At 35.0% G+C, this 216,926-nt stretch overlaps 36 protein-coding genes and 3 long non-coding RNA genes across 52 annotated transcripts; 24 read left to right on the top strand and 15 right to left on the bottom strand.

Moving 5' to 3' along the window:
• Positions 1–12,905: 12,905 nt before the first annotated feature.
• On the top strand, positions 12,906–16,954 carry LOC104756617 (sucrose transport protein SUC2). Its single transcript, XM_010479231.3, has 4 exons — positions 12,906–15,870; positions 16,034–16,097; positions 16,386–16,429; positions 16,526–16,954. The coding sequence occupies exons 1-4, from the start codon at positions 14,614–14,616 to the stop codon at positions 16,697–16,699; spliced, it is 1,539 nt and encodes a 512-aa protein (XP_010477533.2). The 5' UTR covers positions 12,906–14,613; the 3' UTR covers positions 16,700–16,954.
• An 863-nt stretch (positions 16,955–17,817) lies between these two features.
• Positions 17,818–19,968, top strand: LOC104756616 (tetratricopeptide repeat domain-containing protein PYG7, chloroplastic). Of its 2 annotated transcripts, none has more exons than XM_010479230.3 (5): positions 17,818–18,158; positions 18,444–18,484; positions 18,761–19,059; positions 19,290–19,436; positions 19,519–19,968. In XM_010479230.3, exons 3-5 carry the CDS (start codon positions 18,802–18,804, stop codon positions 19,801–19,803), a joined length of 690 nt encoding a protein of 229 aa, XP_010477532.2. In that variant the 5' UTR covers positions 17,818–18,158; positions 18,444–18,484; positions 18,761–18,801; the 3' UTR covers positions 19,804–19,968. The 2 variants fall into 2 exon arrangements, with proteins under 2 accessions (XP_010477532.2, XP_010477531.2); XM_010479229.2 differs by having other exon boundaries at positions 17,839–18,158; positions 18,448–18,484.
• A 38-nt stretch (positions 19,969–20,006) lies between these two features.
• On the bottom strand, positions 20,007–20,855 carry LOC104756615 (Gibberellin-regulated family protein). 2 transcript variants are annotated; one of them, XM_010479226.2, is made up of 4 exons: positions 20,742–20,855; positions 20,588–20,647; positions 20,455–20,518; positions 20,007–20,362 (listed from the first exon to the last, which is right to left on the bottom strand). In XM_010479226.2, the coding sequence occupies exons 1-4, from the start codon at positions 20,799–20,801 to the stop codon at positions 20,181–20,183; spliced, it is 366 nt and encodes a 121-aa protein (XP_010477528.1). In that variant the 5' UTR covers positions 20,802–20,855; the 3' UTR covers positions 20,007–20,180. The 2 variants fall into 2 exon arrangements, with proteins under 2 accessions (XP_010477528.1, XP_010477530.1); XM_010479228.2 differs by having other exon boundaries at positions 20,455–20,512.
• Positions 20,856–27,011: 6,156 nt separating this feature from the next.
• Positions 27,012–35,820, top strand: LOC147923467 (uncharacterized). Of its 3 annotated transcripts, none has more exons than XR_015586888.1 (3): positions 27,012–27,538; positions 27,653–27,734; positions 28,042–28,249. It is a non-coding gene; the product is annotated as an uncharacterized LOC147923467 (long non-coding RNA). The 3 variants fall into 3 exon arrangements; XR_015586890.1 differs by lacking the exon at positions 28,042–28,249 and adding an exon at positions 35,505–35,820 and having other exon boundaries at positions 27,195–27,538; XR_015586889.1 differs by lacking the exon at positions 28,042–28,249 and adding an exon at positions 29,336–29,785 and having other exon boundaries at positions 27,202–27,538.
• On the top strand, positions 28,399–29,064 carry LOC104759359 (uncharacterized; the record flags this gene model as incomplete). Its single annotated transcript, XM_010482299.2, is given in 2 exon segments — positions 28,399–28,523; positions 28,525–29,064. Coding segments are annotated over 2 exon segments (555 nt in total), but the record flags the coding sequence as incomplete, so codon positions are not given.
• Positions 35,821–37,000: 1,180 nt separating the features above from the next.
• LOC104756614 (receptor homology region, transmembrane domain- and RING domain-containing protein 3-like) lies at positions 37,001–39,164 on the top strand. The gene is made up of 4 exons (XM_010479225.2): positions 37,001–37,374; positions 37,573–37,800; positions 37,897–38,295; positions 38,378–39,164. The coding sequence occupies exons 1-4, from the start codon at positions 37,248–37,250 to the stop codon at positions 38,908–38,910; spliced, it is 1,287 nt and encodes a 428-aa protein (XP_010477527.1). The 5' UTR covers positions 37,001–37,247; the 3' UTR covers positions 38,911–39,164.
• LOC104756613 (tRNA nucleotidyltransferase cca2) lies at positions 39,014–43,387 on the bottom strand. The gene is made up of 15 exons (XM_010479224.2): positions 42,921–43,387; positions 42,635–42,765; positions 42,402–42,519; positions 42,169–42,221; positions 42,018–42,067; positions 41,847–41,945; positions 41,609–41,718; positions 41,381–41,508; positions 41,221–41,287; positions 41,026–41,109; positions 40,867–40,929; positions 40,430–40,607; positions 40,119–40,280; positions 39,699–39,793; positions 39,014–39,277 (listed from the first exon to the last, which is right to left on the bottom strand). The coding sequence occupies exons 1-15, from the start codon at positions 43,275–43,277 to the stop codon at positions 39,173–39,175; spliced, it is 1,800 nt and encodes a 599-aa protein (XP_010477526.1). The 5' UTR covers positions 43,278–43,387; the 3' UTR covers positions 39,014–39,172.
• Positions 43,388–43,478: 91 nt separating this feature from the next.
• Positions 43,479–47,222, bottom strand: LOC147923466 (uncharacterized). Of its 2 annotated transcripts, XM_087493884.1 has the most exons (13): positions 47,127–47,222; positions 46,708–46,961; positions 46,427–46,615; positions 46,195–46,328; positions 46,008–46,082; positions 45,577–45,841; positions 45,307–45,486; positions 45,078–45,211; positions 44,466–44,943; positions 44,233–44,372; positions 44,068–44,145; positions 43,923–43,984; positions 43,479–43,827 (listed from the first exon to the last, which is right to left on the bottom strand). In XM_087493884.1, the coding sequence occupies exons 2-12, from the start codon at positions 46,952–46,954 to the stop codon at positions 43,958–43,960; spliced, it is 1,947 nt and encodes a 648-aa protein (XP_087350010.1). In that variant the 5' UTR covers positions 46,955–46,961; positions 47,127–47,222; the 3' UTR covers positions 43,479–43,827; positions 43,923–43,957. The 2 variants fall into 2 exon arrangements, with proteins under 2 accessions (XP_087350010.1, XP_087350011.1); XM_087493885.1 differs by having other exon boundaries at positions 46,708–47,128.
• A 7,396-nt stretch (positions 47,223–54,618) lies between these two features.
• On the top strand, positions 54,619–57,366 carry LOC104756612 (putative alkaline/neutral invertase D). Of its 2 annotated transcripts, none has more exons than XM_010479223.3 (5): positions 54,619–54,871; positions 55,105–55,453; positions 55,555–55,986; positions 56,062–56,620; positions 56,910–57,366. In XM_010479223.3, the coding sequence occupies exons 2-5, from the start codon at positions 55,121–55,123 to the stop codon at positions 57,203–57,205; spliced, it is 1,620 nt and encodes a 539-aa protein (XP_010477525.1). In that variant the 5' UTR covers positions 54,619–54,871; positions 55,105–55,120; the 3' UTR covers positions 57,206–57,366. The 2 variants fall into 2 exon arrangements, with proteins under 2 accessions (XP_010477525.1, XP_010477524.1); XM_010479222.3 differs by having other exon boundaries at positions 54,699–54,932.
• Positions 57,367–57,531: 165 nt separating this feature from the next.
• Positions 57,532–60,032, bottom strand: LOC104756611 (uncharacterized). The gene is made up of 4 exons (XM_010479221.2): positions 59,184–60,032; positions 58,270–59,103; positions 58,128–58,195; positions 57,532–58,030 (listed from the first exon to the last, which is right to left on the bottom strand). The coding sequence occupies exons 1-4, from the start codon at positions 59,562–59,564 to the stop codon at positions 57,808–57,810; spliced, it is 1,506 nt and encodes a 501-aa protein (XP_010477523.1). The 5' UTR covers positions 59,565–60,032; the 3' UTR covers positions 57,532–57,807.
• Positions 60,033–69,926: 9,894 nt separating this feature from the next.
• LOC104756609 (transcription factor MYB3) lies at positions 69,927–71,809 on the bottom strand. Its single transcript, XM_010479220.3, has 3 exons — positions 70,864–71,809; positions 70,625–70,754; positions 69,927–70,518 (listed from the first exon to the last, which is right to left on the bottom strand). The coding sequence occupies exons 1-3, from the start codon at positions 70,994–70,996 to the stop codon at positions 69,948–69,950; spliced, it is 834 nt and encodes a 277-aa protein (XP_010477522.1). The 5' UTR covers positions 70,997–71,809; the 3' UTR covers positions 69,927–69,947.
• A 1,195-nt stretch (positions 71,810–73,004) lies between these two features.
• LOC104756608 (SSUH2-like protein) lies at positions 73,005–74,078 on the bottom strand. The gene is made up of 4 exons (XM_010479219.3): positions 73,708–74,078; positions 73,559–73,618; positions 73,306–73,352; positions 73,005–73,199 (listed from the first exon to the last, which is right to left on the bottom strand). The coding sequence occupies exons 1-4, from the start codon at positions 73,843–73,845 to the stop codon at positions 73,112–73,114; spliced, it is 333 nt and encodes a 110-aa protein (XP_010477521.1). The 5' UTR covers positions 73,846–74,078; the 3' UTR covers positions 73,005–73,111.
• On the top strand, positions 74,042–80,010 carry LOC104756606 (phosphatidylinositol-3-phosphatase SAC1). 4 transcript variants are annotated; one of them, XM_010479217.3, is made up of 16 exons: positions 74,042–74,736; positions 75,192–75,396; positions 75,487–75,652; positions 75,742–75,964; positions 76,067–76,143; positions 76,380–76,567; positions 76,695–76,792; positions 76,875–77,008; positions 77,079–77,213; positions 77,331–77,715; positions 77,808–77,929; positions 78,207–78,317; positions 78,515–78,727; positions 78,913–79,098; positions 79,326–79,437; positions 79,542–80,010. In XM_010479217.3, exons 1-16 carry the CDS (start codon positions 74,608–74,610, stop codon positions 79,791–79,793), a joined length of 2,736 nt encoding a protein of 911 aa, XP_010477519.2. In that variant the 5' UTR covers positions 74,042–74,607; the 3' UTR covers positions 79,794–80,010. The 4 variants fall into 4 exon arrangements, with proteins under 4 accessions (XP_010477519.2, XP_087349994.1, XP_087349993.1 ...); XM_087493868.1 differs by having other exon boundaries at positions 74,422–74,736; positions 76,380–76,580; positions 76,700–76,792; XM_087493867.1 differs by having other exon boundaries at positions 74,424–74,736; positions 76,700–76,792.
• On the bottom strand, positions 79,933–83,607 carry LOC104756607 (multiple C2 domain and transmembrane region protein 6). Its single transcript, XM_010479218.3, has one exon. It carries the CDS (start codon positions 83,203–83,205, stop codon positions 80,101–80,103), a length of 3,105 nt encoding a protein of 1,034 aa, XP_010477520.1. The 5' UTR covers positions 83,206–83,607; the 3' UTR covers positions 79,933–80,100.
• Positions 83,608–89,178: 5,571 nt separating this feature from the next.
• Positions 89,179–90,809, top strand: LOC104756605 (uncharacterized). Its single transcript, XM_010479216.3, has 2 exons — positions 89,179–90,142; positions 90,408–90,809. The coding sequence occupies exons 1-2, from the start codon at positions 89,267–89,269 to the stop codon at positions 90,555–90,557; spliced, it is 1,026 nt and encodes a 341-aa protein (XP_010477518.1). The 5' UTR covers positions 89,179–89,266; the 3' UTR covers positions 90,558–90,809.
• Positions 90,810–91,909: 1,100 nt separating this feature from the next.
• Positions 91,910–95,919, bottom strand: LOC104756604 (uncharacterized). Of its 2 annotated transcripts, none has more exons than XM_010479214.3 (3): positions 95,769–95,919; positions 95,556–95,624; positions 91,910–92,341 (listed from the first exon to the last, which is right to left on the bottom strand). In XM_010479214.3, exons 1-3 carry the CDS (start codon positions 95,786–95,788, stop codon positions 92,059–92,061), a joined length of 372 nt encoding a protein of 123 aa, XP_010477516.1. In that variant the 5' UTR covers positions 95,789–95,919; the 3' UTR covers positions 91,910–92,058. The 2 variants fall into 2 exon arrangements, with proteins under 2 accessions (XP_010477516.1, XP_010477517.1); XM_010479215.3 differs by having other exon boundaries at positions 95,556–95,621; positions 95,769–95,881.
• Positions 95,920–98,906: 2,987 nt separating this feature from the next.
• On the top strand, positions 98,907–101,115 carry LOC104759358 (protein NRT1/ PTR FAMILY 5.15). The gene is made up of 4 exons (XM_087495946.1): positions 98,907–99,209; positions 99,287–99,504; positions 99,608–100,122; positions 100,212–101,115. Exons 1-4 carry the CDS (start codon positions 99,086–99,088, stop codon positions 101,005–101,007), a joined length of 1,653 nt encoding a protein of 550 aa, XP_087352072.1. The 5' UTR covers positions 98,907–99,085; the 3' UTR covers positions 101,008–101,115.
• A 1,854-nt stretch (positions 101,116–102,969) lies between these two features.
• LOC104759356 (protein NRT1/ PTR FAMILY 5.16-like) lies at positions 102,970–105,256 on the top strand. Its single transcript, XM_010482297.3, has 4 exons — positions 102,970–103,291; positions 103,393–103,610; positions 103,708–104,249; positions 104,344–105,256. Exons 1-4 carry the CDS (start codon positions 103,168–103,170, stop codon positions 105,158–105,160), a joined length of 1,701 nt encoding a protein of 566 aa, XP_010480599.1. The 5' UTR covers positions 102,970–103,167; the 3' UTR covers positions 105,161–105,256.
• LOC104756603 (protein NRT1/ PTR FAMILY 5.10) lies at positions 104,255–107,804 on the bottom strand. Of its 2 annotated transcripts, none has more exons than XM_010479212.2 (5): positions 107,419–107,804; positions 107,118–107,335; positions 106,377–106,912; positions 105,455–106,267; positions 104,255–105,156 (listed from the first exon to the last, which is right to left on the bottom strand). In XM_010479212.2, exons 1-4 carry the CDS (start codon positions 107,555–107,557, stop codon positions 105,469–105,471), a joined length of 1,692 nt encoding a protein of 563 aa, XP_010477514.1. In that variant the 5' UTR covers positions 107,558–107,804; the 3' UTR covers positions 104,255–105,156; positions 105,455–105,468. The 2 variants fall into 2 exon arrangements, with proteins under 2 accessions (XP_010477514.1, XP_087352071.1); XM_087495945.1 differs by having other exon boundaries at positions 106,377–106,872; positions 107,419–107,802.
• Positions 107,805–110,850: 3,046 nt separating this feature from the next.
• Positions 110,851–113,765, top strand: LOC104756602 (patellin-2). Its single transcript, XM_010479211.3, has 4 exons — positions 110,851–112,719; positions 112,807–112,934; positions 113,046–113,181; positions 113,309–113,765. The coding sequence occupies exons 1-4, from the start codon at positions 111,091–111,093 to the stop codon at positions 113,552–113,554; spliced, it is 2,139 nt and encodes a 712-aa protein (XP_010477513.1). The 5' UTR covers positions 110,851–111,090; the 3' UTR covers positions 113,555–113,765.
• A 1,560-nt stretch (positions 113,766–115,325) lies between these two features.
• Positions 115,326–117,201, top strand: LOC104756601 (MICOS complex subunit MIC10). The gene is made up of 3 exons (XM_010479210.3): positions 115,326–115,810; positions 116,034–116,191; positions 116,868–117,201. The coding sequence occupies exons 1-3, from the start codon at positions 115,681–115,683 to the stop codon at positions 116,880–116,882; spliced, it is 303 nt and encodes a 100-aa protein (XP_010477512.1). The 5' UTR covers positions 115,326–115,680; the 3' UTR covers positions 116,883–117,201.
• A 332-nt stretch (positions 117,202–117,533) lies between these two features.
• On the top strand, positions 117,534–119,494 carry LOC104756599 (uncharacterized). Its single transcript, XM_010479208.3, has 5 exons — positions 117,534–117,711; positions 118,233–118,432; positions 118,766–118,867; positions 119,006–119,057; positions 119,164–119,494. Exons 1-5 carry the CDS (start codon positions 117,621–117,623, stop codon positions 119,274–119,276), a joined length of 558 nt encoding a protein of 185 aa, XP_010477510.1. The 5' UTR covers positions 117,534–117,620; the 3' UTR covers positions 119,277–119,494.
• On the bottom strand, positions 119,406–120,689 carry LOC104756600 (E3 ubiquitin-protein ligase ATL15). The gene has a single exon (XM_010479209.3). It carries the CDS (start codon positions 120,687–120,689, stop codon positions 119,544–119,546), a length of 1,146 nt encoding a protein of 381 aa, XP_010477511.1. The 3' UTR covers positions 119,406–119,543.
• A 10,545-nt stretch (positions 120,690–131,234) lies between these two features.
• On the top strand, positions 131,235–131,849 carry LOC147923465 (L-type lectin-domain containing receptor kinase VIII.1-like). Its single transcript, XM_087496458.1, has 2 exons — positions 131,235–131,633; positions 131,748–131,849. Exons 1-2 carry the CDS (start codon positions 131,235–131,237, stop codon positions 131,847–131,849), a joined length of 501 nt encoding a protein of 166 aa, XP_087352584.1.
• A 3,396-nt stretch (positions 131,850–135,245) lies between these two features.
• LOC104756598 (transcription factor bHLH94) lies at positions 135,246–137,821 on the top strand. Its single transcript, XM_010479206.3, has 3 exons — positions 135,246–136,022; positions 136,583–136,981; positions 137,595–137,821. The coding sequence occupies exons 1-3, from the start codon at positions 135,585–135,587 to the stop codon at positions 137,679–137,681; spliced, it is 924 nt and encodes a 307-aa protein (XP_010477508.1). The 5' UTR covers positions 135,246–135,584; the 3' UTR covers positions 137,682–137,821.
• Positions 137,822–141,515: 3,694 nt separating this feature from the next.
• LOC104756597 (blue copper protein) lies at positions 141,516–142,551 on the top strand. The gene is made up of 2 exons (XM_010479205.3): positions 141,516–141,760; positions 142,072–142,551. Exons 1-2 carry the CDS (start codon positions 141,607–141,609, stop codon positions 142,458–142,460), a joined length of 543 nt encoding a protein of 180 aa, XP_010477507.1. The 5' UTR covers positions 141,516–141,606; the 3' UTR covers positions 142,461–142,551.
• Positions 142,552–143,358: 807 nt separating this feature from the next.
• LOC104756596 (protein SALT UP-REGULATED GENE B) lies at positions 143,359–143,965 on the top strand. Its single transcript, XM_010479204.3, has one exon. It carries the CDS (start codon positions 143,473–143,475, stop codon positions 143,917–143,919), a length of 447 nt encoding a protein of 148 aa, XP_010477506.1. The 5' UTR covers positions 143,359–143,472; the 3' UTR covers positions 143,920–143,965.
• A 2,295-nt stretch (positions 143,966–146,260) lies between these two features.
• Positions 146,261–149,702, top strand: LOC104756595 (O-fucosyltransferase 7). Its single transcript, XM_087495944.1, has 12 exons — positions 146,261–146,666; positions 146,788–146,892; positions 147,016–147,114; positions 147,460–147,559; positions 147,672–147,739; positions 147,837–147,925; positions 148,027–148,336; positions 148,425–148,558; positions 148,644–148,857; positions 148,940–149,124; positions 149,204–149,299; positions 149,370–149,702. Exons 1-12 carry the CDS (start codon positions 146,505–146,507, stop codon positions 149,494–149,496), a joined length of 1,689 nt encoding a protein of 562 aa, XP_087352070.1. The 5' UTR covers positions 146,261–146,504; the 3' UTR covers positions 149,497–149,702.
• Positions 149,703–149,970: 268 nt separating this feature from the next.
• Positions 149,971–151,855, bottom strand: LOC104756594 (cytochrome c oxidase subunit 6b-1). Its single transcript, XM_010479202.2, has 5 exons — positions 151,607–151,855; positions 150,802–151,125; positions 150,622–150,704; positions 150,437–150,518; positions 149,971–150,222 (listed from the first exon to the last, which is right to left on the bottom strand). Exons 1-5 carry the CDS (start codon positions 151,637–151,639, stop codon positions 150,169–150,171), a joined length of 576 nt encoding a protein of 191 aa, XP_010477504.1. The 5' UTR covers positions 151,640–151,855; the 3' UTR covers positions 149,971–150,168.
• A 100-nt stretch (positions 151,856–151,955) lies between these two features.
• Positions 151,956–154,426, bottom strand: LOC104756593 (alcohol dehydrogenase-like 2). Of its 2 annotated transcripts, none has more exons than XR_015587134.1 (9): positions 154,015–154,359; positions 153,878–153,924; positions 153,461–153,789; positions 153,215–153,297; positions 153,017–153,097; positions 152,804–152,868; positions 152,604–152,699; positions 152,364–152,525; positions 151,956–152,247 (listed from the first exon to the last, which is right to left on the bottom strand). XR_015587134.1 is itself a non-coding variant. In XM_010479201.3 (9 exons), exons 1-9 carry the CDS (start codon positions 154,204–154,206, stop codon positions 152,131–152,133), a joined length of 1,167 nt encoding a protein of 388 aa, XP_010477503.1. In that variant the 5' UTR covers positions 154,207–154,426; the 3' UTR covers positions 151,956–152,130. The 2 variants fall into 2 exon arrangements, 1 of the variants encoding a protein (XP_010477503.1); XM_010479201.3 differs by having other exon boundaries at positions 153,022–153,097; positions 154,015–154,426.
• Positions 154,427–154,823: 397 nt separating this feature from the next.
• LOC104756592 (alcohol dehydrogenase-like 1) lies at positions 154,824–157,634 on the bottom strand. 2 transcript variants are annotated; one of them, XR_015587133.1, is made up of 9 exons: positions 157,249–157,547; positions 157,112–157,158; positions 156,704–157,032; positions 156,443–156,525; positions 156,180–156,255; positions 155,704–155,768; positions 155,510–155,586; positions 155,218–155,379; positions 154,824–155,042 (listed from the first exon to the last, which is right to left on the bottom strand). XR_015587133.1 is itself a non-coding variant. In XM_010479200.3 (9 exons), the coding sequence occupies exons 1-9, from the start codon at positions 157,438–157,440 to the stop codon at positions 154,926–154,928; spliced, it is 1,167 nt and encodes a 388-aa protein (XP_010477502.2). In that variant the 5' UTR covers positions 157,441–157,634; the 3' UTR covers positions 154,824–154,925. The 2 variants fall into 2 exon arrangements, 1 of the variants encoding a protein (XP_010477502.2); XM_010479200.3 differs by having other exon boundaries at positions 155,510–155,605; positions 157,249–157,634.
• Positions 157,635–159,373: 1,739 nt separating this feature from the next.
• Positions 159,374–159,952, top strand: LOC147923464 (uncharacterized). The gene is made up of 2 exons (XR_015586514.1): positions 159,374–159,481; positions 159,622–159,952. It is a non-coding gene; the product is annotated as an uncharacterized LOC147923464 (long non-coding RNA).
• A 25,287-nt stretch (positions 159,953–185,239) lies between these two features.
• LOC104756591 (uncharacterized) lies at positions 185,240–186,867 on the top strand. The gene has a single exon (XM_010479199.2). The coding sequence runs from the start codon at positions 185,404–185,406 to the stop codon at positions 186,706–186,708; it is 1,305 nt and encodes a 434-aa protein (XP_010477501.1). The 5' UTR covers positions 185,240–185,403; the 3' UTR covers positions 186,709–186,867.
• A 296-nt stretch (positions 186,868–187,163) lies between these two features.
• On the bottom strand, positions 187,164–190,123 carry LOC104756590 (phospho-2-dehydro-3-deoxyheptonate aldolase 1, chloroplastic). The gene is made up of 5 exons (XM_010479198.3): positions 189,387–190,123; positions 189,025–189,302; positions 188,305–188,581; positions 187,972–188,217; positions 187,164–187,618 (listed from the first exon to the last, which is right to left on the bottom strand). Exons 1-5 carry the CDS (start codon positions 189,882–189,884, stop codon positions 187,361–187,363), a joined length of 1,557 nt encoding a protein of 518 aa, XP_010477500.1. The 5' UTR covers positions 189,885–190,123; the 3' UTR covers positions 187,164–187,360.
• A 4,664-nt stretch (positions 190,124–194,787) lies between these two features.
• On the top strand, positions 194,788–198,383 carry UGT85A1 (UDP-Glycosyltransferase superfamily protein). The gene is made up of 2 exons (XM_010479197.3): positions 194,788–195,550; positions 197,253–198,383. Exons 1-2 carry the CDS (start codon positions 195,034–195,036, stop codon positions 198,200–198,202), a joined length of 1,467 nt encoding a protein of 488 aa, XP_010477499.3. The 5' UTR covers positions 194,788–195,033; the 3' UTR covers positions 198,203–198,383.
• Positions 198,384–200,737: 2,354 nt separating this feature from the next.
• Positions 200,738–201,741, bottom strand: LOC147923463 (uncharacterized). The gene is made up of 2 exons (XR_015587250.1): positions 201,365–201,741; positions 200,738–201,277 (listed from the first exon to the last, which is right to left on the bottom strand). It is a non-coding gene; the product is annotated as an uncharacterized LOC147923463 (long non-coding RNA).
• A 992-nt stretch (positions 201,742–202,733) lies between these two features.
• Positions 202,734–204,803, top strand: LOC104756588 (UDP-glycosyltransferase 85A3). Its single transcript, XM_010479196.3, has 2 exons — positions 202,734–203,370; positions 203,718–204,803. Exons 1-2 carry the CDS (start codon positions 202,734–202,736, stop codon positions 204,674–204,676), a joined length of 1,596 nt encoding a protein of 531 aa, XP_010477498.3. The 3' UTR covers positions 204,677–204,803.
• Positions 204,794–207,073, top strand: LOC104756587 (UDP-glycosyltransferase 85A5-like). Its single transcript, XM_010479195.3, has 2 exons — positions 204,794–205,685; positions 205,930–207,073. The coding sequence occupies exons 1-2, from the start codon at positions 205,157–205,159 to the stop codon at positions 206,859–206,861; spliced, it is 1,461 nt and encodes a 486-aa protein (XP_010477497.2). The 5' UTR covers positions 204,794–205,156; the 3' UTR covers positions 206,862–207,073.
• Positions 207,074–208,342: 1,269 nt separating this feature from the next.
• On the top strand, positions 208,343–210,430 carry LOC104756586 (UDP-glycosyltransferase 85A5-like). Its single transcript, XM_010479194.3, has 2 exons — positions 208,343–208,969; positions 209,277–210,430. The coding sequence occupies exons 1-2, from the start codon at positions 208,387–208,389 to the stop codon at positions 210,218–210,220; spliced, it is 1,527 nt and encodes a 508-aa protein (XP_010477496.2). The 5' UTR covers positions 208,343–208,386; the 3' UTR covers positions 210,221–210,430.
• The last annotated feature ends 6,496 nt before the right edge of the window (positions 210,431–216,926 follow it).

Raw genomic sequence — 216,926 nt, 5'->3', positions numbered from 1 at the left:
ATTAGAAAATTTGGTAAATGGGTTATTCCTCAGCTACATTCACCCTGCAGGGATTAGTCGGGTGATAAGATAATTAAAAACAATAATCACTAATGATTATGAAAAAACACATGATGAAGTAACTTATTCGAACATGGCTGAATATGAAAAAATAAAGTTAAGAAAGTAGATTAAAAAGCTATTTTGTTTTGTTCTAATGTATGACTATATAATAAATTCGATGCCCATGATGAAAATTCGTTTCTATATAACTTATCTGGATATTTTAGCCATTCCCAGCATCGTCCAAAAGTGAGAAATTATATGTGCATCATGTGCTTAACTAGATTTGATTTATTCCATGAATTATTAATCAAAATAAGACTAGATGAATGATGAATCTCTAAGAAATAAAGAAATATACAAGTGGAAGAAGGGTTATGATTCTTGTGCTCAAGTGACTTTGGAGTCTATTTGAGCATGCCTGTGGCTGAGTGAAAGGATACCGTATTACGAGTAACACCCGGCTCGACCAGTTTTAACATGGACCGTATATTAGCAAGTGGTGGAGACCGCAATCCCACTTGGGCCAATGAACCGGACAGTGATGATCCTCTTTCAAACTTGAATTTGAACTCTTTATATATTCTTCTTGATCGGGATTCGGGAATAATTGGTACCATACTTTATATATATGCCAAACAATACTCAAAAAAATATTCTGGAAGATATGTAATTCAAATTGATCAAATATCAAATTAAAGAAGCTTTTCTTTTTACGTTTTTGGGGCGAATTAAGTTATGCACAAATACCCTCAAGTAAGGAATTATTTTCAACACATTTAATGTTACCAAAATTTGTACTTTAATGATGATTATCCAGTTTGCCAAAAAAAAAAAGAAAAAATTACTGCATTGTATTTCTGCATTCAATAATAGTTTGTATGTATATTTCAGTGCGTTTTTCCAGTATTTCATACTGTAGCTCATATTTTGGTCAATGAATAATATGAATCTTTGCAAGCAATACTTTCTAGTAATCAACTGAATTTCTTGACGACAATAAACTCACCTAGACTGTATTTTACAAGTTTACTACTTTACTGACGTCGGCTTGTGATTGAATCATAAAAAAATGGGTTGGGTGGATATCTTTTAGGAGAAAACAAAAGTGTGGGTAGGTGATCTACATCATCGTCAAATATTTGGGTCAATCTGAAATTATACCTTTTGAGAAAAGAACAAAAGAAAATATTAGGAAAGAGTAAAACATTTTTTTGGAATTTTGACGATTAAGACCCTAGGTGGATGACCTCGTGGCTCTTGGCGTTGAGAAAGTGTGCGTCAACCTCATATGATACATACAACAGTGTTTTGAACAACCTCAAATATATATATAACGTATAAATTAAATAGATAGTGTAAAGTTTAATAAATTATAAGAAATCCAGCTAGGGTTTGCAATACAAGCTTTTGGATGCGAAATCTGTGACCTTCTAGAGAAACCGGACCAAACATTTATATGTGCCATACCCTTTTTCTGGCCATGGTATATTGGGGTAATATCCGATCGTTATTTGTTAGGTTTGAATTGATTTATAAATTCAGGTATATTTTGATTGATGATTTAATAGTGAGTCATTACGTGAAATATCTATCAACATTTAAAACATAAATTAAAACTGCAATTTTTTTTTTTTTTTTGTCAAACCTATGAGACGAACCTAGCTAACAAATGTTCGTGGTAACTTGCGTGCATCACTATTAGGGAATATTATGATAGAATATATGTCTCACATTTCAGGACCATATGCATGTTTGTGGTGTAATATTGGGTCGGATCTTCAAGCTGCTATTATGAGACCGGTTGTAGCATATGCTTTCAGCGGGTAAGAGAACACGCTTACCACAGTTAAACGAGAATTACATGTCTTTCCGTATGAAATATTTTAATATTGCATCATCTCTTAATGGTCATGATTGTGGCTCGCCTACAAAAGCTCTTGTTCAAGTGACATTACGCTAAAGTAGCAATAAGGTTGCATATAATTTGTGTGTGTCGGCCAAAAAAAAAAAAACCAATGTGACCAGAGAGGGTGGAACGGTGAAGAAGAGTAAAATATAATCAATCAAGTAATGACCATCCTAGCCAAATCAACGTTCGAGATTTCTTTGACCGGATTGGATCCGCGTGAAAGGTTAATTAATTGAAATGAAAATGAAGTTTAAGGAACATGGAGTTAGTTAAGGAGTAGTTGTTAATAAATTCAATGGACCCTAGAAGTTGTGGCCTTCTCGGCCGGGCTCGGACCAGACATAAGACAGCCAAGCCGACCCACGTCTAACCCCAAAATCTCTTGGTTGTGTATCTTTCAGTGCGAAACAACTCAATATGGTTTATGTAACACGTGGCCAACCATATATTCCCCAAATTCATAAATAAGGTCATTCTCTTATTTTTCCCTTTTTAAAGTTATTTACATTTCCGATTGAAACTGGTAACTGTCGTAATTATTCTCCATGCCCCATCTCTCACTAGACTAGCCATTTTTGATTTTTCATTACATTTCACTTTTTATTTCTGTTTAATGTTTTTAGAAAGAATTTTCTTTTCACTGTCGAGGAAAACCCTGACTTAAAAGTAATGGTTTAACTTGTAATTCTTATATGGTTTGAGAATTTATCGACAATATGACTGACAATGCTTTTTAATTTGGTCTACTATATATATTCTTAGGATGAATAATTTTTATAATGCATATTCAGGAAATAGTTTATGAAGAGTAATGTGTATTACAATTAGATTCTTTAATATTTTACTAATATTTATTTACTTTTTTCTAAAATTATTCCTTTGAGCTGTGCATGGTGTGATTCTGTCATCTAGAAGACCAAGTTGCCCAACATGATGTAATAAAAAACTCTTTGGATACACAGCCTTAAATACTAATTTGTTTTTTCCCCTTATTGGAATTTTTTTTTGGTGTCGTAATGTCATATTCTCAGTTCCATCAAATTAATACGTTACGTTGAATCTTACAATCATATTAAATATCTGCTGAGGTAAGATAAGATAATAAATAGCCTTACTCTTATTATTTTTAACACAATAACTAAAAAATATAAAAGTTATATGAGTTCTTCATCCAACCCACTCAAATAATCTGAATTTGATTTTTTCGTCAATTTTAATTTTATTGGGTTACATAATTGCATGATTTATAGAGGTTCATTACGGTTCATATATACATATACATAGGTAAAAATAAATATAGTGTTATAAGTCCTTAAATTCGTAATGTTTTAAAGCCAACTAAAAATATCTATTACTTTTTTAAATATATACTGCTTATAAGTGGAATTAGCTGAAAACCATACATTTGACTTATCAATATATATTTCTCATTAATTAAATGTTTAAATAGATAAGATATAGTACAAAAAAATATTTGAATTCATTTAATTTTTACTCTCTTGCAAAACTAGGTTGCCAATCTGTTGATTTCTATGTTGAGTCTGTATCAAAGCCACCCTGGCTTGTGGAATCACTCAGTAATAACTCTGGTTAAATATATAATTTCTTTGCATAAAAAAATAAAAATCATGTAATTTTTACTTAGTCATTGATTAATTAGTGTATAAGATTGATGAACTTACTAAATCTATATTGCTTAATAAAATTCATTTTATTTTGCTAGAAGAAAAAACCTAATTTTTTTTTTGATTTTTTTAAAAAAAATTTGAGTAGGAAAATTTAAATCAGTGTGACATAAGCAAGACAGAGAACTAAATGTTTGGCTAGTCAGAAGAGAATTTGATTTTGCATACGTTTTTATTTTTAGAAAATTTGTCCCAACTTTTTTACTATAATATTTGTAGTGATAATATACTAGGTAGTAACCCGTGCTACAGCACGGGACAAATATTTCAAATAAATTTTAAATTCGTAAAATGACTAATAATTATATTTACTTTAGAATGGGAATGCACGTTCCGTCCCGTCCCATCTCCACATGTTCCAACCCATCTTCTCTCGTCTCGTCTCGTCTCGTCTCATCTCATATCGTCTCGTCTCGTCCCATATCCATCCAATTTTTTTTTGTCTTACGTTCGTTCTCTTTTAAATAATTATCCATTAGACAATGTTTATTAAAAGAGATTGGGTAAAAATTAGATGGGATACCAAATTTCTCGTTGAATATTTTTTTTGTTAGTTAGTTGAAACTATCCAAATAATTATAGTTTTAAAAAAGTATATAATTGTTTTCAAAAATACCAAATTTTCAAAGTGCTCGTTCCAAAGTGGTTAATTAACTGTCGCATAATAAATTCTTATCCAAATTAGTGAAAGCTTGACACTTGAATTTTTCTACCAGTATTTTTTTGATTTTGTACTTTTATCTAAAATTTCTTTCCCTTTTTTTGAAAAAATTGTTCAATATATTGATTTTCACTATTTGAATTACCTGTTTCAGTTTACATATACTATTTCTTATCTTAATACCATAAATATACAGAAAATTTTCTCAAAATTTAATTATTATTTCTTTAAGTATATGTAGTAAATTAAATTAAATTAATTTAATTATTAGTTTTTGGCTAGGTAGTAACCCGTGCTACAGCACGGGACACAATATTCAAGTGTTGACTAAGAATTATATTAATCCAGGTTTTGTAGCAAAGTTGTGTTGTTTTCATGTGATTATTTTTAAAATAAACCTAAACGTATTTACTTTGGAATAGGAAATACGTCCTTTCATGTCCCATCTCCTCACATCCCAACTCATCCCCTCTCGTCTCATCTCATCCCGTCTCGTCTAGTCCCGTCTCGTCCCGTATCAATCATAATTTTTCGTCTTATGTTCGTTCTTTTTTAAATTATTACTCGCTACACAATGTTTACTAAAAGAGATTGGGTAAAAAATAAAAATGGGATACCAGAGTTTTTCTTTGAATATTTTTTTATTTAGTTAGTTGAAATTATCAAAAAAATTATAATTTTCAAAAACTATATATCTGTTTTCAAAAATACCAAAATTTTAAAATTGCCTGTTCCAAAATAATTAGTTACATGTCGCATCCATATCAAAATTAGTGAAAACTTAACATTTGAATTTATATACTTATATTTTTTAATTTCCTATTTTTATCTAAAATTTATGACACTTTTTTTTAAAAAATTGTTCAATATATTGGTTCTCATTATGTGAATTACCCGTTTCAGTTTACATATTATTTCTCGTCTTAATACCATAAATAGAATGGACCTTTTCTCAAAATTTAGTTATTATTTTTTAAAGTATATGCACTTAATTAGTAAATTAAATTACTTAAAAAACACTGGTAAAACATATATTCAGAAAAATAATAAACCCTTTTAGGTTGTAAAATTTTAATTGTATAATATTAGAATTTTCCAAAAAAAATACTTGGCCACTCTTTTACGGTGTTTTGTCAATATTTTAGTGTATACGTAGAATATCGCTACTCATACCAAAAATAAACATGATCTTCATCTTCATCACGTGGAAAATATTAATTTTTTACAATCCATCCATAATAATCAAGCAAAGCCCGCTTTTGTTGAAAATGTTAAAGTAATTTTTTAATGGGGTGTTAAATCTCGTCCAGTCCAGTCTCATCTCATCCCGTCTCGATCCATCCCGTTAAAAATTTTATGTCCAATAAATTTTTTCTTTTAAATAATTACATAGTAGGTAACATAAATTGTAAAGTTTAATGTTTGTTTTTAAATGGTTGAACAGTATAATTTTAATCTTAATAAAAATTCTTTAATAAATTTGGTTTTATACTTTAATTGACATATCTTATTATCATTTTAACATTAATATATTAAAATAAAAGGTTTATATAGTTATTTGTTTAAATAATTGTAAGTTCAGTTTTAACGTATAAAAGTGATAAAATAATTAACCCGTTCTACAACAGTTTTCTATTAATGTTTTTAAAAATAATAATATCATAGAGATAAAACTTATTGTTGTCATATCTACAACTGAATTTTTCTTATTTTTTATTTCATATAATTACGTGATATTTAATGATATACATGTATAATTTTTAAACTAATCAAAATATTTCTCATAGTTTACTTAGGAGTGTTAAATCCAAATATCATATTTCAATTTAATTTTAGTTGGATGATTGCATGTATATAACCTAGACGTATCTATTTTAAAATTGGAAACATGTCTTGTCTTGTCCAGTATCTTCTCGTCTTGTCCCATCCCGTCCCATCCCTTGTTATCTTAATTTTTTGTATCCGGTAATATAATATGGTAATATACGGGTAAGAATTTTTGGTTGTAAATATATTTTAGAAAAATTTTGTTTTAATAAATTTATTAATTTTAAGTTGTAAAACTTATTGATCATGGATTTGCTGGATTATATTTATAGATATATTTATTTGGTATAATATTTATAATACAAAATTTTTGGTGTCACTCTTTTTGACATCTGAAAAATTAGTGATCTGAAAATGAATTGTTAGAGAATCATACTTTTGTTTATTGACTCACTTGGTTGTTAATTTGTTATGCGAATATATATATTTATTTGCTTACGATAGATACATGAACTAAAATTTAATAAGTTAATTTGTTACTACAGAAAAATATTATTAATACCCAAGAGATAATAGGGGACAAATATTATTAGTGTTTATAGAACAAATGCACAGACACACTAAGCAAGAAGAAGATAAATTTATTGATAAATTTGCTTAATACATAGTTGACTAAATTTGATATATGATTGGAATGACCAAATTTTTGGCAGAAGTAACATCAAAGGCATCCGTCGCAATTACTATCGGGTGAACATTTGGTGTGACAAAGGTTGAAATAGTTATTTTCGCTCACGACTCACCTTAAATTTTTGGCTCCTCGACTCACACATCCCTGCTTCCACAGTGACATCATACCTTAAAAATCATATAAACCATAATAATTTAATTTTTTTATATATTATTATAATTAGCAAAAACCTTGTCGACGTTGTTGACGTTTTTTGTTGTTGTGGTCTTCATCTTTATCACCTCTCGGTATATTAGGCTTTTTCATGAATTTTGTCTGCTTATGTTCAAGAGAAATACAAAGAAAAAATAAGAAAGATATAACCTAAACAAAAAAAACTACCAACATAGTTTTAAATAGGAAATGAAACTTAACTACGTTTATGCTTTTTGTTGTCACCTCGTTTGCAATATTTGTTAAAATGTTGGGTTGCTTAGTTAGTTTGTACTTGCCAAATAAAATACTAAAACCACATGCATTCATATAAGATCATTAGAGTTATGTTTCTGTCTAACTATGAAAACATTTGTATATATATGTTTCGATAATTGAAACCGAACCTTTCTAACTCATGGTGTTGGATATTATAATATGGTTGGACCTCGACAGCAACCATTTACCATTTACCAAGTTACCTGCAGACACACAATAACATATTATTAAAGATAATCCGGACAATGTAAAATCATGATTATGTGCTAATGGTTGAATGTCATAACATACAATAAAAAAAAAAAAACTGATCTTACTCACCATTTTTTCACATTCGCATATAAGATCAACATCTGTAAATTGCTAATATGATATACGTGGAGTAGGAAGTAAATTGCGAATGTGAGCCGGTGATGGAAGAGTCAGGAATAGGAGAGTATATATAAATTTTTAAATAAGGAGTAGGTTTTCTAATTTTTTTCAATAATTTGCACACGCATTTAATCCAGTTTATCAAATTTGGAACTACTACCAAGTTAAGCGGGATTATGAAAATATATTTTGATAGGTAATTAATGAATTGATTGGATGCAAAGCTATACTACAACAGATTTTCCGAAATTTTAGAGGCATATGGAATCGAATATATATACCATTATAATTTGAGTAAATAGTCAACGTATATATATTGTTAGTTAAAGAATATCTTACGTATATGGAATGAAATCACTCATACGAATCAATCATGAAAATAGGATACGAATTTAATTTGAATAACAAATAAAAGAAAAATCTTATTTACTTTAAAACGTTAAAATATAGAAATTAAAAATGGGAAAGTAGGGAAATATTAGTAACAGCTTACTCAAAAATGCTTGAATCTGTTATGCCTGAAATTTCAGGAAGATAGCTAAATATGAATGATAAAACAACTAATCACGGAATCAGTTATATTCGGGATTTTGAAATTATATACATTCCTATATTTTTGTAAGAAACTCAGATATCAAGATCAAATTTAAAGGTAATATTATGGGAATATAGTAATTTAAATTATATTTGGAAGCATACATGGAAACTATAATATTCATGTTTTGGAAGCATATATGGCAAGTGCTATATTTGATCCGCGTGTTTATCCGTTTAGGATATGAACAAAATTTCGTTTTTACCCTTAATGAAGATATATTATTTGGTTATAACTCCAATGGCATACTCTTGTAATTTTTTACAAAACAAAGGTTTAGTCCATAAACTGTGTTTCAAAATAATAGTAGGGATAGATGCGAATGGTGTATAAAATTCGTAGAGGATTTTTGGGGAGGAAAATAAAGCGACTCAGATGCTTGATTAGACTATCTTATGTGATGGTTCGATGGATCTAGAAACTGCTCAACTACAAAAAGGGGAGATTCTTTACTTGGTTAGATTTTAACACCTTTTTTGCTGATGATTTGAAAGAGATTTGGTTGGTACCAAAAAATTTATAAAAAATTAGCAACGTTGTAGTATCAAACCGTGGTTAAAGTCTAGCCTAGCCTATAATTGATTATTTTCAGTTTGACAAATTTTACCCCCTAACTTCTTTATATAAAAGATTTCGAATGTTTAATACTAATCCCCAAATATTTTTCCAATGGTAGAATGAATATATAGTGAATTACTTGTCGATTTTATCCAACGATTGATATGAATTAGCTTTTGACACACAAAAAAAAGTATGACATGATTAGAGATCTAACCATCTAGTAATAATCTTGCGTCTATACGTTATGCCTTATGCGTGGACATGTCTAATAATATTAACCCCGTTTACGATATTTTGATGTAAGATTTTACTTATGTTACATACAATCTAAATATTTTGATTTTTAGTTATAAATATCTTGAACCAAATAGATAAAATGGATTATCTATTGGATAAGTTCTAGATATTTTGTCAACTCCTAACAAAAACTGCTACAAACATTTTTGCTATGATGTTTTGAAAACTTTGTTAAAACGGTTTTAATAGTGAAATTACTTTTAGTTTAAGTCATATACAAGTTTTTGTTATTTCCAAATAATTTTTATCATCATATCGTATATTGTTGATATAATTTTTCTGCCTTTTACGTACTAGAAATGCCATATTCGTTTTTCAGCCGCTGCGATTAGATCCAACGACCAAAAAACAGTTGTTTAACACATAAATATATGTGGAGAGTCTGTTGAAAGTTGGGCAGAGAGGAGTCACTCGATGTAATAACGGCAACATATAAGGTATGTACACATGTCGCTAAAATAACAACGATTTTTATCTTCATTAATGATGTTACGGACGATCATATTGAGCAACGGTTTTTCTTTGTCTTTGTTATAATTTTTGTCTGCGCGGGAATCGCTATCGTTATTGTAACGATAGACCAACATGGCCAAACTCATAGACTACCATATCATTTTTATACTCACTAGGACCCAATATTGCGGGGTAAGTATTTTAGAAAAAAATAAATTAAAATTTTAAATTTTAAATTATATATTATAAAATTATTTGAAAGTAATATAATAGTTTAAATACATAAATATATTTTCGAAACTGTTAGTAAAAACACAACCATCAAAATGAAAACTTATAATAATAAAAAAAATATTATGACAAAGAGACACAACTAGAAATATGACAAAAAGAAAAATATTTTTTTTCATAATCACTTTGTCATAATATTTTTTGAAGAAATATAGTAAAGAGATACAATTAAAAAACTATTATGACAAAGTGATTCTAACTGACTAAATGCAATTTTTTAATAAATGATTATAGTTATAAAATATATTTAATAATGAGTGAAAATGTATCAACAAAAAATTAAAATTATAATACACACTTTTAAAAAGAAAAATTAAATATAAAAATAGTTTTTTTTATCAAAAGGTTATGATAAATAGCCGTAATTGTAAATTATATATTAAGTTGTGTTAATTTTTTATATTGCTATAATCATTTTTAATAGATAACGTTGAATATTGAATATTAATATTCAAATTATTTAGATACAATATTAAACAGAAAATTTGTTTCAACGAACAATGATTAATTAGTTATTGATGAAGAGACAAATATATAGAATTCAAAAGACATAACTATTTAAATAAATACACCTATTAAAATAAAAAATTGTGATGAAAAAATATGAATAAAATTTAATGAAAATACACAATTCTACAATACACATATACAACCATATAAAAGAGATGAAAATATACAACGAAAAGTTGTAACAGATATTTATTATATTAGTTGCTAATATACTCTTTTTTAATATGTTGTGGAAAAAAAATTCTAAAATTTTAAAAATGCATATAGAGTAATAAATTAAACTATATGACATTTGTATATGTTTCCGGAAAAAAAATGTAAACGAATCTCAACGCCTCACAAGTCACAACAACCAAAAATGTAAATGAACTCTAAAATTCAACCACTCGATTTAGATATAGCTTCAGCTTATCACTTTTAGATGAAGACCCGAAACGAAACTGAAAACGTAGCATACAGCACCTGTGTGTGTGTGTAAGAAGACTTTGTCCGTTAGCCGTTTACTTAGTTAGGAGTTAGGACACAAACAGTCAACGAAGTCTTCGACGATAACACCGCACTCTTCTCTTTCTTTGACTAAATTGAGTCATTAACGTAACCTTCTCCCGTTGTTCAATACGCGTGATTTCGTGAACTTCACTCTTCCCATTAGCTACGACGTGTCATTGTTTTATTTATTTATTTTTTTCAGAAGTGTATTCGTTTTCTACCGACCATTCCAATCTTTTTTTTTTTCTTTTTTGTTAAAGTTATCATAGATTGTGTTTAGTCTCCCTTTTGACTATCTTTTTTTCTTATATAGCTGTGATCTCCCTTTTGCTATGATTATAGTCGGTTTGGTGTATACTTTTCCTTGTTTACAAAAAAAAAAAAAAAATCATATATACAAACAAATAGTGTATTAATTTTAAACTCAACACAAGTCTTTAAGACTTAAATTCATCTCAAAAGCCTTTTTTTATGGAGAGGGGTGTTTTTCCAAAGCTTGTTGTCACTATAATTAATACTACTAGTACTAGTAGTACGATTTAGAATACTAGTAACATATGTAGAGCATTGGGAGTATCGGACCATGCAAGAGTTGAAAAAAAATAGAGGAGTTTTTGTCATAATAGCTAAAAAACGAAAGTTTTGTCAGCCAAAGAAGTGAGAATATATTGTGAGGTCTTACTAACTCTAACGCATGTGTAAACATATATAATACTGACCTAAACTTAAATTGCAAAACATAAAATGTTGTTGAAACCACATAAATAATATACTCCGTAGTAGTACTAATAGGAGTGGCCGTTACAACGTTTAATGGATAGTTTTACAGGTGGTCGATGAGTTAAAAAAAAAACAAAAAAACTTTCTCAGTCCTTTATTCCTTCAATGCCACGAGATTGTTGATCCCTAGAACTGATCAACACCACGTCATTTGAAATCTCTGAGTTATTATTAATTAATGAGTTATCTAGAACTTTTTTCTTAAAAATATAAAAGAAATATTTGGACTTTTGTCTTTCGGTCCTATTTATTTTCAAGTTAATAATCCTGATGTCTTTTTGGAGTATAATTTATCTTTAAGGAGTTTTTTTTTAAGCATTTTTCTACATTTCAATATGGATGACTGAAACATGTAACTCCTGTTGGTCAGGAAAATCTCATAAATTGTACTAAATCATCTTCAATTTCAAATCTATAAATACAAATGGATGTTTGCATATATCCAAAAATATTTGGATATCTAAAAAAGTTAGAAATTCAGAATTTTACAATGTCATGATTTTCAGATTCTAATCATGCGATTATATTAAAACAATATTCGAGTATCCAAACTGTAGACAATTAGAAATTTATAACTCACCCTAATAATGTTACTATTTTCAGATGATCTACTCTTGGTATATAAGTGAATAACCAATACTTTCAAATTAATTATGATCCACCAAAATATTGGATGCTAGATTCATGTCAGTCCTAATTCCTAGTCACCATTCTCAAGGCTCGGGGTATCCTCTTCGTCTTAGGAGGTAGGTATTGGATGATCAAAGAAAGATTATTTTAGTATGGTCTCGTGATATATATGTTGACCCTTCTCATAGACTAAAGCTAGGAAAAGAAAACTGAAAATTGAGGCAAAACACATATGTTGCCGAGTCATTATCAACTACGGGTGCATAATGATGGAACAAAGCACAAATCTTTTAACGCAAAACTAACTACAACCTTCTTTTGGGGTCCCAATCCCCGACCCTAATGTTTTGGAATTAATAAAACTACAATCACTTACCCCAAACAAAAAGAAAAGTACATGGCCACTAAAATTTCTCATTTGAACCTATTTTTCTTTTTATAAATAAAATACGAGTTCATAATAATTTGACACACACAGTTACTTTGTATTATTATTATAATGGACCATGAAATCATTAGCATATGAACTGCAATGATGCAGAATCCACTTTGTCTCGTGGGAGACATTTACCAGATTTCGTTAAATTGGTTTTCTTCCTTTTATGTGTTGGGTCATTGTTAGTGGGTACAATTTACCTTATCTATTTTGAACTTCCATTTTAAAAAAATTATCGGAAACATATGTTATTCTTTGAAAACGGGCAAACAAATAACAATGTATTTGAAAATAGCTTGTATGTGGACAAAACTATATATGATTTCATCACAAGACTAACTTAAAAAACTAACTGGTTGTTCGTAAAAGGTTTTATATATGTCTTTGACTCTTTTCATATATATATATATATATATACAAGTGTTGAATTTATCTCCATTTCCACTGTGCCATACTAAAACACATTTTTATTTAGCTCCAACCTTCATTTTCTAACCAAAAAAACAAAAAAATTCCGTCTAGTGTACCTCTTTTACTTACAGACATCTGACCTCTGCTTCATTCGCTCTGTTTTCTATATTGTCTTATAATCGTTTTCGTTTGTCTAAAGGCTTTTTATAGTTCTGTAACGTATGGATATGTTTTCTGGATATATATCAATATAAAACCTTGCAAAAAAGCACATACTATTTTTTTACTGATTTGCATCGTTTATTTATTACTAGTGGTCAAGTCCCCAAAGATTGCATGTAGTAGTAGGTTCGAGAGTTCAGAAATAACGGAAGAAATCGACAATTGTGATCTTAAAATTCTTAATAAATCCAAATATGTCTCTGGTTATCTTCATTTAAAATGTGGATCAGAGAAGATAAGTCAAACTGTCTTCATAATTTAGGACAACCTCTTTTATTATTTCCCCAAAACCTCTTTTATGTAACTGCTTTGCTTATGTGTGCCTAATGGTACTTTTATTCTCCTGTCTCTTTATTCTCTTCACACTACATATATTTTTTTTTTGGAATTTTTTAAAATATGTGAAGAGCACAAATTAATTCTTTTCAAAAATAAGGATCATATGCATCATGCAAACTAGCACACCGACTACGTAATTTTTTTTTTTCTTTTTGATTACGTAATTATTATATCAAAGTGTTTAATACATCTCAGAAGTGTGATAGTAATTGACATTTTTATTAAGCAGTATAAATAAACAGTAGAAGAGTTGAAAATAGACATCTAAAAAAAAGTGTAATAAGAAGAATTTCAATTATTTGACATATTATTATCTTACAATTATTAAGCTTTCGTCTGAAAATAAAACAATAATAGTTTATCACAAAATTTATTCTAGTGCCACTCGCTCGGATCGAAATTCGAAAGTTAGATTCTCTTTTTTTTTTTTTCTTTACCTACTTTAAAAATCACAAGAAATATCAATCCGAATATATCTATCAACATAGTATATGCCTTTACCATATTATTTCTGACTTTTCTCTATCCAAATTATCTCCCTTCATCATACCTTTTCTTTTTAAATATTCTCATCTATTTTTCGTTACTATAATATCACAAAGTGGAAATAAAATAATGTGTCAGAGAGAATCGAACGTCCGTATCAGTATATAGTAAAAAGGTGAAGAAGGTAAAATCCAAAATATTTTTAAGTTCCAAAAACAGAAATTAAAATAAATGACGCGAAAAATACAAATCAGAAATATTAATGCAAGAGAGACACGTGTCGTTAAGGTACCCTACACCAAAGAGACAGCTCTGTTTTCTCTTCTCTACGCCTCAAGGTTCTTCTCTCTTTGAACTATCCATCACTGTGTCTTCTTTGGATAATCCTATATCCTTCTCTTCCTATAAATACCTCTCCACCCTTCCTCTTCCTCCACCACTACAACCACCGCAACAAACCCCCCACTCTCAAAGAAATCTCTTTTTCCTTTTCTTGATTTGTCACAAAAAATATGGTCAGCCATCCGATGGAGAAAGCTGCAAACGGTGTAGGAGCGTTGGAAACGCAGATGGGTGAGTTAGATCAGCCGGAGCGCCTTCGTAAGATCATATCGGTGGCTTCGATAGCAGCCGGTGTACAGTTCGGTTGGGCTTTACAGTTATCTCTGCTGACTCCTTACGTGCAGCTACTCGGAATCCCACATAAATGGGCTTCTCTGATTTGGCTCTGTGGACCAATCTCCGGTATGCTTGTTCAGCCTGTCGTTGGTTACCACAGTGACCGTTGCACCTCCAGATTCGGCCGTCGTCGTCCTTTCATCGTCGCTGGAGCCGGTTTAGTCACCGTTGCTGTTTTCCTTATCGGTTACGCTGCCGATATAGGTCACAGCATGGGTGATCAGCTTAACAAACCGCCGAGAACTCGAGCTATCGCGATTTTCGCTCTCGGGTTTTGGATCCTTGACGTGGCTAACAACACCTTGCAAGGACCCTGCAGAGCTTTCTTGGCTGATCTGTCAGCAGGAAACGCAAAGAAAACGCGAACCGCAAACGCGTTTTTCTCATTTTTCATGGCGGTTGGAAACGTTTTGGGTTACGCGGCGGGTTCTTACAGGAACCTCTACAAAGTCGTGCCTTTCACCATGACCGAGTCATGCGATCTCTACTGCGCGAACCTCAAAACGTGTTTTTTCCTATCCATAACGCTTCTCCTCTTGGTCACTTTCGTATCTCTCTGTTACGTGAAGGAAAAGCCATGGACGCCCGAGCCAACAGCCGATGGGAAAGCCTCGAACGTTCCGTTTTTCGGAGAAATCTTCGGAGCTTTCAAGGAACTAAAAAGACCGATGTGGATGCTTCTTATAGTCACTGCACTGAACTGGATCGCTTGGTTCCCTTTCCTCCTCTTCGACACTGATTGGATGGGCCGTGAGGTGTACGGAGGAAACTCAGACGCAACCGCATCCGCAGCATCTAAAAAGCTTTACAACGACGGAGTCAGAACTGGTGCTTTGGGGCTTATGCTTAACGCTATTGTTCTTGGTTTCATGTCTCTTGGTGTTGAATGGATTGGTCGGAAACTGGGAGGAGCCAAAAGGCTTTGGGGAATTGTTAACTTCATCCTCGCCATTTGCTTAGCCATGACGGTTCTTGTTACGAAACAGGCCGAGGATTACCGACGAGATCACGGCGGCGCTCATGAAAAACCACCTGGTAACGTCACAGCTGGTGCTTTAACTCTCTTCGCCGTCCTCGGTATTCCCCAAGCCGTAAGTGTCTCTCTCTCTGTTTTTTTTCTACGGTTAGTTTTATTATTATTCATTTAACTAACTATTCTTTATTACTATATCTGATTTGTCGTTATAGTCTCGGAAAGTAACTATATTAACGTAATCTGACATAAATTTTATAATTATTTTTTATTAATTGCAGATTACGTTCAGTATTCCTTTTGCACTAGCTTCCATATTTTCAACCAATTCCGGTGCCGGCCAAGGTAAATTTTTCTTCTTCTATTTAATCTAAAATTACCCTTTTTGTTTTGGATAATCCTAGTCGACAATCTTCTTAAAGTGTTGGGACCTAAAAAAAGCTAAAAAGCATTTAATACGTGCAGATTCGTGTTTATAACTTATTGAGATGATATAAGTAAACCAATGTTGAGCGTCTCACTGACCATATGGAATATATACAAAATACAATTTTTTTTTACCTACCTACGAAAAATTGTAAAATCTTGAATTAAAATTTTTAAACTAAAGATTTGTGTTTTTTCCTTCCACAGGACTTTCCCTAGGTGTTCTGAATCTGGCCATTGTCGTCCCTCAGGTTAGACCGTTTAAAAACAGTTTTACTTATATATCCATTTAGAAAGAAAAAAATGTTAATGACTAATATAAGTTTTTTGGTTGGTTAAAATATTAGATGGTGGTATCTGTGGGAGGTGGACCATTCGATGAACTATTCGGTGGTGGAAACATTCCGGCGTTTGTGTTAGGAGCCATTGCGGCAGCGGTGAGTGGCATATTGGCGTTAACGGTGTTGCCTTCACCGCCACCTGATGCTCCTGCGTTCAAAGCTACTATGGGTTTTCATTGAATTTTAGCAGTGCTTCATTGGCTCTCTTTCTCTCATAAAACAGTAGTATTGTGCAAATCCTACATAAAGAAGAAAAAAAAAAAAAAAGGAAGTTGAAACTCAATGGGTTGGTTTGTATTTTACCTAAACCCACTATGTTCCTTTTTTTTTTTTTTTTGTAACTGAAGTTTAAGTTTGGAGTATATTTTACTCTTTTTTTTGTTGTTTTGGTTACCTTCAAGGCTTCAATATTACGACTTCAATGTTTCGGTATTACTACCTCATATATAATCTGCAAAAAGAATATGTAAAGATCTCAAACATTTTTTTAACAAAGAAAAACAACGATCTAAAAAACAATTTCATATGTAATTGAGTTGATTACTTATTTCACAAAATTATTTGTTCATAAGAAAGACTTACAAATAATACCTTTACATTTTAGTACATATGTTAAATATATATATAATTAAAAACGATGAAATAAGAGCATTCTCCATTTTGTTTTTAGCATATATATTTGTCTATAGACAATGTATTTGTTTTCAACATTTGTTAACCTCATTTTCCCATTCCCAATGGTTAAACTAGCTAGGGTTATGAGATAACTTGATCAAAATGTACATAGTTGGTAAGCTTATTGGTCAAAAATTAAAAGTCTGATACGCCTTCTTCTCCAAAGTAGGATAATTAAGTTTGGAATTTTTTTTTTAAAGTACAATTAAAAGTACATTCTTTTACGTTTTTAGATGTAATATCAAAAAAACGTATCTAATGAAGTTTGAAGGAGCTTCTAAATTATTTGTTAAGGTTCTTCCTAACTAGTACGAAAAAATTATAAACACATTTTTTTTCCTTTAGATATATACTTTAAAAAAAAAAACCATAAAATGTAAGAGATTGGACAAAAAAAAAAAAACGACCAAAGTGAGAGAGTACCTTAGTTTTATCGTCATAAGCGAATACAAAAGCTTCAAGACTTATAAAGCTAAAGTTTGTGTCTAGGATGAACTAAAGTGGCAACATGTCTTTTTGATGAGTGTAACAAATTAAGCAGCACAAAATGTTACAGTTCTATAGAAAATATCTCATGAATTGTATCTTGATTTGGTCATTATTGGCTTATCCTCTATAAGTAGTGCCTTATCAATAAGATAACCGAATGATGAAATAATGTAGATTTAAACCGGAATGGACTAAACCGGAAAATTGGAAGAGCAAACGTGGGCCTTATCTTCTTCTATCATCTTCTTGAGCAAACACAACACTCTCTCCTCTCACAGTACGATTTTGATTCCCAGGCTTCTGAGATTAATCATCTCATCGAAAGACCAAAAAAAAAGGTTCAGTGACCCTTATGTTCGAATCGAACATGCTTCTCCATACTCTATCTTCTTCGTCTCCTCCAATCCACCGTCTCTATCTTCACCATTCTCAGATTCTCCCTTCTTCTGGATCACCCAAGAAGATTTCTCTTCAGGTAAACACTCCACGTTGCTCTCTTCCCCATCATCAGCCATAGTTTTTAGACTTAGTTTTATTCTAGGGCTTCCTCTGTTTTTGTTTTCCTCATTTGAGGATCTTAATTTGTAATTGTTCTTTAAGACTCTTTTAAAAATCCATTGGTATGTGAAACGGTACTATGTGTTTAGTGGAATCTGAACAAGAACGGATTCAAAAATTTACCCTTTAGTTAGCTTTACATAGTGGTGGGATGATGAGAACTTGCTAATCTTCCTCCATGTTTTTGAACTTGTGGATGAAGGCAGATACATGGAAGGACTTTGGCCATTCGATCTTTTCATGGTACTTCACTTCTCTCTTCTTCTCTCCCTGCTTAAAGTTCCATACTTTTCTTTACATTTACTCTGTAGCAAAACATAGGCCTGTTTTTTGGGGAGGGGGTTTTGCAAAAGTTGAGGACTTTAATCTCTTAAATAGTCTTAAATCCATTGGCACATGAAACTGTTTTCCAAATTCTAGTTTTTGATATGTATACTATTAAATTCTAGTTGTGATTCAACCAGATTTGATGGATTCAGATGTCTTTGTATTCTCACCATATGTGGATCTCTTCTGCAGAAATTTCTGCTAGAGGCTTACCAGCTTTGAACAAAGCTTCCATGAAGAAGCTACCAATCAAAGGATCCAGCTTTCTGCTGGGGCAGAGCATGTTGATGATTTCTGCTCATCCACAGTTGGCAGCAGCAGCAGAAATCATAAAGCCTGAACCGATTTACGAAGTTGGGGAGTTATTTGAACTTAGTATTCAGCTTTCTTACTTGCTGTTACTATTGGGTTTACTTGGAGTTGGTACTTTCTATGTGATTCGTCAAGTACTTGTGCGTAGAGAACTTGACCTCTCTGCTAAAGAATTGCAGGTATTTTGCATTCACAACTATTTACCAGACAATATGTGATCCAAGTAGTAACCTTTGTGGTAGTAAAACAGTAGGATAAGTAACTGAGATGAAAGAGTCTAGAGAGGGAAGAATAGAATTTAAGAAATAATATTGATGTCTCTCATATCATTGGCTGTCTCTATGCTTGCCCTACTTGTTTGTTAAATTGATCAAATTTGAATGTTATGGTTCTAATATATAACCTGAAGGAGCAAGTTAGGAGTGGTGATGCAAGTGCAACAGAGCTCTTCGAGCTCGGTGCAGTGATGCTGAGAAGGAAATTTTACCCTGCAGCCAACAAGTTTTTGCAACAAGCCATCCAGAAATGGGACGGTGATGATCAAGATCTTGCCCAGGTAATGTAGTTCTTAAAACACACATACCATATCCAGCAAGTACGAGAACCAATTGACACTATACATACAATTCTCGAGACAGGTCTATAACGCTCTTGGAGTGAGTTATGTCCGAGAGGATAAACTCGACAAAGGAATCGCTCAGTTTGAAATGGCGGTGAAGCTGCAGCCAGGTTATGTAACGGCTTGGAACAACCTTGGGGATGCGTATGAGAAGAAAAAAGAGTTGCCGTTGGCGTTGAAAGCGTTTGAAGAGGTTTTGTTGTTTGATCCGAACAACAAGGTGGCTCGGCCACGGCGAGATGGGTTAAAAGATCGTGTGAAGCTCTATAAAGGCGTTGTGGCTGTTAAGTCTAAGAAACGGTGACGGCTAAAGCAAGAAGCAAACTCGAACCAAGAGCTGTTGGTCTCTCTCCCTCTTGTCTTTTTTTTTGGTTTGGTAATATGTAACTGTAAGGGAGATTTTATGTTAATATGATAATGAAACTTTGTTGTTTCGTTTTGTGTTAATGGAAATAGAATGCCTAAATTATTTGATCGAGTGTATTTAATACGACGTCTAAAACTTGGTAACCAATAAAATCACTCATTTTATTATTCAGAATCGATACAAACTTTTTAGTTGAATACTATAATAGTATAATGTAAACATAACGGAAATAAAGCTCACTTCACACATGCAATAATAACAATAGAAGTAACATAATTAGAAAATGAACACATATAATTTAGAGTTTTGAAGTCTTAAGGACACTTGAGTTTATTGCCATGAGTACGTAGATTGGCATAGCAAGGACATGCTGCTGTGTTGCCGGAGGTTCCCGGCGGCACACACTGACACTTGGCACAGCAACTTCCACAAGCTCTGTAGCACACTTTCTTCCTCGATGTCTCACTGCATCTCCTTGCGCATGCATGCCCACAATCTATAAAATTGGATCATCAAATGATGAAAACTTGTGGAACATTTTAAGAAAACTGAAAACAGAGGATGGAAGTGTTGAAAGAGCAGACTAACTGAAGCGTGGACGATGGTGTGTTCTCTTAAACGCTGCCGTCTGGTTCTCGTCGTTCGTCTGAAACTATTAATTAGCAACAAGAAGATTACTAAGTTTAACTCTCTGAAAAGTCTGTTTGATATGGTTTATTACCTGAGAAGCAGAGGATGTTTCAGCAGCGTTGCTTGATGATGAAGATAACTCTGCAAGTGCCTGTGAAGACCAGAGAGATTTTTATTTTATATTTTTGTTTGGTTTGTTCGTAAGAGAGAGAAGCTAATCTTGAAAATGGTTTGTAACAGTTTACCTGAGAAAGCAGAAGATAAGAGATGATCATCACAAAAGCCACCACATTCATCTTCTTCATCTTTCTTGGTCAGTGTTTTTAGAGGTTTTGAAGTAGTGTTTGAATATAGGAGGAGCTGTGAATGATTCTTTATATAGATACATTTCAGATATTTTTTTCCTCTCTTTTTTTTTGTTTTGTTTTTTTGTTTTTGTTTTTTTGTTCCATGTTGGATAGAGATCACATGCATGGACTTTCATCGCTGGACAAAACATAATTCACAGGTTTTTGTTTGGATAAATCACAGATTATAGATTGTGTTTTGCTGTAAAGTGTTGGGAGTTTGATGCAAACAGTTTTGATTGGTGCCCCTTTTATGAAGGACTAATTAGTATGCATGGAAGGGAAGAAAATTCAAACCTAGTTCAGTGAATTATAAATCAATTTGTTACGTATAAATGAGATAATTTTTACATTTACAGATATGAGATGGATGTTATATTATAATGTATTTTCAATACGTAATTAATTTGTGTGACTTCACTGATTTGATGACACACTTGTGGATGTGGAGGAGACAAAGGTGCTTCAATCTGTAATCTGTATGAAGAAAGTTAATGTGTCTTAATGATTTGTTTGTCATAGAGTGTTTACAGCTGTCTCGTAGTTCATCAGACATAGAGAGATAGCTGAAGGAAATGCAGACGCCGTACGTGTGTGACGTTTAAATACAAATCGCAATATTATTGTTATTTTTCTGTTTTATACGTATACAAACGTCACTCAACATGTGTGTGGCGTCACGCACATGAAACTTCGGATAACAGTATCGAATAAACTACTTAGAATCTTAGATGATTTATTTGGGTTTGTGTTGGTGTTTTAAAGATTATACAGATTTTACATTTTAGATGTTATAGTATGAGAACAGAAACGCAAACGTAAATCTCGTTTTTGTTTTCTTCCTAACAATATGCTAGGTTAGGTTGTCTTGTCTGTCTCTACGGGGAAAAAATAGTTTTCATGAGGAGAAAAGCTAAAGTTTCATGCAGAAAAAAAAACTAAGACAAGTCAAACTAATGCAAATTGCTATGGAGACATTAATTGTGAGGGAGAAAGGGAAAACGACACGAGAGGAGACATCAAATTAATGATGGTTGTTGATTAAAAAGGGCTTATAAAGAACCAATGACAAATATGTATTATTTTCCTCAAAATGGGTCAGATCCAATAAGTGGCATTCTTCATGAAGCCCATCTAGATTAGATAAATTTTATTATTTTATAATCTACTTTGTCAATTCCAATAAGAAGTTTTGACTATAGGTTATTTTTTTTTTTCACTGAACGGATTATATTGATAAAGTTCAGAAAGATTACAAATTACAAGATAAAAGATGAGAATAAAATTACAGAAACACAATGATCTTTCCATAACCTAGTTGAGGAAATGATTTTACCGATACATTGCTTAAGCCAAAAACATCTTGTCTCGGGACTGAATTAGTCCTCGAAAAACCATAAGGATTTCCGACATACTAACGGGCTTCAACACAAATGGCCATAACAAGAGAATGGAACTTGGCTTTCTCCGCATAAGATGCATCTTTCTCTATAAGTGCTTTGTCAAGGGTCTCCCGGGATGTAACCGTAAGATAATCGAACCCACTTGAACCTTTCAACGCCACAGAGAACAAGTAATTAAGCTAAAACAAGCCTTAATTCTAAATGTTCTAAACCAAGCACAAACCAAAGCTCAATCCCCTAACTAACAAAGATATATAGTCGAGGATGAGAAACTTAGCCTAAACAACAGAGACTACAGCCCATAAAAGAAATCTACAGAACCTGAGCAACTAATGATACCAGATCTTAGGCGGTTACAATCTGATCAGAGTAAACAGGAGACCCAAGAAGGAAGACAATAGGGACTAAAATCTCCTGTGCCCTTTGACCAAAAGTCATATTCGCTGCTACCCTCCTGTATTCTAAGTATCCTTTGACAATTTGTTGACCAATTTGTATCATTTTTGCCCCTGAAAAATAATAAATAAATTAAATAAAAAAGAAAAGAAAAAATATGTGGAGCCCACCAACTCCAATCGGGACCCAATCCCACCAGCATCCTCCCCTCCAATCGGGATTTCTCTTTTTTCATTCTCTACTGGACGTCCTTTTCTATTTTACTGGATTCAATTAGAACTCGGATCCTATCCCAGAGCAGAAGATTAAAGCTGAGGTGATTTCTTATCCTTTTTGTTTTCATTATACCCGTTTATAATATATAAAAGTTGTTGTTGTGTTGTTTGTCCTTAATATAACAATTAGGGGGACGTATATTGTGTGGAGATTTAGGAATAAGATTTAGCTTGAATGCTCATAGGGTTTATTCTCAATTGTAATAATAGTCGATATGGGTTAGATTTTGTTGATACTACGTGAATTTATACAGTTCAATCGAGCTGAATCATAAGGTTTTTTTTCTGAAATTAGTAGTTTCGATGTAGTACAGCTGGTAGATTTGGTACAACTTATAAGGGTACAACTGTTATTACTTGGTATACCTGATACGGGTACAACTAATATGACTGGGTATACTAGATATGGATGCAGCTGGTAATACTTGATATACCTGATACATGTACAACTGGTAATACTTGGTATACCTGATACAAGTACAACTGGTAATACTTGGTATACCTGATACAAGTACAAATGGTATAACTAGGTACAACTTGGTAATACTATTTACATGACAGAGATGATAATGTGATCTTTTATTGTATTTCAGGTAACAATAAATAATAATCATCGATCATCATTATTTATGATTATGGGGGACATTATGCAACAAACGGAAATGAACTAAGATGGAAATCAAGAGGAAAAGTTCATAAAAAAGGATTCTATCAACGGGAGAACATGGATGCAAGAAAAAGAAAAATTCGAATAGGAGTTGGTTTGATAGTGAGGGTTCTCAGGCATAATTGTTTTTTTTAAGTAGTATCTTGTTTGGACAACTAAGTAAACCTTTTTTCTTTATGGTACAACTTGACCAAATTGAATTTGTTTTCTGTTATATTAACATGCGGTTGTCTTACTTAAAAAGAACAACATTTTTAGTTGATTTATCAAAAAAATAAGTACATATAATATAAGTTTTACTTAAAAATAACAACATTTTTAGTTGATTTATCAAAAAAATAAGTATATTTTGCAATAATATACAATTTTGTTTTACAATTATGATACTTGTAGAAAACTATCAACAGAAATAATTTAATAACAATACATACATAAAAATAATTTACTTTAACATTTTCATTATAGAATTCATTGTATTCTAGATTTATCATGAAACACCTTATACTTTAAAGGTTACTTCCTCATTGTAAACTACATATAATTACAAAAACTAGAAAATTTTTGTTTGACAACATATAATTGCATGTACATGTGCCAAATATACATTAATTAACTAAAATTATGTGTGCAACTAAAAATATTTAGATTTAAACATGGTATAACTAAAATTTTTTAAAAAATCAGAAGTGTACAACTTGTCACTATGGGTACAATTTCAAAAATAGGAACAACTTGTGCATTTTGACGGCTACACGTGTACAATTTGGCGGCTGGACAGGAATACATGAGGATCACGTGTTTGTTGTGTGAACCCAAATTTTCAAAATTTAAAATTTTGGTAATTTGAAATTTTGGTTGTGCAATTGGAGGGATAAAGGAATTATGGGCTCCAACGAATTAATAAAAAATCCAAACAACGATTAACAAAGTATAACTTGTTTTTTGTACTAGTACAACTAAGTACATCTAAGTATAACTTGTTCTTTGTACTAGTACAGCTAAGTCAAAACTTGTCTTTGTAATAGTACAACTATGTCAAAACTTGACTTTGTAATAGTACAACTAAGTCAAAACTTGTCTTTGTAATAGTACAACTAAGTCAAAACTTGTCTTTGTAATAGTACAACTAAGTCAAATGATTGCCATTTCTCTGAGAGAATACCGGATGGTTACACCGTTGACCATGAACCAACATTTTTCTTTTCTAAACACGCCATGCGAAGCAAGAACATCCACATACCCATCAACTTATGATTGGAGTCTTTGGGCATATGAAAGAAATGCTTGAACTGTGGGTGCAATAGGAACCAATCCAACTCGTCTTATTGTAGATGACTTCCCAATAAGTTCACCGCCTTCTTAATATAACACTTTCCAGACAACTTGAAAGGCTTCATATACGCGGTGTAATCGAAGTACCTATTAAGAGGTTGCATTACTTCAACATCATCCTCAGATTCCCGCAAACAAACATATCAAGTTATACCAAGTTTTACTAAGTTATGCTTTTAAAAAACGAATTTCATATATCCAGTTTCTACTTAATTGTTCAAAGTTTAGATACATACCGAAGAATCCTTATCATTTGACTCAGTTTTATCTGAATCACCTTCGGAATCATCTCCACAAGTCTCGTCTTCTTTTCTTCTTCTTCCTGAGTCTTCTTCTTGTACAATTGATGGTCCAATGTTTGGGTTCTTTGTACGTGCCATTGCGATTCTTCCACAAACAAAAAAAGAAAACAAATCCGATTAACAATTGCACTCGAATTCTAATCTACTTCCCCAACATTCACAAAATCGACAAATTCAATTTACCCAATATTCAATTGTTTTCAACATAAAATTGAAAAAACACAAACAGAACTCGACTTACCCAGATTCGAGTTATCCCTAGTTGTACTAACACTGGGAACTTGGAGGGAGAAGAAGAATTTTACTTAATGCGATTTTGAAACTGTTTTCGTTCAGAGTAAGGTTCAAAAAAAAAATAAAGCGGAGAAAAAGGGTCCGAATTTTGTGGGTTTGGATGGGTGGGGGACGTGAGATGGGTGGTTATGGTAGGTTGGGTATGTAATTTAGAAAAAATGTTAAGGGTTAATAGTCTTTACCCATTTTTTCTATTTTTTAAAATTATTAAATAAATTTGATTTTGGTCAAAGGAGAAAGTAGAATACAATTTTTGGTCAAAGGGTACTAGAGATAATCGTCCAGACAATAGAGAGGAACAAAGTACCGAGATAATGAAGAGTCGACATCCAATGATGCAAAGATTTGCTGATGAAGGAAGAGGGAAGAGCCGTCACGAGAAGAAAACGGGAGCCTACAAATTTGCGTATACTCAACAAAGAGAATCAGCCATCCTAACTAAGCCCAGCCAATATTCCCCTCTGTGAATCGCGACCCCAAACGGCACCCCGAATAAACCAGCAACCATCAGATCCTATGAATCTGGGACCAAAAGCACAATTTCGCTAGATCTGAAATTCCACATCTACAGATTCATTTCGCCAAAAACGTCTACTCTTCCACAACCGCAGAATACAACAACAATGATTGAAAATTAAGCAAGAAATTAAAGGAGGTGACCGACGCCGGCGCTATATGAGCCGCCACGCGCGGGTCAAAGGCTTGACAGAGAAAAATAACTAGACTAGTAATAAAAAAAAAATTGACTACAGATTTATTTTCTTGTTTTATTTTTCAAAAATGAATTAATGTATAATGCATTTTTTATAAATTATTATTTCAGATTTTTTAATTATTGGAATTCACTAATTAAATTTGGTTCATAACTATGAGAAAGTGTTTACGGTAAAACAAATAATAATAATGCAAGTAGACTCAAATCGTTTATAATAAGTGTTTACAAAAACTAATTAAATTTGGTTCATAACTATGAGAAAGTGTTTACAAAAACTAATCATTTTTGTATGTCAATAACTTTATAATATAGACTCAAATGAGCCAATTTTGAAGAACATCGTTTACATAAAAATGTTAAAATACTAATTATTCTTTTAATATGTGTGAAATACTGAAATTACAAGAATTCATGGGTTGGATTTTGTGATAACAAAAACTAGCGGATTTAGGATTGGAGTCTACAGAACCGCCAAGGCCAAATAAATTAAAATGGAACAAGTTAACCCGTCTGAACACTATTAGAAACTAACAGGAATTTATTAATCATCGTCAGAATCTAAATTAATTAATTTCTTATAGTTCTAACTAAATCAAATTAAATGTAATTAATGTATGAATAAGATCATTATGAGTCCGGGCAGAATTTGCGGAGAACTGTGAGGAAGGACCCATCACCCATGAGCTGAAATGTCATTTTTTCTAGATGTGCTTCAAATGACAATAACTTAACAATACATTTATATATGTATATATATCTTGTAAGTTGTGTAACATAAGGAGATATAAAGGAGATAACAAGAACTCTAGTCCGAAACTAACATTCTTCTGAAATCTGAATGGATACTTAGTATCTTTATCGGGGGTTGTTAGGTAGAGTTCTTAGTTATAATGTGATTAAAATTAAATCAAAATTGGTGAATAGGCTAAGAAAGACTTCTTAACTAAGAGGTTTAAGAGTCTCTTGAAGTCATCGACGTGGTCAAAACTGGTTAGGTGAAACATTTTAGAAAAAAAGAAAACTTGTTTTTTTTTCTCCTCTTCATTCTCTCTCGCGAAGAGTTACATGCAAACAGAGGAGAACGATTTGACTTTTTGGTGACCTCCGATGACAGTGACTCAAGCGTCTCTGGGTCAGTTAATCGGCGACGGTGACTGTCCTATCCAGCGACGGCGGATCTCAAACGGAGTTTATAGTCGCAATTATGGATCTCTGGGTCAGTTAATCGGCGGATCTCTGGGTCAGTTAATCGGCGACGGTGACTGTCCTATTCACCAAATTGAAGATTATCCGACTGTCTTCTTCTCTCCGGTGAGTTTCTTCTTCACCGATTCGATTCAATCTCACTCACTAACCGTGGTTTTATTGATTAAAGACTATTGATTGTTATTGATTGTATTGATGGTGAATTTCACTGGATTACAGGTTGGAAAATCTGGTGGGGATAAGTGATATGTTTGTGGTTGTTTTAGGAGGAAGGTCCAAAGGAGATGAGGAATCTGACAAGGTAATTTTTGTCTTGTTCAAGGATCTTTGTTGAAAACCAAAGCTTTTCAATTACATATTCACTATGTTATTAGGATTATGTATGGATTTGATTTTGAGTGTGAGATTGAATTATGAGGTTTGTCTTGTTCATGAGCTTTGAATACACTCACAATCTAAACTCTAAACAAACACCTGAGGAGCTTGTTCCCGATTGATTCTTAGAGGCACATGTGAAATAGATAGAGTTTTCGTAAAAAGAAAAAGTAAAAAAACATGTCATAGTGATATCTCTATGGTTCGATATCTCTCTTACTTGTCTTTCTTAGCAAGCGGAAGGAAGTTCGTAGTCAGGAAAAACATCAACAATTGAAGGATGATTTGGTTGAGAATATCTGGCAAAAATTTGCCACAAATCAATATTACAACTAAACTTTTTCCCCATATGTAATTTCTACTTCTATTTTAATATATTTTTGTGTTTTGTATGTTTAAAAGTTTATAAAATGCAATAATAATATTTTCATTGTTTAAAAATTTAAACATTAATTTTTTTTTTCAAAACTAAGAACCTCATTTCTAAGAGCTTACCATTGGAGGAGTACAATTTTAATTAACAAACAAAAATTCTTAACTTATAAAAATATACTTTTTAATACTAAAAATTTTAAGAACCCCAAAATTAACAACCTACCAATAATGATGCTCTAAGGACCCAAATAATACCTAGACGATCCCACTCGGTCAAACTCTCCTCCACGGTTAACATTTCTTCCCGGAGATCACTCTCTTCCTCCTCCAGTTCCCTCCTATTCTCCGGCAACTCCTCTCCATCCCCTTGGCGTCCCATTCTCATGGGAAAAGCTTCCCGGCGAACCCAAAGAGTTCCCATATCACCAAAAAAACGAATCATCAAACAACTTCTTGCCTCTCCCTCCTCACCGGATTAACCATAGCCCCAACACCAGGCGTAAGAAGGAGTCGTCCCCTGCATCCATGAGAGACCCCTTCACAGCGGCGCTTGCAGAGTGTTCCAAAGGCGTCACTGCAGGCGGAGAACATACCAGCGGTGAAACAAGGAAGGTTTTAAGGAAGAGTAACAGCATCAAGTTACTGAATCTTTACGCTTCTTGCAGAAGAGCTTGTGCAGTTTCTGAATCCATTGTTTATCTCCCGAAGTCCACCGACCGAGTTGCTTCCTACGATCATCTTCTTCTCAGCACTCGTTGTTATCGCCGGTGATTTATCACCACTTTCGTCGGTCGTTACTATATATAAGATTTTGAATAAAGATAATAATTATACAAACTTACGTAAAAAAAAATGTTGTTTTCTATTTTATTAGTATATATAAATGAATATTTTTGCGTTATATTTTCTTAAAATCTGTTTTTTTTTCATAACTATTAATATATCTATGTATAGTTTGCTCCATGCATGCAAATTATTTTTTTCTGAGCGTGACATATTAATGTAATTATCTATAGTTTTAAGTTTTTAACCATTTGGATTTGTACACCGACGATAAATTCTGAAAGCTACATGTAACCAGTTACTTTATTGTGATACAGCATCATATTATATAGGTGATATCTTTTGGATTTTTTTTTTTTGTTAACTCAGAGTAAATTCCCAGACTTATGGAAGGCCCGAGACTAATCTCTGGAGGAGGTGCAGCCCATGAATAGACCTTCTCTCCGGGTATTCAAATGGGCCGTTAGATAGGCCCATATCCATGTAAAGGTGCCCAGGAAAATGTGACTTGTTTCGCATAGCAGGGAAATCGAACCTGAAACATTATAGCGTCCCAGTCCCGCTCCCTACCACTCGACCACAAGCTCCCAGACATATCTTTCGGATTTTTCCTAATTCTTTTTAAAGAAATTAACGTTATCGAAATATTTGAAGTAAAAACATAAATATCAACTGTTTTTTTGAAGTTTTCTTGATATCATGTGATCAAAACAAACGATACGTATGTATGTGTTTCTGCGTCGTCATCTAGTCATATGTAAGAGCTTAGCAAAGCCAATATATATAACTACGTATTTATAAAAAAAACTTCATTGATCATTTTGTATCCTTAAACCTAACCAGTATAAAATTATATACCAATCGTGTGTTATAGCAAAGCCAATATATTAACTATTAAGAGAGAGAAAAAATGATCAATAGATCTGAAAATAGCTAATTCTTAGACCCAAATGGATTAAGTTGGTTAATACACACACCAACGATTTTTAGTGAGAGTCAATGCACTTTTTAGTTGTAACCATTTATGAAGATAAATATGATCATCTCTGCACATAGAGTTGTAGAGACTATAGAGAGTACTTGGATGTTTCATCAAAATAATATGTATCATAAATAAAAACATTTTGTGTTTTTGACTGTTTAGGAACAATCGACTTTTGTTGTGGGTCATTAATTCATGTCAGTCAATTATACAGTTTTACTCATTTTTATTTAGGGAAGGCAAATGTTATATTTTTTAATCCTTGTATAGTAGTTGTAGGGGGTTCTAATCTCTAAAAGACAATTACAATATAAAGGTTAAAAGGTATATACAGTAAAACCTCTATAAATTAATACTCTATAAATTAATAAACACTATATATTAATAAAATTTGCTAGTCTCAAGTCGAGCCAATGTAAAAAATAACAAAATTCGATAAGATAATAAGATAATAATTTTTCTGAAATCCTAATGTAAAATATGGTCCCAATAATATCATAAATTAATAATCATGAAAATTTACATATATATATATATATATATATATATATATGCTGATATAATAATGTATGTTTTTCCTGCTGTGCTCATATCTATAAAACAATTGTTATGTTTTATTTTCAAACTGTAATGATATAAAATGTTTTGTAACATGTCATAAAGATAGCTACATTTTGTAAAAAACTTTCAATTTCTAGATAACCATCATTTACATTTTGATAGTTTGATTGACTATTAAAATACAACAATTGATATTATTATTCATAAATTTGAATTTATGTATGACATGTGTATAAGTGACTTTATCTATTGTATTTGTAATTTTCTAAATATTACAAATTCAATTCCAATACCATATAATTTAAAACATCTGAAAGTCTATGTTAAAATTGTCTCAATTCATAATTTAAAAAAATTAAAATATTAAAAATATATCTACAAATTAATAATTATTAATTTACACTATAAAATAATAATTATTAATTTATAGATAAATTAATATCACTATAAATTAATAAAATATCTTGGTTCCAACATTATTAATTTATAGAGGTTTTACTGTATTCTCGATTATTATTTCATAACCAAAGTGAACTATACTGAAAATTCTATTTATTTATTTATTTAATATTAAGTCGGTCATATGAAATGATATTTAAATGAATTATGAAAGTGATGGGAGTGTACATAAATGAGAACTTTCATTGTTAACGACAGACAATATTTACAAATGATGGGATTGATCTAATTTATTGATATTCACCCTTCAAATTTCCTCATGTAAATAGTTTATACTTTCATATAAATTTTCAGACGCTTTTTCTCTCCCGTCAAACGAGTTCGCTCTAGCCGTCAACAGTCTCTAAAGCTGCGTTCGCCCTCTCCGGTGGCCAGCGCTCCTCACCACTGCCGTGAGAGGGTTCCTTAGTCTCTCTTTAGCTTCGCCTTTGTTTACCAGTTCTTTTGGCTTTTGATGGAGGTTCCGTAGGTCTCTTTCAAGTTGTGGTTTTGAGTTTGTGTTGAGCGGTCGAGGGGCCAGATTTTGTTTGGGTGGTTCTCGTGTAGAGGATGGAGGTTGGATCTGTTGGATCCTCGGTGTAAGTCAAGTCATATCGCCATTTAGCTCCCCGACCTAGATCTGGTTCCCTGGTGTTTGCAATCGTTTCTATGCCGCGCCGATAGAGGTTGGATTCGGGCTCTAGCCAGTCCAGCCTTTGTCTTTCCGCTCTCCTTTTCCCCTTGAATTAGCCATCGGTTCCTTTTAGGCTCGTTCCCTTTCCAAGAGAAAGGCAATTTGTTCTGTTTTTGGGTATAGTCTCCTTAGTTGCAGGTGGTCTCTCTTCTTAGTGTTGGTTGCGGTGGGTCTTCGTGGGTGTTAGCCGGCTCGTGTTGTCGTTCTCGTCTTTGAGAATGGTGTGAATCGTGGGGTTAGACTTCTTTCCTTGTCTCTGCTTTCGAGTCCTGTTTAGGTCTATCAGCTTTTTGGAAGGCTTCTTATCTAGGCGTTCATTGACGTTGATGACGTCGTCGTCGTATCCGAAAGTCAAGCGTAGTTATTCTCCAATTATGGGTCTTGCTTGTCGGGTTTTGAGGTCTTGGTCTCATTTTGATAGGAAGAGGTAGATGTTATCAGTTGTTTGACCTGGGGCATCTTTGATAAATCTCATTCACTGGTTTCTTGTAAAGAAGAGGTCGCAGCTTTGCTTTCTTGGTATCTATCTCGTTTCAGTTAAAAGTCATTTTGCTTTTGTTCTTGTTGCAAGGTTATGTGCTCTTTCGATTTGAGTTTAAAAGTTCTGAGTTGTATTTCTAGTTTTTATCGTTTCCTTTGTATGGGATTTAGTTTCCGGGGAAATCTCTTCTTCCTTCGGCTGTTGTTTCCGGGGACATTATGTCGTCCGTCGGCTTTAGTTTCCCTCTTTTGGGCGTTTGTATCCTACTTCTTATCAATATATTTTCAGTGAAAAAAAAAATAGTTTATACTTTATACACCGTTCACATGATTTTTTTTGGAGGACCCATAGTATTAAGGGAAAATGACACCCACACCCACTTTGGGTGTGAGTTGTGTCACCCACACCCACTTTCCACTCTCTCTATACTTTTCCAAGTTTTTTGCTTATGTGTCCACACATTTTGGACGATTTTGCCCCTCTCCTCTTTCTCTCCTTCTTTTCTCTCTTTTTCTCTTCTTTTTTGTTGTTAACACTTTAACAAAGTAAAATATATTTATTTGTTATAATAAAACAAATTTTCTATTTATTTATATAAAATATATTATGATTATATATTTTCTACATTTTAAGATATATATTGCTATATTTTTTTATGAATTTTTAGATTATACAGTATCCATCGGTCGTTGAACATTTGTTCAATTATAAGTGGATAATCAATTGCAGTATTGTTAATAGATAGTTACTTGTGTTTATTCATACAAAATATACATACATAAATTTGGTTAGATCTTTATCCATAGCATATTATCCATCACACAACATAGATCAAATAAGTACAAAACCCTTTAATTCTAAATTTTAAATCCTAGAACATAAACCCTTGAACCTAAAACCAAAACTATTCACTTTAAAAAACAAAGTTTAGTGGATAGAAAAACTATGGATATGTCTCCATGAATTTACAAAGCATATCTAGACATTAAGCTGAAGAATAGTAGTTGAATGGTGGCTATGGATGTGATCATGTGGATATTTTTTTGTGGATACCAATGTAGACAGACCAAAGAATCATCATACAACATCCACACAATTAAATCCATAGGCACCATGAGCTCCTTGCTTCATATTTTGTGTTGGTCCAGAAACATATACACTCATAAGAGGTTAATAAACAAAATAAAAATTAACAACATTGATTTATTTAGAACATTGAATATCAATCATGTGGATTAGTAGTTATGGATATTTATCATATAATATCTTGCTCATTCTTTACATGAGCAGAAATTTGTCCAAAATAAATTAGCCACATAGATTTCTTTTAGCTAAATGTTTTTGTACTATTTTTCAGCTAGAAGTAGGTATATTAGAACTTAGAAGTGTCTCTAGAAGCATACTACACAATAAACATGGTCATTATTAATCTCAAAGCCTATCCACCAAATTCTGACCACGTGGACAAGCAATCCAGATGAAATTTATTGACAAGTTTGTTGCATGTTCAAACATCACTATAGTTTAGCCACTTAGATGTCTTTTAGCCAAATGTTTTTGTACTATTTTTAAGCTAGAATTAGAGATATTAGAACTTAGAAGTGTCACTAGACGCATACTACACAACAAACATGGTCATTATTAATCTCTAAGCCTATCCACCAAACTCTGACCACGTGGACAAGCAATCCAGATGAAATTTATTGACAAGTTTGTTGCATGTTCAAACATCACCATAGTTTAGGGTGGTTTAGGATTTAAGATTTAGGGTATAAGGTTGACGTTTTTGGGCTTATATGGATTTAGTGTCTATGTGGTGTTAGGATTTAAGACACTAAATCCATGTTGCATGTTGCATGTTTATCATTTTCATCTGTCTAAACTCTAAACCCTAAACCCTAAACCCTAAACCCTAAACCCTAAACCCTAAATTAGCCACATAGATTTCTTTTAGCTAAATGTTTTTGTACTATTTTTCAGCTAGAAGTAGGTATATTAGAACTTAGAAGTGTCACTAGAAGCATACTACACAATAAACATGGTCATTATTAATCTCAAAGCCTATCCACCAAATTCTGACCACGTGGACAAGCAATCCAGATGAAATTTATTGACAAGTTTGTTGCATGTTCAAACATCACTATAGTTTAGCCACTTAGATGTCTTTTAGCCAAATATTTTTGTACTATTTTTAAGCTAGAATTAGAGATATTAGAACTTAGAAGTGTCACTAGAAGCATACTACACAACAAACATGGTCATTATTAATCTCTAAGCCTATCCACCAAACTCTGACCACGTGGACAAGTAATCCAAATGAAATTTATTGACAAGTTTGTTGCATGTTCAAACATCACCATAGTTTAGGGTGGTTTAGGATTTAAGATTTAGGGTATAAGGTTGACGTTTTTGAGCTTATATGGATTTAGTGTCTATGTGGTGTTAGGATTTAAGACACTAAATCCATGTTGCATGTTGCATGTTTATCATTTTCATCTGTCTAAACCCTAAACCCTAAACCCTAAACCCTAAATCCTAAACCCTAAACCCTAAACCCTAAACACCAAACTCTGACCACGTGGACAAGCAAGATGAAATTTATTGACAAGTTTGTTGCATGTTCAAACATCACTATAGTTTAGCCACTTAGATGTCTTTTAGCCAAATGTTTTTGTACTATTTTTAAGCTAGAATTAGAGATATTAGAACTTAGAAGTGTCACTAGAAGCATACTACACAACAAACATGGTCATTATTAATCTCTAAGCCTATCCACCAAACTCTGACCACGTGGACAAGCAATCCAGATGAAATTTATTGACAAGTTTGTTGCATGTTCAAACATCACCATAGTTTAGGGTGGTTTAGGATTTAAGATTTAGGGTATAAGATTGACGTTTTTGGGCTTATATGGATTTAGTGTCTATGTGGTGTTAGGATTTAAGATTTAGGGTATAAGGTTAACTTTTTTTGTTTGTCAACAACTAAAGTTACTAAACTTAAAATTTAGTATGTTTATCACCAACTAAAGTTACTAAACTTAAAATTTAGTAATGAAAATAAAAAATAAATGTTAAAGAAAAAAAATATTAGAAAAGAAAGAGAAAAGCTAGAGAGAGAGATGAGAAGGAAAAAAAAAGTAGAAAGAGAAGGTTAGTTTAGTTAGAGGGTGTAAGTTGTAATTTGACATAAGAAAAGTATAGGGATAGTAGAAAGTGAGTGTAAGTGTCAATACTTTAGGAAAAAGTGGGTGTGGGTGTCATTTTCCCTAGTATTAAATACCGTGTTTTACAATTCAAACGTTTTGTCATAAGATCATTTCTTTGTATTTTTGTGTTTTTTTTTCATAGAGATCATATTAATGAAGGTAAAAACTTTTCAGATGAATTCGCAACTGATACATTAAGCTTTTGGATCTGAGAATTTTCTAAGGCAAATCCATCCAAACGATAAAGGGGGGACATCTCGTCTGGTCTAGATAAGGAATTTTGTGTACTTTGGTGTCATTTGATCTTAAAGTACAAAACACACTCATTAAACCAAGTGCTAATAGGTGTGTGTTTTTTTTTCTGTATACTATAAACACCGCTTAATATTTTTGTTCTTTTTGTTTGTTTGGTTCATACATATAAGTTGGGTTTAAAGTTAGACATAACATTTCAAGCGAAACTATGTATATATGTGTGTTTTTCCTTGCAGTTTATATACTATTCAAGATAAATGTTAACAACACATTTCAGAATACACTATTATATTAGTGACGGGGGATACAACCTTCTTCCATATTTTTCTTTTCAAAGCTTCCTTTCGGAAGGTGTGTGTATGTCCTTCTCACATACATTGTTGTTGAGATGACCATTAATAGCAATGTATGTGAGAAGGATATACACACGCACCTGCTGGGAAAAACTCATCCAAACGATAAAAAGGGAACATCTCGTCTAGTATAATTAATTATTATAATCAGTGGCAAACTCAGCATTTTAAGGTAAAACAAATTCTCTATAATTTAGATTTTTTTTTTTTTTAAAAAGAAAATAAATTGTAAAATAAAGAAATAAGTTTCACAACATTACCGCGTAGGTTTAAGAGAAACAAGGGAGAAGTGAGCATCACTAGAATTCCTCTCTTGTTAACTCTCATATGAGTTAAGTACCAAGCACTACATATTTGTGCAAAACATGAACATCTCATAACTACGTAGCCAACTAACAAAATCAAGTTATCCACAAAATGTGTCAATATCAAAATGTGCCAATATCCACAAAATTTGCTTGAAGTGTCATATACATATTAACCATAACAAATGTGTCAATACCAAAATCATTCACAAATCATTAACCATAATTATGTCAATTCTAATTTTGAAAATTTAATGTATTTTTTTGTACCCCCATTTTATATATATCAGTATTGGTATCAACCATTATTCTAAATTCGGATTCTTATAATCGTGAATATAAAATCTGAGAATCGAAGTTGAGAATAATGGATGTTAATGATATATATATATATATATATATATATAAAATTATAGTATTGTTATATTTTGATATAAATGAAGGTGGTTTAAATATATTTAAACCATTCATAAATCTGTATAGATTTTAATTATAAAATAACCGTGAATATATAAATCTGAGAATCGAAGTTGAAAATAATGGATGTTACTAATATATAAATAATTATAGTCTTTATTTATATTTCGATATAAATGAAGGTGGTTTAGATTATATATTTTAGACCATCCACAAATCTGTATAGATTTTAATTATAAAATACCTTAAAATTAAATAAAAATATTAAAATGTAAAAAAAAAAGTATACCTATTTTGACTGTCAACAAATAATATATACTTATTCAAACTTGTCTTTTTCACATATCTTTACTATAAAAATCTTGAAAGTTTTCTCACAATCAACATGTGTATCAAAATCATTAATGCATTGCCAAATTTGAGTTTTAATCTAAAAATCATTGGATAACATATGATTTCACTGAAATTTTGAATATTGATTGACGAACATAAGATTATGATTGTATTTAATCACCAAAGTATATATTTAATCCTATCAACCCCTCAAATCGAAGTTGTTATTGTTTGGATTTGTGAACATAGAGACGATGAATCTTGTTGCTCTGCTACTCCTAATATTACACCTTTTCATTGTTTCACGTGTAGAAGCCGGCCAAGTCATTTTGATGGATCCCAACATCACTCGCTCTTTTGTCGACATGGAAGCTAGCTTCTGTGAGTTTCTCTCTCGATCCTTCGTTTATATTTTCTTGCAGTTACGCAGTTCTTGTCCGTTTCCATTACTTTGCTTCAGACACAAGGGTTTGATTATTGAAAACAGAGTGATTTTGAATTTCTTTGTATATGTTTTTAATTGAGTAGGGTAATACTAGTTCAACTGCTGATGATTCTGATGAAAGTTTCATGTTTCAGCTCCATTAGTGAATACGGAGGAAACCGGAGTGGTTTACGTGGCTGAGCCTCTCAACGCTTGCCGAAACTTGAGGAATAAACCGGAGAAGAGTCCTAATGGTACTTCTGCTTTTGTGTTGATCATAAGAGGAGGCTGCACTTTTGAGTACAAAGTCAGAAACGCGCAGAGAAGCGGGTTTAAGGCTGCCATTGTATATGACAATATGGACCGCAACTTCTTATTACCAAGTAAACTAATGCCCCTCCATCTCTATGCTATACAAGTCTCTATAATCTTGAACTGATGCTATAAATCTTGATTTTGGGATTCTTTTCTTTTCTTAGTGGCGGGGGACTCGGACGGTATATATATTCAAGCGGTTTTTGTGATGAAAGAAGCCGGAGAAACTCTCAAGAAGTACGCTGGTTTGGCGGAAACGGAAGTCAGGTTGGTTCCTGATTCAGAGGACTCGGTATGGTCGTTGTACGCTACCATAGCATTGATCTTGTCGCTGGCTACGTTTGGTGTTGTGGTTGCTTGTGTCTTCGTCTATAGATGTTGCACAACACATAGCAACTCTATATCTCAGTTTAATGGGATGAGCAGTAGAAAGGTGAAAGCAATGCCAAGTGTTACATTCAGTACTTGTGCGAAAGAAGATACCACGACTGGTTCCTCTTGCGCTATCTGCCTTGAAGACTACAATGTTGGGGACAAGCTCAGGGTCTTACCTTGCGGACACAGTTGAGTATATATGAGATTTAACCCCTATCTCATTTTAACAACAAAACTTCTGATTCTATGATTCTTTTGTTGTCCTTTCAGAGTTTCATGCCGCTTGCGTAGATTCGTGGCTTATATCATGGAGAACGTTTTGTCCAGTGTGTAAACGGGATGCGAAAAGGAGCGTATATGAGCCACCAGCTTCAGAGAGAACACCGTTTCTCAGCTCTTCAACTGCAACATCATCTGTAGTTTGTATAGAACCTCCTCCTTTGGTGTCCTCAGTTTCTTTCTCTCCAGCGCATGTGCGCTCGTCCAACATTCAACAATATGTCAGGTTGTCCTCTCACCACAACCAGTCTTCCCCAATAAATATCAGCCGTACCACCGAGAATTTCAGGCGACAAGCCTCACCATTGCTGTCATCATCACAGAGATCATACATCTGTATGAAGTCTTTCCATTCACTTGGTTATTCGACCATGTCATCTCTCAACGCTATCGACAGGTCACCTTACCGTCCATTCCCAAGCAATGCACCTCCTGGATTAGCTAGTTCGACAAATCATCTGCTTTGCAATTATACAGCAAAAACATTCTCTCCTTTCGCCTCTACACACTCGCTTCCTGACTGAGCTTTCAACAGACACCATAGAAGAATCTGAATCTCTAGGTGTGGTCCCGTCCGCTTTGGTTCATGTAGGATTCTTCTGCTTTTTGATTTCGAAAATACCATGATTTGATATGTATACATCTTTATTCATGTTTGTTTTCATTCTTTCATCTTTTTTTTGCTTGACATTAGGTAAGAAATTTTTTTTCATAAAGAAGTTGCCAAAATTTCAGAACTGAGTTTTGTCTAATCTACAATGTTAGCGGGTTTTAGCAAGTCTGAGTTCACTCTGTCCTCTGTCGTTTAGCTTTGACTTCTCTCATCCAATCCTTGCATTCCTCTGAGGTGCCGTTGGGGTTAGCTAGCTGCCATGTGAGCAGTTTCTGTTGCTGTAAAATAGAGCAATTGACATTAGTTAAGAGAGATAAGCAAGACACGATCAATGATTCACTAATTAGAGGTTACTTTGATATCATATCTTCCGGATCTAGTTTAACGCTAGTTTAAGGCCTGAGTTTGCCTAGCATTACGACTAACAGTTTCATAAAGCCACATTTGGAAAGCAGAATATAATAGATATTTCAGGAAGGTTTTGCATGGTTTTGCAGAATTAGTCACAGCTAACAGAGGCATACAAGAGTCAAGCGACTAGATCTACAAGTTCGGTTTCTACTGAGCAAAACTTTAGCATATATGGAGAAAGCATTTTTCCTTTTAAGGTTCCGTGACAGAGATCTAGGACGAGAAAAAGTTCTGAATTCTGAGAGATTGAGAATTGGGGAATCAATGAAAAGAGAGAGGAAGCCTTACCCATTCACGGATGAGAGATCCTCCCTTCAGCTCTGCAATTTGCATGATCTCCCTGCCATTCACCAGAGGCTTTACATCCCAAATGTTATCAAGACCTGTTATGTTAATAAAAACACACTGTTACGTATATGGATTGGTTGGCACATTGACAGATGCAGTTCTAATAATAAAATAATGAAGCTTCCTAAAGATGATTTTCTCTTCAACCCTAGTTGTGCATCGCTTTTCAAAGTCAGAAAGATTACCCAAAAACAGGAATTATAAAATCAACTTCTCATGTTCTTAGTTCTACTAGTGTGAGTCTGGTAATCACAAAAGCATGGGGAGCCTTGATAACCCAGTCACAACCTAACTTCTTCTATCTCCTCTTAGGAATATCTAACTTATATGCTACCATTTATCAAACATTCCAAAGCTTACCCAGTTCATGGATGGTTGCCTCAACTGTTAGATAAGTTTCTCGCATCTTTTCCAGTTGGAAGTTCAGGTGCCCGATTTCTTGATCGTCAACCGTAGCAGACAACAACAAAGAAGTTAAGAGAGCAACACGCCAGAAGTCTTTAATATCCCTAAGTAAAAACCCTGAAATAGTTATAAAACAGAACATTTTAGTTACATACAGTACATATGGTCAGGTACATATGTTCATTATGCAGATATAATATGTTCATTATACTCGTCTTTAAAAAATTATCAATGAGAGCAATATTACTAAGGCTATAGAGGAGAACCTGTGAGTACTCTTATTTTCGAAGTTGCTGGGACTTCTGCATCATTGTGGGAGATGGTCTTCCAATGCTCAAGAATAACAGTGGCCCAATCAAGCTTCTCCAGTCCTACGTCGTTCTTCGCTTCAAGGGGACAAACCAACGGTCGGAATCTCTCCGCGGTCTGATGTATATTCATAACCTAGAGAAGATGGAATTCATTATCATGATTAAAATGAATCTAATAATTTGTCTAGCAGTCAAACTTAAAAAGGTATGGTAAAACGAGATAAACTACTATTGAATATCACACCCATAATCTAATGTCACAGATGAAGGCTCTGATTGTACAATGTTAATTAGTTTTTACGTTATTGCCAGAGAAAACAACAAGTACCCTATAGTTAGTTAGTTACTGCAATTAAGGCCTAAGATATTGAACATTAATAATCAGAACTCACGGTTTCAGCGTCACTGGTCTTGCGCTTCATGGAGAATTTGAAGATGTGGTTGACAACAGGAATCTGAAAAAAGGGCTCAACGTTTGTTCGGTTATACAACAAAACTCAGATTTAATTTAACCTAAGAAAAGATGACAAAATAAATAAGGGAGTGCGTACCGATTTGCCCTTGTTGTCTTTGTAAACGGTTTTCCTAAAGGGGAGAAACATAGCAGCATACAGAGCAAGCCGTCTTTGCTCACCCTAAAACAAAATGATAAGACACCAATCAAAATCTAATTGAATATAAAAAGATAGGGGAACTTAATCTTTAGCAGTTAAACAAAAAGCAAATGTGCCACAATAATGACTCACACTGAAGTTTCCTAGCCCAGGTGTTTGAAGCAGTCTCCACATAGCTTCCAAGTAGGCTTGGGAGAGGCTAAAATAGAAAACAAGTGAGTGAGTTTAAAAAAATATGAATAGCAGTGTCACAGGACCAGATTTGCAAAGTTATCGAGTTTTGAGATAGAACCTGCCACAATTCTCTGATGGTGAAGGATCAGCTGAAGAGGGAAGGGCAAACACGAGCCTAAATAGTTTCAGCTCAGAGAGATAGGTAACCGCTGAAACTGGCCCATTCCCAGATATCATCAAATCAATCTGCACCAAAGTATCAAGTTGTGTAACGATAAACCCCAAAAATGGAGGTCGCCAGAGAAATTAGCTATAAATCCAGCAAGCAGGAAGTACAAATACATACTTCATTCCCAATCCGCTCTCTGCTAATTTTCTCTCCAAGAGCTACCCTTACTTCCTCACAAGAAGCAGCTTCTTTTAATTCTTCATCCAGAGTAAAACCAAATCTTGCACCTGTTATGGCAATATATTAGGAAGGACTGACAAAACGACGACCACAGAGCTCAAAATGGAGGATCTGGGATAGGCAATGTAATGACATATAATGAAAGAAAAAAAACAAGAAAAGAAAACACAATTACCAAAGCGAATAGCCCGGAGAACTCGCAAAGGATCATCCAGAAACGTAGCTTTTGCAGGCAAGGGTGTAACAATTTTTCCAGACTTGAGGTCATCGATGCCTGTAATCCCTTGTAAACTATAGTTATGAACATCAAAGGGAATGAATGATGGTAACACAAGGATGTACTAACCTCTTTCAGTAAGGTCTTCTACTAAGCCAGAGTTGAGGTTGTAGAATAAACTGTCAAATTTAAGAAATCATAAAAATGTCCCAATTTACATTCAAGCATAAAGAGAACATAGTTACACTAATTCTCTGGTATAAGGGGAAGATGAGTGTACCTATTTATGGTTAAATCTCTACGATAAGCATCCTCTTTCGCAGTGCCAAATTTCTGTAATAAAACAGACAAATAAAAACCTTTAAGATAAGCAGCATAAGCCCTTATGTCCTTTCCATTGCAACCCCAAACAACTAATACGGTTTCGATATTCAGGATAGGTTGTGTTATTGCATTCACAGCAGATAAAATACATTTAAACTACAAAGACAAATGAATAAGAAAGAGCAGTACCATTGTAGGAATACGACTATTCTCTGTGTATTCCTCACTTCTCAAGTTCACAAAATCAATCCATTGGTCATAAATACGCATCTTCGCTGTCTCCAAGTGTTTGGATTGGTCAGGGTTCCTGAAAACACCAACAAAATAACCCAGTCAACATCAACATACTATAACGTATTAGACTTCAAAAATCAGAAATCAGCAACGGGAGTCACAAAGCCTAGAAGAAAGAGTTTCAAAACCTTTCAATAACAGTGTCGCCCTGCACTTCTTCATCTCTAGAAGATAAATACTCCTTGAACTTATCAAGAAACTCACTTCCGGACATGTTATCAATAGCTATGTCAATATCATCACTCTCTTTCCCTAGAAGCTGATAACAAAGATAAAAGCATGTTTAGTATGTAATCGCAAATCCTCATAGTGCAACCAAACTACTCAATACAATTACATTCCAGAAACTTCAAATCGCAAATAAACATGAAACGCAGCCAATTAAATCGAATCAAACCAAGTGACGAAGAGTACCTTATCACGGACCCAACCACCGGCGACGCGGAGCTGTGTGTCGAGGTTACAATAACGGAGAGTACTAAGAAGCCGATCGAATATTTTACGCTCTTTCTCAGTGAGCTCAATATTCTCCTTCAATTCGACTGAAGAAGGAATCGATTGCTCTCCAACATTCGTCATCATCGCCTCCGTCGAGAACCAGTAACAACAACAACACAGACGAGGCGAGACTACGGGAGCACGACGAAGCGATGAAGCACGAAACGCTAAGGTCGGGGAACGATTAGGGTTAAGGTAACGAGAAGAAGGGGAAATTAGAAATCGAGGTTTTGGGAGATTTATGAGAGTGTTGATGGGAAGAGACAGTCTCATGTTTTTGTTTTTAATATCGTCGGATTTTGTAACTTCCTTTTTTCCTGATGCGGCGGCGATTCACGGCAGCGTTCTGAAACCGGCGGAGTCTAAAAGGCCAGATCAGGTCCGTTTAAAGCAGAACGATTATTAGGCCCAATAATGGCCCAATCTTACATAATGTATTTTTCATATACGTCTCTGGATACTGAAATAAAAAAATGAAAATGTATACGTCTTTTTCATATAGTGCAATTGTGCAAAACTGTGAATATATGTATAGGAAAGAAATTGGGATATATCCTAAGTGGCTATAACACTATTTCATTTTCAACCATTGAAGACTTTCCGTGAAATCTACGGAATTTTAAATAAATTCACACGAATGCATTAGATCGGAACGATTAGGGTTATTATTCTCATGGCGTAGCAACTAGCAAGGACATGCCGCTGTGTTTAATTTCCGGAGGTTCCCGCTTCCCGGCCAAGAACAACACCAAGGGCCTCCTTCTTCTTACTCTTCTTCCTCTGTTTCTGTTCTTATTCACGTCCTCCGTCTCTTGCAATTTCCCTACAATGTTTTAAAAGTTTTCATTAAGAAAACCCTACAATGGTTTCTAGAGATTATTAATCACAACGTTATATATCAGATATCAAAAAACTTGCCTTTGGATTCTTCTTATACTTCATCTTCTTCTTGTTCACGTCCCCCGTCTCTTGCACTTTACCTACAATCTTTTAGTTTTCATTATGAAAACCCCAGATTTCTAGAGATTTGAAATCACAACGTTATCACATATTAAAAGCTTGCCTTTAGATGATTCGCCACCATGGTTGGAAGCATACTCCGGTCCGGACTAGAAGACCGACCCTTATTACACTTCGACATCTGCTTGAAAAACAAGGGGGTCAAAATCTGAGGAAGGGAAACTACTGGTGGATGACAATATCTATGGCTAGTAGGATTATTAGATACCTTCCATTTATGTTCCCTACTAGAGAGATGCGTGGAGAATTTTTCAAAGTCTTTCTCAACAAGACCAGGGCAGCATACCGAGCAAACACAGGCAGATTCACCCTTTTCAGTGCACTTAACCCCCTCAAGAGCCCCTGAAACTTCAAAAAACAAAAAACAGAAAAAAGCTAGACAGTTCAGCAACAGATTTTCTGGTTATTTCAACAACACTGTGAGATAGGACAAACACACACCTTTCGGAAGAAGGCTTTGAAAAGAAAAATATGGAAGAAGGTTGTATTCCCCTGTCACTTGTTGGTCCTCAGAAATAGAAGTGAAGGTTTCGGGATCGCATATGACCATTATATTAGCTGAAGGTGGATTCCCATCTGTATATTCAAACACACTGTTCTCAATGCTTGAGGAAACTGTTTCAGTTTCTGAGCATCCGTAGGTGTTGTTATCCAGAGAGATTCCACTGGAATAGACTCCTCTCAGGATATCGAGAGGAATGTCTGCTAGTACGCCAACGGCAGTGATGGTTAGAGGACCAAAGTAGCCTTTATTCTCCAAAAACCGTTTAATAGTCGGACCCGCAAGAGAAATATCAAGTCCACGGGGAACCGGACACCTATTGATGTCCCAAAAGACAGCCGTTACAGCCTCCTGGTTTCTCTCATGAAACTCACCTGGTGGTGGATGCCCAACATTCCTAGGCAACAGGTCCAACACCTGCTTGATACCCAAAATGCACATCCAGGGGGAAAAAAGACAACATGGGGTCAGAATTCAGTTAAACAAACTAGAAGTGAGAAAGGGGGAACTACACAATAAGCTCGCCCAGTTTGGTTAGGATTATTGATTACCTTCTGTTGATGATGTCCACTATAGAGATGTGTGATAAAATTATCATAGCCTTTGTAAGCAAGACTAGGGTAGCATACTGAGCAAAACCAGTAGGCAGTTTCACGGCACTCATCCTCCTCAAGTGCCACTGAATCTGTGGAAAAAAAAAAAATGTAGCTAGCTCAGTAACAGAACACAGAAACACAGTTGCTCATCTCAACAAAATGTATGTGAGAAGGACAGACACACCTGCCGGACAAAAGATTTCAAGAGAATCACATGGAAACGGCTGAAGAAGGTTGTAATTAGACAACTCTAGGTACTTGATAATAGACGGGAAGATTTCTGTAACGGATATGACCATTATATTAGCTGGAGATGGATAACTATGCCTAAACTCCATAATGAGACGCTCAATGTCTGAGGAACCTGTTTCAGAAAGTAAAGACTTTAGACTCTCTCGATTCATCAAGGGAAATATCCATTAGTGTAGGAAGGCACAAGGATGAGAGAAGATACCGTAGGGGACGTTGGTAAGAAGGATTCCACTGGAGTAGACCCCCCTCAAGAAGTCAATATTGACCTCTGCTAATAAGCCAAAGGCAATGATGATGTGAGGACCCAAGTAGCCTTTCTTCACCAAAAATTGTTTAATGCACGGACCAACCAGACGAGCACCACAAAAAGGGGGAACCGGACACTTATTGATGTCCCAAAAGACCAATGTTACGGCCTTTTGGTTTGGCACAGAGTAATCACTTGGTGAAGGCAACCAATCCCACGTCTGATTGAAAACAAAATGCACACGCGGTGAGAAAAAACGACAAACAAAATCAGAAGGGAGAAAGGGAAACTTGTGATAAGAGGTTTTCAAGCAGATAAAAAAAAAACAAGTTTTAGAAATCTAAACGTTATCAAATATTAAAACATGACTTTGGTTGTGTCCTCACCATGAGAGGACCTTTCTCTAGGGGAGCCATAGGTAGACGCGGAACAGCATTATTGTTAGGCCATAAGTGTGACATCTGCTTGAAAAAACAAAACAATTTACATGGGGTCAAAACTAGAAACTACTTTGGATAATCAAGATACAAAAAAAGACGTGACAAAGTAGATTTGGCTAGGATGCTTGATTACCCTGTGTTTTTTATGCCCTTCACCAGAGAGATGCCTGATGAAATCCTCAATGTCATGGACAGGAGGAGAGCAGCATAATATGCAATCCAAGCAGGCAGATACATCTGTTTGTAACTCAGTATCCTCCAAAGGAACTGGAAAAAAAAAAAAAAAAAAAAAAAAGTAGCCAGTTCAGCAACAGATTTGCTGGTTAGTTGGACGACACTGTGGGAGAGGAGAAGCATACACAAACCTTCCTGAATAAGGCTTTCAAGAGAATCATAGGGACGCGGTTGAACAAGGTGGCATCCCATCGCATGCAAGTATTCAGAAGGAATACCACGAAAGATTTTTGGATCGGATATGACCATGATATTAGCTGGAGCTCGATTTTTTTCGAAAAATGCAAAAATAACATCCATAGTGTCTTCATAACCTGAACCTGTTTCAAAAGAAATCATGAATTTGAGAGGATATATATTAATTTATATACTGCAGCGAAGGAAAGGAGGTACAAGGAGGATGAGAACATACCGTAGGGGACGTTAGTAAGAGAGATTCCACTGGAATAGACTCCTCTAAGGATGTCATTAGGGACGTCTGTTAGTACGCCAAAAGCATTCATGGTGAGAGGACCAGAGTAGCCATGTTTCTCCAAAAACCGTTTAATACACGGACGGACGTAAAGAGGATCAACGCCATGGGGAACCGGACACAGAGTGATGTCCCAAAACACCGATGTTTCAGCAGTTGCCTGCTTCCCCGCAGCCTTCTTCATCATTCAAAACCTAACGAAAAATCAAATTTTTAAATTTGAGAAAGCAAATCGCAGTAAGGACTTTTAATCTAGAGCTAAAACCAAACACATCAGATAAACATCCGGAGAGAGAGAGAGGAGGAACAAGGCCGTAATCGTTCCGAAGAAAGAGTGAAATAAGGAGCGAGAAACTGACCTGAGAGATGGGCAAGCAGGGTTTGGGGCTGGAACTCGATATTGAATAGAGTTTCGAAAAGCACTAATTGTAGCGAACAAAAGTACCAACCCCGCGTTGGCGTCCGTGTCATATATAGGGTTTAGAATGGGCCTCCTGTTAATGTGCCTATCGTTTTGTCTTGTGCACCAATCCTCTTTGGCGGTGCCAAATTTCTGTAATAAAGCAGAGAAATAAAAAAATTTAAGATAACGCAGCACAAAACAACTAATATGGTTTCGATATTCAGGTTGTGTTATTGCATTCACAGCAGATAAATACATTTAAACTACAAAGACAACGAATAAGAAAGAGCAGTACCATTGTAGGAATACGACTATTCTCTGTGTATTCTTCACTTCTCAAGTTCACAAAATCTATCCATTGGTCATAAATAGGCATCTTTGCTGTCTCCAAGTGTTTGGATTGGTCAGGGTTCCTGAAAACACCAACAAAATAAACCAGTTAACATCAACAAACTATAACGTATTAGACTTAATTAAATTCAGTTAACACAAACTAAACTAAACTAAAAGAATAGTGAAACAAGTTATTGAAACGACAAAAGAATAGTCTTTCGTGTGACTTTATTGTCAACAATAATACAAACAAGTTAGAATAGTGTTTGATAGCTAATCAAGTTATTGAAACTAATAAATTTCAAAATACGTAGGGAAAGATACCTTTCACTCATGGCTACAATTGTTTATGAAAAAAATAGTAGCTCATAATTATTTTTCTGAAGATAAATCATGATAAGCAAAATATATATAGGAATCTAATATTAGTTTCAATTTTAATCAATAAAAATATAAATTATTACGAAAGAGTTTTAAATTGAGCTGATTTTGTGTATTTAAATATCTTTTATTCTTAACAAATAATGCAAATTTAGAAAATACAGTTTAGGAGTTTAGTAGATTCTGTAAACTAAATATTGAACATTAATTAGTGTCCAAAATTTGCAAAGGAAAAAATATAACAATTTGTTTGTAAACTCTTCTCCTCCAGTTTGGGCAACCAACTTTGGAGTCATCTTTTAATTTAATTTAATGTTTGGTTGAAAAAAAACAATTTGTTTTTTGCATTTTTTCAAATATATATATATATATATATATAATTAAAAACAAAAATATAGTTGAAAAAACAGATTTTTTTAACTCACAATATTTGATTTTAGATTATCTAAATAATAATTTTTATTTCTACGATTGCTTTGTTAAATAAATATACTTATATTTTAAAGCCAAAAATATTAATTCAAACATGCAAATTAAATAAATATAATTAAATTTTTTTTAAAAACAAATTTTGTTTGGGTCTGGGTTTCGCTCGGCCAACCACTAGAATAAATTTGATTCTCTCATAAAGGTTGAGGCTCTGAAGGTAACTGAAACAACCCGACCCCTTTTTTTTTTCTTTTTAATAATTAAATACAAGATATAATTAAGTATCCCATACTACTTAATTAAACAAACCAACCCACACACGGTAACCAACCAATAATAAACCAACATCCAATTACATGCACAGCGGAAACATATCAATAATACAAAACCAATACAATAACACTTCTATCCATTCTATCCAGCAACCTAACATATCTCTATCCAAGGTTCCATCCTAAACAATATAACAAAGACCAACAACACACAAACGAGACCCTAGTTCATCCTCCTCCTCATCGCCATGATTCCACGTCACATACCTGCACACCACAAACAACAATTGAGATGCGTAAGTATTATCATAAATACTTAGTGAGGCCGTCCTCCCATCTACTGGGTTATACACACAAGCATATGAGACCCTCAAGTTTAAGCAAAACAAACAACACACAACAATACATCAAACCAGGGAATCAAGTCTCGACTGAGACCAGTGTCGACCGATGCCTCACGGTGTCGATCGATGCTACAAACAATGGTGTCGACCGATGCTAAACAGTGTCGACCGATGCCACTCCAAATGGTGTCGACCGATGCTTCCTAGTGTCGATCGATGCCTCCTCTGCAGACACGATCTGCGCGAAACCGAACATCGAACTCTCCTTCCCAATCATCTCGAATCCGTCTCAAACTCACCCAATTACCTCAGAAATCACTGAGAATCACAAAAACAACGAACCCAAGCAACAAAACAACACAAACAGCAAAGAAAACACACAAACAAGAGAGATCTCATGCTTAGATCAACCATGGTCACGCACTCACCTCAAGAACAGGAAGATTGGATTGAGAAACGTGGAAAACAACACCTCCAGAAGCTCCCCCTTCGTTTCCAGCAACAGCTAACCCTCCTACAGCCTCAGATCTCTCCAAAAACCCCAAGAACAAACCCAGAAAGTCACAGAAACGTTTTCTCTCTTTTCTCTCTTTCTCTTTCTCTCAAAAGCGGCGACTACCAACAAAATAACACGACCTAGGGTCGTTTTCCCCTTTTACACACGATTTAGGGATTTTAATTGAATCAAACCGAACCAATCGACAATTAAATCAAACCCGACCAAACCGGAAAAACATGGTGTCGATCGATGCCACCAAGGGTGTCGATCGACACCCACACCAAATTTACAAAAATTGGTTTGCGGATGTTACAATTCTCCCCCACCAATAAGGATTCGTCCTCGAATCCCGCAAAACCGTCCAACTGTCAAAGACCTCCGTGCCACCGTCAACACGGCCCGCACGTCCCCGACCGGACTAAATACCGTCAGCCAAGGTTTCCCGTGCACTGTTGCAACAGCCCGCACACCTCCGACTGAACCACGAGGTCTCCCTCTAGTCAATATACTCACATCAAAGACACTATTTGCTCACAACTCAGTGCTTCCCCCGTCCGTGGTCGCAACCAACGAATCATGCCGGCTCGCTATCAGGCCAACCGCCTTAAGCTACGGCATCCAGGAAGTCACTCACACACACACTCCCCCCGCTCTCAGGTCGCAACCTTCGAGTCATACCGGCTCACTGCCAGGCCACAGCCTACAGCTACGGTATCCAGGGAGTCTCACACGCCCACTCCCCCCGCTCTCGGGTCGCAACCCTCGAGATATACCGGCTCACTGCCGAGCCACGGCTCACAGCTACGGTATCCAGGGAGTCTCACACGCCCACTCCCCCCGCTCTCGGGTCGCAACTCTCGAGACATACCGGCTCACTGCCGAGCCACGGCTCACAGCTACGGTATCCAGGGAGTCTCAAAATCCTGCTCTAAGGTCGTCACCCTAAAGCACGCTCACGGATCGTCATCCGAAGCAAACATACCACTCCCACTCTCTGGCCACAAAGTCCATTGAGCTATCGGTATCACATGAGTTGGGCTCACACTATCCTGAGCAAATAAGTCCGATGTCAACGAGTATCTCCCGACTAGATCTACCTCAACACTTTCCATTTCTGGAAACTTCTATTTTTAGAAACTTTCCATTTATAGCAATCTTCTATTTATGGAAACTTTCCATTTATAGACTCCCATGCTATTTCCTTTCCAGTGATTTTTCACAAATCCCAAAACCAAAGAACTCCAACTTTTATTAGAACCTCAAATGCAATAATCGTTTACAACTCCAAATGAAAATACATAATGAAAGAAAGAATACATAAGCTAAAACTAAGCGCCGGAATGGACACCCGGTCCTCCCTTCGGCTGCGCTGCAACCTCCATCATCTGCCTCCTCTTAGGACAGAAAGGCCTGATATGCCCTTCCTCCCCGCAATGATAACACACTCGACGGTACTCCTGCGAATCACCTCCCCTGGCCCCGCTTGCCGACACGTGATCCATGCTCCCGCTCCCATAACCTCTCTGGCCACCTTGGTTCGCCACTATCGTCTCTTCCCGCTTCCTTTTACGCCTTCGCTCCAACTGCCTATCCTTGTTTGGAATGCTCTGCTCCAATGTCTCCTCTGAACGAACCGCTGGACTGACCACCACTAACTGTGACCTCAAGTCATCCTCTATCCCAGCTGCAACCTCAACCAGCTCCGCCCTCGTGGCATAGCTCCTCACTCTGCACCGTGTCCTCAAATCATCTCGCAAAGCCAGCAAGAACCTCCGCACCTGAGCCGACTCTGGCTCCCAAGCCCGTCCTGCATACCCTACAAGCCGACTGAACTCTGCATCCAGTTCCCGCACTGTACGCTCCCCCTGAGTCAAACCCAAGAACCGTGCCTCCATACGATCAAGAGCTTCCTGAGGAAATACTTGGAGTTAAACTCCCCCACAAAATCTCCCCAAGACATACCCCGCTGCACCCTCCGTGCTGTCACCGACCTCCACCACACACGAGCATCTCCTGACAAGTAAAACACTGCCAGATCCACCCTGTACCGGTCGGGACACCTAAGCGAAAGGAAAATATCCTCCATCCGCTCTTTCCACTCATCCGCTACACTCGGATCGGTACTTCCTGAGAAATACCCGGCTCCCACATGCCGCAGCTGCTCCATCATCCGCACATACTGTGCATCCACTACCTCGGCCCCCGGCTGCACACCTGCCTGCAAACCCGCCACAGGCTGCACCACTGGACCCTGCCCACCACCCACTGGCGGCACTAGTGGACCCTGCCCACCAACCACTGGCGGCACTACTGGATCCTGCCCACCAACCACTGGCAGCACAACTGCTGGAAGTCGCTGCAAAACCTGAGCTAGCAAGTCCATCAAGACATCCTCCCTGCCTGGAGCACCTCCCGCTGCAACCCCCACACCCGGGGCAACACCGTGACCGACACCGGGCCCATCCGCCCTGCCGTCACCCAAACCAGCCTGGTCTCCAGACACACTAGGATGAACCTGTGACTCCGCCACCTCCTCACACTGGCCTCAGGAACCTGACCTCGTCCCCGACCACGACCACGACCACGCCCACGACCACGACCGCGACCCACAGCACCCTCTCTAGCCATCTGCACTACCCAGAACAGAAGGCTAAGCACACAATTCAAAAACCGCACATAGAGTACACATCTTACTGTGGAATCTCATTGAAGGCTCGAAGAGGATGATACTAGGACTCCATACCGCAAACAAATTGACTAACTACTCATAATCAATTCCATCACACAACATCATGCATCAAGCAAAAAGGAAAATAATTCACCCAATTAAATTCCTAACCGCTCTAACCATCCATTTAACCATCCTAGAACCGTAAAGGCTCTGATACCAAAATGAAACAACCCGACCCCTTTTTTTTTTCTTTTTAATAATTAAATACAAGATATAATTAAGTATCCCATACTACTTAATTAAACAAACCAACCCACACACGGTAACCAACCAATAATAAACCAACATCCAATTACATGCACAGCGGAAACATATCAATAATACAAAACCAATACAATAACACTTCTATCCATTCTATCCAGCAACCTAACATATCTCTATCCAAGGTTCCATCCTAAACAATATAACAAAGACCAACAACACACAAACGAGACCCTAGTTCATCCTCCTCCTCATCGCCATGATTCCACGTCACATACCTGCACACCACAAACAACAATTGAGATGCGTAAGTATTATCATAAATATTTAGTGAGGCCGTCCTCCTATCTACTGGGTTATACACACAAGCATATGAGACCCTCAAGTTTAAGCAAAACAAACAACACACAACAATACATCAAACCAGGGAATCAAGTCTCGACTGAGACCAGTGTCGACCGATGCCTCACGGTGTCGATCGATGCTACAAACAATGGTGTCGACCAATGCTAAACAGTGTCGACCGATGCCACTCCAAATGGTGTCGACCGATGCTTCCTAGTGTCGATCGATGTCTCCTCTGCAGACACGATCTGCGCGAAACCGAACATCGAACTCTCCTTCCCAATCATCTCGAATCCGTCTCAAACTCACCCAATTACCTCAGAAATCACTGGGAATCACAAAAACAACGAACCCAAGCAACAAAACAACACAAACAGCAAAGAAAACACACAAACAAGAGAGATCTCATGCTTAGATCAACCATGGTCACGCACTCACCTCAAGAACAGGAAGATTGGATTGAGAAACGTGGAAAACAACACCTCCAGAAGCTCCCCCTTCGTTTCCAGCAACAGCTAACCCTCCTACAGCCTCAGATCTCTCCAAAAACCCCAAGAACAAACCCAGAAAGTCACAGAAACGTTTTCTCTCTTTTCTCTCTTTCTCTTTCTCTCAAAAGTGGCGACTACCAACAAAATAACACGACCTAGGGTCGTTTTCCCCTTTTACACACGATTTAGGGATTTTAATTGAACCAAACCGAACCAATCGACAATTAAATCAAACCCGACCAAACCGGAAAAACATGGTGTCGATCGATGCCACCAAGGGTGTCGATCGACACCCACACCAAATTTACAAAAATTGGTTCGCGGATGTTACAGTAACTTTTGAGATAATACAAGAGACATTTGAATAGTATGGAACATTCGTTCCCTCCTTATCCCATAAAGTTAATATTTTTTCATAGATCGATAATTTGTATTTGATTTTACAGTTTAACAAAATTATATTTTAGAAAGAAAAAAAACCTAAACAATTTGAAAAGAATCTAAAAAACCAAAATCTCAAAAAACAAAAGTTAAAATTATATTACCTGGCCTAAAATCTTTGATGGAATATAATTTTCTTGCAAATCATTCTAATGTCAAATTTCAGAAGATTCACGGGTAAATTTTGGCCACAACAAGCCATCGGTTGTAAGTTTTGGCCACCATAAGCCACCATAAACAAACTAGAAGTCCGAATTTAGAGAAACAAACATATGACCATTACATGTGTTTTCTTTTTTTGCCAAATCCAAGTTGATAAAATATCTCAACTTGCAATGCAAAAGTATTGTCAACTATATCAGTTTAATTACGCAATACCGCCTGGATTGATATATAACGTACACAGTTTTCTTTGGAACGCATTTTAAGTGTACACTAGACAACTGATACGTGGATTTATATGGTAGCTAAAGTTTTTTTTGTATTCATGCAAATTTACTATCATCATCTTGAATCCTTGATCAACAAACAGTAAGAGAAGAAAAAGAGAAAAACTAGACCAACTAATGACATATTAATGTCTTGCCTAAATTTGGAAAACGCCAATTCAACGCCACCAAAATTTATTCTCCGCATATACTTCTTTCTTTACCAAACAGGTTCTGGTCTCCTATACACATATAATACATGGTTTTATACAAGTGAAAAATACAAACACTTATGATTGATACCAAAAAAAAGAAAAAGGTAAAGATACAAACTGCATGCAACTTGCCCGATACTTTAAAATCCGAATAGATAAGTGATGGATACTGAACTCCGACAAAGACTATGCCAATCGCCCATTGGTCAACCTATCGGAAAATGTAAAATAAACGAAACAGAAATCAAGAAAAGCCAATCGAACCGGCGAAAAGTCCAATGACCCAATCGATTCATCTTAAGCCAAATTAAATACATGTCAGAACTCAAGAAAAGAACGATGTCGTTTCCTTCTCGTGAACACCACGCTCCAATCATCTTCTCGCTAACGACCAAAGCCACTAGCTTTGTCTCCCACCATTACCACAGTCAATGAACGAGAGAGAAAGAAGAAAACAACAAACGAGAGACTTTCCACGTTCGTCATCTTTCATCTTCCTTCCTTCTATATATATTTGTTCTCTTCCTTACGTTTTCCTTTTTTCTCTCTTCTTCTCTCTCTCACACACATTTCTACACCGTCGTAATTAAGGTCCGTTTTATTTTTATGTGTTTATCTTTAACCTTCTCAGATCTAAGCTTCCACGATACATGTACGATTCTTTTTCTTTGTTACATCCTTAAGAACAGTACTTATGAAGATTACTAATGTTTTAATTACTTTTTTATCTTAGATAAGTCCAATTTTTACGTTAATCATCATTTCCATAAAACAAAAAAAAAAAGACGTTTTCATTAATGTATAGTTATATCCTTTTATACCAGATCTATAATAATACCAATGGAAGCAGTAAACTCTTCAAGCTCTATCTCAGAGCTAGACGACATATCACGGCTACTTGACCGGCCGAGGCTAAATATCGAACGGAAAAGATCGTTCGATGAGAGGTCGTTCAGCGAAATGGGAATCTTTGAACCCGTTAATTCTCCCGGAGACAGGTCGCGGTGCGAAACTCCAGCATCGTCTTCGTCTAGAAACTCGTTTGAGCCTCATCCTATGCTTGCTGAGGCTTGGGATGCTTTGAGACGATCGTTGGTTTATTTTCGTGGCCAACCCGTTGGTACTATTGCTGCTTATGATCATGCTTCTGAGGAAGTCCTGAACTATGATCAGGTTTGGTTTTTCCACTTTTGTATTGTTTTTGTGTTTCATAATAAAAACTTCCTCTGTTTTTACCCTAAAGCATTGTTGGAAAATGTGAAAATATTGGTTAGGTGTTTGTAAGAGACTTTGTTCCAAGTGCACTAGCTTTCCTCATGAACGGAGAGCCAGACATAGTCAAGAACTTCCTCCTCAAGACAATTCAAATCCAAGGAAGAGAGAAAAAGATCGACAGGTTCAAGCTTGGCGAAGGCGCCATGCCCGCTAGCTTCAAGATCCTTCACGACCCGATCAAGAAAACAGACACTGTCATTGCTGACTTTGGAGAGAGCGCTATTGGAAGAGTTGCTCCTGTTGACTCTGGTTTTTGGTGGATCATTCTCCTCAGAGCCTATACAAAGTCCACTGGAGACACTTCACTAGCTGACACATCTGAATGTCAAAAAGGAATGAGACTCATTCTCTCTCTTTGTCTCTCCGAAGGCTTTGATACTTTCCCCACACTGCTTTGCGCTGACGGCTGTTCCATGGTTGATCGAAGAATGGTAAATAACTAATTAGGGTTGTAACTTTGTATGAATTATACAGAATTAGTGTTTAACGAAGTGAAACTTGCGTAGGGGGTTTACGGGTATCCGATAGAGATCCAAGCTCTATTCTTCATGGCTTTACGATCAGCAATGTCGATGCTAAAACACGACACGGAAGGGAAAGAGTTCATGGAGAGGATAGTGAAGAGGCTGCACGCGCTTAGCTTCCACATGAGAAGCTATTTCTGGCTTGATTTCCAGCAGCTTAATGACATCTACCGTTACAAAACAGAGGAGTACTCGCACACGGCGGTCAACAAGTTCAACGTTATCCCTGACTCGATCCCTGAGTGGGTGTTTGATTTCATGCCTTTACGTGGCGGTTACTTCATTGGAAACGTTAGTCCAGCTCGTATGGATTTCAGGTGGTTTGCTCTTGGTAACTGTGTAGCGATTCTTGGTTCGTTAGCTACCCCTGAGCAGTCGGCTGCGATCATGGACTTGATTGAGGAACGGTGGGAGGAGCTGGTTGGTGAGATGCCGGTTAAGATTTGTCATCCGGCGATTGAAAGCCATGAATGGAGGATTGTTACTGGTTGTGACCCTAAGAATACTCGTTGGAGTTACCATAACGGAGGTTCTTGGCCAGGTGAATTCTCTTTTCTATTCTTTCTTGAAATTATTATATGTTTCAACTAAACCAAATTTTTATAGTGACAATATTTAAAAAAAAAGGAATGTGTTTGTTTTTCAAATTACATTTATGCTTTTTAAAAGTTGGAAACAAAATCATTGTAGAAGAAAAAATAATGCATAAATCGTCTTTGCCGAAAGTGTTTTTCATTAGTCAAAATTCCCTACTTGTATAAATTGATTAGTAGTACTATTTACTTTATGTACGGCTGGCTAATCATTGTTCTTGTTTTTCTCGGGGGCAGTGTTGTTGTGGCTATTAACAGCTGCGTGCATAAAGACTGGAAGGCCGCAGATAGCGAAGCGGGCAATAGACCTGACAGAAGCACGGCTTTTGAAGGACGGTTGGCCTGAGTACTACGATGGCAGATCAGGAAGGTTCATAGGAAAACAGGCGAGGAAGTTTCAGACATGGTCAATCGCCGGTTACTTGGTAGCCAAGATGTTGTTGGAAGATCCTTCTCATCTTGGAATGATCTCATTGGAAGAAGATAAACAGATCAAACCTGTCATTAAGAGATCTTATTCTTGGACTTGTTAATTTGTTCGTCCATTCTTTGCGGCCTAAAATTTTGTTAGTTTCACGTAATTTGTATTATCGTTCTTTTTTCTTCTTCTAGTGTGGCCTAGTGGGGATATGATAATTTGACAAGTGATAACCTTTACCCTTTGTTTTAATCACATAATTCATATTCTTCTTTCTTTGGTCTGTTTACCACTTTACCTCATATTTTTCTCCTTACATTCTTATAATAATCACTCTATAGTCTATACTGATTTAGTAAAATTAAGGGTTTGCTTAATCAAGTAAATAACCACTAGTTTGTTAACTTTGTAGGATACAACACTACAGATGAACAAAAGAGATGAGAAGCCAACATTTTGGGATTATCAGTAAGAGCAATCACCTTGCAACACATGTAACAGCACGACTTAAAACGATCTTTTTTCTTTTTACATCTCAAGAGTACAAAAGCAGCACTAGATTCATCACAAGCTTCATCGATGATAGATATTTCTAAACAACAAAACTTTGCCTAGTGATAGATAGATTACCTACTACATTCATAAAATCAATCTCCAGGTCCAGGGATCCTTAAGCCGAGCAAAATCAGGATCAGGGGATGGTGGCGAAAATGAAAATCATGAGGACGGTGATCTGGTCATGAGAGACATCGCCTTTCTTAAATCTAAAGACTGTAGGGCAGCTCCAGGGAAATGATTACCGTCTGATGGTATCCAAAGACCTCCATTATGTGGCATCAACAACTGCGGTGGGGTTGAGTCGCTTCCATTGCCTTTTTCTGGTGATGTTTCTTGCTTCTGTTTCACAAATTCAAAGAACTCTGCAACCTGGCGTGCATACCTTTTGATAAAGAAAAACCAATTAAGAGAAAACTGTTTGAGTAAGGATTGGGAAACTTGGTAAGAGTTAGTTTGAGTAAATGTAACTGAAAACTCACTGTCTCTTTGCTTCAATGTCTCTGCTAAAGTCGATATTGGGTTCACAGTCAAGCACCAATGCAGGGACCTGCGAAACCAATCAAGCAGTCTAAGCAAATATTATCTCTAGAATCCATTATAAGCACTAGAGACTTAATTTACCTTCTGGATGCTAGAATGCATATGGTTTCCTTCCAAGTAAAACACGCGGTCCCTTATATCAGGATGAAGTGCATTGTCCATATGAAGAGGCGGTTTACTAACAGAGAACGTACCATGGTTCCCACTCTCAAACGGAAGGAGCCAGCTCTCATGCTTCTCATGAAGATCCTGAAGGTACTTTAACGACACCCCACCTTCTTCCTCTCGTTTCCTTAACATCATCCGCTTATGACAAGTGTCAGGACTAGCCCTCAAGTAGATAAACCCATCAGGAACAAGTCCTGGCAAACAAGAAACGACAGGATCGAACCAAGAATCGTAAATGCTAATCTCCATCTCATTCATCCATTTCGCTTCATGAACAGCTCGCACGAAAACCATACGGTCACTAAACACAGAACGCTCCATCAACCTAAGAGGTTTGACACCAGAGGAAGATTCTTTCTCCTGCATTAGCCTAGTGACAAACACATAGTTCTGGAAAGTATAAGCATACCTCTCAGGCTCAGCGTAGAAAGCATCTAAGATATTGAAATGATCAGGTCCAACATCCTGCCATTTGTCAATAGGTTCAGGAACAATCTCAACTAAGTCACGTAGCTCAATGGTCTCATTAGCTATCCTCTGTAGAAACGTTGTCTTGCCAACACTAATGTTTCCTTCAACACAGAACGTCAAACGTCTCTTAGGCTTATTAGTCTCAGAAGAATCTTTAAGTTCTTCTTCGTCCACGCTTTGTTTGATGAACGTTGTTATACTCTCGGCGTGGTTCCGATGCTTAATCCCAACAGAGCTTTGAAGATACTCTACCATTTTCTGACTAGCTTCCCAAAACTGAGAGACCCATGTAAAGGTTTAACATTTCAATTGAAAGCTTTCAAATTTTTTCAATACATTATACATAGATACATTACCTTATCTTTGTATAATTGTTTGAGCTCAGCAACACCTTGGATTCCATTTTCAACGAGCTTTCTCTGGTTCCTTGGACCAACTCCTGGGATTTTCAACAAATCTGGATTACGAATCAATCCTCCACCGCCGTTAGATCTACGATTCGTTCTGGTGGACTTAGTCGGAGAATCTTTCTCTTCCGCTGATGCCGCCACCGCCGTAAGGGAGCTTGAATTGAACCATTTGGATCTTGTACCGGTTCGTTTAACCCAAGTTCGAGTTCCACTATCTTTAATTGAGAATTGAACCGACGGAACCAAATTAGGGATACGGTTATGGTACAAATACGCTGAGAAAGTAGCAGTGGGCGTAGAGAAACAAGTTGTAGTAATCTGCGGCATTGAATAGGTTTATAAAGAGAAACTAAACGGAGACGATGATGATAGGGTTTTTTTTGGGTCGGAGGTGTTAATTAAAACCCTCTGGGGAGAAAAGAAGGTTTAAGCCGGAGTGGAGGAGAGAAGAGGGATTGAACGTTCCGTCATGGAATCTTCTTTGAGCATTTTTGTCTTAAAACTCTGAAGAAGAGAGAAATGGATAAGATAAAACCCTAATTTTAAGTTGGTTGTGAGTCTTGTGACTTGTGAGTGAGGCAATAAGATGAAATATTGTGATTAAAAAATTAGGGTTTTGTTGTTGTCGTTGTGATTACAGATGCAGAGGAAGAAGAAGAAGGAGAGTCAGTGAATTTAGCGTTAGGGGTTTGAAAACTTTGAATACAGAAACATTATCGTTTTAGCTATTATGTGGTATGATTTTGATTATGTTTATGTTATGAATTTCGTGATTAGAATATGATAATGAATTTTGTGATTCGGATTGTTTGGGCCTATATTTATATTAGTTTACCAACCCAATGGGCTTTTTTGCCAATGACATGCGAATTGGCTAACACGAAATGGTTGACATGTATGTAACTTACTTCCTCTGTTTACGATTATATTATTTGAATTTTTTTTCTAAAAGTTTCTAATACAGTTTATCTTAAAAAAAAATTGAATGAGTATTGGTATTAAAAAAAATGCATAGATAATTTGTACAATTTTTCTCCCTTTATTCATCCTAATTACAAACCAAAATGGATTAGACTAGTATGCATGTGATTATGGCGGAGAACGAGTTTTGATGAACTTGGACAATGAAAAGACGAAAAATATCTAAAAAATATATATAAGTAGTATATGTTGTGTGAGGGCCAGACGAATTTTTAAAATAGAAGGATATGTAATAATTGAAAATAACATGGAGGTATGGGACCAATTGAGATAATGAATGAATGAATGAAGAAGGAAGAGAGATTCTGAGCCATGCAAAAATGAAATCGGTTAAGTTTTGTCAGGTGATGGCCCCCTCCCTTATTTAATTCTAGGTTTGCATTTCCTTTCCTGACTCCGCGAGTCTTCTTCTTGAGTCTCGTGACCCAACTTATCCAATACCCAATCCCATTTAGTTGGTAGATTTTTACAGAAATATTATACACTGTTATATAGTACTAATAGTCAGTAGAAGTGTGTAAACGAGTTAGTTTCATAGTTTGGTGTAATTCATAAGTTTTCTTCGGGAAAACATTTATGTTACACAACATTTATTACTTACTACATGACACATTGACACATATATAATGATCGATGGTTTTATTTTCTATTAATATACATATATTGTAGAATGATGAAATTATCCTTCTGACCAAAAACAAAAACATACACAACAAAGACAAAAAAGAGTGATGAAATATATCCATCACGGTTTCAACTATGTCCTTCTCGTTAATTAAGTTTTCTTTTCTCAACGCTTCAACGATATGTTCTTCATACATTTACATTTACGTTTTACTTGACACTTACCCATAAAAAAAAAAAAAAAAAATTATACTATTTCCATATACATACTAAATTTAGTAATTTACTACTAGCTTAACATTTTGAAAGATTGACAACTTTTGCGCCTAACAGGTTGTTCAGTGCCGTTAGGTTAAACCAAAAAAAGAAGGATTGCATTTTTTACACTATGCGTAAAATAAATGTAACAAGTTTACGTATAGATTGCTATAAAACAAATAAGGAAACATACACTAGCTAGTGCATGGCTGGCTAAAAATATCATCATGCGATTCAATCTTAGCTAACTTACATGTGCAACATCATCACCTTTTCTCCTATTAACTCGTTCTATCATTAATATTCCACTCATTTTTATTTATATATAGTTTCTCGTTATATAAAATATTTTGTTTTTCTAAGTATTATCCCTTTTTCCATTATTCATTGATCATAGATTCGGTTACCTACCACCCAACATCTCACATGTTGTTTTTATCTATCTTCTACCCCATCTCACCTGCTTATATTCTTGACCTTTGGCCTCGTTTGGGAATAATTTTGTTTTTCAAATAAGCTAAGAAAATAGAAATAATTCTTCCGTATAAGTTATTGAATTGTGAATCCGAGAATCATTATTTATTTACTACTGGCAACGTACAACTTTTTGTACAAATTTTTTGATTTATATATGTAGTCTTTTCTTATAAAAATTATAGTATTTGTTTTATACATCTTTTTTTTCTAGAAAAATTGTTACATAATTATGATTATTTATTTATGATTTTTCTCAAACAATGCTATTTAATCATATAATTGTGTATAACAAAAAAAAAAGGTTTAATTCCACCAACACTCATAAAAAGGGCTTTTACACGACATATAATTAAGAAGGATTAAATGGCTCAAAAAATGGAATAAGATTTTGTCTCTAGATGCACATGATAATTCGGTATTTGATATCTGTAAAACGTAATCGCACATATACATATTGTTAATAAACCAGCTTTTAGGTGAGATTCTACCTAAAAGAACCTAAACGTCGATTTCATTATATATCATTTCTTTTAAATTAAAAAAAAAAAAGTTGGTTTAAGGAAACCACATGCTGAAACCAGATTGGAGCTGGCACGTTACCTGATGTCCACAGTCCACTCTAAAAGCTTAAGATAATGGTGACGATTATTTTGTTAATATAGAAATTTATAATCATAACAACAACTATACAATAACTCAAACGAAAAGTAAAAGGAACAAAAAAAACGATAACGTGCTTCATCTAAAAGCTTAATATGTGTAAAATTTCGAATTTTTTTAATTATTGCTGACTAAGGATCCATTAATGTGTTGGTATCCATTACGTAAACGAGATCTTAGTTATCTTTTTAAAGAAAGTTGATATATCATGGTTTTTGTGGTTTTTAACCATGATATAAGAAGTCTTTTAGAGTCTTTTGATTTGTTTTCTAGATTGTTTTTTAGTCTTTACAGGTTTTTAGCATGGAAAGAGCAAAATGGAGCAATTTGGATGTTTTGGAGCATAAATCTTGAAGAATCAATTTGGTCTCGGATGAAAGCAGGAGCATCGACCGACACCAAGATAGGAGGCATCGATCGACACTCATCTCTGCCGACTCAAGACCCAAGTTTTGGAAAATTTACAAATCTGCCCCAAAGTTTTCCATATTTGCAACATAAGTCCCTGACGTGTTTTAGGACATATATATATAGTTTTTAGGTTTTCCAAACCCTTAAGTTTTATTCTAGAGAGTTTTATTTTTTTCTGCAACCCTGTGAGATTTTGAGAGCTTTTGGGAGAGAGATCTGAACTGCTTTGAGAGAAGAATTCTTAAACTCCTTCCTTACTCTTTTAATTTCAATTGCTTATTATTCAGAATCATGTTTTGTTATTCATTGATTATGTCTGAGTAGTTTGCTTGTTAGGTTTAGGGTTTTTCACAGGGATTTTATGAATTATTATATCTGTCTATTTAGGATTCTTTATCTTTCTAGATCTTCATCTTAGGTTGTTCTTCATATTAATCCTTGATTGGCCATCTAGAATTAATACCTTAGGAAAATAAATTGATATGAGAATATAATTGATTTTCCTGATAAAACCTTTTGATGAGCAAAATTATTTCTTGCAAAGAGATTTGATTTAATAATTTTGTGAACAATCTAAACCTGATTTTATTGCTGATTTTTAACCTAGAATTTTACAAAGAGATTTGGATTTTCTGGTTTTAAATTTAGATATTATTTGCAGTGAGAACTGATTTAATTTACAAAAGTGTTTAGAGTTCTAGATCTGTTCTTAATTGTTTGAATCCTAATTTATTGATTGATTTAATATTTCATAATTTCCTGAGAAATTCCCTAGGCTTAGCTTTTTGATCCATTGAATTTACAACAGTTTTATTTAATATTTTTGCATTGCTTATCTTTATTTAAATCAATTTGTTTAGCATAATTATAAAACTCTATAATTTATTGTGTAGTCTTGAGTCCTTGTGGAATTCGACCCCTAAGTACTGCATTGATCTCTTAATTTGAGAGAGTAGCTCTAGGGTAAATTTGAGCATATCAAATTTTGGCGCCGTTGCCGGGGACTCTTTGATCTACCATTAGATTTGAGTTTTTGATTTTGTCTAGATTTTTTCTTTTTATTTTCAAACTAACACGCTTTTGTTTTCTTCTCTCTTGTGTGTTTCAGGTGTATGCCTAATAAGCCTAACACAAGGAGCAACAAGACTGGTCCAATTCTGAAGCTTTCAAACCATGAGTTGGGAAAACTTGAGCGTGAGAACCGAAAAGCAGCCAAATCTCTGAAGATGGTTAACCCAATCATTCTGATGCGAGATGAGGATGGTGCTTTGAGGGATCAAGAGGGCCACTTGCGCAATGAGCAGGGCCAAAAGATTGATGCTGAGGGCAATGTGATTGCTGAAATTGCTGTTGTCGACGAACCAGCTGATGGTGTCGACGGTGTCGATCGACACCAACCAGGTGGCATCGATCGACACCCACCTGCAGACGTGCGTGGAGCTGCCAACCACGTACAGAACCCAGTTCGAAGACAGGAGAACAACCGGGACTTGATCAGGACCATTGCTGACTACAATAGGGCTGATCTGGTGTATGAGAACCGGTCTGCTATTGTTCCTCCCCCTTTTCAGAGGAATGATTTTGAGTTGAAGCCTGCGTACTTTCAACTAGTTGGGCAGAGACCTTTCTCTGCTTTGCCCAATGAGAAGCCTCTGGACCATATTGAGCATTTTGAGGATCTGGTGACTAGCATCAAGGCTAATGGGGTGACTGAGGACTACATCTTCTGCAAACTCTTCCCTTACTCACTTGCGGGAGAGGCATCTCAGTGGTTGAAACAGCTGCCTGCTGGATCATTGACAAGCTGGCGTGATGTCAAGGTGGCCTTCCTAAACCATTTTTATGATGATGCAATGTCAGATGAGTTGAGAGTCAAGCTATCCACTTTCAAGCAAAGACCAGATGAAGCTTTCAAGGCAGCTTGGGTGAGATTCAAAGCTTATCAGAGGGATTGTCCACACCATGGTTTTTCAAGGGTACAACTGTTGAGTATCTTCTTCAGAGGGTGTGACTGGAAGTATCAGTTAGCTTTGGATGCTGCAAGTCATGGGAACTTCAAGACAAGATTTCTAGAAGATGCTGAAGTTTTGATTGAGAATTTAGCTGCTAGCAATAGTACTAAGAGAGCAGATGCTGAAAGGAAGAGATTGCATGGAGGATTTGATTCAAACCAGTTAGCTTCTGTTAATGCTAAGCTGGATTCAGTGCATAATCTCCTTATAGGAAAGAAATCTGTTCATTTTGCTGCTGAGGTTGAGACATATGAGCCAGAACCTGATCAAGGACACCAAGAGGAAGATGTGAACTATGTGTATGGGGATCAAGGACAGCGGTTTGGAAATCAGCAAGGCAATAGGCCTTACAGTGGGAACTCTTCAGGCTACACTTCCAAGCCAGAGTATCAGCAGCAACAACAGAACCATGGCTATACAAGGACATATGGGAACTCATCTTATCAGTCTCCACCTCCTAAGAATTCTTCAGAGAGTAGAATGGAAGCCATGCTTGAGCAGCTTTTGCAAGGACAGGAGCAATTGACAGTGACATTCAATGGGAAAATTGACAATGTCTACACTGAGCTGAATGGGAAGATAGAAGCATTAAATGTTCATGTTAAGAAGCTGGAGGTTCAAGTTGCACAGACTGCTGGGTCTGTAAAACGGCAAGAGAATTATCTTCCAGCAAGAACTGAGTCAAACCCCAGACATGCTTGCAATGCCATATCAGTGAGAGATGAAGATGATGGTGAAATTTTTTCTGCAGAACAAGGAGAAAAATCGGCCAATCTCTCGGTTTCAGATGATGGCATCGATCGACACCACCTGGGTGTCGATCGACACTCATCTCAGACGGAACCAAAAGCTGCAAAATCTCAGGTTCCAACAGTTGAAAGGGTCTACAAGCCTAAGGTTCCTTTTCCCAAGCCAAGAAAGTCTAAGCAGGAGATGGAGGAAGCTAGATGCAAAGCAATGATGGACAAGGTGATGATTGAGATGCCTTTAATTGATGCAGTGAAGCTTTCACCACCACTAAAACGCTATGTAAAGAGAATGGTATCCAATGGTTTGAGCCCTGAAGAAGGAGCACTGCTTACTAAGGATGTCAGTGCAATTATGTTAAACCAGCCTTCACAGAGGAAGAAGGAGAAGAAGCAGGAGGTGGTTGTCTCTAAGGAAGTGAGTGCAATTATTCAATGTAGGACTGCTAAGAAGTTACCAGATCCTGGAAGCTTTGTTCTTGATTGCTCTATCTCTACAGGAAGGTTTTCTCACTCACTTTGTGACCTTGGCTCTAGCATCAACTTGATGCCACATTCTGTTGCTGTGAGACTTGGGATGACAGAATTCAAGCCAACTCAGATTTCTCTTATCTTGGCTGATCGCTCCCGAAGAACTCCTGAAGGTGTTTTAGAGGATATTCCAGTTAAGGTTGGCAACTTCATGATTCCCACTGACTTTGTGGTGCTGAAGTATGATCAAGAGCCTAAAGATCCTCTCATCTTAGGAAGATCTTTCTTGGCTACAGCTGGTGCCATCATTGATGTGAAGAAGGGACACATAGCACTAAATGTGGATGGTTTGAGTTTGAATTTCGAGATGGATAAGCTGAGGAGGGCTTCTACTATTGATGGACAGACTTTTTCTGTTGAAAAAGTTTCTGCAACACGAGCATCAGGCTCAGTGTCGATCGATGCCACCAAGAGGGTATCGATCGACACCCCTCCACGACCGAGACAGAACAGCTCCAAAACTGATGCTCCAAGTCAGAAACCTATTCCCAAACAGAAAGTCTCCCACTCCACACTCCAGAGCCCTCAGGTAAGGCCAAGGTATGCATCTCCTTCTCCTAAACTTCCTCCTATCATCAATAAGACCTTCAAAGCTACAAAAACTGTTTTACAGTTAACCAAGCCACGAGATTATCGTAGAGCGCTTGTTTCTTCTGTTGATGATTTTGCAGGGCATAAGAGAAGCAATCCCATCCCTAAATCCCACACTGATCCTATTCCTCACATCATTGGCAAGCCTCATGCACCTAAAGCTTATACACCACCTTGGATGAAGAGGACTTCAATGCCATGTTTTGCTCCTCCGGATGCATGAGCTCCAACACAGTCAAGCTAATGACTGAAAACAAGCGCTTAGTGGGAGGCAACCCACTGGTAGGTTTTTCTTTTTCCTTGTTCTTTTGAATTATTTTTTTATTTTTATTTTTATTCGCCAACCTCATACTTGATAGCACTGGGGACAGTGTTGTTTAAGTCTGGGGGAGGCAGTTACTAACTACGTTTTTGTTTTTGAGATTCAGAAAAAAAAAAAAAAATGGTTTTATTGAGTCAAAATTTTGTTGGGAACTATGACTTTTCTTTTTAGTGTACTGCTTTGGTTGATTTATGCTGCAGATTGAATTCACAAATCCGACTAATGAAAAATCTAATGGCTGACCAGTGAACCAGAGACATCCAAATTTCCGACAGAATCCATAAAAGCTTGAGGTAATTTCTGTACTTTTCTTTTTACCTCATCAAGGAGATTGATTTTCATAGAGCTTGACTCCTTGTTCATACCTGACAAGTAAGACTTCAGAAAGAAAATGGTACTCCTCTCCCTTATTTAAGTTTAAAAGATTTTTCCTGAGAGCTTTGTTAAAAAAAAAAGAATAAAAGATGAGATGATTTTGATCAGTTTAGAGAGGTAGGTAAATTACCTGTAACCTCATTATTCTACTCTTAAGTCAAATGATCATATAAAGCTTGGAAGCGAGAGGTAGGTAAATTACCGATGACCCCATTATTCGCCTACAACTTTGAGAAAAGAAAAAAGAAAAAAAAACAAAAAAAAAACAAAAAAAAAACAAAGCAAAGCTCTGAGGAAGAATAAAAAGAATAAGTCTGGGGGAGAGAAAGAGTACCACATGTGGTAAAAGATATGTCTTGCTTGTTATGGTATTGTACGGGAATGAGTCTAGAAGGTTCTTGACATTGATCAAATTGATGAGACTCACCGATGAAAGCTTAATGGAGGAAGTAGTGGAATTTGGTTTGAATTTGGGATGCTATGAAAGTCAACGGAGAAGTACATGGTGGTTCGATTTGGATTTATCAGCTAAGCATGTGGATTAAAGTTTGGATGATCATGGCATTACTTTGAAAAGAAAATGAGTTTCTATGTTTTCAAACCTCTTTCACATGTCTAAGCTTATGTTTTGCTTGAGGGCAAGCAAAGGCTAAGTCTGGGGGAGTTGATATATCATGGTTTTTGTGGTTTTTAACCATGATATAAGAAGTCTTTTAGAGTCTTTTGATTTGTTTTCTAGATTGTTTTTTAGTCTTTACAGGTTTTTAGCATGGAAGGAGCAAAATGGAGCAATTTGGATGTTTTGGAGCATAAATCTTGAAGAATCAATTTGGTCTCGGATGAAAGCAGGAGCATCGACCGACACCAAGATAGGAGGCATCGATCGACACTCATCTCTGCCGACTCAAGACCCAAGTTTTGGAAAATTTACAAATCTGCCCCAAAGTTTTCCATATTTGCAACATAAGTCCCTGACGTGTTTTAGGACATATATATATAGTTTTTAGGTTTTCCAAACCCTTAAGTTTTATTCTAGAGAGTTTTATTTTTTTCTGCAACCCTGTGAGATTTTGAGAGCTTTTGGGAGAGAGATCTGAACTGCTTTGAGAGAAGAATTCTTAAACTCCTTCCTTACTCTTTTAATTTCAATTGCTTATTATTCAGAATCATGTTTTGTTATTCATTGATTATGTCTGAGTAGTTTGCTTGTTAGGTTTAGGGTTTTTCACAGGGATTTTATGAATTATTATATCTGTCTATTTAGGATTCTTTATCTTTCTAGATCTTCATCTTAGGTTGTTCTTCATATTAATCCTTGATTGGCCATCTAGAATTAATACCTTAGGAAAATAAATTGATATGAGAATATAATTGATTTTCCTGATAAAACCTTTTGATGAGCAAAATTATTTCTTGCAAAGAGATTTGATTTAATAATTTTGTGAACAATCTAAACCTGATTTTATTGCTGATTTTTAACCTAGAATTTTACAAAGAGATTTGGATTTTCTGGTTTTAAATTTAGATATTATTTGCAGTGAGAACTGATTTAATTTACAAAAGTGTTTAGAGTTCTAGATCTGTTCTTAATTGTTTGAATCCTAATTTATTGATTGATTTAATATTTCATAATTTCCTGAGAAATTCCCTAGGCTTAGCTTTTTGATCCATTGAATTTACAACAGTTTTATTTAATATTTTTGCATTGCTTATCTTTATTTAAATCAATTTGTTTAGCATAATTATAAAACTCTATAATTTATTGTGTAGTCTTGAGTCCTTGTGGAATTCGACCCCTAAATACTGCATTGATCTCTTAATTTGAGAGAGTAGCTCTAGGGTAAATTTGAGCATATCAAAAACTCTCAAGAAAGTTATTTTGTCAATCTCTACATGTCATTTCGTTATATGCTACACTCGCCATTTCTAAAGGAATAAATAAAAAACTTATATCGTCATTCTATAGCTATCTAATTGCAAGTATATGTCAATATGTTGTTATATGATCCATTCGTCATTCCTCGATATATAAAAAAGTTTGAAACCGGAGACAAGTGAAAGGCACGTTGACTTTTTTGTTGTTTTTGAACGAGAGTTCCTTTTGTGTAGTCTGTTAAAAAAAATTGAGGGTAACGAAATGCGAATATATAGCAAAAAGTTTTAGGACAAGAACTGAAAAAAAGCACACACACACATACAAAAAGCGACGACACCAAAACCAAAAAAAAATTAGGTATAGTTCTGCGTCTACATTAAAGTTGCTATGCACATCATCAGCTGAAATGACTCGGTCAATATCTAAATCTAATTAATGTTAGGAACACTTTTTAAAATAGGTAGGTTGGAATTAGTTATATACTATGCAATATTGTTATCCTTGATAATTGACATTGAATCATATTTTTACACGTTTTAAGGAAATTACTCGAGATACAAACACTTGGGTTTTGTTAATTTGATTAAGATCTACCTTCACTTAAATTTTTAGTTGGTATGTGTAAAATTAGACTGAATTTTACTTTTTAGAGCTCGTAAAAAAATGAACAAAATTAAGTTACTACTATACATTAACGTAACTTTTTGATAATTCTTTTGATTTACCCATAATCTGAAACTATATTTTTTGAGACAGCTCTATTCATTTGCCATCAAATAATTTTTCTCCTAATCTTTTTGCTTTTTGATGCGTACATAACAAATGTGAAAGAAAAGAAAAAAAACACTAATGGGTTCTAACATCAGAATTACGACAATTCCGACACGACTCATTATGAAACAACCCAACCCGACAACACAAACACACCGCATCGCTCTGATTTCCTCCGAACAACTCGGACCCCCACCGTCTATTCGACTCAGCCGAGTCAACAACACTCACCTTCCGGGTCGTCGACTCGTACCGATGATGATAACTCTTCGTCGCTGCTGGTCCGACGGAGAGCTCCAAGTTGAGCACCCAATCGTTCTCGTTACCAAAATCTTTCTCCGACGTCGTTCCACTGCTCGTGCAATTATTGTTATTATGAATACCAGAGATTTCTTCCCCAAGGACCGGTTCCGGTTTAACCGGTCCGGCGAAATCGAGATGCAGAGGCTCATCGTTTTGAAGAGACGACGAAGACGGAGGAGGAGGAGGAGGCAATACAACTAATGATGCAGCAGATTCGTTGATGAGACGGTGAGTGTTTGGATCGATCCCACGGCTGAGAAGCTTTCTCTTGATGTGAGTGTTCCAATAGTTCTTGATCTCGTTGTCTGTTCTTCCTGGTAATCTCCCAGCTATCAATGACCATCTTCAACAACACCAAAATTCTCAAATTCAGAATTTTTTAAAAATGTTTTTTTTTTTGGTATTGAAGCAAAGTTTTGTAAATTATGGTTATAGAGACTACGACTGACTTGTTACCGAGCAAGCTATGGAGCTTGATGATGAGTTCGTCTTCATCTTCAGTGAAATTGCCTCTTTTGAGATCTGGTCTTAGATAATTCATCCATCTCAATCTACAACTCTTACCACATCTCTGTAATCCTGCACGTTCAGTTGGTAAAAATTTTAAAATGAAAAAAATCAAATCTTTATTTGGATAGAAATATATAAGTGTACATGTATGTGTGTATAAGTGAAAATAAATAAGTACCGGCGGCGCGAGGGAGAGATCTCCAGCAACCTTCACCGTGTTTACGGATGTAATCAACGAGAAGCTGATCTTCTTCTTTAGTCCAAGCTCCTTTGTTCATGTGTGCTTTCTCGCAGCATGGTGATCTTCCCATCTCTCCTTCCTCTTCTTCTTCGATCTATCTATCTTTACGTATCTTATTATGTATATGGAGGAAGAGGGGGAATTTGGTGTTTTTATTTTTGTGTTTTGAAGGAAGAGAGTTTTCCTGTAGAATGTTTTCGTTTTGAATGTTATTTATAATAACTAACTACCATTATTTTATTACTTACCAAAGTTTTTCTTTTAATAAAAAAAGTATTGATCTAACAAATGAAATGATGTATTCTTTTAAAAGAATATTGTAACAACAACCAGAAAAACAAATTGATTGTACACTCACAGGATGAACGTGGGAGTTTGAGTTTCCTAACTTTTTTTTGTTTTCTTTTTAGATGTAGATCGATCGTACGGGTTTCTTTGGTTATTGACTTTTTGGTTCTTTACATCATAATAATAATTTTACATTTTCCACAATACTATTAGTCTATTACAAGTCATTATAACATCACTAACCCAATCTTATTGCTGCATCATTAAAGATAGATTTTTAACTGTTTTTTTGTTTACTGCATGATGATTAAGATATTAAAAAAGTTAGAAATCTAAAATTAGGGAAGATGTTAAAAAAAGGAAGAAGAAGAAGAAGAAGAGAGTAGATCTGGAGAAAGTAGGTAGATAGATTGGGGATGGGAAGATGAGTAGGTAGCTGTCTTTTTTAATCTGAGTACTCAACTCAACCCTTTCTCTCTCTCTCCCCCAATCACTCTCTCCACACGCTACTTCCTTCACGTACCTCCACGTGTCCTCCTCTCTTATGATTTTTTTTTTTTATCACATTCTCTCTCTTTCTCTCTCCCTTGTCTCCTCGATTAGATTAGTTGGATAACTGAATTATTGAGTTTGGGCATGTGTTGTTAACTTTGTTTGGTCTTCTTCTTCTACTGTTTGTGTGTTGTGTCCGTTAAATCTTACTATTAAAAATAAAAATAAAAACACCTTCACAAACGCCACTTCTTATTTAACGACGGTCCAGTTACAAAGAAAACTAGTATTACGCAACAGTTTTTATTTTTTTTTATAATCGTGTGTGTAAGTCAACATGGGATGATTACTTGGAAACTTTGGAATGTCATCGCTATAAAAAACGCGATTAGATAAATTAATTAAGATCGCGTTGATGAATTCGTGTAAAATGTTAATGTTTTTATCTTACACGGCCCATACGTATTTTTTTTGTCTTTTGAACAAGTTATCAGAATTGTTGTCAATAATTAAAACTTTTAAAGAGAGTTGAATTTTTTACAATCTGAGCTTTCAGAACGTTTACTAACAATCCAATCTGTTCACTTACTTTAATTTCTTTCTCAATCATAAACAATTTTTCAGAACTATATATTGCTATATTAATCTTGAAAGATGTTCTTTTTTTTTTTTTCCTTCTATCAAATATTCCGTACAAGCTAACTACTGTTCAACGTTTTCAGTTTAACTACTGTTCAATGTTTTGTGGGAGCCATAAAGGCTATGATTAAATAATTTAAGAAAAAAGCATAAAAAATCCTTCTGTTGGTACCCATTAAACATTGGGCCGTTACTTGCAAGCCTCAACATGGCTAACCGCAAACAAGCTTCTAGTTTTCCTCACGCTACACGCCAAATGCCAAACGTTGTACACCACTTCTTCTACCCCCTTACTGCGAGTCTGCGACTATGAATTGAATGTCTCGTCTTGCTTGTGAATATTTTACTACGTTCTAAGAAAATTTCGTCGGAGGTTATGGTTTTAGATTTAGAATCGAAGGCTTCCGCATGCACAAAAGAATCTGACAAAAACGCGATTCAAAGAAGAAGATAACATCGAAAGCTCAACTTTTTTTTAAGAGACCAACAATAACTTTTCAAGTAAAACAAAAAAATGTGACTATCAAACGCGGTCATTAAAACTCTGTTAGGTTCGCGTCCTTATTGCTAAAACGCTTTGTTTATGCGGTTCTCTAATTCTATGCAACACACTTTATCTTTATCAACGTTTTTAGAAAGCCTTAATGCAATTATTCACATCCTGTTGAAAACATATATAATATTCATGACTTGTTCTTAACATACAAGTTACTCGTTATAGGAATATAGTACAAATTAAAATATAAATTATGTAAGAGAAAAACAACTATCGTTCCCCTCTCTGTTCAGGCGTCAAGCCTCCCTTGCCACATTTAGGACAACTCTTCATACCAAATCCTTGACAATCGAAACATCTGCACAATTTCAAAATCTCAAGTTAACTCTCCTTTAAGTAGTAGTCATCATTGAACTGTTTTGACATGATTTCAAAACTATGTTAGACTGTTAGTTATTACTTACTTCCATCTCTCAAACATATTTCCATTCTTCTTATTTTTACCTGTTCCCTGAAGGCAAGAAAATAATTTTCTTCATACATATATATGCTAAACAGGATACAAAGTATATGCATAAATTTAGAGTAAGAAAGAGTAAAATTAATAGGTATGGTTTGGAAAAACAAAACAGAATTGAACATACACTAAAAGAAATAGACTCATCACTTGAAGAAGATATTACGAGTATCATCTAATAGTGAAGACTAAATTAGTACCTTGCAACCGGGGCACTCAATTGCTCCTTTGGCTCCACAAGTCTCACAACTTTTGAATATCTGTTTACATAATAAACCTTGAAGAACTAACATTGCAGTGATGTATATATATGTGTTTTTGAATATAGATAGATGTCGTGAAATCTTACCGAACCAAAAGAGAAATTTCCAATTTTTCCCGCAGAAGCTTTGATGGAATCGCGTCGGCCCGAAACAATTTGTCTTTCAAAAGCTTGAATCTTTGGTTCTAGAGATAACTCACTACAACAAAGCGGAAATTTCAACATTTTTGGAACTCAAAATTGTAAGAACTAAGAAGTAAAATACATATGCACGTATAATCTATGCATATATGTGATAGTGAAATATGGATGGTGGAAGAAAGCTAAAAAAATTGCTTGGTCGTGGTTTGTGGATATTGAAACGGATCATGTGGAGGGGGGGGGGGGGGGGGAATATATTGACTTAAAAAAAAAAAAAATCATAATATTATTTCTTAGACAAAAATATACGCAGTTTTAAAGATATTTATTTTTGCGTGTGTACAAGTACAATACACTACGAATGTCAAAATGTTCTTTATTATTTTATAACTATTTTATCTACAATATTAGTGAAAATGGTTTAATTGATCTTTTTTACCTCACAATATTTGTTTATCTAATTGTATAAAATATTATGAATTTTAGTTAAATTGTTTGTATTACTTTATGAATATATATTATTCATACATCATCAATTTTTTTACCACTTATAAATATTTACAAATTGTAAACTATAAAGAACTTCAACTATTACGTATAATTTTTTTTTTTTTTAACACTGCATACGTATAATATTTTCTTAAAATTTTTTAATTAACAATAGGATATCACTTTTTTAAAAAATAAAGAAAGTAGAAACAGTGAACACGATCCAAAACTAGAAAAGTACGGAAACGCCCCTTGTCTGTTCGGATCGCAGATGATCGCCTGAAACCATCGCCGGCGTCAGAGAATCACGATCGTTTCCTCCAGAGAGAGAGAGAGAGAGAGAGAGATTGAACTGTTATGGCGAAATCGGAAAACTCAACGGCTTCTACTTACTCTTCTTTCGCCAAGATTCAACCGTCCAACGATGCGGATTCCGATTCCGATTCCTACGCTCTCGAGAAATTCAAGCTCTACGAAACCAGAGCGGTAAGCTTTAATCGATCCGATTCAGCAATTGTTTATCAATTAGTAAGATCGCATCAAAATCTATAGGCACTCTGACTCTCTATATGAGGAAAAAATTGTGTTGTTGAGCCTACTATTCTTAGGAGAAAAATTGATTGCCCTCGACAAATCTGCAAGATCAAACACTCCCTCTGAAGAACACTTTCTCTACCTCTGGTTCGCAAATTTCCAGTCTTTTTAACCCTCCTTTGTTTCTGGTCAACTGTTTAGATCGTGCTTGAGCTGTCATTGAGCCTACTATTGTACTCTCTTACAATTTTCAATATACCGATATCCCCTTTAAAAAAAAAAAAAAAAAAAAAAAAAAAAAAAAAAAAAAAAAAAATTGTGTTGTTGGAATGATTTAAGGAAACCCTAAGATTGAATTTGCAGGAAGGATTAAGTTTTTTTTTGGTTTGGCTGTTTGTTCTTTGCAGAGGTTTTATCTAGTTGGGAGTGATAGGAATAAAAGATTCTTCAGAGTGTTAAAGATTGATCGTTCAGAGCCATCTGAGCTTAACATTAGTGAAGATCCGGTTGTATACTCGCCTCAAGAGATCAAGAGTCTGCTTCAACGTATCGCTGAAGGCAATCGTGCCACGGGAGGGTTGGCTTTTGTGGCCAAAGTCTATGGAATTGCTGGTTAGTCGTGGGGGAAAGCTCTGTGACTTGTCTTGTTTGTATCTTTGGATTTTGTCTTTTGGAGCTAAGTTTGGTTAAACTTTGTTGTAGGTTGTGCTAAGTTTATGGAGTCATACTATTTAATATTGGTGACGAAACGGCGACAAATTGGTTGTGTATGTGGGCATGCGATATATGCTATTGATGAAAGCCAAATGATCAGTGTTCCACATGCAACTATTCAATCTGATGTTGCGAATTCCAAAACTGAACTAAGGTACATTTCCGAGGAATTTAGATTGCCCTTTGAAGCTCGGACTTTTATATGATTTCACAAAGTTCTTTTTGATTTTCCTTTATATGCAGGTACAAGAAGCTTTTGTCAAGTGTAGATTTGACAAAAGATTTCTTCTACAGTTACACTTATCCCATAATGCAGAGCTTGCAAAAGAATGTTTTATCTTCTGGTGAGGAAGGGGTGCCCTATGATAACATATTTGTATGGAATGCGTATCTGACGGAGCCTATTCGATCAAGGTGCAACAACACTATTTGGACACTGGCGTTAGTTCATGGGCATTTTAAGCAGGTATTTGTAGGTTCTTGTCGCTTCACCAATGTACTTTTAGGTTTACTACCAGGAGATTTTTAAATGGGTCTTTATTATTTGGTGGTTTACCCCATTATGCAGATAAGGCTGTCGATATATGGAAGAGACTTCAGTGTTACCCTAGTCTCCAGACGTTCTCGACACTTTGCAGGCACACGGTATGAAATCATTCTAATTAGGCCTCTCATGGATGACAATTTCATAGTGACTGTTTCAATTTTCTAAGGACATTTCTTAGTAGTATCCTGTATCTTTGGGAACTTTCCTTTTTAATAGCGGCTTTGGGAACACAGTATTGAGTGGCATGAACTCTTTTAGACTACCTTAAATGCTTATATCTATTGTTTTCTGTAAAATATGTGGCCTTTTTCATTCTGTAAAAGTTTCGTCGCAGTTACTTGAAAAGGGGAGTGAACGATCGTGGAAGGGTTGCAAATGATGTTGAAACTGAACAACTTGTTCTTGATGATGAAGCTGGATCATGCAAGGGAAAAATGAGCTCAGTGGTGCAGATGCGAGGGTCTATTCCACTCTTTTGGTCGCAAGAGGCCTCCAGATTTAGTCCTAAGCCTGATATTTTCTGTGAGAAACTAACGTAACATGCGTCTATTATCTCTGCTAGACCATTTTAACGTGCATGAGGTTATTGATCTACTTATCTTCTTATGGATGGCTCCTGATGTTTGTATTCTGGTTTTTTTGGCCTCAGTACAGAGGTATGACCCTACATACGAGTCAACCAAAATGCATTTTGAAGACCTGGTGGATCGATATGGGAACCCAATTATCGTGCTCAACTTAATCAAGGTCGATATTTATAATGTCCTTTTTATGCAAGAGATGGTTATGCCCTTCGTACTTACAGATAAATATCCATGGAAATATGCAGACAGTTGAGAAAAGACCTAGGGAAATGGTGCTAAGACGTGAGTTTGCAAATGCAGTGGGTTATCTAAATTCGATTTTTCATGAAGAAAATCATCTCAAATTCATCCACTGGGATTTCCATAAATTTGCAAAGAGGTAAAATGGTGAGATTTTTTTCCCCACCTTTAATCTGAACTCACATTGCTTTCTGTTTTCCATGTTATAGCAAGTCGGCGAATGTATTGGCTGTTTTGGGTGCTGTAGCAAGCGAAGCCCTTGATTTGACTGGATTATACTTCAGTGGCAAGCCTAAAATTATTAAGAAGAAGGCTAGGCAACTTAGTCATGCTAGCACTGCAAGGTGATTGTTGTGATGATACGGCTGCTACTTACTCATATTTAATCAGAAATTTGGTTTGTATTATAAACTGCCATATGTTATTCTGCGCACTGGCTATAATAGAGATAGTGACTGCAGGGAAACTTCTTTGCGTGATCTAAGAGCTTACTCTACGGAACTTTCAAGGGGCGAGAGTGCAAATGATATACTTAGCACTCTTGCTAACCGAGAGAAGGAGATGAAGCTAAGCCACCAGAAAAAAGACGATGGAGCTAATTCTTCAACTCCTCGTTACCAAAGTGGTGTTCTGCGTACTAACTGTATCGACTGCTTGGATCGAACAAATGTAGCTCAGTATGCATATGGTTTGGCTGCTTTAGGCCGGCAGCTTCATGCAATGGGTTTGAGCGATACACCTAAAGTTGACCCTGACAGTAGCATAGCTGCTGCACTTATGGATATGTACCAGAGCATGGGAGATGCGCTTGCACAACAATACGGCGGCTCAGCTGCTCATAACACTGTAATAATACCACTTTTTACGTTTGACCAGTTATTCTTCCTTTAAAAAACGATTGCAATGCTTATTCAGTAATATCGTTTAATGGATTATAGGTTTTCCCAGAAAGGCAGGGGAAATGGAAGGCCACGACACAATCTAGAGAGTTTCTCAAGTCTATCAAACGATACTACAGCAATACCTACACCGATGGCGAAAAGCAAGACGCCATAAACTTGTAATATACTTCTCGTTCTTGCGAAATTTTATTATTTCTAGTTTTCCAGGGATGTAGCAATAGGATGAAGGCTTTTAGAGTAAGTTTTTGAGTTATTGCTTCATTGATGATATAGATAGAAGCAACAGTACCGTGGCATTACCACTATTACCTTAGGCATTACTGATAATATCAATTACCGATATTGGATCCTCAGAGGAAGTGTTGGCCACAAACTCTTTTTTCTTCGTTTCTGTTTTCTTTAGTCCTAGTTACTAATGACTTTTTTTCTGAGCAGATTCTTGGGGTACTTTCAACCTCAGGAAGGAAAACCTGCACTCTGGGAGCTGGATTCTGATTATTATCTCCATGTGTCAGGGATTGGAGATGATATTTTCCCAGAAAGCGGGTAAAATTTACATTTAATAAAACCTAATATATGTCAGATTATGGGCTTACTCTTCATTTTAGGCAAATAATATTTTGAGTTGGTGCCTGAAACTGGATGTCAGTTCTAACCAGTTCAGGGAATAACAAAGATATTCAATTAAATAAAGATCATAACCTCTGGTTGCGTATGATAATCTAATTCTGGGTCTATTGCAGTATCCAGTCCATTCCTAAACCCATGAGTGGTATTGGAGTCAATCTTGCACCAGTTCCGGCTTTCAGAGATGACTTCTCACGGAAGAAGCTGACTTCGTTTGACAAACTGATAGAGCAGACATGCAGTTCAATAAAGAACGTGAGGCTTTGTAGCGAGACAGACCAAAGACCAGGTGGCAACACCGGAAGCACTGGTGTGGCTCCTGATGCAGCGTAATGATCCTCCTGAGGCGTTTGCCTTGACTTTCTTTTTCGTTTTAGCCTTTAATAGGACTTTTATTCCTTAAAGAAAGTAGAAAGATGGTGTATAGTTTAGAAAATAAAATAGATTTTTAATTCAAACCAAACCATGACTTTTTTGAGTCTTCACTTATTTTTCATGACTTTCTTATCTGCAGTGAGATTCAGCTCAAGAGCCCTAATTGGCTGTTTGGTTCAAGAAAGCCCGAAGAGAGTGTCTCTGCCACAAAATCTGGTGCAGACGGTAGTGAGATAGGAGTGACCTCGAGTGAGCGAGTCAACGATTTCTGCAACTTGGACTGGCTTTCTGAGTCCAAGGGTCATCAAGAAGATATATTTAAAAGGTACTGATGTTCCTTTTCTTCTCTCTGAAATGTATACATCCTTCAGAATGCATTTTTTAAATTTTTTAAATTTTGGTTATTATTGGGAAACTCAAATTGAGTGATACCCTCAACTATTGACGAAACCATGATCTAACACCTCAGATGCAAAGTGGTTGTGTTCTAAAAATCCAGATTTCTTCTCCATTGCATCAAATCACTTTTGTTGCAATTATTTAATTTTATAGATACCTATCGATTACGTCAACCAATGAAGCCAATGGTTGGTATGGTGGTACTCTCCTCGGTGACCAAGATGAAAACAGCGAAGTTTACAGACATTACGCCCAGTTCTGTCAGGTTCAGATTCTTTTACCTTGCTGAAAATGCAATCCATAAGATTGATGATAGATTGCAAAAACACAGCTGAAAATTTTCTTTATTTTATGATTCGATTTAAACAGTGCCCAGCGATGGAACCGTTTGAGAACGATCACGAGTTAGAACAGGACTTTGCGGAAGTTGTTCGCATGAACACAGTTGATGTGATGGACATTGGAGAAGATGAAACGGAGATGGAAAAAGCTTTAAATAACTACGCACATATCGGTAGCGATCTCGGGATCATTCCAATGCAATGCAAAAACTTTGCCGTGGATCCTTGTTGGCTAGCCAGATGGCTCGTCGGAGATGATAAGATCCCAAAGGTCATTTAATCATGATACCAATAGTTTTGCCTTCAACAACATAACGTCTCACGCCAGAGACACTTATCTTTTCGTTGCATGTTTGTGAATGTGTTTGATTGTGCAGTTTGTGTAGATATATATAAAAGGGAACAAACCCAAAGCAATATTTTTGTACCCAAAAAAAATTGCTGGTTTATGATTAAAGCTCACGTATAATACAGAATATACGAATGATTCAACCCCAGAGGCAAAAACTATCCTTCGCTCTCCTCTACAAAGTTCTCCACTTTCTTTGATACACACTACAACAAATATAAATCTTTGTCTTTTACACTTACAGTAGCATATCTGACTTGGCTGGTAATCTCTTAAAGAAATTTGCAGGTACTGAAGGCATTCTGCTCCTGAACCGTGGATGGCGCAGCATGAACAGCCCGATTATGATTGCAATCACCTGGAATGGTGTGACGTAGATAAACACGGCCCAGATCAGTGCGAAGACGATGAATAAAGCAGTTGCTCTCGGGTCTCTCCAGCTAAGTAGAGCTTGGATTCTCTCCCCTTGAGTCGCCAGATCGCCTACGACTGTCTGAACTCTACCACCAACGCTCCTAAGCCGGTCATACCTCATTCTGACAATGTCTGCTGGTCTGCTGGTCGGGAAAGTGTCAAACTCCTCGTCAAGCTCGTCTGGGTGTGCGTTATCTGCTTGGGACACACGAGCGTCCATGTGAGGTGGGTGTCTTGGTCTGTACCGGTAATTCCACATGCCTATCACAAAGAGGTAGAGGAAGACTGTGGGTAAAATCAGTTCTGGGTAGCACACAAGAATCAAGAACAGAACGTGAACCAGGCATGTTGTGATCGGGTTTCTCCATGTGCAGATATCGTTGAACCATTTGCAGACCAGAGTGACCGAGGAGAGAAGCGACATGATTCTGCTGAAATTGGCTTTGCTTCTCCTGAGACTGAACATATGGTAGTCTACATCAAGCATATACTCCACAACCTCTCGTCTCAGCGGTGGCTCGGACCTTGATAGTCTTGTTGCAACTATTTGCATCGCCTGATGCCTAAGCAAGTCGATATGCCTGACCGGTATCGGTTGAATATAATGCATTTTGGGTAACAACGGTCTTCCATACTGTGCCATCATGTTAACAAAGCCAGTGCAGGTGTACCTCAAAGCTAGCTGAAGCTCACCGTTCTTCTTTAGACCACCCGGTGTAAGAACCAGCAGCGGGTAGTAATGAGTGTAAACCCGGTCTGTCTCCAGCGTAGATAACCTGACTCTAACTTTCCCAATCCTCTGGTCCTTCCAGTCACTACCATCATTGACATGACCATTGTCAAACACTCCAATTGTTATGACGGTGCAAGGATCATGAACTTCCCAAGTGTACTGCTCATTCCACTTAGGTGTAAGCGCGTCTAGAAGAGTCCTCGTTCTCACCCATTTGTTCCCATATTTCGCCACACAATAGGGATCAGTCATTCTCCCATCTTTAGCTTTCATAGGCATCAAGTTCCTAGCACTGAGAATCCCAAGCTCAAGAATCCCAATGCTCGGCTTCCTCAAATGCTTTGAAGAAGGTTGAAGATCGCTGCTGAAATGCGTGGACTCGTCAAGAACATGGTACCCTGCTTCTATACAAACCCGAAGCAGAATCTTACTAGAGAACTTCTCTTTCCTTTTCTCATTCTCTTCCTCCATAGACATCGAATGTCTTTGCAAGTTAAACCAACGTGGATCAGGCATTTTCCCAACCTCTTGCCTCACCGGAACATCCCTCACAGGTATAAAAATCCTCCCCAATATCTCATCTTTCCCTGGACCAATCCTATCATCAACCGAGACCATCACCATATCTTCAAACGGCTCTGACACAACAAACATAAGCTCCTCATGCCACTGAGGATTCATCGTCCGCATCTGAGGCGTCCTCGTAGCTCTCATCTGATTACCAGCATGAATCTTGACAATCGCATCAGGTACTCTCCCTTTATCAGACGGAACAAGATCCTGAGCTTCCATCACGTGAATTCTCAAGTAATACAACTTCGGCGAGAAGTAAACTTTAGACCGCGTATTCGAAAGGTTCGAGTGACTCACACGGTGAGCATCAGAATGCCAAGCGTCTGGAAACGACTCGTCCGCTTGAGTCCCCATCCACACAGCAAGCATAACCTCACCTCTGTTGGTCTTCATCCCTTTCTTATCCTCTAACCTGTACCACTGTGGAGCCAAAGGACTATCAGGTGGAACTCTAAGAGGAACCTCAGTGAGATCAATCTGAACTCTTCCCACGAAATCATCTTTAGTCAAAAGATCTTTATCTTTCACAGTGACTTCAAGGAGATTAGATTGTAACCTCTCTTTAGAAAAAGCAAAGATCTGTTTCCAGATCGGATTCGAATTCTTCTCCAAATGTTTCGTTAAGCCTTTGTAGTTGCCAAGCTTCACTTCAACGTAAGGATCTAAGCTACCGGAAACATCCATCACGGGAAGATCTCGAGCTTTGACGACGCTCACGTAGAGGTAATGCATCTGCTCGACGAGATCGTAAGTGCTCGAGGTTTTATCTCCGCTGCTTCTGTAATAGTACGATTGTCTCATACGAGCTGCTAAAGGAGGACTTGTTTCAATCAGCTGAAACTCTGGATTCTGTCTCGGAGGTTGCATCTGCATTACTGCTCCGGGCGGTGGTCCCGGAGCTCTCATGAAATCTGACCTAAACTCCGGTTGATTAGGAGGAGTGGGATAAGCAGGTTTTGATTGAGACGACGGCGGTGGAGGAGCAGCTCCTCCTCCGCCGTGGTGAGCACCGATAGAGTGAAAAGTCCTCGATTCTTTCTCTTTCTTTTTCGTCGGCGGCTTCATCGTCTCCATGTGAATCTCATCTTCAAACTGCTGGAAATGATTCTGATTCTGATTTTGATACTCGTGAGATTCGAATCTCACTTTCTCCTCTTTCGTCACTTTCTCGGAAAAATCCGGCGGAGGAGAAACGAAATCGCCGCCGCCGTCGGAAGAAGGAACGGCGTAGATTCTAAGAGCGATATCGCCTTTGATGTGAGAAAACAAACCACGTTTATCTAAAGGATACCTCTGAACATCGGAATCAGATTCGGATAAAGGAACAACGGCGCCGGAGATTTTAACACGGCCGAGAAACTTGCCAGGCTGTTGGTTATTATCACGGCGGTCGTCGTAAACGGTGACGTCGATAGTTTTGTTGTTCAAACGGTTGTTGAAGTCACTACCACCGACGTTGAAAACGAGCTTCTCGTTCCACTGAGGGTTTAGATCTTTAAAACGAGTTTGCGTTCTTTGTCGCTGCTCGTCGAACTCAACCTCTACGAACGGACTCGCTGAGCCTTGTCCGTCTTTAGGCATCAAATCGCTCGCGTCTACGATTTCTACTACTAGTTTGCTCATCCTTTTGAAAAATTTAGTATCTTATTAAACTCGGTGAAGAAGAAGAAGAAGAGAGAAAAACAAAAAGCTCCGGCGAAGAAGAAGAAGTAAGAAGAAGAGAGATGAAACTAAGAAGAAAGGAGTATCATAGCTTTGTTTTAAGTTTGATGTTTCGAGGAGGAGAGAGTGCTAAAAGAGGAGTAAAACTCGGGGAACAGAGAAAGAGAGAGAGGTCAAGAAAGAAGACGTCATTTTAGTCCATTTCTTTTTTGTTTGATTTCTCCCAAATTTTATCTTTTTAATAAGTATATATATAGTTTTTATAATAATATGGTAAGGAAATAGACAGAAACGAAATTGGGATATTGTCAAGTTGAATAGTTTTGTTGTTTTTTTCTTCTACTTAAGAATATTCTTTGATTATTTGCTTTAATGAATCATTTGGGTTTGAATATATATTGTCCTCGTCACCAAATTATTCGTACGTATAAATGGAATGATTTTATACAAATGAAAAGAAATGAGGAGTAAAAAAAAAAAAAAGAGGAATAGGGGGGGGGGAGTGAGGTGGAGTAGGGTCAGAAGAGACGTACCATCGTTGTCTTGATGGACGAACGTGGTTTTGGTGGTGGTGGCCATTGCTGCTTTGTTTGCATATCCTAACATAATTAGAAAGTGGACTAATCTTGTTGTTTTAATTTGGTTTAATTTAATTTATTATAAATAGTTTATTAAAACGACAACAAAAGGAAGAAATATTCGTTTTATGTCTATGTGAAATCGATCGTTACCATCATGTGATCTATAATATATAGGCAGGCAATCATATCAAATGTGAAAAATTAACAAAAACTTTATTTTAAATCGTTTTCTCATGGCTGTATGTCACTAAGTCTGGTTGAATGATAATTAAATTTGAAAAAGTGGTTAATGTTTTAGCGATGTTTAGTTTTTTGGATGGACTTTATTTGTTTTGAAGCTAGAAATCGTATTTTTGTTTATATGCTTCTGTTAAATATTAATTTAATAGTACATCATTCATTCAATTTTTAAGTTTGTATATTAACAAAATATCTATCCAAATTATAATGAGTCACAAGACTCGACCAATGTACCATAAATTAACTGAACAATTAAGATTGTGTTGTTTGTTTGGTGAATGAAATCACAAATCTATTCTGAATCCATAGATGTCTCGGACCACATGACAGGGTTTGCAATATCTTTTTTCTTTTTATAAGTTTTAGCATTTATATGGGTTTTCTTGTTTTTCTCTTTCTCATTCTACATGGTTTACAATTGATTGTTTGATTGTTTTGGTTCCTTGTGTTAGAGTATATCAGTGTTTGTTTTGTAAACATATTACCAGTTCTGAAAAAAAATTTAGTATAGTTGTGAAGTTAAAAAAAAACATGTTTCACAGTTTTTTTTTTTATGTAATTTTTTTTTTACTCATTTCCATTCAAAAGATTTACTTATTCAATTAACGAAAACAAAAACGTTGAATTTTCATTATCTTTTAAGCTTTTAGACTTTTTATTTTCTTCTATGAGAAAAAAAAAAGAAAAAAAAAAGAGACACACTTTTATTTGATTGGATATCTCGTTTTCAAGGAAAATCGGTGTTACCCCATCATGAAATCTACAGAACATGGTGTCATGTCCTTTACCCTTAAAAGTAAACCTGTATTGTTGTAACATCACCAATTGTTTCCTAACTTTTTTTAATGGGTGGATTTCAGACCTTTTTTTTATAAGAGCATTAGAAAATTTCACTGTTCAAGAAAGCGGTTTAGGCGGCCGCCTAGGCGCCGTCTAGTCGCTAGGCGTTCAGCAGACGTCTGGATGACCGCCTAAACCGCTTAAAATTACATTAATTTAATTTTAATATTTATTTTTATTTTTAACTATATATATTTAAATTATTAAGTTTTATATCTTTATACGTAATTGTAAATGTTTATATATTGTTAATATAACTTAAATAAATGTATTTTTCTTAATTTTGTTTATAATTTATAAAAAATTTATTTTTCTAACATATATTTGTACATAATTTCATATATATAATGTTTTATGTTGTAAACGCCTAAAACGCCTAAAAACCGTCTAAGCCCCGATTAGACGTTTTAAGCGCTAGGCGTTGGATCACCGTCCAGATACCGCCTAGCGATTTCTTGAACACTGGAAAATTTCATACCTTTAGTTGATACATTTCTTTTCTATAAAGATTCGAGTCATTCCACACTTGATAATTCATTTGTTGGATATGTCAAATGTGTATTTCTGTATAAAAAAAAAAATCAAGCAATTTAAATTTTAAACCCTTAAAATGTATATTCATATTTATTTATTGTTATACTGACTGAAGTATTAATCACATTGATATCATTAGTTAATTTGGACGTTCCGTGGAGACTACGGACAAGCGTTGATCGTTTGTTTGTGTTAGATAGAGACTTTAAAAAAAGAATTAAACAAATCTTAAAAGACATAGGAGTTTGAGATAATCTAGTCAAATACAATCTTGTTCTCATCTCCTCATGTTTTGTCGGCAGTTAAACATTTCATTTTTCATCAAAAACTGGTTTTAATACTCTTTTACAAGATTACGTGCACTCTCTCATAAGTCCATAACTCATAACTCATAACTCATAACTCATAACTCATAACTCATATCTCGCCTCTACTTCTCTCTAAACTTACCTAAATTAACCCTTTTGAAAACTTCAAATTTTTTTTTCTTTTTGTTGCTGCCCGTTTGTCGTCTTCTTAGTGTAGTTTCTAATTAACTGGCTTAAAACTACCACCATTTACTGCCAAAGGTGGTCGGCTACAAAATATTTTCTGCCTAACCTTGATTTTGAGTCAAGTCCAAAAGTTTATTAGCTTTTTATGGTTTTTCATATTTGAAATTTTAATTGATTAATAAGAATTTAAATCTGTTGTTTCTAAAGTAATTGTGTTACACCTTCTAAAATATTTTTGTTTTTATTAAATCAAAGAGGATATTGTCCGGTTATAAATAAAGATCGCTAGCTACCCACTGCAACTTCTTTTTTTTGGAGTTTTGCTTTTAAAGTCAACAATGTTCTCCTTCGGAGCTAAGGCTCAATTATTATTTTATATCATTTAATTTTTCGTTTCACTTAACATGATTTAATGGGGACATCTTTTTTTTTGCCACCAAAGTCCTCCCCTATATATTTCTAATCCTACGAATCATCCGCTCCTTAAAGTATATTTTTGAAGACGTTTCCACGATCGATTTGTGACAGTGACACACACCGATCGCTGATTTTTCAGCTAAGTTTTTGCATATCCGAACACTTCTGACATGGATTCATACAAATCAATTCACTAATTCTTACGAACCTTTTTAATCCAAAATATAGCTATTATCACGGTTACGGTCAACTAGTGAAACAATTTTAAAAATTTACAATGTTGGTGTTACTTTGAAAAATGACACTTCTAGGTAAGAAATAAACTAAAAGAAGTAATAAGCCAAAACCCTTACTAGAGAGTGGTTTCTCTACTGTATCTCTCCATTGATTGGCAATTTGGCATCAACGACCATAAATTTCGTAAATGAGATTAATATATGGGCCTATGAGAGAGAAGGAAAAAAAAAAAAACTAAATTGAGTGGTAAATAAGAAATGAATAAATGATATCTATTAAATTTTGTTAGGAAAGTTTGGTAGAAACTCACTAAAAACCAATACTATCATGTTCTGGCATGAAATCAAACACGTGGATTGGTCGGAGATGTCTGAATTCACAGTGTTAGTAGTTAGGGTAGCAGCATCCGAGAAAAGTAAATCCAAAGCAAGAATATATTGTTCAATACTTCCGATTTTAGTAACTGTATGCGCAACTCCTACGTCTTTACTTTACTCATCCATGTCAAGACTCAAGATATATATATCAATTTCATCATATTTGAATCCATTTTTCTATGCTTACCGTCAAATGCACCATATTTTAATTAAGCGGATTGAGAAATGCTAAATAGATTTATGTGAATGGATGCATGAGAATTTATAGTAAATTTCAATTTTTTACTTTTTGAGTTTTGATCTAAAGGCCCTAGAGGCCTAGATTAATGATGCACTATTTTGTTTTTAATGTTTGAGTTTCTTTGGTAGAAAGAAAGATGCAAAATGAATGAGAAGTAGAGTAATTCCTTAAATTTACTTTGTTTTTTTTTTAAATGCCATTAAAAAAATTACTTTGTTATGTTTTGTTTTTTTTTTTCAATAATGCCATTAGAATTATAAAGAACTATTATTAAAGTGTTTCTAACAAAATATTACCGTGATCCAAGAAGAAGTACGCACCAAAATAGGTTAGATTCTAGAATGAGTTGCTCTTAGCTGTTCGTAGCCTAATCTCCTCTGAGCCCTTCGCTTAGATTTGTATGGTTCTCGGCGCCTTTTATGTTTTTTTTTTCTGTTTCAATAAATAATTAAAATAAACGATCGTGGGTTTGATCGTTTTCCTTTTCTTCTTTCTATTGTTACCTTTTAATCGTCCTATCGCTTTCAAAAACAAAAAAAAATGAGAGAAACCAAAAAATGTATCATTAAGTTTTAAATAGAACCTATATGTATGCGTTGCATTCTGGTGATCTGGTCTGTAATGTGGTTGATGTGGGCACTGTGGTCAGTCATTTCTCAATAATCGTCCAATAATCTTAATTAACAATAATTGTAACAAAAGTAATAAACAATACAATAATGTCAGTAAAGTTTTGTTTTTTTGATAATTTCGTTAATAATGTCACTAAAGTTGCAGAGCAACCAAGATTTACATATCAAATATATATTTGTCGTATGGAAAAAAAAATAAGTATTAGTATTAGTGTATTTATATGCGTGAGTGTTGTTGTGGGGAATCTGCAAAGGAAGATACAAAGGTGGCTGGTTGCTTTATTTTTTTCTGCCTTTTGTTTTGTTGTCGAAGTGCCTCGACGCCACATGTAATCCCACATGCTTGCTACCTCCTCCTTTTTTGGTTTTTTTTGATACATATATCTCATCTCTTTCTTTAACATGTTTCTAGTTGAAAATTTAGAATCAACTGCAAACAACAATTCATAGTACAGTGTATAACATCAGTTATTGATAGAATAATATATCAGTTCTAGAGTAACATTGAGATTCACATTCATGATTATACATATGTTCTAGGTGTTGAACCGATGTAAATTTTTTTCCTTCGTTGTTGTTACCAAGATGTGACACGCACAACAACGACATCAAAACTATAAAATTGGTCAGTTTTAAAACCTCACTATATTTTTTTTTTCTAAAACCTTAAAGAAAAGAAGTATTGTTCAACAGTTCTTATTATAATCGAATAACTAGAAACTGATTGCGTTTATTTTATAAGAACCAAAAAAAATTATTTTTTAAAAATAATCTACATCCGTAAACCTATAGGAAAAAAAACTTAAATAAGAAAAAGTGATATATATATATTTGATGATTTATATTCTCTTTAAGAAAGGGAGATTGAAGCTATCTTGCATGCAATTTCTTTCCCTTTCTGTGTCAACTTTTGCCGGCCACTCGGCGAATATCCCTATTTCTACTTCTACTCGTCTTTAAGCCCTTCAGATTCTATCCAAAATCCCATTAGATATACTCATCTTCCTACAGTCTTAACTATTCAACCTCGAAACATTTCTATTTCTGGCTTCTTCTTTTTTTCTTTTTCTTTTAGGAATGAATATTCCATGAGATTCGCAGAAGTTTATTATGCATCATAGACATCTGCGCTTTTAAGTCCATATATATTGGGCCTACATGTAAGAATTTAGGCCCATCATCAAGTTTGATCATTGCGCACCGTCTTAGGTGTGTAGGAAACGATATTGGAGAAGTTTAACTTTTCCTCCTAGGATGACACGTAAATATCCACGTGGTGACACGTGTTAATCAGCATGGTAAAACACTGAAAGTTTGTAAAAGATATGCTGAGCTTATAGCCAGCCTATATAGGAATAGGATGATAACAAAACTAGTAAGTAATACTAAAACTATCAAACGAGTCAGCGACACGAAGTGCTAAGTAAATATGACAAAACTTTTGGTCTTGTGTCTTGTTTTGAGTGCGTTATTGATGTTGGGCCATTGCACTGATTCGGAGAGTGAAGTCATCGTCAAAGACGGCCACCGCGTTGTCGTGGTGGAGTACGACAGAGACGGCAAAACCAACACTAGAGTCTCGATTCAACCGCCGGGAAAAGAAGAAGAGAAGAGAAGAGACAAAGGAGAAATAGTGTTTGGGAATGCGAAGAGGGAAACGTCGTCGTCTCATTCAGAAGAGAAGGAGCGTGAACACCACGTGTCTGCAGGGGAACTCGTATGCGATGCTCTCGGTAAGTGTAAGCACAAGATGGCGACTGTGTTGAGGAGATTGAAGGACCTAACGCCTGGTGACGAACTATTCGATGAAACTCCCAAAGAGACCGTCGCATGTGCGGCACGTGACGTGGAAAAGAAAGCTTGTGAAGTCGAGGAACCGGTGAATGAAAGGGCCACAACGAAGGCTCATAAGTCCCAAAACGTTTGGGAGGAGGCAAAGATCGCGGTGAGGGGGATAGGGACTATGGTTGGCAAGGCGCTTGGGCTGTCGAAGATTGGGAGCGTGGTAGGTCTAGTGGGGATCGCGGCGGCGTACGGGATGTGCGTGTGGGTGACGTTCGTGTCGGGCTACGTGTTGGGGTCGGTTCTTGGGAGGCATCAATTCGGTGTGGTGCAGAGCAAGATGTATCCCGTGTACTTCAAGGCAGTCTCTGTAGGAATCCTGATTGCGTTGTTAGGACACGTCATCAGCCGGCGCCGGAAGGTTTTTACCGATGCGGTGGATATGTGGCAAGCCGTTAACCTCTTGTCCTCGATCTTGATGGTCGAAGCTAATGCCTCATTTGTTGACCCACGAGTCACCAAGGTTATTTGCTCCTAATTCCTTGTTTTTGGTTTTTACAATAAAAAATGAAATTTTCGTACTTTAAAATATGTTTGCAAGCAATTAGTCTTCGCTGATGATGGAATGCTTAAAAATAGAATGAGTTTGTTAGATCAATTTAAATAGAAGAACCAATAAGTCCTATATGTATTAGATTTTGACAAAATTGGTTTTTTTTTTTTTAGATGTGAATGAAATTATTATTAGGTTTATGCAACATAATATTGATTTCTGTGTTGTGAAACAGGCAATGTTTGAGCGGATAAAAGCTGAAAAGGAAGATGGAAGAGGACTTGACACGTCAGAGTCAGAGTCAGAGTCAAGTGAAACAGCGGCTAAAACCATCGGTAAGAAGAATAGAGAGAAGATGGACGAGGATGGGGTGAAGAATAGTTAAATGTTTGTTTTACATAATATCTCTCTCCATGTTTTGAATTATCCCTTGGACCCTTGGTAATTGGTAGAATGAAAGGAGAGTGTATCTGGAAGTTCCCATCACTTCCTAGATTCTTGTTTATGGTGCAATTGGAGCAACAAGTTCAAAACATCTAGATTCTTTGTTTTTGTTGTATGATGATGCATGTAAAGTAAATTATCTCGGATTCTTAATGTAAAATAGTTTTTTAATAACTAAAATACTTTTTGTAGACTCCCAAATCCTTTTTCTAGAGTCTCTATATATACATAAGAAACCAATACTGTGCTAGCATAATTTTACATAATTACTACTTGAATACATAATTTTTATTATATATTTTCTGTTATTAGTCATAATCTAAACAAAAACGAAATCTTTAGTTTTTATAACCTGTATATATAAATATTATTGTAATAATCTTCAATGAATATAATTTCTTATAAATTCATTTCCTTATAAATGAACCATGTAGAATAATGAAGTGAAGGGCATAAAATTTAATATATTAATAATATTGGAAATCAATATTAGAAATAGATTTAAGTAAAAGTTTTCAATTTAGTGTGCCTATATATACATAGTTGGAGGAAATATTGCATTTAGATAAGATAACAAAGATAAATATTTAGATATTTCCTTTATAAAAAGGACTTAAAATATACATTTAAATAAAAGGTCACTAATTTATGACAAAAAAAAAATTATGACAGAATATAATAATTACATAACAAATTTTGTCTTTTCTGGTCAAACTATTAATTAAGACTGTTGCAAATTAAAATGAAACTTATTTAACAATAATTTGACAGTTACAAAGACATAAGTTTTTGAAAAATATTAAAATATTTATTAATATTATATCTACATTTGACTTATTTAAACAAATGACCAATATTTTAGCATTTAAATAAATAAACTATAATTGTCTTCATTAGTTTTTTCAATTTGTTTGCATCGTGCAAAATGTTGAGAATCATTTTTTATTGATTTAAACAGTTTATTTATAGAATTGGGTAAAATCGATTGACAATCTTCTTCTTTTTTTTTTTTTTTTGTGAAAACAAATTAATTATTAATTTTCTACACTACAATATAATCAATCAATTGTCGTAGAAGATAATAGAGAATACTTTTTTTCTTGGTAAGAAATAAGACAGATGATTTTCTATCAAATATAAAGCACTATTGGGTGGACTGAAAAAATCAGAAAATTAAATTAAAATAGCAAACATATAAGGAAGAAAATCTTCCGAAATATATAACAAATCTGGTCATAAACCAAAATACATATGGTGTCCATTTTATTTGAACATCACACGAGACCAAAGAGATTTATATAATTCTCCAAATCCTTCTTAAGAATGCAAAAGCAAATCATAGAACATAAATCTCAACACCATTAATCCAAACCATCTTAATATGAAAACAGTTAAAAACGATGACATTAATAGATATGATAAGAAATAATTATTTGATAAGGCTAATCTCTCTTGATGATGGGGGCTCCTGCTTCCACAGCCTTGATTCTCTCTCTGATGGCTTTGAGCTTCTTGTCAACCACCTCGGCTGCTTTTGCCAGTTCCTCAGAACAATCAGTATCGGTGGTTAGATCACTAGTCGAAGCCATTATCCCAAGTTTCATCGCACGAGTATACCACTTCTCCTTCTCCAACCTCTTCTCAGCGTCCTGGATCATCTTCTTCATCAGATCCTTCTGGTCCATCATGTATTTGGTCTGTTTCTCCACCGGAAGCTCGCTTAACCTGTCAAGAAGAGAACGAACCTCGTTAACGTTTGGCCAGAGCTCAGGACCATCCTTGTACTCGCTGTAGATGATGGCACAAGCGGGTAAACCACACAGAATGGTCAATTCGTTGATCTTTTTCAATAAACCATCTTTGCGTTTACGAAATGTAACACGCCGAGTGGCGTTGTCAGCTATCAATTGGTGTGTTACTTTTCTTCTACCCATGGTGAAAAAAAAAAAAAATATGAAGAAGAAGGAGAGGAAGATTTGTGTGGTTTTAGAAACTAGATGGGTAAAATGTTATATAGAGTTTCTAACTTTGATTTTTTTTGGACTAGGTCCACAAAATATGTTACAACAAATTATAGAAAGGTACTTTTTGATATAAAAACAAATTATAGAAAGATTGTTACAGAAAAATACAAATAAGTTTTAAGGAAAAATATAGCTATAAAAAGAGGTTTCTAAATAAGAAGATTTATATCAAAAGAAGTTTTCATTTTATTATGTGTCATTTGTTGGTTGGTCTAGTGAACCTATAAAAAAGGAAGGTGATATTTGCCTATTAATTTTCCCATTTATGTTTTACCATGTTATAAACTTTTTTATATCTTAAAATTGACCAATCAGAAGAGCCTCTGATGAGTTGTAATGTTGTATACACATATATTTTCATAAATTGCCTGTGTAAAAGATAGCTATTATTATTTATTATACGGACGACAAAAAAATATTGTATCATACCAGCAGAGTAGATGACACATGTCTAAACATTTTAATTGGTAATCACAAAAGCCTATACTAAATATGGTCTATGGACGAACTAAGAAAAGTTAAAACAAAAAGAAACAAAATTAAGAGACATGAATATTAAATTAAAAGAAATCTGTGAAAGTTTATGTAATTAAATTTTGTTTTTACATAATTAATTATTTAGACGAGTACCTTTAGATTTTTTCTTCAATTACATAATTTGTATTAACTATTTTCTTCCATTATTAGTCATAAAAGCGTCTCTTACATTACTACTTTCAACGTTTCTATTGTTTAACCTGTATATTAGTGTTTAACCTGTATATTAGGCTTCTGTGACTATTGACTCAAATTTTTTGACTATCATATGTCATTCACTCTTATTGGTAAAATAATAGTTTTACTAGGTTCATGCTAGAGCACGGGTTGAAATTCATTTTATTTGTATTGTAATTTTTATATAAAATATAATTTATGTGATTGTATTTAAAAGTTTTTTGGATAAAACATTATGCAATAAAATCATATGGTAAATATAATGGCATGAAAAAGATACATATTTTGTAAGTTGTATATTGTTAATGATTCTAGATATGTATCCGTACTATAACACTGGTTAAATGTTATTTTATACAAAAGTTTGTATATTTTATATTTTAAAATAAAATTTTAATATGTTGTATTAGTTTATGTATGTGAAGTTATTTCAACAATGTATATTCTACATCATGACTTGAATATCATTATAAGACATAATTTTGTAAATTTGATTTTTAAAAAGTGAGTTATTATATTATGAGTAATTTAATATATTGTTTTACTTTTTGTTTTAATATACTTGGTTTCTTGAAATTCTTTTCTATTATAGTGACATATTATTAACATTGCTATAACAAATCAATTTAAAGTGTTTATAGTTTCTAACTTTTATATTAAGTTTCAATATTTTTAAAATATTTCAAAATAAATTATTTAAAATTATATAAAATTATAAAATTCAACAAAAAATAGGAAATCGAATTTAAATATTAAAATTTTGACCGTTACTCAGTAAAATTTTTAATTCAATAGATATTATTTTTAAGGAATAATATTACTAAAGCTTGAATATTTTATAGATTGAAAATTTTATTTTTGTTTTTAAAAATTCAACTTATGTATATCTGGAAATAAAACTATTTTTAATTATAATAAATAATATGATAATTATTTGTTTCACAAAATAGACTCATATATAAAAATGAGAGGTGAAATATAATGATAATTAACAAATTAATATGTTAAGTTAGATATCAAAGGATTTTATTTGATGAATAATTTAATAAAAGAAATTAATATGGTAAGTTAGATGATATTAAATGATTCTTTAAATTTTTTTTCTTTACATTTTTTGGAAACAACGTGCTCTAATAATAAAACTAAGGTTGCACCCACTATTTAGCTTATAACCAATTAATCTATAACCTATTTGTAACCAACTTATTAAAATTATATAGTTTACAAAACAACGTTATGTACTTCCGTTTTATTAACACATGTAATATGAAAATACGTGTTTACAACACATCATAACCTCCTCTAGAAAAACTCTATCTCCTGTTTCAAATAACCTTAATCTAGGGCTAGGGGAACTAGGGACATATCTATTTCTATTTTCTCGAAAAGAATCTTTGTTTTGTCTTTCTCAGTTATTGGATTGGTCTAATATAAAACAAAAAAAAGGTCAAACTTTTTTACTATTGTAAAAGTAAAACATATATGGGAACAGTAATAGACAAACACGAATTTTCCCAAAAATTGTTTAAAAGTAAACCTTTAAATTGTTTTAACAAAAAAAAAATTAAGGTAAAACATTATTTGCTCAAAAACAAAAAGCGCTTTTGTGATGAGTGATGGCCAATGTTCAAGAAAGTACTCTAGACGACCGCCTAGACGCTCAACAGACGTTTAGATGACCGCCTGAACCGTTTAAAATTATATAAATTTTATTTTAATATTTATTTTTGATTTTTAACTACATATATTTAAATTATTAAGTTTTATATCTGTATATGTAATTATAAACATTTATATGTTGTTAATATGAGTTAAATAAATATATTTTCTCACTTTTGTTCATAATTTATAATTTTTTTTATTATTGTAACATATATTTTTATATATTTTTTTATATATAATGTTTTATGTTGCAAATGCCTAAACCGCCTAAAAATCGTCTAAATCCCGACTAAACGCTCTATGCGCTAGGCGCTGGGTCACTCTCCAAATACCACCTAACGCTTTCTTGAACACTGGTGATGGCATATCAAAATTATGACAGACATATATGCCATTTATCATAATATGGAATGTCATAAGTAGACTCCCAGCCCAACGCAAAAATGAAAAAAAAAAAAAAAATCGATAACAAGTTAACAGAACAACCAATTGGAAATCTGTGGAATGAAAGAGGCTAATAGTTAGATTAATGAACGTACCGTCCCACCGAAGGAGTCCTTAAACATCTGCAACCTATTCTGACCGATTTGGTAGATCTTTTCCTTCTACTGTCGTTAACAAAGAGAAAACAAAAGACAAACATTAGATCTCCATCTAGTGTTAGTGTTATAACAGTTTAAAAATTGGAAAAATTGTTGTAGACAGTCTAAATTGCCAACATCTTCTGTTGAACTAGTGACAACAATACATACAAACATCTTTTTGGTGCCATTGCTATCTTTTATCTCCGGTGACACCCACAGAAACAGATCTAAACTTGAACAAAGAAGATATGGAAAGTGGTGATATGAAATGAATGGTAAATAATTTATTTATGTATTTAACAGTTAGGCAAAAAAGTTGTTGTTCGTAACGCCATTTTCATGTATGACACGTTGAGTTTTTCTTTTCTTTTTTTGTGACGCGTGTTGTAAATCTATTAATATATAGAGATTTTTTAGATAAAAAGATATGATGATATGGTAAAATAAAATGATTGGTATATAATATATTTGTTTATTTAGTGATTAAAAAAAGTTATTTTTGTAACGTGAAACTAATGCATGACACATTGAATTTATTTAGTAAAACATGTTGGAGTGCAGTGATATGATTATGAATTTTAATTTATATTTTCTAGAAGTGTAGTTGCAAAAGACACTTTTTATAAATTCAATGATGACATAAATACAACCATATGAAACACTCTTAGACCATGGGCAACGCCGTCGATTCGGGCCGTCCCTGGTTTTTTTTGAATTTAATTTAATTATAAAAGGCCCATTATCGAAAAAACGGTTCTAATTATAGGACGTTTTTCGTCCGTCTTCTTCGCCACGTGGTCTATTCTGATTGGGTGTCGAATTCTCTAGGTTTAAACCAAAAAAATTTGTCGAGACAAATTTTGTTCGACTTCTTTCTTCTCTCAACGGCGACGACAAAGGCGATACACATCCTCGACGATATCACGAAGGCGAGGGTTAACACAAAACAGAATGTGAATCGAGTCTTCTTCTGCAAATCACTCTCTCTCGGATGACCAAATCCTTCTTTCACTCGTTCCACTCTCCGATTCACTTTCTCCTCTGCCTCCGCAGCTTCTTCTTCTTCTTCTCCTATCCGTGCGATTCATTACATGGCTTCCGATTCCACTCAACCCGGAGATGGTTCCGTCCCTCCTCCATCTCCTAATTCCGCGGCGATTCCCACTTCTTCCGCTTCTTCCGCCATCGATTTCCTCTCTCTCTGTACTCGCCTCAAGGTAAGCTTTGAAAGCTCTGCCTTACCATTTTTTTGCAAAGATCCGGTGGATTTTGTGGTTATATACAACAGAATGTAATGTTGATGCGTTGTTCTTGTTGATGGACCGTAATTGGAATCTGAATTTGTTAGGGCAATTTAAGCTATGTGGTTGCTTTGAGGATCTAAGTTCTCACCGATGTGTTTTTATGTGAATCTGGGTGTGGTTTTGTTTCCTGCTTCATAGATTACATTAACCCTAGTCCTCGCTGATGAGTTTTTGCTAAGATTGTGGTTGTTTCTGTGATTAAGCCATTGCTTCTCTGCAGAAATGAAACATTGTCAAGTTGTAAAATTTACGTGGCTGCAATGCAACTGTTGATGGATTGTAAAAATTTGTTTGGGAAATGAAACGACTTCAAGCTATGTGGTTACTTTTATGATCTGTGATTACTAAAGTCCTTGCTGCTGCTTTCTTTGAGGTACATAGGTCCTTCCACGAGTCAATCTCACATCACAACACGGGTTATGGGTACACAAGGTTACGCAGCTCCAGAGTATGTTGCTACAGGTACTACAACGTCTCGTCTTCTTCTTGGTCCTTTTGGTTTTCATCAGAACACGGGTTATGTGAACATGTTGGTTGCTTCTAACAGGTCATTTGTATGTAAAGAGCGATGTTTATGGGTTTGGCGTTGTCTTGGTTGAGATCTTTACTAGTTTAGATGCACTTGATGGGATCACACTTGTGATCAAAGCTAGAAGCTTTGTCATCAAAGATTAAGCAAGCTTCCGTTTATGGAAGATGGCGGGAAGTGCTCACTGGGTATTCAGAGATACAGAGATCTGGAGATTTCAAAGCTTGTGCTAAGCTCTCGTGGCTGTTTCAAGGTAAGTGTATCCAAGGGAGTTTGTTGAAGAGAGGGTTTGAGTCTTTTGTTTCTGTGGGGAACTCGATTGCTGACTTTTACATGAAATGTGGAGACTTGAGCTCTGGGATACGAGAGTTTGATTGTATGACTTGGAGAGATTCTGTTTCTTGGTTTGGTAGATGTGTTTGTGTGCAATTCACTTATTGATATGTATGCCAAAGGATATGATGTTGATTCAGCATTTAGAGTTAGAGTATTTGATGAGACCACTTGTAGAAACATTGTTTCATGGAATTCGATTTTGGCTGGGTTTGTACATAGCCAAAGGTACAATTCGATTAATGTTTAAACTTTCAAAATATTAGGGAACCAAATACAAATAGACACCAATGCTCATACTAAAAATAAGAACCTTTCAAAATAATACTATTAAATTTGGGGGACCAAAAATATAGGGACACCAATGTCCATGCTCTTGCATAAACTAGTCTTAATCTCTTGTTTCTGTATCTTTATCATCCCTATAGTTTGGTCAAAGCTATTTGAATCACAAGTGTAGTAGTATCTTCTGAAAAATCATCTAAGGCTCAGGTTCAGAAAATATTTGGATCACAGCAAACATGATAAAGAGTTCGGACAAGTTAGCCCATATTACGGCCCCTTTTAACTTCTAAATTATTTGGGGTCAAAAGTCTCAATGTTTGAGACGTGAGTTGTAGTGGTGTACACATACCGCGTTCATTAACAACAGAAAAATCTACAACCAACAATGCAAACGCAATCACAAAGTACGAATCAATCAGCACTTAACCAGTATACATTATTTTCTTGCCAACATAATTTATGCATGCGAGTTTTCTAAATAACGATAATCGTCAGAACAGATTGATTTTGAATAGTCTATGTGTATCTTTTACACATGAAAGACAAAGTAACAGTCAAATTCGTTTCTTTTCCTTTTTTCGTTTTCCAAAGCTGATAAGGTTTTTCACTTCAAAATAAAATAAGAATTAATCAATGTTTGATTAGACAACTTTAGCCAAACAAATAAAAACCACAGAGGCATATACAAAAGCAGAAGCAAAGATACCAATTCTTCTTATATCTATTTTTGGTCTGAATGTGACTGTGAGAGAATATAATTTTGTGAAGCAAATATACATTCACATTTCACTACCTTGCAACTTGCATGTAGAAGACAGAAGAAATAAATTGACAGCTAATCCGACGATAAGAATTATTTTTAATTATGAAAACGAGACACCAAGACAAGCGTCCCAAAGAGAAGGCATGCAATAACAAATTTTGCAAATTACAAATTAAGATTTATTTTAAAAAGTTATTTGTATAGTCTCAGCATTCATACAAAATTACAAATGTTTATGCTCTGAACAAAAAAAAAAAAAAAAAGACGAGAAATGAAGATATCCGAAGAAGAAGTTGCACTTCTAGAAGATTGCGTAAGCGATTCTGTCGACCACCGTGGAAGACCCGCCGTAAAATCTTCCACCGGAGGATGGAGATCCGCCTGGTTCATTATAGGTGAAAAACATTTAAAGATTTTTTTTTTGTGGTAATTAAACTTGTAAATCCTAATCTTGAGTGAATTTTTACTTTAGGTGTGGAAGTTGGAGAGAGGTTTGCTTACTTTGGGATTGCATGCAATTTAATAACTTACCTAACCGGACCACTCGGACAATCGACAGCGACGGCAGCCGTGAACGTGAACACATGGTCAGGAACCGCCTCCTTGCTTCCTATTTTAGGAGCTTTCTTAGCTGACGCTTATCTTGGTCGTTACCGTACAATCCTCTTAGCTTCCCTCGTCTACATATTGGTTAGTAGTAGTACCCTCTTGTTCTGTTTAAGCCGGTTCGATTTTTGGTACGAGATAAACCGGGATTTAGCTGAAGTTTGTGGAATGATTAATTGTGTTACAGGGACTAGGATTATTGACACTATCAGCTTCAGCTAAACCGTCTTTTTGGGTGAATATACTTTTCTTTTGTTCTCTGTATTTGGTGGCGATCGGACAAGGCGGACATAAGCCGTGTGTTCAAGCGTTTGGTGCGGACCAGTTTGACGCGGAAGATCCAAAGGAGGTAATAGCCAGAGGATCTTTTTTCAATTGGTGGTTCTTGAGTTTATCAGCTGGAGTAAGCTTATCGATTATTGTGGTCGCGTATGTTCAAGAAAATTTTAACTGGGCGTTTGGGTTTGGGATTCCTTGTTTGTTCATGGTTATGGCTCTTACTATTTTCTTGCTTGGGAAGAAGATTTATAGATATCCGAAGGGACATCGTGACGAGGTTAATAATAATAGTAATGTTTTTGCAAGAATCGGTAGAGTTTTTGTCGCTGCGTTCAAGAATAGGAAATTGAGTTTAGAACATTCGGGTTTGTGTCAAGGTCAATTGGAGGATGGTCCATCCGAGAAACGTAAAGGTTGGCTCGAGTAAGTTCCAAATTTTTTTGAATCTTTTGAGTTTTGGTTTAGTGTTTGACCTAGCTTGAGTGTAAATTTTATTTACCTTGTGTGACAAGTTTCCTATCAAAAGCGATGATAAGGGAAGAAGGTGCAGAGCCATGTAGTGGTAGGGACGTGGAAGATGCAAAGGCTTTGGTAAGGCTTGTTCCAATATGGATCACATCGGTGGTAAGCACGATTCCGTATGCGCAGCACATTACTTTCTTCACGAAGCAAGGCGTCACGGTGGACAGACGAATCTTACCGGGCTTAGAAATCCCAGCGGCTTCTTTATTGTCATTCATTGGTGTATCGATTCTCATCTCAGTACCGATTTATGAGCATGTATTTCTCCCGATAGCAAGAAAGATTACCAAAAAGCCTTTTGGGATCACAATGCTCCAGAGAATAGGAGCTGGAATGGTTCTTTCAATCTTCAATATGATGCTCGCTGCATTGGTAGAAGCGAAACGGCTGAGTATCGCTAGGGAACATGGGATCGTGGACAAGCCGGATGTGACTGTTCCAATGTCCATATGGTGGTTCGTCCCTCAGTATTTGCTACTCGGGATGATTGATGTGTTCTCTCTGGTGGGAACACAAGAATTTTTCTACGACCAAGTCCCCACGGAGCTAAGGAGCATTGGCCTTTCGCTTTCTTTGAGTGCAATGGGTCTTTCGAGCTTTTTGAGTGGTTTTCTCATCACTGTGATTGATTGGGCTACCGGAAAAGACGGCTGGTTCAACACTAACCTGAACCGAGCCCATGTTGATTACTTTTACTGGTTGCTCGCCGCTTTCAACGCCATTGCTTTCTTAGCGTTCTTATTCATCTCCAAAAGGTATGTGTATCGTCCGCTAGTCCAAGTCTAAAAATTCAAAAGACGAGTTTTGTTGACGTTCATATCATATTTTGTGATTGTGACTTGTAAGTTAATGTGTATATTCATCTCCAAGATGTATAAGTTAATGTGTTCATAATTTGATTTGTTATGTTTCTCCGTTTTATTAGAAAATATTGATTCGTAAGTTAAATTGGAGGATAAGAAAAATGAAGACAAATTTTTAAACTCAATCATTACTACTCCACTCGGAGAAAACATGAGCTAACGTTGGAGTTGGAGAAAACTAAGTTTACGTGTTTGTTTTGAAACTTCATCAATCAATTAAATCCATGTGTTGGACGAAATGGGCCAACGTGTAGGCCTATTCAATTTCTTACACTAAATGGCAGTTAGGAGTTGTTGAGAAACTAAGGCACGGGGTTGTACAAGTGACACGTTCAGCAGCTACCGCTACTACACAAAAAAATTTAAGAAAATAGAGACATCTACTACATCTAAAGCTAGACGACACTAATTATCTATATAAGATCCGGAAAAAAAAAGAAAAGAATACGGATCAATCTGTCAGTGGTCTGAACCATTTGAAAGCCATCCTATTTTATGCATGTAAGCTTCTTCATTGCAAAGTTAGCACAACAACAAAATTGCATATGCGGAAGCTCTTGTAACAGTTTGTTTTCAACTTTTGTCCTCGGGAGTTGGGACACTGACACAGCTAATTTAATGTTAACCACAAAAATAAGTCAAAAATGATTAATTAACAAACAGTAAACACTAATCCTTATAGTATATCTGTTCTTTAATTCATTGATCTGCATACCAAAAAACCTTTAGCAAATATCTAAACGAAAAGATACAAAAGCCGACGAACTTAGAACCTATCAGGATTTTCGTCCCACATAGATTATTTGGTCCGGACGTAAACAATATATTTTGTTTGTCGTGCAGCACATGGTCCATGGATAATATGTTTACCTTAGCAGTAGAATCTAGAAAGAAAGTGACATCTGAAACAAGGAGACAAAACTATTGAAACTTGATTACATACTTAACGGCCAACAAATCATTTAATAAGAAAACGCGACTGCAAACAAAAGAAAAGAGAGTAGAAGCATGATTCTTCGCAAAACCTTAATATCAAAATACTCAATCTGTTTCATAATATAGAATGTTTAGAGAATAAATTTTGTTTCATAATTTAGAATGTTTCCACTTTCTATTCAACTTTTAGATTAAATTTATATTTTATATTATATAGACTGATTGGTTAAACTTTTTAAAAGTAATTATTTCTTAATATGCGTATTTTCACTAAAACATCATATATTTTGAAACGAAGAAAAAATAAATTTCAACTTTTAATTAAATGACAATTTAGGGACCCAATGTTTAATACATCTTATGTGACGTAGTTTTTACTGGATAACAGTTAAAAGTGGCTTACAAAGTTGTTTAAAATATTAAACAATCTTTGATTTCCACAAATTATTTTCTCGACTCATATACTTAATTTCTAATAAAAAATAATTAACGAAAAGTAAAGAAGGAAATCTACACCTAATCATAGGATGTTTATCCATACTAGCATTGTAATTAACTTGGATAAAATTTACAAATCTTATGTTATTTAATCATAGATTAAAAAAATTCTAATGAAATTCATTGTTATTGAACTAATAATGTTAAAATCTATTATAAAATACATTGTTATTGAAAACAGTAGATTTGATTTTGAAGGATTTGAGAGGATTTTCTTCATTAAAAATATTGAAATTCAAATCTCATGGTTTTATGTGAAACTAGAAAGAATTTTACAATAATTCACATCAATTTCACTAAAATCATAAAAATTCATGAAAATTCAAAATGACTTAAAATACTAGTTTGAATACACTCTAAATTTTTAAGGAACTAATAATCAATAGCAAAAGATTTTTTTAAAACAGTAAAATAAAATTTTAATAGATCTTGATTTCATTTAAGTTATTATCCAAGAATCCCTTAGAGTTGACTTTTTAACTGATATAAAACAAAATGACGAAAACAGGTGATATATAGTACAATCACAAAACCGCATGTGAAATCATATAACTAGTACTCTATGCATACTTGTTCATAAAAAATAATTATAAACAATAACTATTGTGGTTCTTATCTACGCATAATTCTAAAGTCACGACGAGATCAAATGACGATAGTAGAGGAAAAAGTTTCACTTATTGAAGATTTCGTAAGCGACTCTGTCGACCACAGTGGACTTCCCGCCGGCAAGTCTACCACTGGCGGATGGAGATCCGCTTGGTACATTATAGGTAAAGAACAGTTTTGTGATGTGTTTTTATGTAGTTTAAGCTCTTATAATAAATTCTAATTTTTACAAGTTTTTTTTTTTCCTGTAAATGAAATGGTTCAGGAGTTGAAGTTGGAGAAAGATTTGCTTACTTTGGGATTTCCTCCAACTTGATTACCTACCTAACTGGACCTCTCGGACAATCCATGGCGACTGCCGCCGTGAACGTGAACACATGGTCAGGAACCGCCTCGATGTTTCCTATTTTAGGAGCTTTCATCGCAGACGCTTATCTCGGTCGTTACCGTACCATTGTTGTCGCTTCCCTCATCTATATACTCGTAACGCTCTCCCCCAACAACACTTCTTCTTTTAATCTTTTAATTAACAAAACTTCAGAAAAAGTTTCACTAACGTTTGAGAGGGTTGTTATTACAGGGACTAGGACTATTAACCTTATCGGCTGTCTTAATCCTAATGGGATTATCAGAGAAACGTAGCGATGTTGTTACTTCTACTAAACCATCTTTTTGGGTGAATATACTCTTCTTCTGTTCTCTATATTTGGTGGCGATGGGACAAGGCGGACACAAGCCGTGTGTTCAAGCTTTTGGTGCGGACCAGTTTGATGTGGAAGATCGAAAAGAGAGAATAAGTAGAGGATCGTTTTTCAATTGGTGGTTTTTGAGTTTATCCGCGGGAATAACTCTGTCTATTATTGTGGTGGTTTACGTTCAAGACAATGTAAATTGGGCGCTTGGGTTTGGGATCCTTTTTTTGTTCATGGTTATGGCCCTTGTTCTCTTCTTGCTCGGGAGAAAAACTTACAGGTACCCGAGAGGAGACCGCAAGGAGAAGAATAACGCTTTTGCGAGAATCGGTAGAGTTTTCGTGGTCGCATTCAAGAATAGGCGACTCAAATTAACACATTCAGGTCTATTGGAAGATGGTTCATCCGAGACATGTAAAGGACGACTTGAGTAAGTTGCATAAATCCCATTTTTTTTTTAATATTCTGAGTTTTGGTTTAGTCTTATTAATTGAGTGGTAAAATTATGTTATTTTTTTACCAAGGTTCCTAGCAAAAGCGTTGATACCGGGAGAAGGAGGTGTCGAGCCATGTGATGTTAGGGACGTGGAAGATGCGATGGCTTTGGTAAGGCTTATTCCGATATGGATCACAACGGTGGTGAGCATGATTCCTTACGCTCAGTCTGCTACTTTCTTCACAAAGCAAGCTGTTACCGTGGACAGAAAAATATTGCCGGGTTTGGAAATCCCTCCTGCTTGGTTTCAGGCGCTTATCGGTTTATCGATTATCATCTCAGTTCCGACTTATGAGGGTGTTTTCCTTCCGTTAGCTAGACGGATCACCAAAAAGCCTTCTGGGATCACAATGCTACAGAGAATAGGGGCCGGAATGGTGCTGACTAGTTTAAATATGGTGGTTGCAGCGTTGGTAGAAACGAAACGGCTTGAGATAGCTAAAGAACATGGGCTTCTGGATAGTCCCGGCGCAACCATCCCAATGTCTCTATGGTGGTTCGTTCCTCAGTATTTATTACTCGGGATGATCGATCTATTCTCACTAGTGGGTACTCAAGAATTCTTCTACGACCAAGTCCCAAAAGAGCTAAGGAGTATTGGTCTCGCGCTTTCTTTGAGTGCGATGGGTCTTGCTAGCTTCTTGAGTGGTTTTCTCATCACTGTGATTAATTGGGCTACAGGAAAAGATGGTGGTGAGAGCTGGTTCAACACTAACCTGAACCGAGCCCATGTCGATTACTTTTATTGGTTGCTCGCCACTTTCACGGCCATTGGATTCTTTGCGTTTATGTTCTTCTCCAGGCTGTATGTGTATCGCAGACTTCGCAGGATAGATCACGTCTAAGAATATAAAATTCAAGATGTATCAAAATTCATAACGTGTTTAGAAATTATAACTACTTATTTATTCGATATTATGCAGTTTAAGTTATATGGTAAAGCTAAGACTATATCAAACATTTTAAAAAAACTATACATTTGCATACGTGTACTACAAGCTAATCAATATCTATTAAATCATAAGGATCCCTAAGCAAACTATATTGACTAATCTAATAATCAGTTAACGATAATATAGTAATCACTGGTATGAAGAAAGTGTATTTAAAAATTACAGAGAGAGAGAAGGAGAGAGTACCAATACACTCCACTTTAAAGGGTGTTGAGTCTCTTAGATACGTATGACTTTGCAAAATACATGTAGGAGGCTAATCCAATGAAGCTGAGACAAGCGAGTAGCCAGTAAAAGTAATCCAGATGAGCCTGGTTCAGGTTGTTTGCAAACCAACTCACTTGACCAGATTGGCTCGTCGCTTTCTCAATGACTGATATCAGGAAACTGCTGAGAAAGCTACCAATACCGAATATGCTCAAGTATAGAGCCAAGCCCACACTCCTCAGCTCGCTCGGGACTTGGTCGTAGAAGAATTCTTGAAGACCCACCATTGCAAAAACATCTGAGATACCAAAGAGCACATACTGAGGAACTAACCACCACACACTCATCGGAACCGTAGCGTCTGGGGAGTCAAGGAGCCCATACTCCGCAGCAGTTTTAAGCCTTTTCATCTCCACCAAAGCAGCAATTACCATAGCAAGGAAAGAGAGGAATAAGCCTGTGCCGATTCTCTGAAGCATCGTGATACCGCCAGGTTTATGTGTAAACGATCTTGCAATTGGGATGAGTACGCGATCATAGATGGGGATGAAGATGACTATAGAGAGGCTGATAAAAGACTGAAGGGTAGCCGGAGAGATCTTGTAACTCGGTGTGATTGATCTCTCCATTGTGGCTCCTTGTTTAGTGAAGAAAGTTGGAGATTGCGCAAACACAACCGCATAAACCAAGCAAGTAAACCATATCGGAGCTAACCTAAGCACTGATTTTGCTTCTTCAAGTTCATCTATACTACAGGAACCATTATTCGCGACCAGAGCTTTGTTGAGAAAACTGCAGTTGTGACAAGAACGAAGATGCTTAGTACCATAAGTCCTTTTTGTTCTGTAAACAACTACAATGCGGTAACAAGAAAATCAAAGGAGACAGAAAGCTGTCTTACCTAAATTGCTGTGAGCTTTTGAGAGACACAAGACCAAATCTCTCCTCTGCATCAGCTACAGCTGAAGCTGACACACCCCAATTCTTCACAGCAGCGACATAAACATTTACAATCCGTGCAAAAGGGCTTTGACCTTCCCTTCGAACGCTGAACCGATAAGCTCTAGTTCCGAGCAAGAAAATAAGCAAAGCAACAACCATAGCAATGCATGGAATACCAAATCCTAAAGCCCAACTGAGATTGTCCTGAATATAATTCAAGACCCATAGAGTAACCAACGTCCCAAAGCACATACTAAAATACCACCAATTAAAGAAAGAAGTCTTTTGTTTGCACTCTTTAGGATCCTTTTCATCAAACTGATCCGCTCCAAAAGCCTGAACACAGGGTTTGTGACCACCTTGAGCTAACGCCACTAGATACAGGGCACTAAAGAACATGATCACTTGAAATCGAGGAGAGCAAGACGAGAGTAGTAGTTTATAAGCATTGCAGTCTGAAGGAACCATTGCAGATAAAGTCAGTAAACCAAGTCCCTGTTTGTTATCAATCAAATAAATCACTATACAACTTCAGACTCATCTCTAGCGTTCAGAGCTCAAACATGTTACAACATACAGAGAAAAATAGAAACTTCCTAATTCCTAATGATCAGAATCGAACTGGTGAATTACTTAAAACGAATTTAACAGAAGAAGAGTGAAGAGACTTAAACAGAGAGAGAGAGAGAGAGCTTGGTACCAATATATAGAGAGCAGAGGCGGCGAGGATGGTACGGAAACGACCTAGAAACGAGTCAGCGATAAACGCACCAAGGAGAGGAAGCAACGACGCCGTTCCAGACCAAGCGTTGACGTTAGCGGCAGCAGCCGCCGTCGATTGCCCCAGTTGTCCGGTCAGATAAGTAATCAGATTGGAAGATATCCCGTAGTAAGCGAATCGCTCAGCAACCTCCACACCTACAGTCGAACAAAAACCAGAAATTAAAAATTCCGGCGAGGAACACGAACACTCTAAAGAGCAAGAAATTGGCGGGAATTACCGATGATGAAGCCGGCGGATCTCCAGCCACCGGAGGAAGATCTGACGGCTGGTTTGCTTCTGTAGTCAACGGATCCGTCGACGGTGGTTACAGCGAGAAGCGGAGTTCCGGCTTCATCAACAGCGCCGGAGATGGCCATTGATTCTCCCAATCGAAGAAGTAAATAAAAAAATATCTTCTTTGGTTAATCAATCAATCAACCCATTTCTTATTTTGATTTTGACACTTAAACTTAAACACATGGTTGGTGTTTTACTCGCACCACACCAGTGTTTAGTGTTTACTGTACTAGTTGGCAAAAAAAAAACTGATGTCATTGCCACCACATTTATCGTTTGTATTTATTTTTTTTTTTTTTTAAGGCTTATTTTCTTCAATTGCATTGTTGTGTTAGTTGAGACTTTAGAGTTATATATGATGCATTAATTTAGTTTGCTTTGTACGCATTCCATTTTATGTTTTATTTGCTACTATAAATTAATGAGAGATGTCATTTTTCTTTGGATTCAAAAGCTTTTTTTGGTGGAGGTCAACCCCAACCCATGAAAAGATATTTTAGAGATTAAGGATGAAAAGAGAAAAAAGAGGAACGAAGTTTGTGATTTGGATCAGCATATATGTTTACCATTTTCGAGCATCACCAATTCTTTTCTTGTTTAAGTCCTTCAAAATTACATTTTCAGAGATGTTATTTTTCTGTTTTTTTTTTTTTTTCAACTTAAAAAGTGTTGAAACCTAAAATCAGTTCCAATAATCTTTCTTTTTTCTACCAATCAAAATGATTGTTCCTCGAATTAGTTATTAGTTGAAGCTGAGATTTCTATATATATATTTTATATGCATTCCTAATTAGTTTAGTTTGCTAATTATGTTAATCAATTTTTTTTTGTTTTAATAATATTTTATTTGCTTCCTAACTATTGTTACCTAGTATTTTTTTTTTTTTTTAATTAATATAACTTCTGCTTTCACTGATATAGATTTTATCTACGGTTTCTAACCTCAAATATTGTGATTATGTATAAATAATTTATAGATGAAACAAGCAACAAACATAGACTTGTTATACAAAATAAATAAATAAAAATCCCACGCAATGGTTGATAATCATTGCTTAATTTGTACCTGGCCATCAATCATTTGTTAAAGAAAATGTAAAGACATAAGTACTAGTAGTATATAACTAACAATTCTTTATTGGAGAATCAAAAGAAATCAAAACAGATATAAAGACATATTAAACCGCTAAATCCAATATTTTGTTAGTGGGAGAAAGTTATAATAAGACGGCACCACCAGCAATGACAAACCAACCAAAAACACAGCTCGGCCTTCTCTTTTGCTTTTGACAATTTCAAAAGCTACCTGAAAGAATATATTTAACAGATAATTCTTGGATCCCACGAGACTGCACTACCTAATTTTCTTAATCTAATATTTTCTTTGGTTCTGTATCCATTCAAATACATTTTCAAGCAGTGCATTTCAATTTTTCTTCTAAGAGTTTAAAAGAACAAAAAAACATATTTCCCCTAGTTTACGAGAGTCGATAAATGCCCTATGAGTTGGTCAGTAAAGCTAGTAATTAGTACATAAGAAAATCAATACATATTGAAACAAAACATAAGATAGACTGAATTATATACAAAGGAATGAAGAGGGTTGAACACAGTTACACAATTTTTAGTTGGTGTGCATTATAAGTTGACCTGCAACATAAAATTCATTTTAAGATATTCATTTCAGTTAATAACTTATGAAATGTTTTTATAATCATGTATTGGCCCATATGAGGAGTTGTAACGATGAGGTGTGTGGTGTAGGCCTACATGAATCAGGCTGCTTATTAAATTTAACCATAGTCCTAATAGTTCTTGTGACAGCTCCAATCTTATGGAATTCCCCTGTTAATATCAAATTTTAAATCAATATTCAATTTATTAGATAAAATTACGTGTTTTTTTTTAAGATTACAACGCACCAAATATGGGTCCAAAGTTATATATAATATTAATACGAAATCATTTGATACTTTCTTTACGTGCGAAGCAGTCTGTATATGTTTATATGTGTGTCATCCTCTCAATTCATATGGTATTTCGCTTTATAATGCTAAATGAATGAATCGTCGAGTTATTGTTTTGAAGCGAAATGGATATTAATTAGCAATATAATCATGCGATAATATGCTCCATATATACTCTTACATGCATGTCATCATCTACTTATAATTAAGAGGATGTCTTAATTAGTCGTTGCCATGTAATCCTGTGTTGTAATGGGATTTTCATAAAATATGATGATTTCATTTTCATGATTTGATTCAGGACTATCTATATAATAAATACAAGTTGCCCGGCCAACTTGTGAAAAACATTCTAGTACCTTTACTAATAAACATGAACAATTTGAATAAACGGGATAAAGGTTGATTGCGTCAAGTTGGTCACCCGTTAATAGGTGCATCCATTTTACTATGCAGTATTAGTAAAATAAAATTTCTTGCATGGATGTAACATTGCATGCATGGTGGATACATAGTTCAGTTTAAACTCCTACAAAGTTAAAATTCAAATCTTAACGTTCTGATTCAAGGGGATTAAATATCTCTTAATTAAACTTGATTTGTGTTTACTTTTTAGGTTGGTAAACAACTAAACAATTTCACACAACAACGAGTAAAAATGTCATGTTATCTCATGAGTCATGAGTTATTGGGATAACGACAATTTTGTTTTTATTACAAAAATCTCTAAACATACATGTCATTATATGACAACATCGTTGAGTAAGAAAATTCTAGTGATATTTATACAATTTTTATTGGAAAAAAACCTCTATTGTTGGAACGATTCAAAAAACTCTATTTATTTAATTCAAAGGTACAAACTTAGGTGATAGGATAACGTGGTGTCATAATTTGAAAAAAAAAAAAAAAACACTTTAGATAATTTATTAAAAGCCAGAGTAGCTTTTCAAACACACATATTCCACTTTTTCCCCTCAAACAAACAGATATGGATGGTACTTTTGCCTTTGATCTCGAACTTGTCTTTATGTAATATGAAAAACATAATAAATCTCTCTTCATATATTACATACCTTATTAATATGCAGCCTATGAAAGGTTTATAATTATCTACAAAGTTTATTTTAATGCTATTTTAGAATATTTCTTTATAAAATTTAGGTTTATCTTGCTACTCAAGTTTTGTAAAAAAATGTTAAAAGATACACAAGAATATGCAAGAGTTAGAAAAAAAAAAGAATCATAAATGTAAGTAAATAAAAACGAGATACATACACAATACATCTTTCCTTATACAAGAAAATAAGTGAAACGAATCTAAATTAAAAATGGAAAATGATCAAAGAAAAAGTTGTTAATTTAGTTAAAAAAATGTATAAAATTGGGGAATCCAATTTTGAGGAGAAGCAAAAGACGGCCGTTTGGAAGAAAGAGAAATATTGGGACCCTACTAAAAGAAAAGTATCTTCGAAAATTAGCTGTCCAACAGCTCCGACCAGTCTGTTCTCTTTTGCTCTTCTCACACAACACAACACATAACTCTTCGTCCTCTTCTTTTTTATAAGACCTCTTCTTCTCCTCTCTCTTCTCTCTCAATCTCATCTCTCTCTCTAATTCTTGTTTCCCTTTCGAATCAAGTCATCATGGCTCAAGAAGAGATACAGAAACCTGCTGCTTCTATTACTGCCTCTGTTCCGGTTAAGGAAGATACTCCTGTGCCGGTTAAGGAGGTTGAGGTACCTGTTACTGCTGAGAAAGCTGTGGCTGCGCCTGCTCCCGAAGCAACGGTGGTGTCTGAGAAGGAGGTTGATGTGGCGGTCGCGGAACCAGAGGTGGCTGTGGCGGTGAAGGAGGAGGAAGTTGCGACGGGGAAAGAGGCCTTGCAATCGGAATCGTTTAAGGAGGAAGGCTATTTGGCTTCTGAATTGGCGGAAGCTGAGAAGAACGCTTTGGCTGAGTTTAAGGAGATGGTTAGGGAGGCTTTGAACAAGCGTGAATTCACCGCTCCACCGCCACCGTCGCCTAAAGCTCCGGTCAAGGAAGAGAAGGCTGAGGAGAAGAAAACAGAGGAAACAGAGGAAAAGAAGGAAGAAGTGAAAACCGAGGAAAGGTCTGTTGAGGCTGAAACCAAAACAGAGGAGAAACCTGCTGCTCCGGCCACCGTAGAGACCAAGAAAGAAGAGACATCTGCCGCTCCGGCTCCGATCGTCGCAGAGACCAAGAAGGAAGAGACATCGGCCGCTCCGGCTCCAGTCGCCGCAGAGACCAAGAAGGAAGAGACTAAACCGGCTGCTCCGGTCGTTGCAGAGACGAAGAAGGAAGAGATATCAGCAGCTCCTACTCCGGTTGAGACCAAACCAGCTGCTCCGGTTGAGACCAAACCAGCTGCTCCGGTCACCACAGAGACCAAGGAAGAAGAGAAAGTCGTTCCGGTAGAAACCACACCGGCTGCTCCGGTCACCACAGAGACCAAAGAGGAGGAGAAAGTCACTCCGGTAGAGACCGAACCAGCTGCTCCAGTCGTCGATGAGGTCAAGAAAGAAGAAAAAGCAACCGCCTCTGTTCCAGTCACCAGGGCCGTCTCAAGATTTATTAAAGATATATTTGTCTCCGTCACCACCTCCACCGAGAAAAAGAAGGAAGAAGAGAAGCCAGCCGTAGTAACGATCGAGAAGGCTTTCGCCGCTGAAGAAGAAGGAACCAAACCCGTTGAAGCAACCGAAGAATCGATCGTTTCAATCACTCTTCCCGAGACAGCTGCCTACGTAGAGCCAGAAGAAGTCTCAATCTGGGGAATCCCACTTCTCGAGGACGAGAGATCCGACGTGATCCTCCTCAAGTTCCTCAGAGCACGTGACTTCAAGGTCAAAGAAGCCTTCACGATGCTTAAAAACACCGTCCAGTGGCGCAAAGAGAACAACATCGACGACCTTGTCTCGGAAGATCTCGAAGGAAGCGAGTTCGAGAAGTTGGTGTTCACTCACGGTGTCGACAAACAAGGACACGTCGTGATCTACAGCTCGTACGGTGAGTTTCAGAACAAGGAGATTTTCTCTGACAAGGAGAAGCTTAGCAAGTTCCTGAAATGGAGGATTCAGTTCCAGGAGAAGTGTGTGAGGTCTCTTGACTTTAGCCCTGAGGCTAAGTCAACGTTTGTGTTCGTCAGTGACTTCAGGAACGCTCCTGGACTCGGTAAGAGAGCGTTGTGGCAGTTCATTAGACGTGCGGTTAAGCAATTCGAAGACAACTACCCAGAGTTTGTTGCCAGAGAGGTAAAAGAAACTTAATATTTTGATTATGATTACAATATAAGCATTTAAACTTCAGTCTTTTATATTAATTGTGGGGTTATTTTTCAGCTGTTCATTAATGTCCCATGGTGGTACATTCCTTACTACAAAACATTCGGAACCATCATCACATCGCCAAGGACAAGAAGCAAGATGGTCCTTTCTGGTCCATCCAAATCCGCTGAGACCATTTTCAAGTAATTTTTAAAGTTCATAGAAGTTGTGTACTATATGATACGTAACATCATATTTCATTGTTTCTATTCATGCATACAGAATCTTATATCCTCTGTTTTTGAATGAATCAGATACGTAGCTCCTGAAGTAGTCCCGGTTAAGTATGGTGGACTGAGCAAAGAGAGCCCATTCGCTGTCGAAGATGGAGTCACCGAGGCCGTCGTTAAATCCACATCTAAATATACCATTGATTTGCCTGCTACCGAGGTATATATTTGTTTTTTCTTTTCTGTTTTTTGAATGTTAATTAACGTAAACGCTATAACTAACGTTAATTTGAAACAATATAAGAGACTTAATGATGATTAATTATGTGGATTGTGTTGCTACGTAGGGTTCTACACTGTCATGGGAGCTTAGGGTTTTGGGTGCGGACGTGAGCTACGGAGCTCAATTTGAGCCAAGCAACGAGACAAGCTACACCGTGATCGTCTCTAAGAACCGGAAAATCGGTTTAACTGATGAACCTGTGATTACTGATTCTTTCAAGGCAAGTGAACCAGGAAAGGTCGTGATCACGATTGACAACCAGACATCTAAGAAGAAGAAGGTGCTCTACAGGTTCAAAACCCAAGCATAATATTATGTGTCTGATCTTTGAATGAAGAAAAAAACAAAAGATGGTTGGGAATTTTAATTAATTTAATTTAGTACGTTTATTTATTTTATGTATTTTTTTGAAACCTCAAAAGGGGATTGTGTTTTGTCGATGGTTTTGATTTTGTTTTGGTGATGGGATTTTTTTTTCTTTGTTGATGATTCTTATAAATACAAATGTTTGTGTGCAAAAATGTGATTACCATTCAAAAAAATATTTGCTACGTTACTTGACAATTTGTGTAAATTTGAACTTATATTTGTCCTTTTTTTTCTTTCTTTCTAATTCAAGAATCGATTTCTAATTAGATGATTACGCAAGTTAAGTGCTTCCGATCATATATTCTTAAAGCCCTATCTTCGTCCACGTTAGATTCCTTTGTTCTGGTTGTGTCAAGTCTTGTTCTTACCTGACGTATCCATGTTCCTTTCGGACCGTTCCGTGCTTGTCTAGCTAATTAGTTAAAGCAGTTTTTTTTTCTTCTTTTTTTTTTATTAACTCAGAGTAAATCCCCAGACCTATGGAGGGGTCCGAGACTAATCTATCTGGGGAAGGGCGACTAATCTATCTGAGGAAGAGCATCCCATATAGAGGGGTTTGAGACTAATCTCTCTGGAGAAGGGCATCCCACGGATAGGGTCTCTCCCGGTTATGCAAATGGGCTGTAAGCAATGGGCTCATACCCATGTGACCAAAGGGATAAAGCTAAGCAATTCTTGCACTTGGGGAGAATCGATCCCTGGCCTAGACCAACAGAGCGACTCTTCCACCAAAACTAGAACCACTAGCCCACCACCTCATGGTTTAGTTAAAGCAGTTACAACATTATAACATGATTTAAACGATGAAAAAGATAACGGTAAAAAACAATACTAAGGACAAAAATATCACACTTTGTCTTCTAACCACACTTCAAACTATGCCGGACCACTGTTTCTTTGATATATCACTAACGTAAGAGTCAATTGATTTTGACATTATCAAAATCGAGTATGCTTCATTGACGACATCAAAAAGAAAAAAAGCTCTGCAATTCGACCACCATTTGATCCACCGCTCGGAACTCCAATGATTTTGTTCCTCTCAAATACATAAATATATCTCTACAGTATCCGCACAAGATTTGAGGTTAAAGGTAGATAGTCTTTTTCTATTTTTTTTTTTGGAGTCACGGGCTCACGGTGGATTTACATTTTTTTTATCTGGTAACAGAATGTTTCTCCATAACCACATCAATGTTACGTCGGTATGAACGTTACAGATATGATACTATAATTTAGTTGAGATGACATTCTTTATAAAATCCTTTAGGTATTTAACATTTTAACGTTTCAGGTTTTTAGCTTCCGATGTGTTGTTTCTGGAAAGAAGATTTGATCTGGTTATTGGATTAGTCTCACTATAAGCCACAAAATGCCAAACAATTAAATGAAACAGTATCGAAAAATCAATGATCTTATTATATCGAAAGCTGAGATCCAATAAACACACAGTATCCAAAGAAAAAAAAAAGCCTGCCTAAAGTTATACAAAAGGACTTGTAATGATCACATGTATACAATTTGGGTGTATACGTAATATTAAGAACTGGAGTGTGACCATGAGTCCATGATAATACCCTACTGCATTGCATAGGTAGGGGACATCCGGACATGCATGGACCAAAAACAACAAAACAACAAACGAACCATTACTATGACCATGAGATAAGAATGCCATACTTTAAATTCTTTTTATTCTTTCTCCAACAAACGAACCAGTGAAGTTATCCTACTATCTGAATTATTCAAGACAGCTAGAAATTATCTACCAACATTTTAAAACTAAATTTCGATTAAACTTTAGTCTATTTTTCAGTATCCGAATTATCCAAAAATATTCTTTCTAAAGTACACACACTATCGCTTGCGTTAAAAGCAAAAGTATATAGGCCCAACAAAGCACATTCATTGGCCCATTAATCAGCCCAAGATTCTTCGCCTGCACAGTCAGAATTCAGAAACAAACCCTTTCAGATCGAAAGAAGCGAATTGTGGAAGAACACAAAGAAGGAAAATTTCGGGGGGGAATCAAATCGCAAACATAGAAGAAGAATCGAGTCGGAAAAAATGGAAAACAAGAGTAACAACAACACCGAGTCCGATGTCAACGCCAAATGGGACGCATGTTTCGATCTCACTGCTCGCCGCTTCGTCTACTCCTCCCTCGGCGGCGCTTTCGCCGGTCTTCTCTTCTTCAGTTCGGTGCTTTTTTTCTTTTTTTTTTTTAATTCAATTTCCCCCGACTCTCATTCTTATGATTCAATTGCGTTCACATAATTTGTAGTTTACATAGTGTGGGTAACTCTGATTAGGGTTCTGGTAGATAAAATCGAAATTTCAAAAATCAAATAGGGTTTTGAGTGTTTGTTCCGATTCAGATAGTTTTTGATGATTAATTTGTATTGCGTTGTGGTCTATAGGGAGTCCGGTTACAAGATGGGCTTCGATTGCGTTTGGTGCTGGAATTGGTATTGGCTCTGCATACACAGATTGTTCTCGTGTTTTTGACTCATCGTCTTCAACTTCAGCTACTTTATTAGCTCCCAAGAGTTCAACAGAGTCTCCTGTACTACCTCAGGTTAGTTCGAAATCATTCATTTTATTAGGAATCCAAGTACTTAGTTTTGTTGGATGATTTTGAGCCAAAAACATTTTTGGGAAGTTAGAAATTATGGTGGAATAAGATTTGGTTTCATGTTATTAGCTTGAACATGTGTGTTTTGAGAAATATTCCAGCCTTTAGTTACATATGGTTAAAGATTCGTGAGACAAGTTCACCTTTTTAGTCTTTAGCTCTAAAATAGTTTCGCATTCCACTGTTGGATCTTACGAGCTAAAAACAAATGCCTAATTGTTTTTGTGTATCATAATGACGCGACTAGACTACGTTTTGGAATTTAATCATTAGGAGAAGGTAATCTTACTTCAATATCCCTATCATAGATACTAGGTTTTCTGAGATGTGAAAACAGGTTTGAATCTGTTGTCACTGTATACCCATTTTGGAATAAGTTTTTCATCTAGTAAAAGCACACAATTGGTGACCAAACCACTCATGTACATAGTCTTCGAAATCCTTACAATGTAGAATCAACTAGTTGAGTGATCTTTTGTCAATGTGTACCCATTTTGGAATAAGTTTATCATCAAGTAAAAGCACACAACTGGTGCATGTTTATAGTCTTCGAAATCCTTACAATGTAGAATCAACTAGTTGAGTGTTTTTTTCTTTATATCTTGTTGATTGATTACAGGCAACAGAAGAGTAAAGACAAGGAGGAAGCTTGAAGGTAAAAAAACCCAAACGTTGATAGGGTTTGAAACAAGAGTTGTTTACATTACGAGATGGTCGTTGATCTTGCAGGACAAGGCTTTTGAGATATATGCCATTGTTAAAAAAAACCTTTTACTTCTCAGTGAGTTTTGTACACTGATGTCAAAAATGTTATTGACCCACTCATTTTCTTTCTTCTTGGAAAAAAAAAAGTTACTGTGTTCTTCTCTACAAGAAAGAAACGCAGAGTAATAATTCCTCCGGTTTGATTTTGTTTGCCTCTGCTGTTCCTTTAATTCAGACTTCTTGCTTCAGATTGCGACTCATATATCAGTTGATAATTAGTAACTTATGTCAACCAAATAAGGGTATACAAACTGATATCAATCTACTTTTTTTTTTTTGATCAAACACTGATATCAATCTATTAAGTTACGGATTTAAGGTTCAAAGATATGTTTTATAGCTTAAGCGACTCATATATAATTAAACTTACAATATTAGAAAGGGTTTCCCCAAAAAAAAAAAAACAATATTAGAAGGTTTTGAACGGCTCGGATTGAATCTCTCCATCCCGCTGGTTGGCTTAATGTATTGCCACGTGTATCCTATGACTTTTTTTCTATTTTCTTAATACTTAACTGCTACGGAAAAAGTTAAAAGATTATAGAGCCGACGAAGAACAAAGACGCGGCGACGAGAGAGTAATAGGAGAAGAAGACGAAGAAGAAATATGAATGCGCCTCCGGAGAACGAAGTTTGTTCGATATGCCATGGCCACTTCATCGCTCCTTGTCAAGCCAATTGCTCCCACTGGTTCTGCGGTACGATCTCTTTGTTCTTTTGCTTTCGCTTTTCTCCTTCTCTCGAATCGTTTTTGGAATCGGTCGTAGTTAGTTGCAGTAGGTTATCCCAGAATTCGAGTGTAGCATCTCGATTCAGTCTCCTCGTGAATCTTCGTTAGTCTCTTTTTTGAGATCAGAGTTGTGACGATCTCAATTTCGTTTTCCCCTGAAGCTGGTTCGGATTTATTGGAAAATTTTGTCTTTGAACTTGTAAATTCAATGTTCAGAGTTGTTTTACTGCTAATTTCACTCTCTGTGTACTCGTTTCAAAGACTTAATTATGTTTAGAATTGGTTTTAGTTAAGAGAAAGCTTCAGGTCTCATTCTTCTAGCTTTGCTTAGGCTTAACAGATTTTTCTTTTTTTGTGTGTGTGTTGTTCTGTGTTTGTTAGCTAACCTTACTAAGATTCTGTATGTTCACATAATACAGTCTTGTATGATTTTTGGTTATATAATTTCAGTGCAGCTCATGAGATAATAACTCTATTTAATCATTGTAGGAAATTGCATTATGCTTGTTTGGAGGCATGGATCTACATTACGGCCATGCAAATGTCCCTTGTGTCGTCGTCCGATTAGCTTGTTAGTTCCTTCTGAGGAAACAGTGAGAGTTCGGAATGATGCTACTGTTTCTGAGGTTCTTCACGATGTTGAAACTTACAACCGAGTCTTTGGTGGACAGTCAAGTAGTCTTGTTCAGGTACGCGTTTCGTCTTTTCTCCAGTCTCTGGGATGAAAAGCAGATTATAACTCACCAGAACCAAGTTTGGGGATAAGTAGAGTCGTTGTTGAAGGATGGACTCTATACTGTGCGGGTTCTGGTTTTATGTTGAGCTTATTCTTGTCCTTAACTTTTGGTAGTTTATTGCTTTCATCTATGTTAGTAAACTTAGAGTGAATGGGTTTTAGTTTCTTCATCTTGTTATTGCTTTGTGCTACATAACATTCCTTGGAGCTCATAAGTTTGACGACAAGTAAGTCTGGAGTTTACTGTGGAGCCTTTTCTCACATAAAACTTGTATATATATTGCAGAGGATGCAAGATCTTCCCTTCTTACTCCGAAGGTTGTTGCGAGAAATGATGGATCCAGGAAGAACGCTTCCATTCGTCATCAGAGCTCGTGTTTATATTGCGGTTAGTTCAACACATTCATTACTCTTGGAACCTGGATAAGTTTATCTCTTATGAGTAGATTTTCTGCTACAACATTTATAAATCTGAGCTAAAGAATGCTTTGACTAACGCAAGTTCACCACATTTGATTTGATATAGATGATACTCAGTGCGATTTACATAATCAGCCCAATCGATATCATTCCTGAAGGTGATTCCTCATTTTATCCCTTGACTATATATATATTCATGCAATACACTCTTTTCTTCTGTCAACTAACATTACTTACCTATACTTTGTATCTATTTCTTTTCAGGAGTCTTGGGGATTATCGGTTTGCTAGATGATCTACTGATAGCCCTGATTTGTTTCCTCTATGTTGCTGCTCTTTACCGATCTGTTCTCTATTTCCGTCATGGTGGTTCATGAATTTCTTTGAAGTTTTCACATCATGAATCATCATAGTTGAACAACTAAAAGTGACTTGGTTACTTGTTTGGCCCTTGCTTTCTTCTATTCATGGTTTTGACTTTTGACTGTTAGACTTAGGTAACTTGATTTTGATGGCTAAACAAAGACGTTTCTTTATTAGGTGAAGCAATTGAAATTTCTCGAACACTAGAAGAAACTAAAAGAACTTTTGTACAGGTTTTATTCTTCTCATATTTCTGAATGAACCCAATAGTATCAATTCGTCTAGGCAGGGCTTGCATCGCCGGATCGAAGGTAGGAGCGTTCACCAACATTGTTCTTCCCAGTAAATAACCGATCCAACGGTGACCTTATTGCTAGAAGCAAACCTTTTGATGCACCTGCACGCTCCTGATCACCGTCCATAATCCCATCCGGGGACCGGATCGAACCGGTATGGTACGGAGGAGTTATCGAAAACGGTCTTCGGTCGAACCGTCTGTCTTGATCGAACCGTTCCAAGTAGAAATAGTTTCGTTCAGTCCCTAGGCTTCCGGTTCTGAACCCTCTAACCGAACTCCTTGCTTGAGGTAAGGCCACTTGGTCTTTTGACCCATGGTTTCCTAGGTTCGAGTTCACGAGGTGATTGTGTATCTCTTGGGGTAACCTTAGCGTGAAGCGGTCTAGATTCTCCTCTGGTTGACCAGGAGAAATGGGCGGGCTAAACAATCCAGCTAGTTTCCAACCTGTAGACATGGACTTACGTGGCATGCTTTGGTTACCTGTCCAAGCCACCGAGTCGATCAATCGCTCGTCCGGTGAAGCCAAAATCTTTCTTCGGCTATCATCAACCGGCGTTTTGGGAGAGCTCTGACCGGTTTCTCTTGCGAAACCGGGTATCTCGAAAGAAACAGACTCACCCGGTACAGGAACGAGATTGGAACGGCAGAGAGGACACGTGGTTTGAGAGCGGAGCCAAGCATCAATGCAACCAGGATGAAACACGTGGCAACACTGAGGAATCAAACGCAGCGTTTCGTCGTCCTCGAACTCGTTGAGGCAAACGGGACACTCCAACGCTTCTTTGCCGATCCTCAGCGTCTTCACGGTTGAGTAACGAAACGTCGGAAACGTTTCTATGACGGACGCGTCGAGGCCACGCGCCGTCGTCTGCCTCACGTTAAGCCAGTTTCCTGGCTCACCACTATCCTCCATCCCTAGAGCTCTTTCGAGACACCTCCTCATGTAGACGGAGATACATCCAAGTGCGAAGAAAACACTAACGAGTACGATCATGACTATAGCCATGGTTGGACTGAACTTTGCCCTGTCGTCGTCATTATCAAACTCGTTGGTTTGAGCCGCACCGAGCTGTAACTGTAGTAGTAGCATGAAACAAGAGTAGAAGCTTAAACGTGACATGACCACCATCGATGGTTACAAATGGTTTAACAATCTGACGGTGTGGAGGTAAGTAATTGTATGTACTTCCCGGTTTCATGAGAACCAAAGCTTTGCCGATGAAAGAGCTTTATAAAAACAAAAGCCTCGTCATTTTGTTCTTTTTGTCTTTACTTCGCATTCGAAAAAAAACAAAAGCAAAAAAAAAGGTGATGGTAAGATCATAGGAGATGATATTATAAGAACGTGTGATACATTAATTTAGGGGCGGTTTGCTTTGCCTAATGAACATGATGGTTGACTTTTCAGATCTTACAAAAGGCACTACTATTGAACAAATTATATTTTATGGACCAAGAAAATCTGTTATGAATATAATCCAAAAGTGATTGTTGTGATGGTTCGTACTTTATTTTAGGGTTTTTTTATGATGTGTAACTCGATTTAAAATGGTACAAAACGGATAAATCAACCGGTTTTTGAAGGAAGTGGCATCGTCACTTGCAAATTTTAAATCCCAAGTTTGATAGAGTCTTACAGTTAGATCACTGAGGGTTTTATATATATATATTGGCACTTTATGTATCTAAACTAAAGAAAGATTTGTTTTTGGTAGGATAAAGAAAGATTTGTTGATCCAAAAGCTTTACATATATGTTGTCGTAAAATGACTAAAACTAATACGAGATCAAACTTATCTCTTACGAGTCAACTTCGACAGAGATTAGTATTATAAAAAAAAAAAAAAAAAGAGAGCTTGATGTGGTCTTAGCATAGTAGGTCAACGCAATTATACAATGATAATGTCGTAAATGTGATTTATGAATTAAGCAGTTGGTGATATACTTGCATCATCATGATAATCCCATGTTGTGATCACGTCGTTCTCCAACTAGCTAGCTAGTTATTGATTTATTATTTTTCTGTGGAATCAGTTTAAATAATCATAATCATTTATATATCTGATCACTTTGGTGCGGATTAATTAGTGGAGATGTGTATATCATATGATGCGATGACTTAAACGACGGCCCGATATAAATAATATACTTGTTTTGGATAAAGGATAATGTGAGGTGATTCAACTTTCCCTTTCATTGGGACGATTTTCAACTTTAGAAATAATTAAGACCTAAAAAGAAATTAATACAGTATTGTACTACTATCAGTTATATATTGTCAACAAATGCAATTTTTTAAAATTAAGCGAATTAATTTGCTGAGCTGCTAATTAACTCATCACATAAGTGCTTACAAACAAAAAATGACAGACTTTTTAAACCCTAAGGTTTCGCTTGTCCGTATAATATGCGATTTTGTACACACCGCTACAATTGTCTTACTGATCGACAATTTAATGCTTTTTAACAATTTCCGAAAAAGACATAAATAATATGTAAGCCTCATGAATCTTATCATCTTGAAACTTATCTCGAAAGCTTTCAAATATGGTGTAATAATGTTTTCTATTAGTATTGTTTATTAAAAAAAAATTATCAGATGAGGTTATTTGATAAAAGGAATAAACCAAATATATTATATTTGTTAAAAAAACAAAATAATACTTTTAGAACCGAGTTTTGTTTTGTTCGGATATCAACTTATAGTTTATAATATTTTTATTTGAATAAATAGTTTATAATATTAGGAAGAAAAAAATATAGTATTAAGAGAAATTATCTATGATGCTTGTTTGTTTCGATGCTTGAACTAAATCTAAGTATATCTCGTAGAGTTTGTCTCCATGCAACTCTTCAGCAAATATTTGGATTATCCTCATTTTTTGTCAGCATGTATTAATTATAAAACTTAGCCATTAAGAAGTTTCCTATTTTCAAGAGCTAGGTTGTTCGCCTACAATTTTTGGTATGTCATCTTATGGGGAAATCCCATCTTATGGTATCACTTATATATATCCTAGAAAATAACTCATTAAAAAGGAACAAAACATTCGGTATAAAAAAACGATCAAAATCATCAAAATAGTGGTATAATGTTTTTGAAAACCTTCCAATACTAAAATTTCAGAATGTGTATTTAAGCTCTTCTTAAAACGACTGAACATCATATACTATTTACGACGATTTTGAGATCATCATAAGAGACGTTTTTGTTCAATTAATCGTATGAGCAAAAGCGCTAGAAAGTAACCAATGATTTATCTAAAAAAATTTAAAAGAGTTAAAGTAGATTCAAAATTTAATGGAGTTAAAGTAGATTCAAAATTTAATAGTTTCTGCATCAACTAAAGCGTCAGCATATAAAATGAAACCAATCATCTATCTAAAATTCTTTAAAGTATGAGCGAATTCAAAAAAATTTAATACTCTGCACATAAACGAAATCGTCAGCATAAAAAAAATCATCTACCTAAAAATTTAAAAGATTAAGAACGGATGATTGGTCCGCAAAATCGTCAGCTTATAAAAAAAAGACCAACCGTCAGCATTTTGATTGATTTTATGACATGCTGACGTTTTCTACATAAACAAACACGTAAGCATGTCATAAAATCAATTATCTATTACAAATTTTTTTTGATAGGTTAGAACTGGATTCAAAATTTAATAGTTCCGCGAAAAAAACCATTGATATAGGGCCACATATTCTGATCTCATTAGCTGATTGTTTTGTGTTGAACAAAATTTACTGCCAACAGTTAGGTTATTGGCCATGTATTTGGTCCAATTTTCAGAATCTACATTTACCATATTTAGTTAAACGTGGTTCTTTTTCTCCTACAAGATAGAAAATACAAATGATCATATAAACAGGAAACATTTAAGTTATCCCAGAAAAAAATTGTTTATAACATTATTTTGTTTGGCATTATACTAGGTGTATTTAGGACATGTTTTTGTTTTTAATTCTGTAACTAAAATATATTTAAAAGAAAATTATGAAAAATTTGGTCAATTGATTGAAATTTGTTGAGTGTACTTATAGGTAGGCAAATCGACTTGAAAGTTTGATAATTGTTGTATATGTATTGTATGGTTACCATTCAAATCTGGCTTTGCTCATTCTATATTGCTTGTTTCACTTGTGGTTCTAAAATGTTAACTTGTTCTGTTTGTTTTGTTTGCTCCGTTTGTTGCTTATGTTTCACACCAAAAAGAATTTGATCAAAAGATAAACATCTTTTGAAAAAATGATTCCAGTCGAATAAAGGAAGAAGTGAGGAAGGAAACCATAAGCCAATTTGACGGCTTTGCCGCTTTAGAAACATTAGAAGGCCTAATAGTTAAGAAATATTTATCTCTAAATAAGCCCAATAATTTAATGCGGGCCTTAGTTACACTAACTTACTAATCATGTGGATTAAACTGGCGAATGAAATTTTCAAGTCAACTGAAATTGAAAGCATATTATGACCATGAATGTATGCTATTTTTAAATTCAGTTTTTGTATATTTTTTTTAAAATCCACACATATATCATATTTGCCGACAAAAAAATATTATATATATATATTTATTTATGAGTGGGCACCTATTTTAAAGAAATTGTAATTTTGAACTGAATCCATCGAAATTCATACGGATGAACTTTGTATCCAAAATCTATATTCACAAAGAAAAATTCAAAATATTCGTATATATTGTAACTAGTAAAAGTACATTGAAAATATTAAAAACTTACACTAAATTCACCTAAAACAAAAAAAATATATATACAAATACAAAATTCACATAAAGAATTTGATTTTGTTTAAAAATATAAAAATACAATAGGAGATGCATTTTTAATATTTTCTAAGAAATACAAAAGACAAAATAATAAAGTTAAGAGAATTTGTTAAAAATGCCCCTTTTGATATACCCCTTTTCAAAAATACCCTTTTTTCTGGCCATTTTTATTTATGTCCTCTTTTAATTTTTAATGACCATTTTACCCTTAGATGAAAATTATTTTATTCAATAAAAAGAAAAACAAAATTTTTCCGCCAAAAAATTTCCGACATATTTTCCCGCCAAAAAATTTTCAAAAAAATTTTCCCGCCAAAAATTTTTTTGTCAAAAAACTTTTGATAAAAAATTTCGAAAAAAAAAATTTTCCCGCCAAAATTTTTCCCGCCAAAAAAAATTTACAAGGTTTTTAAAAGGTTTTATAAGGTTTCTACCTTATAAAAGCCTTATAAACAACTTGTAAACGCTTTTACAAGATTTTTAAAAGGTTTTTAAAAGGTTTTAAAAGGTTTTTAAAAGGTTTTGAAAATGTTTTCAAATGGTTTTTAAAAGAATTTTTAAAAGGTTTTTAAACACCTTCTAAACCCTTTTACAATGTTTTTAAAAACTTGTAAAAGTTTTTATAAAATTTTTAAAAGGTTTTTAAACACCTTTTAAATGCTTTTAAAAAGTTTTTAAAAGCGTTTACAAGGTGTTTAAAAACCTTTTAAAGCATTTACAAGCTTTTTAAAAGCATTTACAATGTTTTTAAAAGCGTTTACAATGTGTTTAAAAACCTTTTAAAAACCTTGTAAACGCTTTTAAAAGTTTTTTAAAAGCATTTACAAGGTTTTTAAAAGGTATAAATTTCAATATTTTTGGCGGGAAAATTTTTCGATTTTGGCGGGAAATTTTTTTTTTTTGGTGGGAAAAAATAATTTTTTTGGGAAAAATTTTCGATTTTGGCGGGAAATTTTTTTGGCGGGAAAATATTTTCGATTTTGATGACTGTACATTCTTGCTGTCACTCAAAAAGGGTAATTTGGTCATTTTGTATATAATGAGGGGTAGTTTTAAAAATGGTCAACATAAAGGGGTATTTTTAAAAAGAGATATGGAAAAAGGGGCATTTTTGAGAATGCCCCTAAAATTAAAACATATGGACTTGAAATCTGCTGAAGATGTGATCATATCATACATGGAATCGAACATGCTAAACTTTCATTTGTATTATTTGGAGTACATATGAACATTGGCCCAATTGACCAATTTAAAGGATAGTGCAGCAGAGTATCAACTACAAAAGACTAGCTTAGATATTTTTTCCTAGTAACTGATATCGCTTATAATTATAGCACACATATACACACTCTTTATTATGAGAAATAATTGAACTCTTTTTTTTTTCTATGCACAAAAAGCAATTGAACTGTAATATAGAGGTATTGGATGCTGTTCAGCTATAGAAATTGAACCCTACAAATCTATTTGCATAGTTAAAGATGTACCATTTCCTTTGTTTTGTTTTCTAATAAAATGATGGTACCATTCCTATAAAAAATATATATATAGAGTGAGGGTGTGTATAGTGTTGAAAGCCTAGCTATTTGAATAGAATAAATAGAATTCAATCATTCACTACTTGACCCAATCTCGTACTTTGTTTTGTATATAAGAGGCACGTAAGATCGATCCTACGCATATGTTTTCAATGAGACAGCTAAGCTATTTGTGAAAAATTAACTTCATTACTTGATTAATTATTTTCCATTGTGTATAAACCACCGAATAGACTAGTTCAGTTATATCACATCACAACATCTCTATGACAATGTAAAAAAAAACATGAAAGTACTATACTTATATATAAATGTTGTTCATGTGGATGAAAAATAAAAATATAAATGTTTATTTTTCTGACATCATACTTAAGTTTGAAACGTTGAATAATGTGCTTAAAACTTTGGTTGTGATTTCGCTTTGAAATTTGGCCGAACAACCTATTGATGAATAGTGTGTTTGAAACTTTGAATGTGATTATTCTTTTGGTCAGCTTCTGGCTTGTTATCAGTCTCCGGCTTGTTATCTTCCTCCTATTTACAATTGTATTTGTTAGTCACCTAGTCCTCAATCTTTTAACAAAACATAAAAATTCGTTGTATATAGTACTAAAATTTGTTTGTAGCACCTAGTGCTATTCAAAATACCACAAAATCGTAATAGAAAGTTCAGACTCGCATGTTGATTACAGATTTTGAATATATGTATAGTCACAGTTATACAATGATAAAAGTAATTAGGTCAGATGGTAGGGAGTGACGAGGCAGATGAAAGAGTGAGTAATAAAAAAAGGTAAAAACTGAGAAGTAATGTTTGGGAAGCGAATCTTGAAGTCCCCGAGTCACTCCAACTGCAAACTTTCAACATTTCACAGAATTTTAGGTACCAACATCCCCGGTTTTCTCGGGAAACTCAATTACATCAAAACTTTAATTTAACAATTAAATACATGTTTAAAAAAATGATTATATTCTCGATCGCATTAGAAAATGGATTAAATTTGTCTTGTTTTGGATAGGAACTGGAAAAACAAAATAAGTAAATTGCGTATACACAAAGCCTATTCAGACTCCTTTCCAAACGCGTTAAATATTTGGAGGATCTTTTATCGGGTCGGCACGAATGTCATTATTATCCTAATTATTGAATTAGATTTGTCTGCTATTAACATAAACCGCAGCTTACTCTTTGTCATTTATCCAACCAATTTTTATCATCTTAATTTTGTCATTATTTTAACCTTTTTTTTTGGCATTAATAGTTACGAAAGTAGAAAACTCTTAATCTTATTATTTTTGTTGCTTGTCAAAAATGCTAAAATTTTAGAAACCACACCACCCAAATTTGAAAGGGACTCTCAAATACTAGTAATAATGTTTTTGGATAAAAGGGTGAATATATATATATATATATATATATATATTTTTTTAAAGGTTGAAAATTTCAGAACCTTTCTGAAGCCTTTATATGGTTTTTATAGATGCCTAGATGGTATAGGAAAACAATATTGACCAATAAAATGATTTATGAAATTAGTTGTGTGGTTCTTTTTATTATCAACCAGTTGAAATGTTGAATGGTTCTCTTTTTTTTTGTGTGTCAAAACAGTTGAATTAATGGTTCTTATTCATTTGTTTGGTGTACGAGTGCCATCATTATATAAAGTTGAGGGGTTTAGTAGTATCCAGTATCGTTTTTTTTTTTGTTATTTTAGGTCAAGAAAAATTAAAGATAGACATTGAAATATACATACGATTATGACCTCTATTGTAAATCAACATTATATAACGTAAAGAGGAAACATATATATAATTTTTTAAAAAAACGAAAAGAATGTGGGCTTTCTATTGATCTATTCTATACTTCACGCCCAATCCGAGAAGCAGAACAAGATGTGACCGACGATCTTGTTCTAAGTTTTATACAATAAATCTGTTTTAAGTTATTATTAGCTAAACTAAATTAATATTATGAGAATCTCATAAGGAATTGATCCGGACAAAGTACATGATATGTCTCCTGCTAGAATTTCAGGCAGCGGGATTTACGGTTAAACGAACCACATGCTAATGTTCCTTTACCACTTAAGGAGTTTTATTTTACAACATGGAACAAAGCTGGTTTTATCAGGATGCTTAGTTGTAAACTACTCCTTTTTATTTTATTATATTGTAACTTTTTAAACTCGTTAAAAGGCTAATCTCGTCATTACTAGCTAATTATATTAACTGCGAAATGAAACTTCAAGAATTCAAGCCAGAATAAAGTATTGAACAATGTTTTTGACTATACTAAAATTTCAACTATTCCGAAGGTTTTTTAGAGTTGGTGAGAGGCTGAGAGCAAGAGTCGCAGTTGGGAGTAGTTGTTTGTTGTGTTTTGTGTATGTCCTCCTCTCTTTTGCTACCAAAACAGTAATTTTAGATTGAAAGTTGAAACGTTGAAAATGTGTTAGTGTTTCATTAAATAACTAAATATAACTATGGCAAAAGATTTTGGTCCCCTATTTCAGTAAAAAATGTATACGTATGTAAAGATGTTTTGTTTATAAACAGTTTTTTTGAAAGTGTTAGTTATAAAGTTAAGCTTGTGTGTATTATAAAAGTAATATCTATACTATATAGTATGTGACCGAGAACCAGTGATAAGATCTTGCGAATTTCTTAAAAAAAACATGTCATGAACCAATAATAGAGAAGAAATAAGAGAGTCAATATATACTGACAATAACAGTAATAAAAAATCATGAATCCTTTACTAAGATGAAAAGAGTTGTCACAATCCGACGAAGTTTTGGCCAGAGCATCAAGATTCACGAATTATATATTAAACACGTATTACGTAGATTTTCCTTTACCCAAAAATGAAATCACAATCACAGATTCTATGTTCTGTAAATAAATAGACATGAGATGAGAACTATAGAAGTGTGTATGTTTGAATACATACGACAATGAAAGACCTGCAACCTGTTGCGCGATAGTTAAATTACTGTATTCTCAGTTACCCCTGTTTTTTTTTTTTTTGTTCTTTCCTTTTTTCTATACAGATCTTTTATTATATATATATATATATATATTATTTTTTACATTTCAACTCATTTATACTAAATCGTAGCTAGAGAAATATAATTAAATTTGCATTCTGCGGGTTTAGTGATAAACACATTTTATTAAGCTAAAACAAGTATGTGTGTTTGTTAATTGTGTATGGAAGACACATGGTTGTCCTTCGTCAAAATTAATTGTTTTGTCAACCGTCAAAATTAATTGTTTTATGTCAACTGTCAAAAATTAATTGTTATATCATCAAAGAATTATTAAACTATAATGAATGTGAACTTGTAGTACGTAGTATAATGAACGATTAAAATCATTACTTAATGACAGTTGCACTCATTTAGTAGAGTATTCTTGCATATAAATAAACCTATACTATATAAATAATTACGTAGACGAGAAATTTTTTCTAAACCAAAGATCCCGGAAATACATTGAACAATCAAGAAAAGACAATAACATCTAAGAAATAAGTGGATTCCTACCATAAGTTTAGAGTGATGTAGGTGTTAAAAAAAAACAAACTTAAAATGATATAAAAGAGATATATACAGATTAAGACATATATCATAATTAATTTTTTTTTGGTAGGAATATATCATCATACTATATTAATTGTGAAGTACAAATATGAAACTAACGTTAAAATGTATAAAAAATTACATTCAATTACCATTAGAAAAACTTAATTAAAATTAATTAATTGATTAAATAAATATAATTAATTAGAAAAATAGAAATGCTGACAGATCAAATATAAAAAAATCTATAAAAGTAAAAGAAATCTATTCAAATCAAAACTAATTTGTACATGAAAAAAAAAAAAATTAACTGCCAAGATTTTTTAAAAATACGGATATTTTTTTTAAAAAATAGAGTTTATTTTTTTCTTTAATTTTACATTGTCATGCCATTGATGTTAAATAATTATTAGTTTTAAAAATATATATTTTCTCTCTCTAATAAATTATAGACAAAAATTACAAAATATTTTTTCAAAACAATATAAACAAATCAGAATTTCAAAAAGTAAGATTTTATATCCAAGTAGTCAATATAATTATTTTTAATAACTAGATTTCGAAGATTTTGTTAAAATTTCAAATTATGATTCTCCTATCATCATTATTTTACTTTATTTACAAATTGTTTGGAATTTTTATATAATAATTATGATTAATAAAATACAGATTTTTGTGTGCATATGTTGTGATTTGAATTTTTAAAAACAAAGATATATTACTCGATCTATGAAAATAACATATATGTTTTAATTTTCACATTGGCAGGTTGGTAAAACTAAATTTATATAGCTGATAAATTAATAAATTTTATTTGTTCACAATTATAATATTAAAACTACAACTTCATATTTCACAAAATAATGATGCAAATACAACAAACAAACAATATAAAACTGTAATATACGTCAAAAATAAAATACTATAATATTCTAAAATAATTAATATTCAAAAAACATATATAGATTTACAGAACAATTAAAAATAAATATTATCTCAAACAAAATATCTTTTGAAAAGATATAACAACAACTTTTATTATTCTATTATAATTTTTTTTTAAATGTTGACCCGTACTTTAAGCACGGGATATTTCATAGTAATTAAATAAATTAGAGAATATATATTGGTTTAATATGTAATTTTTATTTTATTTTTATTAGTTTAGGTAATATTAATCAATCAGCATACAAGTAAAAGATCTACAAATGTATATTAACGATAACAATTTATACATTCGAATCGAATCATTGATACAACATGTAATTAATTAGCATGGTGGTGTAGAAGATAATACAATGACTAATCTACACATTGGCGAATCTCTTAATTAGATTAGTCTCTCCGTTAAGTAAAAACATATTTTAAGAAGTTTCTTTGTGCATATTGATTAAACTACTTTAAAACATATATAACTCTTTTAATTCATCTATTATTTTTTAAATAATATGCCTATAAGGCCATCCTTAACGGGATAACTTTCCCTCTGTTCTAAGCCCAATAAATAATAAAAATATGTAACAGTGGGCTTAGATCAATATTTTTGATCTTGGTTCAGAACTGATCCAAAGGCTGTTCTAATATTCTTCCTCTCTTCTGATTGGTCGAAAAAATATCGAGAGAACGAAAAAAATTCTGATTGCTCTCTTCCGTCGTATTCCGTCATAAAACGAGAGAGAGTGTGTTTGAGAGCGAATCAAGGTTCCTCCAAAGAAGATGTCTTTAATTCTTATTTTTGTTTTATGCTGCTTCGAGATTTACCAAACAATGGCTGCTGCAGATGCAAATCCCTCGTTTTTGTTTAATGGTGGGTTTGTGAAATCTCCGAGCTTTGACGAGAATATTGCTCTGTTTGGAGATTCGAAGTTTGTTGACGGCGGTCCATCGATTCAATTGACTGACTCAGTGAGTCGGAGTGAAGGAAGAGTTGTTTACAGGCAACCCATCAGACTCTTCCAAGGTAAAGAAAGAAACTTTTCCGGATCATTCTCGACTAGTTTCTCGTTTTCGATGTCTGATGAGATTGGTGCTGTCCTGGCTTTTGTAATGGTTCCAACTGGTTTGGATCTTAGGTCGTTTGGTAGAAAGGGTAATAATAACAGTAGTTCATCTGGTCTAGGGTTCTTATTGCGACACAAGGTCGAGACTGATATCTTATCAGCACTTGTGTTTTGATTCCACGAGAAAGAGATTTGTGCTTTTCTTATAGGATTAGATATCCTGGATTGGAGGAGATATAGGAACTGAACTTTGTTCTGTTTACTCGTTTGTGTTATGCAGCAACACAACACTGAGCTAGTGGTTGGTATGGTGAGGCAACAGTTTAAGAAACACATGAATGAGACAGACCCTAAGAAGATTCAGAAGCTTAAAGATGAGTGAGTTTTTTTTTCTCCCCAATCTTTAGTGAATGTTATATACTGGTAGAGAACCTTGTGATTACTGATTAGATCAGTATCAGATGTCCAACTTGTTCATTGAGGCATGTATTGCAAAAAAATTCTCTGATATAACATTTGGCAGTGCTGCTCGGGGACTAATCAATCACATGTTGTTTGAGTCGGCAAAGCTGACAGGAGGCAAGGTTAGCCAGAGATCCTGATGCATTCTGGTTGCAGACTCCCATTGTTATGCTATTTCTCTCTCTGTCTGTTCAAGGCTTGTAGGCTAATAATGCAAACTAAGTTGGCTTTAATAAAAGACTTCATCGACTAGCGTCCGTGACTCAACATTGATGATTTTGGTTTGCAATCATTCTAATGATTATCTACTTCAAGGCAAATCATACAGCTTCGACCCTGGTTTAGATTAATGTTTACTTCTGCTACGTCCTCTAGGCCTGAAGATCAAAAATGTTCTCATTTACATGTACTCTTGTATCTTTGGTGACTACTTTATGTATGAAATAAAATCAGATTCTTGTAGTAAAAGTTTATAACATATGAAAGTTTACATTATTTTCACTATATATTTATTCTAAGAACATCATAATTAGTTCCCCCATTTTTTTTACCTATGATCTTAACAACTGATCTTAGATTATTTTCACTATATATTTAATCTAAGAATACAAAAAAAAGTTCTCCCATTAAGGATGCCCTAACTGATAGATCATAAAATTATGTTCGCAATGAAAATTATAAAGCATTTATCTTCATACAAGGAAAGATAAATAAAGTCTTATCCACACATCTATTTAATTAAAAATAAGGACAATATATATTGTTATCTTTACGTTTTAGTTTGATTTAGGATTATATAAAGATTCGAATGGTAGCGGCGATTGGAAATGTACAAATCCATCTGCGAACTAAAACGTTTTATGTTTTTATCATTTATCAAGTATAGTTCATAATGGTGCGATTTTCTACAAAAAAAAAAAATACACCATGAACCAACTCTAGACCGTTTTTACATACAAATAGAATTGGTTTGCAGCGATTTGTTATTTTCTCTAAAAATAAAATAGACAAAACAGCTGTCAGTTTGTCTGTCCCTACCACCGTTACCATTCAAACCATAAACCATAAGTATTTAATTTATCTTTGTTCACATTGTAATATAAATTTAGAACGTTTGTTTGTTCTTTTTTTTGTACGTAATTTAATCAGTTTGGGTTTGATCAAATTGAATGAAAACAAAGATTGAGAAAAAGGTAACAGTGATTGGGGAAATAATTCGAAAGATGCATGAGAAAACAAGCCCACTGGAAAATTGTAAGCGGTGTTCTTGGGAAAGTACTTGAGAGACAAGAAAAGAGAAGCTTGAGGTTACATGGACTCTTCTGGACGTATGCTCATGGCTTCTCCTCTCATTTTTTTTTTAAAATGTTTTCAGAAAACAGAAAAACAGATTATCTTTAAACGTCTACATCAAAATCAAAACTCTGAATAAATGTCATTCGTGGGAAACATCGACATGTTAAAAAAGATGATCAGAAATGATGAAAAAGTAATAAACACAGAGACGATCGAACAAAGTTCAGATGATTAGATAATAATTAACCAATAAAATATTTAGTTAATTAGTTGTTTTGATATATACTGTATAACATTAGGTACACTGATTCAAAGGCGAGACAAGATTACTATAGCTTAAATTTAATTTATTTCAAGTGCATCCAACAAGATTCTTGTATTATCATGAAAATTTTGTCCTGAGGTTTTATGTTCACATTTGATTTATATTTTCGGCAAATTGATTCAGATTTAGAGATCCCAAGTGTCCGACCAAATTTGATTACATAACGCAGCCTAGTCACATCTATCTAATTCTTTAAATTTTGTTTTCATATTATAGTTGGACTATAACTTATTACATATTCCCGGAGTGATTAGATCAGAATAATCAAAAGATGCCATCTAATTTAAACATAACTTTTGTTTTTGATGACGAGAAAAACAAAGATTTTAAATTACATAACTAGTGCCATCATTTTCTTACATGCCAAGTGGATATCTCGATTTAAATTTTTCTTAAAACATCACGAAACAAATTTGTTAAACCTGACATAAAGTGATACCCCACTGGCCAATATAATTCTTCTTTTGGTTGTGTATTTTCTGGTAAACATTAAAAAAAAAAAGATTTTAAGTTTAATCGGAAACTAAGCCATATATTTCATATAATCCACATTTCTTTCATTATTAAAAATATAGATATACGTTACTTTGTTTCAATTTAAATCGAACTTGAGTGTAACCTGACGCCCCAAGCCTGCAAACAGATTATTTGGTCTTGTGGACCGGTCTACTAGTATCCCACGTGCGAACTTGTCTCTGTATAACATGTCTCTATACCTCTCTATGTATCTTTTTTTTTTGTCCAAAACCTCTCTATGTATCTCTAATACTAGTAATTAGTAACCATAAACTCAAGCTGATTAGTGTATCTGATTCCATGGAAATGCATAGATATTCTATGGTAATTTCTGGCACAGTAGAATTTTACACCAGAAATTGGTACAAAATGTAAATCCAAAAATATTATTTTCGTCAAATGAAGATCAAATAATTTTTTTTTTTTTTTTTTTTTTTTTTTGAAGATCAAATAATTTTCTATGGTAATTAAGCATAAAATGCTTCAAAATTTTATATTGTCCAAATGAACCTTTCCGTTTTTTTTTTCTTTTCCTTTTATCATTTAGCTAACCACTATCACCAAAATTTTTAATGCAAAAAGAATTAGTAGAATTGCACGTCTTGATTCTTTTTGGAGAAATCGTTAATCCGCAACATGACATATTACACTAACGAACTGATATGTTTTTTTAATTGATGTTGTGCCATATTTAAAGGCGTCACTATTAGGAAAAATTGGAAAAGATTTGAACTGGTTATGATGACCACCAGCACCAGTTTACTTGCACTCGCATGCACGTCGATAAAAATCACTTCCCACTATATCAGCTTTTACCATTTCTTAATAAATTATTTATTTTTATTTTATTGTAAATGAAGAAAGAGTTAAAAATCTACTAATTGGTTTAGGAATAGTTCCACAAAAATAACATTTTATTAATATAATTACAATATAATCAAACTTAGTTTTTTTATAATAACACAATTCATGATTTTTTTTTTAACGTCTAACTTAAACTTAAGTTTGAAGAAGTTATATATTTCCATATTGGGATTGTTACAATTGTACTCTTTGGGAGCTTTAATTTTGGGTCAACTGTTCTGAGCTTCTAAAAAATATAAAACAATTAGCCTTATAGCTTCACAAAGCTTCTCTGAAGAGTCCCCCCATCATATTTCCTCTTTCACTCTCCTATCTTTGTTTTTTGTTTTTTGTTAAAGATTCACTCTCCTATTCTTCCTCCATGCCGGTGAGTTTTTGAGAGTTTAATATTTTGTAAAATGAATTTTAAAAGAATCTTCATATAATTAATACCAAGGTTAGTTTCCTTTAGTGGGCTTAACCCTTTTTGCCTTTATTTCTCCCTCGAGACAAAAAGGAGAGCGACAAACACTTCCTGTCTCAAATTTTGTTTTCTCTCCTTCTCTCTTTCTCTCTCGATTTCTCAAATCCCCCTTTTTTTTTTTGACGGTCTCAAATCAGTTTTTTTTCTTCCATATTTTTGAATATATCTTTTCATCAGTCTCCGGCTTCAAAATGCCCTTGGCGGCTATGCTATACCCGCAAGATCCATTTGGATACCTCTCCAACTGCAAAGATTTTATGTTTCACGACTTGTACTCTCAAGAAGAAGTAGTAGCTCAAGATACGAAACACAACATTGATAAGTCATGTCACGAACAGAGCTTTGTGGAACACGGTAAAGAGGAAGATCGTCAATGGCGAGACTGTCATCAGCACCCTTTATTAATCCCTTCATTGGTAGAAGAGCTTGGTCTTCCCGCCAATGATGTGGAGAATCATCCTCCTCTGCAGCAGCGGAGGAAGAGGAGGAGAACAAGAAACAGCAAGAACAAAGAAGAGATCGAAAACCAGAGAATGACTCATATCGCCGTCGAGAGAAATCGTCGGAAACAGATGAACGAGTACCTCGCCGTGCTCCGTTCTCTAATGCCGTCGTCGTACGCTCAAAGGGTAAGTTACTAATTCAGTCTTTAATTCCTCATGTGCATGCTATATTATATATATATATATCATTTAGTCACGATCTTTTTCTTAAGTAATTGATATTTCAAATGTTTGTGTCTTTGTTTTACTTCATTGGCCTAGAGTCCTATAGTACACAGTTTTGCGTGTTTCAGGCTTCTTTAAACTTAATAAACTAAAATTCATTCTTTAGATATACTAACAAAACGGAATACCATGAGGATGATTGAAAATATATTGATGTTTTTATACAACTCATCAACAAGAAAATCCACCGTAAACTTATATGCAAGAGGTGATGCGTTTATATATTACATACTAAACTTTTCTGCAACATATCTTAAATATTTTAATATAAATAATTCTGTGACACCAAAAACTAGAATCAATATGATTAAGAATATTGGGATGTTTTAATACAATTTCTTAATAAACTTGTATGCAACTAGCGTGATACGTGTGTATACGTACATATCAAGAGATTTTTTTTAATCTTTTATAAACTACACACATATGTATCTGATTTGAGCGGGTTTTTGGTGGTAAAGGGAGATCAGGCGTCGATAGTAGGAGGAGCTATAAACTACGTGAAAGAGCTAGAGCATATCTTACAATCTATGGGGCCTAAGAGAACCACGACCACCTCCACGACCCATGATGTAGAAGGAGCCAAGACTAGCACTAGCTCGTTGGCGGATCCCTTCTCAGATTTCTTCAGCTTCCCTCAATTTTCTACAAAGTCATCAGAAGTACCGGAAAGCTCATCTTCATCGGCGGAGATAGAGGTGACGGTGGCTGAAAGCCACGCGAACATCAAGATATTGGCGAAGAAGAAACCAAGGCAGCTTATCAAACTCGTAGCTTCTTTACAAAGCTTAAGGCTCACTCTTCTTCATCTTAATGTCACCACTCACCAGAACTCCATTCTCTACTCCATCAGCGTCAAGGTACGTACATTTTCAACTTCTCATCATTACTTTGTTTGCTTTTGGGGTAATCATGAGATTAAAGTGATTAATGACTGTGTGGTGCATATGGTTTCACTTTGTTGATTTAGTTTTTTGTCTCTTATTGTTGGGGGAAAAAATTTGGATTAGTACTAGTTGTGGTTGTGTCTGGGCTTTTAAAAGGTTGCTAATAAAAATTAAAATCATTCTCTTTGTTTTTGCTTACTTCGTTTGGGTACTTAGGGCATGGGGCCTCAATAGTTGTGGGTCAAACTCGTAATCATCATTTTATTTTAGACACAAAAATTGCGTATCTTAATGGTACCTGTAAGATTCAGGGGACCAACCTAAAAAAACAAAATATCAATATGCGTGTATCTGTCGTATACGTGGTGTTGTATACTACTGTGGATATATGTTTGGTGGTCATAGAATTGTCGATGAAATATGTACGGACAACGAAGTGAGGCTACCACTTGTTCAGGAGATATTCATAAGCCCAATTTTAAGCAAATTGATATTTTGTAATGAAATTATTTTTGTCCCAGTCTCAACCTTTTTTTAAGAATCTTTATATATAGCTATATTTCATAAGAATAAATGGTTGGTTCAGGTTGAAGAAGGAAGCCAACTGAATACCGTGGACGACATTGCAACAGCTTTAAATCAAACAATAAGGAGGATTCAAGAAGAGTCATAATTCAGCAAATAGATTAATTAATTTTTATGTTTTTTAAAAAATAATTAAAATAAATTTTCTAATTTGTGTATTTTTTTTCGTCACTGTTTCTCTTTATGTAAGTTGCATTTTTGTCTCCGTAATGAATCAACTGTTATTAATATCTGGAAAAAACAATAAACTTGGATGGAAAAAAAAAAAGAGGGTTAAGTCGGTAAGTAGGTGACATTGGGCGCTAATAGCTGTATTCTACGCCAAATGTACTTCGCAATGTTCTTTACTCTTTAGGGTTGTGTGTGTAATGATCTATATATATCGAAAGTATAATGATTAATTTATGGATCTATTTCCAAAAGGAATTCGTCTTTTTCTAGAACTTTTAAAGTTTGTGGGTTCCTTTAACCCTTTAATCACTAAAATTTTTTGAATGAGAACAAATTATTTATCTAGAAACCCGAAAAAAAAAGTTACTATGTGTTGTTTGGTTTTTTTTTTTTTTTTGACAACATTTAAGTTATTTGTGTTGATATATATATATATAGGTTGCATCTTTATAGAAAAAAACATTTAGCCGACCATAACACACATGTATAACTAACTATTCGTGGAAAAATCAAAACCATATTCACCTCGAGATATGAACCATATGATGGACATTGGACAACTTAGAAACCCACTAAAACCCTGCAAAACTCAAAGTAGTATCTTCAATATACATGGTTTGTATAGTTCAAAGTTAAAACCTTAGATCTAAAGTGGATAATCATCCTCATTAAACAACCAGTTCGCTTTATCTACTATGTAATTATCCAACATAAACGACATAGCTAAGCTAATTAGAAGATGAGACCTAAGAATATGATACCAAACAAATTCCAAAGAAAATACCAAAAGTTAAGTTTCTTATAGACGTTAAAGATAAAACTAAAAGAAAAGGAAATTAATTTGATCCTTCCAAAACAAACTAATTATTAATCAAAATTGAAAAATAGTTACAACAGGACTTCACTAACAATCATGTCTTCCGCCCGTATTATTATTATTATTATATAGAGTAAAAATAAATATAATTTCTACATAATATGTATGTCATGTAAAACAAAAGGGTAAAAAAAAAGAGAAAAGAAAAAAAAAACGTAATCTTTTGTGAAGTTAATTTGGAACGCAAAATCAGCGGTACGTGGGATTCATGGTTGAAGAGAGATGATGATCATTGTCTTATCATGAAGACCCATCAAAAGAAATGAAGACTCAATAGATAAAAAGGAAAAGAAAAACGAAAGTAGAACTACATATTATTAGAAGAAAAGAAAATAAAGGTAGAAAAGTAAAGCCTATAATGAATTTTGTTTTTGACCTAGCCTATAGATACAATTCAAACATCTTATGTGTGAAAAGCTTTTCACTATATCTGAATAAGAAAACACCTCAAATATAGCCGACTGTTCTCTTCAGCAGCTTTTTATGTTTTGAGCTTAGATTCACACTATCTTGCAGCTTTCTCTTCATCTTTTTGTTAAAGGTATTTAGATTTTCTTTTGTTTATTGTATTTTAGCTGTATTCATCCACTATCTCTTAACACAAAATGGGCATGTAAAAAGTCCATAAAATCATAATATGGACAAATTTTCAGATGTCGAAAGTATTTAAATTTGAGAAATTCAATTCTAGCTGATTGCATTAGTCTTTTAAGGAAAAGTAATGGTGAAGAGAAATTTCGAAATCTATTATATATAATAATAAAAGCTTGGGAAGAAAAATAATAGGAAGTTAATTGGAAATCAACATATACATCATACATACAGATACAGTATATGGTTTCTTTGGTATCTTCTCAATGCGTTGCGTCATGATTGGCTAAAATGGGTCCATTGTCTTGGCCTTTTAGGAAGTGAGTTAGTTGGTTAGTGTATTGGGCTATCTGGATCCATCCATAATATATATACACATCATCAGTTGTGGTGTCTCGATCATATGAGACTAATTACCACATATAGACCTTTTGATTAGCTTAGATTGTAGGTTGAGTAAGCCTGAAGCATGCATGTCTCTTCAATAATTTTTGTTTCCAAAACATTCCTTATCAGTGAATCATGCATTTGTTAGTTTAATCAAATAAAAATTTGTTGTATATGTCACCAAAAAACCATAGTCTAGCAAATAATGATTGGGCACTATACAATACATAGAGAGCTAATTCGCCTGGCTGATTGTTTGGAACGGAAGTTCCACCTGCTTTTTGATGTAGTCCATACATATAATCATTGTGAGCTGTGACGATAGCCCATGACTTCTCCTTTATGATCTACCAATTTTTTTCGTTTTTTTTTCCTTTCCTATTAAACCGAACGTATAAACTAAGAAAAAAAAAGAATTGTCTTAAGAGTTTGACTACTTAATTTAATGGAATTCTGAATTTTTTTAGTATATTAATATGCTATACAAATTTCAAAAATACCTTCATATGTCCTACGATTCTATTGTTGATATTATCCATTTATCCGCTTTGGGTTCAACTGGTACAATCTTTACGGATTTTTTATTGGACTTATTCCCAAAAGACTTCATTCTAGTTGGGTTGGTCTTACTTATATATTAGAAACTTCTTTTTTAGGTGTTCTCCTTGCGAGGTATTCTTGAGGTATCCTTCCTATGGTGTCACATTGAGGAGCTTCTCCCACACCGACTATTAGCTCATACCCACTTCTTTAAATCCACAACCTAGGGTATGATTAGCCCTGGGCATTCGGATACTCGGGTCGGGTTCGGGTTTTTCAGGTAGAGGAGTACAGGACCCATTAGGGTAAACAGAAAATATTGGTTCGGGTTCGGTTCGGGTCTTACCGGGTTCGGGTCGGTTCGGATCTAAAATTTCAGAACCTACAAATACCCGAAAAAATCGGATATCATTCGGGTTCTGGTATTTTGTACCCGATTACCCGAAATTTAACCCAAAAACCTGAATTTTACCTGATTACCCGGAAAATATTAAAATAAATTTTTTAAAATTATTTTTAAAAAATTGATTGGTTAATTTAAAAAAATTTATAGCTAAACATTTCAATATAATTTTGGTTATTTTGAGTATTTTCATTATTTTGCTCTAAGAAAAAATAATATTTTTGAATTTTAAATTGTAACTTTGAATAACTATGTTATAATATATATATATATATAACTAATATTCTCTATATATGATTTTATTTCGGGTATGTCAGATACCCATTCGGTTTTCGGTTCGGTTCCGGGTTCGGTTCCGGTTCTTCGGGTTTAGAAGATTAGGACTCAATAGGCTATTCTACCGGTTCTGGGTTCGGGTTCGGGTCCATATTTTCGGGTCGGTTTCGGTTCGGGTTTTTGGGTCCGGTTTTTTTGCCCAGGCCTAAGTATGATACCTATTGTTGGGCTTTCTAAGCCTAAATCAAGTCTTCATTAGTATGATATTGTTGGACTTTATAAATGTAGTATGTTTTCTTCAATTATATTTTATCTTCATTTCTAATCTATCAACTAAAAAAAAAAAATCATATTTTCAAAAATTTTTAAGAACTATTCACATATAAGGAACACCTGAAATTGTTTTTAAAATCTCTGATGCCATTTCCGATTATTTTTAAGTTAAAACCAATTTGGATATCAACTGACCTGATCATATGTTCGTATAGATTTGTATTTGGGCGTTGGTTAAAGTGTGTGTAAATTATGGTCGACATAAAAGTTCTATGACGTAATAATGTAATATATATATTATATAAATATTAAGTCACATACACGAAGAAAAAGGTTTTTCGAGAATCTGGAAGTTCAAACCTTAATCATGAGTTCAATCCCTTTATAAGTCGACTAAATTAACTCCAACATAACATACATCCAACTAAACATGTATAAGTCCCAAGAAATTGTCATAAAATAGTATTCTCTTATTAACAAAGGGTAGAAAACAATATGAGCACACTTCTTGGTTGCCTTGCGCTCCTAGGCCTGTTCTTTAATATGGTGGCACCTGCCTCATCCGCCACTCTTACCGTGAATTGGTCCCTTGGCACTGACTATACTCCTCTCACCACCGGAAAGAGCTTCGCTGTCGGCGATACCATCGGTGATTCATCATCTCTTAACTCTCTCGAGAATTATATAATATATATGACTTTTTTTTTTTCTGAACAAAAATATGACTCATATATAATTACCACTTCTACGTACACATATTTATTTAGTTGCAACAAAATGAAAGGCCAAGATAAAACCCTAATCCAGCCTAATATTAATGACATGATAAAATGATCTTGATGACATTATATTTTGCGTAGAATGATGATTGACATTATTGTTTGCTTAGAATGATTATGTGAAACGAAAAATCTAATCAAAACGGTAGCATTAATATTGTTACATAATGGTATTACTCAGTGTTTACCTACGGTGCGGGTCACACTGTGGATGAAGTGAGCGAGAATGACTACAAGAGTTGCACTTTAGGGAACTCCATTACATCTGACAGCAGTGGAACCACGACCATATCTCTCACGACCACTGGTCCTCGCTACTTCATATGTGGAATCCCCGGCCATTGCGCGGGCGGTATGAAGCTAGCAATCACTGTGGCATCGACCACGTCAAACGGTGTAGGCGGTGGCACCACCACACCAACCCCCACACCAACCTCTTTCACCGGAGGTGGTGGTTACAACCCCACGACTACTCAGGCTATTCCTTGTGCAGGTTGGGCCGTGTCCTCCCCATTAGGGGCTTTGGTTGCAACTTGGGCCGTTGTTTTTTATGCTTTGGCTTTGCCTTAAATAGTTGAAAGTGAAACTCTGTTGCATGTGTATGTATGTTAGTTATCTTTCAAACAAACAAAAACCATACGAAAATTTGAACCAAGCAAAATGAACGATTGACATGTGTCCGTATGAGGAGAGTAATAGAGTATGATACGCGTTGTATGAGGAGAGTAATAGAGTATGATACGCGTAAAGCATCACATATTCACATCTACCGTCTGGTACCAAATTCTCGGAGCCCACAAGGTCTCTCGCACATCTAAGCCGTCCATTTTAATGAAACATTATAACCACTCCAGATCTATCCTCGAACCGACGTAACAACAGACTAATATTGTTTGTTTTTACCAAAGAGATGTGTGGTGATCAATTGGCGGAGATTTCGAGTGGTATATAATATATTGATTATTTTATTAATACACTATAAGTTTGGATCGGAGTTCAAATCTGATTTGAGGATATCAACCAAGAGTTTATTTTGGCAAACGTATACGTGTTAAACTGTATTAAAAAAAATCTCAATTCTTTGAATACCGAACTTATTTGGAATTCGATTCATTATAACAAAAAGAAAATTTGTTTTTTTAACGTTATCAAGCTAATAACAAGCACACTGTACTGTGTGTCTATCTACGTATATGATTGATCATTTGATCTCATCTGAGAACATAAATATTATGTACTTTTTGTCGATATTATATTTTGATAACCACTTTGGTCGACATTTTGTAAGAGTGACCTAACATTTTCATTTTCTTTCCATTTAGTTGTATTTTTTTCCATAACTACGTTACGTCGAATGAATATTTTATATATGAAAATAAAATATCATAAATATGAATCGGCGTGGCCACTTATTATTTTTGTTTTGGCTTTTAGGAAAAAAATAGGTAAAGAAATATCTCGGAAACACCAAATAAAGATCATAACCAGCGAAGCAAGCACCTATAAATGAACACAACAAACACACACGAAACGGCAAGAAGAAAGAAAAAAAAACACAAATCAGGTCACCACAACTTCAACAATGGCAAACGCTTTCCTCATCAGTAGCAGAAACAGAAGATCAATGCGAACAACAACAGACTCAAAACCAAAGAATCATACGGTGAAGCAGAGATCAGACTCATCTTCAGACTACGTTTACTCATGCAAGAAACATTCGAAGCACAGACAACCTCCTGGAATCTGTTCCCTTTGTCTCCACGAAAGTCTCTCCAAGTTGTCTAGCGATTTCCATGACTATAGTTCAAGCATGAGCGCATCTTCTTTGACTAAGACTGTGTCGTCTTGCTCCTCTGCTTCTTCAGACTCAGAATCAGATTATTCTTCGACGGTTATCTCTTCTTATTACTCTTCTGTCTCTTCTTGTCGATCTCCTTTGCAAAATAGATATAGTGAGATCGTTGTTAATAAGAAGAAGAAGAAGAAGCCTGTCAAGAAACAAAGCTTCCTCTCTAGATTATTTCTGTAATTATTTACCACATTTTTGGTTTAATATATCAATTTGTTCTTCGCTGTTTCTTCACCCCTAAAATGCAGAGTGAAAAATCTTGACAAAAAAAGAATACAGAGTAAAAGGTAATCACATTAGAAAATAATCACAATTCACAAGATGATCTAAACAAGTTACGATTGTTTTAAAAAGTTTATTAACATACTCCTACTAGAAAGATTTTAATCAAATCTCTTTAATTTCACCGGAGAATGAAATTTATTTACGGTGTCTTTTCGTAATTTGATACGAATAAAATGTAAGAACTAAGAAAAAAAAACAGAGAATGCAGACGATGGCTGTGATTGGTTAGCACATGACACATCTGGCAGATACAATTAATGTACGGTTAGAGGACAAAGACGTGTCGTGCTTCATTCATTCAGGTTTGGTATTACAGCTGGTCTAATTTTAATAAGTAGCTTACCATAATATTTACATTAATGCAATTATATTACTTTAAACGGTACTAATTGCATTAGTATAATCCGCACAAGCGACAAGCGGAACCATGTAACTTTTTTTTTTCATATTTGTAGTATCCAAGAAACCTAATAAAGTATTTGTAATTTACTTGGAACTTGGAACGCTTGATCACAATTCACTAATCTTACCTTAAAACCTGCTTGTTACGTTGACCATGGGATGCTATTAATAATAAGTACTGCTTTAATGTTTTAAATTAATAATGCAACAAGAGATTTGATTCATGCATTGTGGTGGCTAAATGTTAAAAGACCGAGTTAGTGGGTTGTACACAGACGTACAACTGAAGTGGCCAGTTCAATGTCTCTGAGCAAGTGATCTGATGACTCAGCCACACTTTCCACGAACGTACATTCTCTCTTTCTCTGACTGTTTGTTCTCATCCACGTGACGTTTTATATGATTCTTCTAGTTCTCTCCGTAGTCCGTACCATGTCGATACAAAATGGACCTTATTGGCTATTTTGTAAGTAATGTAACGCATGTTTTGTTTTGTTGATATTTCTTGCACATCGTCAATTTTTAAAACATGACATTGTTCATGAGATTTTACCTAGTTGATGATTTTATATGTTATTGTTATCATTATCGATTTCTTAACATATAATATACCAATATTATCAATAATATATGATTTCATATATGTCTGGCACAACGGTCGAAGACCATATTGTTTTTGAACTTTTACATTGGATTCGAATGACATGAAGAATAAACTACACTAGGTTATTCAACTTTTGTCAATCCTAGCGAATATCCAATTTATTTTGAAAACAAGTTAAAAGAAAAAAAAAAAAACATGAACCCATAGATATTGGGAACTTCCCGGAAGATATGGGTAGATCTCCCATCGTGGGAGTATGAATGTGGTCTTATGTGACCCAAAATATCTCCGGGAAAATATGAAAACCCACGGGAGACCTTTTATCCCATATGAAAATAATGAACTTGTTCACAGATATTCAAGAAGAATGAGTGAACAAAATTATTTTCATAGCCTAGCATCTTCTTCCATCATGTTCATCTTTATTTCTCTAATTCCTATAATGCTTGCAAATTTATACCCAAATCATTTTTAGCGGATTTATAGCTTGCCTTAAAAGTGAATTAGCTATCATTCGAATTTCATGGATTAATGTAGCTAATAAGTTTCATTCCAATTGCTGACATAAACAGCACTCAGTTTCAAAAATAAGTGAATTGCGGAATCACTTTAAAAAAAAAAAAACGTAAAGTTCTTGATTAATAATGTTTGATGGTGAAAGGATAATAAAATCATGCTTTAAAAACATGAAAAAGTTGGAAAAAAAAAGTGCTATATGAGTCATCACTTAGTATACAAATATTTGTATCAGGAAAAATTTCATAAAAATACACTAAATTATTTGTTATAGATAATATAGTTGGTATATCTTTATGGAATTTTCTCTTTGTATTATATCATTATATATAATTCTATAAATCCAGTGTATTCTAAAAATAAAATAATTGAGTATACAGACAGATTAATCCGTTGAAATTGCTATCGTCACTATTTTAAACTTTAGTTAACATGTTATTTGATTTGTCTCAGTAAAATACAATTCTGGAATCACTCTTACAATATATATAATATCTATTACGTGTATTTAGGATCCAATGCTTAGTGTTACTGAGATGGATCCACGATGTGGATTAAATCTTGTTGATCGCAATTAATTGAGATTCGTAGGTTACGACTTTGTCCCCATTGACAAAATTAGAAATCGTCTCCACGGCAGAATAACAAATAACGTTTCCTTCTCTAGGATCAGGTCAAACGTCACGTGACCCTTCTCAACTCTTAAAATAGAACACAAAAGAACCAACCAAAATTTGAAAAATAAAAGATCGTCGAGTTTTGTGCAGTAGACCACTCTTACTTTCCTTTTTCGGCTAATACATCTCTCTCTCTACTTCCACAAATAGAAAGTTCATTCACTCACAAAACCAAACAAAACAAAAACAGATGAAGATCAAGATCCGTTTTCTTCTTGAATCTTTTCTTTGAAGACGGGTTTGTTTTCTTGAATGTTGTCGTCTGGATCGTTCTCAGAGAAATGCGACGCCGGAGGAAGACGGTTGTGGTGGCGGTTGTGATACGGAGGGTGCTAATATGCGCTATCTGCGCAATGACGTTACTTGGCTTTCTCACCGTACACTATTACGTTGCTCCTTTGAATAGACTCCCAAGGCTCCACCTTAGTCACCACAACACTCGCGTCCGTAACCAAAACCAGCTTTATTTTATCTTGGTCGTCGTCGTTGTTTTGGGGTACATTAGTGTTATTAACTCTGTTTCTGAGATTGGATAGTTTCTTGATTTGATTCTTTGTTTAACAGCGAGGAGATGTCAACGATTACAACAAATCTATAACAGAACAGAGCTTAACGAGGAACCTATCTCATCTTGAATCGAATGAAGAAACTCTTATCACCAAACCAAAGGTTCAATTTTTACGCTGTTTCTTGAGATTTTCTTGTTTGGAGATAGTAAAGTAAGTTTTGAACTTTGGCTATCAGTATGGTTTCATTTTATAACGTATGGCTGATTCTTATTTCAAAATTCAGAACAATGAGGTTCAGTATCAGAGTTTAACATCAGAACACATCAACAACACCGAGCTAGTTCCTCCTCTTATCTTGACAAGCCCTTCTTCTTATTCCAAGGTTTGAATTTTTTTTTTCACATTTTGATTCTTGGTGCAACTTATCGAATGCCTAAAATTAGTTGCTTGTAAGTAAATCATCAGTAACTGTTTAGTAGTAACTGAGAAAAGTAAAATATCTTGTGATGATGGGACTGTTTCTTGACAAAGAGTAGAACCAGAGAAGACAATGCCTATAAATATATATATACAAATGTTTTAGGCGTAGAGCACGTTTCCAGAGTGAATACTATGTTTGGTGATTGCAAGGATGTGCTAACGTAAGAACACTAGAAGAAAAATTTCGATTGCTTTGAATAGAAGGATCATGCCTCTTTCGTGTTTTTCACTCATTTAGATTTGACAGTTGAACATTACAAGCGAGATACCGGATTTCGAAAAGCTTTGGAAACCTCCACACAACCGCAATTTTGTCCCTTGTGTCAACACCACTCCTCGTTACACATGTGAGCAAAATTAAGAAAAAAAATGTCTGGTTTGGTTTCTTTTTGTAGCCCAAATCAAAGTCTTGTGTGTTGTCAGTTGACTCATGATACTCTGGTTTATCTGATTCTTCAGCTCCATTGGAATCTAGAGGCTATCTTCTTGTTCACACGAATGGCGGTCTTAACCAGATGCGTGCTGGGGTAAGTATGTAGTAGTACTACTCTTTATGTTTCTATGCACTCCTAAGTATGAAATACTTGTGGTTACATCATTCTTCTTCCATTGCTAAATTAACAGATATGTGACATGGTAGCTATAGCCCGTATTATAAATGCCACACTTGTAGTCCCAGAGCTCGATAAACGATCTTTCTGGCAGGATACTAGGTGAGCTCTATGTTTCTACTTCTTCTTGTCTTACCATTTTCTCTGGATCCTGTTTTTACCTGTTTTTGTTTTACTTTGTGGATTGGTCCGAATCAAAATAGCAAATTCTCGGATGTCTTTGATGAAAATCACTTCATCAATGCTCTATCTAAAGATGTAAAAGTCATCAAGAAGCTTCCAAAAGGTATTGATGGACTCACAAAAGTGGTTAAGCATTTCAAAAGCTATTCAGGATTGAGTTACTATCAAAAAGAGATAGCTAGCATGTGGGGTGAATACAAGGTGATCCGAGCCGCTAAATCCGATTCTCGTCTAGCAAACAACAATCTACCTCCAGATATTCAGAAGCTCCGTTGCCGTTCTTGCTACGAGGCTCTACGTTTCTCTACTAAAATCAAATCAATGGGACAAGTAAAACTGTTGATTTACCTATAACCATCTCATATGTCTTACATTTGACGTTTGTAACTAAACATTTTTTTAATGATAAATGTTGCAGCTTTTGGTTGATAGGATGAGGTCTTATGGTCTATACATCGCGTTGCATTTGAGATTTGAGAAAGATATGTTAGCTTTCAGTGGCTGCAACCACGGTTTATCCACTCGTGAAGCTGCTGAGCTTAGGAAAATAAGGTTAACCAAAACAAACTCTACTTTTCTTTTCTGTGATTTGCTGGCGGGTTGCTATATTTGAATAATAATAAGATTACGTGTTTAGGAAGAATACAGCGTATTGGAAAGTGAAAGACATTGATGGAAGAGTACAAAGGCTCAAAGGGCATTGCCCATTGACTCCAAAAGAAGTTGGAATTTTCCTAACAGCTCTTGGATATTCATCAAACACTCCGATATATATAGCTGCTGGTGAGATTTACGGTGGTGAGTCTCGGTTAGCTGATTTACGGTCTCGTTTCTCCATGTTAATGAGTAAGGTATAGTTACAATCAAGCTCTTTGGTTATAATGATTAGTAAGAGATAAAGAGACTGAGACTCTTTTATTTTGGTAATGATAGGAAAAATTGGCAACAAGAGAAGAGCTTAAGCCTTTTATGAACCACTCAACTCAAATGGCTGCACTTGACTACATTGTTTCCGTCGAAAGCGATGTTTTTGTTCCGTCGTATAGCGGAAACATGGCGAGAGCTGTTGAAGGGCATCGCCGGTATCTTGGTCACAGGAAAACTATCTCTCCGGACAGGTGAAAATAAAGTTTTGTTTTGGTTTTTAAGTCATGGAATTTTGGTTGCTTACATTTTGTTGATATTTTGTGAGTCCAGGAAAGGTATTGTGAGGTTGATAGACAAAATTGGAAAGGGAGCTGAAAAAGATAACCTCAAAGTGTTTGAACAAATTATAGAAATTCACAAAACTCGGTACGCCAAGACCAAACCTTTTATATCTTGTTCTTATAATAGTGACTCTAATTGTTGTGGTAAAATACAGACAAGGATCACCGAGGAGGCGAAAAGGGCCAGTTTCGGGAACAAAGGGTTTGGAGAGACACCGTTCTGAGGAATCTTTCTATGAAAATCCATTACCGGATTGTCTCTGCCAGAGAAACCGCAGTTAAACGAGATTAATGGACATGACGCTAGCATTTTTCATGCATTTTATCATTGGTGACAAAGTTTCATATTCTGATAGTTTAATAGGAATACTATATATAGGTTATAGCATTATAGTGAATTAGCTACGTCTGGTTGATGAACTACCTGTGATGTGATCTAACAGTTTGGTGATTAGTGATATACAGAAACCAATTTTTTTTTTTGAAAACGTGAAAACATGATTTCGTTAAATACTTTAATCTATTAAATTCTATGATCAAACAGTTTGGTGATTTGAGATTCTATGATAATACTTAGCTTTTAATATCCAACAATCAATATGTCTTCCAATGTTTTCTTATGATTGGAATGATAATGACAAAATATTATATATGCAACCTTAGAGAAACAGAAGACAAATGTCTCCGGCACTAAGAATTGAATTGAAGCTTGCTATGAGAAAGCATAATCAGGAAGAACAACATAACAGAATCAGATGATCCTCAAAAACTCATATATAAGAGAAAAATTTGAGATTATAAAGTTTTGTTAAATTCTCACATTTTATGATGATGTGAAACCAGAAGTGCTGGTTTTGTAAAATCTTATTAAGCTCTGCAGTGTAACTTGGAGACATCATGAAGGTAACAGCAAAGAGGAATGATGGCATATGTTTCTTCTTCAAAAGACTTGTCTTAAAGAGGACCAGGGAATGTTCCATTCTCTCTTTGCTCGTTCCACCTATCAACCTGCAAACACACAGAAAGATATATTTTGCAATATTAAGAAGCAGTAAGGCGAAAAACATCCCAAAACAGTGAATCAGAAGTAAGTTCATGACAATTTGTAATCTCATAACAGTGAAGCCGTCTATCTAAAGGTCATTTTGTAACTAATCAGCATTGTCTAAAAGTCATTGGAACTACTGAAAGAGTGAAGAAAGCTAATGGAAGGTATGTATACCCATTCGCTGGGGCAAAGAGATCGATAAAACTTTGCAAACTTATCGCATTCTGGAGCCTCATCACCCTTAGCAGCTACACATCTGGAGATTAGTAAAAACAATCAGAAGAGTTAGACATGGGGAGAAGGATAAAAAATTTAAGAAAACAAGGAGTAACCATAGCAGAACATTTGAGTTTGTTTACCTGTGATATTCAATGTAACGAGTGAAACAATGCCTAGTTTGGTTTGTTGTCGGGAAACGGAAATCAGCAGGAGCTGTCTCAAGCTGTAAAAAAACGAGACAACTTAATCAGTAAATACTCACAAAGCGAGAACGAAGAGCAAGCGCATCAAAAGCAAGCATCTTTTTTTGTAATATATACCTTGATCTCATCAGGAGTTTCCTCAGCAACTTCTTCACTAGTGTTTTCGTCATTACTTTCTTCAGCAACAGCAGGAGTCTCCTCAGCATTGTCTTCCGTTGCAGCAGGAGGAGCCTCAGAAGTCACTTCGGTTGAAGCAGGAGAAGATTCAACATTCTCTTCAACCGCAGAAACGGCTTCCTCAACAGGGGATTCTTCTTCCTTAGCTTGTTCTGTGGTAACCTCTTCAACTTGTGTAGTAGTAACTTCTGGTGTCACCTCTTTCACTTCCACAGGCTTGGCACTAGTAGTATCTTGCTTCACATCTTTCTCCAAATGATATTGCTGTTACATAAATCACAAACCGTTTCCAGGTTTCAGACCAAATGAAATACCAACACAACCGATGCTAAATCACTTAACACGATCATTCTATTAGCTTCTTAAATGTGATTTTACAATGAACAAAAAAAAAAAAAATTGGATTTTTTTTCTTTGTTCAAAGCTCATCTAAAAAAAACTAAACATGTTGACTTCTTCAAAGCAATAGACTTTTGTAACTCGATAACCCTAATACGTATTGAAGAGAGAAAGAAACTTAATTTAAGCTCGTTCTGAGATGATGAAATCAAAAATCGAATTGAATTCAGATCTAACAAAGTCAAATTCAAAAAACGAAAGGATCATAAAGGAATCAGCTCATTCTTCTTCACTAGATCGAACAATATATATAGAGATCTACAGATGAAATAGTGAGGATCGGGGAGATTACAGAACAGAGAGCAAATGAGAAATGAGGTTTAAAGATTTGATGAAGAATAATAACCTCGGAGAGAGATGGAGTTTGAGCAGTAGCCATTGAAGATGTGTGGTTCAAAGAAACTAGGAGATTCTTCACTGGAGAGCGACGAGGATCGGAGAAGACAAAGAATCTTTTTGATGATAATACAATGAACCCAACAAAACACTCTTTGAGAGATTTGTTAGGTTTAAGCTTTCTTCTCTCTAGGATCTATCTATCTGGCTATGTCCTTTTTACCGACAAAAACGACTGTGTTTTGTTTTGATTTGGGCCTGTTTTACAGAGTTCATTAAGCCCAATATACTCTCAGAATCAAAATGTTACTTCTCTCTTTATTATGTCTTGTAGTTACAGTAATGAGTGGAGAGGAGAATTTTGGAGAATGTACAAACGAATCACATAATTCACACCGTAAGCAAATCCTCAACAAAGGAAATTACATTATTTCGAAATATCTTTTAATCCGTCGATTTGCAATTTTTATTCTTCTTTGTTACCATCCATGTTTTTGTAAATGTAGGAATCAGAAGAATTTTGATAAAAAAAAATTATGTATCCATCCATAAAATGCAACGGATAGTGTTTCCTTCCGCCAATAAATCGAAAGCTTTGTTAATTTCCTCAAACTTTAATTCGTGTGTAATTAGACCGTCCAAATTTAGCTCCTGCATGATTTTTTTTATTATTAAAAGAATATATTATAAACTCCACATGTGTATAACGTAAATTGCAACTAAATTACTTTTTTGTGTAACCATAAATAAATGAATGCTTATAGTACCTTTTTTAAATAACGATCCACCAGAATGGGAATATCAAGTTTGGGTTTCAGACCGCCAAATAATGTTCCGCATATAGTTCTGCCTCTAAGAAGATCATAACTACCCAAGCTTATTGGCATAGCCTTTTGTTCCATCCCCAATACTACCGTTTTACCCGATCCCTGAAAATAAAAATTTATTAATAATTAGGAAACTTGATTTTGGTTTATCCATGTAATGATGCTAATTAGAAAGCGTACCGGTCGAGTGCTATTGAAAGCCTCCTCCATCAAGGAAGCTAAACCAATGCATTCAAAACTGTAGTCAACTCCTCCTTCTGTCATATCGTTGATCACCTTTTTCATAATTATACAATAGAATAATTATATTTCTTTCTGCATGTTGCGAATCATATAAGTTAGCAAACTTTGTATAAAATAAGTGTAAATGATCAACACACTTGGCTAGTTTTCTTCTCTCCACACAAAGCAGGGTTGACGAAATCCGTGATCCCGAATTTTTTACCTACTCCAACATGGCAACATTCCAAAAATAAAATGATATATAACAAACAAAGCTTGTACAACATGTAGGGTATATAATATGACATATTCAGTATCAGAAGTGCGTATACATTTATTTAACAAAATGTACAAAAACAAAAAAGACCAACCTAACCTATTTCAAATTTGTCGGGATTGAGATCCACACCGATGACCTTTGCAGCCCCGCGGAGCCTGGCGCCTTCGGCAACCTGTTTACCAAATCATTTTTATTTTTTTTGAATTATTATCTCTTAAATTATATGACTAATGACTATGATTTACAATAAACTACTTAACAAAAAATCATTAGACATATGTAAATGTACCGCAAGTCCAACAGCACCAAGGCCAAAGATAGCGACAGTGGAACCTTCCTCCACATCAGCTACTTTCCATACAGCTCCAACTCCTACAGCCCATATTATTATCAAACTTCTAAGTTCTAACAAAGTGTAATAATTATTTTATTCCACCCCTTCATTTCTACTTAAGTTAATGTTTTAGCCTCGAATAAAAAATTTTAAACTAATCAAAATCAACCCTACACGAATATGAAAATCAAGATAATTAACCTGTGGAAACACAACAGCCGAGCAAGGCCGCTTTGTGAACGGGAATCTCCGGGGAGATTTTAACGAGATGTGCTATATCTACGACGGTGTATTCAGTAAAACTCGAGACAAAAAAGAAATGGTAAATATCTTCTCCCGAAGAGTCTTTGAATCTAGAACTCATTCCGTATCGTCTTGTGTTTGATAAGAAATCGTTGGTAAAACTTTTGCACCAGTTGCTCTTTGGAGATTTGCAGTCTTTGCATTCTTCACATTGAGGGTGAAACACTGGCAAAACGACGTCACCTTCTTTGAATCCGTCCACGTTTTCTCCAATACTCTCGACCACACTGGATAACAAAGTAATTAGGCAGATTCTTGAAGATCAAGATTAGTTAAAAACTGAAATGAAAGAAGAGTATGTATATGAATGTTCACCCCACTGCTTCGTGTCCTAGAATCCTAGGAAACCTAGCAAGCGGTCCCTAGATAAAGCTCAAAAAGGATTAGTTAAAATCGAGTTTTGAAGGATAAATTATGCGTTGACTTTGCGATATAATGTAAAAAAAATTTACATTGTCTAGTTTCGAGAAAGTAAGATCGGTGTGACATAGAGAAGTGCATAAGATCTTAATCCTAACTTCATAAGCTCTTGGTGGATCAACTTGGATCTCTTCCATCACCAATGGTTCTCCTGCTTTTCGTAAGATTGCTGCTTTGCATCGGATCGGCTTTCCTTGGGTGCTGGAGAATGAAGCCTTTTCCATGGTGAATTATGGATTATGATGGAGTGATCTCTGAGAGAGAGAGAGAGAGAGTCACCTGTTTCTTCTTATATTGTCTCTGCAAAAAGATTCCCTAGATTTGTTTCTTCTAATAAATCACTTTAGTTGAATAATTAAGCACGTCTCTAATCTAATATTCACCCAACCATTAATTATGTCTCTTATAATGAGAAAAGGAAGGGGACCTTAAAATTTCGAGCTTGGTGGATATAGTACAAAGCTAAAAGCCACCTAATAGATATTAAACTCAAATCAGCATCAAATTTTTAATTAAATTTTACGTTTGTCACAATTAGATGTGAAAAAAACTTTTACTTACACATGTTGGTATACGTCTACTATATAAAAGAAAAGAGAGACCGTTTTATTACTAGAGCTGACAGCAAATGTTTTATATAAATGCTTTGAAGCGATTAAATGCATATGTATCAGAGATTTGGATTTTGAAGTGATAATATTTGTACAAAGTACTATTTGTAACCATCTAATGCTTGTCACCATCAGAAAACACAACTTTAAGGGGTTTGGACTGCCAAAGATATAATGCGAAAGATAAGTTTGTGGCTCTAGTTGATAGACAAAAATTGCAAGGTAACAACAAGAACAAAACATATTTTATTGGACGACAAAAGGAAGATAATGCATACAAGATCGACAAAAAGATTTTAAACAGTAAAATGTAAAGATGGATAAGGAAATAATCACTTATCCATCCATAGAATGCATCGGAGAGACTTTCCTTCCTTCAATAAATCGAAAGCCTTGTTGATTTCTTGAAATTTCAGTTCGTGCGTGATAAAACTATCCAGATTGAGCTCCTACAATTTGTTAAAAAAATAAAATTAATCTCATGAAAACATAGTATATAGGAATAAAAACAAAACATAATACAGGTGGACTTTTCTCCAAAAAAAAAATATATATATATATATATATATATACAGGTGGACAAAAAATGTAATCACATAACTTTATATATAAATTTATAATCACCTTTTTTAAGTAGTGATCCAAGAGAATAGGAATATCAAGTTTAGCTTTCAGACCACCAAACAAGCTTCCGCAAATACTTCTGCCAGTAAGAAGATCAAAACTACCTAAACTAATTGGCGCTGCATGCTTCTCCATCCCCAACATTATCGTTTTTCCTGATCCCTGTATTATTTATATACAATTATTTGTTAACTGTGAAAAATACTGTAAATTGTAAAAACCGATTTTGTTAAACCATTGTAATGATGATGTTGAACCGACTAGAATTTGGTATGATCTGGTTTAAGCGTACCGGGCGGGTGCTGTTGAAAGCCTCAGTAAGTAAAGATGCTACGCCAACGCATTCGAAACTATAGTCAACTCCTCCTCCTGTCATTTTTTTAATCACCTTTTTTCATAATTATCCAACAAAAAGATTAGTTCTGTTTTTTATTAATTTGTGTAAATAAATTAATTAATTACTCCGACGGTTATTAGCTGGCATACCTCACTAATCTTCTTTTCTCCGCACAAGGTAGGATTGACGAAATCCGTAAGACCAAATTTTTTACCTGCTCAATGTAAATAAATATACTTTTATATATGATGAATTAATTTACTCCCTTTGATAGAAATTAAACCTACTGTTAAGTGATAATTTACATTAATCAAAGTAACAATATGATTTATTTTTCAAAAACTTTAAATCATAAATGACATAAACATAAACAATTAGATACGTGAAAGTTGAAACTAATATGTTTAGTGTGAATTTTGTGGAAATGCTATGCATGTTAACACATTGCTGAGGAACCATTACGCATAACATCATTAACTTACAGTCTACTACACTAAAAATACCATCATCGCCAATGCGGTAAGCAACATAAGCCCAAAAAAACAAAATCATGTAAGCAACATAAGCCCAAGAAAACAAAAGCATATACTACTTGAAATATATATAACACAACTTTTAACTTTACCTAGCTCGAATTTATCAGAATTGGTATCTACTCCGATGATCTTTGCGGCCCTACGTAGTCTGGCTCCTTCTGCAACCTTGTACCAACTCATTTAAATTATTATTATAACAAATAACTACAAGAAAAAATTTGATTAAATAAACAATTGTTAAAAGTACTTTTGTTTTCCTTTATACAAGAAAAAGTAGTGTTATAATTGAAGCCGACACAAATCCAATAAAAAAAAGGTAGTATTATATAATTGGAGAGGAATGATTGATTACTGCAAGTCCAACAGCACCAAGGCCAAACACTGCAACAGTGGAGCCTTCGTCCACATTAGCCACCTTCCAAGCTCCTCCAATTCCTACTCCACGTGACAATTGACATAGCCATCAGTTCAGTGCATGTCAATTTTCGTACTTTTCCCATAAATAACAATTCCAACCCTAATTTCTACTTCTTTCTATGTTTTCACCCCGGATATAACTAATTTATCTATACCAACCCTAGGAGAAGAATAGATAAAGAATGAACTGAGATACCTGTTGAGACACCACAGCTGAGCAAAGCCGCTTTATTAACGGGGATTTCAGGAGATATTTTGACAAGATGTGCGATATCAACGACGGTGTATTCAGAAAAACTTGAGACAAAGAAAAAATGGTGAATAACTTCTCCCGAAGAGTCTTTGAATCTAGAACTCATTCCATATCTTCTTGTGTTTGATACGAAATCGTCGCAATATCTCTCACACCAGTTGGTTTTCGAAGACTTGCAGTCTCTGCAATCTTCACAGAAAGGTAGGAACACTGGCAAAACGACGTCGCCTTGTTTGAATCCATCTACGTTTTCTCCAATGCTCTCGACCACACTGAAGTAACAAGTAATTAGGTAGATTCTTGAAGATCAAGAGTGTAAAATTGAAACTAAAGAAGTATATGAAGATTCACCCGACTGCTTCGTGACCTAGAATCCTAGGAAATCTTGAAAGCGGTCCCTGGAAAAGTCAAGAAAAAAAAAAGATTAGTGAAATCAAGATTTTGAATAATAGATTCTATGTTGACTTTGTGATATAGTGTGAACTTACAAAGTCCAGTTTCCAGAAAGTAAGATCAGTGTGACACAGAGAAGTGCATAGAATCTTAATCCTAACTTCGTAAGCTTGAGGTGGATCCACGTAGATGTCTTCTATTACCAATGCTTCTCCTGCGTTTCTACATATTGCTGCTTTGCATTTAATTGGTTTTGCTTTGTTGCTAGAGGAAAATGTCTTGTCCATGGTTATGATGAGATCGATAGATGCACAATAGCTGAGTGGACGAGAGAGAGGAAGAGAATTCGAGTCTCTTGTTCGTAGCTTATCCTTTAAAAATAGATATTACGCTTTATATATTGAGTATTTAGTTCAATGACACATATAACTATAGAGTGACACGGACACATCGAGTTGGACGTGTGCTCACTCAATAATGTGCATGCAATACTATTCGTTCATTACTTATAAGATTTGGAGGTTTTCCTCAAAAGAAAATCTTATAATAAGAGAAGGTTTTTTTTAACTTTTACTCATATTGTGATATTTGGCATTTTCTTTTACGGACATCTGTCATCTTTTATTTCTATTTTATTATTTAACAAATTTATATCATTTTCAATTCCAAATAGTCATAGTTCTCTTCCAAATGTTGGTACAATTGACATATATTTTTAAATTCACTTTTATATCTTAAATTTTTTTATCAAACAAAATCAAATTATTTTATAATAAAATCTCATATTATATATATGATAAGAAATGTAATATTCTATAACATTTACTAATAAATAACTGATATTTGATACATCTATTTTAAACATTTTTCTTACATTTTATTTAATTTGTCCTTCATCCTTAAAGTAAAAAAATACACTATTTTATAATAAAAGAAAATATCATAATAAAAATCATATCTTGGATGAAAAATGAAATAGTTTAAATACATAATTATGATTAAGCCTTAATGTAATTTTATAAACCTTAATTTTCACACGTTTTAAAATATATAATATTTTCTTTCATTGAGTAGACAAGAAAGTTAGTCAGTTCCATACTTCCACTAAAATCCTATTAAATTATGATAAATTACACAACAATAGCATCTTCTTTCATATCAATACACATATCAACATAAAATCGATCTTGTCAAGAGCATTTCAGAATTGTTCTCATGTTCAAATCATATATATATAAGAAGATTTTCATATATATTGACTTTCTTGATTTTCTATCTATTTATTTCATTAGAAAATTGTAAGTGACATATGTAAAATAGTATTAATTAAATCATTAAGTTTGATTATTTCTTATGTGGAAAATATATTAAAATTTAATATTTAATATCATGTAGTGGGTTACAAATTGCTTTTACCATGCATTAAAGAGAGTAACTGTTAATAAAATATTAACAAATATTAAAACACAAATTGTATTACAGTTAATATATTAAAGTGTATTCATATAATGAAAGATTTGTTTTAAATTTTTTTCAAATATCATTGGAGTTACATTTTAAAGAATTAATATGCAATAAATTGTATTAACGATTACTATTAAAGAAAAATAAAATATCATGTTGTTTTATATCTTTAAACTATATTAGGATAAATTGATTTGATCTTTGGCACAAAAATGTGAAGCAAATATTATAACTTTTTGTCAACAAATAATTATTATAATATTATAATATTATTATAGCTTGAAATTAGTAAAGAGTTTTGTATGAATCACATTATATTTTTCTGAAATTATGATATTAATATTAAATCATTAATAATTGGAAATTTATTTTGTCCAAAATTATAATATTAATAATTCTTTTTTATTTGCAAAATTTTAATGTTATGGTAATTATATAAGATACTGATAAATGATATCTATATATAATGACTAAAAGGACATTACATATATAAATACCAATATATTTTTTAGTACAGAAATATCATTTAAATATAGTGAATATAAAAAATAATGTATGTAGTTTTGAGAAAAATAAATTAATAATTGAGAAGTGAGGACATGTGTCAAAAATATACGCTGCCAAATGTCACCGTATTATGTAAAGTTAGGCAAATATAACTGTTATGACACCAAATACCCTAATTCCCAAATTTGTAACTGTTAATAAAATATTTTGAACCTAAGAGTAACATCTATCATACATTTACTTAAATATTTGGACTCAAATTTACTGTCAAATTTTAAAACTATATTATATAGAAGCCATGGAATGGAATCAATGGATATTAAAGGTTCAACTAAAGTCTTGTTAAGATACAAGAAGGTAGATTCTTAAAAAAATGATTAACTAAATTTTAATCTAAATTCTTTTATTTACTTTTTAATAAAAATTTACTCTTAGTTTTTATATATGTAGACATTATTTTAACTTTCCTGAGAATTAGTTAAATGTCTTTATTTTAGGTTTATGTGTTTGTTTTAACATCTTATCGAGAAAGGAGCCAGACCAGTTCCGGACGACAAGCAGACTAAACAACCTTAGACCACAAATTTATTTTATGTTTTAAAGCCATCAAATAATATGTATATTATAATAGTCACAATATATTTTCCTCACTATAATCTATTCCATCCATTCCTTATTAATCCATTTTCTAGAGAAAAACAAATGTTGCACAAAAAAAACAATTTTTAGGTTTTCTAGATATTTTTAATAAGTAATGAATGACAAATTGTAAATTTCAAAAAAAAAAAGAACTGAATATTATTGGTTGAAATTCATTAATCACAAAAATAATGCAAGTAAATTCGGGTTTTAATATGTTTTTTTTTAATATGTTTGAAAATCCTAAAATATGGATTAATTTGGAACAGAGGGAGTATTGTCTAATATAACAATTTAATACAGTCCCATATAATTTTAAAAATTTTAAATGATGGGAAGTGTTTTTAATCAAGTGCTTACAGTACCACCTCTGCGACCGATCCCACAGGAGCTCGATTCCACTAAGTCGTGTTATCTCTCTTAGTAGGGACTGGGTATGAATCAGGCCTTGTCGATTATATGTTGACAAAAAAAAAATCCGATGGAAAGAAGGCTGGAATATGATTTGTGGCAACATTTTCATTTTGTTGGATGAAAGGGATTTTGTTTCATATTACAATATTGGCCAGATTGTGGAGAATCACTATCCATGAAGATGGAGGCATATCAAAGGGACTTCAAACGTTTGGACCGAGCAAAATAAAAGTTTATTATACAGAGGTAAAGTGAATTGTAAAAAAAGCAAGCAATGGAAAAAATGGTACATCAATACTCCATAGTATAAAATCTATAAAAGTTAAATATTTTATTTATGAAATCATTCACAAAACATAAAAAGTTGAGGCAAATTAATTCAAGAGTGATTGAGAGATAATGTTTAGTATGATAATGTTTAATATGTTTAGTATTTGGAGTTTAGGGTTTAAAATTTAGTTACTTTGTATATGTATAAGGATATTATTTAAAATGGATTACAAGAGAAGGTATTTCTTTTAAAATTATTTGTTGTTAAGTATTACTTTTAGATTATGAAAGTAAAATTAATATATAGAACAACATTAGATTATCTATCAAAGTAATTATATAGTAAGGTCTTACAATTTTATTTTTAGACTACTTATCAGTTTAAAAAAAAAAAAAAAACTGTAAATAAATATAATTTATCTTAATTACTTAACAAAAATGCCAAATTAAATTAATTTTGCGGTAACTAAAACAATGGTCATATTATTATAATAACATATTATTTAAATATTTTCAACAATACTTTGTGTACTTTAATTTTTTTCTCTATCAAAATGATTCTTTTATGAAGCATCATAAAACAAATATCTATAAAAATACTGTAGTTTAACTATAATATTATAAAAATTAATTTTCAATATATATAGTAACAATTACATATACATTTCATATAGAATTAAATAGAAACTTCATCCTTTATTTCAAATTAATAATGCATACATAACCCACGCATCGGGTGGGTTACTTTCTAGTATATTTATATATATATATATATATATGTTATATACTTATAAGATTTGGAGGTATATATGTAATGTCATATGCATCTAGACCCACAACATGTGTAACATTGATTCGAAAATTTGATATTATCATAAGCATTGAACAGTCGATATTAATACCCAAAAAAAAAAGTCTAGTTGGTTTTAAGTTCTAATATTAGAACTCACTATATTTCACATAGGAATGTCGAGTGGCAGAAATTAGTAAACAACAATTCAAAAAGTATGAGCAAGTTTGTGACTAAAAATTTGAGGTTAAGGGGTATCTTTTTGGGCATCAATAAAACAGCGCAAAAATGAGATTTTTAAAACAATCAAGAGAAATACAAGAAATAAGGGGTTCATATTTTGTTGCAAGAAAGGAATCTGTATGTATTTGTAACAGTGATGAACCATATACATCTCGTATGAGAGGTATGGGTGAGAGGTACCGTATGATTGGTAAATCTTTGCATGCGAACATTGTTCAAGTGCGTGTGAACTGTGTGGTGGACTAGTGCCTAGTGGTACATGCATGTAAATTTGTCAACAGCGATATTCGTCTTTCGGATCCTAAAAATATCATTCTGAATAAAAATAATAACATACGTTGACCGAATTCCAATTGTAGGCTGTAGATCTTGTTAATGTGTATTAGCATACAAACCCTGATATAAATCTACTAGTTCTGCATAAAAAGTCATTTTCTCATAAAAGGTGTTACTTCTCTAATTTAGCATCTTAATAAATGCCTAGTCTGCAAATTCAAACTTAAGAAAGTGTTAGTGATCTACCAAAAAAAAAAAGCTTTCCTGTAAGTGCAATCCTACCAAGCCTTATACTCGAAGTATGAGAGACATGAGCCAAAAAAAAAAAAAAAGGAAGCACAAGGCTCTTTGCAAGTGTTGATTCCATCGGCAAAACAGCTTTTACAACATTTTTTTTTTCTTTCACAATGAATTTTGTGCATACGTATCCCTCTATTTTTTTTTATATTTTATTCTTCTACTTTGAGCCACAGCCAAAATAAGCCTCCCCAAAAATCTCAGAGAAAAATAAATATATAAGTGATCCTGAGGGAGACCATGTGACAAAGTGTGTCCCTTACATTGTTGAAGGGCATGGATCTGTCTTAGCCCTTCCTCATGGATCCGAGCTATTGTGTCCAGTTCCTTCATTGATAGAGACTCTAAATTAGCACCATACAGTGGCGCATGCCTTGAAATCTCTTCTCAAAGTGAGGATTCTAGTGTGTGGATGTATTGCTGTTGAAAAGTATCATCACATCAGACGAGTTTAAGTGAGCTCTAAAAAGAGAAAAGCAGAAAAAGAAAACATATATCTGTTTTGTCTCTATCAAACCTGGCAAGCTTGGAGTTTGGATTCCATTCCATCAATGTAAGCTTCACACCGAGCAATCTGATCTTCTTTCTCTTGTTTCTCTTCTTTTGTCTGCCCTATTGTTTGTGTCAGTTGCCTGATTTGATTCTCAAGTGACTTGCGTAAGTCCTCCCGAGTTACATTATCAGTAGCATACCGTTTCAACTCTTCTCCAAATATTTTTCAAGCTGCCTCTGTTACCTTTAGTTTCTCAGTTAGAGCATTTTTCTCTTTTCCTACCTTCTGTATTTTTTAACAAAGAAAATGGCATCACTTGTTAAGTGAGAAATACAATTTGCTGTAATTATAATTATCTGATCATTATTCATCTTCTGCAAGCATATTCTCCACATTTTATTTCAAGTCCGTACCTTAAGTTCATCACGCTTTCGAGCTTTTAGCAACGCCAAGTTGCGTCTCTGTTTCGTGAAGGCGATCCAAAAGAGTTTTCTTCTCATACGAGAGCTTATCTATCTCATCTTGACGTTCTGATCGGATCCATTCCAGCTGACTCTCTACATCCCGAAACTGTTCTACCAGATCCTTCTTTTCTCTAGCAAAGCGGTCAATCTCAGCTTTCATTTCAGACTGCCATTTGATACAGTATTACTAAGCTGTATGATCACAGAATGCCAAAAACTTCCAGCATCATCACAATCTCACAACAGATAAAATGAAGTAAGCACATACCTTAAGACGGGTGTTTGCAGCCTCAGACTCACTTAATTTTTGTGTGATGCTAGATTTCTCCTTTGTCATAAATTAAATCTCCGTCTTCTTTTCTTCTTTCAACCGGACAATCTCTGTTGATGTAAGCTTGAAATAAGCTTGAGGAGCAAGCTTAATATATTTAGGAGATATCTAAATATAGATATCTATAGATTTAGGAGGAATCTAAATTATGTAATATTTCCTAAAGGTTGTTAGGCTAAATATTTACTTGGTCTCTATATAAAGCTAATGTCGAGTTGTGACATTAGACCTGAGAGAGAATAGAGATTTAAGAGAAAAGAGCTTAAGTTTTGAGTGATTTTCTTAAGTAAATAAAGTGAGTTTTACTTTTATTCTTCTTGAAATTCTTAAAGCTTGATTCAATTTTTGGTATCAGAGCAAGTATTGAATCAAACACAATCTCGAGAGAAACTTTTCTTGTTAAGAAAGAATCATGGGTGACATCGTTCTTGCCAAGCCGAAAGAAGGTAGTTCTTCTAGTATCCAATGTCCGATGTTGAATGATGTAAATTATACAGTATGGGCGATGCGTATGAAGGTATTACTCAAGGTGAACAAAGTTTGGGAGTCTATCGAACCTGGATCAGACAACGGAGATCATAACGATTTGGCTCGAGCTCTTCTGTTCCAGTCTATACCCGAAGCTTTGATCCTACAGGTCGGAAACTTAGACACCTCTAAGGCCGTCTGGGATGCTATCAAAGCACGACATGTTGGAGCTGAGCGGGTAAAGTAGGCAAGGTTACAAACTTTGATGGCAGAGTTTGACAGAATGAAGATGAAAGATAGCGACACTATTGATGATTTCGTAGGTCGTCTCTCGGAACTGTCCACCAAATCCGCAAGCCTAGGAGAAACCATTGAAGAACCAAAACTTGTTAAGAAATTTCTTAAAAGTTTACCACGGAGGAGGTTTATTCATATTATTGCATCGCTGGAACAAGTTCTTGACCTAAACACAACAAGCTTTGAAGACATCGTTGGAAGGTTGAAAACTTATGAGGAACGTACTCGTGAGGAAGAAGAAGATCAAACCTCTGATCACGGCAAACTCATGTATGCAAATATGGATACACAGTCCTATCAAGGGAACAATGGTGCGAGACGTGGTAGAGGACAAGGTGGTCGGTTCTATGGCCGTGGAAGGGGACGTGGACGGTTCGGTAATCCACAGTTTGGTGGGTACAAGCAAGAACGAGATAAGTCGAGGATTGTGTGCTATCGGTGCGACAAGGTGGGTCATTACGCTTCAGACTGTCCTGACAGGTTGCTTAAGCTTCAGGAAACACAAGAAGTTGAAGGTGATGACACACAAAAGGCTGAAGAATTGATGATGCATGAGGTGGTGTATCTCAATGAGAGGAAAGTAAAGCCAAGCGAGTTTGATACGCATTCTGAAAACATATGGTACTTAACGGGGCTAGCAATCACATGTCAGGCAACAACAAGTATATTTCGAAGATTGATGATACGATCATCGGAAAGGTCCGGTTCGGAGATGACTTGAAACAACCCGACCCCCTTTTTTTTTTTAACAATTAAATACAATGTATAATTAAGCATCCCATACTACTTAATTAACCAACCCAAACCACAACTCAACATTAAACCAGCAATAACATTAAGCACAGCGGAAACATATCAATAATACAAAACCAACAACATCATCAATACAATAACATTCCTAACCATTCTATCCGGCAACCTAACATAACACTAACCAAGGTTCCAACAACATAACCAACAAATCCAATAACACACAAACGAGACCCTAGATCATCCTCCTCCTCATTGCCATGATTCCACGTCACAAACCTGCACACCACAAACAATAATTGAGATGCGTAAGTATCACAAATACTTAGTGAGGCAATCTTCCCATCTACTGGGCTATACACACAAGCAACTGAGATTCCAATGCTTAACAAATGACAACCAAACACAACAAACCAGGAAAAATCACGAAACAAGCAACTTGGTGTCGACCGACACCAGAGAGGTGTCGATCGACACTGACCAAACATGGTGTCGACCGACACCTAACTGGTGTCGATCGACACTCCCTTCGCAGACGCGAACTGCACGAATCCGAACGACGAACCTCCGTTTCCAATCATCTCCAATCCGTTCCAACCTCACCCAAAACCTTCAGGAACCTATAAGAACCATAACACAACCACCACAAGCAAGAACAACACCACTAACACAACCAATCAAGCAAGAACAACACCACAAAGCACCACCAATCAAGCAAGAACAACAAAGGATTCTCAGGCTTAGATAAGCCATGGTCATGCACTCACCTTATCAACTGATTATAACAACCAATACAACCAGTTGAGACCCTCCTAACGTCTGAAACAGCCCAGAAACGCCCTACAACAAGCCACACAACCAAAAACGACTTATAACAAAACTGGACAGAAACATCAGAAAAGAACAGTCTCAAAGACGAAACCCTAAAATAAAAACCAACCGTTAACTATCAAATCGCTCCGGTGAAAAGCTATTCCTAGACGTCACAAAGCTTCCCACAAAATTTCAGCACGATCAGGAACCAGACGAGACCACGATCTCAATTACAATCCCCGATGGTTCCAACTCGCGTCTGAGAAAACGTGACTCACGAAACTGCCAATAACTCATCGAGTTTAAATCAAAAACTACTTCTGTAAAAAGGAGAATGACGATGAAAGACTTGGAAATAAACCTACCAAATTTCATTACCTTTGAGAACGATTTGATATGCCGAAACTGTTTCCTCCCAAACCCTAACGATTCTGATTTTTCTCCTTTAATCTCCTTCACACCGCAATAGGCTCTCTCCTCTCTCTCTCTATCTCTGAAAACGGCGACAAGACATCCTAAAAACCTTAATTTGTCGCTTCTCCACTTATAACACGATTTAGGGATTTTCCTTGAACCAAACCGAACCAAACAGCAATTAAAAGGAACCGGACCAAACCAGAAAACATGGTGTCGATCGATACACTAAGGGTGTCGATCGACACCCACACCAAAACCTTAAAAATTGGTTCGCGGATGTTACAATTCTCTCTCACCAACAAGGATTCGTCCTCGAATCCCGCAAAACCGTCCAACTGTCAAGGACCTCCGTGCCACCGTCAACACGGCCCGCACGTCCCCGACCGGACTAAATACCGTCAGCCTAGGTTTCCCGTGCACTGTCGCAACAGCCCGTACACCTCCGACTGAACCATGAGGTCTCCCTCTAGCCAATATACTCGCATCAAAGACACTATTTGCTCACAACTCAGTGCTTCCCCCGTCCGTGGTCGCAACCAACGAATCATGCCGGCTCGCTATCAGGCCAACCACCTTAAGCTACGACATCCAGGAAGTCACTCACACACACTCCCCCCGCTCTAGGGTCGCAACCCTCGAGACATACCGGCTCACTGCCAAGCCGCGGCTCACAGCTACGGTATCCAGGGAGTCTCAAATATCCCGCTCTTGGGTCGTCATCCTCAAGCACACTCTCGGATCGTCATCCGAAGCCTCATACCACTCCCACTCTCTGGCCACAAAGTCCATCGAGCTATCGGTATCACATGAGTTGGGCCCACACGGCCTTGAGCAAAACAAACCTGATGCCATCGAGTATCTCCCGGCTAGATCTACCTCAACACTTCCCACATAAATTCCCCTTTTAGAAACTTTCTAATTCTGGAAACTTCCAAAAATAGAAATCCGAGCTATTTCTCTTTTTCCCATGACGACAACAGTCAAACATAAAGAAAAATACTCATCTTATTAATCTCAAAATGTCATAATCGTTACAACCTCAACGAAAATACAACAGAAACAATAAGATACAACGATCCAATCCATCAACCCGCATTCCGAGCACCACCTCATCTTAGTACTGAGTCGCACAACCAACCACCCCTAAGCGACCAAGTATCAAGAGAGATGGGCTGGAATACTCCGTACCCGCTCCAGCCACGGACTACAACTCAGACCCGGCTAGACAAGCTCAAGTTGCGGCCTGCTTCTCAAACCACTTCTTAAACCTTGCCTTCATCCTCGCCTCAGGCTCCCAAGTCTGCTCCTCTACTCCATCACAGTCCCACAAGACTCTCATCAAAGGAATCTTCTTCTTCCGAAGTTCCTTGACTCTCCTCCCGAGTACCCTCAACGGTCTCGCCTCCAACGTCATGTTGGGCTGAAGATCCTCAGGAATCTTAGGCAACAACCGGTCACCCTCGTGAAGACACTTCCGCACGCATAACCTCAGGCAACTCCAGCCGATATACCACTGTTCCCACCCGCTCGACCACTCTGAACGGACCCATGTACCTCGGACTCAACTTAGTCTCTGTCACTGACCTGTTCGGACCCCGCAACATAGCCATCTTGAGGTACACTTTATCGTCAACCTGAAACTCAAGATCCTTTCTCCTTTTATCAGCATAGCTCTTCTGCCGATCCTGAGCCTCCCTCATGTTCAGCCTAAGAACCCGAATCTTCTCTGAGGTCTCCTGAACAAAATCCGCACCATATATGCTCCTCTCCCCCACTGAGTCCAACATAACGGTGTACGACACGGCCTCCCAAACAAAGCCTCATAAGGAGCCATCCCAATACTAGCCTGGTAGCTGTTGTTATAAGCAAACTCCACCAAGCTCAAGTGATCTGCCCAATGACCACCCCAATCCAGCACACACATCCTCAATAAATCCTCCAAAATCTGGATCGTCCTCTCTGACTGACCGTCCGTCTGAGGATGATAGGCTGTACTCATATGCACCTTTGTGCCCATCTCTGCCTGAAATGCCTTCCAGAACACCGAGGTGAACTTGGAATCTCTATCAGACACAATACTAGCAGGCACACCATGCAGTCTGACTATCTCCCTCACGTACTTCTTGGCCAAAACCGCTGCTCCATCAGTTTTCTTGATGGCCAGAAAATGCGCACACTTAGTCAAACGGTCCACAATGACCCAAATAGCATCAAACGTCCTCGACACAGGCAAACCCACCACGAAGTCCATCGTGATCAAATCCCACTTCCACTCTGGAATAGGCAAACTCTGTAATAAACCACCAGGAACCTGATGTTCTGCCTTCACCAGCTGGCAAGTATCACACTCCGCCACCCAGTCGGCTACGTCCTTCTTCATCCCGACCCAGTGATAATACCGCTTGAGGTCACGGTACATCTTGGTCGCCCCTGGATGAATAGAGAACTTGCTCGAATGAGCCTCCCTCAAGATCTCCTATCTCAAATCCTCATCCTTGGGCACACAAATCCGACCGTGCACCAAGATAGTACCATTAGTTGAGACCTGATACTCTGAATCAACATCCTTAGAGACATTCACCAGCCCCAAATCCTTTTCCTGAGCCAACCACACCCTGCTCAGAAGATCCGCTCCATAAGCCACCTCCTAACCCAATGGTTCTCGAGGAACCACGCACAAGCTCAACGCACTGACCTCTCCTACCAGAGACTACATCTCATGGTCCTGTAGTAACTATGCAGAAACAATGTGACCCAGAAAGCCCATCTCACGCTGCTAAAAACTGTACTTGCTCCACTTAGCAAACAACTTCTGCTCCCGCAGCTTCTCCATAACTGCCCTCAAATGCACTGCATGCTCCTCAGGACTCTTAGAATAAACCAGGATATCGTCGATGAAAATGATGACAGATACATCCAGAAACTCCTGAAACACACTCGTCCTGAAAGCAGTCTTCCTCACATCTGCCTCATCTATCAGTATCTGATGATAACCCGATGCCAGATCTACCTTAGAGAACCGAGTAGCACCTCCCAGCTGATTCAACAACTCATCAATCCTGGGAAGAGGGTACTTGTTCTTGACAGTGACCCGGTTCAAACCCCATTAGTCAATGCACAAGCGGAAACTCCCATCCTTCTTCTTAATAAATAACACCAGTGCTCTCCACGGTGATACACTAGAACGTATAAATCCCTTGCTCCATAAATCCTCTAGTTGCTTCCTCAGCTCAACTAAACAAATACTCAAGTATGCCGACATCAACTCGCCGCCACCTAAATATCAACCCTCTTGTTCGTCAAAGAACCTCTAGTAACTTGCCACTTAGGGAAACTTCCCCAAGATAACTTATTCCAGAAATAGCTTTTCCACTTGGCAATTCTCCACAGTAAATCATCAATACGAGCGTAATAAAACAAACAAGTACCATATGTTCGCATATTCTGATTCACCGCGTCAAATGCTTTGTAGGCAGCTAACTCAAACCACTTGACTTATTCCCTCCAACAAGCTTACCAAAACCTTGGATCTAGCAACCCTGTCTATCTCCAATGAACTTCATCCAGCATCGTTACAACGATGAGTTTATCCTGCCATGAAGGCTTTTCGTGAACTTATGTATCTGGTAAACATGCCTCTCCCGGCTCAATCCTGCTGTAACTCCCCTTCCCGGGACTCCGGCACCACCGGCCTCACAATCCTGGCGCACAGCCAAACATTCATAACCGCTATGGTCATAAAATCTTGTCCCAAAAGTCAACACATTCAAAACCCGAGATTAAACCACCGTCAATCTCTCAAGGTCTACATTCAATCGTTATGTTTATACTCACGTCCTAGGAATTGCTTGCTCCCAACTCTTCCACTCTTAGGTCGCAACCTTCGAGTCATACCGATCTTACTCTCATACCAGCGTCTTCGAGTTATACCGTCTCACTCTTGGCCCACAATCCTCAAGATCTCGGTATCAGGGGAACTACTCATCCCCTCAGGAGAACAACATCCCCTCTGCCACTCTCGGAGCCCTCAGCCCCTCGAGCTATCGGTATTCAGGGGAATCACCATTCCCTCAGGAGCAACAATCCTTAACGACTATAAACATCTCTCGACACAACTACCTCCTGTGGTCCGAGTATAACATTGCAATGTTACACCTGCCCACTCAACTTATATCCAACTGGATTAACCACCAAGCAGAGAAATATCTGCTCCAACTGCATATGTCCACCTATCCGCCTATCTAGGCCCGATACCTCTTGAGAATAATCTCATACCGGTCATCTACAACCGCTCCATTCTCTAAACATAAGGTGGAAAGTCCTCAACATCCGCAGCCCTCGACTGCACCCCGCCACATGCGGTACAACTGGAGCCTACACTGGTACCCCTCTCGGTAACCGCTCCAACAGCATGCCAACAGATCCGCCAAGCGATCATCTCGACCCTGGGCTCCACCTGCTGCAACCCCACACCTGGGTTCCCAGCACCCCCGGCACGCTCACCGGCTAATCCCCTCTGGTCCCTCCTGATACGCTTGCGACTCTCTGACGTACCTCCTCGTGGAACTCTGGACCACACACTCGCTAGCCTCGGGACCCGCCCGACTATGACCACGACCACGTCCCCGTCCACGACCAACTACTCAAACACCTTAACCAGTGATCTTCCAAGAACAGAGGCTAACAAGCCGAAAACAAATTAATACCACACAAAGAAACATAACAATAACTCACCGTGGAATCTCATTGAAGGCTCGAAGAGGATGATACTAGGACTCCATACCGCAGACAAATTTACTAACTACTCATAATCAATTCCCTCACACAACATCATGCATCAAGCAAAAGGAAAATAATTCACCCAATTAAATTCCTAACCGCTCTAACCATCCATTTAACCATCCTAGAACTGTAAAGGCTCTGATACCAAAATGAAACAACCTGACCTCTTTTTTTTTTAACAATTAAATACAATGTATAATTAAGCATCCCATACTACTTAATTAACCAACCTAAACCACAACTCAACATTAAACCAGCAATAACATTAAGCACAGCGGAAACATACCAATAATACAAAACCAACAACATCATCAATACAATAACATTCCTAACCATTCTATCCGGCAACCTAACATAACACTAACCAAGGTTCCAACAACATAACCAACAAATCCAATAACACACAAACGAGACCCTAGATCATCCTCCTCCTCATTGCCATGATTCCACGTCACAAACCTGCACACCACAAACAACAATTGAGATGCGTAAGTATTATCACAAATACATAGTGAGGCAATCCTCCCATCTACTGGGCTATACACACAAGCAACTGAGATTCCAATGCTTAACAAATGACAACCAAACACAACAAACCAGGAAAAATCACGAAACAAGCAACTTGGTGTCGACCGACACCAAAGAGGTGTCGATCGACACTGACCAAACATGGTGTCGACCGACACCTAACTGGTGTCGATCGACACTCCCTTCGCAGACGCGAACTGCACGAATCCGAACGACGAACCTTCGTTTCCAATCATCTCCAATCCGTTCCAACCTCACCCAAAACCTTCAGGAACCTATAAGAACCATAACACAACCACTACAAGCAAGAACAACACCACTAACACAACCAATCAAGCAAGAACAACACCACAAAGCACCACCAATCAAGCAAGAACAACAAAGGATTCTCAGGCTTAGATAAGCCATGGTCATGCACTCACCTTATCAACTGATTATAACAACCAATACAACCAGTTGAGACCCTCCTAACGTCTGAAATAGCCCAGAAACGCCCTACAACAAGCCACACAACCAAAAACGACTTATAACAAAACTGGACAGAAACATCAGAAAAGAACAGTCTCAAAGACGAAACCCTAAAATAAAAACCAACCGTTAACTACCAAATCGCTCCGGTGAAAAGCTATCCCTAGATGTCACGAAGCTTCCCACAAAATGTCAGCACGATCAGGAACCAGACGAGACCACGATCTCAATTACAATCCCCGATGGTTCCAACTCGCGTCTGAGAAAACGTGACTCACGAAACTGCCAATAACTCATCGAGTTTAAATCCAAAACTACTTCTGTTAAAAGGAGAATGACGATGAAAGACTTGGGAATAAACCTACCAAATTTCATTACCTTTGAGAACGATTTGATATGCCGAAACTGTTTCCTCCCAAACCCTAACGATTCTGATCTTTCTCCTTTAATCTCCTTCACACCACAATAGGCTCTCTCCTCTCTCTCTATCTCTGAAAACGGCGACAAGATATCCTAAAAACCTTAATTTGTCGCTTCTCCACTTATAACACGATTTAGGGATTTTCCTTGAACCAAACCGAACCAAACAGCAATTAAAACGAACTGGACCAAACCAGAAAACATGGTGTCGATCGATACACCAAGGGTGTCGATCGATACACCAAGGGTGTCGATCGATACACCAAGGGTGTCGATTGACACCCACACTAAAACCTTAAAAATTGGTTCGCGGATGTTACATGACTCGCATATCAACATCAAAGGCAAATGATCTATACTGTTCGTAACCAGAGATGGAGAGAAGAAGGTGTTAGCCAATGTTTACTTTATACCAGGACTGAAAAGTAATATAATCAGTCTTGGGCAGGCTACCGAGTCCGGATGTGACGTGAGGATGAGAGAGGACTACTTAACTTTGCATGATCGAGATGGTAGACTTCTAGTCAAAGCAAGTAGATCGAGAAACAGGCTCTATAAGGTGGTTATGGACGTAGAACCCACTAAGTGTCTACAAGTTGCAACGGTGAGTGAGTCAACTAAATGGCACGCAAGATTGGGGCACATGAGCATTGAAACAATGAGAACAATGGTGAAGAAAGAATTGGTTGTAGGAATGCCGTGTATTACAATCGAAAGGGAAACTTGTGCTTCATGTTTACTTGGTAAACAAGTAAGAAAAGTCTTTCCCCAAGCTACCTCGTTTCACGCTGCGCGAACACTGGAACTTATACACGGAGACCTATGTGGACCCATATCTCCGTCGACATTGGCAAGAAACAGGTATATCTTTGTGTTGATTGATGATTTCTCCCGTTACATGTGGACTATACTGTTAAAAGACAAGAGCGAAGCCTTTGACAAATTCAAGAAATTCAAACTGCAAGTGGAGAAAGAGACTGGTGCCATGATCAAGACATTCAAGACAGATAGGGGAGGTGAATTCACGTCACATGAATTCAACTTGTTTTGTGAAACCACTGGAATTGAGAGACATTTGACTGCACCATACTCTCCTCAACAGAACGGAGTGGTAGAGAGGAGGAATAGAACATTAATGGAGATGACCAGGAGCATGTTAAAACATATGAATGTACCCAATTACTTATGGGGTGAGGCGGTAAGACATGCTATGTATCTCCTAAACAGAGTTGCAACAAGGGTTTTGATCGAGAAGACTCCGTATGAATTCTACAAGGGACGAAAACCAAACATCCAGCACCTTCGTGTATTTGGGTGTATCGGGTTCGCAAAAACAGAGACACCATTTCTTAAGAAGTTGGACGATCGCTCAAGACCGTTAGTTCACCTCGGTACGGAACCCAGATCGAAGGCCTATCGATTATTAAACCCAACCACTCGAAGAATTGTGGTGAGTAGGGACGTGATCTTCGATGAATTAAAAGGTTGGGAATGGAGCAGTGTAGTTGGTGAAGAATCTGAGAAACCGGGAATGTTAAGATTCAAGTTTGGGGAGTTTGGAAACAATGGACTTCAAGGAGAAGAAGCTGCAGTCGAAGAAAGAAGTTCAGAAGCAGAACATGATACAGAGGAGAAAGATGAGAGTGACGTTGATGGTGATGAAATCACGGCTGATATTCCCAGGATCGAAACAGTGGATGACTCTATACAAGAACAGAGTCAGCCGGTGTTAAGGAGATCGCAGCGACGAGTCATATAACCCAAGTATCTTGACGAGTATGTTTTGATGGCTGAATTGGAGAGTGAGCAACTGTTGCAAGTAAGTAGTGAATGAAGAACCATGGGATTTTAATGAAGCCAAGCAGCTTAAAGCATGGAGAGAAGCATGCGAAGAAGAAATTTCTTCCATTGAAAGGAACAAAACTTGGAATTTAGTTGATCTTCCTTCTGGAGTTAAGCCAATTGGTTTAAAGTGGGTGTTTAAGATAAAAAGAAACTCAGATGGAAGCATTAACAAACACAAAGCGAGACTGGTGGCTAGAGGTTATGTGCAGAAACACGGTGTTGACTTCGACGAGGTATTTGCTCCGGTAGCAAGGATTGAGACGGTTCGATTCATCATTGCAATGGCTGCTTCTCATGGTTGGGATGTTCACCATCTTGATGTCAAAACCGTGTTTCTTCACGGTGAGCTAAAAGAAGTAGTATACGTAACTCAGCCGGAAGGATTTATAGTCGAGGGAGGAGAGGATAAGGTGTATAAATTGAACAAAGATCTCTACGGGTTAAGGCAAGCACCTAGGGCCTGGAATCACAAGCTAAACGAGATTCTTAAGGAGCTTAAGTTCATAAGGTGCTTGAAGGAACCATCACTGTACCGTAAACAAGAACAAGGTCACCTCCTTCTCGTCGCAGTCTACGTGGATGACCTCTTGGTCACAGGTTCAAATTTAAGAATGACACTCGACTTCAAGAGAGGAATGGCTTCAAAATTTGAAATGAGTGACTTGGGACAGTTGACGTATTACCTTGGAATCAAAGTTTCTCAGTTTAGAGGTGGCATTGTGCTCAAACAAGAAAAATATGCAGAGAAGATTCTTGAGGAAGCTGGAATGAGTAAATGCAATCCAGTTCACATACCAATGGACCCGGGGTTGAAGCTGTCTAAGGCACCAAGAGAAGAGTGTATCGATGGACAAGAGTATAGAAAGAACATTGGATGCTTAAGGTATTTACTTCATACACGACCTGATCTTTCTTATTCCGTCGGAGTGCTAAGCAGGTATATGCACGAACCAAAGGTATCGCATGGTGCAGCATTAAAGCAAGTTCTTCGATACTTGCGTGGGACACTCTCCTATGGTCTCGTGTTTAGCCGCATGGATAAGAGTGGACTGGTTGGCTATAGTGATAGTAGTCACAACGTAGATAAGGATGATGGTAAGAGTACAACTGGTCATATATTTTACCTTGATGGGTGTCCTATCACGTGGTGTACGCAGAAACAAGAGACGGTGGCTTTATCCTCATGCGAGGCAGAATTCATGGCAGCCACGGAGGCTGCAAAACAGGCAATTTGGTTGCAAGACCTTCTTGGAGAGTCTACTGGAGTGACAAGTGAAAAGGTAACACTCCGTGTTGATAACAAGTCCGCCATTGCACTTACTAACAAACCCGCTGTTTCACGGTCGGAGAAAGCATATACACACTAGGTACCACTTCATCCGCGAATGTGTTGAGTGTGAGCAGATAGAAGTTGAACATGTTCCTGGGAGAGTGCAAAAGGCTGACATTTTAACAAAGGGACTTGCAAGGATCAAATTTAAGGAGATGAGAAGTCTTATTGGAATTCAAGATGTGAAGGGAGATCATTTCAAGCTTAGAGGAGACAATATTGATGTAAGCTTGAAATAAGCTTGAGGAGCAAGCTTAGTATATTTAGGAGATATCAAAATATACATATCTATAGATTTAGGAGAAATCTAAATTATGTAATATTTCTTAAAGGTTGTTAGGCTAAATATTTACTTGGTCTCTATATAAAGCTAATGTCGAGTTGTGACATTAGACGTGAGAGAGAATAAAGATTTGAGAGAAGAGAGCTTAAATTTTGAGTGATTTTCTTAAGCAAATAAAGTGAGATTTACTTTTATTCTTCTTGAAATTCTTAAAGCTTGATTCAATAAGCTCTTCCTAGCATTATTAACTCATCTTTCTCATGTTCCGTGTTTGATCATCTATCTACCGGGTCTTTCATTTGGGTGTCATATTGGTTATGGATGTAACACTTTTTGAGTAAGCAATATAAAAATGTGTTGGTTGTAAAGTAATCCAAAATATTACTTATTTCACCTATTTTGATTTTGTTATATTAATAAGAGGGAATGTTGCAATCTTTAACTTTTTTTTTGTATATATATATATCTATACCCTGACCACAAAATTGTGTTGTTTAGACTTTGGACAGCAAAATTAACAACAATATCATTGCAAAAACCGGGATTTTTTTTGCCAAAATCATAAATTATATATACCATTGTCCATTTGTGACATAACGAATTATAATAAAAACATAGACTGAAAGATTATTTAACTTCATTAACCATCGTCACCACCATTATCATTACCACCACAAACTGTATTATTATCACCGATGTTGCTATCATCACATATTTTTGCTATCACCACATATTGTTGTAGTCATCACCATTACCATTTACCACCTTTGTTGTTGTCATCACCACGATTTGTAATTATGGACTGTAGTGTGATATTACTGATATGGTGGCTACAAACAATAATGATTGTGTAATAGACTAATTTAGTAGTGATAAAATGATAATGATAATTGGGGCAAACTTGACGATTGTTGGCAGGTACTACCAATTTGGTAGTGGTTTAAATGATATTTTTAATCGTAGTAATCTATAATCTATACAGGGTATACAGAAGTGCAATATAACTTATTAATGTTGAGGGATATTATAAGGCTTTTAGTGTTGAATAGGTATTATTGCATTTGTTTTAATTGGAGGGTAGATTTACGTACAATTGAAAGTGTGAGGAGTTAGTTATTCAATTCCAATATTAAAAACTAAACATAATGTAATATGAAATATTCTGACCAGGCCCAATACCATTGAGCAGAGTTTATGTACATCTCAAAACCCTAAATCTAATATCAATTTTAAAAAACTTATTCACTAGTTAAGAAATGGAAAAATTACTAATTTGATCCAATTTGAGCAGTTAATTGCTAGATTAGCTCCTAAAATTTGAGGGTCAGTTGGATTAGTTTCATACCGAAAATACCCTTTTTTGCTTTGTTAGGAAAAAAAAGAAGTCAATATTATCCTTGGTTAAAAATTCTTGCAATTTTGTTTTTTTTTTTTTTTTTTTTTTTTTTTTTTTTATAAAAGTCTGCCATACAAGTAATGGCATATTAATTTGTAAGTGGCAGATTTATTGTCGATGACAGTTTTTTTTTGCATACTTATTTTAGATGGCAGATTAATTTGCAGAGTTTGACGGCAGATTTGTTTTCTATGGTAGATTTATTTGAAGTGTGTAATGACAGATTTTTTGTGAACAGCAGATTTTCTTAACGCGACAGACTTATTTATAAGGTCATGACAGATTTTCATTGTTTTAGTCAAATTTCTAGGAATTTTGTGGCAGATTTTTTATGATTGTTGTAACAGTTTTATTTTTCACTTAAAAAATCTATCACATTACGACAGATTTATAAACGTAAAAATAATTGCTAGTTTGACATCTAGTGGTGACAGATTTTTTTTAAGTTATGACTGATTTTTGGATTGAAGGAAAAATCTGTTGTTTGATAACAGATTTTCGAAAGTCTTTTTAAAATTGCTATATTGACCCACATGCACAATATACGTTATGGCAGATTTTCTTATGTTATGACAGTTTTTTTGTTCCTACTAAAAAATCTGCTGTTTGATAACAGATTTATTATATATGAATACAATGATAACAGATTTGTTTTCTGTTAATATAGTGACAGCAGATTTGTTATCTGTAATGACAAATCTATTATTTCGAGTTTGATAACAGATTTTTTTATAACAAATTTTTTCAGGGTAATGACAGATTTATTGGATCTTTCGAGTTCGTTTGTGGTAATTGGATCTTTGACAACAACAAATGGTTGTTTGTTGTTGATAATGAAAGGGATTCACGAATTCTACAATGTACGATCAAAGCAGATTTGATGATTGCATTGGAATGGCATATGAGGATTACATGCTAGATAACAAGGTATTTTATGTTGTCTTGAGTTAAATAATTGAGGGTCGGGTTTTGTTTTTATGTTTTTGTATTATTAGATTTTATTTAGTATTTAATTTGATATTTTTATTTCCTATTTCAGTTTTAGTTGGCCTTTTGGTAATTTAAACATAACATTGTGTCAATCTAGTTTTCCTCTAACGGAGGGTGTCAATCTAGCAATATTTTTTCAATTTTGTGTCAATCTGGTCTATTTTCACTTAAGAAATTGTATTATACAATTATATTAATGTCATACTAATTGGTTTATGAATTTTATTAATGGGTCACGGTTCTACACATGTTAGGAACCAATATGTGGGGGAGAGGACATCCATACTATACATAGCTAATTTTGGGAGATGTATGGTATGAGTTGTTTATGGATTACCAATAGTGTATCCTTTTGGCACTTCTACCCTCATTACTAATGCAGTAGGAATGACCATTATGGCGATGTATCTACTCGTATGTATTAGGTATTGTGATCAACCTAGACAGCGACAACTGATCGTTGCAGTTCTCATAGTTGAAGTTGTGCTTGTAGTTGCATTTGCAACCTTGATATTTACGCTGGTAGATTTTAGAGTTAGAGGAGTTCAGCGGTTCGTGATTGGTGATGTTTGTTGTGTATGCAACATCATCATGTATGTCGCTCCCATATCTATTGTGGTAAGTGAAGTTTCTAAGTTTAATATATATTATATATATCTCAAAAAATGTTTTTACATTAATAAGGTAAATGATGATAAAATGCAGATGAGGGTTGTGAAGACCAAGAGTGTCAAGCATATGTGTGTTCTTGGTAGCGTTTGCGATGTTGGCAAACACTATAGTTTGGAGTGTCATCTCGTTTCTACCCCTGGATCCTATTATGTTTGTAAGTTTTGTATTCCAATACGTTATTTACATATATACCGGATTCTACAAAAGAAAAGCATGAGTTGATTTAAACTTGATATTTTTTTGTTTACAAACATGACCTGGGGTATTCAGTGGTATAAAACACATATATACACCAATGTCTTTTAATAATTATCTATTTTTGTTTTGAAGTCTCAAATTTGAAGCTATAATTATACAGTTGTGCATTTTGTTTCTTATATTTGCATAGGTTTTATTTATGTTTTGCTTATGTTTTGCTTAGTTATTGTCAACTTTTTTTTTTCTCCATTTATTTCAGTATTTCAATAATTATTATGTATCAACAGATTTGTAGTAAAAAAATAGTTTATTCTTAAATGCACAAGAATAAAATAGTTTATTCTTAAAATAACTAGGACTCAGACCCCCGCGATGTCGCGGGGGAAGTACTTTAGGAAAAAAATTAAAAATTAAAATTATATGTTATGAAATTATTTGAATGTAATAGAATAGTTTGAATACATAAAAATTAAACATAAACTGTTATTAAAAACACAACCTTCAAAATGAAAACTTATAACAAAAAATATTATGTAGAATAAACGCAACTTTGCAAAACATATTGTTTAAAATATTATAAATATAAAATATTTTTAAGAAGAATTATGGTAAAGAGTAAAATTTAAAAAATTATTATGATAAAATGATCCTAATTGAGAATATTGAACTAATAGTTGTAATGAGTAAATATATTTTTCTATTAAATAATTATAATTAAAATATATTTAATAATAAGTGAGACTGTATCAACAAAAAAATGAAAATTAAAATACACAACTCTTAACACAAAATAAAATAAATTTTAAATATTAAAATAGTTTTTAACAAAAAATTACGATAAATAGACGCAACTGTAAATTCTATATTAAGTTTTATTAAATTTCTATATTACTATAATCATTTATAAAATTTTAATTAGATTATAGAATAATATTAAATATTATATATTAATATTCAAGATTCAACAAAAAAAGAAAAATTTGTTTCAACGAACGATGATTTGTTAGTTACGATAAAAAGACGCAACTGTAAATTCTATATTAAGTTGTATGAAATTTCTTTATTGATATAATCATTTCTAAAATTTTAGTTAGATTATAGAATAACATTGAATATTAGATATTAATATTCAATTATTTAGATTTAACATAAAATGGAAAATTTGTTTCAACGAACTTGTTAGTTAATGATGAAAAGACAAATATAAAGAAAATTCAAAAGGCATGACTATTTTTTTTTTTGTCAACCATTAGGCCACAACTGGCCGGCCCATTAGCCAAATTCCTACATTCGTAGGAGCCGGGACTCGATACTATTTAAACAGACACACCTATTAGAACGAAAAATTGTGAAGAAAAAATATAAATAAAATATAGTGAAAAGACACAACTCTACAATGAATAGATACAACCATTTGAATTTAAAAAAAACAAATAAAAACAAGTTTTTTACGAAATGGTATTATGAAAAGTTGCAACTATTGTATTTGCACTTGATTATACCTACAAACTCATATAAACTGCTTTTAAATAGAAGACATCTTTATTACCATATTCAAAAGTTAAATCCAAAAGCTCACTATATAATCCATCTAACTCTTCGAAAAAAACTCTAGGTATTTTCATTAAATTTTTATGTATAAAATTAACTAAAAGTTGTAAATTAGATTCATCATTCCAAAAATCTTTTGTTAAATCAAGAATTGGAGGAATTTCTTTACTTTTAAAAGAATGAGTGCTAGAGAATAATTTAGAGAGCAGGGGTAAAAACCATTGAGATTGAAATTTTATATTATTTTGTGTCATGACAAAAAAATGAAAACAGTTCAAACAAATAAATATATATATATTTCAAAAGATACGAGTATTCGAATAGACACAACTCTACAATGAACAACTACAATTTTACAAAATATACTGTTACAATGAACAATTGCAACTTTTTGTAAAACATACAATTTAAAATTTCTACAGATTTTTTTTAGAAAATTATCCAAAAGGTAAGATTGAAAAAACACAACTTTAATGGCATTTATTTGGATTGCTATTATATATAGAGGAATTTCTTGACTTTAAAAAAAATGAATGTTAGAAAATAATTTAGAATGTAAAAACAGTTGAGATTGAAATTTTAGTTGATTTTGTTTCATAGCCAAAAAAAATGAAAACAGTTCAAATAGACAAATATATATATATATATATAGATTTCAAACGATACGAATGTTCCAATCAACACAACTTTACAGTCAACAATTGTACATTTTCATAAATAACCGTTTTAATGATCCATCACGATTTTTCAGAAAATATCTAAAAGGTACGATTGAAAAAACACAACTGTTGGTCGCATTTTTTCAGATTGTTATTATTATATAGAAAGGTACGATTGAAAAAACACAACTGTTGGTCGCATTTTTTCAAATTGTTATTATTATATAGATTATGGGTTATATTAATATGCTAGGAAAATATTTATCTACAAGGTGTCTTCCATGAAAATAAAATTTTGATTTATAAAGTACCCATAAAATATTTTCCTTTTCCATAGACATCAAAATTTTGTTATTATATATTAAAGTACCCATATATATATATATATATATATTGCAATAATTTTTTTACTTCTTATATTTTCACATTTGAAAGATTAAAAATTATATATTAACAAACAAAACTAAGATTTTTTGTGAGGAGGCAAAGAATACTAAATTTTGTTTAAAGCTAAATCTTATTCTAAAGTGATTTTATGTAGCGAAAACTATTAGCATATTTTTTAAGGAAGTAAAATAATCATACTATTTGGACATTTGATTGGTAGATAAAAACATTTAAACATCCTACAATTCTTGTCTAAAACTTAGGTATTTAAATATTTTTGTATTTAAGCTTCTCAACTAGATACTATGGGATTCTCAAATTCTCTTTTATCAAAAAGATTTTCATGCAGCTTAGTTAACTCTTTAATGGTTAAGATTGACAACTTTCCTTCCTGCTAGCTATTCAATTTCTTGAATATAACTCTAAAATTTAATTTAATTTCCTTATTTTTTCTCTTTGTATTTTCCTCAACCAACATTATATCATTGATTTAACTATCTTTCATTCGATAGTGAACAAAACTCTGATTTTTTTTCATGTATAAAAATTTATTTCTCTACGAATGTAGGAATTTGGCTAATGGGCCGGCCAGTTGTGGCCTAATAGTTGACAAAATTTTTTTTTTATTTCTCTAAGAACACACTTTCATGAATTTCTCTACAATATTAACGAAATTCCTAGTCACTACTGTAACCCTTCAAATTGTTGAGACAATTCTAACGCCTAAACCATATGTTCATATCATCATGGTTTATTCTAAGAGGACAAAACAAATCTTTAGTTTTACTCTCAATATATTTTTTTTTCTTTGGTGATGCATCTACTTACTTAAAGAATACATCAACATGTTCTAAACCTCTCTAGATTTCTTATATAAATATTGAAATTTTTTGTGATATGATGTAACACCCGTGTCCCGAAATAAATGGAAAAATTTGTGTGTATGTCGGGAATTGGAGTGAAACCGGTTTAATTTTAGTTGGTTTATTAAGTTGGTTGAGTTATTAATTAAATTAGAACTGGTTTAGCTAAATTTTGGTTTAATCGAATTAAACCAAGGAAACCCTATCGTTCCCTTTAAAAAACAGTCTACGCCTATTTTTCTTCTCCTCACGTGGGGTCGATGGTCGTCGCCACCATAGAGATGGAAGGAGAGAGAGAAGCTCGATGGTGGTAAGAGGAAGAGAAGGGATGAGTTCGGTTTTGGGGTTAGAGAAAGAGTTAAACTATGGGTCGTGAGAGGAGAGAGGGGCGAGGTGGTGTTGGCGTGTGATGAAGAGGGGATCGAGACTGACCCTCGTTGCGTACAGCTTGTGCCGTCGTGTGTAACGTTTTCACCGGAGAGTAAACCGGTGATGCCGAGAAAGGTAACTGGCTTAGCTCGATTGTGTTGTCGTTGTGGTTTGTTGTGTTGAATATTGAATCGGGAGCATAAATCACATGAACTAGAAATCTCTGCATAATGAAAGTCTAGAACCGGAAGCTTATTTGTCGTGGAATTGAGGGTCGTAGACTTGTGTGACTGATGTTCATGTGTCGTGTAGTGGAGGTGGTTCGTGAGGTTTGTTGGTTGGTTTAGAAGTTGTTATTAAACCAAACCCGATTAGGTTATCGTGAGTGTTTGTGGTTGTTGTGGTACAGTTTTCAGTGAGATGTGGTCGTTATAGAAAAGTGAGGGAAAGGGGAAGAGAAGAGAGAGAGAGCCATGATGAGAGGAGAGAGAAGTTACGTTCCGGAGATGGTGCAAACCATTGATGGATCTGGTTAGTCCTACCATGGCTGTGGGAAGCTTCTTTGGTGGTGGAAGAACAAGGCCGGAGTAAATAGTACTGAAGAAGAGTAAGAGAGTGGAAGAAGGTTGGAGATAAAGGCAGTGTGGAGGAGCCGACTTTGGAGGCTCGTCGGTGCCGGATCCGACATTGGTTTGGAAAGATGATGTTATTGGCGTGATCTCCAACAAGCCAAGAGTGCATAGCAATTGGCGGATTGTTATTCAGAGCTAAATTGAAGGAGTTATGCTCGTGACTTCCTGGACAAGTAATTGCTGGAAAGGTGACTGCTGCTAAATGGTGCAATTTATGCTAAGTATGGAACATGTGCGTTTCCGAGTTCCGGTTTTGCGAGGATGATTCCCGTCTAACCAGATGGAATCAGCTCACGATTTAAGAGTCTATAGAAAGGTCTCTCATTCTAGAAACTATAGCTGCTGACGGAGCTTGATTTGGGGTTATAATCAGGAGGTTATGGACGTTTCTTTCTGGTCCAGTAATTGCAGATCTAGAAGCCTAGAAACAGTTCGTGTAGGCCTCGAATGGGAAATCAAAACTTGTTTGATCTCCACGAAATTTGGTACATAGCTGCATTAAACTACTGGCTAGGTATTGAACGGTGGGATTGCGTTTCTAACGGTTAGTTTGTGTTTTATTTGAGTAATTACATAATCTTTTGTATGGATTGAATTATGTTGAGTTGTGTTGTTGGTTGAACCAACAAGTTCGGTTTGAGCTGGAACCTCCGTAAGCTTATGGAGCAAGGTCATTGTGGTTGTAGAACCAATTTAGAGCTCAAGAGTGTCGGGTTAAAGCTAAGACGGTGAATTGATGGATTCATCGGAGAAGTGTTTTCCGTGGCTGGACAGAATAAAGTATTCCAGCCCACCTCTCTTGTTACTCGGTCGCTAGGGGTGGTTGGTTGTGCGACTCAATAACTAGATGAGGTGGTGTTTGGAATATATGCTTAAGTGGTTTGTTCGGGTGGATCACGAAGTGGCCAGTTGGAGGAGTAATCAGAGTCTATAAATGTAAAATGCTTGTGGAGCTGAAGTACGTTTGTATGATTACTATTAGTAGCTGCAGAGTATGAAATAGTTTGCTTTAGCTAGTATTTGTGGAACTTTTTGTAAGAAGCGGTTAACGCCGGTTGTCTTGTCGGAATTATGGGGTTCCAGTGAGATTGTTTCCCGTATGTCTGGTATGAGGATTAGGAATCCGGGTGCGGTTGTTTCATATGAAAAGGAATAAAAGACATGGAAGATGTTTCAAATTCCTCTTTAATTTTAAATATGTTTGCTTTTAGTTTAGGTGCTTTTAATTTGGGTTGACATGTGACACTCTCTCCACTGCTAGCATGTCACTCATATAAAGAGAGTTAAGCAACTTTCATAGTATAGATTTTAATCGTTACTCGTTTACAGAAATTTCATAATACCTTGTTTATATGTACTGTTTGTAAACATTTGATTACTTTTTGTATCTTGTTTATATGTATATACATATTAACACATTTCCAAAAAAATCTATTCAACATTGTAGTTTATGGTAAACAAGTAACTTTAATTTTTTCTTTAATGATATGCCAAACAATGAAAATTTAAAAGCTCATTTAATAATTGAAAATTTTAACTTTATGTGAAATAAATAAACATTGTAATTTATGAATATACAATTTATATTTATTAAAAATAATACAATTATATACAAATAATTCAAGTCTTCACGTGTAATTTTGCGCGGATCTGACTCTTAATTCAATTTAAAAGATTATCTAAAATATTTAATATACAATTTATCAAATTTAAAAGATTACCTAAAATATATAAAATACAAAAGATCATTGACTTGCTATCCAGACCACTTATTACATTTTACAAATCATGTTTTTTATGGGAATCTAATTAATGAATTCCTAGATAGATATGAAGAACATATATTATATATACCTATTAAATTTGTGAGTGGAAGACATAAGCAAATTAGGAAAAATAAGAGAAAGTCAAAAAAAGAAGCCATAATTACCAATTTACTTCCCAATGGATCTTGACCAGAACCAAGCTAACATTGTTTCCCCTGAGCGTTCAAGACCAAAACCTACCCGTGAACGTTCAAAACGGAAACTTACCCCTGAACCTTCAAGTCCAAAACCTACTTGTGAACGTTCAAAACGGAAACCTACCCCAGAGAGTTCAAATCAGACACGTATCCGTGACCGTGAGTATTATAATTATACAAGACGGATACCTCAGAATGTTGGGGCGCAGATCATCAAAATCGATAAAAACTATTTTATGAAGACGGTTCTTCGCCTCACCGGCTGTCCTCAGAAACGTCATCTCGATATGTTCCGTCCTCGACCACTTACTGTTGACAATCGCCGGCCAAGTATCATTCATACGACTACTGTACATAATCCATTCCTCACTGACGTGACCACCTCAGCTGTTGCATCCTGGTCTCGAACGTCTCGGCCGTCTCTACTGTCCCAACCATTGTTTCCGCCACCGGTTTTGCCTCGAGAGAAAGAAGCGAGGGAAGCTAAGATGGCTGCTACCTTGAAGAACTTTGAGAATAATCTGATGGAAGACGATACGAACCAGGAACAGTTCTCTGGGTTGTGGTCTCCGTTGGCTTCTTTGGTCCCAAATGGTGATGTGCACCAACAACGTGAGAGCATTCCACCACCACCACCACCGGTTCCTGTTTTGCCAGATTCTCGAAACGATCAAGGATCAGAGAACATTCCACCACCACCAATTCCGACGAGTGCACCTGTCGGATCTTTAGAATGGTATAGGTCTTCTATCAATCTATTGAAGAACAGTCCAATACCATCGGTTCCAACGAGTGCACCGACCGGATCATTAGACATGCCAAGTGCTCCGAACGGTCTACTCTCTTCGGCCTTGTCGCCTCCAATTCAACCAGTTTCAGAGACTTTACCGTTGTGGAGTGTAGACTTTCCCAATCCTCTCAGTGATATACGAGAGGAGAACGTTCCACCACCAGCTCCTGTGACTTCCTCGTTATGGAGTCAAGAGTGGCCCCATTTTTCCAATGATCTACAACTTGAGAACGTTTCGGCAACTTCATTGTTCGGGAGTCAAGACTTGCCCAATTCTACGAACGATCAACAACTGGAGAACGTTCAACCATTGGTTCCAGCGACTTCACCGTTAATAAATCTAGACTGGCTCAACGATCCTTTGAACGATCTTCAAAGGGAGAGCATTCTCCTGGATTGGCCCTATTCACCGACCAATATAACTTTCCCGACCTTCATGTTGTCTCCAACCTTTCTGCCTTCGCCAACGACCGGGCTGCTTCCAAACATTAACTAGTGTTTCTTTTTTCCTTTCATCGTTGGTGTTTTTCGTTTTTATTAACTTCTGCTGCTTTTGGGTCTGGTGGTTTTTCTTTTGCTATTTTTTTTTTATATGTGACAACCTCTTTGTAATCTTTGCTTCTTAATTCTTATATAGTATGTCGTACTTTGAATATTCTAGCAAGCTACCATATTCTAGGCCCCAGCAGATCTCTTATCACAAGCATTCGGGAGGGTTCCAAATAAAATAATTTTCTATGGTTGGACTTTAAGAGACTTGGCCTCCACTTTGTCTCCAAATGAATGATTGTTCCAGAATCCAGATCATATCTTGACTATGACGTGCATCTCTTACTTGGTAAATAAATTGCAAACACAAACTTGTTTTAGTTTTGTTTTCTTTTGTTTAAGTGGTTAGGATTAAAACCCAAACATTTAGTTCAATATACACAAAACTGTTTACAACATTAGTAAAATTCAACCGTCCATAATTTTATTAAATCCAAAATGGAAGTAATACTCACTAACAACATTAAAAAACAAAACCTTAAGCGTTCTATTGACCCAAGATTTGAATCAAAAGATAAAATGGGATCGTATTGAGTTCTCACACACACACATTTATATGTAGATAGATAGATATTACTTATAAGCACAAGTTTATTTGATTAGACGGAAAAAGCCTGTTGAGACTTGATGCGTCTCTTTCTAAGACGTTCGGCGATGATGAAGGAGAGCTCGAGAGACTGTGAAGCATTAAGACGGGGGTCACAGTGAGTGTGGTAACGTGAGCCCAAGTCGTCGAAGGTGACTGTGCGTGAACCACCGATGCACTCGGTCACGTTCTGACCAGTCATCTCTAAGTGAACTCCTCCCGGGTGGCTCCCTTCTTGCTCGTGTACGTCGAAGAACGCCCTCACTTCAGCCTATATTATTATCAAATGTACAAGAATAACTCATTTGCTTTGATAGTATTTCTACTAATTAGAGAAACAAATTATCGAAATCAAACAATTATGAGCTATATTTTAGTAGTTTCATTTTTTTAAACTTCTTAGGACCACCACCTAACTTGAAAAAAGCAGTTGTGTCAACTTTGGCCCAACCAAACTCTGATTTTTTGTAACCTTTCGCTATCTCACCTACTACCATAATCATCATATACTAAAATACTTTGGAAAAAAACAAAATTATTTCTATTTCTACCACTTGCAATGATGAAAAGAACCTAAACAGTATAACAAGTTGTAACCAATAGGGAGTGTTTTATAAAACGTACCAAGATGGCGTCAAAGGGACGAGTCTTTAGACCACAAGGAGCCTTAATAGTGTTTCCGTGCATTGGATCACTGACCCAAGTCACAATCTGTCCAGCGCGTCGCACAGCTCTGATCAAATGAGGAAGCTTCACTCTCATATTCTCTGCTCCCATTCTTGTGATTATAGTAATCCTTCCAGGCTTATTGTCAGCATTCAAGATCTCAATAAGCTTCACTAGCTCCTTTGGATCCATCTTATCACTCACCTAAACACCATCACAAAGATCTCAATCAGTCTCACTAGGGTAAAACTAAAACCTTGATGAAAGAAGAATAAGAGTTTAAAAACAAACCTTGATTCCAAGAGGATTAGCAACACCTCTTAAGAACTCAACGTGGGCACCGTCAAGCTGTCTGGTTCGCTCACCAACCCAAATCATATGAGCAGAACAATCATAGTAGAGACCAGAGGTCGAGTCAAGCCTTGTTAGTGATTGTTCATAAGGCAAGAGCAAACACTCATGGGAAGTCCAGAAGTCAGTTGTTTGCATTATGGGATGATCGAGCGTTAGTCCAGCAGCGTGCATGAAACCGAGCGCTTCATCAACACGGTTAGCTAGTTCACGGTACCTGCCAACCCAAAAATAACAGATATCATCATCAAACATGCCCAAAATGTAGACAAAAAATAGCGAAATATCCCTACATTTACTCAATAAGGCTGAAACAATGATTAGGCTTCTCAGCTACTTAAAAGGGAAAAACTTCTTAAAACTTTTTTTTTGCATCCAACTCCATAAAGTAGACCTAACTAGTTGCATACCAAATAGCTAAATAAAGTTAGGTATACAAAAAGTGAGCACTGAATCAAATATAAACCAACAAAAGCAATAATAAGGATGTAGTCAGTACTATGAATATCCTAATCTAGGCCTGACTGATTCTTACTCATAACAACCAAACAACCAAACAATAGTATCTTAGTCATGACTACTTGCATCCACTAGACAGAAACAATCTCAAGCATCTAACTTTATGGCAGTTCCTTAAAGCTTTTAATGTGTTTTTGTTACCTGTCTCCTTGCTCACTACGTTCAGTGAAATCAAGATTCCATTGAGTAACTCTCTGCATAGCAGCATAACCACCAGTAGCAAAAGCTCTCAAAAGATTCAAAGTAGCAGCAGATTGACAATAAGCTCTAATCATCCTCTGTGGATCAGGGATCCTCGATTTCGAATCAAACGCATCTCCATTAATGTTATCTCCTCTGTAACTCGGCAACTTCACTCCATCTTTCACCTCAAACGAATCCGATCTCGGCTTCGCAAATTGACCCGCCATTCTCCCAACCTACAACAATTACTCAAATCTCAATACACAAACAAAAAAAATCCAAACTTTATCTTAATCAAATCAAAAAGTTTCAATCTTTACCTTAACAACAGGGACTTGGCCACCAAACATCAACACAGCACCCATCTGAAGAAGGATCCTGAAAGTGTCACGAATGTTATTGGCATTGAACTCTTTGAAACTCTCAGCACAATCTCCTCCTTGTAACAGAAACGCTTCACCCATGGCAGCTTGTCCTAAACGCTCCTCGAGCAATCTAGCTTCTCCGGCGAACACGATCGGAGGAAAAGCTTCGATCGTCTGAAGCACGGCTTCGAGCTCAGCCAAATCTGGATACTCCGGTTGTTGTAAAGCCGTCTTGTTCCTCCAGCTCTCTGGTGCCCATTTACCTTTACCCACATTAACACCAACGGTCTTCGTCAACGCTGCCGGAGTCGGAGTCGCCGCCGATGACGTTTTTGGGTCGGTTTGTACGGCGGAGATCCGGAAGGATGTGGGTTTTTGGACGGCGGAGGAACGGTGGTTGATCATCGATGGTTTGACCGATGTTAGATTCATGCTTCCGTTCATAAGCGCCATTTTCGTATACTTTGATTAAAACAAAGTTTTTTTTTTTTTTATAATTGGGTTTGGTGTTGAGATTTCGACAAATGTGGTGTGTGTGTGTGAGAGATGTTACACGAAACCTGAGAAGAGTTAAGATGAGAATTTAAGGGTTTTATAGACGAAGCTTGGAGATGGTCTTTTTTGGTGGTGGTGGTGTTTGGTGAATGAGAGAAGAAGCCTAAATGTGTAGTTGTGGTAGGTATGTTACTTGTGAGGGTAGTTTGGTAATTCGTATTTTGGGATTGTTAGAAGGGTAAATAGGTCAATTTCGCGTGGACAATAACCGGCTAACGTGTCCGTAACCGGAAACGTATTTGGTTAGCATTGGCATGTGTTTGCCGCTAATGTTCGGTGAGAAATTTTGATCATTTTTTTAATCAAAATTTTCGTAGGTTTACAAATCTATAATTTGTTTAAAGCTTGTTTCATATAGTAGTTTATTGGAGTTAGGGAAGACTCATTTGTATTATAAAATCTTTTAATAAATTATTTATTAATTCCACAAAAATGTAACTTTTTTTAGTGACTGAATATTACGTAAAGTATCAAACATAGGTTATATAAAAAATATATATCTATATTAATATTTTTAAGTACATTTTGGTTTATACCCTTTAAGTTTTACTTATTTAATTTTTTTTTACAATATTAACTCCTAAAACAATTCCATAAATAATATTGCAGAGAAACTTAAATACTAAACTTTCTTAAATTGACTAACATTTGTTACGTTTATTGCCATAAAATTTTAATAACATTTATACATTCCGATTTTTCCAAAAAAAACTCTATCATTAAAGTTTTAACCCATTAAATCTCCAAAACTATTTTTATGGATACTAGAATCTCTCAAATTTAAATGATATACAACAGATTTTCCATAAAAAAAGTTTACAATCTCCATAATTATATTAACATTAATAAATTTCATAAACCGAAAATCCAATTATAAAATGTCACATTAAATATATTGAAAATCCCCATATAATTTGGTTTATCTTTTATTTTTTGAGGAATTACAAAAAAAAATTCTATTAATTATCATAAACTATATATATTGACATGGAAAAATTATAAACTATAAAAATATGCTAATTTGGTAAAACAATTAACATAATTAAATTTGATAAAAAACTTATTTTGATTTTTTTTACGCAAAAACTTATTTTAATTTTGGTGAGACGCATTAATCCCATATAGGGAGTTAAGTGAAATTATTTTTTTTCAAACACTTTTAGATTTTACTAGTTGATAAATGTATTACTAGACTATACATATACCACACGGTTAAAACCTTGAAAACACTACAAAAATCCTATACTTTGAATACTTATATCAGATACCTGTAAAATTTTATATTTTAAAAATTAATAAATAATAATAAAATAAAAAATAAATACAATATAAATTTTAAATTTTTAAAATTAAAAATATTGTACCACGGTGTACCGCGGGTTAAATCCTAGTTTTGTTTTAGTAAACTTGAATTTTTTGTTATCCAAATATAATTGTTGATCAAATCATGGAAGCGTATTAAATACATAAAAATAAAAATTGGAAAACAAACAACTGTTTTGTTACAACAACGTTTTGTAAAAATAAATCGAATATTTTTGTTAACCGCGTAGAGTCTTTATAATAATATAAACAAGGTGTTGGTCGTCGTCTTGTACTTATTAATTAGTATGATGGTCATGGTCATTGGTCAAGATTTAGTTTTGTTATAAAAGTTGGTCGAATGTTTTGTTATATTTTTTAAAAAAACATGTGTGTATATTTGTACATATTTGAAGCAGTAAAAAAAACAAAAAATACTGAATGAAGAGAGGTTAAAAATAGATAGAGATTCAATGAGGGCTGAGTGAAGCTCATCTCAGTATCTCACCTAACACCCGTCGTAAATGGCGGAAACCCACCATTCTACTTCGCCAACTCCCACTTTTGACATAATCTTATTTATTGTTATTTGTAATTGTTTATTGTTTCAAGTCTTCTTGATTAGGACATATTATGTTTTACCAAACCTTTTTTGGTTAGTTTTGTTAGTATTGATTTTATAAGTTGTTTCAATAGCACCCAAATCGTGCTCTAATGCATTATTCATATGTTTTACTAATGATTAGCTTCATATTTGTAAACTAAAACTGAAAATTTTCTGTATATAAAAAACATATGTTCATGCCTTCTCGTATAAAATTAAGGACCACAGTAAAGGGACCTATCCTTGATATTTGTTATAAGGTATAGAATTAGGACGTGTTTGTTGGTTTTTTGGGGTGAGAACAGAATCATGTGTTTACGCAGACTAAACAATGGAATGAAATGAAGAGCATATTCTTTTGTATTCCAAGTATAGATTGCAAGGTGGAGCCTTGAGGTGATGATGGTCAGGTAATGTCGACCCCACGGACACGGAGTCTTGTTCTTCGATATGTTCGTGGAAAGGGGAGAGAGAGAGAGAGACAAATTGTTAGGTGTGTTGACTTTGGTGGTCATGTGCTGATTACAAATATATACGAGTCATTAGTCATTGTTTCTTTCTATCCTTTCGACCTTTATAAAAATGATCATACATTTTGTAAATTGTACTTCGCTGTAAAATTGTCAAATGTATAATGTAGTATATATATACATGTAGGACCAAACATTCACGAAAGCTTGTTTGTTTCTACTCTTATTATAACCCTCCTTTTGAATTTCAAATATGTTAGTCAGATTGATTTCTTCTTGTTTTTATGCATGCATTGTCGTTCACGTACGTTTTTCTTGCGTTGTTTATTTAGTATGGAAAAAAAGCAGACACAAACAATCTATCAATATGTTAAAGAACACCTATCCAAAGACAAATTAAATCTCCCACTAAATAACCAACTTTTGTCACAAGTACCTTTTTCAAAGAGATAGAAAACAAAAACGCTCGCAGAATAACTCCACGCGAGACATAAAAACTCACTTTCAGCGTTTAAGGAATATTTAAATGGGCTAAGAAACTCCGTTGGGCCTTAGTTCAGATGACAACCCTTTTGACGCTTCCTCTTATGATTGCGGCATATTCAAAAGACACCCACGATGCAGCGCGGTTGAGCTGTCTACTTTCGTACTTTGCTATAGAATCACAAAAAAAATCTATGCGTCTACTCTGCAGTGAAGTGGTAGAGCGGTTTAACTGTAATGGTGTTTTTAAATCGGTACTAACCGCAAACCAACGATCAAAATTAGGCCGGTTTAAAAGCAGTTCCGCATTAAATTCTTTGATATTTATATTTTTCATCAAACACTATATGGGTTATTTTATCGAAAAAATGTTAGTCCAAACATAAAAAGTATAAAAAAAATACTCAAACTTTGAAAATCGTTACATCTGCAAGGGTGTGGATGGAGGAATCGATATGACTCGATCCACAAATGTAAAAGCAAATTCGTGGACAAACACCAAACCGTAGTATTGGACAAAAAAAAAATGGGACAAGAAGGACAAAGATATAAACGTAATTTTTACCAAAAAAAAAAAAAAGATATAAACGTAAATTGGGTGTAATAAAGGTTACTAAGGAAAGAAAGGAAAATAACAATGTTGTTTTTGGAATTTGTAGTGGAAATCTAGAGGTTCTCCTTTTTATGAGTGCATCCTCTTCTTCTTTGTGTCTGCTCATTTAGCCATTAATGTATTTGCATCCAAACAAAAGGCCATTAATATTAGCTATTAATTTTAATATTTTATTCTGAACTTTAAATTATGAAATTAATCAGTTAATGCTAAGACTTTACCATTTGATTCTTTTTATCATTGATCTTTTGCCATTTAACCTATTCATAAGCCAAATATTTAAATCTCCTTGGAATCATAGAATGGTGCACCTCTGGTAGAATTTATCTTGTGCGAGATCTGATACCAACCAAGAGCTATTCGAATTTGGTTAGAAATTGTATCCAAATTTTGAAGTCAAAGTCATGCATCAACTTGGCTACAATTTGTATCCAAATTGAGTTTGTCAAGAAACTTACATTACATCTCTATTTACTTATTTGTCACACAACGTAAGCGTGAGATTTTATCTTTTACAGTTTTATTCTGTCATGAATTTTCTTTTTGTAAATGGAAAGATGATTAAATATTTTCTGCAAAAAAATCTCATATTTACCAATTTACACTTTTACCCTTCATATACAGAAAATGCAGATTAATCTTATGAACTCTAGAATATTACGTAATATAATCTTTATACATATTTTCTCACCGTTTTATAATCACTTAAGTATATTAGACTTTCAAAACTTTTAATTTATAAACTTGTCATAAAAAATGCTTCATTTTGATATACTATTTATCATTACTTCATGAATTTGACAGTGATAACGATAGATTAAATATATTATTTTTGGAGAACATAATTTGTCAAAAGTAAAGGACAAATAGTATTTGGAGGACAACACATAATTTTGCAAAAATAATTCCAGAACCTTAAATGGTTCCAAAATTATTAAATTTCGGAGAAAAACCAAAGGTTTTGGTGAGAGGTGAAATCTAATTGAAAATGAAGGTCCACACCCTAGTCAATCGTGAACTTATTGCTTTATTTGACATAATTACCTCCTTATTAATTATGGACCAATATAATACGGAGAGAGTAATAAATTCAGTTAAAGCGAAACGTTGAAAACTGTAAATTAAGCAGAGAGTATAGTAAATTCAAATTAATGAGTCGGCATACCCTCGCAAGCTAAAAAGATAGGCACATGTGCCTTGGAAGGCAAACTTGGAACCTCATCTGGTGCCACGGAAACCTATTTTGTTGCACTAATCCCTAAAAGATTAGGTTTAGGTCCATTCGTAGCAGGTTGGCTTACGCTCAGCTTGTAGATGAACATTGTCTTTAATACGATTATTAGTTATTACAAATATATCGACAAATACTTATACCAGCCTCGAAAGGTGCTCATGGCAGGTTTGGATACTATTCATACGTGACGTAATTTGTGGGCAAGAAGTTATTAGTCTGACCTCTCTCTTTTCTTCGTTCCCTATAAAATGGGGTATGTCAAAGACAAACCAAAACTCACATTTGTTTATTACAAAAAAGAAGAGACTCACAATTGACTACACGCGGAAGAGAGAAAGAAAATGGGGTCTCATGTCGCTCTTAACGCACAAAAACCACACGTAGTTTGCGTTCCCTATCCGGCTCAAGGCCACATCAACCCTATGATGAAAGTGGCTAAACTCCTCCACGCCAGAGGCTTCCACGTCACCTTCGTCAACACCGTATACAACCATAACCGTTTCCTCCGTTCTCATGGGTCTATTGCCCTCGACGGACTCCATTCGTTCCGGTTTGAGTCCATTCCTGACGGTCTACCGGAGACCGATATGGACACCACGCAGGACATAACAGCCCTTTGCGAGTCCACAATGAAGAACTGTCTCGTTCCGTTCCAGGAGCTTCTTCAACGGATCAATGCCGGAGATGATGCTCCCCCCGTGAGCTGTATTCTATCCGACGGTGTTATGAGCTTTACGCTTGATGCTGCGGAGGAGCTTGGAGTCCCGGAGGTTCTTTTTTGGACAACCAGTGGTTGTGCGTTCTTGAGTTATCTACACTTTTATCTCTTCATTGAGAAGGGTATAACTCCGCTAAAAGGTACATGTTCTTACATTGATTATTGATTTAGTTTATAAAATTAAATTTAACGTAAGAAATCTTAAGAGACTACGACGAGCACGGTGACTTTTTAATCAACGAGATCGATTTTTTTTTTTCTTTTCTTTTCGGAAAGGGTTTAAGATCGTTTGTATGTATACTATCCACTTTTGCTATCACATTTACCAAAGAGCAATATATAGACTATAAGATCCGAATTGATCCATGCGTACGAACGAGACCGGCCATCCAAGATGGTAATTTTATTATTTATACTAAACTTTATACAGTTGTAGCCTAGGTTTTTAAGCTTTTCCAAATAGTATTAAGATGAAAGGTAGGGAGATATCATCCAAACATTAATACTTCCGGTTTCATAAATAGTGTCATTTTGATAATATTTATTTGTTTCAAAATAAGTGTTATTTTTAAAATTTCAACGTAAAGTTTAATATAAAATTCCAACTTTAACCTCACATCGATTAAAAATATCAAAAGTCAATTCAAATTTAAAAGGTATTAAAGATAATTTAATATATTTTCCTAATTTATGTGAAAATGTCAAAATGACACTTATTATGAAACGTTTTAAAGGTTTGTATCAAAATTTGTTTGAAAACTGTCAAAATAAATGATACTAAATTTGTGTGAAAAGTGTCAAAATTCATAAATGTTTTGAAATGTTTTCAATTTCATAAGTTTGCAGTTTTCTTTAAATTTGTTTTTATGCGAATTTTTAATAAGAGGAGATATGTGATATCACCCTTGATTTATTTTAAAATTTATTAAATGATATACTTATAGCACGTGGTTTTCCATAATTTCTATTATTTCCCCAAAAAGCCAAACATAAATCATAAAGTACTATAAAGAAAATTCGCAAAAATCATATTGACCCAAAAAACAAAACATAAATCATAATAGTTTTGATATTTTGAAACTTGAAAGTATTCATTAATAGTTGTGAAAAGCCTCAAAATATTATAAAGTAATATTTTAAAATAGTAGTAACAAATACTCCATCTGTTTCAAAATATAAGATGTTTTGAGTAAAAACACGCAGATTAAGAAATGACTATTTTAAAAAAGTTCAGATCAAATATAAACAAAATTGCATAATACAAAATATTAAACTAATCTAAAAGTTACATAGAAACTTGAAAACATCATATATTATGAAACAAAAAAAATTTCTCTAAAATATTTTATATTATAAAACAGAAGGAGTAATAGATAAAGGGAGGTTGTTTGTTGTGTAAAGATTTTTTTCGTTTGTTTGGAGGCTCCAACTTTTTTTGATGATCTTTAAACACACAGGTGCATAAACATGGAAATCTGACTACGTAACAAAGATATAACTAATATATTTGAGTAATATATATCCAAACATGAAACTCTGAAAAAAAAGAAAATAAATAACTCCTTCGGGTCATATTCATAATCATAACTCATTCTGGCCCTTAAGATGAACGCGACTACTGTTAGGCCAATAATATCATTGTCCAGGGACCATGCCATTCTGTCATTCGGTCATATTCATAACTATTTCTGGCTCTGTAAGTACACAATGAATGCCGTGGCCTATATCGTTGAGTCATATAGACGTACATTAAATTGTGTGTAAAATGGTTATTTTATTTTTCTTAATTAGTATCAGGAAACTAATCTTTTTATTAATAAATAATAGTGATTGATTTGGCAGATGAGAGTTACTTGACGAAGGAGCACTTAGACACGGTTATAGATTTTATACCGACTATGACGAATCTAAAACTAAAGGATATACCTAGCTTCGTACGAACCACAGATCCTGATGATTTTATGCTCAAATTCGCCATCCGGGAGACCGAGCGATCCAAACGTGCTTCTGCTATCATTCTAAACACATTTGATGACCTTGAGCATGGCGTTATCCAGGCTATGCAATCTCTTTTACCGCCGGTTTATGCAGTTGGACCGCTTCACCTCTTAGCAAACCGGGAGATTGAAGAAGGTAGTGAGGTTGGAATGATGAATTCAAATTTATGGAAAGAGGAGATGGAGTGTTTGGAATGGCTTGATACAAAGCCTCAAAACAGTGTCATTTATATTAACTTTGGGAGCATAACGGTTTTGAGTCCGAAGCAGTTCGTGGAGTTTGCTTGGGGTTTGGCGGGAAGCGGGAAAGAGTTTTTATGGGTGATCCGGCCGGATTTAGTAACCGGAGAGGAGGCGATGGTTCCACCGGAGTTTTTAACTGAGACCGCAGACCGGAGATTGTTAGCGAGTTGGTGTCCTCAAGAGAAAGTTCTTTCCCATCCAGCGGTTGGAGGGTTCTTGACGCATTGCGGGTGGAACTCGATATTGGAAAGTCTTTCATGTGGAGTTCCTATGGTGTGTTGGCCATTTTTCGCAGACCAGCAAATGAATTGTAAGTTTTGTTGTGACGAGTGGGAGGTTGGGATCGAGACAGGTGGAGATGTGAAGAGAGATGAGGTTGAGGCGGTGGTTAGAGAGGTCATGGATGGAGATAAGGGAAAGAAGATGAGAGAGAAGGCGGTGGAGTGGCGGCGCTTGGCAGAGGAAGCGACGGGACATAAACTTGGCTCCTCCATTGTGAATTTTGAGACGGTTGTTAGCAAGTTTCTTTTGGGACAAAAATCACAGGATTAAACTGTTTGTAATGATCAAGTAAGGGTTTTTTCTTGTTTCTATCATGTGTTTCATTTAATAAGATGTTATAGAATTTCTTCTTTATGTTTCACTTTATTTTATAGTTTTTTTGTGTTTTGTTTGTCAAACTATTTTTTTTCTTTTTTCTTATATTTTATATATTAAATTATGTGTTTTAGTTGATTCATCGTATAAATTGAAACAGTGGAGTAACAGATGGATCGATGTTTATGATTTTCGAATGTGTTACCGATATTTCATCAGTCAAAAGAAGATGATTTCTAAACAAAAAAATCACATCAGATTGGCGAAAATGATAAAGATGATAAAGTATTTCGCGACGCGTAATTTGCTTTATAATTTTTTTGTCACTCAAATCATTGATTGTATTTGTAATCTCATCTATGATCATGTATACTTTGATTCATATTAATAAAAATGGCGTAGATGTTAAAAAAAAAAAAAAATTGAAACGGTGGAGTATATCGTATGCTAGTACATTGGATTGGTAAATAACGAACATTGGTATGCCTTGCCTTATCACATGCCTTGTCATCACAAATATATGAACTCATAATTGAAAACCTAATTAACGTTCGGTTACAAAGCATATATATAATTTTGCTGATAAATTTGTTCCATATTTACGAAAACCCTTAAACAAAAGAAAAAGAAAACAGAAAAAACAAATTCTTTTCTGTTAAACGAGGGTGGTGTCTTGAATTCAAAAGTTTGTGTACGAGTTATTTTTAGTGTTAAATTCAAAAGCTTTTTTAGCATCAAAACAAAAGCTTCATGGATTAATATGTATGATCCCACCAAAATTGATGTTCTGATTGTAGAAATAGATTTTGTTTATAAACTAAACCGTAGATATCTACTGCAGCAGTCGATATATTTTTTATTTTCTATAAGATTCTTTTATTTTAATAACCATAGGATAATGAACTTGTCGATTTTGTATAAAGCGACGAATCATAAATATAAGAGCATGCCCAAACGCTAGTTTCTTTTTTTTTAAACAAAGATTTGATTTCATTTAACATCAAACCAGGTACAGAGAGAGATTTTAGAATCCCAGACAAAACAACAAAACAAAATGAGACATTCCCCAACGCCATACAAAAGTAACAGAAAAAGGTTGACAAAGGTTCCAAGAAAGCTATGAAGCAAAGACTAACAAGTACTTCGAGACATGTGAGGTCAAGGGTTGCCAAACAGTCTCCCACCGAACAGGTTGATGGTAGATGCATTAGTCAAAGTCCAATAAAGACGAGATAACGTTGATAGAGGGAGTATGGCTGTGACTCTCGCCGGTACGAGAAGTCGAGAACTGCTATTTGAAATAGCGAAGAGGCCATTCCACAGGTGATTATGGTAGTATAATCGGTTGAAACTTGGTTCAAAAACCAAACTAGAAACTCTGGATCATCTGTAATCTGAGTTGAAGCTGCTTTGTAGAATATGATCCATGTCTTAGCATTGTTGGCAGAAGGCTGGAAGTTGAGGTATCTAGCTAGAATTGTTGGGAAGTGACCAAGGTCAGGACTTTGACAATTTGAATTCTGATCTGAATAGCCATGATTACACAACAATTTGGGTGCACTGGAAGGTGAGAGCAGGATTCATATATGATGGTTGTGAAGCTGAAACAGAGCAGGTGGGTTCTCTCTCCAGTGGAACCAATAGACATAGAGATTAAGAAATTCACACAAGGCTTGTATTCGACTTGACCCAAAGAAATTAGGAACATACCTGAGCATGGAGTTAGGAAGATTATCCCTGCAATTGGTAGACTGAACATGATTAGGCTCAGTAAACAGGGAATATGGAAGCAGAGGATTGAGGAGGTTTCGGTAACCACCGGTCCTTGAGACCGGGGTCATAATGCCATTATTCCTCAATCCATTGGTGTGGCTAGAAACTAGAAGCATAAATCCCAATAACCAAGAGCTTAAATGATAGGAATTTGTTGCGGAATTGCTTTGAACCAGGGTTTGGAATTGCCCAAACGCTAGTTTCTTAACTACAGTATTTACAAATAAAAAATATATATATATATTAAAAAGATAGGAAAGAAAAAATAAATGGTTCTACAAGTCCTTGTTTAATTGTTCCTTCTACTGTTTATAATACATGGACTTTCATAAGTGGCCAGCTTTATTACAAAAAATTAAATATAATTGTACAATTAAAGTATAATTTTTTTCTATAGAAAATCTAACTCTTTCTACAGTTGGAATGACCTAAGATCACCTTCATTAGTGAGTTTAGAGCACCTTCATTAGTTTTTTTGGATGTTTTTAAATATAAAACTAATAAAAATAAAAATATAGTTTAGTAGGTGTCTTTAATGACAGATAAGCGTCTCTACAAAAACACTCTAGACATTTAGTGGGAGTTATTGATTTAGGGGGGTGTATTTAACTTAACATTTTAGAAGATTTGGGGGTATTTTTAAAATCCACTGTTATTGAATCATTGATTTTTAAAAATCATCCGAAATCTTGTGTTATTGAATTTGAAATTTATATAAATCATTTAAAATCATTCACAATCTCTTGTTATTCAATCAATAATTTATAAATCTCACTTCAAATCCACTGTTATTCAAAATATCACAAAGTTTTTTAAAATACTACTAAATGAGATTTTAGGAGACTTTTCAAACATTTTTTAGTTCAAAAATATGACTTACAAAATCTCACCTTTGATGGTGAAATTTTGAAGGATTTTTAATAAACAGAGTTCCATTCCAAACCAATTACAAAATACACACTTTTAAAAAGAACCTCCATCCATTAACGACGAAAGAAAAAAAGAACCCCATCTTTGCAACTTGTCTTCTTCTTTGCTCTCTCTCTTTGTCTCTTAACTCTCAAATACATATACCTAAAAAACCAGAAGGTGTGTATTTGTTAATAAATAGAGTGTTCTTCCGAAAGCTGTCTTACTATAGTTAGCCAAATTTTTACGCATCTTCTCCATCCAGAAAGCAATGATTCAAATTCAACAACATCCAGAAGCACAGAGAAGTAATTAAACTTTTTTCCCTTGGGAATGGCACAAAGACGTCTGAAAAGAACAAAAGAAAACAAATCATCAAAAAATATGGATGATAGATCCTATATCTAAATAAATTAAAATATCATGTCTTTTTACCATTTGCTGGAACAGAATAACACTTGTCGTCGCATTGAAAAGAGGGGAAGTCCTTCATCAATCATCACCCATGGTCCTATACTAAAAGCTTACTCCTAAAATCAAACTACAAGACGTGAAGAAAAAAGAAAAAAAAAAGTCCCTTTGAATGATAATCACACACACCAATCTGAAGTGCTCATTGTTATCAAATCCTCCATTCTAACGCATGCAAAACTCGTAAATTGTATGTCTGTATATATCTTTTAAGTAGATGATTTGAAAGTACATTGTGAAAGTACACACATGAGAAGTAGAGATCTCACTAATACAAAACATGATCAGACTTCAAACATCTCGAGAACGAGACATGTTGAAATCCAAGTTGCTATTTTTTTTTAGAAAAAAATATCCTAAAATCACCTAAAATTCAATAACCAAATCTCACCAAATTCCAAATCATTTTCTAATCAAATCATTTAAAATCTCTAACAAATAATCAAATCTCCTAAAATTTTACTCAAATCACTCAAAATTATAAAATATTAAAATCCCATCAAATCTCCTTAAATATCAAGTTCAATACACCCCCCTTAAGATTTGAATAGAGTTTTAAATATTTTAAATGTTATGTAGAATATGTTATTATTATATTAAAATTTTGTTAAGCTCTACTAATGTTTAGTGTTATTAGTTTGTGATTTGTAAAAAATCATTTAAAATCTTAACAAATTTAGGTTATTGGATTCAGACTTTTATAAAGTCATTAAAATTTTGTGTTATTCAATTAAAACAAAAGAATCTATGATTACTAATGAATTCAATTATTATGTTATTAGTTCATGACTTTATACACTTTCTTCACAAAAAGTCATGAAAAATATCAAAAAAAATACAAACATTGTTTGGAGCATTTTACAAGATTTTAGAAAAATAATCAACAAAACTATAGAATACTCTCTACCAATCCTTAAAAATATTTCACTTATTCACTTTTGATGATTTTGTTGAAGTCTTCAATTTTTTTTATAATTAATATCCAATAACATACCCTTAAATGTGGAAGTGTTTTTAATTTTAATATTATTTAATGTTTAAGACACTTAAGTGGGTTTATGAGCTAAGGATGATCTTATGAAGGAATATGTGTCTTTAAAAAAAGAAAAAAATATAAGAAATTAATATTTTATAATAAATCTTAGATAATATCTCTTCTTTTAGACATTGGTATTAAAATAGTTATAAAGTTAATTATAAAAATTATTTAAGAGACACATATTATATCACCAATAATGATGATGCTCTAAAGACATATTCGGGCCTCGAGATGGCACAAGGCAGATAACGCTAATTTTTCAAACAGTAGCCACGTGAAGGCTATTTTAAACACATGGGCTCACCGATTTTCTATAAATGGGTACGTACCTCAAAGCTTAAGCGTACAGTCAAGCATAACCCAGTTTTAGATCACATATTCACATTTTGTCTTTTGGCAAAAGAGAGATACAAAATGGGACCTCGTGTTGTTTGTGACGCAGAAAAACCACATGTGGTTTGCGTGCCTTTCCCGGCTCAAGGCCACATCAACCCGATGCTGAAAGTGGCTAAACTCCTCCACCACAGAGGCTTCCACGTCACCTTCGTGAACACCGTTTACAATCACAACCGTCTCCTCCGGTCCCGTGGGCCCAACGCACTCGGCAGGGTTCCTTCCTTCCGGTTCGAGGCTATACCTGACGGTCTACCTGAGACTGATGTGGATGCTACGCAGGACATCCCCGCCCTTTGCGAGTCCACCATGAAGAACTGTCTCGCTCCATTCAAGGAGCTTATCCGGAGGATTAACACGAGAGAGGATGTTCCTCCGGTTAGCTGTATTGTATCAGATGGTGCCATGGGCTTTACTCTTGACGTTGCGGAGGAGTTTGGTGTCCCCCAGGTTCTTTTTTGGACCACTAGTGGTTGTGGCTTCATGGCTTATCTACACTTCTATCTCTTCATTGAGAAGGGTTTATGTCCAGTGAAAGGTACGTTTTCTTGCATTAATTATTGATTTAAATAACCTTAAATTTAACGTAAAAATCCTTACGACACCACGATGGATTTATCATTTAAGAGGTTGTTCGGCAATTAGGCCCACATAACACTCTATGCCTAGAAAGTTAGGTTGGCCTTAAGGATACTGATGAAACCCTTCAACCCAGTTAGGCAAACCTCACTCTCTAGACCACTTTGTTTGCCTACTAGCTAGCTCTGGAACCGTACGATCATGCTCCGTTTGTGCATGTTTTTATTTTTTTTACCGTTTGTGCTTTAATTTTATAACTAAATGTTGTAAGTTAAATTGTAAAACAAAGAGTGATGGATATTGTAGATGAGATTAGCTTGATGAAGGAACACTTGGACACAGTTATAGACTGGATACCTTCAATGAAGAATCTAAAACTGAAAAATATTCCTAGTTTCATCCGTACCACTGATCCCAACGACATAATGCTCAACTTCATTGTCCGTGAGACTTGTCGAACTAGACGCGCCTCTGCTGTCATTCTCAACACGTTCAATGACCTGGAGCATGATATACTCAGGTCTATGCAATCCATTTTACCACAGGTTTATCCAATCGGACCGCTTCATCTCTTAGTAAACCGGGAGATTGAAGAAGATAGTGAAATTGGAAGGATGGGATCAAATCTATGGAAAGAGGAGACTGAGTGTTTGCATTGGCTTGATACTAAGTCTCGAAACAGCGTTGTTTATGTTAACTTTGGAAGCATAACAAAAATGACCGTGACACAGCTCGAGGAGTTTGCTTGGGGTTTGGCGGCAACGGGGAAGGAGTTTCTATGGGTAATGCGGCCGGACTTAGTCGCCGGAGAGGAGGCAGTGATTCCGACAGAGTTCTTAGTGGAGACAGAGGATCGAAGGATGCTGACTAGTTGGTGTCCACAGGAGAAAGTTCTTTCTCATCCGGCAATTGGAGGGTACTTGACGCATTGCGGGTGGAACTCGACGTTAGAAAGTCTTTCTTGCGGAGTTCCTATGGTATGTTGGCCATTTTTTGCAGAGCAACAAACAAATTGTAAGTTTTCTTGTGATGAATGGGAGGTTGGGATTGTGATCGGTGGAGATGTGAAAAGGGAAGAGGTTGAGGCAGTTGTTAGAGAGCTCATGGATGGTGAGAAAGGAAAGAAAATGAGAGAAAAGGCGGAGGAGTGGCGGCGCTTCGCGGAGAAAGCGACGGAGCATCCGTGTGGTTCGTCGGTGGTAAATCTTGAGACACTTGTTAGCAGGGTTCTCTTAGGAAAGAATCCTGATACTGATCAAAGTTAATACAAAATCATAAGATTATCATAAAAATATGTAAGATTAAGTCGAATTGTTTTTTCTTGTTTTCATCGTGTGTAATACATTTAATTTGTTTGAAAAAATAAAGGAATATAATTAAATTTATGGAATATATAACAATTTACCGCACAAAGATTATTTTCATAAAAAATATTAACAGAGAAAAAAAATCTAAATAAGTGTGGAGAAAGAAACATTGCTTTCACGAGTTATTGCCTTATGTGACCACTAGTCTGTCTTTTTTCATACTAACGTACAAATAGATAACCATTTATCTTCTGTTGGCAAGATTACTCATACCCATGGGTATTGGAAATCTTCGCACGTGGTGTATATTTGTCGATAGTCTCTACGTGCGAGAATCATTGTCTCGCCATCTCATTGTCGATAATCTCTACGTCCTTTAAAGCCTACCGAAGGTGTGTTCCATACATATCCATTTCTGTTTTGTTTTTTTGGGCACACATGGAAACAATGGCATCATATGCCGTTTCTAGCAGACAAAAACCACACGTAGTTTGCATACCTTTCCCAGCTCAAGGCCACATCAATCCGATGCTGAAAGTGGCTATACTCCTCTATGCCAGAGGCTTTCATGTTACCTTTGTCAACACCGTCTACAACCACAACCGTCTCATCCGGTCACGTGGTCCCAACGCCCTTGAAGGGCTTCCTTCTTTCCGGTTCGAGTCCATCCGAGACGGTCTACCGGAGGAGCCCAACAAGGACATCATGCAGGACGTCCCTTCCCTTTGTGAGTCCACCATGAAAAACTGTCTAGCTCCGCTCAAAGAGCTTCTCCGACGGATTAATACCGGAGATGATGTTCCTCCAGTGAGCTGTATTGTATCGGACGGTGTGATGAGCTTTACTCTTGATGCAGCCGAGGAGCTTGGAGTCCCGGAGATTCTTTTGTGGACAACCAGTGCTTGTGGCTTCTTGGCTTATCTACACTTCTATCGCTTTATCGAGAAGGGATTATCACCACTAAAAGGTATGTGTACAAAGATTGCTATTAATTTAGATTTGATAAAGCATTGTTATAATATTTGATTCGTAATTTAAACTTTTTAAATGATACCTAAAATAGAGGTACCTATAATATAAATACGTAATAAATATCATTGTCTGGCCACTTTTTCTGTCATTATTACGGTGACCAACCCGTACTTCTTTCTTACTCTGAATTTAAACTAAAGTATTGATGTAAATTAAATACATACGGTGAATTTTGGCAGATGAGAGTTACTTAGACACAAAAATAGATTGGATACCATCGATGAGAAACCTAAGACTTAAAGACATCCCAAGCTTCATCCGTGCAACTAATTCTGAAGACATAATGCTTAACTATTTTGTCCATGAAACCGACCGAGCCAAACGCGCTTCGGCTATCATTCTCAACACATTTGATAGCCTTGAGCATGATGTTATTGAATCTATTAAATCTATGATACCTCCAGTGTACACTATTGGACCGCTTCATCTACAAGTGAAGCGGGAGATCGACGAGATGAGTGAGATTGGACAGGTGGGAACAAATCTATGGAAAGAGGAGATGGAGTGTCTGAATTGGCTCGATACTAGGTCTCCAAACAGCGTCGTTTATGTTAATTTCGGTAGCATAACAGTGATGAGTAAGAAACATCTCGTGGAATTTGCTTGGGGTTTAGCAGCGACCAAGAAAGACTTTTTATGGGTGATCAGGCCGGATTTAGTAGCCGGTGATGTGGCAATGGTTCCTCCAGAGTTTCTAATAGAGACAGCTGATCGAAGGATGATAGCGAATTGGTGTCCTCAAGAAAAAGTTCTTTCTCATCCGGCAATCGGAGGGTTCTTAACACATAGTGGATGGAACTCAACTTTGGAGAGTCTTTCCGGTGGAGTTCCAATGGTGTGTTGGCCGTTCTTTGCAGAGCAGCAAACAAATTGTAAATATTGTTGTGATGAATGGGAGGTGGGGATGGAGATCGGTGGAGACGTGAGGAGAGAGGAGGTTGAGGCACTGGTTAGAGAGCTAATGGACGGAGTGAAAGGAATGAAAATGAGAGAGAAAGCAAAAGGGTGGCAGCGTTTGGCAGAGGAAGCGACGGAGCATATGCGTGGTTCATCGGACTTAAATTTTCAGAAGGTTGTTACAAAGGTCCTCTTAGACAGCAAAAGACAATAGAGACAATATAAATAAACTTAAACATAAAGATGATTACAAAAAGGTTTATGTTTTTAAAAAATGGTACGTGATTAACATGAACACTTATTTGTTAATTTTTCTATTTCTAGAAAGGTTTGCTTTGCATATGTCGAACTCTAGTATTTGTAGAGACGACGTCGTGGTCTGTGTAATATTGCTTTGTATATATCTCAGAATATCTTTTTTTCGCACGGACCTCTGTATAATCAGAGTCTATCTCACCATAAGAAACATCGCCTTCACGAATTATTGACTTTTAGGGCGCGCCACTAGTATATGACATTTAGCTTACCGACGGAGTATTAATTTTATGGGAAATCTTCGCACATGGAGCAGATTATCGAAAATGTAAACGTGCGAGAATAATATGGTCAAGCCATCTCATTGTGAAGTCCTTTAAAGCGTAGCAAAACAGTTAACTTAACAACCACATACATATCCATTTTATCCTTTCTTTCTCGCACAAAAAAAAAAAACAAAAAACGGCATGAGAGATGTCGTTTCTAGCGGACAAACCACACGGAGCATGTGCATGGTAGTCGAAATCAAATTTTCAAATGGTTGTTAATTAGGTTCTTTTAGGGCAACAGAGGACAAAGGATGCTACAATTAGAATCGGAGAGAAGGCTAGAATTTAATCTCATTTAAATCTAGCGGCTAGTAAATCCCGTTAGGAGAAATTTAGAAAAGTACCAGACCTTGGGTTTGCATAGGTAAACAATCCCGTTATATGTACCATAACGACATCTCACGTAAGGAATGATATGAGACATAGACATCCACTCATTAACAAATTTATTTTAAATTTAAAACCAAAGAAACCTAATATCGTTACAAATTCAAAATTTGACTGAACTAACGTAGTTTAAATAGAATATGCTTTTAGAACCGGCCCTCAAAGGAAAATAGGCTCAGCGCCAATATGAAGCCCAAATTACATATAGTTGGCCATGGCCAACTTATAATGATCTCAACGATTAGCACATGCATGGTTTCTTAAATTTTCTGAGCAAATCAACGTGTGCATTATATAAAAGGGTCTTATAATATATTTTCTTATTTTTAGCAGTAATTCTTATCGCAATACCTTTTTTTACTTATGAAAGTAAGTAATTCAAATATGTTACCAAAATTTCTATCTCCGTATAAAAATATAATTTCTAGTTAATTAATATAAACGAAGTCTGAAATTTTTATTTTTCAGTCTTTGAATCCTCTGAAGATGTATACAAGATCATTAACGAGTTAAACGATATCTCACGTACGCTAAGAAGCAATGCTTTCACGAATTATTGCCATATAGGGCCACAAGTCTTGGCTTTTACTTTATCGACCGACTACAGTACATTGTACTTGTAGAGAATCATAATCTTCTCTTGGCCGCATATCAACGTTATCTGTGGAATTATTGAACGTGACAGATTTGTCGATAATCCCTATGTGCCAGAATCATATGCCCTCGCCCTCATTGAGGAGTCCCTTAAAGCCTAGAGAAACTGTTTTCATGGTCACTCACTCACATACATATCTACTTATTAAAAAACTTTTTCAGGCACACGAGAAAAAGAAAATGGCATCTCAAACCGTTTCTAGAGGACAAAAACCACATGTGGTTTGCGTGCCTTTCCCGGCTCAAGGCCACATCAACCCGATGCTGAAAGTGGCTAAACTCCTACACACCAGAGGCTTCCACGTCACCTTCGTCAATACCATCTACAACCACAAACGTCTCCTCCGTTCCCGTGGACCCAACGCCCTCAACGGGATTCCTTCTTTCCGGTACGAGTCTATTCCTGATGGTCTTCCCGAGACCAACAAGGACGCCACCCAGGACGTCCCTCCTCTTTGTGCGTCCACAAAGAAAAACTGTCTAGCTCCATTCAAGGAGCTTCTCAGGCGGATCAACACGGCAGATGATGTTCCCCCGGTGAGTTGTATTGTATCGGACGGTATAATGAGCTTTACCCTTGATGCTGCGGAGGAACTTGGAGTCCCGGATGTTGTTTTTTGGACAACCAGTGCTTGTGGCTTCTTGGCTTATCTATATTTCTATAGCTTCATCGAGAAGGGGTTATCACCACTAAAAGGTACATACAAGTCTACAACATTGTTTTAATTTCTTATCTTGGAAGAGTATATTATTATTTTTCATTGATAATATTTAAATTATATATGATACTTGATACCTAGAATAGAGGTACCTAATTATAGATACGTAATACATATCATTGTCTATGAAACTTTTCTCTATCGTTGTTGTGGTGACCAACAGTAACTATCTTTTACTCTTAATTATATTAAACTATATTACTAATGCAAATTAAATGCATAAAAGTTGGCATATTAATAAGGTGCTTTATGATAGTTGCTTATATAATGATGGTTGATTGGCAGATGAGAGTTACTTAACCAAGGAGAACTTAGACACAAAAATAGATTGGATACCATCAATGAGAAACTTAAGACTAAAGGACATCCCAAGCTTCATCAGAACGACTAATCCTGACGACATAATGCTCAACTTTTTTGTTCATGAGGCTGACCGAGTCAAACGCGCTTCTGCTATCATTCTTAACACATTCGATGAGCTCGAACATGACACCATCCAATCTATTAAATCTATTATACCTCATGTGTACTCTGTTGGACCGCTCCAACTACTGGTGAAGCGGGAGATGAAAAAGGATAGTGAGATCAGACAAATGGAAACAAATTTGTGGAGAGAGGAGAGGGAGTGTTTGGATTGGCTCAATACCAAATCTCCAAACAGTGTCGTTTATGTTAATTTCGGAAGCATAACAGTGATGAGTGCAAAACATCTCGTGGAGTTTGCTTGGGGTTTGGCAGCAACAAAGAAAGATTTCTTGTGGGTGATCAGGCCGGATTTAGTAGTTGGTGATGTGGCTATGGTTCCACCAGAGTTTCTAATAGAGACAGCTGATCGAAGGATGTTGGCGAGTTGGTGTCCTCAAGAAAACGTCCTTTCTCATCCGGCAGTTGGAGGTTTCTTAACACATAGTGGATGGAATTCGACTTTGGAGAGTCTCTCAAATGGAGTTCCAATGGTGTGTTGGCCGTTCTTTGCAGAGCAACAAACAAATTGCAAATATTGTTGTGATGAATGGGAGGTGGGGATGGAGATTAGTGGAGATGTAAGGAGGGAAGAGGTTGAGGAGTTGGTTAGAGAGCTGATGGATGGAGAGAAAGGAAAAAAAATGAGAGAGAAGGCAGAAGAGTGGCGACGCTTGGCTGAGGAAGCGACGAAGCATATGTGTGGTTCGTCGGAACTAAGTTTTGAGATGGTTGTTGGCAAGGTCCTTTTAGGGGGTAGAGAATAATTATAAAAATATTTTATGTTATGAAAAATGTGTACGTCATACATATATATATATATATATATATATATATATATAATCATGAACAAGTATTTGAGGTTCGTAGTTCGTACTTTTATTTTATCGTTTGTATTTTATATCTTGAGTTAGCAAATTGACAAGTAAACCAATACGGAAGAAATTTCTTCTATTAAAATATGAAAAACTTTTGCATGTAACATTCTTATAGTATAAAAATCTTATTAAGTCATTGTGAACAAGAAAAGTTTCATATATCGTTCTTTTTTTTTGTCGACATCATTTATCGTTCTAAAATATAATGGAATTAAGTAATAAGTCAAAGCGGATTTAAAATTCTCGTGCTGTAAAAATATGCTTCGACTGGTTTAAAATTCTCGTGTGCAAAAATATGATATGACATTATCACTTTTGTTAGACGATCGAGAAACCTAATTAATTCTAAAAATTGTTTTCAATACATTGTCAATCAACGTTTCAAATTTGTTTTGGAATAAAATGTACATATTTTTGGAAATATTCTCATATAACTAGATACTAATCCGCGGAAAACCGCAGACTGAACTTTTTAAATAAAAATTTGTAATAATTTATTTTATTATAATGTTATTTATAATAGTTTATGATTAAAAATTTGGTTTGCTTATATTATAATTTTTGTATTTTAAAAATATTTATTGAAAACCTGTCAATAAAACATTTGTATGTAATGAATAAAATTGTTTAAACATTTGTCAACTAACACTACAAAAAAAGATGGTAATACATCATTTATATTATATTTTTGCATCAGATTTAAATGATGCAAAAATAATTTGCATCACTTTAGTAAGTGATTTACATTTGGTTGATGCAAATAATTTGCATCAGTTGAGACAAATATTTGTATCAATTATTGTAATTGAAGTTATTATGTATCAATTACAAAAAATGATGTCAATTTTGCATCAATTAACATAAATGATTTTAATATTTGTTTCGGCTATAGTAAATGATGTTAAATATTTATGTCGATTCTAAATAATTGATGTAAGACTAATATCAGTTTTAATAAATGATTCGAATAATTTTATATTTTAGAATTAAAAATCAAAATCAAATATGAATAACCGATAAAAACAGTGTTAGGTTTTATATATAATTATAATAATTTTGCTATTTTCAATAATCAATAATTCTAAATAAAATAATAGAAAAAACTTAAATTTCATAGAAACACGAATACATGGTTCAGAATTCAAAAAAAATCCTTAAAATCATTAACTATTTTTGTTCCTAATTCACCATAGCCTTTGAATTTCATGGTGAAAATCCTAAAAATTATAAACTACTTTTCCATCAACGGTGAATCACAAAGATATATGTCTCTATAATCTCCATCACTCCCGCTCAGTTCCTTCTAGGGCTCATAATCCTATTTTTCTCCTTCTTACTGTCACTCTCACCATCCTTCAACATCTTGATATCAAAAGCTGCAGTAGATGGAACCACTTTAACCTTAGCCTCATGATTGTACACCGTTGACATTTTTTTGTGATGTCCTCTACGATCTAAGAGGCGAGACCAAGAACTGGCGACTGCGACTTCTTCATCGGTTACACAAACATAGACATAAACGGTTAGCGCTCTAGGAATGGTGTGGCATGGTTTTATGTTCCATTGTTTTGGGGTTTCGGTGGGCTTGGATGGTATACAAAAGGGTAAATCATTGCAAAGTTAATAAGGTATATTGATAGAAGAAAAAAAAAGATGAAACAGAGTAGAAGAAGTTATTTAGAGAAGTCAAGATTCTAGGGAGATTTGTAGAAAAAGGAATTAAAAAACTTTTAGATAGTGCAAAGAAAGTGTAGATTTCTAGAGATTTTTAGAAAAGTTAGGATTCTAGGGAGATTTGTACTTTGACTCACTTAATTATAGGGAAAATGGATATTTTGTTTCCAACAAAATATTGAATTAGGGAGATAAGAAAGGATAAAAAACGACGCTCATTAAAAATTTTGAAAAGAAAAGAGATTGTGTTTTCGGTTTGGTAATTATAAAAAAGGTTATGTAAAGTCATTAAAAAATGATGCTAAACTACCATTTTTTTTAGAAACTGTAATTTTTTTGATGTAATTAATATAATTTAATCAGCATCACTTTTTAATGATGTAAATTCTATATCATTTTTTAAAGTGATGTTAATATAAATTAATAAATAAATCAATTATTTAAGTGATGTAAATTTATATATTTGTATCAATATGTAAAAGTGATACAAATTAATTTAGTTTTGCATCAGTTTTGATCAACTGATGCCACACAAATTAATAACAACATCGGTTATTGCAACTGATGTTACATTTTAATTTTTGTATCAGTTATAAATAAATAATTTAAAATAGTATTAGTTAGTTTTATGATTCAATTTAAGTGATTTAATTTAAGCTTTTCTTTGTAGTGTAAACACAATCCTGACTAACATGTAAAAAGAGTAACTAAATATAGCTAGTAAAAATTCTAAAAATCTCTTTGAAAACAACATTCATTGTTTTTTTTTTTGTGGCTTCCTTTTCTTGTATGTAATAATTTTATTCGTTTTGGTTTTTAAAATCTTACCTGTTAATTTTTTTTAAGTACTAATTAGTTTTGATTCTAATAGATTTTTTTTTTACTTTTCTACAATTTATTTTGTTTGATGTGTCCCCGATTTTCATTTTTAATTAATTTTATTTAATTGATTAATTAATTAATCTTAATTAAGTTTTTAATGGCAATTGAATGTAATTTTTACACGTTAGTTTCATATTTTTACTTCTCAATTAATATAGTAGGATAAAATTTGTAGTTGTAAATTTTATTTGATTAGATTTTTTAAATCTTAGCTGTTAATTTTTTTTAATACGGATTAGTTTTGATTCTAATAGTTTTTTTTTTTACCTTTCTACAATTTATTTTATTTAATGTATCCCGGATTTTCGTTTTCTTAATAATTATATTTATTAATCTTAATTAAGTTTTTCTAATGGCAATTGAATATATTTTTTTACACATTTAATGTTAGTTTTATATTTGTACTTCTCAATTAATATAGTAGGATATACTACACACAAAATATTTTCATAAATGCTTTTATCAAATAATTAGTCCTATGACTCCTATCTACTAGTATTTTGTGTCACACGTAATAATAAGTTAAAAGGACAAATGCTACACACGTAATAAGTTTAACTTGTTTCCATTGTCTATCAAAGTTTCAAACTTTTTTGGAATAAACTGTAAATATTTTTACAGAGAACAGAATATATTACACACAAAATATTTTCATAAATGCTTTTATCAAATATTAGTCCTATCTACTTTTTGAAAAAAAAAATATATTGGTCCTATCTACTATTTTGTGTTCGTGTTACTACTATATTAAAGATACTAGATTAGGGTTAAACTTTCTTTTATTTATATTATAATTTTAGAATAAAGTATAATTTATATGATTATTTTTTTAAAAAAATTAGATAAAACATTATGCAATAAAATCATATGCTAAATATGATGACTTGAAAAAACACATATTTTGGAAGTTTTATATTGTTAATTTTGTAATTTTATATATGAGAAATGGTTATGTTTGTTGTTTGTTTTTATTTTAATTTTTGAACATGTTTAGTAAAAGTATTTTAATATGACCCTTGCTTAGGTAAGATTTTATTTTTAACTGCACAATAAGATCTCGGAAATCACGATTAAGTGTGATAAATTGCCAAGATTTTATTCATTTTTATGCCTAACAGTATATATTTTGTAACCATACATGAAATACTAAAGATTTTATTTTGGAAATTATATAAATCATTAGAATATTCTCTTTAAGATGATTCTTTGGGATATTCTTAAGTATATTCATATAGTCCACAGATTGACCAATTAATCTATAATATTTTTTGTAACTAACCTATATTTAATTTATAATTTATTTTGTAACCAACTTATAAAAATTATACAGTCTACAAAAAAGAATTGTGTACTTCAGTTTTATTATATAGGAGATTAATTAGAAATAGCAATTATCTAAGAAAAATATCCTATACTAGCATTAATTTATTTTTTATTTAAAATTAGCACATACGTCCAAATGTTCCAAAACTAGCATTTATTTAATATATTTATTATTATTTTTCTGCTTTTTCTTTTTTCACCTTTATTTTGTCCTCAACAATTTTCGAGAGAAACTCACTGTACCTCACCGCTTTCACAGACTCCATCACCGGCCGGACTCCGAAGTATCTCCTTCTTCGTCGTAATCGCTTCCTCAATCTTCACCGCCAGAACGATTTACTTGTTCGAATCATCATCATTTCCAACCATTTTCTCGTCAGAGGCGGTTAAAATAACGATGGAGGAAGAATATCGAAACTTTGACGGGTCAATTTAGAGACGAAGGTGAACGGGAAGCGAATAGAGTCGCAGCGATGGAACAAAAATTAGATCTGCTTTTTAGTTTTATTTCACCTCCGGTGACCAAGATCGACACTATTATGTACCAATTGAGAGAAATTGGCGGTCCCAATCATCTCTCGTTACCAAGATCAACACCCTTAGGTACCAATTTCTAACTCGGAATCTCATTGTAGAGAAATAGAAACTGGTGTGCGTGATAAAACTACAAATTCTTCAACAACACTGGTTGACTTGTGTAAGTTGATGGAAACTTTTATAAATCTAGTACATTATGATTGTGATTTTGATCTCCTTATTACTGATAATGATTATAAAATTTAAGTGTTGATTTGACTAGATGGTGAATTTTAAGCTTAAATGTTTGCAAATATGGTGTCTTGCTCGAGAGCTTCACTGGTAGACAAGATTTAGTACAAAACACTAAGGATTGTATAATTGATTCAGGAGGAGCAGAATCCTTTAGATACCAAGGTTTGTTCTTTTCTATGATACTTACTTTCTTTAAACCAAGAGACTTAGGATGTGATTTGCATGATTTCTCTAATCACTTCATTTCATTATCTACCTAAGATGCAAAACTCAAAAGATTCATACTTAGGGGCAGGCATATCATCTATATTTTTCCTCTTACCATGTCTAACATTCATTTCTCTTGCTAGGCTAGTTTTGAATTAGTGTCATGTACTAACTTGTAAAGTTTCCATGTTGTAGGACCAAAGGGGTTTAATGCACTTTTCTATAGTCTTTAGAACTAGAGTGTAAGTTTAAATGTTTTCATGAATCTATTAAGGTTTATGCTGGTGATATAACATAGCAACATTGTTTGGAAGTTCACGCATGTGGTTTGTTTTGGGAATTTTTCAGTCCATTTATGAGAGATCTACAAGGACATGAGTGATCGGTGCTAGGTCATCGGTGTCGATCGACAACAGGAGGGTGTCGGTCGACATCAGTTCTCAGCAGATCGCTGACATGATCTTTTTGTTCGTCTGGTTTGATTGTGACTTGCTTCTGAATGTTGTTTGATGCTTTGAGATCTTATTGTTTGTGTGTATAGCCCAATATCCGGGAGAATTGCTTCACTAAGTATTCTCAAAAATACTTATGCATCTCTTTTGTATTGCAGTGCAGGTAAATGCAAATTATCATCGTGAAATCAAGGCAATAAAAAGAAAGATATATTAAAGGCTTGATTGATTGACGTTTGGCTTCTGCTAGGTTGCTAAAGTTGGGTCGATATAATATTGCTAGAATTCTGGTTTATTGTTTCTTGACATTGTTGGATAATGAGTTGATATACATTGATTTTTGATTTATTTATTATTTGATATTTGTTGGTTTAATGTGTTGCTAATTCTGCTGTTAAAATGAATGTGGTTAGGTTGATAATGAATATGAAATTCCTAATAAATTACTCCCTCTGTTCTATTTTAACTGTCATTTAAGGTTTTTGCACACAAATTAAGGAAATTATTAAATTTTATGTTTTACTTTTCATTAATATATTTTATAATTTTTTCATTGTTGAAACTTTAAAACAGCAGGGATAAGATTGGAATATTCATCAAATATCTGCATTGAAAATCTAAAACGACAACTAATATGAAACAAAAATTAAATCCTAGAACGACAACTAAATTAGAACGGAGGGAGTATTATACTTGAAAAAGAAAACGGAGCAAGTTGTTTCAAGCGTAAACATGTTTCCTCTTTCGTGAATTTGAGACACTTATAAATAAAGTTTTCTTCGAAAATCTTAGACGATAAGAATTGTACTTCAGTAGTTAATAACAAATATTATATGATGATCATATTAGTGGTAGACCCTAGACATCCTATAGATGTGTAACTTATTCGTTATATATTATGTTTGTTTTTACTGTTTGTATCCAGTGACAATTGCTATAGAATAAGAATAACTTTTTGTATTATGAGTTTTTGTTTTGTTAATACCAAAATAGCGATACAGCCACGCCACTAATGGAAACTTCACATAGGTATTTTGCTAATGTGTATTACAAAAACAAATATTATATTCATATTTAGAAGATAACACATTTCTTGTGCAAGAAAACAAGTCCCCCATATATGCATCTCTTGTGCGTACCTTATCGACCAATTAGTGATTGAGAACTCGTTCTTGCCGGAGGATCAACGGTGTTGTCTAGTTTTGAGACAGTAGGTAAAAAGGTCATTTCTGGTCAGAATGAGCGTAGCGAAAGTAGACTTTTTTTTTTGGTCAATCAAGTTTCAT

Source organism: Camelina sativa, chromosome 17, assembly GCF_030686135.1.
Source record: "Camelina sativa cultivar CO46 ecotype springtype chromosome 17, ASM3068613v1".
Classification (NCBI taxonomy): domain Eukaryota; kingdom Viridiplantae; phylum Streptophyta; class Magnoliopsida; order Brassicales; family Brassicaceae; genus Camelina; species Camelina sativa.
Note: the sequence above shows the minus strand (reverse complement) of the source record. Positions and strands in the feature narration are given on the sequence as shown.

Bases quoted from the DNA above. Each gene is read 5' to 3' on its own strand.
- LOC104756617 (XM_010479231.3), top strand. From the start codon at position 14,614: ATGGTCAGCCATCCGATGGAGAAAGCTGCAAACGGTGTAGGAGCGTTG. The intron at 15,871-16,033 runs GTAAGTGTCTCT...TATTAATTGCAG, and splicing joins TCCTCGGTATTCCCCAAGCC to ATTACGTTCAGTATTCCTTT. The intron at 16,430-16,525 runs GTTAGACCGTTT...TTAAAATATTAG, and splicing joins TGGCCATTGTCGTCCCTCAG to ATGGTGGTATCTGTGGGAGG.
- LOC104756616 (XM_010479229.2), top strand. From the start codon at position 18,036: ATGTTCGAATCGAACATGCTTCTCCATACTCTATCTTCTTCGTCTCCT. The intron at 18,485-18,760 runs GTACTTCACTTC...TCTCTTCTGCAG, and splicing joins GGCCATTCGATCTTTTCATG to AAATTTCTGCTAGAGGCTTA. The intron at 19,060-19,289 runs GTATTTTGCATT...TATAACCTGAAG, and splicing joins TCTCTGCTAAAGAATTGCAG to GAGCAAGTTAGGAGTGGTGA.
- LOC104756615 (XM_010479226.2), bottom strand. From the start codon at position 20,801: ATGAAGAAGATGAATGTGGTGGCTTTTGTGATGATCATCTCTTATCTT. The intron at 20,648-20,741 runs GTAAACTGTTAC...TGGTCTTCACAG, and splicing joins CTTATCTTCTGCTTTCTCAG to GCACTTGCAGAGTTATCTTC. The intron at 20,519-20,587 runs GTAATAAACCAT...GCTAATTAATAG, and splicing joins AAACATCCTCTGCTTCTCAG to TTTCAGACGAACGACGAGAA.
- LOC104756614 (XM_010479225.2), top strand. From the start codon at position 37,248: ATGAATCTTGTTGCTCTGCTACTCCTAATATTACACCTTTTCATTGTT. The intron at 37,375-37,572 runs GTGAGTTTCTCT...TTCATGTTTCAG, and splicing joins CGACATGGAAGCTAGCTTCT to CTCCATTAGTGAATACGGAG. The intron at 38,296-38,377 runs GTTGAGTATATA...TTGTCCTTTCAG, and splicing joins GGTCTTACCTTGCGGACACA to AGTTTCATGCCGCTTGCGTA.
- LOC104756613 (XM_010479224.2), bottom strand. From the start codon at position 43,277: ATGAGACTGTCTCTTCCCATCAACACTCTCATAAATCTCCCAAAACCT. The intron at 40,608-40,866 runs GTGAGTTCTGAT...CATCTTCTCTAG, and splicing joins AGACCAGTGACGCTGAAACC to GTTATGAATATACATCAGAC. The intron at 40,281-40,429 runs GTTCTCCTCTAT...TAACTATTTCAG, and splicing joins GAAAATAAGAGTACTCACAG to GGTTTTTACTTAGGGATATT.
- LOC147923466 (XM_087493884.1), bottom strand. From the start codon at position 46,954: ATGATGAAGAAGGCTGCGGGGAAGCAGGCAACTGCTGAAACATCGGTG. The intron at 46,616-46,707 runs GTATGTTCTCAT...CTTTTGAAACAG, and splicing joins TCTTACTAACGTCCCCTACG to GTTCAGGTTATGAAGACACT. The intron at 43,985-44,067 runs GCAAGCTTTTAA...AAAAGATTGTAG, and splicing joins TGGTGGCGAATCATCTAAAG to GTAAAGTGCAAGAGACGGGG.
- LOC104756612 (XM_010479223.3), top strand. From the start codon at position 55,121: ATGGAAGCAGTAAACTCTTCAAGCTCTATCTCAGAGCTAGACGACATA. The intron at 55,454-55,554 runs GTTTGGTTTTTC...AATATTGGTTAG, and splicing joins AAGTCCTGAACTATGATCAG to GTGTTTGTAAGAGACTTTGT. The intron at 55,987-56,061 runs GTAAATAACTAA...AAACTTGCGTAG, and splicing joins CCATGGTTGATCGAAGAATG to GGGGTTTACGGGTATCCGAT.
- LOC104756611 (XM_010479221.2), bottom strand. From the start codon at position 59,564: ATGCCGCAGATTACTACAACTTGTTTCTCTACGCCCACTGCTACTTTC. The intron at 58,196-58,269 runs GTAAATTAAGTC...TTGGTTTCGCAG, and splicing joins TGCATTCTAGCATCCAGAAG to GTCCCTGCATTGGTGCTTGA. The intron at 58,031-58,127 runs GTGAGTTTTCAG...CTTTATCAAAAG, and splicing joins GACATTGAAGCAAAGAGACA to GTATGCACGCCAGGTTGCAG.
- LOC104756609 (XM_010479220.3), bottom strand. From the start codon at position 70,996: ATGGGAAGATCACCATGCTGCGAGAAAGCACACATGAACAAAGGAGCT. The intron at 70,755-70,863 runs GTACTTATTTAT...CTGAACGTGCAG, and splicing joins ATCTCTCCCTCGCGCCGCCG to GATTACAGAGATGTGGTAAG. The intron at 70,519-70,624 runs GTCAGTCGTAGT...GTGTTGTTGAAG, and splicing joins CATAGCTTGCTCGGTAACAA to ATGGTCATTGATAGCTGGGA.
- LOC104756608 (XM_010479219.3), bottom strand. From the start codon at position 73,845: ATGTTGAAATTTCCGCTTTGTTGTAGTGAGTTATCTCTAGAACCAAAG. The intron at 73,619-73,707 runs GTAAGATTTCAC...TTATGTAAACAG, and splicing joins GAAATTTCTCTTTTGGTTCG to ATATTCAAAAGTTGTGAGAC. The intron at 73,200-73,305 runs GTAAGTAATAAC...GAAATTGTGCAG, and splicing joins AATATGTTTGAGAGATGGAA to ATGTTTCGATTGTCAAGGAT.
- LOC104756606 (XM_010479217.3), top strand. From the start codon at position 74,608: ATGGCGAAATCGGAAAACTCAACGGCTTCTACTTACTCTTCTTTCGCC. The intron at 75,653-75,741 runs GTACATTTCCGA...CTTTATATGCAG, and splicing joins AATTCCAAAACTGAACTAAG to GTACAAGAAGCTTTTGTCAA. The intron at 76,568-76,694 runs GTGAGAAACTAA...TTTTGGCCTCAG, and splicing joins TCCTAAGCCTGATATTTTCT to TACAGAGGTATGACCCTACA.
- LOC104756607 (XM_010479218.3), bottom strand. From the start codon at position 83,205: ATGAGCAAACTAGTAGTAGAAATCGTAGACGCGAGCGATTTGATGCCT.
- LOC104756605 (XM_010479216.3), top strand. From the start codon at position 89,267: ATGACAAAACTTTTGGTCTTGTGTCTTGTTTTGAGTGCGTTATTGATG. The intron at 90,143-90,407 runs GTTATTTGCTCC...GTTGTGAAACAG, and splicing joins TTGACCCACGAGTCACCAAG to GCAATGTTTGAGCGGATAAA.
- LOC104756604 (XM_010479214.3), bottom strand. From the start codon at position 95,788: ATGGCACCAAAAAGATGTTT. The intron at 95,625-95,768 runs GTATGTATTGTT...TGTTAACGACAG, and splicing joins ATGGCACCAAAAAGATGTTT to TAGAAGGAAAAGATCTACCA. The intron at 92,342-95,555 runs GTACGTTCATTA...TCTTCTTGACAG, and splicing joins AGGACTCCTTCGGTGGGACG to GTTAAGCGAGCTTCCGGTGG.
- LOC104759358 (XM_087495946.1), top strand. From the start codon at position 99,086: ATGAAGATATCCGAAGAAGAAGTTGCACTTCTAGAAGATTGCGTAAGC. The intron at 99,505-99,607 runs GTTAGTAGTAGT...ATTGTGTTACAG, and splicing joins CTTCCCTCGTCTACATATTG to GGACTAGGATTATTGACACT. The intron at 100,123-100,211 runs GTAAGTTCCAAA...TTGTGTGACAAG, and splicing joins AAACGTAAAGGTTGGCTCGA to TTTCCTATCAAAAGCGATGA.
- LOC104759356 (XM_010482297.3), top strand. From the start codon at position 103,168: ATGACGATAGTAGAGGAAAAAGTTTCACTTATTGAAGATTTCGTAAGC. The intron at 103,611-103,707 runs GTAACGCTCTCC...TTGTTATTACAG, and splicing joins CTTCCCTCATCTATATACTC to GGACTAGGACTATTAACCTT. The intron at 104,250-104,343 runs GTAAGTTGCATA...TTTTTTACCAAG, and splicing joins ACATGTAAAGGACGACTTGA to GTTCCTAGCAAAAGCGTTGA.
- LOC104756603 (XM_010479212.2), bottom strand. From the start codon at position 107,557: ATGGCCATCTCCGGCGCTGTTGATGAAGCCGGAACTCCGCTTCTCGCT. The intron at 107,336-107,418 runs GTAATTCCCGCC...GTTCGACTGTAG, and splicing joins ATCCGCCGGCTTCATCATCG to GTGTGGAGGTTGCTGAGCGA. The intron at 106,913-107,117 runs GTACCAAGCTCT...GATAACAAACAG, and splicing joins CCTCTGCTCTCTATATATTG to GGACTTGGTTTACTGACTTT.
- LOC104756602 (XM_010479211.3), top strand. From the start codon at position 111,091: ATGGCTCAAGAAGAGATACAGAAACCTGCTGCTTCTATTACTGCCTCT. The intron at 112,935-113,045 runs GTAATTTTTAAA...TGAATGAATCAG, and splicing joins TCCGCTGAGACCATTTTCAA to ATACGTAGCTCCTGAAGTAG. The intron at 113,182-113,308 runs GTATATATTTGT...GTTGCTACGTAG, and splicing joins TTGATTTGCCTGCTACCGAG to GGTTCTACACTGTCATGGGA.
- LOC104756601 (XM_010479210.3), top strand. From the start codon at position 115,681: ATGGAAAACAAGAGTAACAACAACACCGAGTCCGATGTCAACGCCAAA. The intron at 115,811-116,033 runs GTTCGGTGCTTT...TGTGGTCTATAG, and splicing joins CGCCGGTCTTCTCTTCTTCA to GGAGTCCGGTTACAAGATGG.
- LOC104756599 (XM_010479208.3), top strand. From the start codon at position 117,621: ATGAATGCGCCTCCGGAGAACGAAGTTTGTTCGATATGCCATGGCCAC. The intron at 118,433-118,765 runs GTACGCGTTTCG...TATATATTGCAG, and splicing joins AGTCAAGTAGTCTTGTTCAG to AGGATGCAAGATCTTCCCTT. The intron at 118,868-119,005 runs GTTAGTTCAACA...GATTTGATATAG, and splicing joins GAGCTCGTGTTTATATTGCG to ATGATACTCAGTGCGATTTA.
- LOC104756600 (XM_010479209.3), bottom strand. From the start codon at position 120,689: ATGGTGGTCATGTCACGTTTAAGCTTCTACTCTTGTTTCATGCTACTA.
- LOC147923465 (XM_087496458.1), top strand. From the start codon at position 131,235: ATGGCTGCTGCAGATGCAAATCCCTCGTTTTTGTTTAATGGTGGGTTT. The intron at 131,634-131,747 runs GTGTTTTGATTC...TGTGTTATGCAG, and splicing joins CTGATATCTTATCAGCACTT to CAACACAACACTGAGCTAGT.
- LOC104756598 (XM_010479206.3), top strand. From the start codon at position 135,585: ATGCCCTTGGCGGCTATGCTATACCCGCAAGATCCATTTGGATACCTC. The intron at 136,023-136,582 runs GTAAGTTACTAA...TTGGTGGTAAAG, and splicing joins CGTCGTCGTACGCTCAAAGG to GGAGATCAGGCGTCGATAGT. The intron at 136,982-137,594 runs GTACGTACATTT...TGGTTGGTTCAG, and splicing joins TCTACTCCATCAGCGTCAAG to GTTGAAGAAGGAAGCCAACT.
- LOC104756597 (XM_010479205.3), top strand. From the start codon at position 141,607: ATGAGCACACTTCTTGGTTGCCTTGCGCTCCTAGGCCTGTTCTTTAAT. The intron at 141,761-142,071 runs GTGATTCATCAT...GGTATTACTCAG, and splicing joins CGCTGTCGGCGATACCATCG to TGTTTACCTACGGTGCGGGT.
- LOC104756596 (XM_010479204.3), top strand. From the start codon at position 143,473: ATGGCAAACGCTTTCCTCATCAGTAGCAGAAACAGAAGATCAATGCGA.
- LOC104756595 (XM_087495944.1), top strand. From the start codon at position 146,505: ATGCGACGCCGGAGGAAGACGGTTGTGGTGGCGGTTGTGATACGGAGG. The intron at 148,559-148,643 runs GTTAACCAAAAC...TTACGTGTTTAG, and splicing joins GCTGAGCTTAGGAAAATAAG to GAAGAATACAGCGTATTGGA. The intron at 149,125-149,203 runs GTGAAAATAAAG...TTGTGAGTCCAG, and splicing joins AAAACTATCTCTCCGGACAG to GAAAGGTATTGTGAGGTTGA.
- LOC104756594 (XM_010479202.2), bottom strand. From the start codon at position 151,639: ATGGCTACTGCTCAAACTCCATCTCTCTCCGAG. The intron at 150,705-150,801 runs GTATATATTACA...GTTTTTTTACAG, and splicing joins AAACTCCTGATGAGATCAAG to CTTGAGACAGCTCCTGCTGA. The intron at 150,519-150,621 runs GTAAACAAACTC...ACTAATCTCCAG, and splicing joins CGTTACATTGAATATCACAG to ATGTGTAGCTGCTAAGGGTG.
- LOC104756593 (XM_010479201.3), bottom strand. From the start codon at position 154,206: ATGGAAAAGGCTTCATTCTCCAGCACCCAAGGAAAGCCGATCCGATGC. The intron at 153,790-153,877 runs GTGAACATTCAT...TTTGTTATCCAG, and splicing joins CTAGGACACGAAGCAGTGGG to TGTGGTCGAGAGTATTGGAG. The intron at 153,098-153,214 runs GTACATTTACAT...TTTGGTAAACAG, and splicing joins TTGGTGCTGTTGGACTTGCG to GTTGCCGAAGGCGCCAGGCT.
- LOC104756592 (XM_010479200.3), bottom strand. From the start codon at position 157,440: ATGGACAAGACATTTTCCTCTAGCAACAAAGCAAAACCAATTAAATGC. The intron at 157,159-157,248 runs GTAAGTTCACAC...TGACTTTTCCAG, and splicing joins CTTTCTGGAAACTGGACTTT to GGACCGCTTTCAAGATTTCC. The intron at 156,256-156,442 runs GTAATCAATCAT...AGTTGGTACAAG, and splicing joins TTGGTGCTGTTGGACTTGCA to GTTGCAGAAGGAGCCAGACT.
- LOC104756591 (XM_010479199.2), top strand. From the start codon at position 185,404: ATGGATCTTGACCAGAACCAAGCTAACATTGTTTCCCCTGAGCGTTCA.
- LOC104756590 (XM_010479198.3), bottom strand. From the start codon at position 189,884: ATGGCGCTTATGAACGGAAGCATGAATCTAACATCGGTCAAACCATCG. The intron at 188,218-188,304 runs GTTTGTTTTTAA...GATGGTGTTTAG, and splicing joins CTAATCCTCTTGGAATCAAG to GTGAGTGATAAGATGGATCC. The intron at 187,619-187,971 runs GTACGTTTTATA...ATAATAATATAG, and splicing joins GTCCCTTTGACGCCATCTTG to GCTGAAGTGAGGGCGTTCTT.
- UGT85A1 (XM_010479197.3), top strand. From the start codon at position 195,034: ATGGGGTCTCATGTCGCTCTTAACGCACAAAAACCACACGTAGTTTGC. The intron at 195,551-197,252 runs GTACATGTTCTT...TTGATTTGGCAG, and splicing joins GGGTATAACTCCGCTAAAAG to ATGAGAGTTACTTGACGAAG.
- LOC104756588 (XM_010479196.3), top strand. From the start codon at position 202,734: ATGGGCTCACCGATTTTCTATAAATGGGTACGTACCTCAAAGCTTAAG. The intron at 203,371-203,717 runs GTACGTTTTCTT...TGGATATTGTAG, and splicing joins GGGTTTATGTCCAGTGAAAG to ATGAGATTAGCTTGATGAAG.
- LOC104756587 (XM_010479195.3), top strand. From the start codon at position 205,157: ATGGAAACAATGGCATCATATGCCGTTTCTAGCAGACAAAAACCACAC. The intron at 205,686-205,929 runs GTATGTGTACAA...GAATTTTGGCAG, and splicing joins GGGATTATCACCACTAAAAG to ATGAGAGTTACTTAGACACA.
- LOC104756586 (XM_010479194.3), top strand. From the start codon at position 208,387: ATGGTCACTCACTCACATACATATCTACTTATTAAAAAACTTTTTCAG. The intron at 208,970-209,276 runs GTACATACAAGT...GTTGATTGGCAG, and splicing joins GGGGTTATCACCACTAAAAG to ATGAGAGTTACTTAACCAAG.